The 229,064-nt window shown below is 43.4% G+C and overlaps 2 protein-coding genes and 2 long non-coding RNA genes across 11 annotated transcripts; 2 read left to right on the forward strand and 2 right to left on the reverse strand.

The window, feature by feature from the left end:
* Window positions 1-5,249: 5,249 nt before the first annotated feature.
* On the reverse strand, window positions 5,250-76,267 carry ARFGAP3 (ARF GTPase activating protein 3). Of its 2 annotated transcripts, XM_075899250.2 has the most exons (17): window positions 76,030-76,267; window positions 61,957-62,075; window positions 58,612-58,684; window positions 51,851-51,982; window positions 50,123-50,206; window positions 48,118-48,205; window positions 43,605-43,664; window positions 43,346-43,390; window positions 40,661-40,707; window positions 36,890-37,035; window positions 20,354-20,479; window positions 19,247-19,369; window positions 15,224-15,361; window positions 10,983-11,106; window positions 9,438-9,528; window positions 7,289-7,410; window positions 5,250-6,361 (listed from the first exon to the last, which is right to left on the reverse strand). In XM_075899250.2, the coding sequence occupies exons 1-17, from the start codon at window positions 76,096-76,098 to the stop codon at window positions 6,344-6,346; spliced, it is 1,605 nt and encodes a 534-aa protein (XP_075755365.2). In that variant the 5' UTR covers window positions 76,099-76,267; the 3' UTR covers window positions 5,250-6,343. The 2 variants fall into 2 exon arrangements, with proteins under 2 accessions (XP_075755365.2, XP_075755370.2); XM_075899255.2 differs by lacking the exon at window positions 43,346-43,390.
* Window positions 76,268-76,311: 44 nt separating this feature from the next.
* On the forward strand, window positions 76,312-128,201 carry LOC102459807 (uncharacterized). Of its 3 annotated transcripts, XR_012896133.2 has the most exons (5): window positions 76,312-76,751; window positions 123,418-123,589; window positions 124,500-124,665; window positions 125,537-125,662; window positions 127,875-128,201. It is a non-coding gene; the product is annotated as an uncharacterized LOC102459807 (long non-coding RNA). The 3 variants fall into 3 exon arrangements; XR_003090254.3 differs by lacking the exon at window positions 124,500-124,665 and having other exon boundaries at window positions 76,319-76,751; XR_003090253.3 differs by having other exon boundaries at window positions 76,421-76,751; window positions 124,500-125,662.
* On the reverse strand, window positions 94,838-212,891 carry PACSIN2 (protein kinase C and casein kinase substrate in neurons 2). Of its 5 annotated transcripts, none has more exons than XM_075899269.2 (11): window positions 212,755-212,891; window positions 169,125-169,246; window positions 132,975-133,131; window positions 131,355-131,590; window positions 129,182-129,337; window positions 114,752-114,927; window positions 109,075-109,195; window positions 104,966-105,090; window positions 104,148-104,264; window positions 102,826-103,022; window positions 94,838-96,571 (listed from the first exon to the last, which is right to left on the reverse strand). In XM_075899269.2, the coding sequence occupies exons 2-11, from the start codon at window positions 169,182-169,184 to the stop codon at window positions 96,459-96,461; spliced, it is 1,458 nt and encodes a 485-aa protein (XP_075755384.1). In that variant the 5' UTR covers window positions 169,185-169,246; window positions 212,755-212,891; the 3' UTR covers window positions 94,838-96,458. The 5 variants fall into 5 exon arrangements, with proteins under 5 accessions (XP_075755384.1, XP_075755393.1, XP_089626071.1 ...); XM_075899278.2 differs by lacking the exon at window positions 212,755-212,891 and adding an exon at window positions 212,478-212,500; XM_089769945.1 differs by lacking the exon at window positions 212,755-212,891 and adding an exon at window positions 191,284-191,568.
* On the forward strand, window positions 150,684-153,097 carry LOC112546542 (uncharacterized). The gene is made up of 3 exons (XR_016347148.1): window positions 150,684-151,210; window positions 151,758-151,902; window positions 152,287-153,097. It is a non-coding gene; the product is annotated as an uncharacterized LOC112546542 (long non-coding RNA).
* Window positions 212,892-229,064: the final 16,173 nt, after the last annotated feature.

Genomic DNA, 229,064 nt, shown 5'->3' on the forward strand with positions numbered 1-229,064 from the left:
TGGTACGCCCACATCTGGAATACCGTGTACAGATGTGGTCTCCTCACCTCAAAAAAGATATTTTGGCCTTGGAAAGGGTTCAGAAAAGGGCAACTAAAATGATTAGGGGTTTGGAACGGGTCCCATATGAGGAGAGGCTAAAGAGACTGGGACTTTTCAGTTTAGAAAAGAGGAGACTGAGGGGGGATATGATAGAGGTCTATAAAATCATGAGTGGTGTGGAGAGGGCTGATAAAGAAAAGTTATTTATTAGTTCCCATAATAGAAGAACTAGAGGACACCAAATGAAATTAATGGGTAGCAGGTTTAAAACTAATAAAAGGAAGTTCTTCTTCACACAGCGTGTTGTCAACCTGTGGAACTCCTTGCCAGAGGAGGCGGTGAAGGCTAGGACTATAATAGAGTTTAAAGAGAAGCTGGATAAATTCATGGAGGTTAGGTCCATAAAAGGCTATTAGCCAGGGGATAAAATGGTGTCCTTGGCCTCTGTTTGTCAGAGGCTGGAGAGGGATGGCAGCAGACAAATCGCTTGATCATTGTCTTCGGTCAACCCTCTCTGGGGTACCTGGTGTTGGCCACTGTCGGTAGACAGGATACTGGGCTAGATGGACCTTTGGTCTGACCCAGTACGGCCGTTCTTATGTTCTTATGTAGCTAGGTTCCACCTGTCTATCAGAGTTCTAGTTTCCTAGTTACAACTTTCAGGAAAGATGTGGTAACACAGGCTTAGCCAAAGAATTTTTTTTAATACACCACCACTTTTCTCTTGAGAAGCACAAGAGTTACAGATACATGGATAAAGTACAAATGCCTCTCAGTCTGAACTCACCCCCTTTTGTAAGTCTCCGTTTTTGGTCTAAGCACTTAAGCGTGGCAAAGTTTCTTCTACTCCAACTCCTTCTTTTAGGTTGTGTGTTTTTGGTGATGAAATGGCTCTCTTAACCTTAAACATTTCTCTTTACAGAACAACTTCTAATACGTATCCTTTTCCTGCTCTTCAGCTAGGCATTTTCTATGCTCCAACCACTCCACTGGCTTCTGGACAGTCATTCAAAAGTCAATGGCTCCACCTGTAGCAACTCACCGTACCACAAGAAGAGAGCTGTTCAATGTTGACAGCTCTACTGCTAATCCCCAGCTAGTCTTTGTACTGGGTGCCAAGTTTCTGGTTCAAAATGAATGCTCAAAGCCACAGTAAAGGTTACACTCAAAATGGAGGTTGAAATATAGCAGGTGTTCAGAAACAAAAATAGAGTACATAAATTGATACAGACATGTCTCACAAACTATGTGTATCCTCTCTAGATTATTTGCTATGTGTTTCAGACAGGCCCTACCACCAATTTTAAAATACAGAAGAGACTATAATTCATGGGCCAAATTTGCAACGCCATTCAATGGAGTTAGACTAGGAATTCATTTGCCTCAATGTTTTAAAACATTTTTCTTAGGGTGCATCTACTCTGTAGGGCTTAACTCGAAATAAGCTATGCAAATTGAGCTGTGTCAATTACATAGCTTATTTTGAAATTGGGAGTGCCTACACAGCACTGATTTCAAAATAAAGCACTCTTCCTCTGACTTCCCTTAGTTCTCATACAACGAAGGTTACAGAAGTCGAAGTAAGAAGTCCTCCAGCTTGACAGTATTTTGACACTATTTTGAAATAACTGCCTGCTGTGTAGATGCAGACTAAGTTATTTCAGAATAGCGTTGCAGTGTAGACATGCCCATATTTGTGTTAGTAACAGCATCTTAGATTAAAACTGACAATTTATTTCACACTTTTTATACCATTTATTCTATTATTTGCATTTCACTCAGCTTGACCAGGACATTAGACTGGTTTTACATTCTGGCTCACGTATACTAAAAGATGGTTTCACAAGTTTTTGAAAGTCAAGTTCAACTCTCGGAGGTTTAGTTTGGACATTAGGAAAAACATCCTAACTCTCAGGGTGGTTAAACACTGGAATAAATTGACTAGAGAAGTTGTGCAATCTCCATCACAAGAGATTTTTAAGAGCAGATTAAACAAACACCTGACAGCAGGCTCCCTGAGGGGTAGGGAGTGGGGAGGGAGAGAAGAGAAGGGCAAAGGAAGCAACTCCTGCCATTCAAAGGGGCCTGGGGCTCCTGGGTGCCTCCACTGCTACTACTACTGGATGATGCTGGGGTGTATGTGTGGGCTGGTTGCCTCACCCCTTCTGGAGCACAGAGAAAGGCTGTCCCCATCTAGCCCAAGGGTCTAGCAAGGCTGTTGGCTCTCTGGCCATTACAGAGAAATCATCTGTGTAATACCTCACTCAGCCTAGCTAAGATCAGAGATTCCGATCTCGGTCTCACGGCTCTAATAGCTGGTGCCAAGAAGTGTTTCAGTACCCAAGAAGCTTGCGTCCATACTAATGAGAACATAAATGCTGTATGAGTCACTGGCATCATGGGGGTTTAGTGCCGACTGTAACCTTTGATTTAAATATTTTCAGTTAGCATTTTCATTATGAATAATACTGCCAACAAACAAATTAAATTCCTGAGATTTGAGCCGTAGGGTGGTTACAGATAAATTTAATTTAGTGGAGAAATATAATTATATCACTCCTTGTGACTTTCAAAGACTTCATTTAAAATAAAATAGTTAAACCAAAAAGGCATTATGGTATAAGCATAACCTGTATATTTAAACACTCATTTTCTAAGATGAAATGGTGCAGCCAGCAGTGATCGAGCCCTGAAAGACAAAAATGGATATATAATCCTCCGCAACCCCCTCTCTCTGATATCTTGATGGTGGATGAGTGTGCTAATCTAAAATTAGCATGCTCCCCTTTTACAATTACTTATAACACCCCTTAAATAAGCAAGCCTGACTATTAGAATATCCATACTTCTGCTACCATAACTAGAAAGCCTTCTCCTCCCTCACTGGTTATATTAAACATCTGAATTGCATAAATGCCATTTCAATAACTATCACTATAGAAAGCATTCATCCACAACAAATATTTCCTCTAGAGCTTCTGTTAAAACCAGTTAGTGTCAAACACATTTACAGTGACCTGGGATTATATCCCAATATCTCTCTAACTTGCCTCAGAACGGTCTTACTTTATTTCACCCACAATTCAACAGGTTTCATTACTCTCTAAATTGAGGCCCCAAAACCTATTCTCTACTTACATTTTAGTACATTTTTATTTAACATGAAAAGCCATCACTTTGGTATGCTACTGATGCTTGTTTTCTCTGTCGATGCCATCTGTAAGAAACCATCCAGTGCATTGGCAGAGAGCAGTCTGCCCTGAGTTGTACCAGAGCAGCATGCAGCTTATTGTGGGGAGGGACTATCAATGCCAATTGTGATTTAGATATACATGGAGCCCTGCAGGAGGACGTTGTCTCATGACTGAAAGATGTGTCCATTCCCTGCTCTGCTGTAATAAACCTGGTGGCCCACTTCTTAAGCTGATGCCAGAGCTGCAAAGAAGCAGGATTTCTGAGTGTTCCATGTGCTTGGGATGACATCAAAGATTGCTGCCGTACTACAGGAGCGAGAGTAACTGGGTCAAGTAGGTCAGTCAAGTTACTTGCCAAGATTTGAAGACACCCACACAGATACAAGTCTGCCTTCTTTAGCTTTAAAAGCACACTTGGAGAAAGATTTGTACACTAAGCAGTTTACATTGTGTTCTCTAGGCATAAGAGGCATCTGGAATGTCAAGAATTGACAGGCATTTCGGTGTTGGAGGGCAGGCAAATCTTGAATTCTATAGACTTGACATTGGCCATTTAGGCCCATGTGCTGGGAGATTGTGTTACTTGCCCTCAATCCTGAACGTCTGTAAAAGATTTTTTTTCTTATCAAAGGTATTAACTACATTTATCTAAGTAACAATTCTAAGTAACCTCTCTGTAGGCAGAGGCATGGATATTGTGGAGTTCTATTTTGCACCACAGGCAATAAGAATCAGAGAGCTGGTTGAGGCTCCCACTCTGGTACACTCAGCTAAGGTTCTTGCGAGAGCTCTTAGAGCCTAGATGGGACCCACCAGACATTGCTATGCAAAAAGAATTCATTCTTGCACGTGTGGGACACATGTGCACCAAGACTGGAATCTGTGTGGGCAGGCACTCAAAGAACTTCTATTGTGGGGATAAGCTACATTTTAGTGCCTTTTTAAACTTTTAACATTAACACATTTTGCATTTTTTGTCTATTAAGTATAAGGCTCATTTTTTAGCTGCGAACAACCACCTCAGCAATTGCTAAATATAATTATACTAAAAAGAATCTGACCTCTGGATTCATTTTCTCATTACACATTATAAAACTTATATTTCTGCCACTGACATAGGCAGTTTCACCACTGCCTGAGACCCTGATCCAACTCCCATTGTAGTCAATAGAAGCTCTTCAATTTTCAGTGGGAGTTGAATCAGGCTCTTAAATGGAAGCAGTCCTGAGGTCTACGTGTACTTTCCCTCTGACTTTCGCATGACTAATGAGGTCTGTATCCTTCCAGCATGATTTTAGAGTGAGAGATTGTACAATCCTTTCCACATTCCAAGGGAACGCTTTATGCCAGAGAACCTGACTTTCAAATGTATTTATAAACATGGCACAGTAACATCCAGGTTCTATCAACTCCACTGGGCAAATGAGTATATTGTTTAAGCACCAGAACAGCAGTCAGCCCGATTGATACATGTATATAACCCCTATGGATGTCCTATATTAGCATTTCCCTTTTTTTCCTTTTTAATAGTATCAGGACTTTTTTTGTTTCTGCTTTATTCTTGCAAAAACACACCACCACTATCTACTAAAGTAAAGCTGTGTAGTTAACTAGGACAACAGTCCAGCTGTGTACAGTTTTTAGAAAAAAATTAAGGATTTTTGGATTAATACATCAGGATATACCACACAAAGCAGCAAGTAAAGATTAAGATTAAATGTAAAGAACTTGAATCATATTTGGCCGGTTAGATAAGAAGTGGAGCTACATATGAACACTACATTAAAATCTTAATTTACAAAGCTACTAGCACTGCAGGTTCCTTCCCCCACTCCCAAATCAGTGGTGTTCTTAAACATAAAAAAACCGATATGAAATGTCCACTTCACTATATTTTAATTAAAGACTCATTCCAAACAGCAAGCACAGTGTTCCCAGAGAGACTAAACATGCATGGTGGGTTAAAAAAACTAAAAACTCAGCTCCTACATATATGCAGAAAAGAAAATACAATTGATTTCAATTGGTTTTTATTAGGTTTTAGAAGTTTACAAATTTGAGAGTTGTTTAAGAAATAAAACTATAGACCAGAGTGAGTTGGAAACTCATTTGGGGAGTTTTTTTAGATCCATAAAATTTGCAATAAGTTTGTCAACAGCAAATTCCAGGCTGTCTAAAACACAGCCCACTATATTTTCTTATTCATCTATTTTGTAATTTATCAAAAAACTTAAGATCATTCAAATACTTAATGCTAAATATTCAATTATGCTACTCTATTTGTCTCTATAATTATGTATACTTGAATTCTGTTCATTTTGTACATGATACTGATTGTTTAAAAGCACTTAAGACTATATTGCATTTTTAATATTCTCAAAGTTATGAATAAATAGATAGATCGCATGACAAAATTAAATCTATTACCTTATGTATTCTGAGAATTTATATTTCTCATATTCCACCCTAAACAAAATATTTTCTAGAAGAAATAATGTTCTTTTATTTTAATGCTGAGCAACAAATTTCAAGAGCTTCTATTTCCTGACAAACAAAGGTCCAAATCAAGTCCTTATTTTGCTATAATACAGTAAATATCTCAATGTATGATTTTTTAAAAGATTTCATTTCTACAGGACAAAACATGTAAGCAGCCAAACTGTGTATACATGTGGCACCTGAGGTTTATGACTACAGATGCAGAGATTCATCTTATGAAGTCTCATCTTTCCATGTAAGAGTTCATCTATCCACCTTTTTCTTCCCTGCCCCACAGCCAATTTGGGAGGGAGGGGGGAGAGAGAGCGAGAGAGAGGAAGAGATGTCATGTATATAACACTAAGGACACTGGAAGATATAACACTATAAAGGAACAAAAGCATGAGTGATGTAACAAGTTACTATAAGGTTTTTGCTACATAAAAATAAAGTGACAGTTAAAAAATTCCAAGAAACAGAAAGTAACATGGTAAACAAAAATGACAGAACAACTTGCAAAATATGTTACAGCCTTAAAGCTGCTTTCATTTCAATCAGCAATGTGATCCCTGGCATAGCTGAAGAGAAATTCTTCTTTAGTATACTTAATAACGTTGATATGCATCTGGTTAAGAATTATATCGATCCTAGAAAAAAAGGGGAAAAGAAAACAAAAACACTCATGGGAATGTCTTCCACAGCACGATAAATACAGTAATATTCATTAAAAGTGAAGTTCAATTTTTGAAGCCGCCACATTTGGAAAATTGTCCAAGATTTAAAAAAAAAAAAAACAAGGGCTTAATATTGGGCTCTTCAATTTCAAACACCCAACAGCTCTTTAATCTGAGCTCAATAGGAATTGCTGGACTTTTTGTACTTTTGAAAAAACAGGTTTCTTACTTAGGTGCTTAATTATGAATTTAGGATTTTAAGATTCAGTGTCTATTTTTAAAAATATTGATCCTTCTATCCATGGACGCTGTGGTACATTTTTCAATCAGGACAGTTACAGAGACAAACAGCTTACTAGTTACATTACAACTAGGTACTCTAAAATGGGATATAAACAGCATAAGAAAAGTGAATTATTAATTAGATCAAAAAAAGCCTTAAATATTTTACCATCTGTTACGAAAGTTCTCCGACATTTCAGCCACATCGTATAAAAACTTTTCTCCACAGAGGAGTTAATTAAGGATATGTCTACACTGCCCATGATACAGCATTGTCTCTGCAGCACTAACATGGGCAGCATAGTCAATTCTCTATCACTAGGTAAGAGCTCTCCTGTGGATAAAAACCCCACACCTTGTACAAGAGGTGGTAGCTTTATTGCTGGGAATACAACTTCTGGTGATATAGTGCTGTCTATTCAGGTTCTTTCCAGTGCTAAATCTTTTATTACTTAGGATGAAGTTTTTTCTCATCCCTACCTACGTGACTAAAGATTTAGCACTTAAAGTGGCAACATATACACAGCCTAACAAGAGTCATGCTACTAAATCTTCATGACAAGACTTCATTCAATATTGATCCTTTTATTTTTTTAAATATGTCTTTAGTTTACTAACCTGTATAGACGTCATGACTCCATTAGCAAGAACAGAAAGTTTTCCAGCCACTGATTTCACTCCTTGTTTAAACTGAGCCATATCAGGAGCTGAAGGCAAGACATTTGCAATACTGTAGTTTCCTATATAGGAAACAAAACATTTTGTAATTATACTATAGGAAAAAATAACAGGTTTTTAGAGATATTATCTACTACATTGAACCAATCCCATGAATATCTGAATGTTCATATTAACTAAAGTTCTAAAAATTAAAAAATCATCATCTTTAGATTAAAAAGCTCACATTACACAAGACTCATCTTGCTTTACATTTCCAAATTTCCATTTGAGAATTTGCACATATTCCTACCAAACCTGCTATTTTCTAAAACTGTACACTCCACATTCCAAGTTGAGCAATTATATATTGACAGGGTGTAAGATCCTCCTGGAAATTTCAATTGGATACATTATTATTATTTTCCTTTCCTAAACTGTTATGTCGTGTTGCTGTGTGTCATTAAACAGCTACTGTGTTTTCACTTCAAATGCACTGGTTTAGGTGGAATTCAGGGCGGTGCCACGGGAACACCTTGTCCTGGTGGAATCCAGCATTGGACGGATCTGCCATCATGGCTGCTAGCTCACCTACCCACCTGGTTGAAGTTATGCCAATAGCATGTGAAGGGCAAGTCTCACAGAGGTTACTTTCTGATGTGAACGCACTATTAGGAGCCAATCATTGAGAGAGTAGCCTGCTACCACTACAAAGATCTTTGGGAACATTCACAGAGCTGTTGTTATACCAAATGGGAGGAACTAAAACCAGTAGCTTTGTGGTCTTATCCAAAACTGGAGAAACGTTTGGTGGGACAGGTGAATATCTACACAGAAGTGAGCCAGGCTCCCGGGAGAGGTAGGGAATAAGTGACATGATTAACATATGGAACTTGGACTTTCTGAAGAAAGTGTTCACCACCTGAAGTTCTAGAATGGGATGCTGCCACCCACCCTTCTTCAGGATGAGGAAGTAAGATGAGTAGAAGCCTCTTCCCTTATACTGAGGTGGGACAGGCTGTAGGGCCCCCCGAAGAGCACCAGTTTCTGCTTCTTGCTGGATACTGATGGGGTGGGTTCCTGGGGAAAAGTCCAGGAGGGGGAAGGTCAATGAAGTGGGAATGAAAGGAATTCTATGGAGTGTCTGTGGTGGATGATCTCCAGTACATAACTGTCCATGGTGATCTTGCTCCAATTGTGGCTGAAAAGGGAAATATGTCCCCCAAAGACAATATAGGGTGCTGCAAGTAGCACTGGGGAAGGTTCATGTGTTTGAACCTGCATGTCAAAACTGAGGTTTTGACTATTGCTGGGAAAAGGACAAAGAAGTGGTATTGGTGAAAGCAGGAAACCATGACCATTGTGAGCAGTACCGTCTATACTCCCTTTTATTCTCTCTCAAACCTACCTATGACAAGCCCCACCTGCTACTGCAGCCTGCTAATGCAAGCGGGACAGGGATGTCATAAAACAGACTGACAGTTTTCTTTCACCGAAGCCTGGCTAGGCAAATAATATGTAAATGTAGTATGCATCTTGTTAAATACACACATGCCACAAGGCATCTAAGGAAAAATAATTTTAAAACCTAGTAACAACACTATCTAAGTGTTCTAGGTCTTCTTGAATCACTTATGATTGCTTTCTCCCCCAAATAATGGTTTTATGTTTATGACTTACTATATATGAAGATCAAAATCTATTTAGTATGATTTATGTGCCATATAAACCTATCCAAAAGATCTGAAAATACTGGATCACTAGACTTCGTAATCCTATTTTGCAAAGATAATCATTTCCCATCAACTGACTAAAAAACTTAACATTTAGAAGTCATAGCCTAGATACATGGCATAAATTGAGCTTCAAATAATACTAAGTGACTTGCCTTGAAGGTTAGAAAAGTTTAATTGAGCTTCCTTGTATTTTTATAATTAAACTTGCCCAATAGTGTTCTGAGTGAATTGTTGCAATAAATGCTGCAGTTTATACATTTCATCTAGTGGGAAACGACAGAGCTAGCTTGCTGACAGAGTACACCTGGAAACTATTATTCTTAATATGTTTATACAGTGACATTTTAGTTTCTCTCATTGCCTTCCTTTGGTACCTGATGGTTGCTTCTTTTGCTCTTCAAACAAGTCGGCTGAACTTATGGAGGAACTTGCAGAAAGTCTCTCCAGACGAGCCCTAGCTTCATACTAGAAAACAATTAAAAATACAACATCACTTAACAGTATATCGATGTCTTGCTTGTTTGCTCAGCTGCCTGATGGTGTGCTACAGAGACTTTCACCTGTAGAACACACAAAAATCTAGGCAAGACTAGCAACAGCTGAAAGTCACTACCATCTAGTTGTTCTTTAATGCTCTACATAAAGTGAGACGGTGGTCTCAAGTCTCAGCTAAGTTCCTAATGGACAAGGATTTAGAGCAAAACCCACCACCACACCCTGTATTTATTGGAAAATTTGCTGTCTGTGTCAGTAGAGAAGGCAATGATTGACTAAAGAGGGAGAATGAACTCACTCTCTCCCTTCAGCCATCCAGACAGATGTGAAACACATAGAATTGTAGAGTGAGGAAGCATGCACTGTGAATGCCCTCATACTATCTGTTCTGACCACACAATACTTTGTTTTAATGGTTTCTCAGTTAACTGTCAGTAGAGCCATGTGCAGATATAAATTTATACCCATGGGCACCAGTCTCACCAGCACAACCCTGACAGGAGATGCAGACAGCTGTATGGAATGGATGAGGTGAGATAAAGGGTGCTACAGCCACACTGGAACAGCTGCCTATACAGGTGCTTGCTCCTGAGAGCAGCAGCCCCACATTCTACTCCTTTCTAAATTGCAGTTTCTGGGAAAGCCCTGTAATTCCTTGGATACTAGTTTATATTGGCAGATACCTGCATCCATGGGTATAAATTTGTTCCTGCACAAAAGTCTAATTGTAAATCTTCCTGATTATAAGCTATGTAGGTACCATTTCCTATATTCTATACAATACTAAACACACTGTTGAAATTTCATAAATAATATATTATGGGCAATGATTCCTTCCCAGAAAAATGGAATGCAGCATTACAGTTTCTCTCACATTCTAACCACCAGTAAAATGATGGATTCCCAAAATGCTTTAGCAAAACGAATGACTGGATCAGTCTGTGTGGTTAGTCCAGCCTTATGGTTGCACTATTTTGTTTTGTTTACATATTATAAGCACGAAGACAAGACCTCTGTTCATTTAATATTTTTCTTAATCAGCATAGCTGAGACCTTTACAGGACATAAGAAAGAAAATGTTTACTCATCATCAGGCAGACCATTTTTACACAAATTCACTTGACTCCCTACTTTCTTACTTCTATTTTAGCACAGTTGCTAGGAAGTGATAGTATTATTATTTATAGATGTAATTCTTTTAAAGGGAAATACCACACCAGTTACAGCTAAGTCAAAAGCCTAAACACTGAATATTCAGTGATATGTCTCAGAAAACTCTCAAAAGGAAACCTACTCTCTGACCATTAGCCAATCAGAAATACTGACACTGTCCATTAGTAGTAACTGAGATACAATTTTCTAAAATATTCAGAATATTTGAGCGTCCAAAAATATTTATTTTGCACAGAAACTTTTGTACTTACATCAGCATAATCTTGCTTTCCAAAATACATATCTGATGAAATAGCTTTGACATTGCCAAATTTTTTTTGTGCCTCATCTGTGCCTAAAGGTGGTTCATATTCAGGTTTACGACGAGATGTAGGCCTAAAGTTTAAAAAAATTGCATTATGTTTTTAAATTCTATCCAGTATAAAAAAAGCTTTCAATTCAATCATGTTAACAAAAAAGGTACTCCCTTTTTATAAATGCTAGTCAATACGACACAAGGACAACTACAAATCACAGAATTATAGGAGTAGTAGGAACCTTGAGAGGTCATCTAGTCCAGTTCTCTGCACTCATGGCAGGATAATTATTATCTAGGCCAGTGATTTGCAAACTGTACTTTGGGACCGCAATTTAATGAGGGACACCAGTGCTGACTTAGACTTGCTGGGGCCCAGGGCTGAAGCCAGAACCACACCACATAGGGCTGAAGCAGAAAACCAAGGGCTTCTGTGCTGGGTGGCAGGGCTCAAGTTACATGCCCTTTGCCTGGGGCTGAAACCCTTGGGCTTTGGCCCCCTGCCTAGGATAGAAGGTCTTGGGACTGCTTAGGCTTCAGTCCCCTGTCTTGGGGTGGTAGAACAATGAAGTTTGAGAAACCCTGATCTAGGCCATCCTTGACAGGTGTTTGTCTAACCTGCTCTTAAAAAAGTCCAATGAAAGATTCCACAACCGCTTTAGACAATTTATTCCATGGTTAACTATCCTGACCGTTAAGAAACTTTTCCTAATGTCCAACCTAAACCTCCCTTGCTACAATTTAATCCCATTGCTTCTTGTCCTATGCTCAATCATTAAGAATCATTTTTCTCCCTTCTTCTTGTAACTTGCTTTTATTTATATGAAAACTATTATGTCCTCTCTCAGTCTTCTCTTGTCCACACAAAACAAACCTAATTTTTTTTCTATCTTCCCTCAGAGGTCATGTTTTCTATTTCCCATTTTGTGTGTGTGTAATTGATTGTTCCTTCCAAAGAGGAGTACTTTGCATTTATCCATACTGAATTTTATCTTATTTACTTCAGATCATTTCTCTAGTTTGTTCAGACCATTTTCAATTATAATCCTAATATCCAAAGCATTTGCAATCCCTCCCAGCTTGGTATCATCCGCAAACTTTATAAGTGTACTCTCTGTGCCATTATCTAAATGATGAAGATATTGAATAGAAGTGGGCCTAGAACTTATCCCTGTGGGACTCCTCTCATTATGCCAGGGTGTAGAACATAATGCCTGGGGGGCTGGATGTAGCCCTGGCTTGCCTGGATCCAGTCCCTGAGTCTCTGCATTGGGGAGCCTGAGCTGGCACTCTAGCTCCCCCACCTCCCCGTGGGGCTGGAGCACACAATCTACTAGCCTCGGCCCCCCCCAAGGTTATGGGGCCACGTCAATGAGGGTTTGTTTTTTGCTTCTCACTTGTGTGTGACTCCTGCCTGATTTTTCTGCAGGTCAGCAGCCCCTGATCCAAAAAAGGTTTCCCACCCCTGCACTATGCCATTCCAGCATGACTATACTGGGTAAGCCACAGTGGTCTCTTGCCATACTTCCTATCCTAGGCTATGGGATAGTTCACTTGTGTGCCCTTAATAATGACTATCAACTGCCAAATTGTTTTTCCTCTTAAGACTTGGTTCCCATGGAATCTTACCTAGCAACTCCTTGAGTTTGCTAAAGTCTGCCTCTTTGAAAACTACTGTCCTTATTTTTCTCTTTTCCTTACCATGCCTTAAAATCATAAACTCTACCACTTCATGATCACTTTCACCGAAGCAGCTTTCCATTTTCAAATGTTCAACCAGTTCCTCCCTATTTGTCAAAATCAAATCTTAAATAGCCTCTCCTAAATCTAAAATCCTCTCAAATCTAAAATAGCAGCTTTCTCCACCTTCTGAAATTAAAAAAAAAAAATGGTCTCAAATGCATTTCGAGAACTGCTTGGATAATCTGTGCCCTGCTGTGTTATCTTCCCAACATAGGTCTGAATAGCTGTCGCTTATCACCACCAGGTCCTGTGCTTTGAATGATTTTGCCAGTTGTTTAAAAAAGCCTAATACACCGCTTCTTCCTGGTTAGTAATAGAGAGGTAGCCGTGTTAGTTTTTCCTTTTGTTTTCGCAAGATCAGACTATGTAGCACTTTAAAGACTAATGAATCACCCCTGATTAGCCGTTCATTGACTGAAATAGCTATGCCCTCCCTCCCTCACCCTCACCTCACTTTCTGTACTAAATCTGATTTGTCAGTTTAATAATGTGTTTACTTTTTTCATTGTATTCCTTTAGTATATATGGTCATGCCAATTCTCTTCCAGAATATGATCTGAGGAAGTGGGTCTGCCCCACGAAAGCTCACCTATTAAGCCATCTTGTTAGTCTTTAAAGTGCTACATAGTTTTTCCTTTTGTTCTTCCTGGTTTCCACAGTCTTCACCCGTGAGGGTTTTTTTTTTAACCTCTTATTCTTACGCAGAGTTTTCAACAAGTTTGTCTCCTATCTGAATGCGTACATTTTTAATATACAAGACACTTCCTCCTCCCTTTTTCCCCGTTTCTGTCCTTCCTGAGCAAGCTGTGTGCTTCTACACCAGCATTCCATATTATCCCACCAAGTATCTGGGATGACAACTATATCACAGTTGTGTTTATTTATTAGCATTTCACGTTCTTCCTGCTTAGTCCCCATTCTGCTTATTCTCACACTAGTATACAGACATCAAAGATAATTATTTTGAACCCCTCCCAGTTTTGTGTTGTCTCTCCCTTATCCCTGTTATAATAGACCATAAATATAAAGAACTTTCCTTTAAAAAACTGATAGTGGCAGAACCATATTTTATTAACAATTTTATAAGTAAATAGGTATTTACAACTTGACTTATAGATTTAAATCAATGTGTTTTGTTGGTTTGAATTAGAAGAACTAATTCAAAAGAAATGTATTCAAATAAAACCAATGTCATAAGGGATTAGATTAATTCTACACCTATGTTATTTACATAGGTAAATCACACCTATGTTAAGCTCTGCCCAAAATGAATATGTAAAAAAATAGTTTCATCATTACTGTCCACATTTCGTTGTCAACTAAAATATATTCAAATTTTCTACAAAAATATAACATTAAAAGAATGCCAAGGAATCACAAACACGTACTCTAAAGTCAGGAAATTACAATGTTAAGAATACATTTTGATATTCTTTAGTTGCACAATCAAATTCTGTTATTTTCTGAGAACAGCTATTCATTTAGTGTGGATGTTGGGTGGTGTCAATAAATTAAGATGTGCAAAACTGATTGTTAAATAAACTGTACAGTAAAAGCAAAAAAGGATGCAGACTACAGTTGTAATTTACTATGGAAAACAAATATTTTAGACCAATTAAAAAAAATCAAATCTGTGCTTGTAAATTTAGTTCCAATTGTACACGTGCATCATTATTTCATTCATTCAGTGTCCAACTTAAATAAATATATATATATATATATATATATATATATATATATATATATATATATATATATATATATATATATATATATATATATATAAGTTTTCATAGGCAAAACCCACTTCCTCAAATGAGCACAGTGGAAAGAAAAGGGGGGACCTTACAGTTTACAGCAGAAAAAGAAGAGAGGGGGGGAGTATATGTCAACAGTAGTGCCGGTGCTAATGAGGCTAACAGAGTGCTCGAAGTGTCCCACACTTAGCTTTTGATGTCAGTTGGGTGTTGAATGTAAGGCAAGCAGGTTTTATAATAAGTACCACCAACAAAAAGTTACAGTGAAACAGAAGAAACTCAGGCTACATAGGTAAGGAAATCTCATTACTAGTGATCAGTTTTGACCAAATCCTTCTAGTATTAGTTTTATAGGCAGGACCATTTAAGTAATCAGGATTACTCTCAGAAACTAGGGGTATGTCTACATAGCAGCATTATTCTGGAATAATGTCGAGCTGGAGGACTTCTTACTTTGACTCCTATAACCCTCATTTCACAAGTAGTAAGGAAAGTCAAAGGAAGAGGGCTCTTCCTTCAACTTCCTGCTGCATAGACAATGCCAAAAGCCAAATTGAGCTATTTTGACTTCAGCTACACAATTAACATAGCTGAAGCTGCATATCTTAATTTGACTTTTGCCCTGCTATGTAAACGTGCCCTAGATGAGCAGGTATAGCTTTTTGTACTTAAGTTAGTGCAAGTTATCTTCATTTACCTGTCAGCATAGTCGGCAATTTTTGACGTTAGAATTGTGTCAGCATCTCTGTTACTACTGTCCTTCTTCCAAAAGGAATTTGAAGTGTCATCCCATTTAGAAAAAGTGCTGCTCCTCAACTCTGCAGAATCAAAGTACCTGAATGAAAAAAGAAGAAAAGCATTAAATAAGTTGGCCTATTTCCTTTTTTTAAACTCAAAGCACTCCAGTCTTCTGCTATTACTAATGCAACAGTTCTCAAACTGTGTGTTGCGACCTCAAAAGGATCACCACTCCCTTTGAATGGGGTCACCAGGGCTGACAGATGTGCTGGGACCCAGGCTGAATCTTGAGCCCCACTGCCCAGGGCCAAAGCCAAAGCCTGAAGGCTTCAGCCCTGAGCAGCAGGGCTCAGGTTGCAGGTGAGCTTCAGCCTCTACCCCTCCCCCACCACCCTGCCACCCAGGGCAATGAGCATTGGATAGGCTCAGGCTTCAGTCCCTTTCTCCTGGAGATGTGAAGTAATTTTGCTGTCAGAAGGATATCGCGATGCAATTGAAGTTTGAAAACCCCTGTAATAAATGCCTGCAAAAGCTAACAGATTAAACTAGGCGAAACTCTTACAAATGGTTTCCAATAACCCAGGGGTGGGGAAGCTATAGCCTCCAGGTCAGATTCAATACCTTGCTCATTTTCATTTAGCTTGCAAGCCACAGACATTCAACTTACCTGTCCGTGTGTGAGTGCCTCAGTACCGCTCCCCCCCGGCTGGAGTCACCATCTCCAGCTCACCCTGCTGCAGGCAGGAAGCCCCGAGTCTTGGTGCCCTCTAGTTAATATTCCCTCTATTTTTTTCCATCCATGTGCAAAATCAATTTTGATATGTGCACCAATGTTGAGGTAATGTGTACGTATGTGCCACCAATACAAATAAATAAAAACCCTTGGATATATATTTTTTAAAAGTTTATAGATATGGAGTAATATAATAGAAGGGATAATTAACAAGGTGTGCTGCTTAGTATGTTAATTTAATATGAAATCAAAAAAAATGTAACACTACTCTTGGAATACACGTATTTATCATCTTTTCTAACAATTCAAGCTAGAAAACAGCAAAATGTAGCACACTGAGAACAGCTATACAGGCAGTCCCCGGGTTACATGGATCCGACTTACATCGGATCCCTACTTACAAACGGGGTGAGGCAACCCCGCACTAGCTGCTTCCCCCCAGCAGACCAGGGAGACGCGAAGCTAGCGCCCCCTGCAGCAGACCAGGGAAACGCGAAGCGGCTTTTCTCAGCAGACACCTCAGCTTGAGAATAAAGGACTGAGGGAAGTGAGGTGTGGGAGAATAAAACTGAGCTCTGGAGAAGTGTTTGGCTAGAGTTTTCCCTACCATATGTACCAGTTCCGACTTGCATACAAATTCAACTTAAGAACAAACCTACAGTCTCTATCTTGTACATAACCAGGGGACTGCCTGTATCAATAAAACAAAGCTATGGTCATTAAGTCAAAGCATAAAAAAAATATGCGCCAGAAGCCCAATTTAATAACCTATCCTACCATAAACCACTAAATTTTCAAGAAGAGCTGCTTGAAGCATCTTCCCAACTTTCACAATCATGCATGATTTGGTCAATTTACCTTCAGAGGCTTTATAGTGCCTCTCTTTACAAGAAGGCACTGAGCTTTACAGTTAGTTTTTGCTTCTGTTCAGAAAAGGTCCCTCAGTCTTTACTCAGTGCTGCCTTCCCTTTACCCTTTGGGAGTCCACTTGTCTTCTTGACAGGGCGCTAGACCTGCTAGTAGAACTCTAAAGCGTGTTTCCTCTGGTCTGACGAGACGTTTACGTATTTTGTTCCTAATGATGGCACTTTAGTCTCAGACCTTCTGATTTACATGTTTATTTTTTGGCAAATGGTTGACACTATTATAGTAGGTCCCACTCTTTTCCTTCATGTGATGGGTCAGGTCACTCTTGCCCCTTACTCCGTTCTTGGAAGTTGATGGCTCCACTAGTGCCCTGGTGGGGAAGGAAAGGGAAGGGATAAAGGGACCCTTGGCCCACCCTCTGCACTGGGTCCCAGTTCAATCCTATAGACAGTGGCTAAGCACTTGGAACTGATTTGTATTGGTGGCTAGTTCCTGCTCGGCCTCCGAAGCTTCATGGGCTTCCCGCCCTCTCTTTCGGACTCCCTAGGCACTGAGGACCATCTGCTCTGCTTGAGCAGGGTTTCCCTTCCCCAGATGCTCTGATGCTCTAGTCAACAACAATACTTCGCCAAATTACAATCAACTGGTTTCCCCCCCTCTCCCTCTGACTAAAGCAGGGGATTTGATTAGGTCTCTGGCAGGGCCTTAATTGGCTTCAGGTGCTCTAATTAACCTGAAGTAACCTCTTCTCAGTCCACAGTGAATAAAGCTCTAATCATCCAGGGACTTATATACCCCTCATCTACCACTTTCCTGATGCCTTCTGTACTACAGTGTAGAGAATTAGCAGACCAAAACATCTGCTCTGTACATAAGACTTCTCCAAACAAGAGACACCCCTACTATGTTCAGCTACAGTCGGATCCACACTCACCCAACTTGAAAAAAAGTTAAAATGTTAAGAGATGAGAATGCCTAGTAGGCATTTTGGAAATTGTTAAAAACTAAACCAGGAAGCAGATTCTCTGCTGGTGTGAATTATTACTGCTAAACACAGATCAGAACTCTAAAGAGCCAAGTCTTGCTGGTGGCCATTCTCTCAAACCCATCTCTCTCTGTCCTTGCTTTCTATGGCCCTTCAGCTATGCTCTCTTTGAATTCAATTTCAATTGAATTCTGCTAATACAAAGCCCAACAGCTAGATCATGATTATCTTCTAATTATTGAACAAAAATATAAAACACCTCTTCCATAATTCATAATTTGACTGCTAGGGTACTAATGAATAATTTGAGAGCAATAAGAGCTCTTTTCATGGGACAAATAGAAGCATTCAAATGGTTCATGTTTTATTTTACAGCATTGTTGCCAGTGTATTTGGTACCATGCCTGCATTTCTGCCACTAGTGATTACGTTACAAAGTCATGACGTTAAAGTCTTTGTGTTTTAATTTGACATTCTGCAGGTAAGTAGGTACAATTTTTCAAAGCCTATTTTTTCCTGTTTCTTTGGCAGCAACCCAATACTTAAGATTTATAAAAGCACCATCTGTTCCTATCTCCATACATGAACAACTGTTTCATAGCAATTAAAGCCTTTAGGAGTTACTCTTTTTTCCTCCAGTGATAGCAATATCTACCATGCATTATATGTGCTTTGAATGAAAAATAAGCAATAATTTACACATTAAACATTTTTTCATTCAACTTTAACAAAAAAAAAAAACACACACCTTACTTTTGGAATATAAAATATTTAAAAATGTGTACAAATCAGAAAGCTTACCAATATAGGAAAGCAATATATCTGAAACATTTGTAAGTTTTCCATGTTTGACAACACAGACGTACAATTAGATTTATTCCAATCAATCATAGCATTCTAGTGTCACAGTTTAATATGAAGCTTATCATTAGGATTGAGAGTTATTTTACACATGCTAATAAGGGAAGAAAAGTAATAAGCCAACATGATGCAGAACCCGCTGGTTCCAAATTGCAACAAATCAGATTTTCCTACTCCCTACATATATTAATTGGTTTTGCAAACACACACAAAGTAAGAAATAACACAACATATAAAATAGATCCATCAGCAGGCCCAAGTTAAAATAAATGAAAAACATGTAGCCCCAGTCAGCAGAAACAAATCCCAACATGTCCCACCTTCCCCACCCAAAACTATTCACTTATTAAAATAGTAAAAAGGTTCAAAAATAAAAGTACTATTGATTTGCTTTTATTACTGAGATATTAAAATCAACTATTTTGCAAATTTTCCATTTAAATTAGTTTACTCTAAACAATAACTGATGAACCGCTGTATGCAATTCTGCCCTCTGTCTTTATTTTTAATACAAGCAAAAACTTTTAACACATTACCTTGAACTAGGGGAAGAAAAATATGAATCATCTTCATCATTGTACTTTTTTCTTGGTTTTGCGGTTGTAGGTGTTTCTTGTTCTATTGTTTGCATGTCTGAAATTACTGAATGGGAAATGCCACTATACAAACAAAACAAAACAAAACAAATCATTAAATTGAAAAGAGACCGAGTACAACTCTGAGCTCAAGAAAATTGCAACCTTATTTTTTGAAGGTTTCAGGTACCATCCAAAACCTAGGAATAATTAAGGTTTGGGGGCAGACAGGGAAGCTATGAAGTCTGCACTGTATATTTTCTAACACAGTCAAGCAAAACTGAGAACATGCCTGACATCTCCTCTGATTTTAAAGTTTGCTAACTTGCTTTGTTAATGGAGCTCTAAAGCAGGAACTGTGTTATAAGTTTACAGGACTTGGAGCTCAGTATAAACATACCACCTAGTCCCCGATCGTCAGCTAACTAGAGCAGAAATTTGGTGTAGAGGCACAATACAACAACCTTTGGGAATATGAAGTCAGACTTCAGTTAGCTGACTCTTTTTGATTCATGTGAGATGCACTGTATATAATATAGGATTTACCACAGCAGCAGTGCTCACAGGCCACAAAGTCCAGTATTTTGACTCCAAGAATGGGAATACCAGTTTTGGCAATGGATTTAAAAATGGCTTCTGATCAGTTATGCATCTTTTATTTCCTTTCTGATCCTTGTGATATTAAATCAGATTACCCTCACCAAAAACAGGGTGAAAAGTACTAGGGAAGTAAAGGGTTAACCAGTTAGCAGAGGGCCAGACTGGAAAAGAAATCTCCCTCTCCCCCACCTGCCATATCACACTCACTCTCATTCAGACACATACAGACACACACTCTACAGGCTATCCTGAGAAAGGGCATCTGGACTCAAATGGTAACAAATCAGATTTTCCCTTCTCCTACATACATTAACTGGCTTTGCAAATAAACACACACAAATTAAAAAATAACCAATTACATTAAAATTATGCTGTTTAATTGGTTAACATTTTTAAGGGGTATTTACATCCCTAAAAATACAGAGCTACGTAACAGCATTTTAACAGAGTTTACAGAATTTCACATACCTTCTGTTGCTTCCAAATCCCATGCCAAGTCTTTCTACCTCAGTTTTCTTTTTACCAGATACATTTAACTTTTCTTCTTTCATTTGAATTTCAAGATCCTTGTAGGCCAATCGTAAAGATGATACACTGAAACAAAAATACACAGAGAGTGTTTAATACATGTAAATTAATTTTAACTTTTAGTCCCCCATCCAGTAATGTTAGTAGGAAAGCAACAGAAAACTCCATTTGATAATAAAAATAATAGGACTAAATTAACATTCCTGTAGGAACTTTAACTTTTGCATCTCCTGACTTATTTTAAGTGCTCAGTATTAATACAATCAATTTTTACAATTATTACAAATAAACTACTTATTTAAATGAATAAGGTAGCTAGAGGAGAAACCCAAGGGACAGGAGGGTCAACGTTAGCGACAAGTGCCTCAATCTGTGTTTAAGCATACATGTAAAGATGAAAAAGTATGCATTTGTGGTCTGTTTTGAACTGCACACCTTTCGACTGTTGTACTATGAAAGTTCAATATGTAATTTTCTTCTGTTGAGTCAACCCATATGTTCCCCCCCAAAAACATCTATGTACTTTACTTCTCATTAAGGAGTATTTGCTTGAAAAGTTTCAAGCATCCAAATATACCAGTTTGAACACAATCTAAAAAGTGCAACCACAAAGTATTCTTTACCCACTTAAATAAAGACAGGTGAATTTTTTTCTGTGTATAAAAAAAATTGTTTCTCCCTATCATAGTGGTTGTGAAGGATGGGTGGCCCCTGCTCAATCACAAAGGGAGAGAGCTCACATCTATGCTATGTCTAGACTCCAAGGGTAAGTCAGAAAAAGAAATGCAATTTGCAATACACAAACTGCATAATTTTTTCCGCTTTACTGTCGAAAGAGGCTTTTCCAAAATTTGGTGCACCTACCTACATGTCACCAAATTTTGGAAAGAGTCCTCTTTCGACACATCCCTTCTTTCTTATAAAATGAGGTTGACAGGGATGGCAGAAGAGTGCATCCGCTTTATCGAAAATTTTTCCAAAAAAGCAGACATGTTCTTTAGATGCAGCATTGCTTTTCTGGGATACCGCTGGTATCCCGGAAAAGCACCGCAGTCTAGACGAAGCCCTAGGCTGGAGCTTTGTTGCTCCTTGCACCTCAAATTAATTGTGTGTGGGAGTATGCCAAGAGTAGGGGCTTCTGTGCCTTCCATTGGCCAGCTGGAAACAATTAAAGGGGCTAATTAGCTCATGAGAACCAGGAGGAATCTTGCTGTGATTGTTACCCCATCCACTCTCCATCAGATGTCTCTCTCAAATTATGTTTCCAGGATGCTGTGTGTCCAAATGATCATCTGTTTTTAGGATCAAGAAAAAAAAATTCCTCCATGAGGGTAAACTGACAATCTAGAAAACGTTTTGTCCTCATCACAGCACTGAGGCACAGTTTAGTTTAAAAGAAATAAGAATAGAAATTTTAATATTAGGAGGTAACAAACTAGTGTTTATTTTATCAATTTTGTAGGCTATAAAGAAATAAATAAATGAATATTGGGATATGTCTGATGGACTTTTTGTTGCAAAGAGATGGGGAAACAGAGTCTCCTCAAACAGAGATCCCTTTTGGTTTCCTCTATCCCTACATGGGAGAGATTGGGGGGTTGGTGGCAGGAGAATTCAAATATGAGCTAAGTCCTAGTATTTAGGCAGGAAAGGGCCTACCATGTTATTGGTTACATGGTGAGAGCCCTGTAACTTCACACTAGATCCAAGCAAATGCCTGATATGTGAGAGAATGTAGATGGGTAGTGCCCTTCACCACTGTTACATTAATAAAGTTATCTATCCTTGTGTTTTTTTCCATTCACCACTAAAGACATCATAAATAAAATGGAAAAAAACAGATAATTTCCACTCTGCTATCAATATATCCCACATCTTGGCTACTCTCCTCTCTCGGTAGCTCAATCAGGAGGATTCGTTTGGGAGCCATGTGGCAATGCCCTCCTGCTGCTTCTTGCTCCCAAGTGAATTATTCACGAGCCCTAAGAGCTATATAATATCATTAACAACTGTAGTGGGCCGGAGTGGCCGCCCACTGACCCGGAGGAGGAGGAACCCCTCCGGCCGCCATGTTGGGCTAAGGCTGACCCCCGCCCAGCCACCTGACCAGAAGCCACGGGGCAGGCCCAGAACTATAAACGCCCAGGCAGTAGCCTCAGTCAAGGTAAGCCTGCCAAGAGACTAGAGGCATCCCCTGGGCTCCCAGCCTGGGAAGCGGGGACTGAGGCCTGGCCAGGACTCTATAGCAGGCACTATAACAGCCAAGGTGGTAACCTTCCAGCAGAGGATGAGAAAGGGAACAGGAAGCCACAAGCTCAAAGCAGCGTTCTATGAGCCATGACCGCACAAGATTCAGATTCCAAGACAAGACAGGGTCTTGGATGTGGGAGTAAAGTTGCTACAGATCCTTGAGATATCTGACCATTATGCCCTGATCAAAATCCAACCTACTAAGATGCAAAAGGTAGCCCAGGTTTTACTATGGTAAGGCTTGCTCAAGCCGAATTCGTCAGTCAAAGGTCCAGCACAAACTCCTTTCATTTGGCCATATAGGTTGCTCTGGTAGAAGGCTTTCTGCTGCCCAACAGGACTTGTTGGGCACAAGCTGAGTATTCCTGTTCCTCCACCTTCAGCCATGCAGCAGCCAAACCGGCAGGTGCAATGCTGCTAGGCTCAGGTGCAAAAGACTGCCTTGGTTCTGGGACAGCACATTCGTCTGCAGCAGCAGCTATAATGGGGCAATCACAAAGAGGTCCAGCAGCATGCCAAGCCAGTGCTGGCCTGACCAAGCTGACACTATGGAGGATAACATTTGCCCTATCTTGTTGATTTTCATGAGGATTCTGTGGATTAATGACACTAGGGGTATATTTAAACTACACCCCACTGCGGACAGAGGGATGTAGATTAGGCCCATCCTATTGCAAATAAAACGGGGATTAAAATATCCCAACCGTCATTTCAATAGAAATGGCCACCGCTTTTTGCCGATGCAGCTGTCTAGACGGGGATTGGTCAACGAGGAAAGCCTTTTCCAACCGATCCCTTATGCCTCATGCAACAAAGTTTACAGAATTGGTTGGAAAAAGCTTTCCTTTTCGACCGATCCCCGTTTAGACTGCCGCTTTTTGCCGGCAAAGTGCTGCGGCGGCAAAAAGCGGCGGCCATTTCCATTGAAATGAAGCGCGGGATATTTAAATGGTGAACTGAACCTGGAAGTCCCATAGCCAGAGAGCTTCTTGGCAAAGAGCAGACAAATACCCGCTGCCTTGCTTGTTGACACAGAACATTGCAGTGATTCTGTCACCCTGACCATCAGATGAAGCAAGAAAGCCTGGTAGGCCAAATGAATCATTCTGAGCGGTCAGACTTTTATGCAGAGGCGGCAATTGTGACTCATCCAATGTCGTTGCATACGGAGACCACCCAGGCAGGCTCCCCAACTCAGGTCTAAGGCATCGGCGACCAAGATCACTGATAGGGATTAAAAGGGGAACCCCCAACACAGATCTGGGATTCAACCAACATGTGAGGGACGACAGGATGCAGACTGATGCCAGCTACACCTGCGGAGGCCTGAGATGGAGCTGAGCACACTGAACAATGTAAGTACAGGCTGCCACATAGCCCAACAACCTCAAACATGTGTGAGCAATGATGAGAGAGAGTGATCACATGGAAGAAATCAGGTCGCTCATAGCTTGGAATTGAGCTTCAGGGAGGAAGGCTCTAACCCAAATGGAGTGGAGGACTACCTGATTAATTCTATGCTCTGCACTAGAATTAAAGTAGATTTTTCCTCATTTATTAAAAGACTTAGGACATGACAGGTAGAATAAATCATATCAAGATGTTGCATCTCATGTTGGGAACAACCTTTGATGAGCCAGTCATCGAGGTATAGATAAATCCGGACACCCCAATGCCTCAGATAAGTGACCCCTGGTGCCATATGTTTGGTCAACTCTCAGGGCTGATGGGATACCAAAGGTCAGAGATGTGAATTGGAAATGTCACTGGCCCAGTGCAAAACAGAGGAACCATCTGTGTCCTTGGAAGATGGAGATATGCATCCTTTAAGTCAAGGATAACACAATCTCCCAGATCTCGGAAGGGGATTACAAAGACTAGAGAGCCCCTGCAAAACTTCAACTTTTTGAGAAGCTTGTTGAGGTGCCACAGGTCTAGAATGAGTTAAGACCTCTTTTGTTTTGGGGATTAGGAAATAATCAAGAGTAGCACCCTTTCCCCCTCATTTCCTGAGGGACCTCCTCTACAGCCCCTCAGACAGAAGAGATTCTCTACCTTTTCGGAAGAAATTGCTCATGAGAAGGGTCCCCAAAGAAGGATGGGGAAAGGAAATAGAAAGGAGGAACAGTCAAGAACTGCCAGGGTGTAGCCTGAAGAGCCACCCCGGGAGCTACCAGTCCGCCAACACAAGAGATAAGGGTCGACCTGAAGAGATAAGGGACAACGTTAAGGTTGGGAGGGTGCCACTGTATAAGGGGCATCCTGAAGATAGGGTGGTGGGGTGGGTTCCCACGTGGTTCTATGAGTACCCAACGGACCAAGATTACTTGTACCATGCTGACCAAAGGCATGCAGGCAGCTACAGGAAAAATAGGATCATAGATGCCGGAATGTGACAGGGGCACCATTCTCAAGTGCACCCTCAAGATGCCTGTTTTTCCCCCTCTTAGTCCCCTGGTGCCTCAAAGGGCCAGGTTGAGCAGGTGAATAGGAAGACAAAAAGTAGTCTCACTTAAACCCCTTGTCTCTGTCCTTTTTCCTATAGCTGTCTTGTTGGGAAGGCCCCCAGAACCTAGAAACTGATAGTTCAGGAGGAGGCCAGAATGGCTTTCTAGCCTGCTCTGGAGTGTGAAGGCCCTAAAAGCACATGGAGGCATGGGCGTCTTTAAGGTCACACAGCCTTGCACCTGTGAACTCAGAGAAAGGCCCCACTCCTTCAAATGGGAGGTCCTGAATAACGGATTGCATCTCTTGGGATAAACCCAGGATGTGCAGTTAAGAGTTATATCTCATCACTACCATGGAAAGCATGACACCTGCCACCCAGTCTATAGCATCCCAGGCCATCTGTAGGGCTCTTTCTGCCACTGCTTAGTCTTCCTTCACTATTGTGGTGAACTCCTGAGCATGGTCCTGTGGAACGGTGTCCTTGAACTTGCCAAGGGAGTCCCACAGTTTAAAACTGTATCTGCCCAACAGGGCCCGATGATGGGACACTTGAAATTACAGTCTAGTCACTGAATAAATCTGCCAAAAAGGCCCAGTCTTTTGGTGCCTTTGTTCTTTGTCATACTGCTCACTGCAGATACAACCAGTGACCCAGCTGGTGAGTGCAGGGTTCGCCAAGCCACAGCAAGCCCTGCTCGCCAGCCGCGCGGTTCAGCATGCTGCACATGCGCAGACCGCGCTGCGCATGCGCTGATCATGCTGCGGTGCCATGCCGGGCTATAATCTACTCGCCCATGGCAAGTAGATTGCCCAAATTGTCAAGCCCTGCATATAGGACATATGCAAACCCTTTTGTGGGGACACAATACTTTTCCACCTTTTTTGGAAGTAGATGGAATAGAAGAGTAGATTTGCCTCAATGCCTTAATGATTTTGAGGATGCTTGGGTGGACTGTCAACACTACGTGGGGCAGGCTAGTGGAAAAAAGGACAAGAGATCATCTGATTGCTCTTCCAACTCCTTATTTTCCAAGTTTGTTGGCAGCCACCCTCTTAAGGGGAGCCTGGGGCTCCTTAAAGTTGCTGGGGGAACTGTCAGTCTGGAAAGGGCTTGCCACTGCTTCATCAGGTAACAAAGTGGTCTCTGGGAGAACACCCAGGTAAATAGGGACCAGCGCTGGATCAATCTCTGGCAAGAGACTGACTAGTACCAAGAGTATGGAGACTGGTGCCTTGATTCTGGCGTTCCATGCCTCATTGAAGAGGAGACCGGAGACCTGGCTCTTTTAGCCAGAGACTAAAAGTTGTGGGGCAAGGGACAATCTGAGGACTGATGGTGCTTCACCACTTTGGAAAGTGGAGAGGTCACGTGGCTGGCTTGCCCTGGGATTGCAGGGTGTTAGCCACATCCAGAGCCTGGTGCAGCATCTGCAGTATCAGCAGGCCCATGAGGTCTTTGACTGTCTGGGCAACTTCAGGCATCAAAGGTCCCAGGAGAAATCATGGTCCCCTACTCCTCTCAGGAATCTGATCCCTGGTTAGAGTAGGGGGACCAACCATAGCAGTGCTCCCTTGTAGCTTCAGGGTGGGTGTGTGGATGGAACTAGATTCTGTGCCCAGAGTTCCCTTCCCCTCTTTAAAGGAATCGGGGAGCCTCTTTTCTGGCACCAGTGACAAGAAACTGCCAGGTGGATTCCAGTGCCTGCAGGGTACTTTGCACCGATGACGAGATGCTGGGAGCAGAGTCCAATTGGGTGATCTCTGATGCCAGAAAAAGTGCAGCCTCCATGAAGACGGCTTTCAAGTGGATATCCAACTCCTTACAAGTTTTGGGACAAAAGTTCTTGCAAATCCTGCACCAGGGTCATCCTTAACCATACACAGAATATGCAGCTGCATAGGGCATCTGAAAATTTTAGGCACCACTTGGTCTTAATATGTCTATTCACCCACCACTTCCTAACCCTGTTCTATGGCTCTGCTTCCTCTGAAAAGGATCTAGCTAACCTAAAAGGGAAAAAGCAGAATGCCTGAATCTGTAAAAGAACCATTTACGTGGTAATAAAGCCATTTAACAGGTATCTGCCAACCCCAGGTATTTACAGTCAGTTTCTGAATTAGTTTCTGTGTTAGTCTACAGGACCTTAGTTTAAAATTTGCTTTAAAAATATTACATTAGTTGCTGAAGATTATAAAATCACATCTCTAACAATACTGTCATCTGCCCACCCTTCAGGCCATTGTCAGGCACAGGGGCACCAGTTTAATAGTATTATATTGGGCCCCATAAACCGTAAGGATGTCTCTCTCCTGCACTTGTCCTTTACATGATAGTCCCCCCAGGCACTTCTAACAGCTGCTATGGGAGTCAGTAATAAGCATGAATGAACCTGGTTTGAAGCCAAGGGAACGGGGCATGCTACACTCTGGGGTGTAGTCCCAGCCGGGACACCAACAATTAAACTAAGACTTAACTAAATGACTAAGTATCTAAGAACTATATACAAAGATCAAAAATGGGCTGTTAATCACCAATGTTCTTGCAGTGAAAGAGGAGGTGTTCTGACCAACAGTCACAGGCAGTAAGAAGGAACTGAGGGGGCCTAGGTCTGGCAGTACCTAATATACTAACACATGGGTGCAACACTGAAAGGGGCACCACTGCTGGCCATACAGATGCCACTAAGGCAAAAATCTCTGACTGTGCAGGTGGATAAACACACCTAAAATGGAACTGACATTAGCAACATTCAAAGAACATGACTGTCCTCTAGGCTGGACTACTAGAGCTTTCACAGAACCAGCTTGAATCCTCTTAGTTCTTGAAGTTTTATCTGGGGATTTGTCCTTGAAGTTCCAGATGTCTTGCGCAATCTGGGACCCCAGGTGTGTTTCCCCACCCCCCTTCAGGCTGGCATTGATTGTGAGAATCGAGGGATCTGAAAAGCATATAGGAGGATATTAAGCTGACCACCATTTTAAGGAGTTGATCACCTGTGTCAGAACCCTCCATCGATCCTTCATGCATTCTGGGTAGTTGTCCCATACCTTTAAGATACAGCCTTGAAGGCAAGTGATGTGTGACTGCACTCACAGAATGACCCCTGTGCACAATTCTAGGAGGCAAGGGCTCAGTGTAGTAGTGGCCCTCTTACAGATCCAAAACAACACAAGGCATTCTTGATTCTTCTGATACGTCTCAAGAAATGGATATATCTTTGGTTACCAAAGTGAGTTACGTTGGTGGACCAAACCAAGTAGCTTTTCTTAGTGTTGATACATAAAGCCACACTTCCTCAGGATTTAGCTTGGTGTACAGCTGCTGAGAATCGAGCTCTAATTAAAATGTCATCCAAGAAGTGATACAGGTGGAATCTCCTATGATCTGAATCTGGCTATGATTACCATCAAAAACTCTTTAAAGACCCTAGGGGCAAAGGACAAGAAAGTACATTATTGATAATGATTTCTGACATAGGCAAACCTTCAGAGTCTGATCAGGGTGCAAAGGTATGCATTTGCCAAATCCACTTAATTTAGATAATCCCCAGGACAAAGAGGACACTAAACAGGTTAGGGTCCCCATCCGAAATACTGCTTTCTTCATCAACTGTTCATAGAACACTAGAACTGTAAGGTACCCCAAGAGGTCATCAAGCCCAGTCCCCTACCCTCATGGCAGGTATCATCTAGACCATCCCCGATAGATGTCTATCTAACCTGCTCTTAAATATCTCCAGAGATGGAGAATACACAACCTCTCTAGGCAGTTTATTCCAGTGTTTAACCACCCTGACAGTTAGAAAAATTTTCCTAATGCCCAACCTAAACCTCCTTTGCTGCAGTTTAAGCCCATTGCTCCTTGTCCGATCATCAGAAGCTAAGGAGAACAATTTTTCTCCCTCCCCCTTATGACAACCTTTTAGATACCTGAAAAAAAATGTTGATGGTATTGTTTCAGTGGGGAAACTGAAAAGCATATAGGAGGCATGTTGAGCCTTTTGAGCAGTAGAATGCTTCAGATTCCCCTTGTATGCTTCAAGGTTATAAAGAATCTTGAATGTCTTTCTTTAGGAGGGAACATTCTCTTATTCTCCTATACCCAGGACGACAGAAATCTCATTTTGGATTAGACCATGCTTTAAGAACAACAACAAGTCGTCCTGTGGCACCTTATAGACTAACAGATATATTGAAGCATAAGCTTTCGTGGGCAAAGACCCACTTCATCAGATGCATGTAGTGGAAATTCCAGAGGCAAGTATAAATAAAACCTGCCTCTGGAATTTCCACTACATGCATCTGACGAAGTGGGTCTTTGCCACGAAAGCTTATGCTTCAATATATCTGTTAGTCTATAAGGTGCCACAGGACTTCTTGTTATTCTTGCAGATTCAGACTAACATGGCTACCTCTCTGATACTTGTCACCATGCTTTCTGAGGTCATTTGATATGGCACAATAGATGAAAAAGAGATGGGGTGGAGACCGTGAATTATGGATAGTCCCAAATCACAATCTCCCTGACTTACTGGTCCATGATTGAAACAATCCATACCTCTAGGCCAGTGGTCCCCAACACGGGGCATTTATGTGCACCCACTGAGTGACCCGGGCTGGCCCAAGCCATTCTTGCGCCCCGCGCCCCGGCTGCGCGGCAGCCCCAAAAGGTTGGGGACCACTGCTCTAGGCTAATGGAAATCTTGCCTCCAATCATCAGCTCCAGGCAGAGACCTATAAAGAAGCTTTGGAAGTCACAGGATTCCTTGAGACCTTTCTTCCCGAGTCAACTTCAAAGCTTTCCTTCAGAGACCTAGCTATCACTTCACTGCCCTTTAAGAAGGCCAGTCTCCTTTCTTTTAAGGGTACGAACATACTCTTTAGATATTACAGCTCTGCTTGCCACTATCTTGTCTAGCTTCTCTCCCAAGAGCTCTCATGAATTTGGCAGAGTGTCTGCTTCACATAGCTATCCTTTCAGTGATGGAGTCAGAGATGGAACCTGGTCACTGAATTAGAGGCCACAGCTTTGGCTGAGAATCTCATCTCATCCATTGAGGCATCAGCAGTGAATGCTGTTGTCAGGGAAAATTGTCTTTAAACAGAGTTCAAGTCAAGGTGAACTTGAGGGCTCCGAGAACCTTCCATACAGTAGAGTGATGATCTTGCAGATCAAGCAGCTGCTAGGGATTCCTTGAAAGAAGCTGGGGTGGCCTCAAAGTCTTTAAAGTAGTTTTTTATTCTATCTGTAGTTAAGAATGCGATCTGTTATATACCCTGGCCTTCATTTTTTTTTAATCAGTGGGAATCTTTAGGATAGAACTCCCCTTCTAAGGGGACAAACATACCTCTAGCTAGGGATGCCAAGTCAGCATCAACCTTTGGTATCTCAGTAACTGGAACTTTTGGTTTATGAATCCTATAGACCTTAACGTCATTTCTGTTAATCTCATTACCCCATTCATCCCTACTTCCTTGAAGGAGTATAGGGAAACTGCAGCTTCAGAAGAGGATTTGAAAGAGAAAAATTTGCTCAGTGGCTTATTCTTTAGATATGTTTAAGGTTGAATCTGATTAATGGATTCAACTGAATATAGTCTTGAATTTCTCAGGAAGGGGAAAAAACTTTTGCCGAGTCTTTCCCTGATCCTGATTGGAGTCACCCTGACAATTCACCATCCTCTGTGAAGAATGAGGTGAAAGAGGAGTCAGACTCTCAGATCCTAAATCCTTTAACATTTTGTTTCCCATTTTTGCTTTCTTTGATTTATTAGCTTTTTTAGCTTCCTTGAAAAGTATAAAAGCTCCACTACAGTTTTAGTGAATCTTTTTTGCACAAGTATGTCAGATCAGCTTAAATAAAGCACCAAACATCATCCAAGTGGTGCTCCATCAGTAAGCCTGCCCTTTTGGTCTCAGCAGACAGTGAGTTATGTCCAGTCTGCACCAGCATTATGTCCCTAACTCCATTTCCTGGGGCTGTAAGTTACACAAGCACATGGAATTCCATACCATTTGTAGCAAATGTGACCCTGTTGTGGGAAAAATAGACCAGGAGACTGGACAGAGGGGGAACTGGCTTCAAAGATGACAGGAGACACTCCAACTGGCTGACTCAGGGGGTAAGTCCCAAGTGGCCTCTGGAGAACAGAGAAGGCAGACTTATAGGGTCACAAATCCTCTCCTCCTCAAGTCCTAAAATAGTCCTGAGTGTCCTGGAAAAAGAAGTAGGGCTTGTAAAAACACCCTATCCTTTCCAATTCAGCTAAGAGGAGTGTCGAAGCTATTCCCCCCTCCTACCCCGTCAGAAGAATGGGACCCAGCAGGGGTGGACGTAGAAAGAGATCTCTTAGGAAGACTTAGGACCCTCAGCAGGGCTAGCTGCAAAAGTATTGTTAAGGTAGCACATATGTACCTATTATAAAACCCTTTTCTGCAGCCTAGCATCTTCCATAATTACTGACATCTGGGCTGCCCTCCTCTGCAGCTCACAGAAGCAAATCAGAGTTCTGGAACTATACAGACAAGCTATGCCCCTTCAGTTCCTGCTTACTGTAGGTTTCTCTGCTTCTGTGGCAGTCCAGCAACTGGGCATTTTTACAACTCCTGCCTTCATATCTGCCTGCGGGTGGGGGATATTTTTGTCAAAATTTGTGGTAGTAGTCTTAAAAGTCCAAACTTTTGCATATAAAGTCTCAAACAAAAGGTTATCTTAATTTATTTTTTGTATTTCCTGTAGGAAGGGATTATATAAATGGAAAAGCATGTGTACGTTTCCACCACGTTTTTACAAACTTGTTTTAATATGCATGTAAATCAAGTTGAACTTTTAAAATTAAACTTTTGGGGAAAAAATTCCACAATAAAAAAGGTATTTGAGGCCAACTGAGTGGACTGGAAGTGCCTCAAACTTAACTTACACAAGCACATGGAATGTCAATTGGGAGCTGAAGGTAAGGGAAGCTGGTCTTATAATGGCCCATCACTTATAAGATTATTATATTAATTAGTCTCTAAGGTGCTACAGGACTACTCATTTTTTTATGGAATTTTAGCTGAACTAAATTCACTTCAAAGCTCAGAATCAAATACATCTCCTCAACTATCCAATGTCACTTTTGCGGTTATGTATTTTGATACAGGATGAGCCTCTTTAGTTTGGCATTCTCTGTTCCAGCAATATCCGTGGCCTGGCATTATTTTAGTCAACCGTATGTTCACTTATCAAGTGTGTGGCCAAGTTTCCCGTGGTCCCATAAAGTCTGTTTACAGCTACCAGTCCTGGCTCTTAGTGTTCTGTGCAGTTTAGTTCTAATTCACCCCTAAATGTCTTCCAGTAAGCAGTGAAGTGCTGGCAATGCTGTGGTCCGGCATCAGTCAGATCCCGAGGGTGCTGAACTAGAAAGATTCAACCTGTATAACTTCCTAGTAATTGGCATGTACTGATTTTTTAAAAGAGTACAGTCTCTCCAACATATGCTTGAAAACCATCTCCAAAATACTGATCCCTTTGCTTGATTCTGTCTTCTGGCCCTCTCACTTCTACATATAATTCTGCTAACTCAATTCCATTTTTTTATTATATCAATAATGTAGTAGCAGGACAGCAAACACGGTTATTCCATCAGTAGTTAAGAATGTAATCATTCACTATTATAAATCTGAATACTATGAAGTTTATAATAAACATTAATACAAACCTTCTACAGAAGATCTCAAAATTAAAATGCAAAGTTTTAATAAGGTATTTCAGTATGAGGTTTAGACCCTATATATGCACATGGTTTTCAATTTCAAAATGATTTTAATATAAATGCATACCAGCTAATCAGATACAAAAGAATGCTAATAAGCCGTTTATGCTACTCCATGTTAGGTATCTAATTTGACTCCTTACTCTTGATTTAAATATACCGTAATGACTTGATTAGGATATTCCCTAAAGCAATACAGTGCTGATAAAGAATGCCAAAATGCAGATACATTCAATATCTTGCCTCACCCACAAAGATAACATTTCAAATCTTGTAGCATGGGCATACTTAAAATCAATGTACAGTAAAAAGTATCTATTAAACATATCAGTTGCCCCTTTAAATATTAAGGTACATCAGGGAAATTGTATTCCTGTGGCTAGCTACAGTAATAATGTACTCCTTACCATACATATTTTAAAAGGCATAAATGTACACATCCTTGAATATGTAGTTTACATCATCCCAAAAAAGAGCAAAGATCTTTCCTTTATATTAGTATAATATTATACAGATGAATAGATTTCTTCAAGTAGTAAAGAGTAAAAATGTCAAACGACATTTAAAATTATGACTGGGACAACAAAATTATGGAATAAAATCTTAAGATATGAAGTATATTTTTCTGGATGAATATAGAATTTCTACAAGTTCCAACAACGAGATATTTACATGCATCTATCAGACAGAAAGTATAATCTTAAACATTTGATTACTGTCACTTTCTCTCCACAAGCATATTAGCTAAAACTAAAGGATTAACCTTACCTTAAAATTTTAAGTTCATGTTGGCATGGTAAATTTAACTCTTTTTACAACTGTATCTAGACATACATATCCCAGAAAAGTCAATATGAACAAAAGCAAATCTGAAAAAATAGGCCAAATCACTAAACTGAAGATGGTCTATAAAAAAAGGAAGTTTCCTAAGCTATTGTGTACTCCTTTAAGTTTACAGTTCACTGAGTAAAGTGTTCTACAATGGAAGACATGAAAAAGATGTATAAATAACAATCAGTCAATGGAAATTAGAGCAGTTATGTTACTTAGGGAAATGGCTGTATATAGCAATAGAAGTAAGAAAAATCTGCATTAGAAGTAAATGCAACAAAGGAGCTTTTCCTTAGAATTATCCATTATGAAGCCGTGCATGTTTTTATATGCTGAGAAAACTTTCACTTCTAAAAACATGCATTTTGACTTTTACAATTATAAATAAATTAGACTTACTGTTATACTTCTGTGAGAGCATTAATGAAATCAAGAAAATAAGAAAAAACACATGTCTTCAAACCAAGGCATATCTTTTGGGCAAAGTCATTAGTTCTTATTAATTCCCCCATTTACAGCAAGCTCTGTCACAGGGCAACTGAAACTAATCATGTCAAATTCAATTTGAAACTTGTACTGGACTTCAATTTTTAAACAACCAAATGACCAAGATTTTAAGGACTGAGCTGAAGAGCACAGTTTACCAAAGATATTTTAGCAACATCAAACATTCATATTTGCTGCTAGTTAAAATAAACAACATACTCATGGCATTGAATAAGTTCACTTATCCACTCTAACAGAACACATCACAACAATAGCAGAAAGAGAAAAAATAAAAATCTTAGAAATCTTGTACACAAAGAGTTTAAAATTATACACTACATTTAGAAAATAGTACATTTTTCCTCAAAACTTTTGTGATTTGAACGCAACTTTTGATTTCTAGCTATTTCATAAAATCCTACTGGTTTTTTCCAAAATTTTAAATTTAAACCAGCAGAGAGATCATTTGGAGCCCACTGCCAATTAAACTATATTCATGCTCCTTTAAATTTTGTATGCACTGCCACCTAGTGGCACACAGCAAAGTGTCAGTCAGCATTTTTTAAGGAAAAAAACAGGCGACTTGCCTATAACTGCAAGATAAGGTTGCCTATCCAGAGCCATGCACCCACATTTTTTCCCCAATAATTTTCTAGAGGATTTTGGCCCCTAGAATCACATGTATGCTTCCTCAATGCATCAAGCTCTTGGCTCCAAAACCTCAACCCTGTCCCTCCAACTATTCCATTACCCAGACTTCCCAGAAGTAGAAACACAGCATGGATCGTACAGAACTGTACAAGTAATCATCCAAAGAACTTCATTCATGGGTGGGTAGCCTATTTTCCTTCTTCAAGTACTGTTTTCACAGAGCCACACTTGGAGATTGCCAAGTAGTAATACTGGCCCTGAGGAAGACAGAACTTAATACAAATATAATTACTCTTTCAAATTAATTATCAAATCTTCAAGACCTGTATGAAGATTCATGGCTCTTAGTTATGGACAAAGCTTCAGGCAGCAGCTCTGTTATTACAGAGAGGTTTCTGAGATATAATATAGTAGGTGGCTTAAATCTTGTATTTAAACTCCTTGCAAGTGAAGACCCAATTTAAGAAAACAAAATAATTGTGTCTCTTCACTAAAACAGCTCAAGTTATTACACTCAAGCTAATATAGCTCTAACAAGAACTGCCCCACTGTGGCATAATATTTGAGCTACACAGATTGATTGGATTGGCATCTAATAAGTTCTCAAGCTTGTAGCCTGTAGCTGCATCCCCAATGTATTACTAGTTCAAGCATCAGCAGTACATGAGCTTCACAACCAATACTCCTTGAAGGTATGCTTACAATGCATTGCAACCAATAGTACGTCTCCTAGTCAGTATACACCTATGCTAGAAGTGTTTGAACTAGCACATTAAAAATAGCATAGTGAATATCACAGCTCCAGCAGCAACTTGGGCTAGCCTCTTGAGCTCAAACGCAGGGAATCAAAAGCAGACTTGAGAACCCAACCTGTCTAAGCCACAACAGTCACACCACTATTTTTAATGTGCTAACTCAACCTCCAAAAGTTCCATTCTATCTATCCATAATGGGAGATTTGTTAATAGCAGTAGCATAAGCATATCCTGAGGGGCCAGCAAGCTTGAGTTTAAAGCACCATTTAACTTAAGCCAGAATATGTCTATACTACACAACTTTTCGTGACAAGGCTGAATCACAGTCCTGTCGCTACAAGTCAGCATGTGTGAAAGCTTTTTGTCATAACCTTTGTTTATAAAATAATTCCATCCCCAAAAAAGGGGGTTGGCTTTGCCGGCAGCAATGCATTCCTGCTGACAAGGCCATTCACACTTTCACTTTTCAATCAAGTGCGAGTGTAAACATAGCCCTAGAGATATGCATGTGTGGATAGGAAGTGGGTTAGAAATAAAAGATATACCGTGAATGACACTGCAACAAAGAAAAGCCCTATGCAAGTGGCAATTTGAACCTTAGATGACACCTGTAGGCTACAGACAATCTGGGAAACTCAGTAGATTTTTAAAGGAGTGCACCCTTGGCTACAGGAAAAGGATTTAATTTTGCAACCGTACAAATGTACAAAAGTCAAGTGCTAAATATATTAACTTAGTTAATAACTACCATAAAAACTAGAAATAATAAAAGAAAAACATGCAGCTATCTGAAATCTGCAGGAAGAAACTACAGAGGTTGCAACTAACTGCTTTAGTTACTGAAAAGAACTAAGGTACAGGGTGGAAACACAGTTCCTTATGGTCTGAATGATCATTACCTAGGGAATATGTGAGGCAACCTAAAGGTAAAAGCATTTTAGTAGGTTCTGATAAAGATTCGGGATGTACTCGACACCCTCGATCATGGATTTGTACAGGTAACGGTACTCACACTATTCTTTAATTTTAACAGAAGATAAATAGTGAAAAAAGACTGAAACACCATTTCCTCTAACTAAAATAGGTTTTCACCTTTATTAAGATTTTGTTGCTGCTGTTTTATTTTCTAAACAGAGCTTTTAGCAAGTTACTTTTCAAACCACAATCTATTATTGCAGTAAAATACGAAAGTCAATTGAAGCTTTATTTACACCAAATATACTTAGATATCTACTAACATTTTGAGCAACACCAATTAAGTAACAACTGTGTTTTATCTTTTATAAGAAATTCATACTTACAATGGTTCTTCCCTTTCAGTTCTCTTACTATCATGAAGATCTTCCTGTTCCTTCATTTTATCTACAGCTTGTGCTTGCTTTTCAATCTCATTAAAATTCTTGCTGCTCACTTTCTGGGCTCCCAAGCCACCTTTTTTGGCACCAAGCTTTAATTTAAAAAGAAAACAGAAAGGCTTTATAACCTATAGATACCTAGATTAACTAGTCCTATGGTTTAGTATGTTTTTGAAAGAAGAATCAAGTACTGTCCCTGATTCCATAGATTCTGGTATCAGTAATAAAAAGTCAGAGTGAAGAAGATCACATAGCAATATGTTCCTAAAAGCTGCTCACCTGAGAAAACCTTTGATTTTCAGGAACATAGTTAGGCCTCCCACACGGCAATTACAGCCTAGTGAAACTCCTGCAGTTTGTCAGACCTTGTTACTATTCCGATAAATTCTGTACTGAATACCATAAAATATGAAGGTGCCTCAGCCACTATTGAAATAAGAGGGACTAGTTTTGTATAGCTGTCGAAATTATGGTTAGCGAGGAGAGCCGCATAATTAGACATTCTTAAGGTTGAGGTGGCAGAGGAATATACTTTTCTGCCTAAAATATCCAGCCGCTTAGCTTCCTTGTCATTGGCGGTGGTTTTGCCCTGCGTTGTTTTTGACCTCTGTTGTGAAGCATCCATGACGAGGGAATTGGGCTGGGGGTGAGTCATCAAAAACTCCATACCCTTAGGAGACACAAAGTACAGTAAAACTCCAGTGGTCCGGCATCCAACGGTCCGGCACCATCTGGAATCTGGAAGTGCTCCAGGCAGCCGGATAATTGGAGCTGCTCTGCCCCCAACTTCCCCAAGTCAGCCGCTGGTCAGTTTCAGCAGCGGCTGACTTGGGGACGCCTGGGGCAGAGCAGCTGGGGTGCTGCAAGGTTAGTCCCGCAGTGCCGAGGGGCGCATCCCCCCCACTCCACCTCAGACCCCTCATGGCCCCCCCTTCCTATAGTCCAGCATATGTGATAATCCGGCACCCCCTGGGTCCTAATGGTGCCGGATTGTCGGAAGTTTACCGTACTTTTTATCTGATCATTTGTTAGTTGGAGACTGCCAGACGTCAATAGTGATCTCCAGTATGGCCTCGAAGGGAAGTGCTAGCTTCAACTTTTGGGACCACTGCAGGTTCTTTAGCAAGTGATGTTGTTTTTGCTACACGTCTGTGGTTTGAACCTCCTGAGATTGAGCAACTCTTTTGAAGAATTCCTGGAATTGCTTATGGTCATCCGTCAGGGAAGATTCCTCTTGGAAAACTGCATCGTCTGGTGATGATGATGATTGATCAGTTGGGGAATCTAAATGTTGCTCTTGTTATGAAGGGTGGTTATCATTCTGCTCTTCATGGCTAAAGGATGAGATCGTGTCTCCTGTGGGAGTTGACGAATCCATACGAGGAGGCGAAGTGTCCTGAGCAGGATGGTGCAGAAACACTGGAGAGCTATAAAGCGGTGATCGTGATTGCGGGTATCCTCTACTGTGCGAGCACAGGCACTCGCGATAATAGTGGTCGTAGTGTTGCCTGTGATGGTATGCATCAGGTGAATATCTTGAAGGAAACCCATTGGCACTCCTATAGAGGCAGGAGTACACTGAGGGTATTGGGGATCTCGGTGACATTGACCTCCTGGCGTAGTGAGACGGGGATCAGGAATAGTGGGCTCGGTAATATCGTTGCAGAGAGGGGAGTGATGAGGTGACCTGTTGTAGCACTCTCTGGTGGAGACATAGTGCGACGCATGGTGGTGACTGTCAGGATAAGAAGAAATTGGTGAGGGAGGCTCCGGAGAAAAAGTGGCCAGGTCTGGGCTAAGGGACAGTGTTTAAATGTGACCAGACGTCCGTTGTGCCTTTGTAGGCACTGGGAAGATGTGTGCAGAAGATGGGGCCGTTTCCAGACGGCTGGCTGGTGCAGAGACATCATGGGTGGAATGTCTGATATCACCAGCGTGCGTCGGTGCCGCTGGTGTTGTCAGTGGCATTGGCACCGCTGGTAACGGTGCCAACAATGAGGGCTGCATGGAGTCTATCGCAGTCGACACCGCCGGTGCTGTAGCCCTGGGCGCTGCTGATGCCGGCATCATTGATGTCGGTGCCAGTGCTGTCAGCACCAGTGTTACAGGTGCTGGAAGTCTCGTCTCAGCACAGATGCCAGAGGGGCCGGTGCCGAGGTGGTCGGTATGGGCTTCGTGCGAGCCGTTAGGGCTGTTGCCAGTGCCAACTCTGATTGCAGTTCCTTGTGCAGTGCCGGATCTTTTGATAGGGGAGGGCTTGAAGCCAATGCACTGCGGCCCTTGCCTGTTTTATCAGTAGATTGCCTCACCTGAAGTGCCCAGCCTGTCACCCACACTCACTTGCCCGGTGGGTTTGGAGGTCCTGTGGTCCAGAGTATCGGGGACCGGGCAAGTTTTATGTGCCACTGCGGTCTTGTCAGGCAGCGCGTTCGAGTTTGGCGGTTGCAATGCTTTATTAAATAAAAGCATTTGTAGCCTCATTTCTCTATCGCGGCTGGCGCGCGTGGTTAGTTTAGTTCAATGTGTGCACTTTTGAGAAATGTGCCCTTCTCGTAGGCACTTAATACAGCATGAGTGCCCATCTGACACAGGCATGGCATCCTGGCATGCCATACTGTTTTTTAAACTGGGAAACCCTGGCACAAAGATTGTTTTCTTGCCTTCTTGCTCGTCTTCTTTCTGTGTTTTGTTCCGTTTTTTTTCTTTTCCTTTTAGGGATACTCTAACAAGGACGTATAACTGGGACCAAAAAGATTTTTTTTTTCAAACTGAAGTATACTTAACGAAACAACTACTAACAAGAATTTGTGAATGAACGAACTAATTATTTCTATTTTCCTATTCTCCTCAGAGCAGAGAGGGAGCTCATCCTGACTCCGTCTGCAGCCGGGGACGGTTAGGAAGGAACTGACAGGACCGGACAGCACTCCGCAAAAGGGTGTGAACAGCGCGAGACAACATGCGTGTATGCGCGGTCCGGCTGGGCTACTGCTGATGAAGGTTGTCCGGACTACGGCACCAGGATGAGCCCAACACCTTCAGTGGAGCACCTACGGAGACACTACTCGACGAAGAATATAACACATACACAAAGTAAATTCTGCTATTGAGTATGTATACAAAATGTCTATTGAATTCAATTAATTACATACGTATATCCAGGATCAGCAAGTGCTCAGTATTATCATAAGAAGTCAAAAAAATGACTTGAAGGATAAAGTACTCATCCCACAATACTAAAAATCATTTAAACAAATACGTATGAACAAGAGTTTAGGAGACCATTTTGTTTATAATGTTGAATATTTTGCCATAGTTCCAATTTGTTTTAGTGAAACATGTTAGGCCAGATCTACACTAAAGGAGAAGGTCAAATCAAGATACACAACTCCAGCTACATTAGTTACCTTGATTTGAGTATTCCTGCCCTCTCCACAGTGGGAGGCCGATGAGAGAAAATGCTCCCATTAGCTTCCCTTACTCCTCACAAGAGCAGGAGTACCAGATGCCGACAGGGACACCCTCTGAGTTCAATTTAATGCATCTTAATTAGACCCTCAAAATCAAACTCCAGAAGATCGATCGCAGCAGCGTCGATCTTCTGCTGAGTGAAAACATAGCCTTACTGATACAAAACAGTAATTCCACAAAACACTTAGTTAAAAGTCTTGCAGTTTAAATGATATAAGCCAAAATATATATTAATTACATACTTACCCCCTTTTTAGCTTGATTTGGTTTCTTTTTCATAATAGAGATGCCCTCTGAAAAGATTAACAACCGTTACTTTGGTATATAACTTGATATTTATTCAATACTTGCAGATGTATATTTCCACAACTAAAGTCTTAACCTGTAATTTTTGCAGTTCACTCTGCTACTTTAAAATACTGTAGTTTCTAAATGAAGACATTTAGAAATTAACTGTGTTACTATGTCAAGTATCAGAGGGGTAGCCGTGTTAGTCTGAATCTGCAAAAGCGACGAGGAGTCCTGTGGCACCTTATAGACTAACTGAAGTGTAGGAGCATAAGCTTTCGTGGGCAAAGACCCACTTCGTCAGATGCATCTGACGAAGTGGGTCTTTGCCCACGAAAGCTTATGCTCCTACACTTCAGTTAGTCTATAAGGTGCCACAGGACTCCTCGTCGCTTGTGTTACTATGCTTTAATGTATCTTGTTGTACTGTCTGTTAGTGCTTTCAATTTATGGCTAAATTTTCAAACCTGGGTGCCTAAATAAGAGCAAAGGATTTGTCATATTGGATCAGTCTCTCAGTTCACTTAGTTCAGTATCTTGCCTCCAACAACGGCTATGCAGATAAAGGTTGAACTGCTCTAGTGTGGCACCCTCAGGAACCACACACGGTCAATATTACCAACATTTCCACTGCTTACTGGGATCTTCAAAGGCTCGTAGGGGTAAATTAGAGCTAAACAACAACAGCACAGAACACAGACTGGTGGCTATAAACAAACTTTATAAGACCGTGGGAAACTTGGCCACAGCCATCTGGCTAAACTAAAATCATGCCAGACCAGAGAGTGCTGGACTAGCGGTTCAACCTGTAGAACTTCTGTGGACATATATGTTTTCTGAATTCTCAACTTTTCTGAAAATTAGGTGATTTATAATCTATATTTAAACACTTAAATAAAAACAGTTTAATGTTCAAAGGGGCTGAGCGCACTCAGCCTAAAATTAATTTTATGTAAGTTAAAAAAAATTAAGTGCATAAATACTGATTTCAGAATCTAACAAGTTTAAAAATTTCAACCACTGTGAACAACACTAAATTTTGAGGTGTGGAAATGAAGTGAAATTAATTTGCATAATGTTTATCAAAACCCATAAAAATGTAGATTTTTGTCAATAAAAGAGTAAAGAAAATGTTGTACTCTTTCACAATAGCTTAAATTTTATATGATTTGGCTTATTGTTTAATATGGGAATTTTCAAATTATTCTCACTATAATAATCCATAACTTCCAGTATACTAATAGTATCTTCATAGCAACTTGAATTTACTGCAAAGACATTGGAAGTGTAATTTGCAGCTTGTGTAGATATTTGAAACTCTAGGTATGTGCTAGGACCAGATAGCCTGTCCATGAAGTCATGGCTACACTGCTAGTTTTAATACACTACTGTAGTTAGTTCTCACTATCCAACAACTCGCCCACCCATACTTCCAACTTCCATTAAACTCTCTTTGTTTTATGGGGTGCATGTAGGAAAGAAGTGTACATTGAGAGAGCTGGCAAAGAATGGGGCCCAAATGAGAAGGATACTCAATGTCCAGTCCCATGTCGTTTGACCAAAAAAGATACAGACCAAGATACCAGGGAAAGAGAGAGAAGGGGATCCTGGTAACTTTAAACTAGTGCAGAGACATTAGGTATTCTGTGGGTGGATGGACTTTTTCATAACACTGAGTCTGACACATCTGCAGGAATAGTTCCTGTGGCTTATCCCCCTCAGCAGAAACAATACCCCCCATCTCCCAGAAAGGATGATCCAGGCTAGTATTTTCAAAGATGGGATTGTTTATAATTTGGAAATTAGTCCAGAGTATGGAAAAAGCAGATCCATCCTCTTATTCAAATATATCTGAGTGTCCTCATTAGGGATGTTAAAATGTGTGTACTTTTGTAAACATGTAACTGCTGAAATTTCCAGCAGTTACACACTTTCACACAGGGGAGGAGGGCTCCATGGGAGGCAGCAGCACAGGGTGGGGAGAGGCAACATGGGCAGTGAACATAGGAGGAATGATTTGGGCTAAAATTTAGTTGTGTAACTGATTTATTTAGCTTTTAAATTTCTAAGGACAGGGACTATGTCTTTTTATAATTGTGAAATGCCATGTAAATCTAGTATTTGTTTTTATATTATAATTGCTCTACTTGACATCAAAATGCCATTTTCACTCAGCATGAAAGGGACAGACACTTTTTCCTATGTGAATATTATCATGATTCATTTTTATAAAGAGACAGTAAAATTATCATAAAAACTGTAGTATATTTCTGGGAATATTCTCTTTCATTTCTGAAAAACTGAGTTTCTTATGTTTATCTCAAGTAATTACTCTACAACTAATTAATTTAGGTTGTAGGATTCAGCTTTGCAATGTTGCTTAAATTAACAATACAGTACTGTATGCTGAAAATGTATATTATTAGTTTGCTGCAATACATTAGAAAAGGTTTTTAAACTAAAAATTATTGCTGGAAAGAGCTAAATAATGTTCAAGACAGACAGGAAAGCCTATTAGAGAAACATGTGTTTGCTTTATGTAAACAGCAGGCACGAATCATAGTACAATGCTCTATTCCACCTGTGTGCTTAAGTGTGGAACCTGAAGCAGCCCAACAGGAGGTCTAAAACATTAAGGATCACCTTTGTTAGGTGCGATGCCTGTAGCATTTAAATTCAGCAAGTCAGCTAAAATGAGATAAAAAACAAAGAGTATTGAGTAAAAATCACTTAAGTGTCATACACTCGATTAACATCTTATATTACAAGTTAACTCGTTTCAGTTATCCCATGTGTATAAATATTAACATAATACTTGCACATTTCTTCCCAACCCAACATTTTGTTTAACAGGTGTGCTGGAGTAAAATATACTGTTCATCTATCTGTTTAGGGCCATTACCTAATGCAGCTTTTGGTGAGACACTAAGGCAATCAACACTTGGTCCATGGTCTGGTCCACCTAAAAATATAAAAAAATATTGAGAACAACAATGTATGTTTATTAGGATATTTTGAATCACTCATATACTTAAAAAAAAAAAAAAAAAAAAAAAAAAAAAAAAAAAAAAGATTCCACAATCTGAAATCCAGTTCTCCCTTCATTTCCTTATAATTTTCTGTAATTTCACAGAGGCATGATAGAGCTTGATGCAGTTAAAATTACATTTCTTCTGTACAGATTGGACTTTTCTAGTCTGGCACTTTCTGGTCTAGCAACATTCATGGTCTGGCATGATTTTAGTTAGCAGACGTCCACTTGTGGGTGTGGCCAAGTTTCCCACAGTCCCATAAAGTTTGTTTATAGGCACCAGTCCTGGCTCTCAGCATTCTGTGCTGTTATTTAGCTCTAATTTACCCCAAATGTTTTCTAAGAGCCCAGTAAGCAGTGGAAAGGTTGTTAATGCTGCTAAACAATATTGACCTCCCCGACTTGATAAATTCTCTGGTTCGGCACTGGTCAGGTTCCAAGAGTGCTGGACTAGAAAGGTTCAACAGGATACCTGTAGTAACATTACAAGTGATTCACAATACTGCAGGTAGAAGGAACCTTTTAATGACAGTTAGATAATTTCTATGTGGTCGTAAGTACTCAAAATTCCAGTCTCTTTCTCAGGCTACAAAACATGAAAACTAGAAGCTCGAAGTATGTTTGGAATATACAGAATTTAAAAGTACTGAATTCCAAGGACCAAAGAGTGAAAATTTTGGCTCACGTTGATTATTTTCAAGAAGTAAACAAATATGGCAAACCCACAGCGATACAATGGGGAAAAGTATATCTGAACAGAATTGGTTTTACAAACCTCTTTAAAATGGATTCCAAATTAACATGTCCTGCTGGCCAAGAAAGACATGTCACAACAATCCCTACCCAGCTTATAGCTTTTAGTAGGGGGGGAAAACATAATGGCAGCGTCACATAAACCAGACAAAGTAAAAACGTAAACAACAAATAGTCTAGTAGCACCTTAAACACTAACAAACATGTAGATGGTATCGTGAACTTTCATGGCACAACCCACTTCTTCAGATGACAGGAGATCCAAGAATAAATAAGTGAAGGACGACGGGGAGGAGGAAAGAAGAGAAACAGTGAGTAGATGGTTCAAATTAACTATTTGAACCATCTTGAGTAGATGGTTCAAATTAACTATTTGAACCATCTACTCACTGTCTTTCCCACCTCCCCTTCTTTTTCATCTCTTTTTCCTCCTCCTTCCCCTTCCCTTATTTATTTTTGGTTCTGGACTTTTAACACTCCTATCATCTGAAGAAGTGGGTTATGCCCATGAAAGTTCATGAAGCCAGCTACATGTTTTATTAGTCTTTAAGGTGCTACTAGACTATTTGTTGTTTTTTAAGTTTTTCCTGTTACAGACTAACTCGGCTATCCCTCTGAAGCTTTCAAACAAAGTAAGTTAGCCTGAACCAGTTCTTTATGCAATTTTGCAAGCAAGGAAAGTTTACTCACCTTGTGCAGTAGCTAAGGTTCTTCTCCCTGTGGGTACTCCACTTCATGTGTGGGTGGGTCCCAGTACTGCTTGGAGATTTATGGTAGTAGTGGCTGCGCAGGTCAAGCATGCACTGTAGGAGTCTTGTGATGTTTTTGTCGACGCACATAGTGTGCGCACAACCCAAGCCCTCCAGTTCCTTCTCTACAATAGAGCCACTACTGTGAACCCCGAAGCAGAGGGGAAGAGAGTGAGTAGTGGAGCACCCACAGGAACACACATCTCGAAGAGCCAAGGCAAGTAACCATCTTTCTTCAAGTGCTGTTCCTGTGGGTGCTCCACTTCAATGACTGTAGAGTCATGCCCCTCAGAGGGAGGGATAGTGGGAGGACTTGAGGTTTATTGGAGTCGTTGTGGTAAGTACTTTGAGACCCACAATGGCGTCAGCCTTGGAGTCATGAATGATTCCCTGAAGTCCTGTGTCCAGCTCTACCCCCGAGGTTGGCTCCCCCACTCTTTCCGGCTTCCATGTAGCCCCCCCACCAGCCCTGCCCGGCCCCACCTCCCCTGGCTCGCTCACATACAACACTCCTGGCCCTGGCTGGTCCCATCCCCGTGGAAGACCAAGCAGCACAGACAAGGAGGTATTGCTCCACACAGCTCTGAGCTCTCTGCAAGGAGAGAAGGGGAAGCTAGGTGGAGTTAACATCCTCAGCTGGCCAGCTGAAGTGTGTGGGCAGATAGGAAGCGACGGGGAGACACTTGCTGGCCCAGCTCAAGGAAGGGATTGGAAAGGAGTCTGCACCTCAACAAGAGAGGGAAAGCCCAAGCCCTTTGCAGTACCCCCCTGCCTTTGGCACTTTCAGTCTGGGCTCAGTTTGCCCGTCCCTACTTAAAGCAGTAATTCTAGCACTATTGGTACTGATACTATAAAGGCTATTAAATGTCTTCCTTGACACCATGTGGAGCACCTCTTCCATTTTTGAAGGAAAGAATTATGCATGGTCATCTTCATGCTGTTAATAGCATGTTTAACTTGTTGTCATCTGGTTAGTTTGTCATGGTGAAACCATGTAAGAGCCAAACTTGTAAATGGAGTTTCTCTGAGTCCTGGTGAAGAGTTTGAGCATTGTGCTGAGAAAGCAGGTCCAGACAACAAGGGAAAGCCTGTGGGGTACATCCAGTAAGGGTAACACGCTTGTCTGGGCCATGTTGGAACTATGAGGATAACTTTGGCCCTGTGTGTTCATATCTTCTGTATCATGCATGGTATTGATGGAATAAGAGGAAACGCATAGAAGTTGTGCCTTATTTAGGGGTGTTAAATTTAGTTTAATCAAGTAATCGACTAGTCAATAAGCACGGGAGCTGCACTGGTATTAGTTCCTAGCCCCATCAGCTAACTCTGCTGTGGCTCAGCCTTTTAAATATATTAAGAGCTGGCAAGACTGATGCACAGCGCTGGGGACTCGGCGCAAGCCAAGACAGCTGATTGCCGGCTTGCGCCAGTTCCCCCGCTACATTTTTGCTTTTTAAATTGGAGTGCTGGTTTTGGGGAGCCAAGGCAGACTCCATTAACATCACTTTTAAGCAAATACACCTGTCTTTAGTTCTAGGGCAGATCCGACAGAGTCTCACATCATTGAGAGGAAAGACAACAAAAGCAGTTCACATGGAGATCACTAACTGGCATGGACCTGCAGCAGTTAGCATATGATTTAAAGCCATGGGAGCAGGGCATGTCCTGTCCCCAGGCTAGTTCCTAAAGCGGACTATCTACTTGTACAGCTAACAAACAGAAGGAAACTATTTACATTTGAAAGAAAAACTATTCACACCAGCAGAACAATGTCCCGAATGGCAAAGAGGATCTGAGGGAGGGAGCTCCACTTGTGGTGGGTGGGGGCGGTGCTGGAGCTGGTCTACCTACTTTGAATGGACATAAACAACACTCAAGAAGAAGAACTGGAAGGCTCACTTGCTATGTGTGGCATCAAAAGCACCACAAGATGCCTCTGTCTTCTGCCAAGGATAGCTAAGAAAGAACTGGAAAACTCAGGCTGTGCACATACTACATATGCATCAGTGGCACCACAAGACACCTACTGCACATGCACAAACCACAGAGATGCTGCTATCGTAAATCTCCAATCAACCTGAAATGGAGCACCCACAGGGACAGCATTTAAAGAAGACAAGTTAGTTCTCAATATAAATAAGGCTAAAGTCTCTGGTTGTATTACATTAGGCCAAGGGGAATTCTGCAATTGTTGCATTTGGAGTCATAGAAAATTGCAGAATTCCCCCATGACCGAGGTCACTGTCTGCATTCTTAAAACACAGAATTCATATTTGTAGTGTTAAAAAAATAATATACTTTTGATTTAAATAAGCAAAACACTTTTTATGAGTTCACGTAAAATACTATAATGGAAAAAAATCCTTCAATGTGGATTACTATTAACGTTCTTATCCACATTTCACTTAAATGTAAAATAAAATGAAATCTTAGACAATTAAGCTGTTACTTGACTGATGAAGAAAAACCCTCAAGTACCTTAGCAACACCAAATTTTAATCTACTAGTAGCCTATGTTCTGCAAAGAAATAATAAAATATGTTTAAAAGATTAAATATACTCTGATCATTAAAATTACTTTCTGGTGTAAGACTTACGTTTATGCTTTCAGTAATTTCCAAAGTAACCAAGTTTAATGGACAACTCAAGAGTAAAACCTGGCTCAAAAGGTTGCAAAGTAAATATGAGTTTACATTAAGGGCCTCTAACAATACATGCACTGCACAGCACAGCATGACCCCTTTACACTGTGTTCCCTACCTAACCAAAGGCTTCTTCGATTATTGCCAGCAGAACACAATTACACAGTGAGTGGCTGTTACTGTTATAATAAATAGATCAATACAACAGTGAACTTATTGTTAATGGAAGGTGAATTATACCTTCATTAGATTCTGGAATGATTTCTGAAGAACTCTCCTTTTGAAAAACTGCCTCTGGTTGTGATGATGCCCATTCTGTGCCACTCACCTGCAACAGGAAAGGGAAGTTACTAAATAAAAACGTACACAATATAAAATTCATTCAGTAAAATACAATTAGCATCTGCACTGACTAAGGCAGGCAGTGACTGATCTTGGCATTTTGGGGTAACTGTTGGATTGGATTTCTACCATTTACGTTTAAAAATTGTCTCAATTAGTAATGATCTTTTCCTTGTTAAATGGGTACAACCATATGATACTGGGAAAGCAACTTAAACATAGTGTCTCAGTTCTCCGTCCATAAAATGTCATTATACTTCTCTAGATCTAGATCAATATACTTCTCTGAGATTTAGCATGTCAATGAAGCCTTACTAATACCATAATAATTTAAAGTACAGGAAGTCCCCGAGTTACGTGGATCCAACTTATGTCGGATCCCTACATACGAACGGGGCTTTTATCGCCACAGAGGACGCGTCCTCCGCGTCTTTGCTCCGCGTCTCCCTAGTCTGCTGGGGGGCCCCCCCCAGCAGACCAGGGAGACGCGGAGCGGCTTTTCTCGCCGCGGAGGATGCGGGCGGCGGGACCGCGGCGCGTCTGGACAGTCCCGCCGCCCGCATCCTCCGCGGCGAGAAAAGCCTGGTCTTCTGGGGGGAAGGGCACGCTAGCTGCGCCCGTCCCCCCCCCCCCCCCCCCAAGCATACCAGGGAGACGTGGGCGGCGGGACCGCCGAGAGGCGCCACGGTCCCGCTGCCCACGTCCTCCGCGGCTTTGCTCTGCGTCTTCCTGTAGCAGCTCTGCCTCGGGCTTCCTGTAGTCAGCCACTGGTCAGTTTCAACAGCGGCTGAATCTGGACGCCAGTTCCGACTTACATACAAATTCAACTGAAGTACAAACCTACAGTCCCTATCTTGTACGTAACCCAGGGACTTCCTGTATTAATTCAAAGAATTGTTTTCCATTGAAACTGCTCCAAGAACAGTACTGCCTTATTGCTTACTGCTGAAATTTGCCTCTCCTTAAACGCCCCCCAAAATTATACCCTCTTGTCATTTCCATCGTGTTTATTCAGATAATAAGCACCTGAGGGTAGACTTTTTATTTGCCTATAAAGCAATGTGCATGCAATTATAGTATGACATTAATAAACTGATGAGGAATAAGCATTTTGCATAGCAAGTGCCAGTTTGTCAATATAAAACCACAGAAATGTAGGATTGGAATACACCTCTATGGGTCACTTAGTTCATTCCCCTGTACTAATCAGTTCATAAATATCTCCAATGATGGAAATTTCACAACCTCACTAGGTAATTTTTTCCAGTGCTTAACTACCCTTATAGTTAGGAATTATTTCCTAATGTCTAACCTAAATCTCCTTTGCTGAAGTTTATGCCTATTGCTTCTTGTCCTGTCCTCGGTGGATAAGGATAACTTATCAGCCTCCTCTTAACAACAAGCTTCTATGTATTGGAAATCTGCTATCACATCCCCATTCAGTCTTCTCTTCTCTGGACAAGAAAAAAAATCCCCTACCATTTTTCCTCGTTTGTCATGTTGTCTAAATCTTTAATCATTCTTGTTAATCTCCTCTGAACTTTCTTCAAATTTGTCTTCTAAAGATCAAATAAGTATTTGAGATTCTGTTTTTTCAGGAAAATGTGAACTTAAATATTTGCTAAGAGCTACTAATCCCTTATTGATTTACCATAAATTTAATCTATTATAATGTTTTCATCTCATCTGACATATTTACCGACTAAGAGAACAGCATCTAAGGAACAAAATAAATAGGAAATAAGCTTCAACTCAAACTGTTGTCAGACTAGCATCCCTCCTGTAAAATAAATTTTATTTCAGAGATTCATGTCTAACTATCACAAAGCATACATTTAACAACACTGAGACAACAAGCACTTGAAAAGAGTAATGTAAGAAATATGTACAGCATATTCTATACCTTCAGAGAAGCATGGGATGCAAAAAAATCCTCCTCTTTGTGTTGGGGTGATCCAGGCAGAATTCCACAGCCATCTAGCCACAACTAAAATAAAACATCTTATGATTAGAGCTCCAGCTTCCACCGGATGTTACACAAATATATTTAACATTTCTTCCAAATATAGGACAAAAACTATTAATTGAGACTTAAATTGATCTTAGACATACTGACAACACCAGAATCATGACATAGCCTTTTATCCTAAAGGTCACAAATTTAATATTTCACATTGTCTGTTGTCTCTCACCAATAACTGTGCAAGACTGGTTCCCTTTCCCCACCCATGTTATTTGAAGCAGAAGTGTTCTGAACTGCTTTAACAGAAACAAGAATTGAAAAAAATAGCTCTAAGTGTTGTAGTGCTTTCAAAACCTCAGATGTGTCTACATTGCACTGTAGGTCGAAATAAGATATGCAATTTGAGCTACGCAAATTGTGTATCTTACTTCGATGTTATTTGGAAATAGCTTATTTCGAAATTTGGCATGGTCTACACAGCACTTACTTTGAAATAAGTCACTCTACTGAAACGTCCCCTACTCCTTGTGGAATGAGGATTACAGGGATGTCGGAAAAGCGAGCCTGTTATATTTCAAAATAATGGGTGTGTTCAAAAGACGCAGAATAGCTATTTCGGGATACCTCTAGTATTCCGAAATAGCACTGCAATTTAGACATAGCCCTAAAGTGCTAACTATAACTTAATGAAAACATAGCATATGATTGAGATTATCTAACTATACTTTGAACCAAAACAATACAACTTTCTCAACATGACTTAACCCTACTTTGAAAGAACCCTCCCACTAACCCAAGAATAAAAGGGTGTCAAAATTTCGATCATATTTAGGGCCTGCTTATGCAAGTACTAATATTTAACTTCCCAATGACTGCAAAAGGAGGCAGAAGGCTTTCAGCATATTGCAGGACTTTGCAAGTCAGGACTTTAATTCTTTGCCTGCACTCTAAGACAATTGATAAATAAGTCATTTGTCATGGCACTCTCAATTATGTGGACTAAAAAACTAAAACTAGCAGTCTATTCCATAAATATCACAGAATAATAAGCTGGTAATAAATGTACTTCTACCATAGCTTGAGTAGGATTTGACCCAGTGATGCTGAAAAAGTAAGTCCCCATGTCATTGCAAAACCCAGAAGTATTTTAAAGTAGACATTTCATAATCCTTGATGACCATCCCTTTCTGTACTATTTTCACCTGCTCTATTAACAGAGAGGTTCAACTTCAGAAGCAAAATACACACATTTTACTGTTTACAAAAAAAGAGAGACTTTTTCCATTAAAGTTATATAAATTAATAAATGAGCTACTCCATAACAATAATGATTATAATTAAATAATAAAAATTACCTCTTTTGGATGTAAAGTTTTTTCTAGCATTCATAATCATCACAGTAGTACTTATCTGATTAACCCAAAACTGAGTGACAATATTAGCTCAAACTTGACATTCTTAGCATTCACCCCCACAAGAAACAGAATTAGTTTCAGTACATTTCCTTGCCTCGCAGTTTCGCTGTAATCTGTATTTACTTAGCTACAAAAGCAGACAAATACCACTCTTTACATTACATTTTGTCCACTGCTTAGAGATCTAAAATTACTTTGGAGCCAGGAAAGCAATCATTTTATATTAAAGCAAATTATCCAATATATTACTTACATCAGTACCATGTTTTCTTGTTGCTTGTGTTGCAAGATATTTAATCTTTTCCCTGTAAAGTTGTGCACCACGACTATTATACTTGGCATTGGTGTCATTTGTTATGCATCCATGTTGTTGGAAAAATGCAGACTGTAAAAATAAACAAAAACATGTTTAATTCTATGTCTTATAATATGCATGTGTAGGGTAGAATGAGGTAATTTTAAATTGGATGCCAAATTTTCTTTTAAAAATTATTAAAAGTATTTTTTTCATCTTTTATTGGACAAACTTCTGTTTAGAAGGGAAACAACAGAGGCTGATCCAATAAAAGATATTAGCTCACCTCAATTTGAGTCTCTAGTATTCCTGAGACTGACACATTTACAACACTACATATAAAAATACTTAGACCAAAGGAACAAATTATAAGCAAGCAATCATTACTTGTCTCTTTCACTGCCAAATGATAATCAAAACATGGAATTACTGACACGCTATTCATGAGCCTCTCTTGGGGGATTTGACTCCTAATATTTAAGATATACAATTTATAAAATCCTTAGGGGACACCATAATTAAAAACCAAGCAAAATAATCTGAATTAACAACCTCAGCTATGTTATTATTAAAGAAAGGAAGGAACAGAAAAATATTAAAAACAAAACAACCTATATAATCAGAGATTATAACTGAAATAACCACCTTTCACTATGCCTCTCTGTTTTAGCACTTAATGGCCACGTGTGGGATATTCTTCATTTAGTAAATTAAGATCTATGTATATTGTTTCTCAAAATTATTCTGAATCCAGTCTTAGTATCATAGATACTTAAAGCTATTTACATATGGACATAATATGTTTAAAGAGGTGAATTTTGTGTAGTTTTGATTAAGAGCCAATCCTAATTAAATCCTATGAAACCAAAAGAAATATTGAAATTTGTTACTCAGTTACTTTAAGCACCTATCTTGAGACAGGCTAATTTCAAATATTAAGAATCTCAAATCCAACTAAATTCTACTATTTCTCTGTTTACTAATGTTAGGCCAATCCTCTTCTCTAGGCTACATGATCTAAGCATTACGTGATTAACAGGTGAAAATGTTAGTATCTTACATCACAACATCATTTCCATATCCTAATAAAATAAATGCAAGAGTTTGAAATCTAATCTCTTCACAGCATCTTTGTTAACTTCTTCTCACCAATCCATGTTAAAGTCTTGTATAGATTTTCCTTAGGTATGGTTTCTTCTTAAGTCTTTTCTGTTCTTAGCTTTCTTTAGTAACTTGCTTGTAAATATGGACAGGATGACTTGTGGAATATTTGCTTTTTAAACAGGATAACAGTATGTGAAAGATTGGGGGGTGGGCTGCTCACATCATGGTTTTATATCCTTTCCTTCTTATTTTAATGAAATTATGGGAAGACATCTTTCCCGTGTGTTTCGATCCAGAGTTGGTTGCTGTCATTCTTTCACTGGCTCGGTACTTTCCTGATTTGTCCTTAGGAGCATCTTCAATTTACGATGTAGTTTGTTAATAAATGCAATTCTTTCTTGACACTATCTCTTTTGTTTTAGGGGCAGGAGGATCTCAACATCTTAGATTTTGGAGTTTTAAATCATCCTTTTCAATCTATTCTCTGGTGCTATCCCTTCAAATTTGAGTTCAACAGAAAATAAAATGCTTTCAAAGAGTCCAAACATTTCTGTTATTTATATAAAAGCTATTGTTTCAAAATACAGGTGACCCTCGACCTCCCGCATTTACGGTCACCCTGCTCTGGGAGCTGCCTACCGCCCAGAGCAGCCCCCAGCTGGCCGGCTCAGGGTGCCGTTTGTGCCGCGGGGCCACCTACTGCCCCCAGCCAGCTCATGGCACCATTTGCACTGCAGGGCTGCCTACCACCTGGCGCAGCCCCCCGCCAGCTGGCTCAGGGTGCTGTTCATGCCGTGGGTCTGCCTACCACCTGGCGCAGCCTCCGGCCGGCTGGCTCACAACACCATTTGCTGAATCGCGGCGATGCCTACCGCCCAGTGCAGCCCCCAGCGCTGCTTACCGCCCAGCACAGCCTCCTGGCCCCAGGAGACAAAGCGGGCCAGGAACGGAACCCCAGTTCTTAAAATTGCCCCTATGGGCAATAAGGGTTCATGTTACAATGGCCCAACTTACGATGGTTCTCCAGGAACCAGTTAGGTTGTAAGTGTGGGGGGGGGTCGCCTGTAATCTTTTAAAATTAATCATTATTTACATAAAGTCTTTCTAAGAGTTATTTAAACAAGTTGTTGATTCTTCATTACAATTTTTGGAAAAATAGTTGTTCTTGTAGGAATTAGGGATGTAAACAAATAATTGGCTACCCGAGAAGCATATACCTCTATCAGAGAGAGGCAGCAAGGGGGGACGGAGCAAGAGCCGGTGCTGGGGGGAGAGAGCTTAAAAACCTGAAACCCCAGCACTGTCTCTGCAGGGGGGCAGAGGAGGCAGAGGCTAGTGTGGGGACTGGGCAAAAGCTGGGAGTCAGCTGATTCCTGGCTTGCGCCTGTCCCCTTGGCTATACCTCTGCCTTTAAAATGTATTAAGAGTTTGGCTCTTACTACATTTAAAAGGCAGAGTGGCAGCGAGGTTAACTCCTGGGGCCTAGAGCTAGCCCCACTGAGGCTCTGCAGTTTCCCCCCTTATCAACTAATCAAGTAGTCTATAGAAATTCCATCAACTACTCGATTGAGTAAATGCAATTTAGCATCCCTACTAGGAATTACTTGAGCATTAATTCATTCCCTATTAATATAAACATTCTATTCCTAAATATTTCTTAAATTAGTAATTAGTTTAGTAAAATCATTAGATTATATGTTGCTATACAAAGTATTTTACCATTTATAGCAATGATATTAAGAAACTACATTAAATACTGACATATTTGCAAGTACTTTAACTAAACAAAACAATTTGCTTTTGCAACATTCAAAAAAATAAGCATATGCCTGGTCTATACTACACAGCTAGCTCAATGTAAGCTTTCCTTATGTCAACCTCAACATGTCTTCGTCTGCACTGCCAGGTCTTTTTCGCTTGATATCTCAACTTAATTATTCCATGTCCGAAAGAGGCAATGTAGTGACAGAGGAGGCATGGTATTGTTTACATTGACTCAACTGGCCTCCAGCAGGTGTCCCACAATGCTACACTGTGATTGCTTTAATCACTGTTCTCAACTGGTGCCAACCAGGAACTTCTGAATTTCCATTTCCTGTTTGTTCTTCAGAGAGAACCGGCTTGCCCAGTTGAACATGCTGACTGCAAGCTGGAGTAGGCAGGAGGCAGTGGATGCTCTGGGTCTGCGAGGAGAAGAGGCTATACATGTACTGTCCTGAGCCCATAATACAAATGTAGACATATATGAGCGGCACCACATGAAAGTCAAAGAACTGCAGCAGCAAACCATAAGACAACTGAAGCCAACAGTCCCTCTGGTGCAGCACTACAGATATGCCATTTTTACACAGATGGATGCATGCTATTTACAGTGGCAACCCTAAGAGCAGCATAGTAGCAAGTTTCAGACAGGTAACTGTCTTAGCCTGTTTCAGCAAAAATGAGGAGTCCCATGGACCATAAAGACTAACAAATTTATTTGAACATAAGCTTTCATCAGATGGAGCCCACTTCATCAGATGCATGAAGTAGAAACTTCAGTTTGGCAGTGATATAGACAAAGATGGGAGTGCTACATTACTATGCAGAGGACCAGTGTTAATGAAGACAAGCCAGTCAGGATGGATGCTGCTCACTCCCAACAGTTAATATTAAGGTGAGAATATCAAAAGAGTAGAAAATTACTTTTCATAGTAAGCTAGCCATTCCCAGTCTCTATTTAGATGCAGTCTGAAACTGTCAAGTGTTCATATGAATTCCAGGACAGTCTTCTTTTGCAGTTTTTTTGCTCAAATAATGCAACTTTCAGGTCTGTTACTGTGTGTCTAGGAAGGTTAAAATGCTCTCCTATTGGTTTTTGAATGTTACTGTGCTTGATGTCTGATTTGTGTCCATTTATTCCTTTGTGTAGAGCAGTAGTCACCAACCAGCAGATCGGGATCTACTGGTAGATCTTGGAGCCTCTGACAGGTGATACTGACTGGTTTGGCCAGGAAGCTATTAAGCGCTGGTACTTCAGTTGCCCCTTCACCCCCTGTCATTCTGCTCCTACCCTCTGCCTTGGAGCTGCCGCCCCGGGAACCTCTTACTTGCTGTGCAGGAGGTGGGAGGAAGAAGAGGAGGGAACACTGATGTCAGGGTGTCCCTCCTTCCCCCATTTCTGTACCCTATCTACATACAGAGAGAAGGGGATGGCGGGAGCTTGGCAATGCAAATCTCTGTCACTCTTATACACTGTGTGTGTGTGTGTCTGTCATTCTCACAAATATACACTGTCCTTCACTCATCTCCCGACCCAACACATACGTGGGGGCTTGTTGTTACTTCTTTTATTGCTTGCAAAGTGGTTACTTTTGGTTTTGACTGGTCTGTGCATTTCATCATTTTCATTTCTTTCTTATGCTTAAATGTAATTCCTTGAGTAGTGAGTTCTAGAATGCCTAACCTGTCATGGCTGGAATAATTATCCCTATGGGAACTGCTGCTCTTGGAAGTGGGTGGCATGTCCCTGCAGCCCCTGAGAAAGCCAGAGCAAGCAGTCTCCACATGCTGTCCTTGCCTGCAGGCGCCACTCCTGCAGCTCCCATTGATCAATAACAGGAAACCGTGGCTGGTAGAAGCTGTGGGCTCAGTGCCTGTAGATGAGGAGCAGTAGATGGCGCCACTGCTGTACACGCCAGCTGCTTTCAGGAGTGATGCAGATCCCAGGCAAGAGTAAGCCTGCCTTAACCCTACTGCTCCACCACCTGGAAGCAGTCTCAGTTAAACAGTGCCCACCCAGATCCCACTTCCTGAACCCGTCAGCACTTTGAAAAAACTGGCCATTTATTTAGGTCTCTATATACACAGTTACGACTGTGACATTTGAAAATCTTACATACAAGAGAATAGCCTTACTATTGTGAGAGGAACCACTTCAGAAGAGTATACTGATTTTGTAACTATATTATATATTTCAAGGGAACTAATCACTGTAGATAGCCAAGGTTCAAGCTTAAAGTGTAGCTACAGTAAAGAAATAGTAAAAATTAACAATATTGCTAAACAGAGAATTAGTAAAAAAAAACAAATAAACTTATGAAATACTTAATGCAATTTAACAGAATTAGAGTACAGATATTACAGAAACTAAGTTACTTAGAAAATGTGAAGTAGTTCATTAGCTATGGTATCACAAGTTTCAGACAGTAGCTCATATTGGATCATTAATTTATACCTCCCTGGAACCAACTGAAGAACTCATGGGTTTGTATATTAAATGAAAAAATACAAATTATGAAAAAATAATTTTTCCCATCACCACATCTGCTGTTCACTGAACTTTTAAAAACTGAGCTTTAGCCAACAACAAGAAAAGGACATAGAAGCAAAGTAAAACTAAACAATTATTTTGGGTATTTGCCATTACTTTAAAAAAAAACCTGCTCTTTTTTTTTTTTTAAAACTTTTGATTGTCTTAAAATATTAGGATTAAAAAAAACCCAACAAATATCATTTCATGCTATCTATCACTTGTGTAATCTTGAACACAACTGATTCTTCCCTTCACTAAGGCCAAAACATATGGAGAATTCAAAATAACTTATTGCATTTTGCTATAATGTATTGACTTTATGCCTCAGAAGTCTGTGCAAATTTCTTGAAGCAGCACATACACTGTAATGAACCCATTTTTATATTAACTAGTTTCTAGAGATGTTAAATTTTGAGTAATTGACTAATCGACCGGGCACCTACACCTTTGAAGTGTACACTTCAAAGGCAAAAGCACTGCAGGGAGCACAGAGCCAGTGAGGCAGTGCCCCACTGGCCCAGGACTCCTAATGGTATTCCAAAGCAGCAGCTGACCTTGGGCTCCGTGTGGTGATGCCATTTTGAAATGCCGTGGGGAGCCCAGCCTCAGGCTGCAAGTGACGTTTCAAAGCACCAGCACCGCATGAAGCCTGGAGTCAGCTGGGGACTCCCCCAATGACCTTGAGCCCCCCGTGGCGCTGCCACTTTGAAATGTCGCAGGAAGCCAAGCGTCAGGCTCCACATGGTGTTTCAAAGCAGCAGCGTCTCATGGAACCAAGGGTCACAGAGGGAGTCCCCAGCTGATCCCAGGCTCCATACAGTGCTGCCGCTTTGAAATGCCACATGCAGGTGGTCCCAGGCTCCATGCGGTATTTCAAAGCGGCAGCGTCATATGGAGCCCGGGATATGGCCCCAGACTCTGTGAGGCGCTGCTGCTTTGAAGTACCCCCTCTTCTTCTTCCACCTTGCTGCCTCTTTCTGATAGTGGTGGCAAGGAAGGAGGGGGGGAAGCAGGGGCACGACTAGTCAACTAGCCTGTCAATTATCCAAGAAGCATTTGATTATTGGATAGTTGACTAGTCGTTCACATACCTAGTTTCTACCCAACAGGATATATAAAGTTTTAGGAGTGTAGCAGTTAATACATTATTATAACCTGAAATACTCAAACACACAAATATTACAAAGTGTTGTGGAGTTAAGTTCTCCATCCCTGAATTCTTAACTAACACTTAAAATAGCAATGAAGCTAAGTGTAATACTGTTAAAACATGAAAAGCAAATACCTTGAAATTAGAAAAACATTTCTAAGATATACTTACAGCATTTGCATTTCCTCCTACTTGCATACATCTCAACTGAAACCAAGACCAGTTGGAATCTAATTCTGTAGATCTAAACAGAAGAAACATGTTAAGTACTGTTTTCCAAAAGAATATTAAAGACATCTTTTAAAAGTTGTTTTCAGAAAAACTAGTAGCTTGTAATAAATCATAATTCAAACCTTGTACTACTGTGCACAAAACCCCTACATAAGGGCATGTATACACTATAAACTTAAATCAACTTAAATTAACATACAGCCATCGCGGTTCTCCTTTTATTTACCACAGCTTTTAATGTCCACGCTACCCTCCTTCTGTCGGTGATGCACATCCTCACCAGGAGAATTTGCATCAACTTAAGAGAGGAAGCGGAGTTATTATGTTGGTCCAGTACAAGGGGTCTCCAATCAGTGGCATGCAAGCAAACTGTGAGTGGCACACGCAGTCCATGGCTCAAGCTCAGCTGCTCTCCACACTCCCATCAGCCCCACACAGTGGGGAATTTGTGCTGCTGATCCAGCCTGGTAGTTACCATGCAGCCACGAGGTGCAAAAAACAAGCTCCAATTCCTGTGCACTGGGCCCTTTAAAATGTCCTAAGCAGCTGCCCTCAGTTGAGACATGGTGTCTGGCCAGTTGCTGGAAGTACCGATGCTGAGAATGCTCAAGCCATGCTCCTCATCCCCTCTGCCCCCACGAGAGTCCCCAGAACTTGTTTACGGCAGTTCTGTGAATGACTCGCATGCGCAACAGGCTGCTCCTGATGCCCTTTCCCCTCGCGCCAGTACTCACTGTGCATGTGAGAGAAGGGAGGTGATATTGGGTAGCCTGCTTGGAGCTTCAGTGCGTGGAGGGAGAAGGGGAGGCTACTGTCTCCCCTGGGGCTGCGCAGGCGATGTGCTCGTCCCAGGGTGCAGGGAGCTCCCCTGCGTCATCACTGATTCCACCCCCCACCCTGCACTCAGCCCATGGTGCAGGAGTGGAGTGGAGCGAATGACACCAGGGACATGGGTGGGAGCACCTGGCTCCAGAGCTGACCCTTGTTACGTGTGAGGTGTCCGCACCCTGCTCGTGGAGTGAGGCAGAGCAAGCGACTCCATGCACTGTTCCCCCAGCATGGAGCCACTTCCTCTGCCTCTCTCTGCAAGCCCATCTGGCAGGAAAGGTCAGCACTATCTTCATCAACCCCCAACCCTGCTGAGGAAACAGCAGTGCAGTGACCTGCCAATGAAAGCAATGGGGGTGCAAAGACAAGTAAGCATCCCCCCCATTCCAGACCCTTGCACCCCAAGTCCCCACACCTCCCCTCCCCAAGACCCCACAACTCCAGCTTGCTCCTATACCCTGGCAGGAAGATGAGGGCTCCATGGAACAGACCCTCCACAGGACCCTGCCCCCAGCAGGGATGGACACCCCAGAGTTACACACCCACCCACACCTTTCCCATTTCCCTGAACTCCCCAAGCCACCCTGACCCCAGCCCTTAATGGTGATCCAGCATCGTGACCTCCACAAGATTGGAGCTAGTGCTGGCTTCCTGCGAGGGGGAAGCCCCTGGATGCCGTACCACATCTAGCTTCTGGGGAAGCAAATGCGCTGCTCTTCTCCTCCCCACAGGAAAAGCTGGAGCAGAGCCCAGGGCAGGAGACCAAGTGGGATGCGTGGTGGAGAGAGCCCCTTCCCACCTTCTGGGAGAGCGGCGTGGCCCAGAGCAGGAAAGTTAAATCTTGGCACACCACTTCGGAAAGGTTGTTGATACCTAGTCTAGAATGTAATAATGTGTAGGCATAGAGATCCTGTACTGCTTTACTGAGGACAAAGTTAAAGGGTCTAGTTTAATTCTTCAGTACAGTCCCAAGAGTCAAAGTACCTTCCTGGTTGTTGATAAAACTTATACATAGCCTTAGTTAAGCCAAGGTTAGCAAAGAATTTCTAAGGTCTAGTCTGGAAAAAAAAATTTAATAGTATTGCTGGACCTGCCAATTCCCCCAATGTAAGATTCAGTTTACACAGGCAAAAGAGAGCACTAGCTAGCATAGTTTATACCAGTTCCCTAAATAAAATAAGCCATGCCAGAAAAAGAACTTTTTTTCTCCTGTAATTTCATCTGCACAGACTTTAGCTGTCACAAACATACTGTTTAATTATTTTTTTTTAAAATCACACTACTAACCACATATCAGCAAAAATTTGAAGTGTAGGCCTAGGCTACCTGAATAGGTCAGGCTAATCAAGCTTCTGCCTGGATTTAAAGTTTGTCCAATTACAAAAGTCAATCAAGAAAATGAAAACTGAAGGTAATATGTTGGAGGTCATGGAACAATAAAACTCCCTTTCCAAATATTTACCTTTGTGCCTATGTATGTCAAAATGTTACAGTCTCAATCTCATTCCTATAATGATAATCACTAAGTTTTCATGAAGATTCCTTCAACATTCCAAGTCAGGGAAAATGACACCTAGTATCAATTTTCCTCATTTTTTCAGGAGAAGCAAGTATCTTCTCACCTGCTACCACACATTTCACTATTCCAGGTTTAAAGAACAGAGGCATACATACCTTTTAAACATTTCTGATGCATGCAACCATGAAAAAATACTCAGTATATTGTAACACAAAGCTAAAGATGGCAAAAAATCTTTAAGCAATGCTACAGCTCAAAACTGATATGGAAAAGCCATTAAGATGAGAGTATTAAGTTAAGTTTCATGCCTGTTTAAATCTTCATCTTCTGCAAGAAAGTTGGACAAAGCTGCCAAAAAAGGACTTAATTATGTTTGTACCGCAGTTAGTGCAATGTGCATAACAGGAACTCTACTGAGACCCTCTCCTCTTGGACCTCCCTGGTCCGGCATCCTCAGGACCCGACTAGTCCCAAATGAAGGGATCTGCCAGACCAAGGGGGAGATCCCCTATCATTGGTCTCCCAGCCCCCCACCCCTTCCTACTGCCGACTGCTTCCGGCCCATGCCTGGCCCTCTTGCCCTTAGGTTCGGGACCCGCTGGGCTCCAGCGCCAGTTCCCCTGCCACTGGCTCTGCTGCCCCACTGCCACCAGAGCTGGAGCTCCATGGCCTGCCATGGGGCTTCCAGCTGAGTCACTGGTTCCCCTAGCTGCACTCCCAACCTCTGATTTAGGGAGGTACAACCTGTATATAGGTCCCAACATACAGATAACATTCAGCCATCACTATCATAGATGGATATGAACAAGTAAACATGAAAAGCTCATTCCCTCATTAATAAGTATCCACAATAAAAGCCTCTGAAGAGCTACGTAATATGACAAATATTGAAAACAAATCTTACGACTTACTTAGCAAAGAATCATGTTACTACTTACCGAATGAAACTCAAGTGAACACCAAGTGATCGATGGGTCCCTGAGCAATCAATACAAAGAAAAACACCATATGTTATGCTTGCCCAGCTAGGGTTTTTGGCTCCACAGTCAAAACACACCTAGAAAAGATAAAGTAACAAATGAAATTGGACATAATCAATTCCCACCAAAAAGATACTCTTCTAATTATTAATATACGTAGTGCTTAGCATTTTAAAATTAATTAATCTTCACGACACGTTGACTAGCTCATTTTATATTATCCCTATTTCGTGGATGTCTCACACACACACCTTGGCACTGTGCAGCCATGTATGCACTGTCCAGAGGAGAGAGCAGTGCACTACAGTGGGATAGTGTGGGTTTTATCATAGTGTTCAATTTCTGCAGGGAAGTGTTCGCAGCCACTGCCCTGCGTCTACTTTGTTTCCTCTCTCCTGCCTCAGTCCATGCTGCCTTGTAGAGTGTGAGGCTACATTAACAGCAATATGTTAACCCTTAAGGGCACTGCCAAGAGGTAGTTAATCATTTCGCAACAAGACATTCCCTGGGAAATATTACACTACTAAGCAGGTGGGGCCCATCGTTGACCAGGCAAAGTCATTTTGCAAAGATTACACATATATATTTAATTTCTTAAATTTTCTATAATAGATTTTCTTATTAATGTGCTTGCAAAAGGGAAGTAAAAGAACAGTTTTAAATTTGCAGGATTTCAACTTAAAACATTATTCATTTTATTGAATCATTACCATACACAGTAAATTTGAGTCAGAAACTCATAAAGCTTCCATTGCGCTTTCCATAACTAATTCGAACTGTTTTGTGATTTGTAACAATAAAAATTTTCTTTGTACTAATATGACAGTTGAATAGGTGACTCGATTTTAATTTTGTTTTATGAGATCTAATCATAAGTGATGACTTTTTGCAATGAAAAACAAAACTAATTATATAAAAACTTTTCACCCGGCATATTCCAGTGTAAAAAGTAGTGGAATCAGCTAATTTAAGTGGCAGGATTGTTTATGCAAAATTTGGTATCTGTAGCTAATCAGGAAGTAGGACTATTTTGCATAAGCAAATCTATAAACTCTTCAAAATATATAATAGATGACTCCACCACTTTAACCAAGCTTCACAATCATCATTGAAGTGTACAGTACTAAATCGTTTAAAATTATTTAAAAAACATATACTGTCTTGTCTGCTGAAAAAAACTGCCCCGTTCCTCCCCATTTACATTAATTCTTATGGGGAAACTGAATTTGCTTAACATTGTTTAGCTTAAAGTAGCATTTTTAAGTAATATAACTACAAAGGTAAGTGAAGTGTTACTGTATAGGGAGCATTCTCCCCAATGTACATCAAAACCCAGTTCACTGTGGCTTCTATTTGGGAATAGAACCAGAGGACCTGTTGTTCCAATGATTTTCTGGTTGTCCAAAACACAGGACTGAGCAGGCAGAAGTGTTAACAGCCACTCTCTTGCATGATGCAAGGGTTCCTTTTCCTTGTGTTCTCCAGGGAGAATACCCTGCATCCAGCCAAATTACCAAAGATTTGAGCCTATGAATCCATTTTCAGGATTTGTGTGGAAAAGCAAGTTCAATTCAATATTTCAGCTTTCTTGTGTGTCAGTAATCCTGATTTTATTTTTTTGGTGGCTATGGGAAAGTGAGACCTCACACTGAACATGGTTTCTCCCTCTGTAACAAGCTTAAAATTGAGGTTCAAAAATTATGGGGGGATGTTATAGATATCAGTGGGAAAAATTCTACACAGAAAATCAGAAGGACTATGGGATACAGTGTCCTTTGCATCAGATCTGCAAATGCAGATGCTCCTTCAGCTTCAGGAATATATAAACAGCTGGTTAATAACACCCACCAACAGATTCAGCATAATACCTCACACTAGATATGTTAGCAACTAGTCGGTTAACCATTTAACCAATAAGCAGTTGCTTATAGGTTAACAGTCCCAGTTAACTGTACCAACTCCCTCAACCCCCCACTCTGTATTTAAAACTGAGAATGGAAGGCTGGCTCAATCCTGGCCCAACAATCCGAGTTTTAAATGAAAAACACAAGGGGAGCCCCACCTGCCACCCTGCACTGCAGCCTCTGTATCAGAGGCAGCAGCACAGGGCAGCAGCAAGCTCATGCCACCACTGACAGGGGCTACTGCTGCAGATCTGTGCCATACCATAGTCCCAGACTTACCACGGACAGAGGCTGTTCCATGGGATGCCGGAGTAGCCTCTGTTTGTGGGAAGCTTGGGCCCCCCCGCACAAACAGAGGCTGCTGCCACAACACACTGCTACCTCTGATATGGAGGAAATAACATGGAGTGGCAGGGGGATCCCCAGGAGTGGGGTTAGCAACACACTGGCTACCAGGAACACTCCCAGAGGGAGCATTTTAGTAACCATTAGGAATTGCTGCGGCTACACAATTGCCAAAATAAACCATTTCTAACACCCCTATTTCACACTTCAGCATTGCCCGGTCTTCCAACAGAGTTTACAATAACACCACCTTGAATGACCTGTCTCCCAGACAGAAGAACGTTATAAGAACTGTGAAGGGAAAGAGAGGGAGAGGAGAAACAGGTGTGCACAAAGAGCTCATTGCAAGGAAGGAATAATTCAGCAGTCTGACAAGGATGAAACAAGGGTACACAGAGCCTGTGGAATGGGCACGAAGAGGAAATGGGGAGGAGGAGCATTTAGAAGCCCTTAGCATAGTGAGAATGGGGGGACAATGGTATGGAGGGAGGGGATCCTGGGGAAACACAGAGCTCCTGGTATGGAAGGGAAGAAGGAGAATGTGGAGGAACACGCACAGAGTACTTAGCATAGGGGGAATATGGAAGCACAAAAAGCCCTAAGCATTGTAGAGGGGCGGGGATGGAAGATAATGACTGGGTGAATGAGACATGGGGAAAACAGAGCCCCAGGTACGGTGGGGAAGGCAGTAATGAGACTCTGTCTTTGGGGGAAGATGGGCTGCAGGGAGTCCATGAAACAGGGGGATGGGAGGGCTTGCAGCACAAGAATAGAAAAAAGAAAAAGCCCCTGATGTGTGTAATGATCTCAGCCTACAGAATCATAGAATACTAGGACTGGAAGGGACCTCGAGAGGTCATCGAGTCCAGTCCCCTGCCCTCATGGCAGGACCAAATACTGTCTAGACCAGTGGTGGGCAACCTTTTTTTTCAACTGAGCCAAATCTCGCCAAAACCACGATTGAAATTTATTTTGAGAGCCACATTTTTAAACCCGAAAATACATAGGATGGTACACTGTTTTTAGTTTCAATAAGTTTTTATTGAGAATATTCTGCATGCAAGTATGCCTTTTCACCACTCTTGGGTATGTCTACATAAAAAAAGTATGCTTAACTCAAGGGTAGCTAATTTAGGACAAAACAGTGAAGATACAGCAACACAGCATTTAACTCTTATTAGTATACTGTTAAAGTCTATAGGGCAGCCTCAGATGAGCTAGCACTGCTAACCCAAGTTTAAAGCTAAATTGCTGTGCTTTAGTGAGCATGAGTTAAAACCCTTTTCCTCAGCAGTGAACTGTTCTCTTCTGATTCCCCTACATCTCTAATCCTCCATCAATAGGTCTTTCTGAAAATCCTCATCCCCACTCCATCTTTCTGTGGAAGTTGTATAGGGCTCTTCATCTATACCTTATAGCCAAGTAAACTAAATTGCAAAGAAGTTCAACTACCATCTCTATGCTGCCAGCTCAGTATTTCAGATCAGTCTCCCTCTGTCCAAATTCACATCTCAAGCTTGAAATTCCTAACTATAAGGTCACAGAAAGCAAATAAAACCTTAAAATGTTCAGGCTACAGTTACACATCACAAAGCAGCACAAAAGGAACAACCCCCTCCCAGCAGGTCAGTTTTAAATAAACAAAGCTTCCCCAGCAGTATCTGCAATCCAAACATGAGGAAGTGCATTAACTCACTGGAACAATTACAGAAAGGCTACAATAAAAAAAATCAAATCCTGCAACCCAATCGCCCTATTTTCATTGTTCAATTGCAAGAAGTGAGTAACCTCAAGGGTGAAGACTGCACTGGATTTTTAGAGAGCTTCCAGTTTCCAGAATCCCGGCTGTTCTTGTTAACACTTCTTAGAGGTATCTGTGTGTTGTCGGGTCTCTGGCTATCATGATAAGGGACCTTCTGCACTGAGTATCTTTGCACAGGCCCCTCCGAGTGATTACGATAAGAAAGAACTAGTATTTTACAGACTGTTTAATTCACACAGAAAGAAACTTCTTCTCTCATTTCAGACCAAGCAAAAATTCAGAATGAAGCATCGCTAAAATCCACCCCTCTACTCTCCCGGGCCGTTTATCTGCCCAGGAGTGTTTTACACAGGTTCAAACTAAATGCTCCAAAATGCTTAGCATAACGTTCAAAGCGCAACAGCAGCACAGGCCAGCCAGGGTGGGGGTCTCAGCTGAGAAAAGGCTCCGCAACAAAACAAATGAGCTGTGAAGCAAGGAGTGAGACCCGCGAGCAAAGGCAGCCTGCCCCAAGAGACTGGGGTCCCAGCACCAGAGACAGGCAGCTCCGTGTAGAGACCCCAACGCCACCACCCCCCGACCATACAATGCAGACACCCCGACTTCCCGCAACGAAAAGAAGTGTCTGATCTGCCCCTCCTCCACGCGTCCGCACTGTCCTTTCCCGCACCCCGCCCTTCCTGCCACTTCCCCGTCTGCCCTCTCCGTCCCCGCCCGCCTCACTGACCCGCCCCGTCCTCTACCCCTTCCCAGTGCCCCTGTCTCGTCCACTCCCCCGCCCCGCTGTGTGTCCGGCCGGGCGCCGTGCTGCCCCGGGCGCCACCCCCCCACTGCCCTTGCCCCCTCCTTTCTCCCCACCCTTCCCACTGCCCCTGCCCCCTCCATTCTCCCCCTCCGCACCTGCCCCCTCCATTCCCCACCCGCCCCACTGCCCCTGCCTCCTCCTTTCTCCCCCTCCGCCCCTGCTCCTGCCCCCTCCATTCCCCCCCCCCGCCCCACTGCCCTCCTTTCCCCGCCCCTGCCCCCTCCTTCTCCCCCCGCCCCATCTTCCCCTCCGTCCCACGGTTCCTCCACCTGCCACTCTGCCCGGGCGGCGCCCCCCCGTCCCCGCCTCTAGCCCCCTTCCTTTACCCCCCCCCCCCACTATCTCTATACCCTCCTATTCCCGCCCCCCCCCCCGTCTCACTGCCCCCCGGCCCGGCACTCACACGAAGCAGCGCTGAGCAGCAGGAGGTGCCGAGAAACACCACCCGGCCCCCTTCCCAGGTGAGGCCCCGCCCCCGGAGCCCCATTGGATCCCGGCCCACGCCCACCCGCCCCCTGCGGCCCCGCCCCACTCCAAATGCGGTTTGAATTGCGGTTTGGTCTAGTAACTAGACTTTTGGGGCGGCCGCCCGAGAGGAGGGAGGGGAGCGGGCGCCCGGCACACAGAAGAGCCGCATTAAAGAGTGTAAAGAGCCGCATGTGGCTCGCGAGCCGCGGCTTGCCGACCACTGGTCTAGACCATCCCTGATAGACATTTATCTAACCCACTCTTAAATATCTTCAGAGATAGGGATTCCACAACCTCCCTGGGCAATTTATTCCAGTGTTTGACCACCCTGACAGTTGGGAACTTTCTTCTAATGTCCAACCTAAACCTCCCTTGCTGCAGTTTAAGCCCATTGCTTCTTGTTCTATCCTCAGAGGCCAAGATGAACAAGTTTTCTCCCTCCTCCTTACGACACCCTTTTAGATATCTGAAAACTGCTATCATGTCCCCCCTCAATCTTCTCTTTTTTAAACTAAACAAATCCAGTTCCTTCAGCCTTCCCTCATAGGTCATGTTCTCTAGACCTTTAATCATTCTCGTTGCTCTTCTCTGGACCCTCTCCAATTTTTCCACATCTTTCTTGAAATGCGGTGCCCAGAACTGGCCACAATATTCCAACTGAGGCCTAACCAGCGCAGAGTAGAGCGGAAGAATGACTTCTCCTGTCTTGCTCACAACACACCTGTTAATACATCTCAGAATCATGTTTGCTTTCTTTGCAACAGCATCACACTGCTGACTCATATTTAACTTGTGGTCCACTATAACCCCTAGATCCCTTTCTGCCGTACTCCTTCCCAGACCATCACTTCCCAATCTGTATGTGTGAAACTGATTGTTCCTTCCTAAGTGGAGCACTTTGCATTTCTCTTTATTAAACTTCATCCTGTGAAGTGATGAAGTATGCAACCAGTGTTCCCTCTAAACTGCAGGGCAGCACAGCTTCACAGGAGATTAATCAGCCCCACCCAGTCAGCTCCTTGCATGGAGCCCTGAACCTCTGACTTGTTGGGACTGATTAATCACCTGTGAAGCTGTGCTTCCTCGCAGGTTAGAGCATGGATTCTCAAACTGGGGGGCATGCCCCCAGGGGAGGGGGTGAAGAAATTCCAGGGGGGGTGTGAGGCAACCCAGCCACACACACACCCGTCAATCCCTCCCCAAGTTTTGCTGCTATTTTTTTGGGAGGGGGGCGTGAGGGTTTCTCAAAAATCAAAAAGGGGGAATGATGCCAAAAAGTTTGGGAACCACTGGTTTAGAGGGAACACTGTATATAACCCTCTAGCTCTTCCACCACCACTGTAAAACAACACTTACAGCAGGGGTGGCCAACCTGCGGCTCACGAGCCATATGTGGCTCTTCTCCCCCAAAAGTGCAGCTCACAAAGCTGATCCTGCCTACCCCCTCCATGGTCCCTGCCTCCCTGTGTGCTCACTGGGGGGGGAGGATTCAAAATGGTACCCAAGATGACGTCCATCAACAGGAAATGATATGGCCAAAAAAGCCTACGCTTGTTTCTTAAAGGGGCAGCCCCCCCCCTTTTTTTTTTTGGTTTGACAATTCTGATGCAGCTCTTCACATTTTTTCCGCCGCTGTGTTGGCTCTCTTTGTTAAATGGGTTGGCCACCCCTGATTTACAGCAAACAGATTAGGGATATGAGAGACCAGTCAACTATCCAATAAGCAGAAGCTTTTCGGACAGTCAACTAGCGATGTGACTAGTCGCTCTCCCTACCCCACCTGCCAGCTGCCTCTATCAGAGAGAAGCAGCAAGGGTTGGGAACAGGAGCCAGTGCTGGGGTGAGCCCATTGGGGCTCTTGCATATTTCACAGGCTCAGGCACCACAAGTAGTGCAGGGCCAGAGGGGTCCCCCGCTGGTCCCATGCTCCCTGTGGGGCTTCTGCTTTTAAAACATAAAACCCCCACTGGGACTCTTGTACATTTCTGGACTTCCCCGCTGGCCCCACACTCCCTGTGGCTCCTCAGCCTTTGAAATGGAGCTCTTGTACATTCAAAAGCAGAAGCCCAGCAGGGAGAGGGGGCTTCCTTATAGGCTAATCAAATAGTCGATGGAAATCCCATTGACTATTTGATTAGTTAATTAATCTAAATTCAACATCCCTAAAACAGATTAAGTGCTACTTAAAAATCAGATCAATCTAGCTACGTTGTTCAGAATGCTGAAAAATTTTACACCAAATGCCAACATTGTGGAAGCAACTAACTAGACAGAGGAATTCTTCCGGAAACCTAGCTACTGCTTCTCAAAGAAATTAATTAACTACAACAATGTAAAAATTCCTACTCTAGCTGTAGGAACTGTCTATTCTACAGCACTAAGCAGCAAAGATGAATCACTAGGGTGATTCTGCTGCAGTGCAGACATATCCTTAATTATGCAATGTTATTTCAAAAAATGTTACTATCAACATGGATTCATTGCCTTTCTAATCGTATGTAATTAGAATATAAAATTTCAAATATTAGCCTGCCTCTTGAAACCGGTTATTTCCAGACATTTTCTTGTAAAATCCCCTGTGTCAGCACCCCCAATTCCTTCTAACTGAAGGAATAGAAAATACAACAATACAACTCAGGGACTGAAATTAATAAAACCAACCTGGTCTTGTTTCTAAACACAAGGAAGCAGAACAGACTTGCAGCTTTATTCTGAGTTCTCGATTCTAACAATTTACCCCACTAACAATAGGGGAAAATATCTGAATGTCAGTAAATAGTTAGGTTTAAACAAATAAGTGTTGAACTTTTTAAACATAGTAAGTAGTCCAAAATATTCTTTTCTATGTGATTTATAAACATGTTTGCTTATAGCTTTCTTGATTGCTTCATCTTGTAAATGTGATTGCCACAGTACAATGAAGTTCAGTCTCTTTGCTGGTACAGGGTAGGAATGTGAACAGGTAACCAGTTACCCGGTAAAGCATCACCCTTAATGGGTGATGCTTACCAGGTAACAGTTAACCATTACTTGGGAGCAGCCCCCCATCTGCAACCTGCCATGAGTGGAAGGCTGCTCCAGACCTGCAGAGCTGCTAGCTTCCAGTCCATGATGGCTTGCAGTTGGCAGAGGGGTTGGGAGGAGTTGGCCAGCAGCTCTCCTCTATTGCTGCTGCCAGCCCATGCGCACTGGGAGCCCACAGCCTGGAGCAGTCCCTGCCTGCGGAATGGGGGCCACTCTAGCCTGGTTGTGGTGGGTGGGAGGAGTAGCTCCAGCCCAGTAGGCCGGAATTTCCCCCTGCCCCAAATCTACTTTTATTGAATCTGTTAAGTTAACATTTAATTGGTCAACTAATTAAACAGGATTTTACATTTCTAATGCCAGGAATGAATTGGCTATTTTATTGTGTCCTCTGAAAATTCACAGTATGAAATAATGCATAATTTGTAAGTCATTGGTTATACAGAAACCATGTGTACTACTTTGTGAAGTCTACTGTTTTGTAGCCATTACATCTTACGTCCTAAGCGTAACATTGCATCTTATGTTGTTGCAGCAGTAGAATCATTCACCTCATTAAAACCATATTCACATTTCTTTTACTTGTCTGACTTTTTTTTTTTTATATATAAAGTGCTCCTCAACTTATTTGAACTATGACAGGAAATTAAAACAAATTTCCATTGTAACTAGTATTTCTGAACTAGTTTATGAAATCACTTCCACCTAAAAACAGAGCAGGGTATACTTTACACTGTTTTAGGTGTACACAATGATCAACACCAGCAAGGAAAGCAGAGGCCTGATTCCAAATTCTAGCAGGCAATTAGAGGGAAAAAAATCCATTTTCAGTTATTTTATTTCAAATCTTGTTTGTAATAATGTTTTACAAAATCAGTGTAATAGAAAGCTTTTTAAACAAAGCTTTTCTGTTCATCTTAACAGACATTTTTGAAAAACCAAGTGTCACATAATCAGTGTATTTGCACTAGAAAACAGGTAACTCAGATAAATTCTTGTGTCTTGCAATATGCATGTATTAAACCCGGACTTACATAGTATTAACTCCGTATATATACATATATACCACTACTAGATATGGAAATACACTAAATGTAGTCCTAAAAAATTTTGGTGGGTGCAACACTTAAGGATTTGAGCAGATTAATTGAATTCAACACTGACCTCTCTGAATACTTCTTTAGAAATATTCATTTTAAAACAATACACAACTTATATATCAAACTACATACTGTTTTCATAAATCATCTTTTGGACTGTTACTTACAAAACTTTTGTCTTCTTCAAATACAGGCAATTAATTATTCTGATCTTTTAGTTTAGCATCAAAAATGAATACAAAATAAAGATACCCCATGTCCTGAAAAACTTGAGTAAAAGATTAGTTATACCCTAATTTATAGGGCTGAACAGTGACACAAAAGTTGACACAAACACCAGCTGTGTTTATGTCTTTATAATTTTTGAAGGGTCAATTAAGTTAAATACTTAGCTGAAAGGATTATTTTATTATACAATGTTTTAAGTAAATGAGACATAGGTCTACACTGGAGATCTTACAGCAGCACAGCTGTACCAGTGCAGCTGCACTGCTGTAAGATCTCTCACTTATCTGTGCCAACAGGATAAAGCTTGCCCTATAACACATTTAAACCCAAGGAGTGGCAGGCAGTAGCTATTAGCACTAAGTACACTGCCATTTATGATGTCAAAACTTATGTCATTCATGGAACTTTTTTCACATCCCTGATTAAATTATGACAATATAGGTGGTAGAGTAGGCATGACCTCCCCCCCCCTTCTTCTCTGTTTTAGAACTGAATAAGATGCAATGTATGTCTACCCTGCAAAGTTCACTTGAGTTAAGGACACTTGAGATACTCCTCTTGCTTAGCCTATCTTGAATAATTGAAAAGCTTCAGAGGGGTAGCCGAGTTAGTCTATAAAGGATAAATTTAAAAAACAAAGAGTCTGGTAGCACTTTAAAGACTAACAAAACATGCAGAGGGTATCATTAGCTTGAAGAAGTGGGTTGTGCCCACGAAAGCTCATGATACCATCTACATGTTTTGTTAGTCTTTAAAGCGCTACTAGGCTATTTGTTGTTTTTTAAGACTTCTACAGGGATATTTCTAAAAGCTCTTTGCACCAGAATAAACTGAGCCACTCTATGAATTAGTTCCCCATAGATTGGATATGAACTTGTTTATCCTTTCGGGGAATATGGAGGAATTGAGGGCAGGTATTGGAAGACTAGCTGCATATGAATGGAGCTAGTCTGCATCCACATGACAGAATGGGTTTGTTAACAGCTAACAAACTATGCTAATTCCAGCTTTTGCCTATGTCAGACACACCAGACAACCTGAGTTAAAAGCATCATTGTATTTGAGGAGTTAAGGAAGTGTGTGCAGATGGGACTTGAGGTACAGTGAAGACAGGGCCTCACGTTCCTAAGTGCAAAACTTTGAGGATGAGAATGAGGCCAAAATTTTCTCTTTCATATACTGGAGCTAAATGTTATTAGGCACTTTACAAACAGTAACAAGACAGAATCCCTGCCTCAGACAGCTTATTATCTAAACAGCCATCATACAAATAATGTGCAATAAAACAGGAAGTGATGAGGTTCAGCATACATTTAATTAGCTCAAGGATACACACATTTAATTTTCACTATTTCATTTACATTTCTTTGCTGGGGCCAAAGCTTAAAACAATACTTGTTCAAAAAAATGAGAAGAATATTCTGAGACTGTACTACAAATCATGCATCTTTCAAATTTGGATTCTTCCTTTCATTGGGTGCGAAAGGAGGCCAATGAAATTATTTTTTATAGTTCTGAAAGAGTCTCTCAGCAAATAAGGTTTTTTTTTAATTTATGAAAGCCTACTGAACATCTTACTGCATACTGAAATGAAAGTGCTGCAGAATAGTGATCCAAGTAATTTGCAATAAAACAGCACAATTCACAGACTGTAAAAGAACGGCAGCACTTTTATTAGTTTCAGGTAGTTTGATAAGATGCTAAATTCACTGCTGCCAAATCATAGCTTCAGTTTTTGAAACTTTGCTTCCATTCCCCAGCTATAAAATAGTAATAATGCTAGTCAGGCACCTCAAACAGCAATTGAGAGGGTTCATTTATTAATGTTTGTCCTAAACACGGGAAGCTCTATTCATGAACTTAACAGCAGTTTAGAGATAAGGGAAGGTTCAGATGCGAGAGGTTATGGCACCCTGCTCCCTATACTCACTTCTCCCAGGCAGCACACTGGGTTTCCCTCGCTAGGATCAGCAATAATTATTGGAAGTAAAGTAGGCTGAAAATGTAACCATGGAGAGTCTTGATCGCCCACCCATTCCCAGAAGAAGAGAGAGAGGGAAAAAATCTAGATCCCAAGTGTCCTCACACTGGGGATGGGAGGAGCAGTGAAGCAGAAGAAGCTGTGACACTGCTGAGGTGAATCACTCAGGGGAGGTTTGTGTGTAGGGAAGAAGAGAGTATTACAGTCCTAGCAATAATAATAATTACAGGTAGGGATGTAAAATCCCAGTCAACCACTTAAATGTTACATTTAATCGGTTAATCGCTCGACCAGGATCCCGTGGCATGGTGGGCCCAGCTGGGCTGGAGCAGACATGCACCCATGGTGCAGTCGGCCCAACTAGATGTGGTTCAGGTGTGTGTGTGGGGGGGGGGTTCTCCAGCCCAGCTGGGCCACCAGTTATAATCCCTAATTACAGGTGGACTGACATGGGTGGCTTTTGGACATATGTTGAGTTCAGCCACACTATCAAATCATAATATTTAAGGCCAAAAGGGGCCACCTGGTCCTCCAGTCTCACCTCCTGCACAGATTAGTGTTTAGATCTCTGCAGTGCTGGTAAACACAACCAAAATTAGACCAAAGAGTTACAGCCCATAGCCGATTAAACTATTATGTGCCACAGGCAGAGATTCAGAAGGACCAAGGTGCACCAATGCCCGATTGGCCTGCAATGACAAGGAAATGATTGACACACACCCAGATAATCGTGGCAAGTCACCTGTGCCCTGTGCTGCAGAGGAAGGTAAAACACCACCACCTCTTCTACAAGGTCAGCTGCCAAGTAGCCTGGGGAAAAATTCCTTCCTGACCCCACATGTGGTAATCAGTTAAACCTTAAATATGAGCGTTAGAACCAACCAGCCCCTCAGAAAGAGAGAGAATATGCTCACTATCACCTCAGAGTGCTGATTCTCCCAGTCTAATATTCCATCCACAATCATGACTACCCCATCCTTCAAAGGAAGATAATTAAAAATACATATACAGTAGAACCTCAAAGTTATGAACACTAGAGTTATGAACTGCCCAGTCAAGCACACACCTCATTTGGAACTGGAAGTACAGAGGCAGGCAGCAGCAGACACACAAAAAACGAAGAAACAAAACAAAACACAACCCACCATCACCACTAGCACACACATAATTTTTACATGTAAACTACTTTAACCAGGGGAGGGGTTAAAGACCTGACAAGATAAGGAAACTGTTTCTGTATTTGTTTCATTTAAATTAAGATGGATAAAAGCATCATTTTTCTTCTGCATAGTAAAGTTTCATAATTGTATTAAGTCAATACTCTGTTGTATACAAACTTGAAAAAAACACCATAAAGTTTTGTTCAGTGTTAAAAGTTTTCAGGAACCTCCATTCCCAACGTTTTAGTGTACATACACCAGGGGTAGGGAACCTCAGGCTCAGATGTGGCCCCTGGCTTGCCTGGATCTGGACTCAGGGCTCCCCCTGGCATTGGGGAACCCACGCTAATGCTCCAGCCCCCACCCCCGCTGCCTCCCTGTGGGGCTGGAGCACACAACTGCTACTATCCTGGTCTTCTCCCCCCCCCCACTCCCCACCACAAGGCTGTGTTGTGCAAAGGGAGTGTGGGGAGTAACTTTCTCCTTCTCACTCCGGGGCCACATCAGTGAGAGTTTGTTTTGAGGGTTTTTTTTTCTTTTGCTTCTCACTTGTGTGTGACCCGAGTGATTTTTCTGTGGGTCACTGGCCCCGATCCAAAAAAGGTTCCGCACTCCTAACATTCACACGCATTAAATTTGGGGAGTATGGAGAGATCCCTTTTTGACACCTGTCACAGGCCCACTAAAACCTTGAGACATGAAGTCCAGGAACAAAAAACATAAACCTGAAGCGAACCTGTCCACCTACTGTCCTGTTTCCACTGAAATGAATTTGCTTGCCCACCTCTATTCCTCTTGGGAGCGTCTTCCAGATCCTCGTGCCTCTCTTGGCTAGAAACCTTTTTCTAATGCCCAACCCGATCATCCCTTAGCTTATGCGGCCCTTTCTCCTCCCTCGTTTTTCTAGCATATGCACAGAGAGCAAACATAGTTCTCCCCCCCCCCCCTTGCCAGGCAAAACAAGACAAAAGCAGTTCCTGGGCTATGACACACACACACACACACACCCGCTTTCCCAGACCCCGGGAGCTTCCCCAGGAAGCTCCCCCCGAGCCGTAGCACTTAGGGGAAGGCACAAGTGGGCCCCCCCAGCGGCATCCGAGAGCGGCACCCCACGATCCCATTGGCCAGTCAGGGCGGGGGGAGGTACCCGCTGGCGCCGCCCACGCCCACGCCTAACAGTGCGACGTGTCACTAACAAAGTTCAGGTCCCCCCGCCCCCCAATGCCGGGCTCTCGCCCCACCGCTGCCCGTTACCTTGTTGGTGGGGACGGCGCGGAGCCGCTTGAAGATGGCGACGATGTCCTGCTTGCGGGGCTCGCACATGGCCGCGGCGAGCACCGGGCTAGAGAGCGGAGGAACCGGCCGGCCACCCTCGCACACACGCAGCACGGAGGGACACTGGCCGGCCCGCGCGGGGCGGGGTCTGAGCGAGCGCGAGGGGGCGGGGCGACACGCCGTCCGCCGGCCAGTTCGGGCGAGGGGGCGGTGCTCGCGCGCACAACCCGCCGCGTTCTGAGCCCCAACCGCCACTTCGGCCAGGCGAGAGGCGGGGCGAGCGGGCTGCCGCTGGGACAGGGTTCGGGGAGGCGGGGCGAGTGAGCGGTCGCTGTAGCAACCGCGCCACGTCCTGCCCGGCCGCTGGCCCGTCGTGTTGCCCGACGGCTAGTCCCGCTGCGCGCCCACGGTGCCGTCACAGGCACCCCGCTCCCCTTCGCGCGCCTGGTGCCCGGCCGGGGCCGCGGCAGCGCTGGTGACTGACTGGAGCTCAGGCGTCGTGAGCCGCCCCAGCCGCTGGGCAAGTCACTTCGACTCAGGCTGCTCAATATCCCCATCTCCGAACCGTGCCCCGCTGCCTGCCTCAGCGCCACAGGACAGTGGCGAAGAGAGCGCCTCAGGCTGCAAAGTCACCCTCACACCGCCCGGGCAGCCCTACTGCAGCAGTGGGTTGAACGTTCAACACGCAGGGGGGTTGGAAGGTAAGGTTGCCCTCCTGGATTGTTCCCAGCACTTAGAGATTAATCTTTAATTCAATAGTGATAGAGATGTAGCCGTGTTAGTCTGGGGTAGCTGAAGCAAAATGCAGGACAATGTAGCACTTTAAAGACTAACAAGATGGTTTATTAGATGATGAGCTTTCGTGGGCCAGACCCACTTCCTCAGATCAAATAGTGGAAGAAAATAGTCACAACCATATATATATTTTGTATCCTTTGGTATATATGGTTGTGACAACTTTCTTCCACTATTTGATCTGAGGAAGTGGGTCTGGCCCACGAAAGCTCATCATTTAATAAACCATCTTGTTAGTCTTTAATTCAAGACAAAGCACTTCTAGTCTATTTAATTGTCCTCATTAGCACCCCTTCTACAATTGGCAGGTACCCTTCCACCCCCTTCTGTTTCTCTTAAAAATTCTGGGTTTGTATAATTCCTCTTCAGCTCATCTGATAAAGTAGGTTTTGCCTACACTAGCTCACGGTACTATATGGCTACGTCTAAGGAGGCATAATTTTCCGCAAATGCTTTTAACGGAAGAGTTTCTCCGTTAAAAGCATTTGCGGAAAAGAGCGTCTAGATTGGCACGGACGCTTTTCCACAAAAGCACCTTTTGCAGAAAAGCGTCCTTGCCAATCTAGACGTGGTTTTGCGCAAGAAAGCCCCGATTGCCATTTTCGCAAAACAGGGCTTTTTGCGCAAAACAATACCGCATTGTCTACACTGGCCCTCTTGTGCAAAAGCATTTGCGCAAGAGAGCATTTGTCCGAACGGGAGCAGCATAGTATTTCTGCAAGAACACTGACAATCTTACATGAGATTGTCAGTGTTCTTGTGGAAATTCAAGCGGCCAGTGTAGACAGCTGGCAAGTTTTTCCGCAAAAGCAAGTGCTTTTGCGGAAAAACTTGCCAGTCTAGACGCAGCCAGTATGTTTTTGCTAGTCTCGGTGGTGCCACAGGACTACTCATTTGTACACAGAGTAACAGGCATGGCATAAAACCCTAGATATTGTGAGAAACTTGAAGAAAATCTGAGCCAAAGAAGAACAATAGTGGTAACAGTTATCAAGATGACTTTGGATGCCTGGATATTTTACTGGCAAACAGGGTCCTTATGCCAAAAATCTTATCTGAGTTAATGATTGTGAAAGTATTTCCAAAGGTTTATAAAGCACCTGAAAATATAAATTTAAAATTGAATATTATCCGCCTTATCAAGGAACTCCCACACCAGTTCCCTTTCCCTATGCCTTATTCTTTAATTTTAGGATTAGAGCTGGTTGGAAATTTTCAACTGAAAAATGGAGCTTTTACTAAAAAAGTTACTAACCTTGTCTGAAAAATGCAGCACAGACTAAAATCTTATTTTCCCCCATGACATTTGGCAGCCAGCTAGGAGCTCCAGCGGTTAGTTGTGGCCAGGAATGGGGAAGGATGGGATTTTTTTCCCTGTAGGAGCTGCTCCCAGGGCAGGTCACACCCACCTCCAGGAATCCCTGCCAGGTACAGCTATCAACATCCCTTGCTAGGAGGCTGTTGGGAAAAGAGATATATGGTAACTTTCCCATCCTCCATGCCCTGCAATCCTTGCTTCTGCCCGGCTGCTGGCAGTGGCCCTGACTTTACAGTTAAGTGCCCCCAGGCAGCAGCTTTCCTGTATGGCTGCCCAGCTCTGAAGAAAGTACTGCTGCCTAAAGCAGGACAAGTAAGGGCTGCATTCACACAATAGCCTGGCTACCCTCCTGCATTTTGACTCTCGCTTGGTTCAGGAGAGTTAGGGTTACATCCTCATGACACTTCAGATGTAAATGTCAATATCCTCCCCCCCCCCCCCCTTGATATTGGCCAAAGTGGACTCTGAATTTGGTAGGCCTCAACTTATGAGTAAGTGATGAAGATGAGGAACACAGAGCAGGTTGAGGTAGAGCTTCCTATAATTTCAAGGGAGATTCCAGCACTTTTGCTTCTGTTTGGTACCAAGCTCCTGAGTTTCATGCAAACTATCCTAGCACCTGCTTGGGAATTGGGAGGGAAGAAGGTACAGGTAAGATCTGATGGTGGGAGGAAGCCTCATGGGTTGTAATATTTCCATTTTTAGGGCATTGAACACCAATCTCTTTAAATTTCATAATTGGCATGGATAGTTGTTACTAAAGATAACAGATTTATTTGATTAAATGTAGCATATAGATAATAAAATTACATATATAAACATAGCACATGTACAATGACATTGTTTTCTGACTATAATGTGCACTACTTCAGTTTAACACACGTATGTGCCTTGACATAGTTTAACAAGGGGTTTTATCTTTTGGAGATACGTCAGAGAGCGATAGCTTAGTATATGCTATTGGACCTAAGTAGTTAGCTGTGAAGGAGACCATTTTGATTGGAGCTGGGATCCACCTTGACGACAATACACTGATCCAAATTCCCTTGCATTGGAGAAATGAAGAGCAGAAAAGCCACTGTTCAATCTTGTAACCTCTCTGCAGATGTTATTCCAGCTAACTACAGCATGCCATTGGGTTAGGGTGTGACTGTCACCACTTAAAACCCAAAATCCAATTAGTTGGGCAGTGTGCAGGGAATGAGAGAATGTAATCATTGATATAATTTATAGCAAATGCAAAATATGTATTAGTCACATATAACTAATAATATTTTAGTTAACCACTATAAACACATTTTAGCATATACTTTAGCCAATGGAACAGAACAGCCTTATGTTCAGCATTACACATGAATGAATAAAATAATCCATTTAGCAACATTACTTTCTTGCTGCCTTTGTACCAATAGTTTCTGATCAAACCAGCTGTAATGAAACTTAGTCCATGCACACAATTATTTTGTTATCCCAGCCTTTCTGCACTTGTACAAGCAGACTATTTCTAGAAGTATTACATCCTGATGTCTTCACATACATTTCCTACTGAGGACTACAGAGTTTTTGCTTGAAGAATTAAACTGGGTGAATTAATTATGTTCCAAGGTAGTATTATCAGATTAATAGTGTATAATTTCCAAAAACTATTGCCCTTACGTTGTACTGTTTAATGAGTTAAGCAGTATTTTGAACGTTACTGAGTTTTAATATAATTAAAACATTTGTGCTGATTTCTGTGCTGATTTATGATTGGTGTATCCTTATTATATATTGAATAATAATAATTTAATCCAGAATCTGTAAAGCTAAAAAAAATTAAAAAATACACAAGAAACAGAACAAAACAAGGATATAAAAACAGAGTAAAATACAAAAAAAATGGCAAAGTTCCATCCCACCAGATAAAGCTAGATAAAGTCAATAACAGAAATGTAGTGCTGTCTCAAGGACAGCCAATTCAAGCACTGAAAAGTGCAAGAATTGAGTTGGAACTGAATTACCTGATCTAAAGAATAGAGGGCAAAAAAATTAATGCAAAACAAAAGGAAAGGCATCTTTCAGCCTACCTTTCACTAGTTATCACCACAACCTTCATTCTGGACATGAGACATTTTAATCTAGATATCTAAAAATCCCAAACTGAATCTCACAGGATATAGGCATAACAATAACCACAGCATGCTTTCACTGCTGCATCCCTCCCCACTCTGCTATTTTATTGCCATTCATGGTAGCGCTACAACTTAACACCTTGAGGCTGAAAATTGTTCCATACAAGTAGATATATGCCCAGACAGATTTCAGTGTGTGCGGGGGTGGGGGGAACTTGCATGCCGTGATGGGGAGGCAGACTGGGGCTTCAGGAGTGTTACTGAGCATGCTCCGTACAAGCCAAGCACCAAATGGGGAAGGCAGGAACCATCCTGATTCATCCCCCTCCCCTCCCGGATATATCATCTCTATCCAGGGGCTACCAAGGTACTGGAAAACTACATTTTTTGGCAGACAACTTAGCAGTTAGCTGACAGGAGCACAGTATTTTATTCCTATATAAAAGAAAGAAAAATAAGTATTAGACCACTCAGCTCTAACGCTAATATATTCTGACATCTTGTGGCAAGTCACTTAAGGGACACTGATGATTAGTCTTAACATATTAATGTATAATCTTACTTTGTTACTAACTCTGTGGAGAGAGACAGACAGTCAGGACTCCTGGGTGCGCTCTCAGCTCTGGAAGGGAAGTGGGGTCTAGTGGGTTACAGCAAGGAGGCGGATACATTTCATTTCTATGTAAGAACATCAGAATGGCTGTATTGGGTCAGACAAAAGATCCTTCTAGCTCAGTATCCTATCTTCTAACAGTGGCCAATGCCAGATGCTTCAGAAGGAATCATCAGAAGAGACAGTCATCCTGATCTATCCCGTCGCCCGTTCCCAGCTTTTGGCAAACAGAAGCTAGGGACACCATCCCTGCCAATTCTGGCTAGTAGCTATTGATGGACCTGTCTTCCTTGAACTTATTTTGTTCTTACTGGAACCCTTTTATAGTTTGGACTTTTCCACCATCTCCTGGCAAAGAGTTCCACAAGTTCATTGTGACAAAAATAATGTATTTTGTTTCTTTTAAATCTGCTGCCTATACATTTAATTGGGTCAGCTTCTTGTGTTATGTTAGTTAAGGAATAAATAACATTTCCTTATTCTATTTTTCCACACCATTCATGGTTTTCTATACCTCTAACATATCCTCCCACCCTTTAGTCTCTTATTTTCCCAGATGAAAAGTGCCAGTCTTATTAATCTCTCCTCATATCCCTAATAATTTCTGTTGCCCTTTCTGCACCTTTTCCATATACAATATATATATCTTTAGATGGGTTGACCAGATCTGCATACAGTATTCAATATATGGGCATACAATGACTTTATGTAGCGGCAATATGGTATTTTGTCTTATTTGTTCCTTTCCTGATATTCTGTTAGCTTTTTAGTTTTTAGACTGCCACTGTACATTGAACAGATGTTTTCAGGGAACTATTCACAATGATTCCAAGATTTCTTTCTTGAGTGGTAACAGCTATTTTGTATCTATAGTTAGGATTATGTTTTTCCATGTCCATTACTTTGCACTTAATACTGAATTCCATCCATCTTTGTGTTGCCCAATTACCCAATTTCATGAAATCCCTTTGTAGCTCTTTGCAGTCAGCTTTGAATTAGTCCCTGTTCACCCCTTTTTCAAGAACATTTGTAAGTTTAACACAGTAGCCCAAATGGAAATCCCAACATCACAACACTCATTCCTATTCTCCCCCCCCCCCTTTTTAAGTGGAGCAATGTTTTCATGATGATGCAACAAGCCTTCAATTGCCTGAATGCCCAGCCTTTTATTTTTATTAATCACCCTGCCTTCCTCTTTTTAATAAACTCCCTACCCCAAAGGCAAAACTGGGAGCAGCTCAAACTCTTGCATTTAAGAACTGCCTCTTAAGTCAGGGCATGCAGCTTTAAGCAGACCTCAAGTATGAAACTCATAACGGGGCTACTGCCCTGCCCTGGCCCCTGTGAATGGTGTCCTTGCCTAGATAGTACCTCACTGAAGTCAATAGAACGCTGCACTGGCAGAGAAGACTAGTCACACACAACAGTTCATAGGATCAGGACTCAGATTAGACTGTAAACTTCTCAGGCACAGGATCTGTAATTTCTAGTTTCTCAGTAAAGCATAATGCATGCTTGTGGTGCTGTATAATTGCAAGTAACCTCTTAGAATTAAAGTATTTCAAATGTACATCGTTCCAGCAGCAACACTTACCATAGTTAGCCTTACTTATAACTACAAGGAGTAAGGTCAGGTACTGAGAGCTCAACCCAAGAGGAGCTGAACACTTGCACAGAAGCTGAATACCACTTTCACCACAGCCAGCAGCTCTTCCAGTTCAAAATTGGAGCAGTCTGGCAGTAGCGTATAAAAGCTTGTTCTGGCACCTGGACTGCTGCTGTTCTAAAGATAAAAAATACTTGACCCACAGGGAGGGAAGAGGTCAAGGAATCCAGCCCTCAGGCATAGTAACATAAGTAAAGAGACTAAGAGGGGTAGCCATGTTAGTAACTTTAAAAATGAGTAGTCATGTGGCACCTTAGGGACTAACAAAAATATATAGAGAAGCATGGACTTTTGTGAGTAAAACTTCAGCCCTTCAAAACAAAACTTCAGATGAAGTGTGTTTTACCCACAAAAGCTTACAATTTTCTGTATTTTTTGTTAGCCTCCAAGGTGCCACACACTACTTGTTTATAAGTGAAGAGATATATCTGTGTGGCATTAAACCTAATGATTACTTTTTAGTATAAGTATTGTCTACTTTGTGAATTTTACCTACTTCTAAAAATTTCACTAGTTTTAATGTAAAATCAGAATTCACATAGCAATTTGCAAAGATTACTAATAATATACACTGGTTTCTACTCCATTGTCAGTAATGTGATTTCAGGGTTTATTTGATTAATTACGGCTGAAAGTTCCAACAGCTCAGTTTCCCTACAGTGAATCTGCAGCAACACTGAGGATGGATATCAATGTGAATGATTTGTCAACATGTTCATGACCTCATAGGTAAGTATCAAAATACAGTTTCGCTCTACATTTGAGATTATATAAAAATTAGGGATGTAAAATATCAAGTAATTGAATAGTCGAATAACCACATGAAATCTTTGAGGTTACATGACTATTTGATAGTCCCTAGGTGCAGGACCAGCAGCTAGTGCATTCCCAGCCCCACTCCTGGGGAGTCCCCTGCCACCGCAAGCTACTGCTTCTGTAAGAGAGACAGCAGCATGGAATGGCATGGGAAACCAGGCCCAGGAGGGGAGCCAGTTTAAAAACCAGCTCCCCACAGAGACCAGCTGCCTTCTGCCCCGTGTTGCCACCTCTGATATAGGGGCTGCTGCTACAAAGCAGCCTCTGCCTGTTATGGGCCCAGGCTCATCGTGAACGGAGGCTGCTCTGTGGGAAGTGGAACAGTTTTGTCCACAGGATGCTTGGGGCCGCCACAGACAGAGGCAGCTTTGCAGCAGCCTCCCCTATTCCCCACCCCAATGCAGCAGCATGCGGGGGAGAGGTAGCACCACAGAGCCAGTGCTGGGGAGAAAATGCATGTAATTGACAAGATTATTTAGGTAAAATTGTATAGTCAAGTACATGTAGACATCCCTAGTAAAAATTTACCACAAATAGCTAGTGATTGTAATCAGTGGAGGAATTAGACTGCTCAGTATATCAGCAGCACTGAAGCAGGTGCTGCTTAAGGTCTAAGGTAAGGCAATAATTCTATCAGAAGAATTAAAGACCTAGATTATACTTTTTCATTTTAATATTTCTGAATAAAAATTAAAGATGACATCAACAAATTTCACTACAAAAATCATTTGCTGGTAAAACCTCACTGAAATAATATACTACATAATGTAGAGTTCTTCATCAAGAGATGTCCCTGAGGGTGCTCCACAGTAAGTGCAGGTGCATCGCAGTACCTCAGAGCGGATTCTTGATAGCAGCGCATTGGGGGCCGCACACTCCTACCATCACCTATCTGAATCACGGAGACCTTGTGGTCTCCTCAACTTTGAACTCCCCATTTTTAAGTACTGACAAACTATCTTATTCACCACGATCCAAATACACATAATCGTCTACTGTATTATCAACTGACGATGATGAGGATCCAGGGGTTCTCACCCCACAGCTATCCCCACACACAAAGGCATCGGGACGCTCATTTCATTCTGATGTTCCTGACTATACCAACACAGCCATGGCCCCCTAGGGCCCATATCCATGAATGCCACCACCCATTCCCTACCCACATCAATGGCAGTTTTGGAGCCCATGGCCTCAACGCCACAAGAAGAGACCATATAAGACGAAGCATACTGCAAAAGCACTTTCTCCCCAACCCAATCCCTTCCAGTTAAGAGGGGACAAAATGAAATTGATGAATATCATTCTCTGAACTTGGATCCAGAGGCATTACTTGACACAAGCTCACCATCTGTGATGGACAAAGCTGTCAGGCCACCACTCTTGGCAACCACCGAGGACTCTTTTCAGGACCTTTTAAAGCAAGTTGCAGCCAATTTGAAGATTGACATGGAGGAAGTACAGGACATGCAACATGAACTCACAAATATCCTTCAGGCGATGCCTTCTTCAAAAATTGCCTTGCCAATTAACTCAGCCATACTGGAGCCAGCCAAAACTCTGTGGCAAACCCCTGCCTCAATCCTTCCCACCTGTAAAAAGGCAGTCTGCGAGTATTACGTCCCCACCTAAGGAGTCAGAATTTCTCTTCACTCATCCACCACCGAACTCCCCAGTAGTGGACGCAGCTCAGCAAAGAAATAAGCAACAAAAAAACCACTCCACACCATCCAACAAGGATAATAAGAGACTTGACACATTTGGTAAAAAAGTGTACACATTAGCCATGCTGCAAATGAGAGTGGCCAACTATGCAGCATTACTCAACAAATACAATTTCAATAATTATGCAAAGCTTAACACTTTTATTGACAATATACTAGACACTAAAAAGGTGCAGTTTAGAGCAGTCATCACAGAGGGTCAGGCAATATCACAGACAGCCCTTCTCCAAGATGTTAGCAGTGGTCATGGCCCACCTCAGGAAACGTGGTGCCACCATTTATCTGTACCTTGACAATTGCCTCATCAAGGCAAGAACAAGGCACAACTCTTACCGGTGTATCCATCTGGTACAACTTTGTTTCCAATCATTAGGACTTCTGATAAATGAGAATAAATTAGTCCTTACACCCACTCGTCTCGACTCCACCTCAGCCATGGCCTCCCTACCTCCCAGTAGGTTCTTCAGGATCAGCCAATTAGCTCATTCACTCTGTGTAATACACTTGTCACAGCCCACGACTATCTACAACTCTTGGGTCACATAGCGTCTTGCAACCCCTTGGTCCCCAATGCCTGTCCATTCATGAGGTGTATTCAGGGATAGCTCAGATTCACCTACTACCCACCTGCAGCCAATGACCAAAACACTGTCAGTCCCCGAAATAGTAAAGAGATCATTACTATGGTGGACAAAACTGTACAATCTATGCAGGGGCATACCCTTTCAAACCCCAGAACCCACAGTAGTTATTGCCACAGACGCCTCTCTCATCGCTTGGGGAGCGCACGTGAAAGAACTCACAACCCCGGGCCTATGGACTCCAACAGAAAGAACACTGCACATCAATGTCTTCGAACTCAGGGCTGTTTGGCTTGCATGCCAGTACTTTCTTCCTCACATCAGTGGAACCCATGTCAGAATATATATGGACAATACTCATGAAACCCCCATTTGAACCCATAGCCACATATCTCTTTTCCACTTAACGCTAAAAACGGCATTCCTAGTTGCAATAACATCAGCACGTAGAGTAGGTGAGATGGCCGCCCTAATGGTGGACCCACCGTTCCCCATCTTTTTTAAGGACAAAGTCTCTTAACAGATGCACCCCAAGTTCTTACCAAAGGTGCACTCCCTCTTTCACCTCAACCAAATGATACACTTACCTGTCTTCGTCCCAAAGCCTCATACCAACACCTTCGAGGCAGATGCATAACCTTGATGTCCACAGGGCAGTCAACTTCTACATCCACAGAACAAAATCCTTTAGATCATTTCCACGACTTTCTCCATTGCAGAATGCAACAAGGGAAGCCACCTATCATCCCAAAGACTATCTCATTGGATCTCTGACTGCATCACCATACGCTACTCGCTCAATCATCTATCACCACCTACCTTTTTCCAGACACACTCTACAAGAGCAGTCGTCACCTTGGATCTTACCTGAGGAAGGTTCCCATCGATGATTTATGTGCTGATGCTATATGGATATCAGAACAAACTTTTGCTAAGCACTCTGCACTTTCCTCCAGCCCTCTTTACTGCACAAGAGTAGCAAAAGCTGTATTGCAGACAGGTTACCTGCCTGATCCAAAGTCCCTACCTTCATAACACAAATTGCTTTGCAGTCACTGACTGTGGAGCACCCCCAGGGACATCTCTCAAAGAAGAAGGGGTTACTCACCTTGCTGTAACTGACATTCTTCTAGATGAGCATCCCCATTGGTGCTCCACTACCCTCCCACCCTCCCCTCTATTTCAGAAAAAAAAAAAGCAGCGATTTTCTGCTACACCGGGTTCCGGATAGAGGAGGAACTGAGGGGAGGGTGGCCACACATGCACGATGGTGCCGGGGGTGGGAGGGACCTGTGCACCATATGCGTGGCCCCCAATGCACTATCAAGAATCTGTGCTGGGACGCACCTGCACCTACTGTAGAGCACCCCAGGGACACTCATCTTGAAGAACATCAGTTATAGCAAGGTGAGTAACCTCCTCTTTCTCAAAAAAATAGTTTGTGATGTTTCATGTTAATATTTGTAAAGGAAGGTTGTTTTTTGGGGCTTACATGGGAGAGAAGGATTTAAATATTTTCTTCTGAGTTTGCAAAAACTGCAATATTGTACCTGAAAATCTGAAAATGACAACAATTTAGTAGATTAATGTGATTTCATCATCCAAGCAGAATGAAATCCAAGAGGCAGCCAGGCAACTTAAATAGTGAAAAAATTGATTTGTAAGAAAGTGTTTAGATCTGTTAAACTAAGCTGTTATAATTGTTCATTTTTCAATAAAAATAAAGTATTTTAGTTGGCAGCATTCATTCCAAATAGGCGACATTGCTATGTGTATAACATTGCAGCAATGTTTTAATTTAGTGCTAATGAGAGAAAAACAACTAATACCATTTTAAAAACACCAACAATCTTTGGGAACTCTTCCTCTGCTTCTTTACTGAAGATTACCTCTTGGCCTATTCTTGCTTTTGTCACTGGTAGAGGCTATACAAATATGTCATCTTCCTCAGCATGTGTTTATTTTTTTTCTAAATTGAATGAATTTTGTAATACATTGTCAGTTTTTTAAAAGGAAATCCTCTTCACATAAGAAGCACACCACTGAAAACAACAGTGAAAGCTTCCCCAATTATCTACCAAACCCTTGGCATAGAAAAACTACACACTTGCTCTATAATGGAATTCCTCTATATTCGTTCAACTTTTGGTCTCTGCTGAGCTGCCCATGAAATTGCCAGTCAATACCTATGGCAATGGGGACATCTGCTCTCTAGGAGCTCATTGGAGAAAACCAGATTAAAATTTACAGAAGGCAAAAATATCACGAGACAGCATCCAGTCTGTGCAAAATGGGAATCTATAAACCCACCCCACACTTTGTGAAAGCCCACAGAAAGCAGTATTTACCACTCACTGTTTGCCACCACCACCACCACCTTTGTATTTAATACTCAGAAGGCTTCACTTGCTGCCTCAGCAGTACTTAAATTGTGGGTTGCCAAGACCATGTTAGATATGCTGAGGCCAGAGGCTGAAGCCAAAGCTATGCCCCACTCCTGAGGCTAACGCCAAAGCCCAAGGGCTTCAGCTCAGGAGGGTGATGCTCAGGCACTGCCCCCCTCCCTCAGGTTATGTAGTCATTTTTGTTGTCAGAAGGGAGTCATGGTGCAATGAAGAATGAGAACCACTGCTCAAAGTGGGCTGTGCCGATGAAAGCTCATACCACCATCTACATGTTTTGTTAGTCCTTAAAGTGCTACCAGACTATTTGTTGTTTTTTAAGTTTTTCCTGTTACAGACTAACTCAGCTACCCCTCTGAAACTCATGGTAGGTAGTGGGCTTGGTTGCTAAGCATAACAGCACTGAATTTGTCTATTTGACTTTGAGAAAACAGTAGGAAGACTGAAGCAACAGCAAAAACATGTCAAGCAGCACATGAGTGCCAGGATAAGTAGCAACTCATAACCACACCAAGGGGAAAACAACAAGCTTGTTTGCTCAGTAGAATCCAGGTTGTTTGAGTCCTGTGGAGATTCTTATCTCACTAAGGATGAATCAAACCCAAAGGAACTTTAGCTCATAGCAAGAGCAAGTATACACAACACTAGTGGGTGAACAGACAGATGTCAACACATTAAGGACCCAATTTACTATAGCAACTAAGTTATAGATGCTTATTTACATTCCAGAACCAGAGTATCTATTCTCTAGGCCAAAAGAAGTTTAAAAAGTCCATTTCCAGTGACTCTAATACATTAACTGTTTCATTGCCATCTCTTAGATCAGAAGCAGAATCTGTGATGCTTAGATTGGTCACCAGTTATGATTATTTAAGATATATTCAGCAAATCCATGATATTTTGACATGACTGTACATTGACTGCTGTTAGGTCTGCCAATGAAAAAAAGTTTGAACGAGAAGAAACTTCTGCCAAATATTCTATGCAATAAGTTAGTCAAGCCACGGGACCACCCTACTGGGACCCTCAGGCACACAGCTGCACGGGGAAGAAGAGGGGAGGGCGATTGGGTTGGGGGTGGGGCGGGTGCCTGGCTCTGGGGAAGGGAAGGTGAGGGGAATTGGGTCTGGTGGGTGCCTGGCTCTGGGGGAGGAGGAGAGGGGGCTTAGGTTAGGGCACGGGCAGGGGGGGTGCCTGGCTCTGGGGGAGAGGTGGGGGTTTGGATTAGAGCTGTGGTTACCAACCTATCAATCACAATCAACTAGTTGATTGCAGGGGCATAAGTAGTTGATCATGAGGTGTTCCTCCCCCAAGAAGCAGTCTGCACTGATGCTACCACCAACAAAAATGGAGGTAGCATGCCAGCTTTCTGCATCATGGTGGGGAGTCCTGCAGCTACAAGCCAGATCCGGCATCTCAGGAAGTGTGCGGGCTGCTCTTCCCCTCCCCTAAACAGACAGTGCACTTCCTGAAATGCCGGGTCTGTTGTGCCGCTGGGGACTTTCCCCCCTTCTGCCTGCCTGCGTGGGGAGGGGAAGGGGAGAGGAGTAGGAGTCCCAGGACTGCATGCGAGCTCCAACTTCTCAGGAAGCACGTGGCTGTCGTGAGGAGCAAAGGAAAAGCGTGTGCTTCCTGAGAAGTTGGAGCTGGTGCGCAGTCCTGGGACTCCTACACAGCCCTCCACCCCCCCCCACACACACACCCCACGCGCAGGCAGGCAGCTAGCCACAGATTCATAACACTCCTGCACACACATATCCCAGATCCCATACCTGATCCCCCAGATCTCTCCCAGGCTATGTCCAGGCTGCCGGTATTTTTCTATCATACACTGGAACCCCATCCTGAGCCTCTCACATCGCCAACCCAAACTCCTGCACCTTCACATCCACAAGCCTGCGGCTTGCTCAGCACCCCAACCCTCCACCTAACCCCAACACTCTAGCCTAGAGCCACCTCCCTGAGCCAGCATCCCCTTCACTTCCTCCTGCACCCAAATTCTCTCCCAGGCTATGTCCAGACTGCTGGGTTTTTTCAGCAGAAGATATGCAAATAAGAGCATGATTTGCATATCTTCTGCCAATCCTTTTTGCGGAAGAGGTTTTGCCAATAAGAATCCTTGTATAGACAGGGCCATTTCTCAGAAAAGAAAAAAAAACCCTTTTTTGCAAGATCCTGTAAACCTCATTTTTGAGGAATATGGGATCTTGCAAAAGAGGGGGTTTTTTTTGTTTTTTTTTTTACTGACAAATGGCCCCCTCTACACGGGGCTTTTTATCAGCAAAACCTCTTCTGCACAAAGGATCTGCAGAAGATATGTAAATGAGTGCAATTTGCATATCTTCTGACAAAAAAACCCAGTAGTGTAGACATAGCTCCAGAGCTTGTACCTCTTACTTCTTCCCACATCCAAATCCCTCATTCTCACCCCAGAGTCCACACCTCCTGTTTCAACACAGTGAAAGTGAGTAAGGGCTGGGGACAGCAAATGATGGAGAGGAGGGGAACAGAAAGCGGGGCCTCAAGGAAGGGAAGGGTCATGAGAAAGGGATGGGGTAGATCTTAGCTTGCCCTGACATTTAAAAAGTGATCGTGGGTGTAAAAAGGTTGGAGACCACTGGGTTAGAAGTGAGGGGGGAGTGCCCAGCTCTAGAGAAGTGGAAGGGAGATTGGGTTAGAGCAAGGGGTGGGGACCTGAAGCACCTTAAACTCAAAGTCTTCATGGATGCAGAATAAGGCAGTCAACACAAATGTCATTTAAATTCCGGGGTAAAAAAAAGACTCAGCATGTACCTGGTTTATACTGTTTCTTTAAAGAAAATTCAATGGCTATTGTTTGCCAGGCTGAAGCAATTAGTCTTTTTTATTAGTTTTTGTCCAAAATGTCCTGTAATGTTATTTTTATCACTACATTTTGTGTACTCTCTTGATTGATCAATAGATAAAAATAAATATATAATACATGGCTCTTTGCACTCTATCCACCACTATTTTGGCTCTTTGTCTCTAATGGGTTGGCCACCCCTGGCCTAGAGGATGGGAGCAGTGCAAGTCTCTTCCCCTCTAGGAGCTGAGAGCCATATAGAGACAGCAGTTTGCAGTTTTAAGTCATCTGAGGCTGCAGCAGTCAGAGAGCCCAGCTTGCCTTGGGGGTGCTGCAGACTTAGGTAAATGCTACCCGGCCATAGCCTGCCTGACACCCCAAATCCCTCCCCCAGGTCACCATCCAAACCCTCTGCACCCCCTACCCCTGGTTACAACTCCCTCCCAGACCCTGTACCCCCTCCTACACCCTTGCTCCAGGCCAGAATCCTCTCCTGCACCCAAACACCCTGAACCCCAATTTCTTGGCCCAGGTCATAATTCCCTTCTTCTCCCAAACATCCTCTCAGACCACACACCATCTCCTACACCCCAGTTCCTTACCCTGGGCACTCTTCTGCACCCAACCTCCATCTTAGACTTCGCACCTTCTCCACAGAAGTGTGGCCCTTGACCACTTTCCAGATTCTTGGAGTGGCCCTGCACCAAAAATTATTGCCCACCCCTGCGATATGGTGTTGGATCATAGGTTGGCAACCTATGGCTGGTGAGCCAAATATGGCTCTTTTGGAGCTCCAGCTTAGCCCCTCCAGCTGCCCTCGCAGCAAGGATCCAGTGCTGATGCTCCAGCCTTGTGCCCCTCTTGCAAGATTAGAATTAGTGCCACCTTCCTGGGGGGGGCGGGGAGGAGGCAAGGAGAGAAAGCCCTGACCCTCACCCCCAGATTATGCCTACACATCAATGAACTACTTGATAAGCTAGGCAAGGCCCAATGACCAAGCTGGACTTGACCATCTGTCCTTTTTGGACTCCACAGGGTCCCAGTAACAGTTTTAATGACGAATGCATGAATTACTACAACTCCACACCAAGCATGCCACTCCCTATTTTGTGGATATAATCATCCATAGTCCTGACTGGGAGACTCAGCTATGAAAAGTAGAAGCAGTGTCAGACGCCCTTAGGGCCAGCCTTGCCACCAACCCTCCCAAGGGCATGGTCAAATTCATGGCCAGGTACCTCAGTTATGTAGTGAAACCCCAGTGGAACGTGGTAGAGGCAATGCAGGGTTGGTGCGTCCCGCCGAGTATGCAAAAAGCAATTTAGAGCGTTCCTACATATCTTGGGGTACTAGCATAGATTCATCATCACTTTGCCATGAGTCACAGCATTGCCTCTTCCCACAGCAGCCTAATCTGCTGCCAGGGTAGCAGGAGGACTCCAGCAGTTGCACAGGAGAGGAGGGGTGGGGTTGAGCACCCACTATGAGTGCCACTGAAAATCACTTATGCCATGCGTGCCATAGGTTGCCAGCCCGTGACAGATCATTGTGGTTATGACATGGCAATTTCCTGCAATGTCCTGGACAAACCTTAATTAATTAAATCTTACTATATTAAATTTAATACTTTTGCTTTACTGAATATACAACTGTTGGTGTATATAACTGTAAATAACTTCTTTTGAAGGGGGTATATGCTAGTGTACTTCCTTTATCAGTCCTTTGACGTTTCACCAGGGGAGGTGGGCATTGTCTGGCTGATAACCTATTCAGTTTCTTCAGTTGTTCAAATTGGATTCTCTAGAGATCAGCAGAGAAAGACAGAACAGTTGGTTTAAATAACCTGAGTTTAAAATGACTCGAGGCTTTTGTTCTGATCCAGCAAACTGACAGGACCTCCAGGTAAGGGAGAGCCCTACTCCTGAGGCCCAAGTCCTTCCAGCCTTTCTCTAAGGCCCCATAAGACTGGGCCCCCCCAAGCAAGAGTATGATGAACATGAAACCACAAGGAAACTAGGGATGTAAGCGAGTAGTTAACTACCCGATAAGCAAATGCTTATGTTTCCCCACCTTTGCTGCCTGTATCAGCCAGTTCCCCCCAGCACCATCTTCACAGGGGACAGAGGAAGCAGAGGGCAGTGGGGAAACGGCGCAAGCGGGGACTGAAACAGTCCCACTGCTGCTCCTCTCCCTTTGGAATGTACAAGAGCTGCCTGCAGCTCTTCTACATTTCAAAGGAAGAGGCACAGAGGTGAACCCACACCAGCAGGGACTGCTTCAGTCCCCACTGGTGCGAGTTCCTCCTGCATCCCTCCCTTTGAAATATAGAAGAGCTGTGGGCAACTCCTGTACCTTTCAAAGGGAGAGGCATAGCAAGATAGGGAGCCCCCTTATCGACTAATTGATGGAAATTCCATTGACTACTCAATTAGCTGATTAATCAAAATTTCACATCCTTAAAGGAAACCCCTTGATGGCATTTTGTAGGATTGCTTCTGCTGGAGTCCATGTTAAATTATGCAAATCAGTGGTGGGCAACCTGCAGCCCATTGGGATTCTATGGACAGCCCATGAGACATTTGTTTACTGTTGCTCACCTGCAGGGTTGCCACACTCAGCTGGTTTCCTTCCACCTAGGAAAAACCCTACTGCTATTATTAAAAAGACATGTATGTAAAGCAAGAGCATGTAAAGTGCACACAACATTGATTGAGAGCTGTGAGATTCCTCTTCATTCAAATAAAGCACTGATGTTATTCAGCTGGTATGCCCTGCAAGCGGAGTTAGGAAAACCACTCTATCCCAGGAGATTGTCTTGGTTATGACAATCTTGTGTTCCACTGAGATGGAGGGTCTCTTGTGTCCTACTCACTGCTGTAAATACTTGTTATTTGGACTCATCTCTTTATGCACATAAAATCTGTTTCAAATTTTAAATGTGGTTTTAAATGTAAAAAATGTAGTAAACCAAATATTTCTAAGTGTTCAGATTAGCCATAGTTGCAAAACCCTGAAGATACAACACACCTCAGGACAAAATATTTCTGACATTGATTAGTATTTTGTAAGAAGGTAGTATAAAGAAAAAACTGAAAAATAATTGAGAATTCTATCTCCATTTTAGAGATTGTGGATTTTTGTGCTGTGGAAGTAAACCATCCTGTGTAGATCCCTCATGATAAGCAGTCACATAAAATTTCCCAATATTGCTCTACTAATACATCTTAGTCTTGATTCTTAATATTTTTCTATGTTCTGAAACAGATGTGCACAGTTGACAGTTCTTGCACCAGGCTGACAAAGGTCTACTAAAAAGCAAAAATAAAACGAAAGACATTTCCATTTTAGTTAATCTGAGACTGAATTTCCCCACTCAGCAGTATTGCCTGGTTGTAACATAACAAAGAAGAGTCCAAAGTAGTTGAAAAACAGGACTTGCTTTTTAAGTCTGTTACCAATACCAACATAATTGCCAGGCAAGCAATCACCACCATAGGACGGTTCTATAGCAAGGAAGTTTGTCATTTTTCTTCCAGCACATTCATTTTTCTGACAGCGTCTTTAAGCAGAGTGAAACATTTTCAGAGCAAGGCAGAAAGATCTTGTGGAATGTACTGTCTGAATCCTGATGTGTTGAACTAACTTTATTTAACAAGCACATACCTTGATACAGACTTAGACATCACCTGTCTTGTAGACAGATGTAGTTACATTGAAACAATAATTAACCCTCTCCCATTCTACAAATGTGTTTCATTACAAGCTTTTGGAAATGCCATCTAAATTTGGTGCCATGCTTCCTTCTTTACCCAAGAGACAGCTTCTGTTCATATCAAGAGTGAGTTTATGAATTTTGTAGACTCAAATCAATTTTGGTTACCCATCTCAAGTTGCAGAGAAATGCATAGAATTTTTCCACTAATAAGTCAGAGGTTCATTTAAGAGATTAACAGATTTTATTTTACTAAAATATTTTAGAATACAAAGACCAAGACCTCAAATTCTTGACAGTTTTTGCTAAGTCTTTATCTTGTGGATGGTAAATTCTTATGGCAGACATACACTTCCTAAACTTGTACATTTCGACTCAAAACTACTGACTAAATAGATATCTATGATTTCAAAAAGCAAATTGTATAGCTAAGGAACACCTATTGTGTTTCAATTACATGAAAATAGATTTCTTAATTTGATTACAATGTAGCTTTCTAACATAGCGTTTTGACTCACCTGATAAGATTTAAAGTCAAAAACCTGCAACAAGTATAACCCAGCCTTTAAATGTCACAAATATATACTATTTGACACTATTACATATGACCGAGTTGTAGCTGCAAACAAAATGTAGAAGACTTTACAGTGTTCTGCTACAATAGTCCACACAGGGACTACTAAAGCTAGTTTATATTTGAATCCACAATTTACCAACCAATACAGTTTTAGCATATACTGTTGTATTTACTAGATTTCTGAGAGTCTGAATCACAGAATATTTGGCTCTATGACACTGCACAATAGGAAATAATGCAGATTTAAATATCCATATAATTTAAGATTTTAAGCGGAATCTAATCAACAGAAGGCTCACAAAATTAACAGTGGACACTTTAAATTCTGAATATCAAATTATATATACACATATACACAACATAAAGAGCCTCTATTTTTCAGTCTCCTTTGCTTGAAAAATTAGTCTTCATACATATTTAATCTTTCAAATAACTGATATCATTAATACAGAAGGTTAAATTTCTCAGCAAGAGTATGACTGAAATAGTTTTAAATATTCTGTTTTTCTTTTAGAGTGCAATTTAAGGTGTATTTGGGAAACTCACATTTAAATGTCAAAATGCATAAATAGCATTCGCAATAGAAATCCAACCATAATATATGCAGATATAGCTGCTACAAAACAATTTTCCGTAACAGACATTAAATACAATACTAGTTTTACAACTTTAATCCATGATGACAGCATGGAAAGATTAACATTACAGCATGGAAAGTTCTCATTCACTTGACAGGTGAATCATTCAGTCATAATTTAAGTATTAATTGATAAATCAAAGCATAAAAAAGGTGCTTACCTAGGTAGGATTTAAATAAAAAAATACTGCATCTGTCAGACATTGCTAAGAACGAACAGAAAATCAACAGTCTTAAAAGTCCAAGTTGAAAATTACTGAAGGTCACTTAAAATAACTGATTAAATGAAAAATCAAGATAGCCATATACCCAGAGTGGATAGGGCACCAGAACAGAAAATGCAAAAATTATATTAACACAGATTAGATAGGAAAGAAGCTAAAGAGTAATTTCCTTGTTGTACTATATTTTTCAATCTGATCCTTTTGTTTTGCAGTTTGTACACAATGGAAATTTGTTTTCAAATTGCAAGTTCTAGTTTTTGTCTCCAACACATCATAAAGTCAATATCAGTCCATCATTCCTTTTGCATTAATATATACATTCTGTAAATCATTCAGTTCTCCTTATTGTGAGCAACATGTTCTATACTGGCTTACAAAGTTATAGTACTTCCAAATCACAATCCTTTGTCACTGGATTGCTTCTACATAGTTTGCTGGATACAAGCCAACTTGTCCATTGTCCAGACGTCCTTTGCACCAACCTTGCTCATCTTCATCCTCTGTTTTAGTTAGCTCATCCCCTGCAAAATAAAATTTCACATCTGACAAAACTTTGCCAGTAACAGAAAATTTAGTATAAACTCTATCCTCGATAACTACCCTTCTTCTTTACCAACCTCTACCACCAATTCTTCTTAGATGCTCTTAACCATTTCTTTGATCTTGAAATATAACCCTTTTTATAGACAGTCACATATGATATGAAGGCATCCAATAAGCACTTTAAGATACTTAGAAAGGAATTTTATAAAAGTGAAGAATTATAATGCTAACATTTCAAAAAGGCAATAATACTTGGTTATATCAAAATGAAAATAACACGGTAAGAATTACATAAATGAATATTAACTTCCTACCTTTCTAGAGAACGTGGGTGGTCAAGGCTAATTTTGGGAACCATAAATACTTCTACCAAGTAAAAAAGGACTTTTTACCCACAAAAAGCTCATAATACTAGTTATATTTTTTGTTTGCCTCTACGGTGCTACATAACCACTCATTTAAGGTTTTTTTTTTTTTTAATTAAAGTTACAGACTAACATGGCTACCCCGCTGGAGATATTTAAGAGTTGGTTAGATAGGCTCTATCAAGGATGGTGCTTGGTCCTATCATGAGGCAAGGGGACTGGACTAGATTACCTCTCGGGGTCCCTTCCAGTTCTAGTATTCTATGATTCCATATTTCGCCCTTCATTTAATTTTTTACCTTTCCCTTTAAACATAATGGACATTGGTATTTAGCTTCTGGCCCCAGATATGCAACTGGAAGTTGATACATGGCTGTGACATCAGAAAGGCAAGTCAGATTTTGGTTTGAGATTGAATTGCAAGCCATAAATGAATATTATCTATTCTTGTTGTATAAAGTATTAGACTGCCCCCAATAAACTTGTTTTTAGCTGCTCAAGATGTGTGATTGCCTCTTTTCAAATATCCTATGTCACTTATTAGCTCCCACCCCAATGTCATAGTCAAGGTCTACATTGAGAATTTAGGTCAAACTCAGATGCATAAAATCAATTTTCTAAACAGAATCCACACCACCAGTCCTGTTTCATTGACTTCAAGGGCTGCAAAGTCAATTTCTGTACTTTTTGCTTTCATGAGCAGTAGCCACTAATTCGATTTTGCCTGGTCAATTTTGTTGTAGTGCAGATGTGTATGCAAGGAAATCCTATTTAAGAATATTTACATACATTTACTCAAATTGATTTTGGAGAGATTAATCCCTTGATGACAGGCTTTTACGAGATTAGCCATATCCGAGCTAGAGAAGAGGCACATACTAGTTTGACTCGTGTGTCCTATAAAGCTGTTCCTCAAGAAACTTTTATGTTTCAAATGCTCAGTGTAATACAAGTCTCACTCATTCTAATACTGCTGCACAAAATCTATAAAAAGTTCTTTAGGGTAGCCATTCAATGCCCAAGCCTCAAGCATTTGGAATTAACCATCTAGTACGGAGAAACTACCACAATTGTTATTTTATTTATGTAAACCAGGGTCAGATTAACCTTTTCTGGGCCTGGCACCATGGGGACAATGAAGCATAGTGTGACAGGAGCAGCCCCATTCTGCCTAGCCCAGCCAGAAGGCACTGTTCACGAATTGGTAGCTGCCAAATGCACACTTGCCCACCTGGCCCTACACTACTAGTGCTTCCTTTCTCCTTGGAGGTGGACCTGGATTGTGCACTACACCACACTGCCTCCCGTCCATTTAGGGATCACCCCTTCCCACACACAAACCCTTATGCCCAGCACTTACCACAGATTCACCTCACCCTCATCACAACAACTGAATAGCACCCCTCACAGACAAACCTCCAATGCCCCCAAACACACAAACCTCTGTGGTTTGGAAGCATCGGAGGATGAAGATGCCACCCCCAAAATGATCATGACACCAGTATTTTTAGACCAAAACAGGCAGCCATTAGTTCCCATTATTTTTGATAATCCCAATATTAGAGCAGGAGTGTTACATTATATTGATTTAAGTTCAATTTTATAAAATTTTAAATATTGATGCTGATGTTAATCTACTGCCATTCACCTCATAAGAATTTTGCATATTAAATGTCAGAGGGACAACTCTTGATGCCAATAAGTGTGCCACTATCAATCAACATAGGCCAAAAACAAATGAGTATTAGGTTTGGTCTTATGCACAGAGGGGTGGAAGAATATTGTATCATAGGTGCTGACACAATAGAGATATTGATATAAACTGCAGCATGTAATGGAGCATAACTGATTTACTATAGGAAAAAATAAGAAGTTACTGTTAATATAAATGTTGCAAACAACAAAAAAGCTAAGAGTTACTTATTTTTAAACTGTTAAAGTAAAACAATTGTTTTGAAAAGGGCCTCATTTATCTTTCAGAAGTGAAAGCTCAATGGTGGAAGATGTGGCTCTATTAATCTTGGCTCTTCTGGGTATTTGTAGCTACGGGATTCTACTATGGTGGTACGAATTTAGGCAAAAGCCTTACAATAAAATAGTCTAAATCCCATCCAAACAGAAGAACCTTTGCCAATCACAGACAAACGAGTGTTTACAATTCCAGAAGCTAGGAAAACAGCAATTAAGGTAATAATGGGACTTGCTAGTGTTACAGAATTTACAGCACAGAATTATAGGAGTAAATGCTTTATCACTGATGATGCCCACAAATATGACATCTTATTTGATGATCAAGGGAAAGGACTTTTAATGCAAAGATATGGGAAAGAGTTACTACAGCCCTCAAATTGAATTTTGAAGTCAGAGAAAGGAATAGGTACCATAAGTGGTAACGTAGTTAGAACTGGATTATGGCAGTGTGCATTATAGGAAGGATTAAAAATAACTGCCTGATCAACTACCTTATTGTAGTAGTAAGAGATCCAGACATAGGAATTATGATTAACCAAGTAGCAATAATGAAACAATGGACTCCAAAATGAAAACAGTAATACAGTGGATCACACCTAGCAGTACTGCTTCACTTAATAGAATTCAGAATTGCAATTTCAAAATTTAAAAGATACTAAGCCTAGAACAGTGGTCCTCAGTGTAGTCTGTGACCGTCTTGCAGGTGGGCTGTGGGCTTGGCACTCCCCCTCCCCGTGAAGAGTCTGCACTTGCAACTCCAGCCCCCACTCCCCCCACCATGAGGTTGGAGCACTAGTGCCAGCTTCCCACTGTGGGAGGGGAGAGAAGATAAGCCTCACAGGCCAGATCTGGCTGGCAGAGGCAGGAAGCAACTGTGTGTGCTGCCGCTCCCCTCTCCTCAACTAGAGGATGTGGGGGAAGGAGGGTGGACACAGTAGCATAGGAAACCGCTCACATGGAGGCTTTCCCTGTTGCTCCATTGGCCAGAATCACAGCCGATGGAAGGCACAGAGCCAGGTGAGCATCCCCCATTTCCCCTCATACCCAGGCCCTGCACCGCCATCCCTGCTTCTGCACCCTATCTCCTGGCCAGACCTCATCCCCCATGCCCTCTTGCACCCATTTTGTTATCGTGGGTGGTTGGTTGCTGGCCCCTGAAAAGGTGTGTGCTGAGTGGGGTAGACCACCGGCAAAAACATTTGAAAACCACTGGTCTAGAGCCATAACAATTACAATGGGGTTTATAAAAGTTATAGAACAAAGTTTAGAGACAAGGAAGCAATTACAACCAATTAGGACGCTCATAAATGTTCTATTACATATGGCTTCTACAGGTGAGGATGCTTAGTGACAAAGTTCTTAGTTAAAAATTATTTAGAAAAGCTAGACAAACAAATCGATGGGTCCGGATTTAATGCATTCGAGGGTACTGAGGGAGTTGGCAGATGTCCTTGCAGGGTCTTTGGCCATTATCTTTGACAACTCGTGGAGATCGGGAGAGGTCCCAGATGATTGGAGAAAGACAAATGTAGTGACCATCTTTTAAAACGGAAGGAGGACAATCCAGGGAACTAGAGATCCATCAGCCTCACCTCAGTTCCCAGTAAAATCATGGAGGGGATCCTCAAAGCATCCCTTTTGAAGCACTTGGAAGAGGGGAAGTGATCAGGAATAGTCAACATGGATTCACCAAGGGCAAATCATGCCTGACCAACTGATTACCTTCAACAGTGAGGTAACTGGCTCTGTGGATAAGGGGAAGGAGGTGGATGTGATATACCTTGACTTTAGCAAAGCTTTTGATACAGTCTCTCAATATTCTTGCCAGCAAGTTAAGGAAGTATGGATTGGATAAATGGACTGACTGCAAGGTGGCTGGAAAGATGGCTAGATTGTTGGGCTCAATGGGTAGTGATTAACAGCTCAATGTCTGGCTAGTGATCAGTTTCAAGTAGAGTGCCACAAGGATCAGTTCTAGGGCTGGTTTTAACATCTTTATTCATCCCCTGGATGAGGGGATGGATTGCATCCTCAGCAAATTTGTGGATGACACTAAGCTAGGGAGAGAGGTAGATATGTTGTAGGGTAAGGATAGGGTCCAGAGTGACCTCCTAGACAAACTGAAGGATTGGGCCAAAAGAAATCTGATGTGGTTCAACAAGGACAAGTGCAGAGTCCTGCACTTGGGACTGAAGAATTCTAAGCACTATTAAAGGCTGGGGACTGACTGGCTAAGCAGCAGTTCAGAAGAAAAGAACCTGGGAGTTACAGTGGATGAGAAGCTGGATATGAGTCAACAGTGTGCCATTCAAGCCAAGAAGACTAACGGCATATTAGGGTGCATTAGAAGGAACATTTCCAACAACTCTAGAGAAGTGATTATTCCTCTATTTGGCATTGGTGAAGCCATATCTAGAGTATTGTGTCCAGTTCTGGGCCCCCTACTATAGAAAGGATGTGGACGCACTGGAGAGGGTCCAGCAGAGGGCAATCAAAATGATTAGTGGGCTGGAGCACATGACCTACAAGGAGAGGCTAGGGGATTTGGGCTTGTTTAGTCTGCAGAAGAGAAGAGTGAGGGGGGATTTGATAGTAGTCTTCAGCTTCCTGAAGGGAGTTTCCAAAGAGGATGGAGAGAGGCTGTTCTCAGTAGTGATAGATGACAGAACAAGGAGCAATGGTCTCAAGTTACAGTGGGGGAGATCTAGGTTGGATATGAGGAAAAACTATTTCACTAGGAGAGTGGTGAGGTACTGGAATGGGTTACCTAGGGAGGTTGTGGAATCTCCATCCCAAGAGGCTTTTGAGTCCTGGCTTGACAGAGTCCTGGCTAGGATAATTTAGTTATCCCTTTGCACAGGGTGCTGGACTTGATGACCTCCTGAGGTCTCTCCGAGCCCTAGGATTTTATGAAATCCTGATTACCTAAATTCACCAAAAACCATCAAGATGTGATTGGGATGCCACTGGAAATATGTGAAAGACATATGAAAGGATAATAAAATCACAGCAATAGCAATGTATAATAATAGGAGGACACAATGTAATGGGATGATCAGAAAATTTGGCTATAGACGTGGCGTAAAAGCTGGCTTCCCACATGTACCAGCTCCTGCCTCTCCCCTGCCCCACCCCATGGCGCAGGGCATGCGCACAACCGTGAAGGTTAACTCATGAGCCCAGGCTCATGGGTTATCCATTTACATGTTTACATCCCTACATTATACTAGAGTTCTATGGATGTGTATGAAAGGTCCCTATGTATCCTGCATAGTAACTATATCTAGCTTAGGACTTCACTCTATTTTGTTGTATTATACTTAGTGTTTCACATTTCCATGCATGTGCACTAAATAGTGTATGTTTTCACTGGGAGTCCCATGAATACGTGAAAGGGGTCAGAGTGTGCCAACATTACAACACTGTAGCAATCACACAAGCACATTACTATTAAGCTGCTTTAACTTTATGATCTCTAACTACAGTATAACTGTTCTTTACTATTTACTATATATGGCACTGTTTTCTCTTGCCCTTTTAAAGTAAACAATTACAGTGTAGTTTAACAAACAAAAACTGTTTGCAAAGAACAACTAACTGTTTGTCAGTCCTTGAGTGGAGGGCTGTATCTGGGTCCTCCCAGGGGTTAGCAGGATTAACTGCTCTGGGGAGTCCTTGGCAGGTCATACATAACACTTCCCAGGATGAAGAGATTTTTGTAGCCAGGAGGATGGATTATTTGCAGGCAAACTACTGTAATGTGCATCTTTTTTTTTTTTTTTGTAAAAATTCAAGTTTTTGTTTTAACCCTAAAGAGGAGAAAAGGCCATATTCTTCAGGAATTTTCTCATGTTTCCCCTTCTGACAAATATTTTAAATGAATGAAGTTAACTTACCAGCCTTGAAGCTGAGTTCATCATGCTCTTGACCCTCATAGTCATATAGTGCTCGTACTCTCACCTCCATGGCAGAGGAGGCATCTTCATCGAATGGGTTAGTTTCTCCATTTGCATCAGTGGAAGAAAATGGATTGCTAGTCTCTTCATCGGACCACTCTGTAGGGTAGCTTTGATTTTTCTCAGAGCTGCTAACACTAAAAACAATTTAAATTTTTCCTTTACTCTGAGATTACATACATCAATACAATAATACCAGCCTCCTATAGTTAAGTATAAACTTAATGGTTTATACATTAGAGGCAATGTTTCGTATTTCTATGGTAGTGTTTCTTAACATGTTTAGGCTGGGTAATACCTAAAGTCAAAATTTTTGTAACCTGCTTACATTTACTGTAAAAGAATAAAAAGTATACTGATAAGTATCTTATTTGTATGTTGAGAGATTGATAGAACACTTGACCTTGCAGAGGTAGTGGGAAAGGAAGATTTTCTTTGCTTTAGATAGTAATCTGATTGCTTTTTGTGACTTCCTATGGGTCACAACCCACCTGTTGAGAAACGTTCTAGACTCTAGAGCAGTGTTTCCTGATTTTATTTGGCCACGGAATCCTTTTCAGCTTAAAATAATTTCAAGGAACCCCTAGGGTTCCCAGAGTAAAATTTGGCAAGCAAAAAAAAAAGGAAAAAAAAAGCCCCGCCAGAATTGGTTGAGCATAAAAACCTGCAAAATACTGTCTCTTTAAGAGGGGGCAGGGCAATGCCACGTTCTCGCGGAACCCTTACTTTTGCTTTGCGGAACCCTGGGGTTCCACGGAGCACCAATTGGGAAACACTGCTCTAGAGCAATACTTTTAGAGCAAGTAGTTTGTTTATAGTTAAAGAAATAGAAACTATTGAATGTACACACAACATTCATGCAATAATATGACACACCAGGATTGCTTCAATGAAACAGGAATTGAGAAGGTATTAAGAGGAAAGAAAATATTAAGTGGACTTTCTGGTGAGCACACACACAGCAGCAAAGCTCCAGCAGCAGTTTCACACATTTTAGAACAGTTAAATGAGAACAAGAAGCAACTGGCAAGTTTTGTTTCCAACTGCCAATAACCTCAGTATAGTTTAAAACCAGATGAAATTAAGTCCACATATACAATCTGTTAGAAAAAGAAAAGTTAGGTTTACAATGCTGCTTATATAACCATAAGGACTGTCATGCATTACACAATATGGTGCCTTTGTAGAAACCCGAAATTGGAAACCTTGGATAGAGAAAGAGCAAGTGTGAAAACAATTTAAAAAAACATTCTTTCACCGACTTTTTGATTTTATTGTCCTCCTTTTCACTGACAGTACTCCCCGTATCATCTTCGTCTTCAAAGGGATTGTAACTTGATTGTAATGACTGCACTGTATTACTCGGGACACTAAGATTGCTATTTGGGAGAGAAAAAGCATTAAGGTGACCCTATCTGCTCATGGAGTCAAATGTATATGTAATTAGTGTCACAATAAGAATGAACTATTTAGAATTACCCTTCTCCAGGCAGTAGCCACCAGTCAAGCACATTGCTTGGGTGCCTTAGGAAAGCATAGGGCCCCCCAAAAGTACTACACAAATATTATACACTTAGGGATAGCACCTTTTTCTTTAGCAGTGAAAAATGTGAAGGATTTAAAAATCTCCAGACTTATCAGAAAGCTCAGCAGGTCCTTCAATGACTATTACAATAATGAACCATCAAAGCAGACATGTCTAATGTTGTCATTTGCAACTGACTGAATACATTTTACTTAAATTCACAAAAAGGAGAAAGTTTAATTTCTGATGCAGATTTTTTCCCCCCCAATTCCAAGTTGAATGGCAGATAAAGATATGCTGAATAACTCCAAAATGAGGGGGGAAAAGTATTTTGTGAACTTGCAGGCATATAACCCTTTCAAAAAGCTGAAATTTAAGGGCTTTCTTGTTTGTTCCCTAGCCATAGAATACTGCAAAGCACTAAGTCCTGTTCTGAGACAACAGAACCATATTCCATTTACATAGGTGAGCAGTGAAATTTCTGACCTTATATCCACCTAATGTACATTCTTTCCCATTTAGCCTTTGTTTCTCCCAGACATAAAAATGTTCTACCTGCTTTGCTTGGTTTGCTGTGAAGCCTGATCTCCTGTCTGATTAACACCAGTTAGAGTCACTCCATCTGAAGCCTTCTTCTTCTCTCTTCTACTGAGAGTACGGTTCAAGTCTGCAGACCACTCCTGCAAAACAAATGCAAAAACAGCTGAGAGTTTAAGATAATTAGCAGCACAGTATGTAATTTTGAAATTCAGTTATATTAAGGTATCTGATCAGTTGTGTATGCCAATGAGAACAAAATACTTTAAATATTTCTAGTTTATTGTTAGATCTGTTCTTTTCTTTCCTTTGCCCTCCAGATGAGGGATCTGTGCATCTTTGCTAGACATCCATACTTCTCCCAGCCTCTTACACCATACCCATGACTATGAAAGCCACACAATATTTAGCTGCCCTTTAACCTAAGGCTAAATGACTGCCAAGAGAGATTGCTGGTGCAATGTATAATCAGATATACAAACAAATTATAAGTTCTGTACAAACAAGTTATAAGTTATTTCTGGCATATTTTATTTGGCATACAAATCTTGATTCTATTTAACTGTTAGTATGGGGGGCTCTCCAATGACCTAGCAGAAATCTTAGGTCACTTCACTTCCTATTCAGAGCCAATGGACAAATATTTTAAAAATATTTTAGCTATCTTAATGTTGTAGTGCAGCTGGAAACAAAGAGGATCCAGCAAACGCTCCTCAGAGCACTAGTGGTTCAAAGGCCATTATAAAACTGCTAACATAAGAACAGCCATACTGGGTTAGATCAAAGGTTCATCTACCCCTAATATCCAGTCTTCTGATAGTGGCCAATACCAGGTGCCCCAGAGGGAATGAACAGAACAGGTAAATTCCTAACTGTCATCCATTCCCAGTTTCTGGCAAACAAAGGCTAGAAATACCATCTCCGTCCATCCTGGCCAGTAGCCACTGATGCACCCATCCTCCACGAACTTAACAGAGTTTTTTTTTTAAACTTATTATAGTCTTGCATACATATTCTTCTTTTCCAATACCCTATATTTGACATATGTTTAGCCTACTGTTTTATAGAAGACCTACTCTTTGTTTTCTACCACCCCTCACCTTGTCTGTTTCTACTTCTAAGAAACAGTTATGAAGCCCAGGGGAGGCAGGAGGGGTTGGGGACAGCAGGACACAGGATCAGGACCTAGAGAGGACCAAGGCGCTATAGTGGGGACTTTGATCGGTGTAGGGAGCAGAACCCAAAAGGTACCTGAGCAGCCACCAGGCAACCTGGAAGTGGGCCAGAGTGCAAGAAGCAAGTCCCAAAAGGGCTGAAATGGACCACAAAGCAGGAATGCCCCCTCTCCCCCCCCCATCATGGAGCTGATTCCCCAAACATCAGTCCCCCCATTCATAGGGAGCTTCTACTCCCCACCCTGTAATCAAGGGAGGGAAATTCACTGTGACTTATCAAAACATGTTAATGTATCAAGTGAAAGCCATAAAGGAAAACCTTTAACTTGATATCTAAACAAAGGAAGGGTTAGGTAAATGGCAACAGAAAACTTTTAAATTCTCTCAAGTGAGAGCATCAAAATTCTCTTATGGTCAAGCTTTTGGTTCTGCAAGGGAACAGCCATTGTAGGATCCATAGCTTATGTATACATATAGCAGTTCTGCACAAATAGCATAAAGATTAAAACTTTGCCCTGGATATCAGCAACAAAATTAAGAGTCAAGTGAACCACTGTCAAGATCAGAAGCAATATGCTGATTTATAATTTGCCGTAACTGAAGTCTTACATTCTAGCTCCCTGCCTCTCAGGCTATGTCTACACTGCCTTTTTTTACAGCAGAAGATATGCAAATCACGCTCTCAGTTGCATATCTTCTGCTGATCCTTTTCACGGAAGCGGTTTTGCCACTAAAAAGCCCCGTGCAGAAGGGGCCATTTGTCGGGAAAAAACCCTTTTGTGCAAGATCCCTTATTCCAACAAATGGCCCTGTCTGCACGGGGCTTTTTAGCGGCAAAACCTCTTCTGCAAAAAGGATCAGCAGAAGATATGCAAATGAGCGCAATTTGCATATCTTCTGACTCAAAAAAATGGCAGTGTAGATGTAGCCTAAGAATGCCAAATTCCCCAATGTTCACTTAATCCAGCTGCCACTAATCTAAAATTAAGGGAGAAATCACAAAAAACTGACTCTATAGGTAGCAGAGTGCTCATCCACTGCTACAAAACAGCCGGGCACTGATAGTACACATAGTTTCCAAGATTTAAATTTAATAGATAAGCACATATTAAGAATGATCTATGGAGAAGTCAACTTGTTTAACAAGCAACTATTCTAGATGTGACCTATTGCATGAAATATGACGATTTTGCATTTCAATTTAAGCCCTTGTGGTGCAGCTCCCTAAGTTTAATAAAATATATATTGGTATTTTGGCACACTTAAAGGCATGTAGGTAGACAGGCAGGCATGACAGTGAAGATTTCAAACACAACTGATAGCTGCAAAGTCAACCCTGAATTGTATGCTAATTTAAAACATGAACTGAATGACAACAGTGCAGCAATAAAAAGGCCAAAGTGGACAGCCTACAGCAGTGTTTCTTAAACTGTGTTCCCCCCCCCCATAACTTTCCCTCAGAATCCTCCCCCCCCCCTTTTTTTTTTGCTCAATAACTTTTCCCTGTCCTCTTTTGTTTGTTTGTTTGTGCTCAACAAGAAGTTCTTGGTGTTCCTCATAAAAAAATTGTTTGGTGTTCCTCCATCTTAAAAAGTTCAAGAAACACTGGTCTAGGGAAAATTCCAACGCACCCTATGGTTTCTTCTTCCTCCCACTTTTTAGGGTAAATAGTGTTACAAAGTCAGAGTTAGGCTGTTGTACAAAAGGTTGAAGAATTCAAATAAGGATTAAAATGAATCAAAGCTCAACATTCTGGTATCATGATTGGTTTTTTTACACAATTAATATGCTCCATCAGTCTTAACAAGCAGACCGCCATTTATTTTTAATAGAGGACAAGTTCTTTAAGCAGTTTTATATAGATAGAAATTGGAAGTTTAAATTACTATAACTTAAAAAGGAATTGACTTAAGCATACTTACAACATATGACAGCATTTCTAATACATTTGACCATAAAAAAAAAAAAATCTTACTTACATCCTCCTTGTTGCATGTAAAGAAAAAAAATTCTATTAGAAAAATAATAACCTACATTATATTAGTATCTGCATCTTATCTATTAAGAGGCCTGGCACTGTCGATGAATAAACAACTCCGGTCATCTGAAGAAGTGGGCTGTGCCCACAAAAGCTCATGATACCATCTACATGTTTCGTTAGTCTACAAAGTTTAAACAAAAATCACAGCACATTAATGCCACCAAAACTCATTTTCCCCAGGAGTGATCTCAAGCAAGGTGTGTCTAATGTTCTCTTATGGAGGAAAGTGATATTTTAATTCTATCAACTCGGTGCTCAAATTAGGTGAATTTTTTAAAAATCTCCTACTCCTTCCTATTAAGCATACTTTTAGCACCCATTTTATTATTTGGGGTGGGAAGGACAGTGATATTAACAGAGCTCTTTTGGAAAAAGGCATACGTGTATGGTGGAAAAGGTTTTTTTTTCCCCCAAAAGAAAAGGCCTCCAGAAAAAAGCACAGGTGCCCTGGTGGTTACTCTGTCCATAGTAATCACAACTTTAAATGCGAGACAGTGTCCAATCAATGTGGATGCTATCTTTCAAAAAAAGTACATGGCTTTTTTGATGCGCTTTTGCTGTATGGACATTCTCTTTGGAAAGAAGTTTTTCCAGAAGATCTCTTCTGGAAAAGCTTCTTCCAAAAGAAGCCTACAGTCTAGACATAGCCTTAGTTGCTTTTTGATCAACAGGATCCAAGTTGAAGTGAAAGCCATAGCACATAAAAAATTTTTTGTTTATCTGTATAAAAACAGCCAAAGTATGGTTCAAAATATTAACTCACCCAAAAGCTATAACAAAATTAAGACAAACAGGGAGGCAAGGAATTCAGCTTTTTGAAACAAGACAAATAATTACTGTTCAATTAAGGGGAAGAATGAAAGACAAATCAAGTATCAAAAAAGCAAGTTTTTAAAGGTATAAATTCTTACCTCAAATTGAGGCCAATTCATTGACATCCCTGGACCATGATTAGCTCTAAACCACCTCAGATCTTCAATAGCATCTGCTGTTTTGATGTTCTGCTCTAATTCACGATAGATATTTTTGTAACTGCAAGATAAATTTGTTTTTCTATTTAATATAGATTTACTAGAATCCAGTAAATCAGAATAGAAAATTATATAGAGGTTGGACCTCCCAAAATTGGAACTTTCTAGTCCAGTAACATCCATGGTCCAGCGGGATCAGGGATATTCCTGGACCAGGGAGTCCTGACTGGGAGCCCAGTGGTAGGAGAGCTGGCAGCTGGGAGCCAGGTGGAGCTGGTGGCAGCACAACTGGGACCGGAGCCAGAGCAGCCCCGGTAGTGGAGCCGGGGCTGGGACCGGGGACATGGCAGCCCAGGTAGTTGAAGATGCAGCAGCGCAGCAGCCTAGCTGGGAAGGGGGGGAAGGAGACACACTGAACTGGTAGTGGGGAGAGGCAGTGGGCTGCGGACCAGTAGCAGGAGACCCCCCTCCCCGGTCCGGCAAATTCCCACATGTGAACGAGTCAGGTCCCGAGGGTACTGGGGCCAGAGAGGTCCAACCTGTATTTTTGCCGTGATTTACATGAGCCAAAACACTACTCTGTAGTGTAGGACAAAAGACATCTGTATGAAATTCTTGTGCAAATCTTAGCAATAGCAACGAAATAAAAAGAAAAACTATGTGGCCCACCTATTGAGTTTTTGATAAAATTATTTAACTCAAAAGGTTGTTTTTATTTATGTAGCATCCTCTGTGTAACCGTTAAGCAGTGATAGTTAACTGTAAGTGATAAATGTTTTAAACGCTTTTTAGAATGAATTCATTTATAATATTACCTAAAAATTCACTTAAGCAAAATTTTCATCAAGCTTGCCTAAACTAGAATGAAAAATTATAGTGTAAAACTAATGAATTCTAGTCTAAATTATGTTCATAAACGTATTTACTAGGAACATTAAGGTATACTAGAAAAACCTGAAATGCCAGAAAATCAAAAGTATAATTAAAAAAATTAACCCCAATAATTGGCTGCTGTTTCCTTACAATATATATTTCCTAACAATGCTGTCAGCAATTAAATAGTAATATGTTCCAGATAAGGTTAAAGAGATATAAAAATAGCCTTCAGAATAAAGATGTGGGCAAGATCCAAGTGATGACAGACTAACATTTATCCCACATTTTAATCCATTTCAAATGAAAAATGGTTTCAATATCTCCAGTACTGCTTCAGTTTTATCTCTTTAACAATGATTGGTGTCAGACATGTTTATGCCATCATATCTGTGCACTCTGAAATTAATGGATTCTAGTTTTTCCTGTCAAAGAGAGACAGTTATGTACCTTTGGTAACTGGTGTTCTTCAAGATGTGTTGCTCATGTCCAGTCTTAGGAAAGCTTTTCCCTAGCTGGAACATGTAGGTTGACAGGGGAGACCCCTAGAGTGGTGCTAATCTGGCTAAGTATATAGCCTCCCTCAGTTTCTTCTTGCCAGAAGCTATTCCAACATAGGGGAGGTGGGAGGGTTTGGAATGCACATGAGCAACATCTCGAAGAACACCAGTTACCAAAGGTACATGACAGTCTTTTCTTCTTCAAGTGTGTCAAACCTGTTCCCCGCTCTAGCATTCCAAATGCAGAAGGTGCAAGAGAGCTTCAAATCCTTGCCTCTATAGGCACTAGTTACAAAAACTTCCCCCCAAAATCCTAATACACATATTTTGGGAAATTTGCGGCAACCATCAAGTGCTTTTGATCCCTAAAAAACCCAGAGGTGAATACCTGAAATCACCCCTACGGGTACCCCAAGCTCCTTTGCTCCAAAAGAGCTTGAAAAAGAAAAGAGAAAAAACAAACTGCAGTCTCTGGTAGCTGACCCCTAAGCCAGAGGCATGCTGATACACACATACAGACTTTCCAGGACACACGAATCAAATCATCACCTTAGAAGTGATTTTTATTACAAAACAAAAGATAAACTTGATACAGCATACTTGATTTGCTAGATGTTACAGAGCAACCAAGGGAAACATTAAAAAACCAGAGAAAAGTCTCGGCACAAAGTTTAGTAGTAAATGGGGGGAGGCATAGATTCACAGAGCAGTTCAAACCAAACCACAAAATAAAGAAAAATTACCCTGAACATGACTGGACTCACATTTCCCTGGCACTCACTTCTAATTTTCTGTTTGTTCAGTCCGCTCCCATGCTCTACATTCCCAGGGCGGGGGGGAGATGGTAGCCCTGCCTGGGTTTAAATCACTCCATCTCTCTCAACTCCTGGTTTATTTCTCCCACACAAAGAAAGAAGGCAGGGAATCTATATTCAGTTCAAATTTCAAGCCTCTATTGCAAATGGCTCTCCTGGCCCCTGGCCAACACCTTTGCTAGGTATCTGAGTTAACCCCTTAGTCAACTGGTACAGGTCAGCATTCCCCTTGTTCATAACAGAGTGATTGCTCAAGGTCATTCCAAGTTAGGGGATTCCCAATCTGCTATCTGATGGAGGGATTGGAGATCACCAGTCTGCAACACTACCCTTCCAAACGCAGTGTCCTCTCTAGCCTGATGTTGGATGGCAGTGTGGGACAAACGTGTGGACTGACAACCACATGGTTGCCTAACAAATGCCTTAGGCAGGAACATGAGCAAGAAAGGCTATGGATGAGGCCTGTGGGTGGACAACTAAGGGGTTGGGACCTTTGGCAAATCATAGGAAATGCAGATACAGGCTGTGATCCAGGAGGAGATCCTACAGGAGGTGACGGGGGAACCCTTTCATTCTATCTATCTGTTATGGCCACAAGCAATTGGTTGGATTTCCTGAAAGGCTTAGTGCACTCCAAAAGCTGAGGCACACCTCACATTCAGAGAATGCAGGGACCGGTCCCGAGAGGTAAGGTGAGGCTTGGCTTGGAAAACCAGCAGGAAAATGTCCTGGGACACATGAAAATGGGGGACAACTTCCGGGAGGAACAAAGGGTGGAGTCTCAACTGAACCTTATCTTTAAAGAAAACAGTATAAGGGGGTTCAGACAAATGCTTCAAGTTCAGAAACTCGTCTGGCTGAAATAATGATCACCAAACCCACAACTTTCTCAGACAAATACAACAAGGACAAATGGAGGGACCCACTAACCTTACCAAAACCAGATTCAGGCCCCATTGAGGCACTGGGTCCCTCACATGAGGGTATAACGTATCCAACCCCTTAGGGAACCGGCCCACTAAGTGATTTATAAACCCCGAACGTCCCCCAGACCCAGGGTGAAATGTCAATATTGCAGCTAGGTGTACTCAAGTGGAGGAGGTGCGAGCCCTTGCTGATTTAGCCCCATAAGGTATTCAAATGTCAGGGGAAAGTTGCTTGCAGGGGTTTGATGTTTTGCTGACAGGCCCATATGGGGAACCTCTTCCACTGGGAAATATATTGCCCACATGAAGGGTTTTCTACTACCCAGTAGGACCTGCTGCTCCTTCTCCAAACATTGCTGCACAACCGCAGAGCCTCCAGGCAGTCAGGTACAAGTCCTAAAGTTTATGATGCAGCAAAGGACCGGGATCCTGGGACAGCAAGATCTGAGACTGAGGTGAGAGGGATCGAAGGGGCCACTGACAACGCTAGCAGCTTTGTGTACCAATTCTGCCTGGGCCAGGCCAGTGCTATCATAATGGAATCTGCCCTGTCCTCACGGATCTTGATCAGCACCTTGTGAATTACAGGGAAAGGAGGGAATGCATATGGGAGCCTGACTCCCCGTGAACTTGGAATGCATACTGGGAGCCCCCTACTTGCTACAATTGGGGGCTCGGTGCCAAACAGGAATCCACTAGCACCCTGAACAGCTGAGTAGTGGGCATCTGCGACCCAGAGCCTGTGTGCTGCAAGGAAGATTGCACCTCCTACAGCAATCTTCCTAATGTTGCCAACAGTGTGCCCCTGCTGACAGAGGCGACCAACGTTGACCTCGAGCCCACTGTCTGTGCCTGATGGTAGGCCCAGGGGATCCAAAAGGGCAACTAGGGTGGCGCCTGCCACTGAGGAGGCCACTGCACTGACACCTCTTGCCTTTCCACATGACAATGCACAGATGAGAGCCGCCTCTTAGTCCTGCGGGTCTCTGGTTCCTACTATGATGTAGATGTCAGAGATCACTGGAAGGGCTCTACCTTACACAGGAGCCATCGCAGGATTGGTGCCGAGGTGAGTGGTCCCGACTTGGGGAATGGTACTGAGGTAAAGGAGACTTTCTCAACGTGGGAGGGGTTCCCCTTTGCACGCACTGGACCCAGTATGGGTGCCGGACCAGCAGGTAGGGACTCTCTTGGAGACGCTGACTGTTCCAACATTAGTTTGATGAGGTCCTGGGCTGCCTCACAAATTTTGGGAGTGGAAGGCATATCCACATCTCTCCATCTGGTTCTCTTGCGATGGAAAGTCCACCAGTACCGGACTTGACGGAACCAGCTGCGTGCTGCCAGAGTCAGCAATGCTGGAAGGGTGGGTTGTTTTGAAGGGTGCTCGGACTCAGGATGCAACCCTTCAAATTTCTTCACCCTCAAAGTAGGGGACCTGCCACTTTCCTGCGTTTGCCACTTCTGCTCCAGAGAATGAGAGCAGTGCCATGCAGAGGCCTTCTGTGCCAGTGATCACTGATGCAGGAGGTCTCTTCTCCAACTCCTTACACAGAGCCAGTGCACTCCGCACCTACAACGGTGCATTGTGCACGGAGGCCGATCGGTCCAATCCCCCATTTAGCACCACGGGCCATGGATCAAAGGAGACCTTCACCAAGGTATTTCAGAGGCAGAACTCCCTATCACTGTGCATTCTTGAAGTGAAGGCCCTGCAGATCTTGAACTTATCTGTGAGGTGAGTCACTCCCAGACACTTAAGGCAGGAGTTGTGTGGGTCACCCATAAGCATAAACTTCATGCACTCCTTGCAGCATTTGAAAGCCCTAGAGCCGAGGCATGCCCCAGCCCTGGCATAGGAAAAAGCACAAGAAGTCCCCACAGAGAGCTATTACCTACTAACTACCAACTAACTTGAAAACTTAAGATCTGTCTGAAACAATAGCTAGGGAACTAATGCTTGCCCACAGCAAGATAAGCTAGCTCCAACGACCATCACTGATGGCAAGAAGTAACTGAGGGAAGGGACAGTCGGCAGGGGGCTATACACGTAGCCATTTTGGCACCGCTCTAGAAGTCTTCCCCTACTAACCTATGGGTTCCTGCTAGGGAAAAGCTTTCTGATGACTGTGCATTCAGCATGCACGCACACACGCACCCCTGTCTAGCTTGGAATGCACACAAGCAATCACTCAAAGAGCCAAGTGTTATTTCAAGCTACTAAAAGCATATTTTAACTGTCTCTTCTGCCATTTTTGTATTCTAAATTTTAAAGAAAGCCATTGGATTATCATCTTTCCAACATGTTGTCCTGAACAAAACTAATAAAGTAAATTATAGAAATGTCTTACTACTGAATTATTAAAACCTTTCTATTTAATGCCAGAAAAAAAGAAACATTTTAAAAAGCATTTAGTCAGATTGTAAACTCTACTGGATGCATAATATTTAATGGAAACATTAAAGCAATTTTAGCAAGAAATGTTTTAAATATTAAATTTACCTCGCATCATTAGACAAGTCAAGGTGTTTCTGAACTTCCAGTAACACTTCCCGGAAAAAACGCAGACGTTTTTCCTCAAACTGCTGACACTGTTCAAATACCTGCTCCATATTTTCCATATACTGAGGTGTTACCTGATCCAGGTCTTTCAGTGATTTTTCATACTTTTCTTTTGTCTGGAAAAAAAAATGCAATGCAAGTTGTTCTTGCTGTAACTATTTGCCTATTACAAGAGGTTCACAGAATGGTGAACTAGTCAGTAAAGTAACAGTCAATACTGAGACTATAATAGAAACATCTGCTTTATTTATCTTAGTAAAGTTATTTTTTTCTAGGTTATATGATTTGCAACAGCTCTGTCTACCATAAGGGGGATATTTTTATTTGTAAATTAATGAAATCTTTTAAAGGTGTTGAACACAAGCTAATGAGACCGTATCCCTAAGACTATCTAGATTCCTTTTTCTTTAAGCATTTTAAGTACCATATGTAGTAGTTCCAGCATCCAGAGAAGATTGTAAAGCTGTCACATTCAGATGACTTGAGGATGAAATCAGAGAAGTTACTTACCTTCCAGTAACTATGATTCAAAAATGTGTTGTCCATGCAGATTCCACTTCTACTATGCACAAGACACATGCACAAATCATCAGATTATTTTGGCTAGCAGCATCTGTTGGGACTGTGACTACTCTGGATGCTCTTGCCCCTCACCACGCAAAAACACAAAAGAGACAAGTCCAACTATTTCTCCGTTCCTTCACTAATGAAGAACCCAGATGGTATAGGACTCCAGAGCAGCAATGGATGGGGAGTCATGGAATCCATAAAAGGATGGATTTAATTTAGCTATATTGTAATATAATTTAACACAGATTCCCATTTAGACAATGTTTGGATGGGTATTTCCTGACCTTTAACCCTATCTACAAATGGCATAAAACAGCCCAGGGAATCTTCTGAAGGGTCTTATTCTATCCAGACAACATAGAAGAGCCCTAGACACATAAAGGTTGTTCAGTTCAGCTTTCCCTTAGTTTGTGGGGCTTGTGAAAGAAAAACTGGCAGCATCTGCTGATTTAAGTAAAAATAAAGAAATTTCTTCTAACAACTTAGGGTGAGTGCTAAATTAACTTTCCCTTTGTGAAACATGTGAAGTTGACCTGCCATGCAGAATTTCTCCTACTGTTCAAGTTAATATTACAACAATTAAAAAGGCACTCTATGGACTGACCATGTAACAAGCAGGTCACTAGAGTCCAAAGAAATTCCCATTAAACCACCTACCACCATATTCAGGAACCCTTTCCTTTGTGGGTTCTCAATGGGGAAATACATGAATGAGAAGTCTATTAACAGTATGATGACAAAATACCATGCAACTCAACAGAAAATTAAGTGCCTCTGTTGCTACCGAATGTACCTTTACAGAGCCAACAGATGGTCCTGAATAGTAGAAATTAGAGCTTTTAAGGAAGATCTTTTCCATGTAGCTACATAGGTCAATCTTGTAGAGTGTTTTTTGCTATACACTAAAGCATTCTTGCTTTCAACTGAACAACTTCTTTCAATGCTAGTTATCTAGCCAGCATTTGCACTGTCAGAGGTAAAGATACTTTGTCTTGGTTACATATGACCTTTGTTTTGAGAGATCATGTCAGGTAGAACAGGTACTGTGATCAGGGATTGCGCTGACAAGTTAATAAAATCTAAAAAAATCATAACTCTCTGGTCCATCCTAGGACAAAAACAATCATTACTGATGAAGGCTCAGTTTCTTCAAACTCTTAGTATTTATGACATTGATGGGTAGGTAGGTGAACCTGATCTCCAGTGTAAGGAGCTCTTGCTCCAGAGAAGACAGTAGAGCAGGGCTGGGCAAAATATGATCTGTGGGCCAATTTCGGCCTGCCAAGCCACCGAATCCAGCTTGTGAGAGTCTCAATAGGGTCCCTGTCTGCCCTACCCCCATTCAGCACTCAGTGTAGCTGCTGAGAGCAGTACAGAGTCATGAAAGGCAAGGATCCTGGCTAAGGAACCTGCTGGGCTGCTGGCTGGGAGCCACTTAAGTTCGTTCTCCAAGCCAGAGCCTGCCTCCTGCACCCTAGCCCCTCCTTCCCCTAACCATCTTCCCCTACCCCAAGTAACCTAAAGCCTCTGCACCCCTGCTCCAACCCTCATACACGTTCCCAGACACTGCATCCCCTCCTATACCCTCCTCAGGTCACAACCCCCTCTCAGACCTTGTACCCCCCTCTGCTATCCCTGGTCACAGCCTAAATCCCTGCACCACCTCCTGCACGCTTACCCCAAGTTACAACCCCCCCCCCAAACCCTGTACCCCGCCTGCCCCTGGTTACCTCCCCTCCAAGACCCTGTACTCCAGGGGTGGGCAAGATAGCATCTGTGGGCTGGATTTGGCCTTCCAAGCCCCTTGATCAAGCCTGTGGGTGCTCTCCCACCCCCAGGCCACAAGACCTGGGGACAAGAGATTTCCCCTCCCCCCCCTCTGCTCAGGGGTACACAGCACCAGAAGGAACTGCCAGCTGTTCAAAACAGCTGTTGGTTCTCTCTAGGCGCCATGCGCCCCTGCAGGATGGGGGCGGGACGCAAAGACTTCACACACTCCCCTGCCCCAAACCAATCAGGGTCTATGGGTGAGGAGTACATGAAGTCTCCTGGCCCTGCCCCTTTCTCCAGAAGCCCCATCTCTTCCAGAGTGGCCCACAACCACTTCTGAAATTCATGAAGTGGCTCCCCTTCAAAAAGTATTGCCCACCCCTATAGCAGAGAGACTGGCTTCATAGTTGACTGCATATTCTAAGGGGCCAACTAAAGACAACACTGTATTGAAAGTGTCAGAGGCTGCAAACCATGAAGGCAGATATTAGGGTGAACATTTTCAACAAGGATTCTGGGGAATCCAGGGGAGACCCTTAGGAGAGCTGGATTGCTATAGCTCCTCCCTGTCCTCCTGCTGTCACCCGGGCAGTCTTGCATGGATTTTCCCCGTAAAGCCTAAAGCAATGCCCATGCGTTGACCAGGCCTTTGCTGTCCATCTGCCACCAGGGCCACCCGGCTCTCCCGGGGACTCTGCTCACTTTCGGGTGGAGTCTGTGTTTAAGGGAAAATCCTGGATTCCCAGTCAGATAAAATAGGGCTCCTAAGAATGGAAAAGGTAAATGAACATAATGGGTCAGACTAATGGTCCATTTAGCCCAGTTGCCACTCTTCCAACAGCAGCCAATGTCAGATGCTTCAGATGAAACAAACAGAACAGGGCAGTTATTGAGTGGATCCATCCCATTGTCCAGTCCCAGCTTCTGTCAGTCAGGGGCTAGGGCAGGGGTGGGCAATAATTTTTGAAGGAGGAGGGACCACTTCACAAATTTCAGAAGTGTCCGCAGGCCGACCTAGAAGGGGCGGAGCCTCGAGCAGAAGGTCATATTTGTTTTATCCCCCCTCTTAAGTACTACTCTTTCAGAAACAACTGTGCCACAGATTGTATTAAAAGCTATAATAGAAAAGCCCAAAGGGGGGAAGAAAACTGCATGTGTCACTAATGTAACATTTTCCAGTGAATACTTGATCATTTTAGTTTTGTAGAGCACACATCACTTTCATGAAGAGGCATAAGACACTTAAAATTAATACTTGGTCCTAATAGGAGTGTAAGGGACTAAACTAAATGACTGAGTTGTCTGGGGTGGAGGCTTAGATTTCATATCACAGGGCTTGCAGCTCCTGCCCCCCACTTCTAATCTGTTGCCTAGAAGCTGCCCAGCAGGCACAAGCCCTTTGAACAGAAGCAGTTGAAAGGGCTCATGTCTCTGGGCAGCTCCCAGGCAACTGGCTAGTGGGGCAGAGCTGTGAGCTCTTTCCAATTGCTTCTGTTTAAAGGGCTTGTGTCCATGGGGTGACTGCCAGGCATTGCAGCCACCCAGCAGGTGATCCTTTTAAACAGAAGCAGTTGAAAGGGCTCACATCTCTGGCTTCCTAACACCACATGGGGAGGGGAGACCTGCAAGTCCTTTTACATGCTTTTATTTAAAGGGCTGGCTGGGGGAAAACACAAGAGCCCTTTAAATAGGAACAGCTGGAAGGGTTTGCAGATCCCCATGCCTTTAGTGCCTTGCCAGAGATGAAGGATTCCTTTGAGCTGTTCCTATTTAAAGGGCTCTCCTGTTCCCCCCTGCTGCTAGGCAACACATTGTCTGACAAGGGCAGGGAAGGTGCCAGCCCTTTAAATAGAAGCACTTAAAAGGGCTTGCAGCTCCCCCAGCCTCTAAAGCTGTTGCTAGGGAGTTAGACTCAAGCCCTTTTAAGTGCTTCTATTTAAAAGGGATTGTTCCTTCCCCAGGGCTGCTAAGCAATGCCCTGCCTAGCAGCCTCAGGGAACAGGAGAGCTCTTTAAATAGAAACAGCTGAGAGGGCTCACAGCTCCCCACCATCCAGCCTGTGTTGCCTGACAGAGCCCTCTCAGCTATTTCTATTTAAAGAGATAGCACCTTCCCTATGCTTGTCAGGCAATGTGTTGCCTAGCAGCCCCTGGGAAAAGGAGAACCCTTTAAATAGAAACAACTGAGAGAGCTCCTCTAGAGGCATGTTGCTATGGAGCCAGAGCCAGACCCCCAGCCCGGTTCAGCTGTTTCTATTTAAAGGGCTTGTACTTTACCCACAGCTGCTAGGCAAGCCACAGGGAAGATGGGAGCTCTTTAAATAGAAGCAGTTTGAAGGACTTCCATCCCTCTCCTGTTCGGAGGCAAGGAACTAGGGGGCGGGTCCTGAAACTGCCTCACTGGCTGGATCAAAGCCCTAGGCGGGCCGGATCCAGCCCACAGAGGTTTTTGCCCACCCCTGGGCTAGGGACGCACACAGAACATGGGATTGCATCCATGCCCATCTTGACTAATAGCCATTAATGAACCTGTCCTCCACACATTTATTTTGAGCCCAGTTATAGTTTTGGCTTTCATAATATCCCCAGGCAGCAAGTTCCACAGGTTGACTGTGTGTTGTGACAAGCCAGGGCTGGCCTTACCATGAGGCAAACTGAGGCAGCCGCCTCAGGTGCCAGACTGGGGGGGTCTGTCAGGTGCCAGACTGCCACTAGAACTCAGTGTAGAAAATTGTGTCTGCTGCTGGTGCATATGTATTCTCTCTGCTCTAGATGCACTGAGATGGTGGAGTGCTGTGCTGGAGGAAGGAGGGCACAAGACACAGAACAGGCAGGCAGGAGAAAAGATGCATGGGGGTGTCATTTGAGTTCCCCACCTCAAGTGCCAAAATGTTGTGGGCCAGTCCTGTGTGAAGCAGTACTTCCTTTTGCTTCAAGCTTTTGCCTTTTACAGGTTGGAGCTCCCTTGTCCAGCACCCTCAGGACCTGACCCATCCCAAATGAGGAAATTTGCTGGACCAGGGGAGGCCCTCTGCTATCAGCCTCCCAGGATGCTCCAACTCCCTGCAGCTGGCTGAGCTCCAGCCCCACTGCCTCTGGCCTCCAGCCTGCAGGGCTTGGATTTGGGCTCCGGCCTGCTAGGGCTCCTCTGAGATGGAGCTCCCCAATCGCGGTGGGCCTGCTTCTCCCACATCCAACCGGGAACCCCAGGGATAGGGCTTGCTGGCTGCCTCACTTTTGCCATCGGCTTCTGTCCCATCTGTCCAGGGCTCCCCTGTGATGGGGCTTGCTGGCCCTGCTGCTGTCCTGTCCATCTGGGACTCACTGGTCCTCTTGGCCAGGGTTCCTCGGGGACAGGGCTCCCAAGCAGTTTGCACTCCAAGGCACCGGAGCTCTCTGATCCAGCAACATCCAGATGTTGCCAAACCAGAGAGTCCTGGATTTTGGAGGTTCAACCTGTAGTTTCATTCATTGACCCCTGATTCTCTTATGTAAAGGGATGCATAGTACTTCCCTATTCCCTTTCTCCACTCCCTCCATGATTTTATAAACCACTGTTATATCTCCTTAGTCATCTTTTCCAGACTCAACAGTCCTAGTGTTTTTAGTGTCTCCTCGTCTACATACTATTTCATACCCTTTAATTATTTTTGTTTCCAGTTTCAAATTCTTTTATATATTGCCAGTGCTTTTTTGTGACGGTACTGCCTGGTACTCAGTACCAGCATCTCCAATCAGAGCTCAACAATTTTTCCCCTGGAGTACCGGCACTTTTTTTTTTTTTTTTTAAACAAAAAAAAGCACTGCATATTGCTATGGAGAGAACAGAATAAAACACAGTATTCAAGGTATGAATGTATATAGTGGCATTATATCATCTTGTTTTATCGATTCCTTTCCCAATGTTTCCTAACACTGTTAGCGCTTGACTACCACTGCACCAAGCAGATGTTTGCAGATAATTAACCATAATGACTCCAAAATCTCTATCACGAGTTATACCAGCTAATTTAAATCCCATCATTTCATATGTATAGTTGGGAGTGTATTTTCTAAGGTGCATTACTTTGCATTTATTCAACTCTGAATTTCTTCTATTTTATTGCCCCACTACCCAGTTTTGCAAGATCCCTTTAATTCTTTTCAGTCTTTGGACTTAATTGTCTTGAGTAACTTTGTATCATTTGCAAATGTTGCCATCTCACAGTACCCCCTTTTCCAGACCATTTATGAATAATACCCTACCTAATTTCATGAACCTCAAAATTAGCCCTTCCCTATGGAATCTGATCTCCCCTGCTACTGGGCACCTGGGTCTTCTTCCTGCTGCTCTAGTCATTCTGTAGAGGAACAGGAATTGTTCTTCCCCTGCACAGCTGCTCTTGGTAGGGAGATCAGACCCACCTCGATGGGCAGTACAGAAATGAGGGTGATTCAACCTCACCTGTTTGCTACAGAAGCCCCGGTGCTGGGCTCTGGGCTTCTGTCACTCCCCAGCTCCTGACACCGCTCCAGGTCCAGACACTGAGCTCGTGGCTTCCTCCCACAGCTGCTTCTGCTACGCAGGGGGCTTACACTCTCACTAGCTCCAGCCTCCTCCCCTCTGTTGCAGCTCAAGGTTTCCAGCCCAGGCCTAGGGCTTCTCTGGCTCCCCTCCCCACCACTTCAGCCTGGGGCAGCCCAGTCCTCAGGATGTCCACTCCTGAGCTGCTCCAGACTGGGACTCCTTCCCCTATGTCTGCTGCAGAGTGATCTGATAGAGGTTTCTGCCCTGGGACTTCTCCCACTGCTTGGGAGGGGGCAAACTGACCAGCGGCACCTGTATTAATCTGTCCCTGGCATGGACTGCTAACTAGGAACCCACAGCAGCATGGGTTCTCCACCTCTCAGAACCTCTTCTAACTTCTGGGAGAGTGCTGGTCTCTGAAGGCAGCACAGAAGTGAGGGTAGCAATCTTGAGCTATGTCTACACTACTGGGTTATTTTGAAATAAGTTACAAGAAATCACTTCTGAAATAAGTATTAATCCTCTTCACAAGCAGGAGTTATTACTTCGAAATAACAAGCCCATTATTTCAAAACAGGCTTGGTAGTGTGAATGCTTAGTAGTGTTATTTTGAAATAACTCCCCAGTGTAGACATACTCTTAACAACCACTCTACAACAAGTTTGCAACTCCCCGTAGTCCCATTTTAGGTCAGGACACCCCATCGTTAAAACACCATGAACTTTCAGATGTGAACAGCTAAAATCATTAAATAGATCAATTTTTAAATCTTGTGGCCATAAAATTAATCTGAATGGACCATGAATTTGATAAGGCCCTATTTATGAATGTTGAATAGCACTGTTTCCAGTACAGATTCCTGCAGGACCCCACTATTTACCGCTCTCCGTTCTGTAAAATGGACCACTTTGCTAGCAGTCCCGCAGCTGCCTGTGTGTGCAATCGCCCTGACTGACAATCAGACATGTGCCGGCGGCTGTTCCCTCTGTTCCTTCTCTACGCCCAACTGTGTTAGCCAGGAGCACAATGGAGGAGGGTGGGTGTGGAGCATCCACGGGGACACAGCTCAAAGAACTCCAGTTACTGCACAAAGTGAGTAACCTTCCCTTCTTCTTTAGGGTCCCCATGGGTGCTCCACTTAGGTGACTACGAGGCAGTGTTCCTGCTTGGCGGTGGATGCTCCGTGATGCAGGACCAGATATTGGACAGGACCATACGTCCAAATCTAGTGCCTGAGTCCGGATAGGTCTGAATAGCGTAATGCTGTGCAAAAGTATTGGCCAAAGCCATGTTGTTGCCCTGCAGGTAATGTCTATTGGTAGGCCCTTAAGGAAAGCAGTCATGGTAGATACTACTCTCATGGAGTGTGCCCGTTTTTCTGGGAGTAAGCCAACTGTATGCATGTAGAAATCCATTTGGATATTCACTGTTTGGAGACAGGTTGACCTCTGGACCTGTCTGCGCAAGCCACAAATAGTCTGAGTGTTCTTTGGCAATCTTGTGTGTGTTCCACGTAAAAGGCTAATACCCTGAGTACATCCAGCCTGGTTGTTGTCCTTGTGTGGTTTCAGAACACAGATAGATATGTTGGTTCATTACAATGGAATGAGGTAGGTATCATGGGGAGGAATTTCGGGTGGGTTCTAAGGACACTTGTCCTTGTGTAAGAGAAGACCCACTGGACACCATATGAGTGCTGCTATCTCCCCCCCTCTCCTGGCTGATGTTATTGCAATGAGAAAAGCTACTTTCATTGATAGGTGGAGTACCGAGCAGGTTGCAAGTGGCTCGAAAGGCCGTCTCATGATTGAATCCAGCACGACGTTCAAATCCCATGATGGCACTGGCTCTCTACCTGGCGGATACAGGTTCTGTATCCCTTTGCAGAATCTCTTAACGCACAGATGGGAAAAACAGAATGCACTTGTATGGGTGAGTGAACTGCTGATATAGCTGCTAAGTGTACGTTGATGGAACTAATTGGATTGTCCTGTGTCCTGCAGGTGAAAGATATATTCTAGTACCGTGGTCCCCAACATGGTGCCCGCGGGCGCCATGGCGCCCACGGGGGCATTTGTCTGCGCCCGCCAAGTGCTCAGGACTGGCCTGGCCCCGGGCATGTGGCACATGCGCGGTGCCGGAGCCGGCCCCGGGCGCCGCGGCGCACGGTGAGCGCCGGCCCCGGGGACGCCGCGGATTGACCCCCCGCGGCGCATGGGGGAGGAGGGGGAAGAGAGCACCAGCGCCGGCCCCAGGCGCACGGCGCTTGGGGGGGGGGGGGGTGGAGAGCGCCAGCGCCAGCCCCGGGCACGCGGCGCTTGGGGAAAGGGGGAGGGGAGAGAAAGCGCCGGCCCCGGGCGCGCGGCGCTTGGGAGAGAGCGCCAGCGCCGGCCCCGGGAATGCGGCTATGGGGGGGACCCCGCTCGGGGGGGCCCCGCCCCCGGGGTGCCCGGCGGGCGAACGGCCACGCCCCCTGGCGCCCGGCAACCCCACATGGTTGGGGACTACTGTTCTAGTACATCCAAAATCCCTGCCTTGCATAGATCCTGTGCTCGAACCGAATTCCTGGCCACAATCCTGGCCCACTTCTGCAGGTAAGTTCATCTTGTAGTGGGTCTCCTGGAATTAATGAGGATGTCTCTGACCCTTCGAGACAGGGTTAGCTTTTTGTTTAAGAGCCAACAAGCATCCAGGCTTGCAGGTTTGGTGTATGTAACCCAGGGCATGGTATACACCCCCATCCTGAGTCGAGAGGGTACCAAATTTGTCTCTGCCAATTGGGGGCTACGAGTATGACCCTTGATGCCTCCTGTTTGACCTTTATTACTGTTTGATGTATTAGAGGTATAGGTGGAAACGCATATGCCAGTGGGAAGTCCCAGTGTATTGCAAACGCATCTCCGAGAGATTGCAATCCAACGCCTGCCCTGAAACAATATTGTGGGCACTTGAAATTGATGTGCATTGCAAACTGATCTACAACTGGGTATCCCCCATCTCCTGGAAAGGTTGGTTATGATAGATTTATTGATCTCCCATTCGTGGTTCTGTGGGAATTGTCTGCTGAGGGCATCTGCTAGTACATTGTCCTTGCCCAACAAATGCATAGCGGTAGGTGTGATGTTGGGTAGAATACACCATTGCCATAGTTTTGTTGCTTCTGCACATAGGCTGCGAGACCTTGCCCCCCAACTGTTCATGTAATATGTTGTTGTGACATTGTCCGACAATATCCTCACAATTGTTTTATATGCATGGAAACAGTTGGGAGCATGCCCTTTTCAATGCTCTGAGCTCAAGCACTGGGACTCTTCGTGTGTCCATTGTCCCTGTAATATCACACGCCCCAGATGGGCTCCCCATCCCATTGGGGAAGCGTCTGTCGTGATAGTGATGGATGACGTCAGCGTCTGAAATGGAAGTCTTATACAGACGTTGTTTAAGTCTGTCCACCAATCCAGGGTGGCTTTGACCCAGCTGAGCACATGGAGTGTATTGGAGAGCGTAGCCATACCTAGAACGGCCTCATATGTAGGTGGGCATTCGGGAACACAAAAGTGGACAGATGCTGCCACATGTCCAAGTATTTGCAGGCATGTATGCGCCATTGTATGTGCGCCACTCTGTATGGACACGATCAAGTCGTGCATTCTCCACCATCTGTGGGTCGGCAGTGAGGCTATGTCCCAACTGCAGTTCAACCGTGCCCCTATAAACTCCAGCATCTGGATAGGAGGGTTCACTTTTCCAAATTCAACAGGAGCCCAGGCATGTCGAATAACGCTCTTGTTGACTCCAGTAATTATTCTGTGTCACCACAGGTGGACGCCATGATCAGACAATCATCGAGATATGGAAATATGTTTGTTTTCTTTGCAGGTGTGTGGCTACCATTAACAAAATTTTGGAAAAAACTCTGGGGGCCGTGGACAGCCTGAAGGGGGGCACCCTGTACTGACTGTGTAAGTCCTTGATGGTGGACGTGAGGAATCATCTGAGAGCCAGGTGAACAGATACATGAAAATATGCATCCTTGAGGTCAAGGGCAGCTAGCCATGCTCCTTTTTCCAAGGCAGATATGGTCTTTGCCAGTGTGACCATCTTGAAGTGTTGATATTTGACAAACCGGTTGAGTGCACATAGGTCCATGATAGGCCTCCACCCCCCCGATTTCTTGACAAAGTATCGAGAATAAAATCCCCTCCCTCTATAGCGCCTAGTTCTAGGAGGCATGGCACTTCGTCCAGGAGGACTAACTCGTGAGAAGGGTTCCCTGAAGAGGGACGGGGCAGGGAGGTGAGTTGGTGGAACTGCTGTGAATGGTATGCAGTATTCGGTTTGTATTATTTCTAAGGACCCATTGGTTTAGGTGCTGCGTAGTCACCTAAGTGGAGCACCCACAGGGACCCTAAAGAAGAAGGGAAGGTTACTCACCTTGTGCAGTAACTGGAGTTTTGAGCTGTGTCCCCATGGATGCTCTACACCCACCCTCCTCCATTGTGCTCCTGGCTAACACAATCGGGCGTAGAGAAGGAACGGAGGGTTATCTCTGGAGGGAGTTGAATGAGGCTGTGACTCAGCCACGTTGTGGTACAAAAATAATCGTCTTCTTTGTAGCTCTCGCACCTTCTTAGAGCATGGGGCAAGCTTCTGACAGTGCGGGCAGTGACTGACAGGATGGTTTTGCTCTGGGCAGTGCAGGCACTGCTCGTGTCCGTCTACCGCTGTGATTGCTGTCCCGCACCCTGTGCACCTTTTAAAGCCCAGTGATACAGGCATAACAGGGTTTTTTCCCCCTCTGTGTTGTCCTTTGGGCAAGCAGGACGCAGCAAAAGTGCCCGGGCACCATTTCGCCTGCTTTTCTGTTATTCTTTTCCTCTTTTCTTTTTCTTCTTTTTTTCCTTTTGATGCTGTTAGGGAGACTGACTAAGTGCAACCAATGCCAGCAGCGGTTGAGAAGAACTGAGTGAATGGCCATCATTGCATGTCTAACTGTTAACTGGGGCGATTGCGCAATAGCGCAACATGCGCAGGTGGCCGGAGGGCTGCTAGTAAAGATCTCCAGAGCATGTGCACAGCAGTGCTGACGCCCATGGAAACCCTCGAAAAACTAATAATTCTGTATCTTGAATATAGTTTCAACCAATTTACCTGGTACTGAAGTTAGGCTTACTGGACCAATGCCAGGATTGCCTCTGGGAACTTTTTAAAAAAATTGGTGTCACATTCGCTGTCAGTCATGTGATGCAGAAGCAGATTTAAGTGATAGGTTACATAACAGTTAGTAGTTCTACAATTTCATATTTACGTTCCTTCAAAACACTTAGAAGAATTACCATCTGGTTCTGGGGACTTACTATAGTTTCAAATCCTTCTCTGGCATCACCTCAATCTGGGATAGTTCTTCAGATTGGTCATCTAAAAAGACTGGTTCAAGAATAGAAATTTCTCTCATTCTTGGAATAAAAACAGATGCCATTGTGGAGAAGCTAAATTAATTCCTTGCTAAAGGAATACTCAAGAAAAGAATGTAATTTTATTTAGCGTCCTCACTCCTAATTCTTGAGTCTTTTGATAGTTACTCTTCAAATGTTTTTTTTTTTTTGGCCTGCTTAATACTTTTACACTTGACTTGTCATATTTTATGCCCCTTTTTATCTTCCTCAGTTGGATTTAATGTCCAGTTTTTAAAGGGTGCCTATTTGACTCTTACCACTTTTTACTTTGTTGTTTAGCCATGGAAGTACATTTCTGGTCCTCTTTTTTCCAATTTGGGGTATACATTTAATATGAGCCTCTATCATGGTGTTTTAAAAAGGTTTCCATGAAGTTTGCAGACACTTCACTCTAGTGATTGTTCCTTTAATTTAACCAGCTTCCTAATTTTTGCATAATTTCCCTTTCTGATGTTAAATGGCTCTGTGGTGCCTTCTCTGGTAACCCTTCTCCCCCAAGGATGTTTACATTTAATTATATTTATAGTCACTATCAGGGCTTGACAAACAGCAGCAAAAATCGCTTGCCAGCCCCGTACTGCGCATGCGCAAGAGCCGTATTGCACATGCGCGTGCCACGGATGAACGGGGCGCGTGGCGAGTAGACTGTGTAGTTTGTCGAGCCCAGATCACTATTACCAAGTGGTTCAGCTAATGCTCCTCTTTGTGACGATCCTGTGCTCCACATAGGAATAAATAAAAAACTGCCTCTCCGCTTACAGGTTTCCAGGATCAGCTGCTCCATGAAGCAATCATTTATGGGGTCTCAATTATTTCTGCATCCTGTCCTGAGGAGACATGGACCCAGTCAGCATGGGGATAATTGAAATCCCTCATTTCAAACTATTGAGTTTTCTACTTTTATAATCCTTATCTCCCTGAGCATTTCAGTAACCACCACAATCTTGGTCAGATGATCAGTAGTATATTACTCCTGCCATATGCTTATTATTAAAGTGTGAAATTTCTATCAAAAGATTCTATGGTAGTTTGATTCATTTAAGATTTGTATTACATTTGTCTATGCATTCTCTCTCAGAGTGCCACACCCACACCAGCAGAACCTGTTCTGTCACATATTTTGTACCTGGGGTTAATATTCTATTGATTATTGACATTCCATCAAGCTTCTGTGATGCCAATTACTGCAGTATCTCCATTTAATACCAGCTGCTCAAGTTCATTCATATTAGTATTTGGACTTAGTATGTTTATGCAAGCACTTAAAAAAATGTATCACTTTTTAGTTGTCTGCCATTATGCAATGTAACAAAATGGGACTCTTGCATTTGCACTTATTTGCGCTATATCTGCACTTCTTAAAAGTAAGGCTCTGAATATGTACAGAAACAGATACAATAAGCTTTCTAATCAACCACTACAAGAATGTAATGTTGAATCCTGAAGGGCCAGAGAAAGAAAGGGCTGCTTTCCCCCTCCTCTCTACACTCCAATGAATGGCATCTTGTATGGAGAATAAGTGAAAAAAAGGGAGATCAAAGCAGAGAGGATTTGAAGAGAGAGAAAATGCCCAAATAGGGCAGCTGGTAGTGAAATTTCACAAATATATTCACTCTTTAAAACAGAGTCATTGTCTTTAATGCACTATTTAACTGAGTCAAAAAAGTACATTCTGCAATGAAGCATGACCATCTGCGTGTTGTAGGTTTTTTACTCACAGTTCATAGCCCCTTTAAACTAAAAGGACAATTCAGCCTTCACCCACTCCTAGAACTGCTCTTCCCCTGCTCCCCCCCACAAAGTAACAGTATAGACTCATATTATGGTTGTTTTTGTTACAAGCTTGCCGCTGACATGCTCTGGAAAAAGGGTAGTATCTGTTCTTGACACTGTGGCTTTGACACAAAGATCATAATTTAAAATAGTCTCTGCTCAATATAATGAGTTTATCACCCCCACATTGCACTTGCTCGTGCTACAGTTTGCTATATATGTATTCCACACAGATGTGCAGTGTAGCATACACAGAATGTTAAATGAACAGTACACTAGCTTGGAGAGTTCTTACCTTTAACACGTCTTGTTTGCTTTTTTCCACTTTGTCTTGTAATTTCTTAAGTTGTTCTGGATTCAGCGCTGGATCAGCTTTGCTATTCATTTCTCGGGATATAGCCAGTTTCTCCTCTTTGCATGCTGCATGGTATGCTTTTTTAGCAGCTTCCACCTACAAATGAAGTTTTGAACTTTTCTGTCTGGTACAATTTATAAATCATCAACAGCAGTTATGTATTAGTAACTTCACAGTAATGAAGAAAATAGTATTTGTTTGGGAAGAACCTTATATTCAGACCCATTCATTAGCTCCTTCTTGCTGGTAGCTCTGACCAAGGGGCAGAAGAGCAGGTAATGAACTGAACAGAGCAACACATCTTGAAGAACAATACAGGTAGTCCCCGGGTTACATACAAGATAGGGACTGTAGGTTTGTTCTTAAGTTGAATCTGTATGTAAGTCGGAACTGGCGTCCAGATTCAGCCGCTGCTGAAACTGATCAGTTTCAACAGCGGCTGAATCTGGATGCTAGTTCTGACTTACATACAGATTCAACTTAAGAAACCCAGGCGTCCCCAAGTCAGCTGCTGCTGAAACTGATCAGCAGCTGATTCCAGGAAGCCCGGGGCAGAGCAGCTCTGCTTCGGGCTTCCTGTAGTCAGCCGCTGGTCAGTTTCAGCAGCGGCTGACTTGGGGACGCCTGGGGCAGAGCAGCTCCGGTGCTGCTGGGTTGGTCCAGTAGCACGGCCGCTCCTCGGCGCTACTACACCAACCCAGCAGCACCCCAGCTGCTCTGCCCCAGGCGTCCTGATTCAGCCACTGCTGAAACTGATCAGCAGTGGCTGAATCAGAACTCCTGGGGCAGAGCAGCTGGGGTGCTGCTGGGTTGGTCCAGTAGCGCCAAGGAGTGGTGCTGCGGGACCAACCGGCAGCGCCCCACCTGCTCTACCACAGTCCCCAGGCTTTGCTCCACGTCTCCCTGGTCTGCTGGAGAGGGGGGGGGGGGCACTAGCTGCGTCCCCCCCCCCCCAGCAGACCAGGGAGACGTGGAGCAAAGCTGCGGAGGACACGGGCTGGACCCGCAGCGCTGATCTGGAAGCACCGCGGGTCCGGCCCGGGTCCTCCGCCGGGGAGCAGCTTTTCTCGCCCCGGAGGAGGCGGGCAGTGGGACCAGGCGTCCTGCCGCTCCAGTCCTCCGGGACGAGAAAATCCCCGTTCGTAACTGCGGATCCGACATAGGTCGGATCCGCGTAACTCGGGGACTGCCTGTAGTTAAGATAGGCAAGTAACAGCTTTTAATGTGAGTGCTTGCTCATGTTGATTCTAGTCTAGTGACTCAAGCAGTATCCCTGGAGGCAGGCTGCAAGTTCATGGGCATACAGCTTGCAGTACTTACTAATGAACTATAGTACAACTATTTACAAGACACTAAGGCTCGAAGCCAGAAGAGAGCATTGCTAACCCTTTCTATGCAAGGGAAAGAAGCATTCCAATCAACTAGCGTGGGTGATGAGACGGAACTGAGAATGTAGGGCCAGTAATGCCTCACCTATCAATGTATGAGTGCAGCAGTTGAGGAGCTATAGCTGCTCAACTAAAGCAAAAATCTGACAACTATCCACATAGATGCATGCACTTAGAATGGAATCAACATGAGCAATCACTAGAAGATGAATTCTATTTTTATATATACATAATTGGACATTCTCCTTCTATAGAAAATAAGTTACTATCACTCAGAGAAGTTTAATAAAAGTGAGGGAAAAAAGATTTTCTGATGCCTCACAAAAAGCTCTGAATAAAATGGTTTGCTTGTTTGTCTCTCTTGTGAGTCCCCGCCCATACCCTTCTTCAAATAGACACAACATTAAAGTGACTCTCTCAATGTTTTTTCCATGAACATTTTTCCTGCAGCTTGTGCCTCAGCTAAGTCACAACCCTATAACTGTACAAACAGATACTGCTAGGCGGACAGAAAAATAGGTTAACTCCACCCTCTCCAGAACTTTGCTCAGGGTACTGAGGTTGGAGACAGGGCAGTGGTTACTGAGAAAATCTCCAGAGAAGATTTTTCTTCAGAAAAAGATCTAAAGCAGACAATGAATGAGAAAGGATCTAGACTGAGTTTTCCCACTTCAGTGATTTCTATGTGGCATCAATATATTGATATACAACCTCTAATTATGTACCTCTTTTAGCTTTTTTGCCCAGGGTTTCTGGGCCTTCCTATATAAATCGTCTGCTTCTTTCGTTTCCTTAAATCCTCCGATCATTTGCTTATGAAAGGCTTCCTTCTGCCAGTTCTTGATCTTTTCAAAGTCGTCGTTCATCAGTGCATTTTTTACCTCTAAATGTAATTCGCTCACTTTTTCTGCTTCTGACATAACTGCATACCAAGCCTTTTCTACTGTTCCATACTGTGGACCTAAACACAACAGGACACATCATTTTCAATAAGCCACAACACGCAGGACTTTCATCCCTAAAAAGCCATCTGAACTTCTCTTACTACAGAGTTCTTCAATGGTATTTAGTTGTACATAATCCATAATTCTACCTTATATTTTACATCTTAAATCCATTTTCTGACAAATTATGCAATTGCAGATTAATAGATTTTAAGTCCAGAAAGAACCAGTTTCATTATGTAGTATAACTATGTGCATAACACAGGCCATAACATTTAAACCATTAATTTTTATATCAAACCCAATATTGAAATTGAATGTTAAGTATCCGTCTAAAAACTACGCTAAATTCAATTTAAAGAACTGAACATTCTACCACATCCTGTGATAAATTACCTAGAGATGTTAAACAGTTTACTGGTATGCTTACCAGTTATCATGAGGCTTATGAGTATGCTTATTGGATAATTGGCCCTTGCTGATGAACTCTGGTAGGATTCCACAGCCACAGTGGGCTGGGTAGCAGGACCTAAGCTAAAATGGTTAACCGGTTAATATCGTTTAACTGATTAACTGTCTTAACATCCTTAGAACTACCCTCTAACAAATTACAGTTTGTTTTCAGTTTCAAGATTTAACTGCCAACTACTGGAACTTATTATATCTTTGACTGCGAGAAAGTTCTATATCATCAGATATTCTCTTCCCAGCTAGGTATAGGCCACCACCAATTTCCCTCTTAATCATCTCTTAAATAAGCTAAATAATTGAGTTCCTTAAGTCTCCCTATACAGTATGGTTTTCAGCCCTCCATCATTCTCTTTTTCAGCCCTCCATCATTCTCCTTCACCACTTTTTCCAAATTTCTGTGGATCTATAAACACCAAGGGGGAAAAAAAAAAACCCCAAAAAAAACAGTACTCGACTAGTGGCCTCACTAGTGCCAAATTCTGAGATAGTAATTTCCCCACCTGATGTACCTCTATTTTTATAGAACCTTGATAGCCTATTTGATGAACTTCTGTTCATATACACAAACCATATTTACTCTTTTGGCCCTACATTGAGCACTCATTCTGGTAAGCCACCATGATTGCCCAGATCTTCTGAAACGATCTACACTTTGTCACAGTCAAAGCACCCTTCTTTGAAATGGATTCATAATTCCTTCTTTGTTGATATACGATCACAACTGCCACTGACTTCTTAACATTTAAATTGCAGTCTTCATATCATGTGTCCTCTACTACTTCAGATAAGTAATATCAAATAGTTAAGTTCTCTGGTACTACATCCCTAAGAACCTCTGAGCAAACAAGGAAAGAGTCACTTCATTTGAATAATGGTCTTCATTTAACAAAAATTAAGCCTCTCAGAGTTTAATCTCATGACATTTGTTACCTTTTTCCACAAGTTGTTTCCATCTTTTTGCCCATTCTGTAAGCTGCTGAGCATAGACCTTCTCTATTCTTGCACGTTCGTGAATACAGTTCATGAGATCGCTGCAAAGTCTGTGACCATCATCAAATCGCTTTACTGTACGTTTATAATTTCCAACCTAGACATACAAAAATATTTAGGAATTGCTACTTGAATGCTGTGGGCACAACAGAGGCAAATCTCCGCTTTATCAGTAATATAAGTATGTGAAAACGTAAACCACATTATTAAAAGCAGTAACACAGATGCCACTGTTTATAGCATAATTTTCAATAGAAACAGTTGAAACTATGAAAAATGTATATTTTGTTTAAGTAGGAAAGCTGAATATGAGATTTCAATTTCAAAGTACTACATGGTTTATGGAAGACTATAGCAAACCATTTTCAACAATGCTCAAAGGTCACACTGCATGCTTTCCTGCTAAAAATAGTGGGGTCCACTTGGAAAGTTACACTAAGCAAAGACAAAAACAGAACCACAAATATACATTAAGTAAGCACTTCTGCACTAATAGAATCCAGAACTGTAATAATGTACGTATGCATCCAAGACTTTTGGTAATGTAATTATGACTGCAGTTTAGGATATTATTTAAAATATTTTTACCCCGCCCCTCTATTTAAAATATTCGAGGAGGCTTTAAAAATTTTAAACACACACACACACACACACACACACACACACACACACACACACACACCCCTTGTGAAATGAGGTTTACAGGAGCGGTAGACAAAGGCTCCCCCTGTCAACCAATCCGCTGAGCCGGCACAGCGGCCATTTTTATTTTAATGAAGCCGGGGATATTTAAATCCCGGCTTCTTTGACTATGTTGGGTAGACTAGTTTACATGCTTCTGTCGGCAGAGGCATGTAGTCTACACATACCCTCAGAGACTAACTTAGTATCATGATCTAACAGGACCACTGCTGTTCAAGTTTTTTTTTTTTTTAGTTACAGACTAACACAGCTACCCCCTCAGACTTATGGAAACTATAGTTAGGGAGGAATGAATAAGGAGCACTGTAAAATTTACACTTAGTATCACAAAGGAAAAGTCCAGGGTAAAGGAGAACATAGTTTATGGATGTCACATAGAACAGCTCGATCACTTCAAGTCTGGCAGAGACACAGAAGATAGGCAACAGATTTTCAACAGTGAAAAATTAAAATGGAGTAAGTAGGTAACAGTATAAGTTACTGTAAAATTCTATTTGGAAAGGAACTAAGAGCCAATAGGAGATCCCATTAACAACATGCAGCCTCTAGAGAAAACTGAAAAATATCCACAGGCACTGTGAAGATGAACTAATGCTTTTGTAAACATTAAAAACAATTAACAGATTTTGTCCAGTTTATAAACTATGAGAATTAATTACTCAATTTGCCAAAAAATCCACTCAGCTGCAAAAAGAACACACTCTGATAGTTAGGTGGCAATTGAACTTATTTTAATATTTCATATTTAAATGTATATGACATTTTCAGATATGGACACAGTTAATGATTTGGGGAACTAAACACAATCTTTTAGGTTTGCTTTTTACAAAATTTTAGAACAAAATTTTGTAAATGACTAAAAACTGGACAAGACTGCAAAGTAACCTATGTGTAAATTCACTTGATTCTAATAGTTGCACAATCAATTCACAGGTGTACATTTTTAAAATGTTCCTCCCACTTTTGTAAAAGGGAATTTAACAAAAGCAATTATTTTCTACTCAAAGGTAAGTAAAAGGCCACACTTCATTTTCAGCTCATCTATGATGACTATGTTGACATTTCCATATAGAAATATGCTAAGTCAAAAGTGACAAGCTTGTTGGACTGATGACCACAGTAACCTGTTCAGCATTCCTTAGTTACTGGGGTATATCCATTTCCCCAAAGCAAAGGATGCCAGGTGGCAAAACCTACTCTCTTCCCTCCTGAAAAGCCAATTATCTAGCTTAGCTATGCAAAGGTGATTTGTTTTAATCTGGTCAAAGAACAGTGTATTCACTGTTAAATAACTCCTTACAGGTAGAAAACCATTTGTTGTTTTTTAAGTTTATCCTGTACAGACTAACTCAACCATCCCCTGAAACTTCCTTATAGGATATGTGAGGCTAGAAGCAAAGTTAACCCATCTCAAGTGAGACGGGTCAAAAGTGGCCCATGCTATATGCCTTTCATCTAGTAACACAAAAATTTTAACATTTTCCTTTATTTTCAGCAGAAAAACTGGGAGATGATTCACTTTAGACAACTAGGAGAACAACTGTACATAATTTACTTAATCTTTGTGTAATTAAAAGAAAAAAACTGAGCAGTACAAAAAATAGGCCTCCAGACTCTTGACTATGAAGGAACAGATATATTTGCTCCAGTTCTGCAAATGAATGCTATCAAAACTGGTTATGCTACCTTCCACCACTTAAGGAAACCTCATATAAGCATCAGTTATTTTTGTGTCTAATTACATATCCTAGGACTTATCGTAGGCTGTAAGTTAGATCATACATTTAATTTACCAATAATTAATAGGACTTTGATCCCTGGCTTATAGGATTCATAATGTAATATAGAGGCTACTAATTCTAGGTTTCTGAACATTTTGGTAATGGCTAAAGACTGCCACCCTCAAAAAATTGATCACCTACCTTTTGCAATTATTCTTCCAGGTATGTTGCTTATTCCACTCTTGTGCACACACAGTCATTGGAGGTTTTTGCCTTAACAGTATCCATAGACACTAGTGCTGTCCCCATGAGTACTGCTAGAGGAAAAGTCTCTTGCTCCAGTGAATGGGACACTTATTAGAAATGCATATTTGTATCTACACAAAGAAGCAATGTGGACGCTAATAAGCTTTTTAGGTGGTGTAGCCAGACACAAACCCCATTTTGTTTTACACGAACCCCATCTTGTTCCCCCCCCCCTCCAGAGAGCAAGAGAAAGGCAGTCAGCCTTTGATGCCCTGGGAACGCAGGTGTGGTGCCTGTCCCTGACTCTACCATAAACAGAAACCAGACAGTAAATGGGCTAGCTGACGACTCAGGGCCTCCTGTCGCCCTGATGGCTAGTATCAGTAATTGACACACCTGCACTGTCTCAGGAAAGGCATCTTCGCCCATCACATACCAGAGGTGCCCATTGTCTGCATCTTCCCAGGTGTGAATTATGCTTTGCACCCTTCGTGGGAAACTTGGTGTTCAAAGCCATTTTTCCTAATTGGCCACTTAAGACCAGGAAGAAGCCTACATGACCCAAGGGGTATAAAAAGAGGTTCAGTAGCCCACCCCATTTGAGCTCCAATCATCTATACCTGCTAGCAGGTATTGATTGTCTCCCGAGGTCTGTGGGACGCCCAACCTCGCCCTACTTCTTCCCGAGGGATTGAGAGAAAGACGCTGGCCACGCCAAGTCTGGAATGCAGGGGTAAGAATATATACCTGCTAGTTGTCTATTTTGCATGCATTTAATAAGAGCTCAGAAAACCAAAAGGGTTTCATGGTACCTGTAAGTGACTTAGTGTAATTTCTGTCCTGTTTTTTTTGTAGTGGCTGTGTTATCTGCAACACAGTAGTAGCATTTAACAGCTAAGTTTACCCTGTAACAATAAAATAGTAACTGTTTAAGCTTTAACCTGACTCCTTCAGTTGCTGTAACAGAACCAGGCACAATTTAAAAGAACTTCAGCCGGTCATTAGGGACAGATATAGGGAGAGCTTGGGCGTTTGGATTTGTGTCACACCCAGGTGGCAAAATCCACTGGGGCACCTTTCAGTCTTTCCCCAAGGCTGCCCGCTGCGAAGGAATTACGAATTCTAGCAGCTGAAATCTAAGGTGTAATAAGCTCTTCCTATAAACTCGGGGCGTCTGAGAGCCTGTTGGCTGCCCTCTGCGATGGGACCTCAGTCCTAGCAGTAAAGTCACAGACGTTAAACTATTTTTCAGGGCGCCCTCCAGCCTCCTAGGCTGCCCACTGCAACGAGACTTTGTCTCAGCAGTTGAAGACTTGGGTGTAACACACACGCACACACTGCCCTGACCGTCAGCTGACAGGTGGTAGCCACTTTTATTGCTATGACCCCAGACAAAAGGACTATACTGCATGAAAGTGAAAATAAATTTCTTATTCCTCAGTGAATAGTCCAAGAGCAGGGTGTCACATGTTGACTTGGGACACAGTACTTCACTCTTCTGGGTCACTGAGCTTTCATGCAAGTTGAATGACTTTCGCAGGGGTTGTCTAGATCAGTGGTTTCCAGCCTGTCAAACCGCAGGCCAGCAAACCCATTCGCAATTTGACTATGCAAATAAAATGTTATCGGTCCACCAAAAGCCCCAGCCCCCAGTGCCAGTCCTAACACCTAGAGCTCCCCACCCCTCCACTACTCCCCAGCACCAGCCACTGACCCCAGAGTCCCCGGCACCCAACCCCCCATGTCAGGCTCCCACCCTCAGAGCCCCCAGTGCCAGTCCCCCATCCCAAAAGCCTCACTGCCAGCCTCCCATTTCCAGAGCCTCACTGCACCCAACCCTCACATCAAGTCTGCCAAGTGCCAGCCCCAGTCCCCAATATTAGCCCCACCCCCAGAACCTCCCCAATGCCAGCTCCCCACCCCAGACCTCCAGTGCTCCCTAGTGTCAGCCACCCACCCCTTAGAGCTCCCCAGTAATACCCCTCCCCCCAGGCCACAGTGTCAGCCCCACCTCTTAGAGCCCTCCCATGCCTGCCTTGCCCCTCTTACCTAGCCCTGTGCTGCTGCCTATGCAGCTGCTTTAAGGCTGCCGTGCCAGGCTCTGCATGGCCCTTACGCCACACAGCAAAATCCTCTTCCATGGCCAGAAAGAGACTCTGCTCCTGCCCAGCACTGGTTGGTTGATGGGAGTGGCATGTCCTGCCCCACCTAACAACCACAGAAGGAGGGGAGGAGCTGGGTGATGTATCCCAGCCCCAGCCCTCAGAGTCGCCACAGCCTGGCAGTTGGGAACCACTGATCTATATAGGCTTCAGAGGGTAGCCGAGTTAGTCTGATAGCACTTTAAAGACTATTTGTTGTTTAAGTTTATACTGATCTATATAAACATTTTGTTTCTAGCAAAATTAGCATATGAATCTACTCTGATCTAGTTTGCCATGGAGCAACTGTCACGTGGACTTGCTGACACACAGTAACAATTTCTTAACCTGATCTTACCTAGGGATGTAAGTGACTAGTCAACTATCCACTAAGCATATGCTTATCGGATAGCTGACTAGTGACTAGACTGGTCACTTACACCCCCACCCCTCCGCCACACACACACACTTTCTGCCTCTATCAGAGCGAGGCAGCAATGGGGATGAGCAAGAGCCTATGTTGGGGAGAGCCAGCTTAAAAACCAATCTCCCCCCCCCTCCCTCCAGCACCATATCTGCAGGGAATGGGGGGGGGGGGGGTAGAGGAAGTAGGGGACAGGACATGAGCCAGGACAGCTGAATATCCGCTTGCACCTGTTCTCTCCTCCCCCCCTCCCGCTGTGCTTCAGCCTTTTAAATGTATTAAGTGCCTAGCGGCTCCCTGCTGAGGCTCTGCAGTCCTCCCCTCCCACTCAACTAATCCACTAGTCAATGGAAATTCCATTGACTAGTCAATTAGCTGATTAAATGCCATTTAACACCCCTAATCTGACCTACTCCCATTTTAAAAAAGACAAGATCAAAGCACATTCAAAACTGTTAATGCCCGTCAACAGGGTCCACAAGATAGTTTGTCTGTGGCATGCTAGCATGGGGTAGATTCATACCCTGCTTGCTGTGAAATAAATGTTCATGTAGACAAGATCTCGTGACTCTTAAAAAGTCCCTGTGCCAAAAAGAGTCATTGTAATATGTGCTGAAGGCAGAGACTTGAAACTGCTTTCAGAGCATCAAATATAACAAACGGAATAGACAAACAACAAATATGGCTGTCTGGCTTAGGGATGTGAACTAGTTGACTATCTGATAAGCAAATGCTTATCAGACAGTCAACGCACTAGTCAATTAGTTGCTTCCCCCTCTTGCTGCCTCTATCAGAAAGAAGCAGCAAGGGGGCGGAGGGGAGGGGAAAAAAGAAGGGGTGTTTCAAAGCATGGAGCCTGCAGTCAGCTGGAGACTCCCCCACTGACCCCGGGCTCCATGCCCTGACACTTTGAAACACCACAGGGAGCACAGGACCAGTGGGGGACTGCTTGAGTTCGCTGCAGGCCCTGTGCTCCCCCTCGCAGTGCTTTCACTTTTGAAGTGTAGCAACAGCCCCGACGCTGTTGCTATACTTCAAAGCAAAGGCACCCTCATTGACTAATTGAATAGTCGATGCAAATTGCATCAACTATTAGATTAGGGATGTTAAATTTAGATTAATTGGCTAATCTCGCTTTTATACTCTTCTGGTAATGGGCAGCTTGTTGACCACTAATATTTAACATTTCTCAAAAATTAAGAAGTGCTGAACAAATCCTAGAAAAGGAGGACACTGACAGTAATATCAGTTTGGTCTGGGAAAGCTGATTACCTCTGAATATTCACTGAAATCAAACTGTATAGCTGGAAGGGACCACAAGGAGATCATCAAGTCCATCTTCTCATGTTGAGGCAAGACTATAGTTCTCCTATTAAATTCTTAATGACAAACAAAGCTCAGTTAGGGAGCATACCAACAAGTTTTTTAAAAAAAATTCTATAGAAAGCAAATTACTTATTGTAATAATTGCATCAAAAACAAATATATGCATCTCATCTGAACTGCTGTTGTATGCAGTCCATCCCAACTCAGAATTCCCAGCTGGTAATGTTTTCTACACTTTTGTAGATCTCTGTCAGAATATGATATTTATTTTTGCTTGATACGAGATACAACTATTTTGCCTAAAAAGGCAATTTTTCACTGGATGTTTCCCATAGTTCACAAAAATAAATCCTGAGTTGCTTTTACATATTACATACAGGAAAGTTGCTAACTTGGAGACAAGAAAAAAAAAAATCTAGATTTTTTGTCTGGGGGTCATCATTTAGTGGAAATTCTCACCTACTTTGTTAGGGGTTCTCTTAAAAACACAAGCGCTAAAAAAATCAGAAGATCATAATACCAACAAAGCTGCCAATGAAAATTAAACTACCTTCCTCAGGGTAGTAGTTTTACATAAGATATGCAGAATTCTGAACTGCACTGCTTCTATTTTGACAACCATCAAACTTTATCCTTTTTAAGAAGCACTGTTCTAAAGTCTGGCAGACAATTCTAAGAGTCAGGTTGGACTGATTTCAATCATGGCTATTTAAAATCACTGGTCTTAATCACGAGTACAATATTTACTAAATGAGTTCACTTTCAAGATTGAAATAAATGATCCTCCCACCTCCACCCCTTTAGCCATTTTCTTATTCGAGCCCACTGATCCTTACCGGGAATTTTCAGTTTCTATACAGCTTTATAATACAGCTACATAGGTAAGGTAATGCACGCTATTTTTAGTTTTACCAAAACTGAAAATTCTCAATTTTAATGGACAGGTCAGATCTAATGCACCTGGTAATACAAATAAGTTGTTTTTGATTGGGGCAAAACTCTAATCTCCTGCAAATTCATGGGCACAGCTTTTCATGGCGATGTTGCCTTTATGCCAAGCAATAGCAGAAATTTGCCCAGTGTCAGTTTCCCATTTGGCGTAAAAATCTATGACAAAATAAAATCTGATATTTTTAAAATATACATTAGTGCAGTTTCCCTAAACAGCAGTAGAAACAAACCGTATATAGAGATTTGGGGTTCCTACAAAAGATGCTAAAAACCACTGTTTTGTCTCAAGTTGCATCTATTTCGAACAGCTGCCTCTCTCCAAAAGCCTGGCAATCAAACACGGACTACAATATTTCCATTCAGAGAGCAAACAAGCTCACATGTTCTGACTACTTAATGCATAACTTTGTTCCAGCCAGACTTATCACCAGAAACCAAGGAAATTCCATTAGCTCTACACTGTCCCTCTGGACAACATGGTCTTCAGGTGCCCCCTCACATCAGCCCTCTCCTTTATTTGAAGCTGTTTTACCACAAGGGAATCTAAAGCTATATCTACACTACCAGATCAGGTGGAATTCGTTACAGTTGATTTAACATCTGAGTTTATAAAGTCAAAGGTGTATGTGCTCATTGGGCATATAAAGTTGACGGAGCATAACCCCCCATAGTGTGTCTACCTTCAACTTTAACAGTGATGCATCATGGGTAGTATCCCACAGTTCCTGCCGCAGGGATGTAAAATCCTGTTTAATGCTTAACCAGTTAACTAATTAAATACAAGTGGTTAACTGATGGCTAGCAGAATCACTGACACTTCTGAGGACCACTGCTGCTTCCTGGGGTTCAATGGGGCTGGAGCAGCCAACGGGCACTGTTAACCATTACTGGTGATGCTTACTAGGGTAACCAGCCTGATGGGACAAAAACATTGCAGCAAGTGCTTCTGGGTACATCAGCAGCCCTCCATAATGCACTGATTTCCTCCCTCTTCCTCCTTGCCCCTGCTTGAAAGCAACAGCAAACAATCTTCTGCACCCTTTCTATCCTAGTTATCCATGCTGCCGCTATAGAAGCACAAGAATGGACCCCATTCAACTTCAAACTACTGCATTGCAAGCACCTTGCATGTTATGCTACAGCAGGGGTCAGCAACCTATTGCAGACATGCGGGAGCTCAGCCCCACCCCTCTTCCCCCACACAGCCACTGGAGAGAACTCCCTCCTCCCTGTAGCAGGTTAGGCTGTGGTGGAAGGAGGCAGCGCTGGGCCGAGGCTCCTCAGCCATGCCTTGGCCAGGACCAGAGACACTTCTGCCGCAGCCATGCAGTCCAGGGACAGCCCAGAGTCACATTGGAGTGGCAGCAGGACCTTCAGAACAAGCCCTGGACTATGTGGTTGCAGCAGCAGCAGGGCTCTGGGGCCAGCCCCAGACCGTGTGGCCACAGCAGTGGGGCCTCTGGGGTGGGCCCTGGACCACTTGGGCCCTAGCAGTGGCAGCGGGGCCTCCCTTCATGGTAGCCCAGGGCAGTGGGGCCACAACTGTTGCTACAAGATCCCCCCCCTTCGTGCCTAGACCCTCACACACTCCAACCCCTTCACTCCCCTTCTCCCACCAAGACCCGGCATCCCCAGCTTGTTCTGTTACCCTCCCTTGTTCCTGCACCCTCCCGGCCAGACACTTCAACCCTGCTCCTGCATCCACTGTTGCTGCTGCACCCTCTTACCTGGCCATACACTGCATCCCCCCTTGTTCCTGCTTCCTTCACCTAACCAGGCACCCTACTCCTAGCCTGCTTCTGTACCCTACCTCCCACCCAGACCTCGCAACATCTACCCCTTGTGCACCCCACCCCTGTCCCAGATCCTGCACCTATCTCTATCCTACTTGCTGGCAACCCTGTCTTGCACACTGTACCCCTCATTTTTGTCCCTACCCCAGAGTCTAAGGGGGCCCATAAAATTCACTAACTCCAGAACCCCAGAAAAGTAAATCTGGTCTATGGGAAGCTCTGAACCTCAGTGCCCCCCTTGCCTTCTTCTCACCCCGTGGAGCTGGGGCATTAGAGGAGTGAGGTGTCTCAGCTGGAGGCCACATTAGTGAGGGCTGAGGGTTTCTGCAGTTTTTTGTTTCTCGCTTGTGTGGGCTCCAACTGATTTTTCTGTGGGTCAGTGATCCCGACCCAAAAAAGGTTCCCAATCCCTGCCATAAAGAAAAAAAACCATGGAAACCTTTTGTGTTGGACATAATATTTTACTTTATTTAAAATGAAGTTTGATAAACTAATATGAGAAAGTTAAAACACTTAATCAGTTTCATAATTTAAATTAAATCATTCTCCCTAGCTGCAATTGGTTCAGAAAATACCATCACCGTACCCAGCCTGCCCTTGCCTCCCATCTCCTCCCCCCAGCAGACAGATTTATGAATAAGTTAAATCTTGGTATGGCACTTCTGAAAGGTTGCCGACCCCTGAACTATAAAAGGGAAGATCCGCAACAGTGGTAGTCGCCAAGGTTGGGATAAGGACATTCGCATGACTTGAGGCAGCCAAGTTTGTCAGGGCCAAAAGGGTGCTATCAATATCACTGTTGTGGCATCTGCAAGAATCTTTGCTATCACCCGTGATATCAACGGGATGGGTGGAAAGGCGTATAGCAGGTGTCGTGCTCCCCAGTCGAGGAGGAAGATATCTCCCTGCGAGTTGCTGCCTATGCCCGTCCTCGAACAATAAAGGCGGCACTTTTTGTTGCATCGAGTTGCAAAAAGGTCCATGTCTGGATAGCCCCAGACTACTCCGTTGAGCAGCTCCCATTCGTGCTGCAAATGGAAGGTTCTGCTCAACGCACTGGCGATGGTACTGCTCTTGCCCAGAAGATATGTGGCCATGAGTGTACTTTGGCGTTGGCTTGCCCAATTCCAAAGGTGTATGGACTCTGCACATAGGGATCTAGATCTGGCACCACCCTGCCGGTTGATATAGTAAATTGTGCAGATGTTGTCGGTAAGAATTTATACCGTAGTACTGTGCACGTTGTGAAGGAAATGTCTGCAGGTATTGAAGACTGCCCGTAACTCCAGAAAGTTTATGTGGAGGAGGGATTCGTGATAGGACCATAGTCCCTGAACCTGAAGGTAGTTCATATGCGCCCCCCAGGCAAACAGAGATGCATCCGTGGTGATCTGAAGAGACTGGGTCTGAGCGTGAAAGGGGACACCTGCCAATGTATTGCTTGGGTCGCGCCACCAAGCTAGGGAGTCCCTGACACAATTGGGGACTACCACACATCTGCGAGTATCATCGGTACCTAGCATATAGATTACGAGAAGCAAATGCTGAAGGCATCACATATGAAGTTGTGCATGTGGAACTATGTACGTTGCTGCCGCCATGTGCCTCAACAGCTTCAGACACATGAGTATGGAAAGCCTTGGAGCCGTGAGCAAGGTATTTGTTAAGTCCCGTATGATGTGAGATCTGTCAAGAGGTAGGTATGCGGTAGCAGTCCTGGAGTCCAGCCTCACTCAATGAACTCCAGGGACTGGGACAGAATCAGGGAAGGCTTTGGCACGTTGATGATGAGGCCCAGAACCTCGAACGGGTCTCTGGTGGTATCGACCGCAGCTTGTGCCTCGCGTGCTGTGGGAGCCTTCAGCAAACAGTCGTCGAGGTAAGGAAAAATCGCGATGCCCGAATGGCCGAAGGTGAGCAGCGTCAACCACTGGAGTCTTGGAGAAAACTCTTGGCAATGCCGACAGTCCAAAGGGGAGCACCACGTACTGATAGTGGTCATTGTCTAAGGTAAAATGCAGGAACCTCCTGTGGGCTGGGTGAACAGGCACGTGGAAATACGCGCCCTGGAGATCGAGGGATGCGAACCAGTCCCTTTCGTTCAGTGCTGGAATGATAGAGGCTAGAGTAACCATCTTGAAATTGTTTTCTTAGATGATGGTTTAGACCACAAAGATCGAGGATAAGCCTCCACCCGCCAGACTTCTTTCGCATGAGGAAGTACCGTGAATAGAAGCCTCTGCCTCTGAACTTGTAGGGAACTGTTTCCACCGCTCCAATGGTAAGTAGACACACAACCTCCTGCCATAGCAGGGTGTAGTGGTCAATTGCGGAAGAACTTTGTACGTGTTAGTTTAGGGGTGGTGAGGCCTGCATTCCTTTCTCCCTTTTCCCTATATCTGATGAGCCAGAAGGAAGTATTTGGCAACATACGCCACTTAAGATAAGCATTAAACATAAGAACATCAGAACGGCGGTACTGGGTCAGACCAAAGGTCCATCTAGCCCAGTAGCCTGTCTGCTGATAGTGGCCAGCACCAGGTGCCCCAGAGAGGGTAGACCGAAGACCATGATCAAGCGATTTGTCTCCTGCCATCCTTCTCCAGCCTCTGACAAACAGAGGCCAGGGACACCATTTCTATCCCCTGGCTAATAGCCTTTTATGGACCTAACCTTCATGAAATTATCTAGCTTCTCTTTAAACTCTGTTACAGTCCTAGCCTATATTGTTGCCAGTATAGCAGGAACAAGTATGAGACAAGGGCAAGAACGCATAAACAATTCTGTTTACCCTACCGTACTGATCACGTAAACAGGGCCAGAGAACAAGTAGAACTAGATCAGAACCAGATCGATAATTAACAGCTAAGCCCTACGTCAGCACATAATGAGTAAACCCTAGAAATTTCCAAACTGCCAAACAAGGCAGGAAAACTGTATTTAAGACTGCCTCAGAGCCTAGCAAATCGGACCTCACCGATGGGCTTTGGGTACCAGCACCTCAGAAGCTGAGACAACTTCCCACTTCGTCTGCAGCCTACCCGGGGTTCCAGGCTTGCAGGAAGGGACGTAAGATATGCCGCTTCTTTGTTATGTTGGTCTTCCAGTTATGGGGCACAGCTGTTAACTGTCAGGAAATAAACTACCGTATATTCCGGCGTACAAGACGACCTCTGAAGTTAAAAAACATCCCCCAAAAATCAGGGGTAGTCTTGTACGCCGGATGCCCCGCCGCCGGAGCCCCTCCGCGGCTTTGAAAGCCTCGGGGGAAGCCGGCGGCGGGGCATCCCAGGCGCGCATAGGCTGCCCGCCCGCCGGAGCCCCTCCGAGGCTTTCAAAGCCGCGGAGGAGCTCCGGCGGGGGGGCAGCCCATGCGCGCCTGGGATGCCCCCCCCGCCGGTTTCCCCCGAGGCTTTCAAAGCCGCGGAGGGGCTCCGGCGGGCGGGCAGCCTATGCGCGCCTGGGATGCCCCGCCGCCGGCTTCCCCCGAGGCTTTCAAAGCCGCGGAGGGGCTCCGGCAGCGGGGGGGGGGGGGGAGCCCAGGCGCTCCTGGCGGCTTTGCTCCCGGTGCCTCTGGTCTGCTGGGGACCATCTCCAGCAGACCAGGGACACCGGGAGCAAAGGAGGCGGCGGGGCGCTGGGGTATAAGATGAAACCCTATCTTTTAATTAAAAAGATAGGGGGTCGTCTTATACGCCCAGTCGCCCTATACGCCGGAAAATACAGTACTTGTGTTTGTCAGATACCTGTGTGGTGTATTTTGTACCTTGAGAGTCCAGTGTCCGACCTGAAACTTACTCTGGCCGGCTACACACAGGCTCTTGAGAGGGGCCCCTGAAAAGGGACAGGGAAGGAGGAGTGGGAGGGGGCAGGGTGGAAAACGGAATGGTGAGGCCGGAGGTCATGAGCTCTCTGACCCATCGGTTGGTAGTTATAGTGAACCAATGGGGATGGTAAGGCCTCAATTGGTGGTGGAACGGCTTGGTTACTTTGCCGGGAGCCTCTCAAAGGGGAATAGCGCAAAGTCCCTAGACTGACATGTCAAACTTGCTGCCGAGACTGTTGCTGATTCGACACCTTAGTAGGTTGCTGGCACCATCTCTGAGGGCGTTGCCTTTGCCTCTGCTGATCGTAAGGCCTGAAAAAGGGCCTCTGCTTGTTGTAGGGGTCGACTCTTACGCCTGAAGGGCGGCGTGTACATCCCAAGTATTCTCAGGGTTGTTCAGGAGTCCTTTCCAGAATGGAATAACTGGTCGGTGTTCTGTGCGAATAGGGAACGCCGGTCAAAAGGCAGGTCCTCCACTTTAGGCTGGAGATCTTTGGGCACAGCGGCCAAGTGAAGCTATGAGGCACGCCACATGACCACTGATGTTGCAGTGGTTCTAGACGTAGCATCAGCGATGTCTAGTGAGATTTGGAGTGCAATGAGGGCTGTCTTATAACCCTCTTGCACTACCGCCCTAAGGAGCTGCTTTTTGGAGTCGGGGAAATGCTCCATGAGTGGCACCAACTTGGAGTAGTTGTTGAAATCATGGTTCACAAGTTGGACAGGATAGTTGGCCATCCTTAGGGTGGCAGTACCTTCCAAGGAGGTCTAGTCGTTTAGCTTCCTTGTCAGGAGCTGTGGTCTTGCTTTGTGAAGATCTAGACTTCTGTTGGGCAGCCTCGACAATGATGGAATTGGGCAGGGGATATGTAAAAAGGAATTCTACGTCCTTGGCGTCAAAGTATTTCTTGTCGGTGCGCTTGTTCGTTGGTGGTACAGAAGCTGGCATCTGCTATATATTGTTGGATATCTCCAAAATTGCCTTGTCGAAAGGGAGAGCCAATTTTGCCCCGCTAGAATGCCAAAGATTTCTCAGAAGAGCATGCTGCTTTTGAGGCGCTTCTGAGGTATGCAAATTCTGCAAGTGGGCCACCCTCCTAAAAAGTTCTAAGAAATTGTTTATCATCTATTGGAGAAGAATCGTCATTGAACACTGCATCATCTGGCGAAGACGACGATAAATTGGTTGGAGAGTCCAACTGTTGTTGTTCAGCAGGCAGAGAGTGGGCATCGCCGCCATGGTGGGTAGAATCTAATGGGGCACTGCCTGTGGGTGTCGGAGGCACCCGAGCAGGAGGGAGAATGACCTGAGTTGGCAACTGTGGCGAGTGAGACTGGGGACTGTATGATGATAAATGTGGCAACCATGTGGAGCAGCGTGGGCGATCCCAATAAAAAGAGGCATCACAAGTGTAGTGGTGATGTCTATGGTATGAGTGTCCAGGAAAGTATGAGCTCACACTCCTATAACGGCAGTGGTGCAAACGAGCCAGGGAGATCGGTGAACGTGACCAGAACGAACAGTGAGACAGGGATCTGGAATAATAGCAGTGATAACGGGGAGACTTAATAGATTGTCTTGGGAACCTCCAATAACGCCTTGAGGGCGATCGGTGTCTGTCAATCTCATCTGTCACGTTGTGGTGAGGTCGAAGGCTTAGGCGAAAACACTGCCCTCTCTGGACTGGGTGAAGGTGTACGCATATGCCTGGTTTTCCTCTGGGCTTTGATAGGAATTGTCGTAGGTGATGGAGGCACGGGGGCAGGACTACCGGAGACTGAGATGACCGATCCGGACTCGGATTGTTCTTGTCCCAGGGATGATGATCTAGTCAATGAGGCCAGTGAAGGCGGCCAGGCTCACTTCTAATGGTGCAAGCTGTGCCGGTTCCACGGATGGTGCCGAATGTAGCTGCAGTGCGAAGTCACCCCAAGAGACTCTTGGTGTCGGCTTGTCACGCACAGTGCTCGATACAGAGCCACGCGGAGCAGAGTCCTGTGCCAGCTTTCTCCATGCTACCCTCAGTGCCATCTCTGCCCTCAGTGCTGTTGGTAAGGCAGGGGCAACGCTTGATGCCATTCTCAGCACCGGCTCCGGTCTCAGTGCCGCCAGCAGTGCCACTGCAGGTGGCGATGCCGCATGAACTCTCGATGCTGCTGCTGGCGCCAACTCGGGGCATGGTGCTGGGCGGGACACCGGCGCTGACATCGACGAAGGCACCAGGCTAGGCACTGATGTACTTTGGGCCTTAACAGGTTTTGCCACGCCATGCCTTGAAGCGAGTCTGGACATGCTCGGCGCGTCACCTGCGGTTACACTCCGTGATGGAGTGGAGCTTTTAGTCTGGTGGGCCTTACGGGGCATCGGGTAGCCCACCTGTTGTCCCGCCGGTGGCAGCTGAAGTGCCTTGTTGAAAAGCAACATTTTCAGGCACATCTCCCTGTCGCACCTGGCCCTGGCGGTCAGCTTCGAACAGTGGCCGCACTTTTGGGGAATGTGGCCTTCCCCCAAGCAGCGTATGCATCGGGAGTGGCAATCCGATGCCGGCATACCTTCGCCACATGAGGTGCATTTTTTGAAGCCCGGAGAGCCGGGCATGGTGAAGGTTGTCCATCGGGTGAGTCCTAACGTGCCCGCGGATAACGGTAATGGTGAACAGGAACCAAACTTAGTTTAAAAAAAAAAACTAAGAACTAACAGTAACTTTAACGAACTATAGCTATGAGGAAGGGGACTAACTGGGACAAACGAGTAACTAATTTCTAATTTCTCCTCAGAGCGGAGCAGGAGCTTGTTCCAACTCTGTCTGCAGCCATGGACGGTTGTGGAAGAACTGGCGCATCGGACCACGTGACAGAAAAAGCACGAACAGTGCATGGAGTCTTCTGCGCATGCGCGGTCCACTGGGGGCTATTGCTGGGAAAAACTCTCCAGACTGCGGCGCTGGTACGAGTCCAACACCTATAGTGGAGCACCCACAGGGACACTACTCAAAGAGGAACAATTAGCAGTGTCTGCAAAAAAATTTTTTGCGTATTAAGGCCACTTTTACTAAACTTTAATTATTTTCCCCCCACCCTGAAGCACAGCAATACCAGAAAGAGACCCACTTTGACAGTTGAGAAGCAAGTGGCAAAAGCCCTGTGGAAACTTGCAATGTCAGATGGGAATCAATTCAAAGAAAGTAAGTCTACAGTGGAGGCTGCTGTGATCCAAGTAGCCAAGACAATCAATACACTTCTGCTGCAAAGGGTAGTGACTCTGGAAAATGCAAAGGGCATAGTGGCTGGGGTTCTCTAACTGTGGTGGGACGAGTACATAAACTGCAAGGAGTACTTCTCAATGGCAGGTGCTGGTAGATCACAAGAGACATTTCACCAATATCAGCATAGGATGGTTTGGAAAGGTGCATGACACACACATTTAGCAACTTCGGTCTCTTTGGAGAGGTGCAAGACAAAACTTTCTTCCCAGACTGGAAAATTACCATTTTCATGAGGCATAAGAGAGCGGTCAACAAAGGCTTCCCTTGTCAACCGATCCGCATCTAGACTGCCATGCTGTGCCGGATCAGCTGACTGTTGGCACAACGTGGCAGCCATTTTTATTTTAATGAAGCGAGGATTATTTAAATCCCCACTTCATTGACTATGTCGGGCAAACTAGCTTACATGGCTCCGTCGATGGAGCCATGTAATCTAGACAAACCCTTTTTGTTGTACTGGGTGGCGAATAGGTCTATATTGGAGTATCCCCAGTGCTCAAGGAGGTTGCAGGCCATGTCGTTGAGCAGTTCCCACTTGTTTTGTGGGGGAAAACTCCTGCTGAGGACATCTGCAATAGTGTTGTTCTTACCGGGGAGGTACGCCGCAGTAAGGGTGATCCCATGTCAGACAGCCCAGTTCCATAAGTGGATGGATTTGGTGCAGAGGGATTGAGAACCATCCTGCCAGTTGATGTAATAAATGGTGCATATGTTGTCGGTGAGGATCTGTACTGTGGTAACTCGTATGATGTGTAGAAAGTGTTTGCAAGCATTGAACACCACCCGCAATTCAAGGAAGTTTATGCGCTGCAGGGACTCCTGAGGTGCCCACAGACCTTGAGCATGATAGTTCCGTAAGTGGGCCCCCCAACCAAGTAAGGATGCATTTGTGGTGAGTTGTGCAGCTGGTTTTGGGCCTTGGAATGGAACGCCCAATAACATTCTTGGGGGTGCACCACCACACTAATGAGTCCCTAACATATCTGGGAACAGCAACTGCCTTGCGCGTGCTCTGGATCCCTGGCCCATATATAGTAAGTACCCAATGCTGAAGGCACAGTAAATGGAGCCTTGCGTGAGACAAAACATAAGTAATGGCAGCCATGTGTCCCAGCAACTGTAGGCAGGTAAGTATGGGGGTCTTGGGAGCGACCACTATGGTATGTACCAGATCTTGGATGGTATGAAACCTGTCTAGGGGTAAGTATGCTCTTACAGTTATCGAATCCAGCCTCGCCCCGATGAATTCCAGAGATTGGGACAGTGTTAGGGAAGATTTTGCCAGGTTGATAATTAGCCCCAGGGTTTCAAATGCTGCCCTGGTTGTGTTGACCACCAACGTAGCCTCATCTAAGGTGGGGGCCTTCAATAGACAGTCATCCAGATAGGGGAAGATCGTGATGCCAAGATGTCAAAGGTAGGCAGCAACGACTGCTAGGGTCTTGGAAAATACTCTCTGTGCTGCCGAGAAACCAAACAGTAGCACTCTGTATTGCTAGTGTTCCATGCCCACTACGAAACGGAGGAACCTCCTGTGGGCTGGGTGTATCATTATGCGAAAGTAGGCATCCTATAAAATGAGGGACACGAACCAATCCCCTTTGTCTAGAGCTGGAATGACTGAGGCTAACATGACCATTTTGAATTTGTGTTTTCGAAGGTGGTGGTTGAGCCAGCGCAGGTCCAGGATAGGCCTCCAGCCTCCATTCGGGTGAGGAAGTACTGGGAATAGAGTCCTTTCCTTTGGAATTGATCTGGTACCCTCTCCACTACCCCGACAGTAAGGAGGCATGAAACATCTTGGTGCAGAAGAGGTTCGGGAGAGGGATCCCTGAAAAGGGACGGGGAAGGAGGGGCAGGAGGGGGCAGAGTAGTGAAAAGGATGGTTAAGCCCGATGTGAGGATCTCTCGCACCCAACGGTCGGTGGTTATAGCGAACCAGGGTGGGTAGTATGGCCTCAACCAGTGATGAAATAAACCGCCTGTGTTGTGCGGAATCTCTGTAAGGGGGATGGATGGCACGCAGTCCTTCAATTGACACGTCAAACCTGCTGCCCGGCGTCTTATTGATTGGACGCTTTGTTGGGCTGCTGGTGACACTTCTGTGGACGTTGTCTCTGTCTGGGTTGGTCATATGGCCTAAAGCGGGGCGCGGCATAAGAGAACCATCTCTGCTTATTGTATCTCCTGCATCTGTACGGTGGCGTGTACATTCTCAGCATTCTCAATGTGGTGCAAGAGTCCTTGCCCGGGTGGAATATTTAATCAGTATTTTGGGCAAAAAGCAACTGTTTGTCAAAAGGTAAGTCCTCTACCTTTTATTGTAGGTCTTTTGGGACCAATGCGAGGTGGAGCCAGGAGGCGCACAAGCATGACCACCGAGAAGGCCGTAGTCTGCAATGTCGAGGGTGATCCATAGCGCTGTATAGCCTTCCTGGACAACCGCTTTCAGCATCTGCCTCTTGGCATCAGGTAAGTATTCTAGTAGAGCAACCATCTCAGTATAGTTGAAGTCGTAGTTGGCGAGGAGAGCCACATAATTAGCCACTCTCAGCGTGGTAGTGGCAGACGAATACTCATCCAGAGTCCATCTGCGGCTGTGGACGGTTAGGAGGAATTGGCAGGGCCAGAATGCGCGCCACAAAGGAGCGTGAATGGCGCGAGATAGCGAGCGCACATAAGCAGTCTGGCTGGGCTACTGCTAATGAAAAATCTCTGACTTGCAGCAGAGGGACGAGCCTAACACCTTCAGTGCAGCAACCATAGGGACACTACTCGATGAAGAAACTATCCATCCAACTACTAAAGAAACTAACTACTAACTAGAAGAACTGCTATTTTATCTTCTCAAACCAGGCAAAACACTGACGTGGATCTGCAGCCAGGGACGATAGAGAAGGAACTGATGGGTGGCACAACTGTGGACATGATCCAGTAAGGCGCTAACACCTTGAGGTGCTTACGGCATATGCACAGCCCTGTGACTAATGCTAGGGAGACAGTGCTAGGGAGAACTGATTTAAAAGCCAGTTTCCCCACAATACTGCCTCCCACTCCCCCCCCCCCACCGCCTCTGATATAGAGGCAGCAAGGGGTGAGGGAGAATGCAAGTGGTCCAATCAATTACCCAATCGCATCCATAATCTGGCCTGAGGCCCTAAACCTAAATCCTCCCTGCCCCTTCCCCTACCATGGAGCTGGAGCACCAGGGGAGTGAGGTATTTCAGTTGGGGGCCATATAAGAGAGGGTTAGGGGATTCTGGATGTAGTCATCCCTCCCCACTTGTGTGGTCCCCAACTGATTTTTTTTGTGGGTCAGTGGCCCCCAACCCTAAAGACAATGTTGAAACCTTTTGTGTTGGACATAATATTTTATTCTATTTAAAAATGAAGCCTGCGAATAAGACTCCAATTGGCCCAGCCCCCATCTGACCACAGCATCATAACACTCCTGCACCCCCCTCAAACCAACCCTGAACCCATCATATACCTGAACCCCCTGCCCTGAGTCCCTTACATCTCCACATTCCCAAACTCATGCACCCCCACACTCCCAGTCCTCTGCCATAACACTCCTGCAACCCCACATACCATAACTTTGTGCCCTGAGGCCATCATACACCCAAGTCCCCTGTCCTAAGCCCTTCATACATCCCAACCCAGACTCCTGCACCTTCACATCACCAGTCCCCTGCCATAAGTGTGACAGAAGATAACCTGAATGCACACATGAAGCTGGATTTCATTTCTGCTATTATTAATCATTATGTCAATTATCAATAATAGTAAGTTGCATATTTTCAGTCATGCAAATTGGCATTCTTATATGGCTTTTTGTTGTCAACTTTTTCTGAATTTTGATGTAGTTTGGCTCTTTGGTTTGAAAAGGCTGCCGACCCACTGCGCTAGAAGAAAGGAAATTCTTAGGAAAATGGGCCTTAATTTACCATTCTTTGCTCAGAAAAATCTATTGTTCCATTACAATGGGATATCCAATAGCAGTGTCAGAGAAAGAAAATAAATGAATAAGATAGATGCATCTTTCACTTATTTTCTATTTAAAACAAGGGGTGATCATAGTATGCAAATCCCTGTCTCCAAAGGCAGAAACTAAGGGAGACAATGCAATTAATTTATTAAAAAACACACACACACACACACACACACACACCTTAGTGAAGCTCTTAATGTTACCTGGTGGTCACCCTACTTTTCTGTATGCTGGATATGCTCCTTCAGGACAGAAGGGTACTATGGCTCTGAATAAATGAGCATGCATATTTGGAGGGCGGGGAGCAAATTGGCTTCTACCTTTTACAGTTTCTGAAATATAACAATTCAGTCATCTACTAATTCAAGCCTTGCTAGATGTTATTAAATTTATTATCTGAGGTTTAGAGATCACAGCTATAGAATTCCTGAATTGGATTACTGCACTCAATGTTAATTTTTAGCACTCCGACATGTCATTTGTGTCTGGAGGTCTTTAAGGTGTTTCGTCCACATGGGCATAAAACAATTTCTTGTAACCAGGTTAATTTTGGGAGTAATGATTTAGAACTATGCCTCATGAGAAATGCAGTAATCCAGTGCTTAGTTTTAATGAAAGATGTTAGGGCTCACATAATTAGGTACCAGGGCCGAAGTAATTTTTTTTTGTAAACTTTCGTAACTGACTCAAACTCCAGATGTCCTAGGCCTACAACCTGCCAAGCCTATAGATGCCAGAGCTCAGTCTGGACAAAAATTAAGCACTGCAATGTTGTCTTTCCTCAATAAGATCTTAGTTTCAATAAATGTTCGTTCCTGAAGTAACTGCACCCAGTATGGCAACCTTTAAGGATAGCAAATCCATGACACTTCTGACCAGGAATTTTACAAGATGCTTAGAGCACTGGATACAAGAGCTAGCTTCCAAGAGGAGGTCCTTAATCGGTATGGATTTGAAATGTATAGCACTGAAGAAAACATGTCTGCATGAGGACAATCCTCTCTAGTGAGCTGGAAATGATTAAATTTGGATTTTAGAGTCTAAGGCAGGGGTTCCCAACTTGGGGTACACATACCCCCAGGGGGTACAAGAAGCTTGTTAAGGAGGTATGGGGAATATCTGGTAAATAACTGGATTATCCTAATTGAAATATTCTAAAAGTAGTAGTGTTAGTGAAAAAAGTTGTGGATTCTAGAGTCTAGAATTTATTTCCTTTCATATTGAATAGAGGGCATGGGAAGGTTTACTAAAAGCCAAGGGGGTAGGGGGACCGAAAAAGATTGGGAACCCCTGGTCTAAGGGATTAGTACAATTTTAAGATTTTACTGCAAGAGCTCTTTTAAAAAATTGTTCTGCCCTTGCATTAACTGAATCCATCTAGATAGATATGACCCTCAAAGATGCCCTGAATATTTTAAATATTATATTTTATTATATTTATTATTTGCAGATTATTATTTTAAAGCCAAACGTGTTGCAATCTAAATAGTGTTTTAATTGACACTTATGTATCCACATTTTTTTATGGGTTTGGATACAGAAATTTGTCTTTGGGAGCAAATACTTGTAGAGGAGACATAACTGAGGGTAGCTGTCAGTAAATTGACCATGAGAACCAGAACAATGTGGGGCCACTCAACTTACTTTTGTGTGTGCACACTTCCATCCTGGAGAACAGCGTGGGCAATAAACGACAGACGCACATTTTTAGCTATAAAAGAATATCGCTACAATCATGCCATCTGAATAAGACCTGAATTTCTTTGCTGGGGTTTGGAAACAAATAGATCAACTGAAGGCCAGACTACTTGAGAAGGGCTGTACACTTGTCTCTCCTGGATTTATCATTTACTTTCTTAAATACTTGCTATGATGTTTATTCTCATTTTGCATGTAGTGCTTTAGAAAACTGAAGATGCTTCCTCTTTCTTTTACGGTAGGAACAGAGACAAGGTTGAGGATCTGGTACCTTCTTCCTCATTGATAAAAGCCAGTGCTGAAATGTTAGAAGACATCACCAATACATCTTTGCTAGCCAGGACTGGAGCTATCATCAAATAGTTCTAAACCTGTGCCTACTGATACACTGGAGGTCTGTTCTTTCATTAGTCTAGAATGGTATTGTTCCCTAAAGCTGACAGATTTACTACACCAACCCTCTCTGATTTCAACATACTGTGACCTTCTGCATATCCCTTGGCAATGGGACAAAAGGAGAATGGGGATGATGGATCCTGTGGGCTCAAGAAAATTAGAGGGACTTTTAGAGAAGAACCATGTAATCATTTTTCTCCTTCTCCCCCTCCTTTCACCCCCTTCCCATATTTATTCTTGACAGGAGTGTTGGAAGTCCAGATCCATCTGAAAAGTGGGTTGTGCCCATGAAAACTCATGATACCAGCTGCAGCTACGTCTAGACTGCAAGCCTCTTTTGAAAAAGCCTCTTTCGAAAAAGAGCATCTAGACTACAACCAGTACTTTCGAAAAAGCAAGCCGCTTTTTTGAAAGAGCACCCAGGCAGTCTGGATGCTCTCTTTTTGATTTACTTTCGAAAGAACACAGCAGTAGTCTAGACGCAGGGGAAGTTCTCTCAAGAAAAGGTCACTTTTTTCCAAAAAACCCTGTAGTCTAGACACACCTGCCATGTTTTGTTACTCTTTTAAGGTGCTACTAGACAATTTGTTTTTAAATTTTTTCCTGTTACAGACTAACTCTGTTACCCTTTGAAGCTTTTGAATATGTAATAACACACTGAAGTATGTTGATGAAGAGACCTTTACTCTCAGCCAAGACATCAAAGCCCTGATAGATGCAACTGGAGTTGTAACAGCACAATAAACTATGGCCACAAGCTTCTGAATATATCAACTGCAGAGTGACTGTTTACTCATGGATAGTGACAAATCTGTTTTATTCCATGACAAGTTGCATAAAGGCTGTTTTGTGGGCTTTTCTAAGAAGAGTGCACCAATTAGATTTTAAAATATGTACAAATGAACCAAAGAAAACAATGATAAAACAATGAAATGTTGGTAATCTCATGAAGGCTGGAAGGTGTAATAGTCACCTTTTATTCAAATTAAATGTAAGAAGCACTTAAGTTGCTTTTTGGACTAAAACAGATGAAAAAAATAGAATTAAACACCCAAAGACACAGGCCACATGTAAGGGCTAGTCAAGATCCAAGTTACATGGGTCAAAGGGTTCTACAGCAGACTTAACACAACAGAGGTCTAGGTGTTGTTTTGGTGGAAGGGCAAAGGTGTGCAAACATACACACTGCCAGAAATACTGCAGACACAGAATAAGCAGCAGGAACACAAGGACATCCAGATAAGTACCTGCAACATGAACCTAGCAAAAAGTGGGATCTTTTTCAGGTAGAGTACTGTACTGACCGGAAAGAGGCTTAGAATATTGTGGAAGCAAACTATCCCCTGTGAGATTCCTAATATGGTCAGGAAAACAGGACTTTGCCTACATTGTAAAATAAGCAAAACTGCATCAGAAAATACACCTATCAATGTCTTCTGCAAGACCTACACTGGTTATCCACTAGTGAAAACAAGTTAATACTAGATAGCACGTTGGAAGATGCTCTTAAAGAGAGGCCAAAAAGGTAAAGCAGCATACCAGTAATGCCTGCTACCTTTGAGAGATCTCTGGGTGGTTCATATACTATTGTGTAAACAAGTGTTCTTTGGCTCAACTAGTGGTAGAAAAAACTATTGTAAATGGCAGCTCTGGTGTAATTTAGGATCTCTATCTTTAAACATATGACTTCTGCAAGAATCCGTTAATGAACAGATTGAATCCTCACGTCTGTGGAATGCTTGGCATTGGGGAGAGAATGGGTACAGCTCAAAGGCTGTGTCTACGCTGCCAAGTTTAAAGAGCTGCCGTGACAGTCTGGTAGCGGCACCAGTGCTGGGGGCGGGTAGAAGGGAAAAGGGAGCTCTCCTAGCACTGTAGGAAAAACCACCTCAATGAGGAGTGTAGCTAACAGCGCTAGGAGCCTATTTACATTGGTGCTTTACAGTTCTGTAACTTGCTACGCAAGACAGTTACAGTGAAGCAAAGTGGCAGGATACACAAGCTTTAAGACTTTTCCCCCTCCAGGGAAAGCAGTTACCGACTGAAGCAGAGGCAATATTTCAGTCTTCATATTTTCATGTTCTTACATGGAGGAAGAGGAAGATAATCAGTGACATTGCTGAAAGTTACATTTTATCCAAAAATATACTCCAGGATGGATTTCTTGGCCTAAGATTAATTTTTCAGGTGTAATAATGAATCACATTGCATATTTCAAGCAAACAGTTACAGGTGGACACTGTGTGAGGTGTTCTCTGAAATAAGGGAAGGGAGAAGTGGCAAGAAATCTGAAGAGTGTTTTCCCACACTAGCGCCTTAGTCTTCATATCAATTGGTATATTCAACCAACTAATTAGTCCTCCAGTACTTCTAAATGTGATTTAAAAAGTTCAAAGACACACAGTAAGTTCAGTATTTCTTTGAGATACACGATCCTTACATAAATAAAGGTTACCTACTGCTCATAACTGTTTAGAAATGTGTTGCTCACGTCCATTTTAATACGTTTTTTGAGTGTCCCATGTGCACGATCATCAGAAAGCTTTTACCCTAGCGGAACTAGTCAGGTCAACAGCGAAGCCCCCTGGGAGTGGCACCTCCATGTTGGCATATAAAAGACACTGCTGACCTTCCCTCTCTCCTCTCCCCCCTTCTCCCTCCCCCCCACACACAACCTACCCTCTCAGTTCCTTCTTGCCAGAATACTCTGACAGAAGGGAAGTGAGTGGGATTTGGAATGGACATGAGGAAAACATCTTGAACAACAATTACAAGAGATAGATAACCATTTTTTCTTTAAGTTGTAGTTCATGTTCATTACAATATGTAACTCACTAGCAGTTTCCTTGGAGGAGGGGGTTGGAGCACATCCCGTAGCCAAAAGAAAGACAGGCCTACTGAAAGCAGTGTCATCACTTGCCTATTGTATGATGGTATAATGGGATGTGAAAGTATAGAGACAACCATGGCACTGCCTTACACATCTCCTTTATGGGGAAGTGCGATAGGAACACTGACAAAGAAGCCTGTGCTCTCATAGCGTGCAGTCAGCAATGGGGGCAGAACTTTTGCCACGTCATAGCACATCATTATGCAGACTGTGATCTAATAGGTGATGTGCTGACAGGAGATGGGAAGTCCTTTCGTTCTCTTGGAGATGACAATAAAGAGCAATGGTGACTTACGAAACTGCTTTGTGCTCCCAATACAAAAACACAAAAACACATCAAACTTCCAGAGTGGAGTATGCAGTCTAGTTCACATGAAACTGAAACCACATTTGGTAAGAATAATTAAACTTTATCTTTACAAAATACCATGTACCCAAAGCTCGAAGTCCTGATGGAGACCTCCTGGCTGATGTGATCACAACCAAAAAGGCCACCTTCCAGGATAAGTATGAGAGGGGACGAGTGGCTTTGAGTTTGAACAGTGGACACATTAGTTTGGACAGTGCCAGGTTGCCAGATTGTACCCACGTCAGGCAGTCCACCTTGTCCCTAGTGCCTGGTCAGGCCGGGGACTGTGGAACCAGGTGTTGATGGGAGGTCAATGTCTTCCCCACATTGTTCCTTAGACAGAGAAACCACAACGATTAAGCTTAATGGCAGAGCCAGAGCTGCTACGTAGCTTATGGGTGCCCTGACACCAGGCAAACCCCACTTGAGTCCCTGAGTGGTGACTTGATAGGCAGCCAGCTCCCCTCTGGCTACTTGTGTTGCACCAGGGATTGGAAGTAGTGACTGTGGGTGGTGTTTCTTTGGTGCAGAGCTGTCCCATAGTATAGCAAGATCACTGACACAAGCTCCTCCTGATGGAAGCAGCATGTCAGTGCTGCTCTTCCTTCACTCAGGGATGGAAGCTACAACAAATAGGGCACTTGTCAATCTGATGGCCCTTACACAGACACTTGAGGCAAATCAGTGTGGCTTTAAACCCTTGGGAGCACAACATACCCCAGTAAGGGAAATTAAGATGGGGAAACCCCTAAACAACTAAAACTGCTAGCTATTCTACCATAACTAAAACCACCAACTAACTGGGCCTACAAGTAGGTTAATTGCGAGACACTTGCGAAGCAAGAGACTGGAACTGTTCCAACAACCATCACTGGCATAAGAACTGAGAGGGCAGGGAAACAGCAGCATCTTTGCATACACTGCCATGGAAGTACCACTCCAGGGGACTTCACAGCTGACCCAACAGACACCAATGGGGAAGGATGGGCAATAATTCCAGAAGGGGCGGTGGGCCTCAGGCAGAAGGGGTGAGGTTGAGAGCTACCCTACCAGAAGCTTTGCTTGGCCTGGGGTCCCCGCCCCCCTGACTTCTGGCCAATGGAAGGGACCTGGAACTGAGGGGAGGGTGCCAGAGGCTAGTCTCCTCCCAGAGTTGTCTGGGATGGAGGCTTACATTCCCATATAACAAGGCTTGCAGCTCCTGGCCTAGAAACAGTTGAAAGGCCTCGTACCTCTGGGCAGCTCATAAGCAACGGGCCAGTGGGGCAGAGCTGTGAGTTCTTTTCAATTGCTTCAGTTTAAAGGGCTTGCGCCTGCTGGTGATTGCCAGGCATTGCAGCCACCCCATAGGAAAGCCCTTTAAATAGAAACAGTTCAAAGGGCTGAACTCTGGCTCCCTAGCAATGCGCTAGAGGTGCAGGGAGCTGTGAGCCCTTTTAAGTGCTTCTATTTAAAGGGCTGGCACCTTCCCTGCACCTGTCATGGGGAACACAAGAGCCCTTTAAATAGAAACATCTGAAAGGGCTCGCAGCTCATCGCGCCTTTAGCACATTGCTAGGGAGCCAAAGCTGCAAGCCCTTCTAACTGCTTCTATTTAAAGGGCTTGCTCCTTCCCTGTGGCTGCTAGGCAAGGCATGGGGAAGTCACGAGTCCTTTAAATAGAAACAGAAGGACTCGCGTCCCTCTCCCGCTCCGAGGCAATGCGCTACAGGGCAGGATCTGGAACTGCCTCGTGGGCTGGATCAAAGTCCTCAGCAGGCCTGATTTGGCCTGCTGAGAGGATTTTGCCCACTCCTGCGCTAGGGTGAAAGCTTTCAGTGAGGTGTGCATGTGTAGCGCACACCTATTTCAAAGTACACAAACCATTTCTCAAAGAAATAAAGATTAAAATAAAATCTAAAGGTTCTCAGGGCATCTCCATTTATAGTCCAAAAGAGCCTGCCTCCTCAATGCTTAGCAGTAGCCAGTACCTCCTTGGCCTTAAGATTCAGCTTCCCATAGCATCAGACAGAGCCTATGTGATTTTAATAGCTATAGCTCATTGCTTTTATTACTGGAGGTAGGAGAATCTTCCATGACCGTTACTACTAAGGAATTCACTCTCAAGGAAGGGTCCTAGTCCAGAGGACAACAGGAACAAGTATAACCATTCATTCATGGCTCTAGCATAGTGGTTCAACCATTTTTTTCATTTGTGGACCCCAAAAATATTACAAATGCCAGGGTGAACCCCTTTGGAAATCAGTCTGCGGATCCCCTAGTGATCTACAGACCACAGGTTGAAACCACTGCTCTAGCACAAGACTTAGAGCCAAGGCTGGTTAGATATTTTTAAGATAAATGCAATACAAAGACTTGCCATATAATCAACCTGAGATTAGGTTTATCTTGATTTTGGGAGTATAAAACAGAATAACTAGGGTGGACTAACCACCCTTCTCTCCCAGGTTTCCTTTTTCAGGAACTTACTGAGTAGAACATGAGCCTGCATAATACTCTTACAAATAGTTTCGATTGACTTTTCCATGACAAACTGACTGTGGTTCCTCCTCTGTGGATTATAGTCAAGTCTAAAAAAGGCTACTCTTACTCCCATCAAGATGGATATGAGAAGCCTCTTTACACTTCCTAGAGCCTCTCTTGTCCCTATTAGACACTTTACCCTCCAAAACTGTGTATGATCGTGATCTAGAAAAGGAAGTCCCTGCACCTCCTTCTCCCCTTATACTGAGAAAATGAACCTTAGCAATTTCTCTGTGGATCAGCGACTCCTATGATCAGAATCTGTAAGGTCCTTCCCTGATGCCTTATTCTTTCCTTTTCCAGTTGGTCAGATTTACAGGAGGTAAATGAGAGAAATCAGCTTCTGAAAGCCTAACCATTGACTGTACAATGACTATGCACAGTTCCCCCTTATTTGTAGGGCAGAGAGAGATAAACTAATATAAAATAAGACCTGGAGAATCAAACTTACTGATGTGCTATAGATGCCTAATTGACTTGTTGAACATTATATATGCTCCCTAAGGTCCAGCTCCAGGCAGAGGTAGGGAAACCCTTTACCTGGAGCAGGCATTGTGTCTCACGGAATCCTAAGCGAACAAGGCAGAGTTCCATAAGAGCAGAATGACACCTTGTTAAAGAGGCAGGCAAAATACAAATAAGCAGCAAGCTAGAAAGATCCTTACTGACCACTTGTTCTTGTATGTCTTGTTCTTTTATGTTCTCCCTCTCTTTTTCTCTAAGGTTGGCAGTATGGAAGAATTAGAAAAAAGCAGGATATAATCCATTCACAGCATGACTTGATTTCAGTGAGCTCAGCAAGTGTGGCATGGCTGACCCAAGGCAAGGGCATTTTGGACCTTTTTCTGCCAGCCTCCCTATTCTTCCTGTTGTATTTCTGCCTGAGATAGCTATCCATTCCACTCTGAAAACTGATCGAGTCAGTTACCTAAGCATCAAAAAGCTGTTTCCAGGAACCCTGATGTAGAGCCCTCACAGTTAAATAATAGACCAGTAATGCTTAGATCCAGTTAGCTGAATTGCAAAAATAAAAAAGGATCCCTTTTTAGTTGTTTTGCTTTTTTGTTGCTCTGAGCAGATCTGGTAAAGCTGTGTGACCTCCCCTACAATTGCTGGAGAAAAATTCATGCTTTCTGGCCAGGTCTTCAGGGCAGTAGCCAATCACAGCCTTCTTTGACTGACTAGTCTGGTTTCTGCTTAAAGGAGCTGTAAGTCAAAATAAGATCCACTGTGCTGAAACTGCAAACATTCATTGCAAAGACACTCCAAGAGAAGAAAATAGTGATCTAAAATGTTCTAAAAAATAAATGGAAAGCCCATTCGAGATTTTATGATGTGGTATCCAGAGTCTTCGCAAGAGTGCATGGACTATTTCAACCACAGAAGTCTTCCAAGAAGCTATACAGCAGCTGGTTGAAAGTTGTCCAATAGAAGTCTCAACTGGTCAAACTAAGCATTCCCTTGATATCTGATCCAACATCAAAATCCAATAACCTCTGCTAGCATATAGTCTTGGAAGGATTAGATTCTTTTAATCAATAAGTGTCAGTACACTTCACTGTGCCCAAACTAACGAAAAATACATCCACCAAAATAAAAGTTTACAGATACACAAAGAAAAATGCTTTCAAAAGGTCTTTTAATCTCAATGCCAATGGTCATTAAATTGTCTGACCTCCCCTGTAACTTCCTGCAACTGTGAGTATTTAAATAGGTCAGAATGGGGAAAAATGCTTAAACTCAATTTTTTTTAGAAAATATAAACATAAAAGCTTAAAAATAAATATTGATAATATCCATTAAGATTTTAAAAAAGACAACAAAAATTAATTTTTGCCAAGCCTACTTGTGAACTAAGCATATAAAATCATCAACTACCTGATGGGAGGCCTGATCCCACCACAGCATTACAAACCAAGTTATCTGATAGTGCAAGATCACAGTTATTATCGAAATATTTAAATATCTTCCTTCACCCATTTGTCTCTGCTTTGCCACAGATCAAAGCCATAAGTATTAGTCACAAAAGTACTTCATTATAGAACACTGATCTTTCTCTTCTATTATTCCAAAGCTCTTATACTCATATATTTCTTAACGAACTTCAATGTTATAGCATTTTAAGTATCTATTTTATGAAGATCAATACATTCAGTACATTTTAATACAATTATTTTCACTGACTAAACATCTCCATTGAAGACAACTTTTTATTTCAGAAGGTTGAAAAATCTACTAGGGGAGAAGCTGTTCTAGATTTGATTTCAACAAAGGAGAAGGAACTGGTTCAGAATTTGAAAGTGGAAGGCAAGCTTGGTGGAGGTGATCATCAAATCACAGAGTTCATGATTCTAAGGAATTGTAGAAGAAGGGAGAACAGCAAAATAGAGACAAATAATTTCAGGAATGCAGATTTTGGTAAGATCAGAGAGCTGGTAGGTATAGTCCCAAGGAAAGCAAGATTAAGGGGAAAAACAACTGAAGAGAGTTGGCACTTTTTCAAAGGGACATTATTAAGGGCCCAAAAACAAGCAATTCCGCTGTGTAGGAAAGATAAAAAGTATGGCAAAAGGCTGCCTTGGCTTAACCAGGAGATCTTGCATGATCTAAAAATACAAAAGGAGTCATAAACAGTGGAAACTAGGACAAATTACAAAGGATGAATATAAGCAAACAATACAGGTATACAGGGCAAGATTAGAAAGGCAAAGGCACAAAACGAGCTCAAATTAGCTACAGATATACAGGGAAACAAGAAAACATTCTATAAATACATTAGAAGCAAGAGGAAGACCAAGGGCAGGGTATTCCCAGTGCTCAGTGAAGAGGAAGAAACAGTAACAGGAAACTTGGAAATGGCAGAGATGCTTAATGACTAATGCCTAACAGTGAACGCTAGCGGGAAGGGGTAGATTTAGACGATAAAATAAAAAAAAAGAACAAGTTAAAAATCACTTAGAAAAGTTAGATGTCTGCAAGTCACCAGGGCAAGAACAACCCAGGAAACTACAGACCAGTCAGTTTAACTTCTGTGTCAGGAAAGATAATGGAGCAAGTAATTAAGGAATTCATCTGCAGACACCTGGAAGATAATAAGGTGATAGGTAACAGCCAGCATGGATTTGTAAAGAACAAATCATGTCAAACCGATCTGATAGCTTTTATTGATACGATAATGAGTCTTGCGGATAAGGGAGAAGCGGTGAACATGGCATACCTAGACTTTAGTAAGGCATTTGATACAATCTCACATGATATTATCAAACTAGGCAAATACAACTTTTTGTAAATGGGGCTACTATAAGGCGGGTGCATAACTGGCTAGATAACCGTTCTCAGAGTAGTTATTAAAGGTTCACAATCCTGCTGGAAAGGCATAACAAATGGGGTTCCGCGGGGGTCTGTTTTGAGACCGGTTCTGTTCAATATCTTCATCAACGATTTAGGTATCGGCATAGAGAGTACACTTATTAAGTTTGCAGATGATATGAAGCTGGGAGGGGTTGCAACTGCTTTGAAGGATAGGGTCATCATTCAAAGTGATCAGGAGAAACAGTCTGAAGTACATAGGATGAAGTTTAATAAGGACAAATGCAAAGTATTCCACTTGGGAAGGAACAAATCAGTCTCACACATACAGAATGGGAAGTGACTGTATAGGATCGAGTACTGCAGAGAGGGATCTAGAGATCATAGTGGACCACAAGCTAAATATGAGTCAGTGTGATGCTGTTGGGAAGGGGGGGAAAAAAAGGCAGCAAACATGATTCTGGGATGCATTCATAAGTATGTTGTGAGCAAGACAAGAGAAGTCATTCTTCCACTCTACTCTGTGCTGATTAGGCCTCAGTTGGAGTATTATGTCCAGTTCTGGGCACCACATTTCAAGAAATGTGGAGAAACTGGAGAAGAGCAACAAGAATGATTAAACATCTAGAGAACATGGAGGAAGACTGAAATAACTGGGCTTGTTTAGTTTGGAGAGGAGAAGTTTAAGGGAAAACATGATAGCAGTTTTCAGGTATCTAAAAGGGGGTCACGAGGAAGAGGGAGAAAAATTGTTCTCCTTAGCCTCTGAGCAGGGGCAGCCCTTGAGTATAGGCTGTCGCCTAGGGCGCCGCCTTCAACGGGTAGCCCCATGATGACATCACACCATTAACAGCTGTGCAGGCGGGGGTGCCAATCGTGCGTGCCACAGCCTGCCTCAGGCCACCCCTGCCTCTGAGGATAGGACAAGAAGCAATGGGCTTAAACTGCAGCAAGGGAGGTTTAGGTTGGACATTAGGAAAAACTTCCTGTCAGGGTGGTTAAATACTGGAATAAGTTGCCTAGGGAGGTTGTGGAATCTCCATATCTGGAGATATTTAAGAGCAGGTTAGTCAGACATCTATGAGGGATGGTCTAGACCAGGCATGTCCAAAGTCCGGCCCGCAGGCCAATTGCGGCCCGTGTTCCGGTTTAATACGGCCCCCCAGGTAATTTGGCAATATCTATCTTTTATTGCCCCCAACGAATCCCCGAGCGCCGCTCAGGACTAAGGATGAGCTCGGGTGTGTTCGCAGCTCCACATACCCGAACCCACTGGGAAGCTGACAGCACACAGCGCTAATCACAGGTACTGAGACATTTTCCCGGTCTGCAGCTGCAGAGATCAGGAAACGTCTCAGTACCTGTGATTGGTGCTGCGCGCTGTCAGCTTCCTGGCGGGCTCGGGCACGTGGAGCTGCGAACACGCCCGAGCTCCTCCTTAGACTCTTCACCACACACAGCCACAAAGGCAAGAGAATTCTTGTTGGGCAGTGTATTAGTGCTCTGACGAACACACTTAGACCAAAACCTCTGGCACTGCGCTCACATGATCCCTTCCCCTTCTGGTCAATTTCAAAAAATGACAACTGTAAATAAGAGAAGGAAAGTTGACAGTGAGGGCCGCCGCTTCCAGGACAGGTGGAAAGTGGAATATTTCTTCACTGAAATACGGAATCACTGTGTTTGTCTGATATGCCAAGAGACTGTGGCTGTTTATAAGGAATTTAATGTCAAGAGACACTACCAGTCGAGACATAGCACATACGACAAGCTAACAGGGCGCGACCGCAGTGAAAAGTTGAAGCAACTTGAAGCTGTTTTAATGTCACAACAGCGATTTTTCACAAGAGCCCGTGAGTCAAATGAAAATACCACAAGGGCGAGCTATGAGGTGGCAACGTTAATTGCTAAAAATTGCAAATCTTTTGCTGAGGGTGACTTTATCAAAGAATGCGTTATGAAAATGGTTGAGAATATCTGTCCCGAGAAGAAGCAAGAGTTTGCCAACATTTGCCTGGCTCGTAACACTGTAGCACGGAGAATTGAAGAGATTTCATCAGATATTAAGAGACAGTTGACGTCCAAAGGAGTGGATTTTGACTTCTTTTCAATACCCTGTGATGAAAGCACGGACCTGACACAGCTCAGTTGCTGATTTTTATGAGAGGGGTGGACGATGAAATGAATGTGACTGAAGAGCTACTTGACCTCCAGAGCCTTACGGACCAAACAAGAGGAAAAGATTTATTTGTTTCTGTTAGTTCTGCCATAGATGACATGAAACTGCCTTGGAACAAAATTACTGGGATTATTACTGATGGAGCACCTGCCATGGCTGGTGAACGAAGTGGATTATCAACCCTAATCTGTAACAAGGTGATCGAAGAAGGAGGCAAAGCTATTAAACTCCATTGTATCATTCATCAACAAGTTCTCTGTGCTAAACATCTCAAATATGATCATGTTATGAAACCGGTGCTAAAGACTATTAATTTTATTCGCTCTAAAGCCCTGTATCACCGCCAGTTTAAACAGTTTCTACTGGACATCCAGGCTGAATATGAAGATGTTTTATATCACAACGATGTAAGATAGCTCAGTCAGGGGTCTGCACTGCAGCGTTTCTACTCTCTCAGAAAGGAAATCGGAGAATTCTTGGAAACAAAGGGACAACCAATGCGAGAACTATCTGATCCTATTCAGCTGGCTGATTTGGGGTTTCTAGTTGACATAAAGCATCTAAATGTACTGAACACGAGTCTTCAGGGGAAAGATGCAGCGGTGAACCAGCTTTATTCACACCTCAAAGCCTTTGGAACAAAGCTGCAACTTTTCATAAGGCAGTTGTCACAAACACAGCCCAATACCATACATTTTTCAGCGTTGCAGGAAATAATGAACAGTTTTAAACAGGACAATATCAGTGCGCAAACGAGCAGGTATTCAGCAGAGATCGCATCTCTGGCTGGGGAGTTTAAACCGCGCTTTCAGGATTTTGCAGCTATTGAAAGGAGGTCAGCCTTTTCTCCTCTCCATTCTCTGTTGACCCCAATGATGCTCCAGATCAGCTGTAGCTCGAGCTCATTGAGCTGCATTGTGACAGCGAGTTACACAGTCGTCACCAACAGCTCTCTCTTGTGAACTTTTACCGCCAACTGGATAAGAGCCGGTTTCAAGAGATTCGAACATTGGCTAAGAAAATGCTGAGCTTGTTTGGCTCAACATATATGTGTGAGAAGACATTCTCTGCTATGAACTTTAACAAGAAACACGTGTGGACAAGACTAAGTGACTCTCACCTGCGTGACATTTTGCGCATCAAAACCACTGCCTTTGAACCAGACCTAGCCTACGTGCTGCAGTCCAGATCTCAGTTTCACCCTTCACATTAGTGCGGGCAAGTTTTTTTTTCAATTGAATACATTGTAAAATCTCAGTTAATGTCAGTTGGTCTAAATCAGTTATAAATATATTTGGACAACATGTATACTTGGTGTTATGTTCCTGTTCATATTTTTTGAACTTAAAAGTTGACAGACAACCTTTATTACCAATAATATGTAATGTACTTTACAATGTTCCTGACATATATTTCAGCTTCCTGGATTTTTTTTTCATCTGGCCTTCAGATATGAAAGGCAGAGTGATTTAACACCTGTTTAGATTTGTCATCCATGTGACGAAATGAAAAGTATGCCGTTTGCAATAAACTTTGCATAAAATAGTTAATTTGCATTTAATTTTAATAGTTCAAAGAATGTCAGGCAAAATGGTCGGCCCTCACGCATGTTCATTTCATCAAATCTGGCCCTCTTTGAAAAAAGTTTGGACATCCCTGGTCTAGACAGTACTGGGTCCTGCCATGAGGACAGGGGACTGGACTCGATGACCTCTCGAGGTCCCTTTCAGTTCTAGTGTTCTATGATTCTAATGACAATACCTTTTAAGTACACAGGCTGAACCTCTCTGGTCCAGCAGGACCCCGTATGCTCCTGGACCAGAGAGCCCTTGCAGCAGAGCCCCAGTGCCAGGCTGGCCTCAAAGCTGGGAGCCCAGCAATCTGACAAACCCCAGGAGAGCCCAGAGTTCATTTGCAGAGGGGCCAAACTTCCCTGGTCTGGAAAACTTCCTCCTTCGGGACCAGTTAGGTCCCAACAGTGCCAGACCATAGAGATCCAACCTGTACTCTTTAGCTTTCATCAATCTCTAACTACAGAATGAAGTATTTTACACAGACATCCCTAAAGGTCAGAAAGATTAACCAGTTCAATTGCATACCATATCCTACTAAAATGGATGGAGTTTGTGATGTTGTGTCCACATTTTCATTTTATAAACTTTTAACGTGACAGAACTGGGCCAAAAATTAAAGGTCACTGCTGTCTTCAGAAGTAGCCTTGAAGTTTAAAATAACCACACATTTCTCGTACACTGCTACAGTCTTCAGTTGCTTAACTTGGTGCACAGAAGTCACAGTAATATGTAGAAATGAGATTTAGATGCAAACAGGATAGCGTGTAATAAAGTGTTCAGGTTACCTCCCAGAAGCTATCACTAGAAACCTCTACTCCAACAGAATCATCATATGATCCAGACATTTCTGTGTTTGGAGAGCTTGCAAGTGTTCAGTGTTCTATTACCAGCACCAGATCTTCAAAATCTGTAGGGAGGAAAAAAGAAAAACATTAGTAAAAATTAAATTTACCTGTAAATTTATGATTTTCATGATTCATTTCTGCCATAATTATTAGTCAAAAAGTTAAATGTCACAAGAAAAATTTCATTGTCCCTCTAAATCAATATAGGCTTAATTACTGTTTTATTTAAGAAATCAAATAAAACCATCTAGATAGTGAACACACTTGCAGAAGTAGATATAGAAATTCCTACTCTCCAGGCACTGTAAGGCCCAATATCCCAGTCAGAAGTTGGTTTAATAAATGTTCAAAAAATCTTCTATCTTCCTGTGTGTAAAAGCTGTCCTTTATTAGTGCACCCATAATTATTTTTCCAGAAACCACCACAAAAGTAAAGATAAAAATTACAGCATTCAATACACCTCTGTTAGGTAGTACAAAACAGACATACAGGAAGCCTGCTGCAATGATCTCACAATCTAAACATCTCCCTCTTATATTACTGATAAGATGTACAATCTAACACACTTCCTAATGCCTCTAGGCCAAAATTGGTATGTACTATGTCAGGGGTAGCCAGCCTACAGCTCTGTGCTTAAAGCAGTGGTCACCAACCGGTAGATCCTGATCTACTGGTAGATCTTGAAGCCTTTGACAGGTGATCCTGACTGGTTTGGTCAGGAGGCTATCAAGCGCTGGCACGTCATCTGCCCCTCAGCACTGTCATGATGCTCCTGTCCTCTGCCTTGGAGCTACCTCCCAGCCCTGGGAGTCTCTTGCTTACTATGCAAGGCAGAGGAAGAGGAGCGGGGGGTGGCTGATGTCTGGGTACCCCTCCCTTCATCCTATACCCCATCTCCACAGGGCAGAGGGGGGCCAGGGATGGAGAGAGTTTGCTGGCTGCTTTTGGGAGTGGTGCAGGGCCAGGGCCAGGGCAGGGGTGAGACTGTTTTAGCTCCCTGCACCACCACACCAGCAGCCACCTGTGATAAACGGTGCCCAGCTGGAGCCTACATTTCAAACCCTGGCACAAGTCCTGAATCCCTCCTGCACCCCAAACTCCAGCTCTAGCCCTGAGTCCCCCTGCACCCAAACTCCCTCCCAGAGCCTGCACCTCAACTTCCTTCCCCAAGCTCATCTCAGAACCCCTCACACTCCAAATCCTTTAGCCCAAGATCAGAAACCGCATCACCCTCCCTCGCACCCAAGCTCTCTACCCCCAGCCTGATAAAAGTGAATGAGGATGAGGGAGGGAGAATGGAGTGAGCAGGGGTGGGGCCTTGGAGAAAGGCTGGGAAGGAGGCCTGGCAAGGATATTTGGGTTTGAGGTGGATCCTGGATTGCACTTAAATTCAAAAAGTGATCCCATGCTTAAAAAGGCTGGAGACCACTGGCTTAAAGAAATGCAGCTTTTGCTACTTCTGCGTATGCGCCCCAGCACCTGGAGGGAGAAGTGCATGACGGAGGCGGCTCCAGGACCCAGGCATTGGGTTAGAGCGAGGGGAGAGGGGGTTGGCGGTGCTGGGCTGGGCTCTGGGGAGAGGGCGGGGGGGGGGGGCGCATTGGGTTAGAATAGGGGAGGGGGGCACCTGACTCTGGGGGAATGAAGAGGGGGGGTGTTAGAGCAGGGGGCTGAGGGTGCCTGGCTCTGGGGGAGAGGTGGGGCATTGAGTTGGGGAGGGGTGGGAGCTGAAGCACCTTAAAAAACAACTAAGTCTACATGGACGTAGAACAAGGCAGACAACACAGATGTCATACAGTAAAACTCCATTAGTTCGGCATCCAATGCTCCGGCATTCCTGATGGTCAGGCACCATCAGGAACCCGGAAGTGTTCGGGGCAGCCGGACAAATGGAGCTGCTCTGCGCCCAGTTTCTCTGATTCAGCCGCTGCTGAAACTGACCAGCAGCTGAATCGGGCAAGCCGGGGGCAGAGCAGCTGGGGTGCTGCTGGGTTGGTCCCGTAGTGCTGCCCCTCGGGGCTGCGGGATTAACCCGGCAGCACCCCAGCTGCTCTTGGGGACGCCTGGTGCAGAGCAGCCGGAGTGCTGCCGGGTTGGTCCCGCAGCGCCGAGGGCCAGCGCTACAAGACCAACCCAGAAACACCCCAGAGCAGCTCTGCCCCAGGCTTCCCGGAGTCTGCCACTGATCAGTTTCAGAAGTGGCTGACTCTGGGACACCTGGGGCAGAACAGCTGGGATGCTGCCGGGTTGGTCCCATAGCGCTGCCCCTCGGCGCTGCAGGACCAACCCAGCAGCACCCCAGCTGCTCTGCCCCTGGCTTCCTCCATTCAGCTGCTGCTGAAACTGACCAGCAGCGGCTAAATCGGGGATGCCTGGGGCAGAGCCAGACTTTCGGACGGGGGGCTATGAGGGGTCTGGGGTGGCTCCCCCTTCTGATAGTCTGGCATATCTGATAATCCGGCACCCCCTGGGTCCTAAAGGTGCCGGATTATCGGAAGTTTACTGTATTTAAATTCCAGGGCTAAAAAAGAATCAGCATGTACCTGGTTTACACAGTTTCTTTAAAGAAAATTCAAAGGCTATTGTTTGCCAGGCTGAAACAATTATTCTGAGATATGAGTCTCTCCCTTATTGTTTTTGAACCTCTCATATTTGCAATCTGCGACAGACCTGAATTTTTAAAACCATAAAAAAAGCTATAATCTTCATAAGTAAAAAATAAGAGGAAACCATACCAGAGATCAACAAGCTAGAATGAAACAAGCACTTCAAATTGTGCCAATTTACTTCTCAGTTCAGTTTAATTTTAAAAAACTCACAGGACATAATAGGGCAGTACTGTTAAATTGAACATACATGGTGGGGATGCTTTTTTTTTAATTTGATGTTTGTTCCTTGTCAAGTTCTCTGAAGATCTATGGACTGGCTGTGAATTTAAGTGACTAGTGACTTTATTGGTTTTTGTCCAAAATGTCCTGTAATATTTTTATCACTACATTTTGTGTACTATATCTATCTAGATAGATATATTTTTATATAATACATGGCTCTTTGCACTCTAGCCACAGCTATTTTGGTTCTTCATCTAACTGGTTGGCCACCTCTGTACTGTGTCAAAAAGCAATCTTGAGAGAGAGAGAGAGACAGAGAGAGAGAGAGAGAGAGAGAGAAAAAACCATTTGTTAATTCCCCTAGCAGCTGAAAGACCTGGACACTTTTGCCCTGTGACAAGTTTTACCATATCACAATATGTGCTCTTTTACCACTTAGCATAACACTATGTTTTACAAAAATACTAATCACTAAATCTAAAAAAGGTACGCCATATCTGTTTCATGACACTGCTGATCCTTCACACTACAAACAACAGCTGAAGAGAAAGGAATGTGTGATGTATGTTCCCTGGACAGAGGGTGTTTTCTTTGGAAGATACTAGACAACTGAATTTAACAGTACTATTTCTTTAAAACATTTAATAACTAGCTGTTAGCAAATTCTCTTTGACCAATATCACAATTAAAGTAATTGTTGCATGATCAACCACTGCCTCTGTAGCCAGAAGTATTGACAAGGTACTTTTTCATGAAATACACACAAAATAAGTCAATGTCACTAAAATATAGGTAGTATTAGTAGATTTTTTCTAATTAGTAAGACACCATGCACAAGTATTTAACTAACATTTCCTAAAAAAGAAATTGATTAGAAGAAATCATTCTGCCAATATAAAAGATGAACAACAGTGCCTTCAGGTAAAAGTCAACTTATTTTCCGCAAGTGTTCACTTAAGCTGAAAATATCAATTTTAAAAAGTCAACATTCCTTTGAACAACAAGTAGCCATCCTGTGGCACCTTACAGATTAGTAAATCTAAGGTGCTACAGGACTACTTGTTTTTCAAATTACAGACTAAAATGGCGACTCTTCTGATTCCCTTGAAGTTCTATCAATTGATGTGGCAGTGCGACTATTGAAAGAAATGCACCCCTAATACGTAACTAGAGACCCATCGTTTACATGCAATAGGACTGGTAACATCTCTTGAGTACTCATCTTTTAAACATGTCCTAATATCTAACCTCAATTTTCCTTCCTCCAGATTAAGCCCATTACTTCCTGTCCTATCTTCAGTAAACTGGGAAAAGAAATTGTTACCCTCTTTATAACATCCCTCAGAAATATTAAGGACTGTTTACCAGATCCCCCTTCAATCTTTGCTCAAGGTAAATATCCCCCTCTTTTTAAAAAAAAAAAAATCCTTCCTCCGTAGGTCAAGTTTTCTAATCCCATCGTTTTTCTAGCGATCCTCTGTATTGGCTCAAATTTGTCCACATCTTTTTGACATGTGGCATCCAATACTGGACACACTACTCAAACTGAGGCCTCACCAAAGCTGAGTAGAATGGGACAGTTACTTCCATTTTCTTACATGAAATGCATATAATAAAACCCAGAAAGATATCTCCCTATGCAATTGCAACAAAGTGTTAGTTTACATTCAATGTGAGCCCACTGCGAGCCACAGATCCTTTCCTACAGTACTACCACCTAGCCAATTCCTTACTTTGCATTTGATTTTTCCTTCTTATATGTAGTACTTTGCACTTTGTCATTGAATTTTATCTTCTTGGATTACTGAACAGTACTCCAATTTGTTACGGTCCAGAGGAATTCTAATCCAGTCCACTTCAGCTTGGCATTATTTTAAAATTTAACTCCATTTCATTACCTAGTTAGTATTTCTTTAAAATAAAACCTTAATACAGCGAGTGTGGGAGTTTGTTTGGTTTCCTCAAATCCACAGCAAACAGGCTTCTTAAGAGAGTTATTTTACTGGTCACTAATGTTAAATTTGGAAAAGAGGTTCTGTAGTAATGATGTAATATCAATTCACCTCCAGTTTAAAGAGTTCAGAGTATTTTACTTTAGGAACATCAGTTGATAAATTAGCTGGAAAACTGAAGAAATCAAGGCAGCAATAGAACAATATTTCCTAAATCTATTCAGAGAACAGGTGTTTGTGGTTTTTTAAATAAAACTGCATAAAACAAAAACTATCCACTTTTTCCCACAAAAGTATGAAAATAACTATGATTGAGGAAATTCTGTTTAATTGTAAAGTTTATACATGCCAGATACGATGCTATGAGAAAGTATGAACAAGCATATTAAGGGAAATATTATGAAGTCATGGCAACAACTAGCACAGAAACTCTAATTGTACAGCACTATTTAAAAATAAACCAAATACTGACATACCAACATTAAGCAACAATGAGTCATGCTGGCCACTTGAAATATATTTACTAGAACAGACAGTCCTTTAAAACACATTTCTCTTTAGGGTTTGGTTCTCTCCCCTCACAAACCAATTCAAAGGTTTGCACAAGAGAAAAGTCTACAATTCGTGTCTCATACTTTTAAGTGTATTAACCACAAAAAGAGTTAAAGTATTTTATGCCCAGTTTTTATTCCGTCAATCAAGAATACCAAAAGGGAAGAGTCTGACTATCTATGCAGAATCAACTTTTCATCAAGTGTGCCTGGTTATCCACCAAAAAGGGGGGGGGGGGGGAGAGAAGAGGGACCTCCATACATTTCACAAGTTAAAAATCCAAGTCAGCTCACAGGAAGGTGCTAGCCCCAGAATCCTTTTCTGGAACTTCACCTGCTAGATCTGTCTGGCTATCAGGGATGAAAATTCTCAAATCCTCTAGAGATTTCAGGATATGCTCTCTTCCTAAGACATCTAACAGGGATTCTTTCAGCCTGAAGGATCTGCGCAATCAGAGAGCTGTACAGCATCGCCATTCACTCCATTCCATTGCTTGTTCATACATAAAGCCCAGCCTTGTCTGGTCTCTGCACTCAGCATCCATCTTCTATTCGGTAGTTGCCTTTACATCAGACTACCTTGGTTGTGCCCGTGTTATTTTCTTTGTAGTGACTTGCAGTGTCCCAACTATAGCTATAACTGACAATTACCAATCCCTTGCCCTGATTTCTGCTTTACACTTAATTTGGCTTCAACATTCAATTTTACATTGCCCATCTTTCAAAACACACAAAAGTACAAACCTTTCTTCCACTGCTTTCAGGCTTTTGGTCTTTCACTTACAGGACTTGCTTCCTGACCACCAAGACAGACCTAACTTATATTGGGGTAGTGGAATGTTTACTATATGCCTACATACACAGTACTGCTTTGAAACTGCTGCAAACTATCATTTTTTTGCTAGCTTGTTTAATTTCTCCGGTTTCCCGGTGGAGTCCCTTTCCTTCCTGGATCACATCTGTCAAGGCCATACTGAGTCAGATATAAAATTCAATTTGGGATCCTGAGGAACAATACTTTTGATCTGTGTTGCTGCTCTTCTGATACAGCATCTCCTTTATCTTTCTTAGAGCAGGTCTATACTGAAAATGCTGCAACATTTCAGTAAAGACACCATTATGCCAATGGTAGTGCTTCTCCTGTCGGTGAAGTTATTCCACCTCCATAAAAGAAGCCTTCCTGTTGACCCTGGAGTTAAGCTCACTATAACTGTGTTGCTCAGGGATATGTATGTGTCAAATCCCTGAGGAATGTAGTTATACCAGTGTAATTTTATAGCATAAATAAACTTGCCTTCTTAGGCATGGATTTAAACAATAGAAAGTCTTGCTGCTCACCCTCCTGTGGTGCCTGTCCCAAATCTGAAAGTTGTCCTGAAGATACTAAGGGTCTCTTGTGCCTGTAATATGTAGATTTATACTTCTCTCTTAGAAAGGTCAAGCAACAGAACACTCATACTGAAAACCCCTTCTTTTTTCTGGATTTCCTGAGTAGTTCAGCCTTTTTGACATAGCCAATGAATTGCAATATAAAAGGAAAAATGTAGTGGTTTCAGAGAAACTGAAAGACTAAAAAATGGCTCCTTCAGCCAGATGTTCCCTTATGTAACTTTGGGGAAACTGTGGCATCTCCAAATATTTGAAGGTTCAGTAGTGAAAAGCTTATTTTTCCATGGCAACATAAGGATGTAAATCATGGGAAATGAATGATGCTAACAAGAAAACTGAAGCCTTTGATTGGTGCTGTAAAGACTTTTGACTATTCCTCAATGGAAAAAACAAATGATTTTGCTAAAAACATCGGGGCTACGTCTAAACTGACATGATTTTCCGCAAATGCTTTTAACAGTAAAGTTTTTCCGCTAAAAGCATTTGCGGAAAAGAGCATCTAGATTGGCACGGACGCTTTTCCGCAAAAAGTGCTTTTGCGCAAAAGCGTCCATGCCAATCTAGACACAGTTTTGCACAAGAAAGCCCCGATCGCCATTTTCGCCATTGGGGCATTTTTGCACAAAACAGTTTTTAGCTGTCTACACTGGCCCTCTTGCACAAAAGCATTTGCGCAAGACGGCTTTTTCCTGAGCGGAGCAGCATATTATTTGTGCAAGAACACTAACAATCTTACTTTAGATAGTCCGTGTTCTTGCGCAAATTCAAGCGGCCAGTGTAGACAGCTGGCAAGTTTTTCCGCAAAAGCAACTGCTTTTGCGGAAAAACTTGCCAGTCTAGACGCAGCCTGGCTGTAGCAAGTTTGTCAGAAATCAACAAGGGTAAACTTATGTGTTTTAATCACATCAAGCATAGAGCTGTAAATAACCTCAAGAAATTGGCAATGGAAAGAGTGGTGGCATGTCATCATAGTAGGGAATGACCAGCAAGGAGATAGCATGCAACAGATCACTGGATACTGAGAGCTGAGAGTGATGGATCCAGGCAACTTCCAGAAATTCTGCTATGGCAGCAGTCAGCAACCTGTGGCACGGGGGCCAATTTTCTGTGGCACACAGGGTGGGAATTCAGCCCTGCGAGCCTCAGGACTGCCATGCAGCTGCAGTACCAGCTTTGGCTTCCAGCTGGAAGGGAGGACAGGGCAGGATAGGTGTATGGCGTGGGGCTGGGGCAGCCCACTCCTGAGAGCTATGGGGTTAACCTTCTTCTCCCCCCCCCCCCCATGCTACAGGCTCTGCCTCCTGCTCTGGTAGGGGAGGGGTCAGAGCTGGGGCTGCTCCTCAGATCAGGATTGGGCAGTCAGTCACGTGGGATGCCGAGGCCCAGGCTGCAGCGCACTGCACCCCATGGGTTGTGTGCGGGGGCAGAGAGCCCCTCCCCCAGCACCCGGCTGTGCCTGGCCAGGCTGGAACCAGCCCCGAGCAGCCCCAGGCTCTGCCCACCTCAGTCCCAGAGCCACAGCCTGAAATTGAGGGGTGAGCCCTGGCAAAGGGCTGGGCCAAGCAAGGAACGGACTCTTTTGCCTCACCCCACTGCTGCTGCCGGGGGGAGGCTGCAAGTCCCAGTGCTGCTGCCCTGCTAGCATGCACGCTGGGGGCACAGGAATGGGGTGGGAGGGGTGAAGCAATCTGGTTTGCATTGGCCCAGGTGATCCATGGGGTGTGAGGCGCGGCACGGCCCAGGGCAGGAGGGTTAAATCTTGGCATGCCACTTGAGAAGGGTTGCCCACCTCTGTGCTATTGTGTCACCAGTATTCAGACAAATAAATGTTGATAATTTTGTCTGCCTTGCAAGTTATCTTTCATCCAAGGCAGATATTGATGTAGAACTCCAACATCACCTGAGCTGTGCCAGTGCAGCCTTTGCTCATTTATAACACTGGGTTTTTCCAAAGATCACAGCATTCAAACAGACACCACGTTTCTTGTTGATCAATCCGTCATTCTCTCAACACTGCTGTATGGGTCTGAAACCTAGGCAAACTACAGACATCACTTGAAAGTCCTTGAGAGGTGTCGCCAACACTGCCTTCGCGAGATCTTGAAGATCAAATGGGAAGACAGGCACACCAATATTAGTATTCTGGAAGAGGGAGAGACCACCAGTATCAAGACAATGGTGATCTATCAAAAGCTTTGCTGAACTGGTCACATTGTTCAGATGCTAGACCATCGCCTCTCAAAACAGGTCCTGTTTCCTCAGCTGAAAGAAGGATACCGTAATGTGGGAGGACAATAGAAACATTATAAGGACTTGCTAAAAGATAACTTAATCAAGTGCAACATTGACATTGACACCTGGAGACACTCGCCCAGGATTGCTTAAAATGGAGAGAAGTCTTACACAATGGCTCCCTTCATTTTGAATTTGTCCACCGACAAGCTGAGAAGGAGAAGAGGCACAGGAGGAAGGAGAGACTGGCTACTAGTCATGGTCAACAGCCTCCTGCTGTTCCTGGAAACATCTGTCCTCAGTTATAGAATTTCAAGTATTGGCCTATTCAGCCATCTGAGAGTTCATATCTCCCTTGGAAGAGGACCATAGTTGGCAATGAGTGATCTCCCAACATCATTCAGACATGAATAAATGTATTTGCATTATTTTCATCCTAGGAAAACCTGGGAAAGAACAAGTCAGATGACTGGGACTAGACACTGTAGCCAACCTTTTGTTTTCCTTTGCCACAGGGGTGACAAGAAGAACCTCTTGCTTCCTCTTCAGTTAGGAACTCCCAGCAATAATTCCCTGGACCCACTTCTTTTTGCCCAGTACTGAAATCCTTGTGTACACCCCTTGATGAGGAGACTGAGTCTGCACAGCATGGGGACACTGCTGGAGAAAAACTGCTATTCCAGATCCATGCACATGCTGCTAAATTTGAAAAATGGGACACTCTGACGACAACGAAGCCTCTTAGGAGGGATCAGGCTCCCAACTTGAGCATATCTGGGGACTAAGTACTGGAAGCAGGGGAATAGGGCTGTGGACAGAATGAAGCAACCTCTGTCTGAGCAAACAGCAGGCTGTTGAGAAAACCTCTGGAAGAAGGGAGGACAGATCTCAATTCTGTACTCCGTGCTCCTTGACTACTTCTCCCACGTCTAATTCAGCTCTCTCACCTCAAGCACTTCTAAGCTGTAAGGAGCAATGGCATAAGAAGGCCCACAGTTGTAGCCATACACATATCTACCACCATAAAAGGGGGAGTTTGTCTCATTCTTTAGAGAGGTCTTGAAGTTTTTCCTGTAGATGTGGGTTCTGAAACTTCCTTCAGGATCCAGTGTTCTTGCTCCTAGTTCAAGGCAGGGATTTCATGAAGATACTTGAGGCATGAAGATGTCTCTAGATACCGGACACATTGAGGGATGAAGGATCAAATCCATACACACACAGCTCTGTCAAATGGCTCACCCAGCTAAATTTCCTCCTTGCAGGGCAGTTGAGTTGGGGAACTATTCTGGACAGAGAAGCAGAGACGGGATCTTCTCAACAAAAATCCATCCAAATTTGTCTAGATTATAGGCCTTTGAGGTTGGGGAGGAAGCAGTATGTAGGCTTGTTAGACCTTATAAGCTAAATTATCAGAAGATAATGTGTGTGATAGGCATGATCCAATCCTGGAGCTTCTAGAAATGAAGGGCCTCTGTGGCAAAAGGAGCAGGAATTAAGTGTAGGGAGACCATCTCTCCTGCACTCCCTATGCTTCCCTTCTGGTACACAGAAGGAGGTGGTGACATGGCTGGAATTCAGAAGAATAAGCCAAGGGAGGACTGAAGAATAGGGCAGGAAGATGGGACACAGAGGTAAGCTGCCGGGAGTACATTTTAGGGGGAAGAGCGCGCGCATTTGGAGTGGAAAGGGCAAGAAAAGATCTAACCCCAATATAGCACATTCTGTTCCAGAACCTGGAAATAGAACCAAGATTCCAAGTTTCAACATTCCTTTGTTGTCTAGCTAACAATTGTGAAACCCACTGGCATATTGTGTGTCATCCCCGTCTTGTTGCTAGTCCCCAGAGGATAAAAGTGTGTGCTACCGATATCAGTTACTCTTATAACTGAAATAGAGGCCTGTACAGTAAATCTAAATGATCCACTGGAGGGGGGAATTAACATGATGGAAGTGAGCTCTTCAGGGTTTGGTTTGTTTTTTTTAAACTTACATCCAAAAAACCCTATATTACAAATACATTAATGATTAGGGGTTTTGAACGGGTCCCATATGAAGAGAGGCTAAAGAGACTGGGACTTCTCAGCTTAGAAAAGAGGAGACTGAGGGGGGATACGATAGAGGTATATAAAATCATGAGTGGTGTGGAGAGGGCGAATAAAGAAAAGTTATTTATTAGTTCCCATAATAGAAGAACTAGAGGACACCAAATGAAGTTAATGGGTAGCAAGTTTAAAACTAATAAAAGAAAGTTCTTCTTCACACACAGTGTGTAGTCAACCTGTGGAACTCCTTGCCAGAGGAGGCTGTGAAGGCTAGGACTATAACAGTTTAAAGAGAAGCTAGATAATTTCATGGAGGTTAGATCCATAAAAGGCTATTAGCCAGGGGATAGAAATGGTGTCCCTGGCCTGTGTCAGAAGCTGGAGAAGAATGGCAGGAGACAAATCGCTTGATCACTGTCTTTGGTCCACCCTCTCTACGGCACCTGGTGCTGGCCACTGTCAGCAGACAGGCTACTAGGCTAGATGGACCTTTGGTCTGACCCAGTATGGCCGTTGTTATGCAAAAGTCAAGCACTCAAAAAAGTTAGAAAGTACCAGAATAAAGGTTACCTATGTAAGTGAAATTCAGCCCCTTATGTTGATGCTTTAACATAGTCTAATCATATGATCGGTAGTTTTTTCCTCATTCTGTGTCCTGGATACACAATGCTCAGGAAACGAACTCGGCTGTGTATAGTGAAATAGCAGATGTACTCGGCATTGCTCGGGTGTGTAAATGACGGAATGGTCTTTATGGAAAACTGAAAAATATACATGTGCTATTTCAACTATTATATTTTTCTAAAATAAAGAGTGTTCAGAAGTGAGAAGGGGAAAGGAGTAGGTGGCTTAGGGCAGAGGGTTGTGAGGTGGCAGTTGAGCGCAGGGGAGCGAAAGGAGCTGCTGAAGCCAAGGCAAGTGAAAGTGCAGGACTCAGGTCAGGGGCTGCTTACTGGGCGGCGGCAAGAGTGGTGCTGCTCCAGCAACAACTCCTCCCATGGAGCCAGAGCAGCACTCCCCTTACAGCGGTCCTCCCCCAACTGCCCTTCCCTGCAGTCTGTTTGCGGGTGGGGACCAGGCTTCAGAGGCTGCTGCCTCCTCCATCTGCCTTCCCCCCAAGTCTGCAGGTTGTCTGGGGGTGGGGAGTGAGGATCTGGGGAGTGCCCTCCCTGCAGTTGGTCTTTGGAGGGGACAAAGCTCAACCTCCCCCCCCCCCCCCCCAACCCTGATAGTATCCCAGGGAAGGGGTAAGCTCTGGGAGTTGCTCCCTCCTGCAGCTGACCCCTGACGCATATCTGGGCAGAGGCCAGACTCCAGGTGCTCCCCAGCAGCCTGCAGACTCTGGAGGCTGCTCCCGAGGGGAGGCAGGCTCCATGTTTGGGGGAAGAGGGACACAACCAAACCCTGACCTTGGCTTAAGTTAGGGTAAGAGGAAGCTGCATATCAAAATGTGGTAGTCCTAGTTCTTAATGTTTAGGAAGCATTCTTGAACAAATGGACAAAGTGATTCACTCTCAAATATATAGACACGAAACTGTTGTCTGTAGGACCTCTGCCTCCTTTGTTGCAGCTGCATGGGGAGGGAGGGAGGAAGGGAGGGCGGGGGCTGCGTGTAACCATGACTCATCAGTTAACCCTTTACACGTTTACACTTTTACATCCCTAGAAAGCAGTGGAAGGGTTAGTAATGATAGCCAGACAATGACCTTCTGCGCTTTGGCAAATTCTCTGGTTTGACATGGGTGAGGTCTCCAGGGTGACCTCAAGACTAGAGAGGTTCAACCTTTACCATATTGTCAGATCATTGAGCAAGAAAAAAAAAAAAAAAAAAAAAAAGTACTGCCTCTATAATCACCATGCCTTCTATCTTTCTTCCCCATCCTCATCCTGTTCCTTTTCCTTATCTCTGCACATCCTTCATGGCAACAATTCCCACTCATTAGCTTCACCGTTAATCCCTTCCTATTCATCCATGACCAGTTGAAAAAAGCCTACTATGAAGTGGTTTAATTGCACTACCCTCTAATTCTATAACACAATAAATTTCATGAAAACATAAGCCTCAGTACTTATTTTGCAGAGACAGTTTTATTTTAGCTAACAAATTATGACAAGACATATGTTGTACATTAAATTGCTAAGAGAGATCTACATAGTTTTCTATGCAGTTAGAGCTATTTAGAAACAAACACATGAAGGTTTATAGCACTGTAGATATAGCAAATGAGCCCAATTTTCCTCACTTTGTAGCACAAGTGATATTTCTGGCACATAAAAAGAAAACTCAAACATGCATATTTATATACAGTTACAGTGCTGCTTGATACAACTGGCCTAGATGTAGTAGCTTTAGCTATTTTAGGAGATAGGTTGATATTTTATGGACAATTAATTTCCATGACTGAATGATGGCAATTCCATTTACATAACAAATGGATGCAGTGCAGTCTGCAAAATTCAGACTCATTAGCTGAACCACAACTCCTGCTGCTGGCTACTCTCACTTTTTTCCTAAAATATTAGCTGTAAGAGAACTAAAACAGATAACTAGGCATAAGTACACCCTCAAAGCATTGTAATTTAACTACTTCTTGCTAGTAAATCAGTTGAGAGAAGTGATATTAATCAACATACAGTAAAACTCTATTGGTCCGGAATCCAATGCTCCAGCACTCCTGATGATCCAGCACCATCAGGAACCCGGAAGTGCTCTGGCTGCCAAACAATTGGAGCTGCTCTGCGTCCGGCTTCCCCCATTCAGCCACTGCTGAAACTGACCAGCAGCTGACTCGGGGAAGCCGGGGGCAGAGCAGCTAGGGTGCTGCCGGGTTAGTCCCGTAGTGCTGCCCCTCCGGGCTGCGGGACCAACCCCGCAGCACTCCAGCTGCTCTGCCCCAGGCGTCCCACATTCAGCGGCTGCTGAAACTGACCAGCAGCGGCTGAATCGGGGATGCCTGAGGCAGAGCCAGACTATCTGAACGGGGGGGGGGGGGCTATGAGGGGTTTGGGATGGCATCCCACCCCACCCCAGACCCTTCATAGCCCCCCCCCTTCTGATAGTCTGGCATATCTGACAATCCAGCACCCCCTGGGTCCTAAAGGTGCCGGATTATCAAAAGTTTATTGTACATGCATTCCTTTCACAGACTGTGACAGCACCAGCAACCCTGGGGACAAATTGAGCCCGGTTGCCGGGGGGGAAGAGGGGAGGGAGTGGTGAGGGGAGGAGAGTGGAAGCAGAAGAGGCTGGGGTGATGGAGTGGCTGAGGGAGGCAGATGGAGGTTGGAGCCTGAAGTCCAGGGAACTCCAAGGGTTCGAAACTAAAGCTGTGCAGCTGAAGTCTGAAGCCTGCCATTGTGCATCCAGAGCCTGGAGCCCAAAACCCCACAGACACAGCCTACCATTCCAGGGCTGAAACCCAAAGCCTAAGCCCCACTGCCCCCTGGAAAACTCACCAGCTACATACTCTGTCACTGTTGTGCCCTACGTGTCTCCAAAGGAAGGGGAGGGGGGCAGAACCAACTCCTGCTAATAAACAGAGCAATGGGATTGCATGGGTGCATGTGCATGTGTGAGAGCACGGGTTGGAGCTGTAATACTTTGCCCACCCTTCACCCAGCCAGCTGTGGCTGTCCTGGAAGACACATGCAACCACAGTAGCCACATTTGAGAAACACTGTGCTAGTGTGTCTTTCAGGCAAATAAGGTATTTGAGAGTATTAATACTGCCCTCCCACCATTCCTTTAAGCCAGTGTTTCTCAACAAAGTCTACGTACCAGCACCAGTACCTGAGATCTTCCTGACAGTTTAGGAAGGCAGCAGTTTCTGGTACCAAGAAAGGTTGAGAAAACTGCTGTACATAACTTCTGTAGTAGTACAAAAATCAGATTCTGATTGTGGAGGAAACAGCAGTCAGGTAAATAGCAGAACGAAAACTAAACTGAAGTTGAGACCTAAGTTACAACCTTTTATAATACGGCTAAAGTATTTTTTTTTTTTTAAAAGCAGATATCAAACATACTCCAGGGATTTAATATATCTGGAAATCCAGTGCTGCAGCCTGACTCCCTGATCAATGCTTCTGATCAAATCAGCAGTTAATGAAAGCATTACTGAAATGCCCTCAAGAAGTCCACTGCAGAACAATCTATGATGCAAAGTACCTTAACATTTCATATTGAGTCAAGACTATGTAAACAGTAAGTGAGAAATGTTCTTGTTTATGGGTACAAAAAGACACTATAGTCAGTCCGCAAAATTTCAAAAATCTAAATACAATTACTTTTTAGTTCTATGCATCTCAATACATACCAATCAAGTACTGGGGGATAGGGATGTTAAATTTTGATTAATTGACTAATTAGTAGTCAATGCAATTTTCCATTTTATTTGATCATCATATACAAACAACATTTCTAGGAAGCAGTTTAAAATCAACGTAATTAATGACTCAATTTTTTTCTTCATATTTCATCTTCAAGCACAATTTAATACAAGCCATTTCATGGTGAACCTGATGTAACATAGTAGGGTTGTTATTACCCTAACTTTTTCCAAGTCTTTGTTTCAAAAGTCTTTAAGTGATTCTATGTTTGTGCCTTTGAAAAGCTTCACAGAGACTGTGCTGAAGTGTTTGCCAACTAAGGAACAAGAACACCTTTACAAAGGCCAACTACAGTAGAGCAGGGGTGGCCAACCCGTTACAGGTGAAGATTTCGGGGGCAGGGGAGGGGGAAGAGTTGTCAAGCAAAAAAACAAACAAAAACAAAACAAACCTGCCCCTTTAAAAGGAGCCCCCCGGCCACGTTTGGTCAAGCCCCCCCCCCCCCCCCCCCCCCAAAGGTCTGCCTCTTTAAGAAACATGTTTAGAGGCTTTTTGGCCACATCAGGCTCCCATCAGCCAATGCCATCTTGAAGATGCCATTTTTAATGGCTGCGCCGGACGGCTCCTCCACCCCTGAAAATGTCTCCCTGTGCTCACCGGGGCAGCTTCACAAGCCATGGGGGCAGCTTTGCGAGCCACGGGGTTGGCCACGGCAGCAGCCTCTAGAAATTCTCTGAAGTCAGAATGTTAACAAAGAGCAGCGCTACCTAGAGTCCGTTCCCTGAAATTTCATGTTCCAGTACTCTCAGTGAAGTCAATATCCTATTTATTAGCTGTGACTATTTCCTTTCAGTTGCAGTTTGCAGAAAAAAGTTTAGAAAAAAAAGGAACAAAAGGGTAGAAACATGTAAAAAAAATAAAAAGTTACAGGTAAAGAAAGTAAATCAGTTTCCCTCACTGGGCCATGGATGCACAAGACGACACCTCACAGCATTCACTCCTTAGTGCAGTGGTCGCCAACCTTTTTACACCCAAGTTCGCTTTTTAAATGACAGACCAAGCCAAGATCTACCGCCCCGCCCCTTCCTTGAAGCCCTGCCCTCTCTATTCTCCTCCTCTCCATCACTTGCTATCCCCAATCCTTATACTGCAACTTTAAAAAAAAATTCCCACCATTCCTCGCAGCTACTCACCTGTGCTGTTGCTCGGTGAGTAGCTGCTCCTCAAATGAGGAAATCTAATGTAAATACACTGTGCAGGCGTGCAGTTCAGAGAGGGCTCAAGAGCTACGCTTAGAGCCCCTGAGATCTACCGGTAGATCGCGATCTACTGGTTGGTGACCACGGCCTTAGTGCCTCACACATGTGACTCGACCCTCCCCGCCCCCCTTTCAGTTCCTCATCTACATGCAAGTAACTAAGACTCTGAATAGAGGGGTGGCCGGGAGGGTAGCGGAGCACCCACAGGGACACATCTCAAAAAACAGTCATTATTGAATGAAGTAACTCCCTTTTCTTCTTCGAGTGATGTTCCTGTAGATGGTCCACTGTTGGTGACTACGGTGTTCAACTTGAACGGTGGGAATCGGAGTCATTGTTTGGCAGTGGAGGACAAGACTGCCATAGCCACCGCTGAGTCCGATGCTAGCTGAGGAAGAATTGCATAAAGTCTAGCGAAAGTGTGATCGGAGGACCATGTGGCAACATAGTAAACGTCTTTGAGGGGGACACTGTTCAAAAAGGCTATGGAACCCACAGTAGCATGAGTGGAATGTGCCCGTGATGGGTTCATTAAGGGTCTATTGCAAAGAGAATGGCATTTGATTATGCAAATCAATAACCACTTAGAAATGCACTGGGCTGAAATTGGTGTACTCTGTGATAGAGCATTCTGTGATAGAGATAAAAAGGCACCGAGATTTGTGGACAGCTTGTATTCTCTCTAAAATGAAGGCAAGTGCCTGCTAAATGTCCAATGTGTGCAGCATCGCATATTGGGGGGAGGGGAGGGGGCGAGGGAAGAGATGCATGGGGCTTCAGGTAGAAGGTAGGGATCTTAAATTTAGATTAATTGACTAATCAAACAGTTGATACAATTTGCGTCAGTTATTCAATTAGGGCGCTTCAGCCCCAGGGCTGTTACTACAATTCAAAGGCAAAAGTGCTGCCAGGAACATGGAGCAAGCAGGGCACTCAAGCAGTCCCTGGGCTTCATGCAGCATTTCAAAGTGGCAGTGCCACATGGAGCCCACAGTCTGGCCCCGGGCTCCATACAGTGCTGCTGCCCTTTTTTTTTTTTTTGGAAGCACCCCCCCCCCCCGCCACCTTCCTGCCTCTGATAAAAAGAAATGACCAGTCAATTAGTGTCAACTATCTGATAAGCATTTGCCTATTAGATAGTCGACTAGTCATTCACATCCCTAGAAGAAGGTAGGCAACACAATGGGTTCATTAATGTGAAATGAAGTACACATTTTTGGCAACAAATGGTCTGGTAGCACTGTGTTGTTTTTTTCGACAGATTAACTCCACTACCTCCTGAAGCTTCTGAACATTTTTGGCAGAAAGGAAGGTAGTCTCGATCGAATTCTGTCCTTTGTAAAAATCATATGGGGAGTCCGCAATGAGGGCCCCAAGCTCACGGACTCTTCTTACGGAGGTGATGGTGATTAGAAAGGAGACCTTCATAAAAAGCAAGGGGAGTGAAATGGTGGCCATAAGTTCAAAGGGAGCTCTGGTCAAGCAGTTTAGAACGAGGTTCAAGTCACATGAGGGTAATGGAGCCCTATGAGATGGGTATAAGTTCTGAAGACCTTTAAGGAATCTTTTTGTGACTGGGTGTGTGACCCCCCCCCTCCGGATGGCAGCCTGCAGCAAGTGCAGCCAGGCTGATGGCCGAGTGCTGTGATGTGCCGAGTGTGGGCACTCAGGGCACTCCAAGCCAGGACTGCTTTGCAAGCGGGGAACCCCTGAGAACTGTCTGTCCGGGGTGGGGGTCGGGTCCCTGTAAGCATAGCCCTCAGCTAGCCTGAGACAGCAGCTCCACGCTCTAAGTCCTCATCTGATGCCCTGCCAGCACTGCTTCCGGCCATCCTTAACCTCAGTTCAGGGTCCACTCAGTGAGGACATGCTAGTTCGAATTAGCAAAACGCTAATTCGAACTAGTTTTTAAGTCTAGATGCGCTAATTCAAATTAGCTTAGTTCGAATTAACTAATTAGCTTAGTTCAAATTAGTGCTGTAGTGTAGACATACCCTATGAGATCTTGAAAGGCTTTGAAGAGCTGCTGAGGTAAGTAGGCTCAGGTTGAAACTGAGTCTAGGGGAGCGCAAATAAATTATGTCCTGCACTGGTTGTAGAATAGATTTTTGCTCATTGATAAGAGGGCCAAGACGACCAAATAGATACTTGGTCTTGCATATCATGGAGATGGTTCCCTCGCGTGACCACCCTTTTATAAGGCAGTCATTGAGGTTTGCATCAACTATTCGATTACTCGATAGGGCGCCTCTGCCTTTGAAGTGTAGCAACAGCCCTAGAGCTGTTGCTACACTTCAAAGGCAAAAGCACTACATGGAGCCCAGCGTTAGGCTCCTTGTGGCATTTCAAAATGGCAGCATCCTGGGACTCCCCCACTGATCCCGGGCTCTGTGCAGCACTGCTGCTTTGGAACACTGCAGGGAGTCCGGCATCAGGCTCCCCATGGTGTTTCAAAGCGTCAGTGCTACACAGAGCCCGGGATCAGCAGAGGAGTCTCCAGCTGATCCCGGGCTCCACACAGCGTTTTCAGTGTCAGCGCCATGTGGAGCCTGGCTCCAGGGTCCATGCAGCACTGCCACTTTGAAGTACTCCCTCTTCTTCCCCCCTTGCTGCCTCTAATAGAGGCAGCAAGGGAGGGGGAAAGCCCCTAGTCGACTATCTGATAAGCATTTGCCCTTCCACCAGTGATGTAATATCCAGTATAATCAGTTAATGTGCAAAATACAATGTTTAACCAGTTAATTGCTTAAACAGGATCCCGCACACCCTCCACTCATGGCAGGATCAGCTGGGCTGGAGTGCACCCAGCCCACGTCAGGCTGCCAGTTAACCAGTAAGCAATATCTAGTAAGGGTGATGCTTACCAGTTCACCTGTGATATCCCTACCTTCCACCCTGACTGCAACTCTGCTGCTGCAATAGGAACCATAAAAACAGATATTTAAATGTTAAAAAAAAAACCCTCAGTATTTTGAATCTACGTTTTTAAACTAAGACTGTTACAAGACTCCCTGCCATGTAATGTCCAAACTGACCATTTTTAAAATGCCAATATTGCAACTAGTGCAAAAGAGCTAAAAAGAAGAGAAAATAAACATTTGACTAGAGTGAGATGCAGTAAAGTGAACCAACCAATAGTACAGGCAGTCCCCGGGTTACATACAAGATAGAGACTGTAGGTTTGTTCTTAAGTTGAATTTGTATGTAAGTCGGATCTGGTACATATTGTAGGGGAAACTCTAGCCAAACATTTCTCCAGAGCTCAGTTTTATTCTCCCACACCTCACTTCCCTCAGTCCTTTATTCTCAAGCTGAGGTGTCTGCTGAGAAAAGCTGCTCTGCGTCTCCCTGGTCTGCTGGGGGGGAAGCAGCTAGTGCGGGGTTGCCTCACCCGTTTGTAAGTAGGGATCCGATGCAAGTCGGATCCATGTAACCTGGGGACTGCCTGTAATTTGAAATTGTAGCTATTTCCTGTCTTTATTCCTTTAAGGATAGTTAGGAATATTTCTGTTTGTTCTATAATTTTTTTAGTTATTCAGAAATTTAGTTGAGTAAAAGTAGGGAGCTTACAAATAGACAAATCTCTCAATAACAATAATGGTGATTAGAGCTGATTAGTTTCTCCTTTACCTCTTCTACCTTCACCACCCCCGAAAACCTGAACATTCACCAGAACACCAGTCATTCCAGCTTATATTAAATCTTTATAGAATACTTGCACTTTCTATACTGACAGTTAAATAGAAGGGTGGGAGTGTTCACATACTGTATTCATATAAGCACTTAATACAATGTGTGCATGAGCATGAAGAGTTAGACAGGACTACTGTCTGTCTAGATGTCATACCCCATACTTTCATTTGAGCAATGGCCCCTTTAACATCCAAAATTAGCCATGAAAAAATATGATGCAATATGAATGTGTTAATCCTTGTCTGGTGATAGACAAGACTGAAAAATTATACAGAATGTTGCACTATAGAAGCTCTTTCAAAGGTGATCTGCACAGAATTTTAATTTTTTATTAAAATATTCTGGAGGCTTTTAAGTTTGGGGTCTTTTTAACTGCTTATTTGCTTTAAAAATTAACAGGGTTTTTTTTTGGGGGGGGGGGGGTTGCTGAAGAAGTACTCTGAGAGCTCAGGGACAATAGGAGTTTCTGTACCATAACTAAAGGAGCAGGGGTGTGTAATGTTTATCAGAGGCTTCTTTCACTTAAAACTCAGTTACTGAGGCTAAATCTCTTGTCTGAAACATCTATGATCTGAATATCTCAAAAAAGGAGCACAAGACTATTTCCATATGCAAGTTACCTTTGAAAAAGCATTTAATTGTCAGTAAATCTTTCAGTCAATTGAGATTGAAAATGGTTTAATTAATTTGGTGTCCCAAATATTAAACTTCTCAGTAGCAGAGTTATTTTAACAGTGCATATAGAAACTATTATTGAAAATGTTGCTAAGTATAAATAAGACATGCTACATTTTAAATCTTTACAGAATTTATTCTTGTTTATACATATTAAGTTACAAAAATATAGAAACCTGGAAGAGTATCATTGTATAATCTTTGTCCCCCTTCACCTACTATAAATTAAAACAAGGCTGAGAAAAAGCTGAACTGTGATTCATTGTAGTAACAGAAAGGACTGTAAGATTTTTGTCAAAGTTTGTGGACATCTTACATTTATTAAGGCTAAGTATTAAAATCTGTTTGCTCAGTGCTTTAACCCCTTTTTGCCATGTAGGAAACTCAGACTTGAAAGTAGCAATATGACTTGCACAAAACGAAATGGTAGTTGGAAGCATGATAGAGTTACGCTGTTAGCCCCTTGAAGATTAAGTTTTTGGATTTGGGGTGAGCAGGTAAGTAGTAAAGACGGTAGAATAAGAAGGAGATATGAATTTTATGTATTCCCTAGCAAAAAGGCATGAAATAGCATTTACTGTAATCTTGGCAAAGTAACTGTCTGCTTCCCTAATTGCAAGAAAGAAAATATAGCAAGACTATATTAGAGGGAACTGGAAAAATCATAACAGTTGTTGTAACCCAAAGATGAAGAATACAAGATATGCTGTCAAGTAAAACACTCAGAAATCTAACAGAATATATATTTTGCGATGCAAGTACCTATTCAGATAGCACTTCCAAAAATACAAACAATGCTAAGCAAAAGCATAAATCCACAACCTGAACCATCTACATTTTTTGTTAGTCTAAGGTGCTGCAAGACCATTTGTTGTTTACATTTTTTTAAATATCAGTATGATGATCATATTAAAGTAAAAGAAGGCTTCCATGGATTTTAACCAATACCCTACCTTCTGTTAATAAGGTAGGGTATCATATTATCCAACTCATTAAGTATTGGTTTAAACCAACTAGCTAAAAACCCATTCAATTCAGCCAAAATAGTTTCTAACTAATTATACTACATAGCTGAAATCTACTGGGGTCTGGAAAAAAATTAAAGCTGTTTAACAATTCATTAAATATGCAGTTTACATAAGATTTACCTTAATAAAATGTTCACCTCACATTTGTCTTCCAGATGCCAAGTTCAGTTGCATAATTTCACAGATCAGCTTCAGTACCTGTCTTTTCCCTGCACAGCTCTGTATGACCTCCAGTTCCTCAAGCAGAATTCTCTCAGTACATTTCATCATTTCCTGTTGGCTGCCGAAATCCTTATAGCTCAAACTAAGGTCATTCCTTCACACTGCAGTACTCATACAGATCTCAGGTTTTTTCCACAACCATTCCTGGCATTTACCTTCTGCAGTTAACACTCTGGACTGCCTTTTCTACACAATATAATAAATCTGAATGTTCCAAATTTAAATCTTTCTTCAGAGTATCAATTCACTAAAGACATTAGGTGTTTAACTCTTCGTTAGCCTAACGAAGAGTTAAAGGATAAAGTGTTTTTTTAAACTGTGCCAGTAAGATTGAAACTACTGTGCTACCAATTTCCCAAATACACAGGCAGAGTCCTAGTTAAGAATTAACTACAACATTTCTATTTTTACAGATTTAAGCAGTTGGATTACTGTGTTTCAGGAAGAGCATGAGTTATAATCACTCATCAAATACTGACATGGAAGAGAACCAAGTCCAAGACTGTAAAATAAATGGAACCAATTTCAAAAACACTATATTGTTTCACTTTAAAGTTCTACTAGAGGATTTCACATTAAAAAAATAGTACATTTGAATCTCAGTAATCCAGGTGTCCCTAACTCAGGAACACCCATGGTACAGAGGAGGAAGTGGCTCTGAGCATTGCCGCTCTCCTTCCCCCACCACTCCCCTAAGATGGGGGAATGGTAGCGCACAGAGCCTCTTCCTTTGATACTTTTCCCCACCGCTCCCATTATCAACATGGGGCACAGAGCCATGTGTGTCCCAAGAAGCCCAGCAGCAGGTAAGCACTCCATCCCCTCACACCCAGCCCCCACAGTACCTCTTTTGCCCAGCAAAATCTTTAATCTGGTATACTCGGTTTCTCAGGATTGCCGGATTAAAGAGGTTTAAGTGTAACCAGACACTTGATTTTTCATGTAGATCTATTTTATCCCAGAAAATCATCCCTAGCAAAGATTTAGTTCTTGGTAATAGTGGCAAGAAAGGACTGGCATGGCATTCTACCTATAACATAAGGAAAAATTTAAACAAATAGTCATTAAGGTGCTGAAAAACTAACAAAACATGTAGATGGTATCATGAGCTTTCGTGGGCACAACCCACTTCTTCACATGAATGGAGTTATTAAAGGTCCAGTTTCAAAATAAACAGAGGATGGGGAGGAGGGAAGGAAATAAAACCAGAAGGGTTTGCTTGAAATAGCCTAAGGAAATCTAAAGATGAGGAAAGCAAAGCAAGATTCTTACTGGCAGACATTTGTCTGGGTTGATATTTTTGTGTGCACGCTCAAGCAGCGAGGGCAGAAGAGCTCCATTCCCATTTAGAAGGCAATTTTAAATTGAAAATTAATGACAATGTTGGGGAGTTCACTGAGTTAGTGGCGTGGGCTGATATATAGCCAGCACTCTCCCACAAATATTATTCGTCTTTAGAATTTTGGACACGTGAACCCATCTTTACTATTACCTTTTCCCCTCTAAATCTTGTGACCTAAACAAATGAAGGGAGAGGCCACCCAGTAAGAGGGGAAAATAAGAAATCTAGTCTTCCCACAGATAAAGCAAACTGAAGGAATTAGGGAGAGAAAGGCAGACACAGACCTTCCCTTGGAATTTTTTTTCCTGAAGATTGGAACAAGGAATAAAGGCTGTGTCCCTTCCCTGTATTGCTTAAGTCCTATGTTACATTTAAAAAGGCTTCCAGCATGGGTATAATCCCAAAACCTTCTCCTAGCGTAGGCAGCTTGCATCAGTCAAAACAGTTTGGTAATACTGTATTCATGTAAGTGAAATAAGTTATATTGGGAAAAGCACTTTTTTGCTGGAAAACTAGATCCACATTAGGACTTGTGCTAATATAGAAGTGTCAAACAGTCTCATTCCCTAACCAGCACTACTATACTGGCAAAAGATTTAAGAGTAGACTGACCTAAACACATCTAAACAGGTATTGAGACAGAGCCTAAGGGAAGAAATTACATCTGTCACTGATAGATGCTTACCCTTCTGGGAGAAAGCAGGTCTAAGAGCCTCAAAGATAACTTCATAAATCGTCAAGGTACATATCCATCTCTTTAGACACCATACCCCAGCTCCCAAAAGACATTTAAGTGCAACCTACTAGAGGTGTTAAAACGGTTAACCAGTTAAATGAAACCACTTAACCTAGGTTCCACAACCTGACCCCATGGTTGTATTACGGCCCTATCACCCTGCATGCTGCTCCCCCTCCCCCAAGGTTAGTGCTGCTCCTGCCCGGTGAGGCTGGCCACCATTGGAGTTAACTGGCAAGGGCCAGTTAACCAGTGAGCATGTCAGTAAGCTTCATGCTTATTGGTTAGCCATTTAACATCCCTATAATCTAGTTACCCTTGTGCTGTCAACGCAATAATGACTATAACTTTTAGCACTATTTAATTGCTTAAGCAACTGGAAAGTATTCGTTTGCAATCTCAATAGTTCAAAAAGATTAAACCTTAAAAGCAATCACTTCTACTTCTATTCAGCAGAACTTTTGGCACCAGTGCAGAACTTACTGACTCAGACCTCAGAGGAATGTAGTTTTCACTCGTATACATATAAGAAACATATCTGGCCTTTCTAATTCTTGTTTTATTTAACAAAGAAATGATCGGTTCCTTTTAAAAGCATCAACAACGAAGCTTTTTATCCAAACTGTTTCAAAATCAAGATCTGGAAGGTTGAAGCCCAGACTGTAGCATTATCACAAGAAAACAAAGTTATTTAGATCTGAGAATAAAGATATTTAACACTTCAATGCTAAAAATAATTTAAAACATAATTCTTATCTAAATGTACTTTCTCTATCCTTTAAGCTGAACACCCCAAACTGTTTTTTAGACATTATATCTTTTGACTCTTATTCACTGTGGATCAAGACAAACGAAAGATGGGGTTTGAAAAGAGAGTTAGTTTCTGAATCATGTTTGAACCATAAATGCAGTTCCAACTTAAACCATAGTTTAGATATAGTCAATCAGAAGGCCTAATGCATCAGCTCTTAAAACCATGGATCATGACCCCAAAGTGGTCTTTTAATGGGGTTGCTAGGTTGCTGGGGCCCAGAGCTCAAGCCAAAGCCCACAAGGTTCACCCTCAGGTAGCAGAGCTCAGGCTCCACCCCCACCATCAGGAAAGGTCATAGTAATTTTTGTTAGAAGAGGCTGCACTACAATGAAGTCTGAGAACCACCTATACTAACAAATTTCACTTTCAGATTCTCATACATCACCATACTACTACAACATAAGTTTGTCAACACTGCAGGGGATATTGACTACAGGCAGTCCCCGACTTACACGGATCTGACTTACGTCGGATCCACACTTACGAACGGGGCTTTACTCGCCCCGGAGCTCACGGGCGGCGGGTCGCCACCCGTGTCCTCCGGGGCGAGAAAAGCTTCTCCCTGTCTCCCTGGTCTGCTGGGGGGGTCCAGCAAAGCCGCTGGACCCCCCCAGCAGACCAGGGAGACGGGAAGCAAAGCCTCGGAGCATGCCAGCAGCGGGACAGCCGCAGCGCTCCTGGACTGTCCCGCTGCCCGCGTGCTCTGCGGCTTTGCGCCGCGTCTCCCAGGTCAGCAGACCAGGGAGACTGAGCAAAGCCATGGAGGACTTGGGCGGTCCCGCCACCCCTGTCTCCCTGGTCTGCTGGGGGGGGGGGGGGAGGTGTACAGCTAGTGCCCCTCCCCCAGCAGACCAGGCTTTTCTTGCCTACCCCTGGGGTAGAGCAGCTGGGGGCTGCCGGGTTGGTCCCGCAGCGCCACTCCGGACCAACCCGGCAGCACCCCAGCTGCTCTGCCCCAGGCGTCTTGATTCAGCCGCTGCTGGTCAGTTTCAGCAGCGGCTGAATCAGGACACCTGGGGCAGAGCAGCTGGGGTGCTGCCGGGTTGCTCCAGTAGTGCCGAGGAGCCGTGCTACTGGAGCAACTCAGCAGCACACCAGCTGCTCTGCCCCAGGCGTCCCCAAGTCAGCCGCTGCTGAAACTGACCAGCGCTGACTACAGGAAGCCCGAGGTAGAGTTGCTCTGCCCCAGGCTTCCTGGAATCAGCCGCTGATCAGTTTCAGCAGCAGCTGACTTGGGGACGCCTGGGGTTCTTAAATTGAATCTGTATGTAAGTCAGAACTGGCATCCAGATTCAGCCGGGGTTGAAACTAATCAGTTTCAGTAGCGGCTGATGCCAGTTCCGACTTACATACAGATTCAACTTAAGAACAAACCTACAGTCCCTATCTTGTACGTAATCCGGGGACTGCCTGAACTACAACAAGCAATTACAGGGAATGATAAACATTTATATTAATGTCAGTACAAATCTTAGTTAAATTCACATATTTAGGTTATTTAAGAAGTTACTACATACTAATTCATGGGTCTAAAGTACCTGAAAATATCCCTTTAAATACTATATCATTAACAATTTCAAAATCTTACAAGCAGTTTTAACTAGACAAGCGGAATGTTTTTCAAGCTTTCTTCAGTCAGTCACTTGAAAGCAAAAGTAGTTAAAGCCTTGTACACAGTGAACATTTTAGTTGTTTTAAGAAAACATCCGCTCAAGATTATGCAAAGATGGTTCCAGTTTCTCTTGTGCTCTAAAGGCTTATAAAAACCTTAAACATTAAATATTCTAACTAAGGATGTATTACTGTAGTAGATTAACCCAATAAACCAAAGGTTATAGGTTAACATTATAGACTACGTGAATTCCCACCACCCACCCCTCTTTGCCAGTAAATTTTTTTTTAGCAGGCTGGTCCAGCAGCCTGGCTCAGTCCCAGCTTGTGCTGGGTCCAGGACCTACCCCACCTGTGGTTCCTAATATATTACAACATAAGCCCAGGGTTAGTAGAATTTAAATTAGCAGGCCCTGAGTTTGCTAGGAGTATTAGGAGCCAGGCAGGCAAGCAGCCCAGTTCAGGTCTGGCTTACACCGGGTCTGGACCTCAGAACCCTCCAGACAGGAGCTGCTGCCACCCTGCGCCGCTGTCTCTGTATCAGAGGCAGCAGCGTGGGGCAACAGGTAGTTGTTATGTGAGGGGAGCTGTTTTTTAAACTGGCTCACCTTATGGGCCAGCTCCCGCCTAGCACTCTATGCTGCTGCCTCTGATACAAAGGCAGCAGCGCAGTGTAGCAGGAGGCTCCTCGGGGGTGATATCCAAGTGCACTGGCTGCCAGTCCAACCCCTGGGTACTATAGACTAGTCGACAACCAATAAGAATTCATAAGGTTAATCAACTATTCAATTAACCGATATTTAACATCCCTAATTCTAACATCTAATGTTTTTTCCTTCATAATTCCAAAACAAGCAACTACTAAAAACCAGACTCCCTAACTCAGGAGCGCAAATTGTATATAAAAAGTTCAACCTGGAAATTTATTAGTATCAGAGAACTCATCCCACATAGTCTTTTCCAAAATGATGTAATCGTTTCCACCCAATTTTCAAACAATGATTGATTGTAATACAAATAAATTAATCACAACTAAGCCTATGGTCAAATTCTGTCAGGCTCGTGGCAATTAGCACACAAGGCCTTACTGGCTACTAATTCTTTGCTATGACTTTTTTTAAATCAATGCAATATAATTATGAAAAACACCCTTGTCTTGTTTTTACCAGTTCCAGTCTCCAAAAAACACACACCACACACACACACACACACACACACACCATCCTAGAAAATTCTCTACAGATAAGTTATCAACCACATCAGCCAACACAGGAAACTAAAAATCTTACACAGTTAACAGATGAGCCTGGGCTCATTAGTTAACATGGATGGTTACATGCAGGCTCCCCCACTTCCACCTCTGTATCAGTGGCAGCAGTGGGTGGGTGAAGGCAGGAGCCAATGCTTGGAGGGAGCCAACTTAAAAGTCAGTTCCCTGTGCATGCCTGCCCCCCTCATGTGTAACTCAATAACCACTGAAATTAAGTAATTACACGTTTACTTTAATGAAACAGGTTTTAACATCCCTAATTCAAATAATTACTTTATCATTTTCCTGATTGTTAGAATTTATTATTTCCTGTTTATAGGTCACTTTTCTCTAAATAGAGATTATGTTGAAGTTTACTTCTTCACCCAGTTGTGCTCTGACAAAAATTTTACTCTGCCTAGTAATCCAAAAATAAGTCAATACATGAAAATCAGCAAAGTTAAGACTCTTATTTTTCTGATCTTCTGATAAGATTACTGGTCAAGAAGTGGGGGTCAGTGAACATTCTTCAGGCTAAAACTCTGAACAATATTATTTAGGAATGATAGGGTTGACCTAGCATTGCAAAGCAAGTAGTATGAAACATTAGAATATGCACTCAATTTTAAAAAAAAATCTCCCTTAAATTCTTATCCATAGTGATGAGGAAAGTTAAGTTGCCTATTTCAGCAGCATTTAACATTGCATTTAAAATGTTATGTTTCTAGACTTTAAAAATACCTTTTGAATGTTAACTGATGCAACCCAATCTGTCTACAAATTAGGATGTCAGTATGTAGTCAAAGCGACAAGGAGTCCTGTAGCACCTTATAGACTAACAGATGTATTGGAGCGTAAGCTTTCGTGGGCAAAGACCCACTTGGTCACATGCATGTAGTGGAAATATCCAGAGGGAGGTATAAATATGCAGGCCAGAATCAGGCTAGAGATGACAAGGTTAATTCAATCAGGGAGGATGAGGCCCACTTCTAACAGCTGATCTGGAGGTGTGAATACCAAGAGAGGAGAAGCTGCTTTTGTAGTTAGCCAGCCATTCACAGTCTTTGTTTAATCCTGAGCTGATGGTATCAAACTTGCAGATGAACTGTAGCTCAGCAGTTCATCTTTGAAGTCTGGTCTTGAAGTTTTTTTGCTGCAGGATGGCTTCCTTTAGATCTGCTATTGTGTGTCCAAGGATACTGAAGTGTTCTCCTACAGGTTTTTGTATATTGCCATTCCTAATATCTGATTTGTGTCTATGTATTCTTTTACGTAGGGACTGTCCAGTTTGGCTGATATATATATAGCAGATGGGCGTTGTTGGCACATGATGGCATATATTACATTGGTAGATGTGCAGGTGAATGTACCAGTGATGGTGTGGCTGATCTGGTTAGGTCCTGTGATGGTGTTGCTGGTGTAGATATGTAGGCAGAGTTGGCACCGAGGTTTGTTGCATGGATTGGTTCCCGAGTTAGAGTTACTATGGTGCGGTGTATAGTTGCTGGTGAGACTATGCTTCCCATAGGAAAGGGTGGGGAGGTAGATCTTCGCCTGTTCTGAGATTTAAAAAGTGATCTTGGGTGTAAAAAGGTTGGAGACCACTGTTCTATAAGGTCTACAGGACTCCTTGTTGCTTTTGCAGATCCAGACTAACACAGCTTATCTCTCTGATACTTGGAAATATGTAGTCAATTACATGATTAACCAATAAACCTGGGTTTATCAGTTAATACACTACATACTCCCTTCTTGTCTCTGTATCAGAGGCAGTACAACGGTGGGGGGGGGGAGTGGGGCAGGCATCAATATGCGTGGGGAACCTCCCCATGACCTCCCACAGAGGCAGTAGGGCATAGGTGGGGGGGGACAAAGGAGCCCATGCTGATAGAGAGGCAGCAGCATGAAGAGTGAGGGATAAAGCAGAAGGGGGCAGAACATAGAGTGAGCTGCTGCCTCTTTATCAGAGGCAGCAAGGGGGGAGGGGAGAAGAGACAGGAGCCTGTGCTCAGAAGGATCATGAGAACCAGCTTCCACCTACCTGCCCTCTGTCTAAATATGATGGAACACCTACAATTTCTAGCAGTTACATATTTACACAAGTACCCGATAGTTAACATCCTTACTACAGATTCAGGATGGCAACTTCAGTGCCTTTGCTGCTGCTCATAGCTTTCTGAAGCCCAGGAGATTATGCCTTAAGAAGAGAAAGCTCTTTCAGCAGATTAGAAAGCTGTCTGATGCATGCAGTCTATCTGCCAGAACAGAGTACAAGGACAGCAAAATTCCAATACCCCCCTCCAAACCAGTGCATGATAGTTCAGGATATGCTAACTCATCAGGGTATTCACCCTGTATTTAACTGAACCCTGCAAACATTTTTCATATGGGCTGCTAGCTAGTAGACTATGATACTAGACAATACTCAGAGAAGTGCTACAACCCCAAGAAACCACAGACCCAGAAAGCCAAATTATCCTGCATTAACTGAAGGAATTATATATATCCAAAAATTCTACTATGAAGGTTGGACCCTGTGTAAGGCAAGACTTGAGGTACAAAACCCTCAATTTTGCCTGAATTCCCTCTCAACTTCAAAGCTTCACAGCTGCCTATAAAGCTCTGTATAGAGACGCTCATCTCTTGGCTCCAACGCATCCATGACAGGAATCTGCCATCGACTGGGGAAGAGGCACCTCTCCCTCCCCCTCCCTCCGGATGCTGCTGCGGGGGTGGGGGAGGGAGAAGAGAGATCTCTCCCCCATTGCAGCTCCCAGGGCAACCAGCACTCCAAACCCTTCATCCCCAACCCCAGCCCAGAACATACAGCTAGAGCCCTCACCCCCCAATCCTTTGCTTTAGCTCTGCACCCCTCACCCCAAGTCCCACCCTGAGCCCTCACACAACCCAATCCTCTCCCCTAGGCCTGAGACTTCCTCCCATACTTCAAGTCCCTTCCCCCCCCCCCCCCACTACAGTAAACTTCCAATGATCCGGCACCTTTAGGACCCAGGGGGTTCTGGATTATCAGATATGCCAGACTATCGGAAGGGGGGGCTATGAGGGGTCTAGGGAGGATGGGGGGCAGCACTGTGGGACCAACCCGGCAGCACCCCAGCTGCTCTGTCCCTGGCATCGCCAACTCAGCCACTGGTCAGTTTCAGCAGCGGCTGACTCGGGGACGCCCGGGGCAGAGCAGCTGGGGTGCTGGGTTGGTCCCGTAATGCCGCCCCGCGGGACCAACCCAGCAGCACCCCAGGTGCTCTGCCCCAGGCATCCTGAAGTCAGCCGCTGCTGAAACTGACCAGCGGCTGACTTGGGGAAACCCGGGACAGAACAGCTCCAATTGTCCGGCTGCCTGGAGCACTTCCGGGTTCCAGATGGTGCCAGACCATCAGGAGTGCCGGACCACTGGATGCCGGACAACTAGAGTTTTACTGTATTAACTGTATTATGTGCACCAATATGGAGGTGACATGTCATAAGTGGGAAAAAGTAGCCGCGACACTGCTTAATGCCAGTTTTTGAGAGAGACTCCTAGTTTACTTGGAGATTTCTGATAACTTTATCCTACTCCAAACGCCAACTTCTACAGTTGTTAACAACATCCAAAATTACTCAGCGTGAGGAAAATACGTTTGTATTTTTCCGGTGTGACATCAGTGTCAGTTCCCTATTGTGCAAACAGTTTACAAAAAACAGGGAAGAGAAACCTTTTTTAATAGAAAAAAAACAAGGAGCCCTGTGGCACTTTAAATACTAACAAATGTATTAGGGTATTAGAGCATAAGCTTTTGTGAGCTACAACTTATCTCCTCAGATGCTGAAGAGAAAGAGACGGAAAGATTATGCCATTCTTAATGTCTGATTTGTATACATGTATTAATTTACATAGAGACAGTCCAGATTAGTTAGCAATAAATACACACATACAGCTCTTCACAGCTAAAGATTTTTAGAAAGAAACTGTTTGAGGCTTTTTCCATTTATGCACAGAATTTCTTTTATCCCGGGGCAGGGGAGGGGGGAGTGGGCACTTGTCAGTTCCAGTTTCTGGTTCCCATTCGTTCGTTAGCACAATACTGCAGCATTCCCTGAGTACAATAGGTTTTGCATTCCTTCAGCTTTATGAATTTTGGATCATAACTATTTTCCGCATCCGTTTAGTTCACAGTAAAGAGTTTCATGAACTTTTAACCTGTTTTCTGGTGCCATGCATTTAAATTCAGCCAAGACCCAGTAAATGCATGATAAAGCAAGTGCCCTTATATATCATCCTTGTAAGAATGCAACTGCCAGATACTAATCAATGTTTGAGCTCACACAACATGAGTTACTGAAGAACAATGGAATTCAGCTATAATTATGAGTTTTACTGCTGTATTTATGCAATCTTTAAAGACCCATAACATAGAGGGTGCTAACGCCCGTCCCCCCCATGGTCCTCTAAGTAAGTGTGAGGCTGTGGCAGCATGTTGCCCTACCCTCCCTTGTGCTCCAGCTAGCCAGGGGAAGGCTGGGGCAGATTCCTCCCACCCCCCGGCCCAGAAGCAAGGCAGGGAACAGGGCTGGATGTGGAGGGGCGGGACAGTCACTAGCCCCTCCCACGACTCAGACCCTTCCCCCGCCCTCACACACACAGAAATTCCTGCATATGGGCCTCATTACCACTCCATCTGATAGGTCCTCTGCAGCATTTGGCATAACAGTGTTAATTTCTTAAGATTTAAATAAAAAACACTTATACAAAAGCTCTACTATCCTAATATTTAATCTTACACATAATGTACTGTTGGTTTTTAATTGTGTACAACTGAATACTCCAAGTTATTTGTCCTTTTAAGTTACACAAAAAAGGGTCAAGGATTATATATAAAAAATGCCATCAGTTAGCACTTCTACAAAATACCAGGACAAGGTGTCAGATGACATGACAGCCATATGCTCAGGTAGATGTTTGACAGAACTGAAACAAAAAAATAAGGAAAGGGAACAAAAAAAAATCAGAAAGACTCATCCCAAGTTTCCAAATACTTATACAAGTACTCATTTTATTTGTGTAGAAATGGAACAGCTTCATTTAACCATAATTAGTTTAGCAGAACACCAACATTCCATGCATGATTGAGTTTTCATTAAATTAATTAGTGGGAATTTTAAAAGGGAGGGGAAGGGACCAGCAGTATTAACAGTAGAATTCTTTGTAATCATAGTTACAACTTGAAGTACAACAGGATTGACTGGTGTTTCTAATTAACAAAAGATCATCTCTCTCAATCTTCCCTGACAGTCCATTTTTAGAGACTTATTCCCAAAAGTGACTATGCTAGGCATAATGCACAGAACATATGCAGCTTATCCTGGCTAAGCAATTGCCATCTTCCAGGGGAAAAAAAAGGAAAAAAAAAAACCTCAGAATACAATTCTTTTGGGGTCTAATAAAAGGCTCAAGTACTAAATATCTACATAGTCCACCAGACTGAAAAGTTGTTCTCCATGAGTTTTCAAAGTTAATTTCAAACTCAGGTGTATGACTTAAGAATATTTCTAAGTGACAAAATGACTTACATTTTCTACTCTGGAAGAGATGTCCATTCTTAACCCTATTTGTAGAGAAAATTATCTTATTGTTATGATGGATGTTAGCAGTAAGTCTCATCTACTGTACAGATAATCACAGACCTGGTTAATGCTGATGGTTGTGCTCATCAGACATCTTTCAGGTGAAGCAGAAGCAATTAAGCTGTTTACACTGTTATAGCGGATAACAAAGCCACCATCCAAAGCAAAGAGTCAGATGACAAGGCCTGATCGGAAACTAAGCCATGTAAGCCAAGAGGTTCTCCCCTCTCACAGCTTGCCAAGCAGTGAAGTAAATTGCCTAGAAATCAAGTTGAAAGTGAGGGAAACAGTTGTGAGCGCAGACATTTCTTTGGGGGCAAAGAACTCGCTAGCCTGGAAATTGTAAGCAAGGGAATGGCTTGCTGTTTGTATCTACTATGGTTAGACAAAACAGATTTTGGTTTTCATTTTTTGTAAACAAACAGAATTCTAAAGAATACACTCAACTCAATTTGTCCTCCTAATGGAATCTTCCTCACAAAGTGGGCAACATTAGTTAAGTGCTTGGGCCAGAAAGGTCTCCAGCTGCAGACATTTTCAACTCACATTAAGGTTAATGTTCCTTTGGAGGGCAGTTTACTGCTTGATTGTTCCTTTGACAATGTATCAGTGTTTAAATGCTACGAACCTGACCATATTCCAAGACCAAAGTATTTTCTTAATGCACAAGGATTAAGCAGAGAGTCCTGTGTACAGTAAATGGGTCCATCCTCAGTCCCTATAGCTAGAACTGGTTTCTACTACTGTGGAACAGGAGTGGCATATTAGCATGGAATGCCGTAAGTCCCTTGAAAGAACTCCAACTAGTAAAGTTAATGCCAGATATTACCCCACTGTCAACTTGGTGTAGCTGCCATTTCAAGGTTAAATGCAATTTTATAAAGTTTGAATTAGATAATGTGAACAAGAATAAATCCCTTGAAGCTTTTGTTTAGGACCAGTTGAGTACTCTTTCTAGCTGTTAAGACTTTGAATACAACACAAAGAGGATTAATGAACTAAGAAAGGCAACATGATAGTTACGTAGTTTATTTTCTGTAGAGTATTCGTTTTAAACAATATTCACATGGATTCATAAAAAACAGGCAAAGGTGCCTTAACCTATTCATACCTATTTGGTGGATTTCTTACATCCCTGAACAAGAACAGTGTTGTTATTTTGAAAAGTGACCTAGGTATTTGTCAAATTGCCAAGAAGATTCCTATTAGCAGAGAAGACTGGAGGCATAATATAGGCATCCCTATGATTTTCAAATTGATTAGTCCTATCATTCATTTTATCACAAACTAACATCTATACCCCAAGTTTCCCATTTAGAATTAGCTTGCCAAGGGATGTCTGCTCTCCCTTGATGTTAGCTATAAATTCACTGCCTTTAAAAAAAAAAAAAAAAAAAAAAAAAAAGCACAGCTTAAAGGAGTAACAAATAGCAGCTGTATGTATTCCTGACTTAAGATACTAACTCCTTACACCAACTCAAAAGTCACATACTTTGCTACATCCCTAATAACTCCATTAACTATGATAAGAAAAGCATTCTGTATAAACAGTTACAAATTTTCAGTTTCCAAGGGTCATGCTAATTGACTATATTCTGCAATGGCCCTTCAGAAAGTAGCATGCCGTGACATGAGTTACCAGTTAATGAAGTCATTCCTGTGGAAACTTAATACATATCTGCAGTTGGCACAATAGTTAAATAGCAGTGCAGCATGCTGCTACTCAGCAGGCCAATGTTTAACATGGCACAAAGAAATAAATCAATCAAATTCATAATTCAGATGTTTGTGTTACTGCCACCATATCAAAGACACGATAATATAGGAATGCCAAGATACTGCAAATAAGGCACTTTGTAGTGAAGATTATAATAAGATTATATTTATTCTATCTTATACTTTGTAATTAGAGTCCAAGATTTCCACGCATATTGACAGTGATGCTTGTCAGAAAACTTAACATTTGTTTTCCCAGAGGTGCTTAATATCACCAACTACTTGGGAACCTTGCACATATTCCTGTGGAATCGGTTTTTCTTTTGTCCTGCATCTGTAAGTATTCCCCTTAAGAAATAGGTATGTTAAATTTTGATTAATCAACTAATCGAGTAGTGGATGGAATGTTCATCAACTACAGGCAGTCCCCGGGTTACGTACAAGATAGGGACTGTAGGTTTGTTCTTAAGTTGAATTTGTATGTAAGTCGGAACTGGTACATATTGTAGGGGAAACTCTAGCCAAACATTTCTCCAGAGTCAGTTTTATTCTCCCACACCTCACTTCCCTCAGTCCTTTATTCTCAAGCTGAGGTGTCTGCTGAGAAAAGCCGCTCCGTGTCTCCCTGGTCTTCTGGAGGGAGGAGGGGGCGCTAGCTTCGCGTCTCTCTGGTCTGCTGGGGGGAAGCAGCTAGTGCAGGGTTGCCTCACCCCATTTGTAAGTAGGGATCCGATGCAAGTCGGATCCATGTAACCCGGGGACTGCCTGTACTCAATTAGTCAATAACAGGGGTGGCTCACTATCTCACTGCGCCTCTTCCTTTGAAACGTACAAGAGCCACAGGCAGCTCTTGTACATCTCAAAGAGAGGCACAGCAGTAGAGATGTCTCTGCCTCCCCTGCCTCCAGCGAAAATAATGCTGGGGGGGGGGGAATACAGATTTTAAGCCATCTCCCCCTTGCTGCCACTCTCTGATAGAGGCAGCAAGGAGGAGGGAAAGCAACTAGTTGAGTGACTACAGTACTCAACTATCTGATAAGCATATGCTTATCAGGTAGTCAACTAGTAGCTAACATCCATAATGAGTGCTGGAAAGAGAAATTAGTTTTAACGCTGATCATATGCACATAAAATAGGATTGGAACTATGCTTCAATGTGTTCTTTCCATCCTATCCTTTTCCTTTCTATTCCTGAAGCAGTGAATAATAAACTAGTTTACCATACTTTCTTTCCCTCTTAATTATTGGGCACAGGGCAGAGACTCAAGTTTAATTGCCAGCAGTGTGAAAGGGTTAATGCCTTGCATTAAGCTCAAACCAAAAACTCTTCATGGTACACATTTCCAACATTGTGAAAATATTTATACCATGACCACAAATGTGATCTGAATCAGGATAATTTTTAAACATGATTTAAACTTGTGAACAAAATTTCATCACAATGCTTTACAGATATTTTATTTGAATGTTTATCCATATCCATTTCTATACCTGTTTAGGGATGGGTGCCTTCTCAAATAGGGACTCACCCTGTCTACTCAATATCTTACTGTGCCATGTGCAACAGCTAACAACAGCTCTCACAGACTTGCTTCTACTGACCTGATTCTACCCCAACCTTCCCTCAGAAAATATGGTACTCTGTAAGATGTCAGATAAAAGAAGAAAGATTCAAGATATGATGATCTTTACATTATGAAAAATACATTCTAAAGTACAGTAAACTTCCGATAATCCGGCACCTTTAGGACCCAGGGGGTGCTGGATTATCAGATATACCGGACTATCAGAAGGGGGGGCTATGAGGGGTCTGGAGTGGGGTGGGAGGGGATGCCACCTCAGATCCCTCATAGCCCCCCCTTACCATAGTCCGGCTCTGCCCCAGGCATCCCTGATTCAGCCGCTGCTGGTCAGTTTCAGCAGCAGCTGAATCGGGGATGCCTGCAATAGAGCAGCTGGGGTCCTGCCGGGTTGGTCCCGCAGCGCCAAAGGATGGCGCTGCGGGACCAACCCGGCAGGACCCCAGCTGCTCTGCCCCAGGAGTCCCCGATTCAGCCGCTGCTGAAACAGATCAGCGGCTGATTCCAGGAAGCCCAGGGCAGAGGTGCTCTGCCCCGGGCTTCCTGGAATCAGCCCCTGATCCGTTTCAGCAGCGGCTGACTTGGGGACCCCTGGGGCAGAGCAGCTGGGGTCCTGCCAGGGTGGTCCCGCAGCGCTGAGGGGCAGCGCTACGAGACCAACCCTACAGCACCCCAGCTGCTCTGCCCCAGGCGTCCAGATTCAGCCTGCTGGTGAAACTGACGATGCTGGTCAGTTTCAGCAGCGGCTGAATCCCGACGCCTGGGGCAAAGCAGCTGGGGTGCTGCGGGGTTGGTCCCGTAGCGCCGCCCCTTGGCGCTGCGGGACCAACCCGGCAGCACCCCAGCTGCTCTGCCCCAGGGGTCCCCAAGTCAGCCGCTGCTGGAACAGATCAGGGGCTGATTCCAGAAAGCACCAGCCAGAGCAGCTCTGCCCCGGGCTTCCTGGAATCAGCCGCTGAATCGGGGACCCCTGGGGCAGAGCAGCTGGGGTGCTGCCGGGTTGGTCCCGCAGTGCCGTCCTTTGGCGCTGCGGGACCAACCCGGCAGCACTCCAGCTGCTCTGCCCCAGGCGTCCCCAAGAGCAGCTGGGGTGCTGCCGGGTTGGTCCCGCAGTGCCGTCCTTTGGCGCTGCGGGACCAACCCGGCAGCACTCCAGCTGCTCTGCCCCAGGCGTCCCCAAGAGCAGCTGGGGTGCTGCCGGGTTGGTCCCGCAGCCCCGAGGGGCAGCGCTACGAGACCAACCCAGCAGCACCCCAGCTGCTGGTCAGTTTCAGGAGCAGCTGAATGGGGGAAGCCTGTCCGACTGCCCCAGCACTTCCGGGTTCCTGATGGTGCCGGACCATCAGGAGTCCCGGAGCATTGGATGCCGGACTAATAGAGTTTTACTGTAATTGTTTTTCTTCTGGAGATGCACAATAGGTTGTTTGTCTTATCAAGTTTAACTTCAATCAAAATAATTTCTCAATTCTGATGTGCTAATCATCCAGAAAACATACACATTTCCACAGAGTATTAAAATCAAAGTTACACCTAAGCAGATTCAGTATTTAGATGCATCGCAGTACGCAAGTATATCAGTATCACTATTTCCTGCTGTATTCCACTTAGGGATGTCAATGTGTAGTTGACTACTCAATTAACCAATAAATCTGGGTTTATCAGCTAATCATGTCAACTACATGAACCCCCATCTTGCTGTCAGCGAAGCGGGATGGCAGGCAGGAGCCCGTCTGCACAGGGAGCCGGTTTTTAAACTGATACAAAGGTAACAGCGCAGGGTGAAGGGCACTCTCTGGGAGTGGCATCGGAAGCACACTGGCTGCCAGTCTCACACCCAGGAACTATCGAATGGTCATGTAAATCACTAAATGAACACACTACAATCGCTAGATGCGGTTACCCTGTAATTGAATAATCATGTATCTAACATCCCTAATTCCCCTTCATATGCCAAAAAACCTCATGATTTTAAATGTAACCCTAAACTGATATTTGTTTGACTGAAAATTAGTTAATATTAAACAAAACTTAACCAAAAATTGGTACCTATGAAACCTCTGTGGATAAAAACAGCTTGTTAGCAAATTTTCCTTGTCCTACAGAAATTAGTATGCTCATTTCTGTCAGTATGTCTAAAATCAAATTGAAGGAGCACCCTTCAAAAGTAGATGCACCAACATATACTTTTACCAAACACATTTGAAAATTTAATGCAGCCAGATAAATAGTTCTTGAAAAGCTGAGCACAGAAAATAAAATTGATTCCTGGAAAATCTAACCTGTTGTCCATTTGAACCAACCACTAACATATAAACATTAATTAATTCGATCTAATTAGAGAATGGATTACATTAACAACAGACTGCTTGAAGGATAAAATAGTTAATGAATAAGGCTACTTATTTCATGAAATTGTAAAGGGCATTCTGAGCATCAAACCATAGAAGTGTTTTTAATTTTAAAAATCCTACACTTAAAGTTAGGAACTGAGAAAGTTATTACACAAGAGATTCATCTGAAATAACAGGCCAGAGCCTGAAGTATATAAAGAAAGTTCTAGCCCTCCAACAGCAAAAAACCATCCTATCACCGTATTACTCTTGAACATAGGATAATTTATGAGTGACAAGTATCATGTAGCAGATCCTGGACTACCCTGCATTGACAATAAAAGGTGATTATGTGCCTTGAACACAGTGCAGATCCCTAAAATGCAAAACCCAGGTCTGTCTCAAGTCTGGTGCACATAAGCATGCAGGCAAGGTTTGGAAGGGAGAAGCAGAGAGAGGTAGGAATGTTTTGAACAACAATGCAGATTAAGCACGGTACAGCGAGGCCATGTCAAGAACACACGACAAGCAGTCTTGTACTGTTACTTGTTTCTGATGAGCAAAAGTTACAGATGCAGCCATACAACTGTCAAGTACGCACATAATAGCAACATCCTGAGTGACAAGATGTACTCCAAATAGGGTATTTGGGTATTTTGCATATCCAATACAATACTTAATCAATTGGTAAATATTATTAGAACAATCAAGCCTCGCTTTCCTATAAAATGGACTAGTAAGAACAATGGATGAGAGGAATTGGGAATGGGCACTATTGACCCACAGGTCCTGCTCTATGTAACTAGAAGTAAATAGGCCCTTCATACTGGCGACCCAGTGCATGGTATTCCATTACATGGGAAGAAAAGAAACAACGACCTCCTGCCTGGAACTGTAGGTAGCATACGAGTGAAGTGCACGTGAATTAGGCTTTATCATTGTTTTATAGTAGATCTTCTATTAATTGCTTTTGCATTGCTTTGCACTGTATTAATTGCTTTAGAATGTATAGTATTTAAGGTTTCAATTGTATAGTAATTGTTTTTAAGGCTTGTAACACTTAGACAACTATGTTAACTGCTTAAAGCTTGCAATAAATAAGAAAGTGGTTAAGTATCCCTGAAGTGTGCTGGTTTCCCTTGGATCTAAAATAAATTGAACCACACAACAAGCTCTGTCACCCCCTCTCTATGGCCAACACAGAAGACATGGCATTAGGGTCACTGGCAGTTTGAGACACTTTCAACAACCCAGAATCAGAGGAGAACTCAACTAAGTTAAGGACATCTCTGCAAATGACTCTCCTTAGTCAAGTCAATATCTGAAACTACTTTTTCAGGGATGAATCCAATAACTAAACATACGAAAATTGTTTTTAAATCAATACACTCATGGATAACTAAAAGAAATTGCTTCATTAGCCACATTTATTAAAATATCTTCTACATTAACAGAAGACAACATTATCATGTCAAGATATAGAATTATCTATACTTTTCCGCTGTGGAACATTCAGTAATTAAGCCTCTCCCTTAAGGATTGTCTACGTTCCCAAACCTGACCTTTAGTTAAAATATTTTTTCTATAAAAAGAGAATAGGGGTTCACAGACCCAAATCTGAGAACCAGAGGCATAAAGAACAAGCAGACACCTTAAGTTGACAAAATATTAAAGTCAGACTTTTTCTGAAAAATGTATTTAGACATTCACAGATCAAATATTTCTTCAGGAAAACCACAACATAAATTCCTATGTTGTACAACAGCATACAGTGAATGTCATTATATAAATTTATTTACAAAATGGAAATATACAAAAAGCTAAAAAATAAAATGTACAATGGCTGGAGTACTATTGCCACATATTCAGGCAACTCATGAGTTATGTAGGCATTCCCAGATACCCAAACAAATGTGGCTATAAAAATAACTTTACATCATCTATGTCCACATGGAGATGCATCACCAACTCAACACCACTCACACAGTTAAACAATCTTATTTGGTAATTCAGCATTAGCTATGACCAATTTAGATCCTTAGGCCATATGCCTTTTTGGTGGGAGGGAGCATCAAGCAGAAAAAAGATGCTTATCAAAACTATTTCAAGACAGGTCTCAAGTACCATTAATGGGCTGCTTCACCACAAACTGTACATGTGGTATGCACTGCTGCTTGACCTGTGGTATGCAGCTGCATTCCTCAGGTAATCTATATTTAAAGTATGGGTTCCAACACACACTCTTGTTTAAGTTAGTTTAGTCATAATTAGAAGAACATATAATAAATATATTTTTGTCTCAGAACACAAGTAACTCCAAACAGGAAATGATAAAGGGTAGCATGGAAGATAAATATTAACTTAATATTTAAAAACATAAGACAACCTGCTCTGATCAATATCTATAATTTACATGTGGCCTTATAATTTCAGTATAAAGATGAGAATTCAAACTAAATCAGCCCTTTTTGTATCACCCTGAAGAAGAAGAGCCAAAAAACAATGGGTTGTACAGAGCTTGTCTTAATTATCACACTGATTGAATAAAGAGACCAACAGACAAACTAAAGTCACACTATTTACTCATTTGTCAAATACAAGTACCTTCATCAACAGCTCAAAAAGCAAAACACTAGTATACCTGTTAACCTTTTAGAACTATTGGCCTTGTAATTTTAGTTCACATAACCTTGCATGGGAGCTGGCCAAGCTCTTAATTAAAACAAGCACAAAGGAAAGTTTCCAATGGAGACCAAGAGAAAATGGTCCAATTATCTACTTTTTAACCAGTGTGTGGATGGGAGTCAGGTGTAAATAGGAGTAAAGATGTTAAATTGCATTTAAGTAACTAGTTGATACCAGGGAGCAACTAGTTGAGTCACTACTGACTATCCAATAAGCATATGCTTATCAGATAGTCGATTAGTCACTTACATTCTTAGATAGGAACATGTTAGGATTAGGAACATTTACTCTGCACTCTGTCTAGTGTTCCAAGTTATGTGGGAGAAAACTTATCGGAATTATTATAGGCAAAATAAATTTACTTCCTGAGTCTCAAATGCTCAGTCTATAATTTTAATTACAAGGGTGGGCCACCAAAAAAGCTGAGTGTTTTAAACCGTGTAAACGAGTATCTGGGATCACGTTAATGTTTCTGGTATCCTTTGCTCTTAAAGAGAGAGAGCAAAGGGAAGCATGCATGCCAATTTCTGAATCCCTTCAATCAGAGTTAAACCTACTGGCTAGGAAGGACAGATACATCCAGACACTGTAAATATCAGTCAGTCTCAGTGGACTCAACCCACATTAAAGAGACCCTGGCTGCTCACTTCCAACAAAGTTTCACTATGTAGGATGAGGTGATTTGATTCTTCCTGGCAAAAAGCAGCATAGAGGAAATGGGTGGTGAGACAAGTAAGTATGGCCTAGTTGTGTCATTACCAATATTTAGAAGACATTACCCACTCTGATATTCAAGACTTAGGATAGACTTGCACTTGCTTGCTTTATTTGTGGGATGTCTGTGTTATGCAGGGATCGCTACAGTTACTGCATCTGATTTTCTTAAGATTTGGGGACCGAGGAACAGATCACTTCAGTTTTAGAAAAAAACAGCAAGCAAATGGCCTGGTAGCACTTTATAGACTAACAAAACATGTAGATGGGATCATGAGCTTTTGTGGGCACAGCCCACCTCTTCAGATGAGCAGAGTTATAGAGCTCTTCTCCCCTTGCTATCAAATGGGTCATTGAACTTCACCAAGCAGGTCTCAACTTCCCTGGTACAAAGTAAGAAACTTCCCAGCTGTCAACCTCCTTCCCCTGCCCTCCTCAAACTTCCCCCAGAAAAGCTCTCCCTTCCGCAGCTCAGCTACCCCAGACGGGACCAGGGAGGAGTGACACCAACAACCCCAGTGCCGAACAAAAACAAGCCAGTGGGACAAGGTAGCAGAAATCGACACAGTTCCCCCTCTATCCCCATCGCCCAGCTCCCTCGCCCCCATCCACACCCCCCGCGCAGGCACAGGGCGAGCTGGGGACACGGACACACGCCCCCCGCACCCAGAGGGGCGCATCGCACGACAGAACCTTCAGCCCCTGCAGACCCCAGGCCAGGCCGCGGTCAGTAACCCGGCCACGCTCCGGTCGCCTCACGCCAGCCCGGCCGCGGGGCAGACAGCGGGCCACTGGAGGAGGCAGCCCCAAGGAAGCCGGGCTGGGGCAGCGCCCGGCGCCCCCACGGAAGCAGTGACCGGCCCGCCCGGCCCCGCCCCGCCAGGATGACCCGGGTGGCGGGGCTGCGCCCCCTCCCGCGCTCCCTCCCGGCAGCGGGATACGAGTCCCGCCCGGCGGCGCGTCCCCTCACCTTCAGCTGCTCCCAGTCTCCGCTGCGGCCGAGTCTGGCGCGGGCGGGAAGATTCCCTGCTTCGCTCGGCTCCAACCGCACCAACTGCCGCCCACCCCGCTTGCGCCAGCCCGCGCGCTCCCATTGGCTGCCCGCAGAGACGGCCTCGCATGGAATCACGAGAACCCGCCTCCAAGTGGCGCAGCGGAGAATCCCATTGGTTCATTTCACTGTCGCTCAAAATCACTTCCTAAGCCACATAGGTTTGAGGAAGCCAAGGGGAGAGCCCGCTGGGGCAAGGAGCGCAGGCGCTGACGCGCAGTGACGGGGTCTTAGCCCTCTGCTGCGTGTCCCTTCTCTAGCTTCAAAGCATTTGCCTTGGTGCAGCCCTGCTAATGGCATATTGCGGAGCATTAGGAGGATCAGTGCCAGCAGATCCAGAGATGTCATTATTCCCCTTTATTCCGCTCTGGTGAGGCCACATCTGGAGTATTGTGTCCAGTTCTGGGCTGTCCCGTCCCCCCACTATTGAAAGGATGTGGACGCGTTGGAGAGGGTCCAGCGGAGGGTGACCAAAATGATCAGGGGGCTGGCATGCATGACCTATGAGGAGAGACGCAGGGATTTGGGTTTGTTTAGTCTGCAGAAGCGAAGAGTGAGGGGGGATTTGATAGCAGCCTTCAATTTTCTGAAGGGAGGTTCCAACAAGGATGGAGAGAGGCTGTTCTCAGTAGTGACAGGTGGCAGAACAAGGAGCAATGGTCTCAAGTTACCGTGGGAGAGGTCTAGGTTGGATATTAGGAAAAACTATTTCACTAGGAGAGTGGTGAAGCACTGGGATGGGTTCCCGAGGGAGGTGGTGGAATCTCCATCCCTAGAGGTGTTTAAGTCTCGGCTTGACAACGCCCTGGCTGGGTTGATTTAGTTGGGATTGGTCCTGCCTTGGGCAAGGGGCTGGACTTGATGGCCTCCTGAGGTCTCGTCCAGCTCTATGATTCTACGTGCACGCTAGTATGGCCAAGCTCTGAGAAAGCAAGAACTGAACACCCCTGTGGTTTTTTGTATTAGCTGAGTGTGTTGCAGCACCAATGCAGGGTGGCCCAACATTGATAACTGGACTCCAGGAAGGCCCCATCTTACAAATGGGCTGTGTTCCAAAAGTGCATTTGGAAGTCGGATGTTTTGGAACTTGGAACAAATTTCCCCATAGAAACAATGTTTTAAAAGGCAGGTTCCCAGGCTAGCCCACAAAAGCCTATTTTAACCCATAACTGCAGCTGACATCTATACATAAATTTTTAGAGTGTCTGTGAGTCCATCCGTGTGTCCGTTTGTTCAAGAACTTCTAAACTAGGACACCAAACCAAGGTCAGAGGTTGGTTGTGCTCAGAAAATGGGAAGTGTTGGGTGTGATGGTCCCCCCCCCTTTCATTGCTTTATGAAATAGACTAATGGACACCGATGCATGCATCTCAAAGGTGCTTTAACAAATTATTTTATTTAACCAATCAATCTTGGTTACATAGAATAATGTACATGGGATTGCTCAGTGGTTTGAGCATTGACTTGCTAAACCCAAGGTTTTGAGTTCAGCACTAGAGGGGACAATCTGGGGCAAATCTGTCAGGAATGGAACTTGGTCCTGCTGTGAGGGCAGGGGATTGGACTCAATGATATCTCAAGGTCCCTTCCGGATCTATGAGATAGATATATCATGATCCATTGGTTCTGTTTATCTTACTTTGATGTATGTATAATTTTTGTGCATAAAATTAGATATATGGAGTGGGGAATACTTTGTGGGTTTTTAATGTATGAATGAGAGGCATCCAGGGTGTTACACTCCATGTCTTGATGAGCAACTATTAAACAATCTCTTTTGTCCTTAAGTCTGAGCAGTGGTAGGTAGGGAGTGGCCTCAATTCCTTAAAAAAGAATAGGAAAACAGGGGCTGCACCTGAGGGAAGGAGCCAAAGACTCCTGCGTGGGGAGACAGCCCTGGTTTGGAGGGACAGCTGGAAAACAGGTTTTAGGGTGAGTTTGAAAAAGTTTGTACTGAGGTTTCAGTGTAGAATTAGCTAAGTGTTTTTGTTTCTTTTGATTTGTAATCTATTTTGCTCTGTCTGTTCTCACTTATTACCGCGTAAATCCTACTGCTTGTACTTAATAAAATCACTTCTATATTCTGTTAAACCCAGTGTAAATAATTGTTACCTGGGGGAACAATCAGTGTGCACATTCCCCCTTTCATTGCTAAAGGTGACCTACCTAATCCTTTGGGGTTTGATCCCATTTGGGGAGTGGTATCCCAGGAAGCTGTGCCCTGAACTCTACTCTCCTGGGATCTGAAGAGACACAGTGTCTGTACTGCTTCTCAGTGGGGGAAGGGATCTCAGTTCTGGGCCTTGGCTGGGGGATACCAGAGAGCTGGCCCAGCACGACAAAGTGGTAAGGAGCCCCAGAGAGTAGGAAGGTGAGTGGCAGTGGCCATATCAGCACTGCAGGAGGCACCCCTGAGGAGTTGCCTGTGACCTCATCCAGTCATACGGGGAAAATGACTGTTTTCCATAATATGGAAAGGGAGGGAGCAAAGAGAGCAGCAGGTTATGATACTGAGAGTGGCCATTGGGGACAACTGCAGCACCAAGAGAGTGACCAGCAGGGTTAGGGCACCGCCATTTTGCCTGCCTCCCTGCCCCAAACCTGGAGTCTGCTCCCGCTCTCTGTGGAAAGCCTGCAGGTCATGGGGGAGTGGACGTTGGCGGGAGACACATTTCCCAAAGCCTGTCCCATTGTGGAGAGCCTGCAGACCAAGGAAGGTTCAGCCACTGGAGCCTCAGCCCTCCCCAGACAGCAGCCTGTAAGCTTCAGGAAGGGCTGCTGGAGGCATTCCTCAGAGCCTCACCCCCACTCTCCCGCAGCAGCCTGCAAGCCACAGGGGAAGGGTCTGCTGGAGGAGGAGGCAGCCCTTGGAGCCTGGCCCCCCTCAGACAGCCTGCAGGCCACGGGGGGGGGGGCGCGAGTGGGGTAGATGGGGCAAGCTGTGGGCATTGCCCAGAGCCTCGCCCCCACCTCAACAGCCTACAGGCCAGATGGAGTGGGGTGGTCAGGCCAGGAATTGGTTTAAGCTAAATCCTTAATGCACAGAAAACAAAATTCATGGAACTTAGTGTTCCTGTCTGTCAACTGCATGTGAGATTGAGGTTGTCCTGGAACAAATCACTTTTAAAATAATGTTTTTCGGTTATTCCTCTATCACTGCAGGTGCACTGTACTTGAATAGTATTTACTAATGGTAAAACTTTTCTCCTATCATAAGAACGTATCTTATGATATCTTTTGTATTTAAAAGGCTGGAGTGCAATGAGGAGGGGAACCCTGCATGAGCCAGAAATCCACTGTTCCAGCTTACGCTGGGTCCTCCGGGCTCCTTTTTAATGGATTAAGAGCCTATCAGATAAGCTTACATCCCTACTCCTGTCACTCATTTCCAGATTCTGACAGACAGAGGAACACCATTCCTACCCATCCAGGCTAATATGTATTGATGGACCTAACCTCCATTAAGTTATCTAGTTCTTTTTTGAATCCTGTTCAAGTCCTGGTCTTCACAACATCTTCTGGCAAAGCATTCCACTGGTTGACTGTGCAGTGTATGAAGAAAAACTTCCTTTTGTTTGTTTTAAGCCTGCTATCTATTAATTTAATGTGGTAACCCCTAGTTCTTCTGTTACATATGTTCACTGACACTCAAATTAATCCTAGCAGAGAGGCTTTTAAGCAATGCTTCAGTGAGGAACATGTTTTGAGACCTCTGCATTGGTATGAATTTTACCCTTTGAAATTATACCCACAGAAATATGATTCACATTCATTATAGTTATAGGACATTTGACATTGGATAGGAAAAGGTCAATGCGTCTTAGTTTAAAAAGAAGTCTTATTTCCCTGTGGCAACTTTCCCACTGTAATATGAAATGAAGCTTTGTATCAATCAGTTCACTTCACAAAGGATTACAAACTATTTCACAGTATCATAAATCCTATTAGGTTTGCTCTGAGTCAGATTTTCATTTTGCCTGAACATTACTAAGCTAACACTCACCTTTGCCAAAGCTCTTATGCCTAGATCCTCAAAGTTATTTGGGCACCTAACTATCATTGATTTCAGTGCCACTTAAGTGCCTAAATACCTTTTTTAGGATCTGGGCCTTACATTTTCCTCATCCTCCATCTCCCTCAGACACTAGTTTATTTCTTTAGCTGGGATGCATCAAACTTGTTAGATGCTCAAACTTGTTAGAAGTTTTAGGAAACAGAATGAACCAGAAACTAACTGTAGTTGACTGGTCCACTCTTTAAGTCCATACTCAGGCACAATGAAATCAAGGGAAGTCTGACTGAATAAGAACTGTGGATTTGGGTGGAAAAATAACGGGAAAAACTTATTCCTCTGAGACATGATTCTTCACTGCCTTGCACCTTCTAAGCCAGGCATGTCAAACAGGCGTCTGGCGGGCCGCATGCGGCCCGATTGAAGTTTTTTGCGGCCTGCCACTACATTTTTATAAAAGAACAAAGTACGGCCCACTGGCCGCTTTGAGCACATGGCTGAGTGCAGATCACAGCCAGCCAGCCACTCTACGCACTGCACCCCAGTGACTGCTCAAGGCTGGCCTGCCTCTCTGCACTCCAGCATGTGCTCACAGCTGGCCAGCCACTCTGTGTGGGGCATCAAGCACCTGCTCACACACTCCCGTGCCTGGAGGAAGGAGTATGGCAGCGGCTCTGGGACCCAGGCATTAGGCTGGAGAGGGGACTGGGAGTACCTGGCTCTGGGGAAGGCGGGATGCATTATTTTAGCGGACACTGGGGGAGCCTGGCTCTGAGGGAGGGGTGAGGCATTAGGTTGGGGGGCACAGCGGATGCCTGGCTCTGGGGGAGCAGTGAGGCATTAGGTGAGGGGGTGGGGAGTGTCTGACTCTGGGGGAGTAGAGGGGGATATTTTACTTTTTTTATTTATTCCCAAATAAAATCACAAAATGTACTGTATTAATTGTATATCAATAAATATGTCCTTTTTTGCAATTGCACGAATTATATGTTTATGCAAAATCTCAAACTTACAAAGTATCTGAAATTTTCACAGAAGCCTGTTCTATTTGATTAACCACTGTCTATACTTGTTTTTATTTCAAAAAGTTATGTACTATATAAAAAATTAAAAAGTATCTTAAATTTATATTTAAATTAAAATATATGAGCAAATTACAATTTTACACATCAAATTATTGTATTATAGTCAAACAAGACCTGAAAAAATATTTAAAAATATGCCTAGAACATAATTTATAATAATAAATAATTACAACTTTCCAAGAGGAGTACATTTTCTTTGGTGGCCCTGAAAGCTATCAGTTTTTGTTTGTGCAGCCCTCGGTAGGCTTCGAGTTTGACATGCCTGTTCTAAGTCATTTGCACTTATTCAAAATGAGCAGCAAGTGTATGTAAAACATGATCACTTGAGTAAGTCAGGAGATCACTAATTTTACACCAATGTCATAATAATGTAAATGACTAAACAAGGTGCAAGGCTATATAAAATCAGGTCCCAGGTTAATTTGAAAAAAAAAAAAAAATCAGAGCTGACTTTTTAGCTAAAGATGACAATTCTTTATTCCTCTAAAAATCTGTCAGGGTATGTCTACACAGCAACATTATTTCAAAATAACTAGCATTATTTCTAAATAACTTAGACCATGTCTACACAGCAAGCAGTTATTTCAAAATAATGGCAAAATACTGGCAAGCTGGAGGAATTCTTACTCCATATCCTGTAACCATCATCGTATGAGGACTAAGGGAAGTCAGAGGAAAAGTGGGCTATTTTGAAATAAGTGCTGTGTAGACACTCCCAATTTCAAAATAAACTGTGCAATTGATGTCGTTCAATTTGCGTAGCTTATTTCGTGTTAAGCCCTGCAGTGTGGATACACCCTCACTGTGCGTGGACTTGTACATTCCTCATTTCTCTATTCTTGTTTTATATTGGTGGATACACTAAATTGGCCCTCCTGCAAAAGCAATATGCCAGTCCCAGTCCTGCAAGCCCAGCCTCTGCATAGGGAACTCAAATTGTTTAAATGGTACATAGAGAATTTCCAAGAGTGGGCTCCAAAACCTCAACATCATGTTAAACTGAAAATCATATAACATACTGTCAAGCTTGTGAAGATGCTTTAAAAGGATCTCTAGCTAAAGTGTACATAAATGGAAGAATGAACAGAACTGAATATTTTTGAACAGTTTTATACTAAAAACTGTACAGAGATTTTAACACTGCATATTATGACTGGTATGAGATTACATTGTCAAATAATCACATTTGCACATTTTCCAACATTTCACCTTAATTTCTCATATCTGTAATAAGCTCTACAAAGTTACAATGATAAACTTAAGAAAATCAAAAGAAAATATAAATTAAAAGGAAAACAGAAAGAATAAAGCTATATTTGAGAGAAAAAATAAGAATTTGCACAATACATCTTAATTTAATATGTGAATGGTTGCCTTGGCATACCATATTAAGGATTACTATTTATGTTTTACATGTAGCTAATAACCTCTTCTGGTCATAGAATGCCTCCCACTCTTTCTTAAAGTTTGACTGTAAAGTGACAGGAAGTGTCTCTCACATCCACAGAGGCAATAATAATATAATTTGAATTGCACTTTCCCTATTTTCTCAGGAGTAGTTTGGAAGCAATTAAAATGCAACATTGTTAAAATTAATCAGTTTGTATCTTTGATCAGCTCCACCGACTTTCACATAAGTTATACTTTACCTCTAAGAGCAAAATTTGGTTTTTAATATATATATATAGTGTGTGTGTGTGTGTGTGTGTGTGTCCTTGCACATGCACCCATGTCACACACAAACACACACATGGAGAAGTCCTTATTCTGCAAGCACCTATGAACATACCATACTTTTCTTGACTTCAGCAGGACTACTTACAGTACAAAGTTAAGCATCTGTTTAAGAATTTGTGAAACGAGAGTCATACGCATTATACACTCAAATCATAACCACATGTCAACACTACACAAACATTTCCTCGGGTAATTTTTCCCATTCCCAAAAAGTGATTTTTAGATTAAGAATCTGTTTGTATATATTTAGGTTCACAAGATTACTTAATGAAGTGAGACATATCTACATATTTCTGTATCTACTGCCAGTTTGAGAATCCCATGGTACCCATCTAGCATGATGAGAAAAGCTAAAAAGTTCTGCCACCATAAGGCCATCAATGATTTCTTGACAGATGCAGAAGCATCTACTAATAAGTTACATAATTTTGACTGGAACAATTTTTTTTTAAATCTAATTTTTCAAATTATTTTCTGGTGTCTTCAGAGCACCAAATGGCCAAAATAACAGTAATATTAATTCACATGCAAATTAGTGGTGGATTTTTATTATTCACACTTTTTTGAATTGAGTTAGTGTATGCTAGTAATAGTTGCAATTTTGGCCTGGCAAAGTTTATTCAATCTTGTTTTTAATTGGGAAAGCAAAATGTTGATAGCTCACATAAGCCTCCTGGTGGACAAATAAATGCTTGGTTTTGTTATTAGGAACAGAACAGGAAGTTGCCACAAAAGATCTGATTTCCTCTCAACTCTGAGAGTAGTGGATAGTTTATTTTCTTTTTCTTTTTTTTTAGCAATACTAGCTATTTTTAAATATACTTTTGTATCCTTTGATATCTCTCATAGTTCAATATGCTCTATTATGTATTGATGGCTTTCTCTGTATAGAAATTCCATTAACAATCCTTCAATAAATAGTTGCATGTTATATAGCTATGATTCTGTTATTCTTATATTTATATCACTTCACTTACTATGTTCACATATTCTCTTCAGAATGTTTATGTCCCAGTAAGAGTCAATTGTAACTACAAAACAAATATCTGTAATCTTTTAACATTTTAACATGTTGATATATACTCTCTCAATACATTTGGAAAGAGCAATTAATTTAGTCCTACTGCACTCGGTTCATTTGATGATGCAAATGATTAACTTATTTGGAAGGTGCCTACTTTTGTAGGGATAATTTGCTGTAATGGTACTAGATGAAGACTTATACGTTTATTTGTATCTAGGATTTCTTTCAATTTTTTAAAAAAGTTTACTAAAATTTTACTGAAAAATTGATGGGAATTCTGTCCTAGCTCTTACTTACCATTTAGGAAGAGGAGTTCTTGATCAAAGACAAACTCTCTAAAATATATAGTAGATAATTAAAGCAGCTGGGCATCATTGCACTAATTCAGGGACTCATCGTGTTAGGCACTTGACATATACACAGTAAAAACCTGTCTCTTCCTCAAAGAACTTATTCTTTAGAACAGGAAAAGCCCTGGTAAAATTTGAATTTCGTTTCCTGTCTGGCCAGCATACCTCAGAGTGGACAGCACTCCTGACCATGAATAATCCAGAGTTGCAGACAAGCACCAGCATTGAACATGCAGGGAATGCTGGAACTCATTGCTGTGTGGAGAGAGGAATCTGTCCTCGCAGAATATAAATCAGCAAAAGAAATGCAGCTAGCTATGCCAAGATCACAAAGGGCAAGGAGGAGAAAGGATATGCCAGGGATGCCCAGCAGTGCTGTGTGAAAATAAAGGAACTGAGGGCAGTCATACCAGAAGACAAATGAGGCAAAGGGATGTTCTGGATCATTGCTGCAAACATGCCACTTCTATGAGCAACTGGTATCTGACTAGCTTCCCTAGCTAGTATATGGATTCCTCCCAAGATACTCCTCTGCCTCATGGAGGACAGCGTGGATGAGGAATGAGGAGCAGGAAGACAATTGTCAGCAGGCAAACAGGACAACTGATGTCACTGACAGCCAGGACCTTTTTATAACTTTGGAGATAATCCCCTCCTCCCAGGATGTCTCAGAGTAGGGCAGGAATCCTGGGGAGGGCATTTCTAGTGAATTCAAATTTTTTTTCATGCTACAAGTGGGGTAAGGCAATTGGGTGTGATCTGTGGTGGCCACTGACTACACAGCACAAGGTCCCCAGAAGAGCTTGTTAATGTGTCTGTAGACAGAGAAGGAATCCTCCCTGCATATCTCCATAAAGCTTTCTTAGAGGTATTCTTTGATCCTTCTTACAAGCTTTCTGGGGAGGCCTGCCTTATTCTGTCCTTTCCAAGCCAAGCCAGCAGTAGGGATCTAGTATCACTGCAGCATAAGGTTCAGGTTTCTGGCCACATTCAGTCAGCATCCTTATTTTGTGTGATTCAGAGAAGACCAAAATCTTGCAGGACAATGTGAATGAAGCAGGGAAGTTGTGTTACAGAGATCACTGAGGCAGTCCACCTTTATTTGCTCATTCCCAACAAAGCATGGTTTTCTGACCACAGTGACTGCGTGAGAACCAACCCTGACCTGTAGCCACTCCTGGCCCTCCTCTTCCTTGCAGGCTCCTGTGAGAAGGGAAAGTTGTACTCTCCCAGCAAATGGGGGATGCTGAACACACCACCATAGCCCCCCTTTACAAACCCAGACACATGCCTACCTGTGGGAGCTGCTATTTGCTGCCATTGTATCGCACATGCTTTCAAATTGGAAGCAAAAGAGGGAGGCCTAACCTATTCCTTCCCATGCCTGCCACCAAAATGAGGCCAGATGCTCCCTTAAAATCTGAGGTGTACCTGCTGTATAGTGGGCACTTAAAAGCATAACTCCAGCTTTGTACATAACACATGCCTATTGTGTTGGACAGACCTTCTTTTATGCAAAGTGATTGGTTTCTGTGCTCTACAATGTATCTTCACTAAAGTCTACCCTTCACTTTTCTCATTACTGCAGGTGCAGCAGTGAGCCTCTTGCCCTCTCCCACAGCTGTTAGCCCAGCAGAGATCCAAAGAAGAAAACCTAATTGGGATGACCTGTTCAATGAGCAAATACAATCTGCCCACATGGACAGGGTGCAATTCAATGGATGGAAAATGATGCTGCAGGAGATGTGAATGGAGCAGGAGAGGAAAGCGTGTAGGAAATGTAAAGTGAAGACACAAGAGGAAAGCTTGAGGCTTGTGGAGAAAACAGAGCTGCTGACATGCCTGGTACAGCTACAAGAGAAGCAAATGGAGCACAGAGCCCCCTCCAGCCTAAGGATGTAAGTTTAACCTGTTAACTGATAAACCGATGCTTATTGGTTCCAGCTACTGATTAAACTCTTGCAAGGCTGGCAGCCTCCAGGAGCCCTCAGCGCTGGTGAGGCCAGTAACATTTAACCATGTAACTGACTGAATTGTAATTGGCTACACAGTTAACATTGTTAAACCATTTTTACATCACTATTTCAGCCCATGCAGAACCACATGCCCTCCACACCAAGTTCCATACTCTCCCCACCCAGGTACCCTAGAATGGGGGAAAAGAGGGGAAGTCAAGGGCATCCTTCCACTGAACCCCCAGGGATGTCTCTAGGAACAGAAGGGTGTCATTCTGTAACCTGTGATTGCTGAACAGGGAGACTTAAGATGCAGCCTGCCCTTGACCCCCAATAAAACTGCTGCCCTGAACTCATTTTCTGTCTTTTTCCTTGCGTTTCCCTAAATAAAAATGCATGATTTCTCAACAATGGTATCTTTATTGCTTGAGTTGAATGGAGGAGAGGGGTGGAGGAAGCTTTATAGAGGTTACAGGCCAGTACATTTAATGCAGGGGACACCTCGTTAAGAGCAACATGCATGACTGACCAGACAGTGACATGACATTCACGAAGCTGTTTTCAAAGTCTCTCTGATTTGCAGTGCCCCTTCCTGTGCTCTGCTTGCCTGGCTGCTCATAATTAGTGGCTAGGAAATCTGCCTCAACCATCCCCTCCCTAGTAAAAAATGTGTCCACCTAAATTTCACAGATATTATGGAGCACAGAGCAGGGTACCACAACAATGGGAATGTTGCTTTTAGGAGATCGAACCTAGTCAAACTATGAAACCTTCCCTTAAAGCCATGGTCACCAACCAGTAAATCGCGATCTACTGGTAGATCTCAGGGGCTCTAAGAGTAGCTCTTGAGCCCTCTCTGAACTGCGTGCCTGCGCAGTACATTTACATTAGATTTCCTCATTTGAGGAGCAGCTACTCACCGAGCAACAAAACAGGTGAGTAGCTGCGAGGAATGGTGGGAGCTGGGAGGCCGGGAGGGCTGAAACACCCCAGCAAGCTGACTGTGGCTTTCAGCTGAAAGATGCTGCCCCGTGCTCCAGCTGATCAGCAGCTTCTCCTCTGCACCTGCCCACGTGGAGCGTGGTGCACCCTGGCTGAGCGCCATGGCCAGCTGGCCGGGCAGCCACTTCTCTTCCCTCCAGCCCGGCTGCCCTGCGCTCAGCCCGGGAAGCTTACTCCAGCACAGCTGGAGCTAGGCGCAGCCTCCCTGGGCTGAGCACAAGGCAGCCGGGCTGGAGGGAAGAGAAGCGGCTGCCCGGCCAGCTGGCCATGGCTCTCAGCCAAGGTGCACCACGCTCCACGTGGGCTGGTGCAGAGGAGAAGCCGCCTGGCCATCTGGCTGTGGCCTTCAGCCCGGAGGAGGCTGAACGGGTGGCTTCCCCTCTGCGCCTGCCCACGTGGAGCTTGGTGCAGCCTGGCTGAGTGCCATGGCCAGCTGGCCAGGCAGCCGCTTCTCTTCGCTCCAGCCCGGCTGCCCTGCGTCAGTCCGGAGGGAGTGCAGGTCTGAGGCTTCCCTCCATGTCTGGTGTAGGGAACTCCCTGCCCCCCAACCTTATTCCCTCTCCTCTGCCCCAAACCTGTCCCCTGCCCTCCTGGCCCCTTGTTCCTTCTCCCTTGCCCCCCCCCCCCCACCGCGCTGCAGAAAACTCCCCCGCCTCTGCAGAAACTTGTCCCCCGGCACCCTGCCCCCCCTGCAGAAACCAGTTCCCTCTGGCACCCTGACTCCTACTGCAGAAACCTGTCCCCCTGCCTTCCCCACTACAGAAACCTGTCCCCCCCAGGACCCTGTCCCCTGCTGCAGAAACCTGTTCTGGCACTCTGCCCCCTCTCCCCTGCCCCCACAGGCATCCTGTTCCCTGCCCCAGAACCCTCTAGCACCCCTCCCCAGTACTGTGTTCCCTGCTCCCAAATGACTTCTATGGGTCAGCGACCGCTGACTGAAGGCAGGTTCCCTGCCGTTCTCATAAATAAAGACAATGCAGAAACTTTGTGTTTAACATAGTATTTTATTTAAAAATGAAGCCTGGCCAACAAACCCCCGATTGGGGCCAAACCCCAATCTGGCCACAACCACTCCTGCATTACCCCTTCCCCAGACCCTAGATCTGAGCCTATCAAACACTGGAACCCTCTGCCCTGAGCCTCTCGCATACCCCAACCCAAATTCCTGCACCCTACATCCACAAGCCTGTGGCTTGCTTACTATCCCAACACTGCCCAGCCTGGAGCCCCTCCCCAAGCCAGTGTCCCCTTCTCCACCTCCTCCTGCATCCAGATTTCCTCCCAGAGCTTGCACCTCTCACCACTTCCCACACCCAAATCCCTCATTTCCACCCCAGAGACTACACATCCTGTCTCAACACAGCAAGGGTCCAGCAAGACTGTAGGGCTGTGTCTAGATTGGCCACTTTTTCCGGAAAAGCAGCTGCTTTTCCGGAAAAACTTGCCAGGTGTCTACACTGGCCGCTTGAATTTCCACAAAAGCACTGATGATCTCATGTAAGATTGTTAGTGTTTTTGTGGAAATACTATGCTGCTCCCGTTCAGGCAAAAGTCTTTTTCCGAAAAACTTTTGCGCAAAAGGGCCAGTGTAGACAGCTGAGATTTGTTTTCCGCAAAAAAGCCCCGATCGCAAAAATGGCGATCGGGGCTTTTTTGCGGAAAAGTGCTTCTAGATTGGCCACGGACGCGTTTTCGCAAAAAGTGCTTTTGCAGAAAAGCGTCCTGCCAATCTAGACGCGCTTTTCCGAAAATGCTTTTAACAGAAAACTTTTCCATTAAAAGCATTTCCGGAAAATCATGCCAGTCTAGACGTAGCCCAGGAGTTTTTCAGGATTCTAGAGATATCCCAGAAAAACTCTTCTGCATTCAGAGTTGTGTTTGTTCTTCCGCTCTTTCGGTCACCCCTATATTCCTCTTTCCACAAGGAATAAGGTGGCTTCCAAAAGAAGGGTTTTTTTTTCTGACATTTGGTCCAGTCTAGACAGGCCAAATGTTGGAAAAACCTCTTCCCACAGAAGAATTTTTTTTAAAGCAGCAGTATAAGGATTGGGGATAGCAAGTGACGGAGAGGAGGAGAATAGAGAGGGTGGGGCTTCAAGGAAGGGGTGGGGCGGTAGATCTTGGCTTGGTCTGTCATTTAAAAAGTGACCTTGGGTGTAAAAAGGTTGGAAACCACTGCCTTAAAGTGTTCAAAAGCACATTTTTACCACCATTCTGCACTTGCTCAGCTTGTAGCTGAACTGCTCCTTCCTGCAGTCCGGGCTGCCCCTCTGTGGCCTCATTAGCCATGGGAGAAAGTGATGGGCTGAGTCTCCAATGATCACTATTAGCATTCAGTGCCTCCAATGATAATTTTCAAGTCTGGAAAGAAAATTCCATCTTGCAGCTTTCTGAAGAGACCGGAGTTTGTAAAGATATACGTCATGCACATTCCCAGCAATCCCATGTTGATGTCAGTGAAATGGCCTTTGTGGTCCACTAGCACTTGAAGCACCATGGAGAAGGATCCTTTGCACTTTGTTTTCTTTGCTATCTTGACACCTCACCACCTTGCCAATGTGTTTTCTATTACCTCACAACAGTTAGCGAACCCCATCACTGTAAAGATCTCCACTGTATCCTGCATGTTTTCCAGAGTCACTCTCCTTCATAGCAGAAGATATTGACTTGGATCACAGCAACCCCCACTGTAGATTTACTTACTCCGAACTGATTCCCAACTGACCGGTAGTGGTCTGGCATTGTAAGCGTCCACAGATATTGCTACTTGCTTCTCAACTGTAAGAGCAGGTCTCATTCTAATATTGCTCTGCTTCAGGGCGGGGGAATGCAGTTCACAAAGTTCTATGAAAGTGGCCTTACACATGCAAAGTTTTGCAGTCACTGCTGATTGTCCCATAGGTGCATAACTATGCAATTTCACCAGTCTGTGCTTGTAGAACCAGCATTCCACTGTGTCAAGAGGTTCAACAGTCACCAGCATCTGCTGATTGCTCCACTCAAGTGTTTCATACATTCTATGTTTGTGGCCTTCTCTCATTTGTCCTCGCTCTGGTGGCTCCTGGCTAGTCTCTGCACATACTGCAGCATAAGGTGCAAGGTGTTTGAATGATTACCAAAGCACTTTGAAACTGAATGGGGTCCATGCTTGCCCTGCTATGTCATCTGCATGGATAATCAGGGAAAAAATGGCATGAAAAGATTGTTTGTTGCTTTTAAGCGGGAGGGGAAGGGGGGGAGCAGGGGGAGAGGGGGAAGAGATGAGCACATTATAGGACACTGACAACATATATCCAGAACCACTTGCTGCACTGTTTTTGTCCCATCAGACATTGGGGGTCTAATCCAGACTGCAAAGGGGTGTCAGGAATTGTGGGAATGTTACCCGCAGTGCATCAGTCACGTCAACAGTAGCCATCTTACTGGGAATACACGACACCTAACTCTTGTGCACAGTGGGGACTGCACCTTTGTTATGTAACAGTCATTCTCAGTCAGCAAAAGTTAGAAAACCAAGACTGAATTAGTCAAAAAAGAAGCTGTCTATTGACACCACGCATGCCTGCGTAAGATCATAACCAGGGCTCAACAAATAATGTAATCTACTCGCCCATGGCAAGCAGATTACAACCCGGAAGAGTCGGCGCAGAGCGATCTGTGCATGCGCAAAGCACAGAACCACATGGCTGGCGAGCAGGGCTCGCCATTGCTTGGCGAGCTCTGATCATGACAGACAAAGAGAGAATGGAATCAGAAATTAATTAATCAGGAACACCATCCCCAATGACAGCACTGCACACCTGTTTACAGAGCTCTGTGACTTTGTCCTTACCCACAACTACTTCCAATTTGGAGACAATTTGTATCTTCAAGTCAGCGGCACAGCCATGGGCATCTGCATGGCATCACAACATGCCAACGTCTTTATGGCTGACCTTGAACAATGTTCTCTCAGCTCTCATCCTCTAGCACCATTAGGCTATTTATGCTACATCGATAACATCATCATATGGACCCACAGGAAAGAGACCCTTGAAGAATTTCACAGGGATTTCAACAACTTCCACCCCACCATCAACCTCAGCCTGGATCAGTCCACACAAGAAATCCACTTCCTTGATACTACAGTACAATTAAACAATGGACAAATTTCCACCATCCTATTCCGGAAACCTACTGACGGCTACACTTACCTTCATGCCTCTAGCTTCCATCCCAGACACATTTCTCAATCTACTGCATACAGCCAAGCCCTAAAATACAACTGGATTTGCTCCAATCCCACAGACAGAGACAAGCACCTACAGGATCTATATAGAGCATTCATAAAATTGTAATACCCACCTGGAGAAGTGAAAAAACAGATCGACAGAGCCAAAAAAAGTACCAAGACATGAACTACTTCAAGACAGACCCCAAACAGAAAACAACAGAATTCCATTTGTCATCACCTACAATCCACAACTTAAACCCCTCCATCGCATTATCAATCTACAATCTATCCTGGAAAATGACCCCTCGCTCTCAGAGGCCTTGGGGAAAAGTCCAATCCTTGCTAACAGACAACCCCCTAACCTCAAACAAATTCTTTCCAATAATCTCCATTGTAATCATCCAGGGACCCACCTGTGCAATGAGCCCCGGAGCCAACTCTGCTCACACATCTATACCCAGCAATCTCATCACTGGACCCAACCACAGCCACCAAATCAGAGGCTCATTTAACTGCACATCAACTACTCTAATGCCATCAAATGCCAACAGTGCCCCACTGCCATGTATATTGGCCAAACTGGACAGTCTCTACAGCAAAGAATTAATGGACATACATCAGATAGCCAAAAAGGCAATAAACAAAAACCTGCTGAAGAACACTTTAATCTACCAGGATATTCATTAATGGATCTCCAAGTCACCATTTGTTTCAGGCAAATTCCACAAGCCAAATACACAGAGAAGGATTGGAACTTAACTTCATTTACAAATTTAATTCTTATGCAAATGTTATACAGAAAGACATCTGCTGGCTCGTACACTACCTTCCACATCCTATGACTTAACCTA

Source organism: Pelodiscus sinensis, chromosome 1 (genome assembly GCF_052426305.1).
Source record: "Pelodiscus sinensis isolate ZL-2025 chromosome 1, ASM5242630v1, whole genome shotgun sequence".
Lineage (NCBI taxonomy): Eukaryota > Metazoa > Chordata > Testudines > Trionychidae > Pelodiscus > Pelodiscus sinensis.

Coding starts and splice junctions, on each gene's coding strand:
- PACSIN2 (XM_006127705.5), bottom strand. CDS start 139,606: ATGGACTTGATGATCTCCTTGTGGTCCCTTCCAGCTATACAGTTTGAT. Junction 104,265..104,965: donor CAGCAAACCAAGCAAAGCAG/GTAGAACATTTT, acceptor TCTCCCAAATAG/CAATCTTAGTGTCCCGAGTA. Junction 103,023..104,147: donor GAGGACAATAAAATCAAAAA/GTCGGTGAAAGA, acceptor AATTGTTTTTAG/TGTTAGCAGCTCTGAGAAAA.
- ARFGAP3 (XM_075899250.2), bottom strand. CDS start 76,098: ATGTGCGAGCCCCGCAAGCAGGACATCGTCGCCATCTTCAAGCGGCTC. Junction 62,076..76,029: donor GCGCCGTCCCCACCAACAAG/GTAACGGGCAGC, acceptor TATCTTTTCTAG/GTGTGTTTTGACTGTGGAGC. Junction 50,207..51,850: donor CAAGAAAACATGGTACTGAT/GTAAGTAATATA, acceptor GTTTTATTTTAG/TTGTGGCTAGATGGCTGTGG.